This window comes from Anguilla rostrata, chromosome 1 (genome assembly GCF_018555375.3).
Source record: "Anguilla rostrata isolate EN2019 chromosome 1, ASM1855537v3, whole genome shotgun sequence".
Classification (NCBI taxonomy): domain Eukaryota; kingdom Metazoa; phylum Chordata; class Actinopteri; order Anguilliformes; family Anguillidae; genus Anguilla; species Anguilla rostrata.
The window spans coordinates 33982526-34270883 of NC_057933.1; the positions used below are offsets into that span (position 1 = coordinate 33982526).

The 288358-nt window shown below is 39.2% G+C and overlaps 3 protein-coding genes and 1 long non-coding RNA gene across 8 annotated transcripts in view; 3 read left to right on the forward strand and 1 right to left on the reverse strand.

Moving 5' to 3' along the window:
• The first annotated feature begins 15162 nt into the window (after window positions 1–15162).
• Window positions 15163–74296, forward strand: LOC135254956 (protein unc-93 homolog A-like). Its single transcript, XM_064335589.1, has 8 exons — window positions 15163–15376; window positions 29942–30123; window positions 38984–39213; window positions 44312–44440; window positions 46796–47007; window positions 56993–57128; window positions 57824–57955; window positions 73665–74296. Exons 1-8 carry the CDS (start codon window positions 15290–15292, stop codon window positions 73931–73933), a joined length of 1377 nt encoding a protein of 458 aa, XP_064191659.1. The 5' UTR covers window positions 15163–15289; the 3' UTR covers window positions 73934–74296.
• LOC135241846 (uncharacterized) lies at window positions 65950–67920 on the reverse strand. Its single transcript, XR_010326132.1, has 3 exons — window positions 67788–67920; window positions 67615–67707; window positions 65950–67503 (listed from the first exon to the last, which is right to left on the reverse strand). It is a non-coding gene; the product is annotated as an uncharacterized LOC135241846 (long non-coding RNA).
• An 8075-nt stretch (window positions 74297–82371) lies between the features above and the next one.
• Window positions 82372–158070, forward strand: orc3 (origin recognition complex, subunit 3). Of its 2 annotated transcripts, none has more exons than XM_064335743.1 (20): window positions 82372–82547; window positions 82923–82977; window positions 91097–91194; window positions 94591–94735; window positions 111129–111233; window positions 112266–112414; window positions 113689–113828; window positions 114170–114272; window positions 116730–116843; window positions 117688–117821; window positions 124253–124316; window positions 131595–131711; window positions 132598–132677; window positions 134788–134921; window positions 135263–135369; window positions 135507–135604; window positions 146233–146374; window positions 151623–151739; window positions 152467–152546; window positions 157829–158070. In XM_064335743.1, the coding sequence occupies exons 1-20, from the start codon at window positions 82518–82520 to the stop codon at window positions 157932–157934; spliced, it is 2118 nt and encodes a 705-aa protein (XP_064191813.1). In that variant the 5' UTR covers window positions 82372–82517; the 3' UTR covers window positions 157935–158070. The 2 variants fall into 2 exon arrangements, with proteins under 2 accessions (XP_064191813.1, XP_064191803.1); XM_064335733.1 differs by having other exon boundaries at window positions 82374–82547; window positions 114113–114272.
• Window positions 158071–177551: 19481 nt separating this feature from the next.
• Window positions 177552–288358, forward strand: part of LOC135254990 (intersectin-2-like) — a 140252-nt gene continuing 29445 nt past the window's right edge. Inside the window, exons 1-29 of one of the 4 annotated variants that reach the window (XM_064335672.1) lie at window positions 177552–177775; window positions 196440–196523; window positions 197900–197992; window positions 198264–198327; window positions 199885–200051; window positions 202099–202195; window positions 208691–208827; window positions 211184–211247; window positions 211444–211581; window positions 213373–213476; window positions 213749–214005; window positions 219418–219567; window positions 226648–226788; window positions 227224–227311; window positions 227985–228124; window positions 237106–237245; window positions 237366–238087; window positions 239344–239468; window positions 254526–254686; window positions 255476–255590; window positions 256402–256604; window positions 263848–263903; window positions 265406–265572; window positions 277562–277658; window positions 279249–279446; window positions 282079–282191; window positions 284954–285060; window positions 287132–287315; window positions 287692–287790. In XM_064335672.1, the coding sequence (XP_064191742.1) occupies window positions 197911–197992; window positions 198264–198327; window positions 199885–200051; window positions 202099–202195; window positions 208691–208827; window positions 211184–211247; window positions 211444–211581; window positions 213373–213476; window positions 213749–214005; window positions 219418–219567; window positions 226648–226788; window positions 227224–227311; window positions 227985–228124; window positions 237106–237245; window positions 237366–238087; window positions 239344–239468; window positions 254526–254686; window positions 255476–255590; window positions 256402–256604; window positions 263848–263903; window positions 265406–265572; window positions 277562–277658; window positions 279249–279446; window positions 282079–282191; window positions 284954–285060; window positions 287132–287315; window positions 287692–287790 (4116 nt within the window). In that variant the 5' untranslated portion in view covers window positions 177552–177775; window positions 196440–196523; window positions 197900–197910. The remainder of the gene's footprint in view (window positions 177776–196439; window positions 196524–197899; window positions 197993–198263; window positions 198328–199884; window positions 200052–202098; window positions 202196–208690; window positions 208828–211183; window positions 211248–211443; window positions 211582–213372; window positions 213477–213748; window positions 214006–219417; window positions 219568–226647; window positions 226789–227223; window positions 227312–227984; window positions 228125–237105; window positions 237246–237365; window positions 238088–239343; window positions 239469–254525; window positions 254687–255475; window positions 255591–256401; window positions 256605–263847; window positions 263904–265405; window positions 265573–277561; window positions 277659–279248; window positions 279447–282078; window positions 282192–284953; window positions 285061–287131; window positions 287316–287691; window positions 287791–288358) is intronic. The other 3 variants (XM_064335667.1, XM_064335679.1, XM_064335686.1) reach the window with 3 other exon arrangements.

A 288358-nucleotide genomic window follows, 5' to 3' on the forward strand; every position in this document is an offset into this window, starting at 1 on the left:
TTGAAATACCAGGCGATTCTGGAGAAGAATGTGATGCCCTCAGTGCAGAAGCTGAAGCTTGGTGATCATTGAACTTTCCAGCAAGACAATGATCCCAAGCATACACATCCAAGTCAACCAAAGCTTGGTTCAGGGAACTATCTTGGAATGTGATTGACTGGCCTTCTCAGTCCCCAGATTTAAATCCCATTGAAAATCTTTGGTGGGATTTGAAGAAAGCAGTGGCATCACGAAAACCAAAGAATATCAGTGAACTTGAAGCATTTGCACAGGAAGAATGGGCCAAGATTCCAAAAGAGAGGTGTCAGAGGCTTACGAGCACTTATAGGAAGCATTTATTGGAAGTTATAAAAGCTAAAGGATGTTCCACAAAGTACTGATTTTGGGGGTTCAGTAATTTGGTCATTGATTTTTTTAGGAGAGAATTTCATTTTTTTCCTTATAACAAATAGTAAACTCAGCTGTATGTTTTCAAAATCACTTGAACGTGTTCTAATAAACATGTATTTCTGTTTACAAAGGCCTTAGTTGATACATTGTCATTAAATGTTATTCACATCACAAAGACATCTTATGGGTTAGAGGGGTTGAATAATTTTGATTGCAACTGTATATATATAGTGAGCACCATAATTCATTGGACAGTGACACATTTTTTGTTATTTTGGTTCTGTACTCTAGCACTTTGAGTTTGAAAGGATACAATGACAATGTGGTTGAAGTGCAGATTGTCAGCTTTAATTTGAGGGTATTTTCATCCATATCGGATGAACCATATAGAAATGACAGCACCTTTTGTACATGGTCATGTAAGAACTCTCAGGAAAATGGGGGTGAGGCTGAGCTCATAATTGTCAATTTTCTTGAGCAGTATAGCACTTCCAGGTTTTCAATCTCCACTATATTTTACAGGATCCAAGAGTTCAGCCATCCCAACAAACCAGTTTTGATGAGCCTCAGACTAGGGGGATTAATTAGCAATAATAAGCAAAAAACATGCTGGCTTCTCAAGGAATAGATGAATAACTGAATTATAATGAAGTTGATTTACAAAGTAAGACGGTGGTGGGCAAAAAGGGGGGGATAGGTGAAAATTAAGCTTTAATAGGGAAACTTTACCTTTTTAAAATGGACAAAATTTAATACAAAATGGCTGTTTCATGCAAAGAAATACAGACATTACAAATAGGGCTCATGTTTGGCTTGGGAGCAAAAAAAAAAAAAAAACGAAATTAAATGAAGTAATTGAGCTAAATAATAAAGCTGGGCTGTGGGGTTGGGGGGGGCATGGGGGGGTCAACTTTATTATTTAGCCCTACCCTGAGAAAGTTAACCTTTAGGGTAAATCTGACTTCTTAATGAAAAAATATGAAACAAGTACAGATACTGAATTGATATTGATATTGATATGATATGTTCCGTATTCAGTGTGCTGGACGCTAAAAGAAAAGTGCTGACTGGTTACAGCAGCTGTATTCAGAACATAAACGTTTGTTCAGGCCTCACTGAGCAGACGCAACAACCAATAAAAACTAGTCAGGGAAAGATTCTACTTGACATGAAACGTGAGGGGCGGCACGGTGGTGCAGTGGGTAGCACTGTCGCCTCACAGCAAGAAGGTCGTGTGTTTGATTCTTGGCTTGGGGATTTCAGTGTGGAGTCTGCATGTTCTCCCTGTGTCCACGTGGGTTTCGTCTCACAGTCCAAAAACATGTAGGTAAGCTAATTGGAGACTCTAAATTGCTCATCGGTATGACTGTGAGTGTCAGTGTCAGTGTGTGCCCTGCAATAGATTGGCATCCTGTCCAGGGTGTATTCCTGCCTCTTGCCCAATGCATGCTGGGATAGGCTCCAGCACCTAGTAAGCAGGTATAGATAATGGATTGATGAATGAAACATGAGGACAACTTCATGCAGAATCTGTCCTACTTGTTATTGTACTTGTTTATTTCAATGGTGCAAAACTATAGCTGTATTAGACACTTTAAATGCGGTGTATGCATTCTGTCCAGCCGTAGTCAACTCCTTTGCCCCAGGAATCTCGTGCGTTGCTAGAATCCCATAGACGGCATTTAACATAAAGACACCAGTTAAATGTTGAGGCAAGTTGTTCAAGAATGCTAAACCAAGTCTTGATTGGACACTGAAAATGCGTTAATCTGTTTTTATTTCAGCGGTGGAAAATTACATATATGGCTATTTCTGGGATCACACATAGTCTTCTGAGCCTTAAAGAATTCACCAATATTTGAGGCAAACGTATTTTGACACATTTGGGTAACTGCACATATAAATTGACTTTTTTTCACTTTGCGCGGTTCACATTTTGTGCGGTTAAATTAAATGGCCATAAAGCATATCAAAACCCATAAATAATTGGAGCTATATGTGTTTCTGTACTACCTGAGACTGTTATCAAACTAAAATAGGACATTACGTATTGAGGCAACAAAGCATATAATTATATTCGTACTGGAACCCTCTACTTTGGAGAGGTGTATCTGGCTGAAAACATTTTTGGTGATTGCGGTATGTGCATTATGTCTAACATTTGTTAACCTTCTTGCCCCAAGAATATGATGGGTTTTTAAAATCTCATAGACTGTATTCAGCATAAGGACACCAGTTAAATTTAGAGGCAAGCCATTCTAGAATACAAAACTAAGATTTGATTATACAATTTAAAAAATTTGTTTTTTTGGACTAACTGAAACAAATTACAAACTTAATAACATCATGAACAAGAAGACCTAATTTCTCATACAGAGGCTAAAACGTAACTACTTTGAACACAGCGACCAATCAGGAAAATATCTGGCAAATCAACTCAAGTGACAACAAGAAAAAATTATTATATAAACTATTAAAAACTCAGAGGGGAATACTATGTACACTCCAAATGATATATCAGCAACATTTCAAACTTTCTCTAGCAACCTTTATAAACCGGATTGCACGCCTAACCTATCTACAATAAACAAATTCCTTGACAACATAGATCTTCCCAAGCTACCAGAACTTCATGCAAATATTTTAGACAGACCCATTACATTAGGTGACTGTGAGAAAGCACTTCAAGCCATGTCAAATAATAAAGCACCTGGAACAGATGGTTTCCCCACTGAATTTTACAAGCACTTTTGGACCACAATATCACCACTATTCATTAAGACGACAACAGAAATTTACAAATCCTCCAACATCCCACCACATACGAATTCGGCACTCATATCAGTTCTCCTCAAACCTAACAAGGATCCTACTCTCTTCTCAAGCTATCGCCCCTTATCACTCATCAACACAGACATCAAAATTATTAGTAAAGCACTATCTATGAGATTGGCACTATCTATGAGATTGGACCAAACAGGTTTCATCAAAGGTAGACACTCTTCAAATAATATGCGCCGCCTATTCAACCTAATAAATATATCCAAAAATTTAAATACTGACACATCCATCATATCATTAGATGCAGAGAAAGCATTTGACCGCGTAAACTGGATGTTTTTATTTGCACTAAATACTAAACACTAGACAGGTTTGGTTTTGGAGAGTTATTGATTAAATGGATCAAAATGTTTTACAACTCACCCACAGCATCAGTAATCACCAATGGAATAACCTCACAACGTTTCACATTAAACCGCGGCACTAGGCAAGGATGTCCACTCTCTCCATTATTATTCGCACTATTTATAGAACCCCTAGCAGCCGCCATTTGCCAAGACACTCAAATCACTGGAATCACTACCACCAACGTAACCCATAAGGTCAGTCTATATGCCGACGATTTATTATTATATATACAAAAACCATCTATATCATTACCTGCAGTGTTTAAACTCATAGAAATGTTCTCCTCTATCTCTGACTATTCCATTAATTGGTCCAAAACCACTGTCCTCTCAACATCAAATCAACACCAGTGGAAGGCTGAAACCCCAAAACTACCCTTCAACATCTCAACTGGTAACTTTCGATATCTGGGCATTGATATTTCCTCCAAACTTAAAGAGTTGTTTCACCTAAACTTTACCCCCATCCTTAAATCCACCGAAGATCAGTTAAACCGCTGGAATAATTTACAACTCTCCCTTGCAGGCCGCATTGCAACAATCAAAATGTCCATTTTACCCAGAATCAATTACCTCTTCTCAATGACCCCTGTCCAACCAACACCCAATTGGTTCAATACACTGGTAAATGGTAAATGGACTGCATTTATATAGCGCTTTTATCCAAAGAACTTTTACAAATAATGCCTCTCATTCGCCAGAGCAGTTAGGGGTTAGGTGTCTTGCTCAAGGACACTTCGACACGCCCAGGCCGGGGTTTGAACCGGAAACCCTCCGACTGCCAGACAATCACTCTTACCTCCTGAGCCATGTTGCCCCACACTGGACTCATTAATCACAAAATTCTACTGGAAAAACAAACAACCTAGAATCAAACTCACAACACTACAGAAAAGCAAGCAGCTTGGAGGTTTAAATGCCCCAAATTTTATTCACTATTACCTAGCCAATCAATTACAATACATCATGAAATGGATCCATTCAAATGTTCACCAAGACCCATGGTTAGAAATTGAACAATAAGAATGCAACGAATTGTCCATCAAAGATCTACCATTTCTCTCTACAACAATAAAAAAACATAACTGCTACAAGAACACAGTCATTGCCAAAACTAAGGAAGCTTGGTGGAAAATCAATAAGATCACCAATCACACACCCTTACCATGTAAATTCACCCCAATTTGGAACAACCCAGACTTTGTAATCAACAAGCGCATCCTCTCTTTTAATTCATGGAAAATCAAAGAAATCACTCACTTAGAACACCTGTTTGAAAACAATACCTTATTAACACTCCATGAATTAATCCAGAAGTTTGACTTCACTCAAGAACACTTTTTACAATATCCACAACTCAAGAACGCACTCAGGAAAAAAATTGAGATCACACATAATAACTTGCAACCACCACCATTAGTAACAGACCTATTTACAATATCAACAGCCAAGAAACCACTGTCAAAATTATACAGACTTATCTCATCATCCAAAGACTCCACCACATCCGTCCCCACCACAGACTGGGAAACAAATTGGAAACAAATTTGCAATAACATCTTCTCGATGACCAGCAACCCCAGATTACAGCTCATTCAATATAAGACCATACACAGAACACACATAACTCAGCACAAGATGCACTTAATGGGCTTCACAGACACCGACATATGTCCCCAATGCACTCTCAACACCACAGACAACTACTTTCACTCAGTATGGCTTTGCACACCAACCCAAAATTTCTGAAATAACATAACCACCGTATCCCAAGTCTTGGGTCACAGCATTCCACTTTCCCCTTCCTTCTGCCTCTTAGGAGACCTCACACCCATCAGTCACCTACACAAATACCACAATGCCATACTTGACCTTGACCATTGCAAAAAAGACAATATTGCTCAACTGGAAACTTACAGACACAAAATAACATCACAATGGCTCAATTTGTTAACAGAACATCTCTCAATGGAACAAATCACTGCATCTAACAAAAATCAAACATCAAAATTTCATGACACCTGGGCCCCCTTCCTGAAAACTCTGAATCAATTTTCTTTTCCTTTTTTATTATTATTATTATTATTATTATTATTATTATTATTATTTGTATTATTAATTTGCATATTTATGTTGTACATCAGTACCTGGTTAGATTCATTATAAACCTACGGAGTCTGTCTGTCTCTGTCATCTTATCCTGACTAACACTATGTAGGGATCGGTGGGGTGGGTGGGGCAGGTGGGGGGGGGGATTGGGAGGAACTGGGGAATGTAATTTCTGTTTTCATTTTTAAAATATATATATATATACACTTTGTTTTTGTTCTGGAGTGACAACACCAATAAAAAAAAATTCAAATAAAAAAAAAGATTTGTTTTTTTAAGCGGTGACAGATGACAGATGGTGGAAAAATGAAATATATTGCTACTTCTCTGAACCTCAAAGTAATCACCAATGTTTGGGGAAAACCTGTTTTGACACATTTCTAATTATTTGGGTAACCACACATGGATAAATTGACTTTTTCACCGCGCATTGTGCTGTTCAATTAAATGGCCATAAATCATATGAAAACCTGTAAATAATTTGTGCTATATGTGTTTTATTTGTTGGGCTACTGATGTTATATTTCTGTCTACACATACATCATTGAAATGACCATTTTTTGAACATCATCGACAGCTTCATCTCATCAATAGGCTTACTAAGTCTTCGCTAAAAGCATGAAATGACATTAGGTGGTTTGTTTTTAAATTGTCATACTACAACAGTATAAGTATAGACAATCTGAAGAAAAACACATTTTCAACATACAAAAATGGCATGTTACTCACACATACAAATCTCTGGGTTCAGATGGCAAGATGAAATAATTTAAGAAACACTGGGTAGCAGCTGTGCTTTGGAATACGGCATGTTTAATTTGTGAGCTAAGATAGCCAATATTGTTTCTTGTAACTTGGCCTAATTTAGATTTTGATCAGTACTTTTAGTGGCTGGCCTAGAGTTAGCAAATCTTAATGACTTCCAGTGTTTTGTATGTGTGAGTAGCCTGCCATTTTTGTGCTTTGAAAACATGTTTTTCTTCAGATATTTCTTTTTCACTGTGTTTGTTATGAGTAACTGATAACAGTAATGCATATAAATGTAGGTTATGAGAGGCTAGCCATTGGCACACAACCCATATATGGATCTGGGCTCTATTCATAAAAATCCTTGGATTAGGAATTCGTTTGTTGAACCCAGACAAGGAAAACTTCACTGAAAATTATGAGTTAATCACTTCCATACTCCAACGTTACTTATAGGTCCAAACTATAGTTACTTAGTATCCTAAACATACTCTGAGCGTGTGGTTAAAGAAGAACTATATTAAAAATTTGATAGTCTGATGATGCCTAATCCATCTGCTGCTATCCGTAACAAAAGTTTGTTGGCAACCAAATACGCATAGAGTTGGAGTATCCAGAGAGCATCCATCTTTGCTGACTAATTACACTAATTACAAAACAAAGAATATAAACTGCACACATCACATGGCTATATCAATATTACTCATGCCATAAATCACTATTTGGCAAGTCTGTTATTCCTTGTTGCAATATGTACTAAACAAAGAATATTTCATTTTTGTCTTAATATCTGCTGTAAAGCCTCTGAAATATTTGGCACTGTTGGTAATTCCCTACATGACCAACAGTATCTGGATGCCCATTCGTCTAGCACTGTTTTTCATGGTTTTGGCTAGGTGCCTTTGTTCCAGTGAAGGCAAATCTCAATGTTACAGCATGCAATCATATTCCAGATGATTGTATGCTTTCCCAACAGTTTGGCGAAGATCCTTTCCTGTTTCAGCATGGCAATGACCTAGAACATACAGCAAGGTCCATACAAAAATGGTTTTGTCAAGAACAGTGTGGAGGAACGTGACTTGCCTGCAAACAGCCCTGACCTCAACCCCATCCAACAACTTTGGGATCAATTGGAAACCCAACTGCGAGCCAGGCCTTATTGCCCAATCAATGCCTGACCTCACTGATGATCTTCTGGCTGAATGAAAGCAAATCCCTGCAGCAATGCTCCAACATCTAGTATAAAGCCTTCCCAGAAGAGTGGAGGTTGTTATAGCAGCAAAGGGTGGAACAACTCCATATTAATGCCCATATTTGTGGACAAGATGTTGAATGTCAGGTGTCCACATACTTTTGGTCATGTAGTGTACTTTAAAATAAAAAAACACCACCGTTGGTCAACATGATCTGTTGGATGTTTAATCTCAAAGACATGCTGATAACAGAATATTTTATACCATCAGTTTCCTCCCACGTCTACTTTACAGAACTCAAATCAAAATGGAAAACATTGATCTTATGCCATCCAGAAATGCTGAAAACCAAGTGGAATGGAAGTTTTCTTCACGCTCAAAGCTTGCCAAAGCTTGATGGCAGCAGTTACAAATAAGACCAACAATGCCTGACTGCAGAATTTTTTGTTAAACATCAAAGGGTAAATAATGAAGTTAACTTCACAAATATTTTGTTGCTGTCCATGTTGACTTGTAATAAAAAGGGCAAATATTTAAATATTTTCACAGTGCAGTCAAGATTTATTTTGATCTATACTCTTCTTCAGCAACTTCAGAGAGGTATGAAAAAAAAATGTGACCAAATTTTTATTTTTAATATTTTTCTTAAGTTTAAAACTACTGTACTGCACTTTGTTCAACGTTTAGGAGAGCATAACTGTGTGAAGCAAAGGTGTTTCAAAACATCTCAAATCAGTCGAGTCTGGTGTTGTCAATGAGTTGCAGACGTGTATAATAATAGTTTACCAAAGATACATTGAAATGTTAGTTTTCCTCAGGATCATTAGATCACCTATTATAATGGCAAGGTTGAACCCAAAGTACCCTGAAATGAAAGGTCACATTCTATACTTGAAGGTTTTATTTTGACTGCAAATAGAAATTGCTTGAATATAGAGCTGAACTGTCCCAAAAGCTTTTCAGAGCAATGTAATTACTACATTCAATATATTTCCCTTATTCCTTGCATCTACTCATCTGACATATTTATGCTTACCTTTTACACTCTGCTCATACATTGGCAATCCTAAACAATTGAAACTACCTTTCCACTGAAGAGCCAGTACAAGGTGAAATACGAAAGGAGCCTAGTACAGATGCTGAACAAGAACACCTAAATGCTGGCCAAACTCAAAAATTGAAATAAATCCACCAGATAAAGACATTAACATGGCCTCCTCAACTCCTGAATACAAGCCAACTACTGATGTGGGAAATCCTACAAAACAACCACCTTCACTGTTAGCTGACAATATCACTGCCACCAAACCACCAGAAAAACCAAAAGACAACTGAAGGGAAAAACGAAGATTCAAAACACTGGTAAATTACACTTTTTCAGTTATTGTTGCACTTACTGACACTGTGTGCAACAATAACTGGCAGGACATATTAGATGGCTTTTAAGTAACCCTCTATTTTATTTATAAATGGCTTTTTTTATTTTTGCAAGTTAGATTTTAGCTCTAATTGCGGAGAATCATTTGATGGTGAATCAATATTATCAATTTCTTTTTTTTTTAAAACTTGGTTATATTTCACTAACCAGGAGTATTGTAAAAAAGCTGCTTGATTACCTGATTTTTAAGCATTTAAATCCTCAGAAAATGTTGGAAACATATTTTGTTTATGAAAGTGCTGTGTTTTAATAAAGCATTGTTGGAGATAAACCTTGTGATTTGGTGAAAATCAAATCATTACAAGTGTCAAATCAAATCAAATTTTTATTTATATAGCATATTTCATTGGTTACTCATTGCTTAGAGCAAATTGCCAGAAGTACCTTCTGCACCAGTTTTACACTTATGGTACTATACTTTCTACACTGAATGTACAGAAAGGAAAAGGCTTTTGAAATTAAGTACTTGAGATTGGGTGGCTTTATTTGGATCTGAAATATACGGAGTTTTTGGAAATATTTCTGAAAGCATTTTTTTAATATAACATTTCATTCTCACAGTTAAAATGAAAGTTGAATACGTTTTGCATTTCATTTTAAGGTTTGATAAAGTACTGTTTATAAGACAAAATGTAACCCTTGTTACTTATTTATAATGATGATCATCCAAAAGAGACAGTTATTGCAAAAGGAGAGATGATGCATAATTGAAGGTTTAGTAATTATTTAAAATAGACTGTTTTAAATGCAACATCACAGCAACAAAACATCCCGTGCAGAAACTACACATGTACGATCACACAAATCCACCATTGCATGCAGAAGCAGAAATGCACATTTACCTGGTACACCCACACACAGGCACATAAGCACACAGGTTTTGTGCAGGAAAACTCAATGTAGAGCTGAACTGCAGCAGCAACTAAACAACCTGTGCCAAAACCAAAGGTTCAACCAAGTATCATATACAATTTGTTGATTTTACATACTTTTGCCCTTTTCCATTACAATATTTAAGCTTGATTTTTTTTTCTTCAATTTATATCAATTCACATAAGTACTGAATTTGTAAAACATTTTTAATGCTCACCATAATTGTTCTATGCTCATTCCAACACTTCTGCCCCATTGTATAGTACAATTAAACACACTGATCACATCAGTTGTTATTGACCGAGCATGGAGCAGCAGTTGTCTTTCAATCTCACCTCTAGGGGGCAGTGAATGTTACCTGACCATCCCTCTAATACAGTGGCAAGCAACCCTGCTCCTGGAGATCTACCATCCTGCAGGTTTTCATTTCATTACTTTACATTACAGGCATTTGGCAGACGCTCTTATCCAGAGCGACGTACAACAAAGTGTATAACCATAACCAGGAACAAGTATGACGAAAACCCTAGAGAGAAGTACCGGTCCAAGTGCAGGGAACAACCGCATAGTTCAACTTGGACCCTGAAGCTTAAACTGATTAACACTAACACAACGAGAACGGCAACAACGCAGTCTATGGAAAAAATACAAGCAGTAGTTAAGACAGTTAATGCACCTAAGTCACCTACGAAACAGCTGCCTGGTTACAACCCTAAGCTTCCAGTCATTTACAGGGGGGTAGGGAGGGATGGGGAGAGGTGCAGCCTGAAGAGGTGAGTCTTCAGTCGTCGTTTGAAATGGGTCAGTGTCTCAGCTGTTCTGACCTCCACGGGGAGGTCATTCCACCATCGTGGGGCCAGAACAGACAGGAGACGTGTTCTGGAAGTGCAGGTGCGAAGAGGGGGAGGTTCCAGGCGTCCTGAGGTAGCAGAACGGAGGGATCTGGCTGGCATGTAGGGTTTGAATATCTTGTGGAGGTGTGCTGGGGCTGATCCCTTGACTGCCTGGTATGCTAGGACCAATGTTTTAAATTTGATGCAAGCTATAACAGGCAGCCAGTGGAGGGTAGAGAGCAGGGGAGTGACGTGGGAGTGTCTGGGGAGGTTGAAGACCAGACAAGCCGCAGAATTCTGAATGAGTTGCAGGGGTCTGGTGGCAGATGCCGGTAGTCCAGCCAGAAGAGAGTTGCAGTAGTCCAGGCGGGATAGAACCATTGCTTGAGAAAGGGGCAGATTCTCTGGATGTTATACAGGAAAAATCTGCATGCCCGGCTTACTGCTGCGATGTTCTTGGAGAGGGACAGCCTGTTGTCCATCACCACTCCAAGATTCTTGGCACAGGGTGATGATGTCACTAAGGTGTCCCCTAGGGAAATGGAAAAGTTGAGGAGGGGAGAGGATAGAGCAGGAATAAAGATTAGCTCCGTCTTTCCCGGGTTGAGCTTCAGGTGGTGATTGTCCATCCAGCTTTGGATGTCCCTCAGGCAAGCGGAGATGCGGGCAGGAACCTGTGTGTCCGATGGGGAGAAGGAGAGAAAGAGTTGCGTGTCATCGGCATAGGAGTGATAGGACAAGCCATGGGCAGATATTACAGGGTCAAGGGATCTGGTGTATAAGGAGAAGAGAAGGGGACCGAGGACTGAGCCCTGGGGAACTCCGGTGGCGAGGGGACGGGGTGGTGATACCTTACCCGCCCAGGCAACCTGGAAGGAATGGTCAGAGAGGTAAGACTCAATCCAGTCAAGGACTGTGCTGCAGATCCCTGTTGCTGCCAGGGAGGACAGGAGGATAGAGTGCTCCACAGTGTTAAATGCAGCGGAGAGGTCTAGAAGAATCAGGACAGAGGAGAGGGAGGCTGCTCGTGCGGCATGGAGTGACTCACTGACCGAGAAGAGTGCAGTCTCGATCGAGTGGCCAGGCCTGAAGCCAGACTGGTGGGGGTCAAGCAGGTTGTTCTGAGAGAAGAAAGCAGAGAGTTGGTTAGATGCAGCACGTTCAAGTGTTTTGGATAGGAAAGGGAGGAGAGATACCGGGCGGTAGTTCTGAATGACTGAAGGATCTAGTGTGGGTTTCTTCAGCAGCGGGGTGAAGTGGGCCCTCTTGAAGGATGAGGGGAAATATCCAGAAGATAGGGAGGAGTTCATGAGGGAGGTGACAAAAGGGAGGATGTCTGGTGTGATTGCCTGGAGGAGAGATGAGGGGATAGGGTCGAGGGCGCAGGTGGTAGGGCGGTGGGTGAGCAGAAGCTGGGAAACTTCAGAGTCTGAGAGGAGAGAAAATGTGGAGAAACAGGGGGCGGAGGGCGCAGAGGGTGCAGTGGGGGCAGAGGGGGCAGTGGGGGCAGAGGGCGCAGAGGGGGCGGAGGGCGCAGAGGGGGCTAATGGGGCGGAGGGCGCATTTCAACCCAAATTTGGCACACCTACTAATTAGCAGCTTAATGCAGATCTTTAGCCATTGAAGGAGGTGAGCTTTGTTGGGCTTGGAGTGAAAACCTACAGGACGATAGATCTCTAGGAACTGGGTTGGTTACCACTGCTCTGATAGTGGTATTGTTCATTAACCCTCTGGGGTCGAGAGCTCTGCCGGCGGAGTTCGACAAGATGAAATTAACTTTCGTTTCTATTTGGATGATTAAGTTCACGTGCTGTTATCATACAAACGCAACAAAAACGTTGACAGAAACCTTAGAATCGCGACTTTCAAATGCGCCCATTGGCAAATAATATAAATTGTTTTAAATGTTCCAAATTTGATGCTTATGCTTCGCTAAACTTTACTCATTACTATGTGAATTTCGCTCAGCAGGAAGTCCGCCCAAATCGCATTCACATGTTAACAACATTATAATTACTCTCCATAGAAGGAGACTAAAGGACGGGGGGGGCGAGATCCATGTGAGAAATGCCAAGTCTGCGAAAGCGGGATAGAATGTCACAGAGTGTCGCCTAATTCACTTCTTTTGAGGTGAACATTTCGTTTAATTTTGGAAAATGGTCCGTCCGGAAGCCGACACTGATGAAGAGCGGTGTCATTTCGAACAGCGAACTGATCCAGCTGAGGATCAACTTCATGCGTAAGTATATTTCTTATGATCATATTAGTAAATATGTGTACTGTATTGCAACGTATCTGTGTGTTTGTAGGAATATCCAGCAATGTGCGCGTTTGTAAATTCCCACACTACGAACGATTCGAACTATTGCATCTCAAAATTATAGGCTAGGCTCTCTGCGTCTGGTTGTGTTAGAAGTATCAGGTAGACTGTTTGTTTTTCGATCATATTCGTAATAAATAGCTCATGCCTGGCGTGTAGTGGCGGGGCTAGGAATCTAAAACTGATGTCCTTGCACAATCGATATTAGCATACTCTAAGTAAGTTCGGGAAATAGCAATAAAATAACCGCTTAGCTAAACAGACCTAGCCTAGTTCAGATTGAGGCATTGTTATTGATGAGTTGTGTGTAGTTTAGTTGGAATGTCAGTGTTTATTTAGTTAAGCTAATGTTTTTTCGTTGATAGCTTGCGTTATTTGTAAATGTGTGCTGTATTACATTCTCTGTGTGTTTGTAGGAATATTCACTAATATGCGCGCTTGTAAATTCCCACACTACGAATGATTCTAACCATTGCTTCTCAAAATTATAGGCTACCTCTCTGCGTCTGGTTGTGTTTGTTTGGTTCTTTGTTTGTATATGATGTCACATTTCATAAATTTTGTTTTCATTAGTTAGTGGTTTGTCCCTTTTTTGTAAAGCACATTTAATTTTCACCTGTTGAAGGAAATGTGCTATATAAATAAGTTTGATTTGATTTCACATTTCCTAACAATTTTGTTTTTATTATATTTGCAGAGATGTTGATCAGGAAACACGGCCTAGTTCACCACTAGCTAAGAGGCCAGGCAGACGTTGCAAGAGTACACCAGTCTCATCTCATCTTCCATGCAGTTTACTTCAATAAATGTTCTAAAATCAAAAGTTGTCTTTGTTTCTGTCTTCTAAATGGCTCACTGAGTCTTTGTCTTAGTGGTGGGGAGGCATGCGGCCAGGTGTGAATAGCCTACTTAGCTGGCAGGTATTCCTACCCAATGCATATTCATTGCAGAAAGGCCATTTGCCCTCCCATTCTCACCTGGTGTTGAAAAATAGTAGTCGCAACACTAACTTTTAGCAATTTATTTTATATTTCTCATTGGATTTGCTAAAATATTTTGTCATCTTTTGATACCCAAGACTTTGAAGAACACATTTCAGTGACCAAAAGTCTTATTCACAATTGTTTAGTGTGTTTTATTACAACATTCCTGTGCATGTTCAAAACTACTGTTTACAGTTTGTGTGTTTTTAGAGCAGTTTACAATCCACACATTATTATGACCTACTTACTGCTGCCATATTGTTGTAGCTGAGTTTGTGCTGAAAACAAAGATATGAAACACTTTGGAATCACTGTATATAAAGTTGATGAAATTTACACAAATGTCAGAGCATCGCACAATCACCAGTGTGCCTCATTTTACCCTTAGACCCCAGAGAGTTAATAAGTAAGATATTAAGATACGTTTTTTTTAAAAGTCCACATTAGACAGTTGCTTTTCAGAGAGCACAACATGCATAATTATAATTTATGCAAAGCTATTCAAAATTTATTTGGTTATTTTGTTGACACTTATTGGGAGCACCTCGAGCTGTTTGAGAGAGTTCTTCAGTATTTATTATAGGGGCGACATAGCTCAGGAGGTAAGACCAATTGTCTGGCAGTCGGAGGGTTGCCGGTTCAAACCCCGCCCTGGGCGTGTCGAAGTGTCCTTGAGCAAGACACCTAACCCCTAACTCCTAACTGCTCTGGCGAATGAAAGGCATCAATTGTAAAGCGCTTTGGATAAAAGCGCTATATAAATGCAGTCCATTTACCATTTACCATTATAGCTGTGGGCATGTAGCCTGCAGAAGGAAAGTTGATATTTAATATTTATAGGTAACTAGATTTCTTATATATTACATGTGTAACAAAAGTCTTTAAAATGTAAAAGCAAGCAAAATATTTCATTTAATCAATCAAAAACACACATTTCTGTGACTAAAATCTTTGATGTTAATAAAAATGATCCATAAAGAGGAATTTTTATTTTAAAAAAAATTTTTTGGCAGGGGAGGGGGTCAAGGAGGGATATTAATAGGTGACATGTTATGAACTTTTCTGTTGCAACAGTAAATGTGTCAAGATATTTAAGAGTCTTTCCTGTCACACTGGGTTAATCCTCATTTGAATTGAGAGCTTGTCTGAAACGATTAAATGTTTTTTGGAATATACTTTCATTTCTAGAGAATATATTTTTTTCCATTGGAGCAAATGGGCAGAAACCTCAAAAATGTTTTTATTGTGTCTGTGGGATTTCTCTGCTTGTTTACAGCTTATGCAAGCCTCCAGGGTCTGCAGGTACTGTAACAGATTTTGTCTGAATTATTATTGTCTTTACAGCTTTATAGATTGGAAAAAAGTGATAATAATTTAAACAAATGAATTGATATCAGTTCTCTTAGAGAAGGAAGCTTGAAGTGGAACTTACAAATGATATCTTGAAAACACAATGACTAAAATTCATTCAAATTTAATACTCTGAAATTAACCTTGTCAACTGACCAGTTTCACATGCTGTTCTAGATGACTATATCAGATTCACTGCATATCTCATATAGTTCAGGGAATCTTACACCTTGTGTGATTGCAGTTTTTATTCATGCAATTTATTGCAAGTGATTGACAGTATAAAGCAGGGACTGCTTTCACTGAAATGATTTGAGAAAAACAAGGTGTATTTCAGCTGTTATCAAAATGTGTTTAAAAATTCTTGTGAGAAAGCACATTACCGGCTCAAATTAATGCTCAACAAAGAACCACGAACATCTGCAGCTTTATATGAATTACTTCTTTTATGTCCTGAGTTTTCATGTATACTTAGTGTCCCCAGTATTACTGAAGCATGCGACCTATAGGGATTTAAACTTTCATTACAATCAATATCCTCTTGGAGTCTCCGTAGGCACTGCATTTGCACAATGACCAGACTATTCATATTATCATACAGGGTCTGCATTCATGAGAAGTTCATTAGTCACTTTCAACAAATATTGGGGGGATTGGGTGTGGCAACCTGGGATCTGAAATTACAACTTTATGGGTAGATATACTGTGTCTGATCCCACCCACAGTACAGTTTAAAACTAGCCCAAGAGAATTCACAACTAACAGCTTAGACATTATTTAGCCATGATTTCATGTTCAAAGTGTCCTGATTTGGTGGGAAAACTGCAGACTTGGCAATACTGAACAGAAAAGTTTCTCTGTGAAGAACACAGAAAAGTTGCTGTGAAGAACACGCCACAAAGGTGGTTAGTATTCACAGCCCCTTTAGCTAACAAGCAAGTGAGAATTTCTGGGCAAATTGTTCTCAGCACCGTCTTTAGCACTGTGGAAGGAAAAATAATATATTACATTACAGGCATTTGGCAGACGCTCTTATCCAGAGCGATGTACAACAAAGTGTATAACCAAAACCAGGAACAGGTGTATTGAAAACCCTAGAAGGAAGTACAGTTCCATGTGCAGGGAACGACGTATCATTCACTGGTCTCGGCTGACATACTTTAGAATAGTGGTCAGCGTAGCTGCCATTCAAATATTTTCATGAATCCGTCTTGTCATATAACAGTGTGAGATGAAAAACCCGTGTAACTCCCTAATAGGGAAGTCACACCTGGTTTGACTGTTTATTTCTCATGTGTCATAAATGCAGTACAGTATAATAAAATAACAACATATAAGTCACTAACATTCCTGAAAATAATATGCTTTAATATGATTTTTAAAATTATCCACTTCCCTCTTCCTTGTAATCATTAATTGGAGGGATACACATGTCTCCTTTTCTTGTTGTTTAAACAAGGTTTTTAAATATATGCAAGTATGAAAAAAGAATAACCGATTAACATTTAAAACATTTCACAGTGAGTTTTTTTTCCTGCAATAATTCAATGCGATTACATTTTGTTAATATGACCCCATTTATTTCAGTGCAGCGTGAAATGCAGGGCAAAAATGCTCGTAAGCAGACAAATTTAAATAATATTTTTTTCAAAAGTGAAAAAGTAACATTGTTGAACTGTCGGTGCACTTCTGAAACAATTAAGTAGCTTTGTCTATTGTTAAACCTTTATTTATACAGGGAAATCACATTAGCCGTGTTTCCACCAAAATTACCCGGAACTTTCAGTCCCAGGAACTACTTTACCAGGAACTAAAAGGTTCCTTCAGCCAATGGTTGTCTGCGTTTCCACCGGGGTCTAAAGTACCGCGAAGATTAGGCAAATTAGCCCACTGACATTGTCGTCGGTCCATCTGTCATATGATTTCTTCTGTAACCCCATACTACCACCGAAGTAGCCTACATTATTTTCTAATAACCGGGACAGCCCGGAGGGGTTTATTCCACTTATATACAACGGGTTACCAACAATGACTATATATGGTTACTTTTGTATTTATTGATTTTCATATATCCTCTCAAACACATTCATTAACAGCAGAAAACATGCACACGTTGTAAACAATTTGCTGTTTTATTACTTTCTCGTCGTCAATTCCATATAGGCTAATCGCAAAATGACAAGAATAGAACGAAAACTCGGACTTGCGTGAAAATGTAAATTAGTAGTGGTACAGCCACCGTTTGCTTTCCTTCGAAGTTACTGCTAGCCGAGCAGCGAAGTGTGCCCTCCAGATGCGAACCATGCACCATAAATGAGTCCATAGTCTTCCTGGTCTTTTCGTGGAATTGAAAAATGGCAGTAAAATTGAGTAAAATTACGGCAGTCTGAAAAAGCTAAAGCGAAGATTACTAGAATTAACCTGTTATTTTACCCGGATAAAAAGTGTGGAAGGTGATTTCCAGTTTGCTTGTACTGGTATCACCAATGTTAATTATGCAGAACTACCGCATACCTCACATAACTGTATCAAACGTTTTGAGTCAATTACAACGGGCTAACAAAGAAAATCCGGAAGAAAATATTCAGCAACCGAATTAATCCGTTTGAATGTTTTGGTAGCCTACGTAATATGCTGTCCCAGCACGAATGCTTAGCATTTAATAAAACGAATACTAAAGCAAGAAAAGAACAGAAGAGCACACGTTATAATTCCAAGACGTTGACAGGTTATAACCAAAAGTAGGCTACTGCGCCGCATAACATACAAGTTTGATTTGAAGTTATTATGAAAATAAATTGGTTTGCCGCTGCATATTTTCAAACATGGCGGGTAATGGCGGAAAATAAATACAACACAAATGCTACGAGTACTCGACCAATCAGAAATGTTCAGCGCTGCAAGCTCCACCCAAAAGGTTCCTGTACTTTCGGAAAGTACTACCCCCCGAGCAGGAACGTTTTGGGGGGTAAAACAAAGCCCCCAGAACTAAATTTAGACCCTAGTTCCTGCGGTGGAAACGCACTGAGTTCCTCAAAAGGTTCCTAGTTCCGGGGTATAGTTCCTGCGGTGGAAACGCGGCTATTGAGACACTGGGTCTCTTTTTCAATGGAGCCCTGATGACAAAGAAAAAACAATGAAAAGCTAAAGGTTCCAAGAGATAAAATGAGTACATGAAAGTTTTAAACTTAAAAAAATGTAAAATAAATAAATCAACAATAAAATAAAATAATATAAATACTGAATAAAATGAATAAAAACAATTAAACAGTTCAATTCAGTCAGAATATTTACATTCAAAGGTAGCCAGTTTCTTAATCAGGGTCCTGAATTGGCCCATGGTAATCAAAGAGTTTAACTTCAATGCGCACTGCAACTCATTCCAGGGATCAATGTGGATTGATCGACAGCATTGAATGCTTTAGACAGATCCACAAAAAGAGCATCACAATATTGTCCATTATCTAGAGAGTTCACTATGTCATTTGTCACAAGAATTGTAGCAGAAATTGTACTATGATTAACTCTGAATACTGATTGGCGATTGCTCAGAATGGAGTACCTAGTGAGAAAGGCTTTAAGCTGCTTGTTGACAAGAGATTCTAGAACTTTAGACAAGCAGGACAGTTTAGAAATAGGGCGATAAGGTCGCTAGGATCACCACCCTTATGAAGTGGTAGCACATACGCAGCTTTCCATACTTTAGGGATACCACCGGAGAGAATAGTGAGATTAAAAATATGAGTCGGGGGCATTGCAGAGGAGCAGAAAGCCTAATACAATATGGGGCAAGTTGATCCTTTCTAGTGGACTTCTTAGTATCAATAGCCAGGAGAGCACTAAGTACCTCACACAAGGTGAGTGGAGAAAAAGAAAAATGGGCAACTCTGTTCCTGGTAACAGCAATATTAGGAGCTGTATTTGGAGAATAATGGGTTCCTTCGGATGTAGGCTCAGAAAAAATGAAATGTCAACGTTAATTCTGGATACTCTCTCAGAAAGATGGCCTACTGCAACAAAATGCTGGTTAAAGGCATAAGCTACTTCATTCTGATCCATAACTAAACTTGAGTTTAGCCTGATTTTATTAGGCAGTGAGTTATGGCCTTTGCACATAGTTAACTATTTTCCAGAACTTTTCTGGATTAGCATGAGAACCAGCAAGAGAATTTAAGTAATATTTTGATTTTGCTTTCCTTACAGAGATAGAGCACTTATTTCTTAACTGTCTGAAGGCCAGCCAGTCCAAGGAGCTATCGGTGCATCTGGCTTGAGCCCAAGCTTCATTTCTCAACTGAATCAAGTCAGTGAGCACATACGTAAACCAGGGGTTTTTCCTATTTTTAACTACAAGTGTGTGTGTAACCCTGGGTTGTGTGTCCTTAGCCCTGATTCAACTAAAAGTCCCACCCTCAGACTCCTTAACCAGTCTCTGCTTTGTGTTAATTTTTTGTGGATTGGAGTTGGAGTGAAAAACAGGTATAGGAGTAATTTGATTGCGGTAGAGCAGTGCAGTGTCTCTCTTTACTGCAGCTCTTGTCACCTTGCAGAATGAGAACAGAGTTACATTACATTACATTCATTTGGCAGACGCTTTTATCCAAAGCAACGTACAAAAAGTGCATTTCATGGTCATAGACAACTGCTAAACACAGGTTCAGTAAGGTACAATACTTATTTTGTACAGCTATTTCTAGCCAAGAACACAGTTCACACAGTGAACTCTATTCTGACCTAACCTCTACAAAACAAACTAGGCAGAAGAATAAGCTACAGTATTAGGACAAATACAAATTACGAAAAGGTTGTGCTTTACAACTCAAAATAATTATACTGTACTGTTATGGAAATTCACAGAGCCAACAGTCTTTAACCTAGTCAGTGGTTATTTTAACAGGACTGCTCCAGGTAAGTAAATAATAATTTGCAAATAAAATAAAAATACATTTAAAAAGTATATGCAACATAAAGCGGATATATAGAGGAATAGCTAACTTGCTTCACTCATATCAATCATGGTTTCATTTTGAGAAGCTAGTCACCACATTGGCAATAAACTCCAAAAATAAAAACATTTTCTTACAAATAACTGCAGTGACATAATAATCAACTTCTTGGCATTCATATTTGTCCAACAAACTGCATGGATGGCTAATATAATTAGTTATTTTGGAGGGATTCATGAGAGAGGGTGGATTTTATTTCCTACCTTGCAGAATGAGAACAGAGTTGTGACCTAAAATGGCCACAACTAACCAAAAAGGGCAACCACAACAGCTGTACCAAAACAGAAACAGCAAAAAATATGAGAGTCCTCTGGTGGCTACTCTAATTAGTTCACCTCCTTACAGGTGCATGCTTGTTTGTCAGGGAGATAAGCACAGATGAGAAATGATCAAGCGTAATCTCAGAATCAGGGATACTAGTTCTGCTATAGCATTCATGACATTAGCTGCTGCAGAAGGTGGGTGATAGAATGCTACCACATAAAGGCTAACGTTAGGACTTAGTTCTGTTTTAGTGACTAGCAGTTCAAACTGCTTTGGAACAGAAACACTTAGTGATTTAGTTGCATGTAGGTCATTTTTAATATAAGTTGCTACCCCACCACCTTTTTCAGGCCTGACGCATCTAAAAACATTATATTCCTTTAGCACACTAGAATCATCTTCAATAGAACTGTTTAGCCATGTTTCAGAGACATCAGGATTAGTATAGTTGACCCAAATGTCCACTAAATCCATTTTGGGAAGAATGCTGTGAATATTAAGCTGCATCAGCCCAAGTTCCTTCCTTTTTTGAGGTCTAAGGGTGCATGCAAGGAGGGGGGCAGGTTAACTGAACTAACTGGTCTAGGATTTGGGAGTAGAATAATTAAAATGAGACTGTTATGTCTAACACCACTTGATCTGTATACGCTTCTGAAGGTGTGACAAAGGCCTAGAAACAGTATATGAAATAACCTGGGGTCTTTGCGTAAATGACTTGTCCGGGGAAGTTGTTGAGCCAGGGGTACATGCTAAGGGGACAGAACTCTGGCATCAATAACAGTCATACTTCAATACTTGACTAATATTTCTGGACAGGATGTAGGAGTCTAAGGGACTAAGACCCTCTCGCTTCAATAACTCAGGTTGTCTCCAGAAAGACGGCCAGTTATTTATAAAGCAAAGCCCCTGAGGAGCACACCATTTTGAGAGCCATGCATTTAAAGAAAGAAGTCTGCTATGCATCTCATCACCTTTAAGCACAGAGAGGGGCCCAGAAAAGATTTCCTCATGGCACATTTCATGTGCTTGCTTGAAGGCAGAGGCAATGTTCATTTTTGTAATCTCTGATTGTCTAAGGCATACATCTTTTGTTCCAACATGTATGACTATTTTTGAGTAGGTTGATGATTTCTGTGATAACAGCTTCAAGTTTGATTTGATGTTGTTAGCCCTGACACCAGGGATGGGTAGGACAAAGGTTGGTCCAGCAGTCTCAACACTCACATCACGAATGATGGAATCTCCAATAATGAGGGCTATAGGAGAGGGAGTTTGGCCAAAGGAGGAAGAAGCAGGGGAGAAGGATTCCTGGTGAGATGATAGTGGAGGAGGGGAAGCGGGAACACTGAGTGGAGAGAATCTGTTTGTTGTATGAACAGTTATGGACTGACATTGTTATGTCTGAGGGAGGCAGCTGTGTTTGTGATGAACAGGAATAAACTCTAAGTCAGAGGATGATTGTGGATGCTGGAAGAACTGAGTGAGATGCTATGAATCAGGGCATCACGATATGTGGTGGTTTGAGGTTTGGACTGTGGGCGTTAGGCCTAAGAGGTGAGGGGGGAAGATTATGTTGCAGAAATGTGGCTTCAGGTGCGAGTGCTGGGAGTTTGGGGCCTACCAGAATGCGGTTTGTTCTGCTGTCTGTGGGAGGAGGATTTTTTATTAGTAGAGGTTGCTGGATGAAAATGCTGGGGTTGTGCTGCTCTGTGTAAAGGTGTGGAGGGATGATAGGATCCTTGTATGATGCTGTGCTGCTTTGTTGTGGCAGTAGGGAATTCTGGAATGGTGAGTTCTGGGGGTGGTATGGCACTAATATTTAAAGATGTCCAGGTATGATCTATAAGCCTTTTAGCCTCTTGAATACAGTGAAGTCTTTTAATGTGTTCTTCAAGCGCAAGCATTTTTGATGCTTGATCTTTTAATTTTTGGAACCTACAGCAGAGACCATCACTATTTAATTGGATGGTGGTTTTAAACCCAACCATGTTGCAGACTTTACAGGGAGATACCACAGGAGACATAACTAAAACAGGAAGACCAATAATATTAAAAAAACTGAGCTATGTAGAAATAAGTATTAGAAATTGATTTAAAAAGAAAAGTAAATTAATCAAAAATGAAAATTAAATGAATTAAAACAAATAGGAATTAAAGCAAAAAAGGTAAAATAAAAAAATTTAAATGCTGTTTAATAAAATAGTAAAAGGAAATAAAAAAAATAATAAATGTAAATAAAAGTTTAAAATATAAAAATAAAAGGAATGAAGAATTAACAGAAAGAAGAATATCTATATGCTTAACATTGATGGAATCTCCATTACTTCAAGTGCTGTAATCAGAGAACTTGGTGTTACCTTTGATCCAGATCTTGCATTTGATATACATATTAAAAACATGTCTAGGGTTGCTTTTTATCACTTGAGAAATATCTCAAAAAATCGGAAAATATTCTCCTTACATGATGCAGAAAAGCTAGTTCATGCTTTTGTTACTTCAAGATTAGATTACCGCAATGCTCTTTTGTCTGGATGTGCAAATTCCTCTCTGAAAGGGCTCCAGCTAATTCAAAATTCAGCAGCTCGTATTCTCACTAAAACAAGGAGATTCAAACACATCAGCCCAGTGTTAGCATTGCTTCACTGGCTGCCAGTTAAATTCCGAATAGACTATAAGATACTACTTCTTACTTTTAAAGCTTTGCATGGGCTTGCCCCTTTGTACTTAAATGATTTACTTATTCCTTATATTCCCTCATGAACGCTCCGTTCGCAGGGTGCAGGCCTCCTTGTTATTCCTAGAATAGCTAAAAGTACCATAGGTGGTAGAGCCTTCTCCTATCGTGCTCCCCTCCTGTGGAACAAATTGCCTGCCCATGTTCAGCTAGGCTCAAAACATATCTTTTTAGTCTCTCCTATATTTGAGGGGCAGGAGTGGGTGGCGGGCATAGCTATAGAGTCTCTGCTGGACTGAGTGGTTAGTGCTGTCATTGGATCATCATTGGTAGTGCTGTGTTAAGCTGAACCGGTCATGGTCTGGTGATGACTGTCTCAAGCCTGCCCTCATGGCTGCGCTGGCCCCTGCCTCTGTTTCCCTTAGCTATGCTGCTATAGCCTTATTCTGCCGGGGTTTTCCTTATTGCATGCAGGCACCTCTGTCTCTTCGGCTCTGCTTGCTAATATACCTTTTGAACCCCCTAACAATGATTTTTTTTTCTCGTTTTCCTCTGCTCTGGGCACCTGCCCGGAACTCTAGCCCAAGCTTGCTGAGCACCCCCCCCGGCCCGGAGCTCCAGCCCTAGACCAGCTACACCAGCTAGACCAGCTGGGCACCCCCGCCTCCTGCCACTATTGACTTTTCATAACAAACCAGTGCCTGCCCGCGGCAGATGGGTTCCCCCTCTGAGTCCAGTTCTGCTCAAGGTTTCTTCCTGTTATCAGTCAGGGAGTTTTTCCTTGCCACTGTTGCCCTAGGCTTACTCTTTGGGGGCTGGTTCTCTGTAAAGCTGCTTTGTGACAAAGCTCCTTTGTTAAAAGTGCTATACAAATAAAATTGATTGATTGATTGATTGATTGAAGAATAAAACAAAAACAAAAAAATGAAGAAGAGCAATGTTTAAAAGGAATAAAAGCAACAAACAGTAGAAAAGATTAAAAGCAACAAAAAGAAGAAAGATAAATGTCCAAGCAAAAGTTCAATGGACATTAGTTCTAGGCCTTAATGGAGGATGTTATGGCCTAGTGAGCATTTTAGTTGAGGTGTATCCAAACCTATAAACTTTAAATGAGTTCTCACCAGTAGAGTAGCTCCGTGATGTAGGCAGATTTGGGGCTCATGCTTCTCGATAGAAGTCCTGACAGTAGTAAAGAATTTCAATGCTTTGTGAATAGGAAGGCAGCTGCAGCTAGGCTTCTCCACTGGATCAGTCTGGATTGATTCAGCAGTTAGGGAAAATGGCCTTGGCCTTCTGCTTGCCACAGTTCCCTGTAGCGATGGAGAGTAGGCCTCAGCCTGCTGCTTTCCTGTTGCTTCTACCCTGCTGCTGTTGCACCTCTACTGCTGGGAGGAGCTCTGCTGCTCAGTTGTTGAACCTCTGCTGTTGCACCTCTGCTGCTGGGAGGAGCTCTGCTGCTCTGTTGTTGCACTTCTGTTGCTGGGAGCAGCTCTGTTGCTTTGCTGTTGCTGCTGCAACTCTGCTGTTGGGAGGAGCCAAGGAGTCTAACTTATTTATTTCCTTGTTAAATGACCTGTTAAAGTGATCCCAGATGCAAATTTTGTTTTCTGATCATGTGTGGAACCCCCATAGTGATTACATTGCAGGCAGACCGTTCAGTTAAAAATGGCAATCCAGTTTGATGACCTTTTTAAAACTGAAAGGTTCAGAGAAGCACCAAGACATTCAAACATACCGTCCAGTACCCAGCCTAAGAGAAGTCAGTTGCAAGATTTAATCAGCGGTTGCAGCAGTGGTAGCGCTAGTTGTGCTGCAGGTGGAGCTATTTTTTGCTTTAAATGAAAGCAGCGCTGAACTTTTTTACCCAATAGAGGTGACTGGTCAGTAATGTTAATCCTGAAGCAGAGACTGATAAGGAACTACTGCTGTTGTTTAAGAAACATAAGGGAAATGAAGGTGGCCATAATTAGCTACCTGCCAGCTAACTAACTAATACAAACATTTATGTCATTTATTTATGAGTTTGTTTAAAGTAATAATCTCAAAGATTTTCATTAAAATAAATGTCTGTTAAGTCACTATCTATTGCTGAATTAGGTAACACAATGGTGATTGAGCCTATTATTATATTAATTTATAATATTATAATAATAATAATGTATTATTAAATAACTGGGTGTCTGTGGCGACATTCCCGGGAAAAAAATCACAAGCGGAGCACAGTTAGTGACGCGCTTTCCATCACCCATCAGTGGTTGGTCCGCCAGAGAGGGTAGGCGGAGCTAACTGTGTCTGCTAGCGTTACAATAACAGAGAAAGTTATGGAACCTTGGAAAGGTTTTTGTGTAACATGAGAGGTCATATTATTTGTTGATGTAGATTTCGTACATCAACAAATAATATGTTGATGTACGAAAATATATATATATATATTATTTTTTTTTTGCCGCTTCTCGCCATTGGTACCGCCAAAGAGAACGAAACTGAGATCTTCGAGATTGTAACTTTAAATAAAAATATCCAAACGTTCACCAAACTCAATAATATAGACCAAATATGGCAGAATGACTTAATATTTAGGATAGTTTACGGAGTTCAGAGCTCAGTAAAGAAATACAAGCTATTTTCTTCGCACCCTGTCTGCCAGACAATAGTCAGGTCAGGTGTCGATACCTAAGTATGAACGAGTCTGTCTATACTCTGGCCTGCTACTTAACAACTGAATGATGGAGGAGGGGAGGAGGGATTCTTATTCTCTGAGCATCATACATTATCAATGGAATAAACTACAGATGTGTGACACATTAAAGGAAAAGCCTGAATAAATTAGATGCTTCCATACAGATGTAATGCATGATACATCCTATCATGTTCTATAACATGTATAAAAATGCTGAGCAGGCTGAGTTGAGCAGATGTAAATTAACAACTTGATACTATTTATTAACGTTTGGTGATGATTTATTTCAATTGCTAAAGTGAAGGATACATTTTGACTTCAAACAGAATATATTCTGCCTCTCCTTGGGGTTGCTTGTGCCCATTGGTTTGGTCAATTGTACCCCTCACCTTAAAGTAAACAAAGACTCAATAAGTGATTTATTACCATTTTAAAGTCATTACACACGTTAAGACACGTTTCCTTTCACCTCTGCCAGTAAAAACCATTGAATACAAAATGTATCAACTAATTTTTATTCAAAATATTGTGATACCAGATTTCACTTTCCCCTTGCTCATTGTTTCTCTTGTCTGCACATATATTTGCTGGTCTCTTTCAAAGATACTTCGAAAAAAACTGTTTTCTACACATCAATATATAAAAAAATAATAGTTTATTTAAATAATTCAATAATTTCAATATTTTTTTATTTCCCCTATTCCATAAATATCGCTGACAAGAGAGACACGACAATTTAGGACAATTTATCTTAACGAAATTCAAAATAAATTAAAAACTATTTTACTGTATACTTATTGCAGACATAGGGGAGAGTTGGTATAATGTAACAGTTTTTGTATTTTACTAATTTACTGAGGAAATATAAAGCCTAGGACTTTGAAATTTTACTTCAAACAGCTCTGGCATGTCAGTAGTCATTACGTGTTTCAATGACGTTCATAACTTAATTAAGTCAGATAAATTATGCTGGATTTTTACTACCATTACTCTAAATTACTCTATATCAAAACTTCCTAATGTCTTATTGTTGTAAGTTCTGCAAAATGACATGAGGACATTTTAGGGACCTGTATGACCAGAATGAAATTATGTTTATTGTTCCACAAAAGCAAACAGCCTACTATACAGACAAATCTGGTGTGTGCTTGTAAATGCATGTGAACACATGGCTGTTTCTTTTCTATGGATTGTTTAACTGAACTGCACAATGGCTACTTTGGCAACAGTACACAAGAAGGTATTGACCGTGTTACATGTATGATGCCTTACATTTATACCGACTCTCTCCTATATCCTAATTAATCTTACGATCGCAATAATTAATGCAAATTCAACCAAACTCCACAATATTTGCGGGGGCTTGCAATTTTGCAAAATTCCTGCAATTTCTCTGCATTAAATGTCCAAATCCAGAGCCGTATAAAGAGCCGTATATATGCGTTAAAGCATATAAAAAATACGTAGTAAAATGTGTCTGTAGGGGCTGTGGTCATAAAGAAATGCATGACAAAATGGTTAGGGAAAGTAATCATAAGTACCTATCTGTCACAGGAGTCATTGATCCATTTTGTGAATAAATTTGTTCTCTGATAAATATATTTGTTGGCAGATGGCTCATTCGGACAATCTCTGTTATCAACACTGCTGTCTAGCATAATTAGCAAGCATAGCATAGCTCGACCTGTGTAACGTTACTTGTTGCTCCGCTGGGAAAGGCCGTTCATCAATGCATACAATTTGCTTTACTCCAAAAGTCAGTTCAGAGACTTTGTATTAAAATAACTCCTCATTTACAGTTAGCAAGGCTCTTCAACCTCTCCTCTCATCTGTTTTGTAAAGCTATGTCACTTTTATGACTCAGGAATTTTTTTTGTAACTTTGAGCCCATGCATGGTTCTTTATGTTCAGAAAATTAAAAAAAAAACATGAGAACTAAAATATTTCCAGCTATTTCTGTGATGTGCAGTATGCTTATTATCATAGGAAGTGATTACATATGACTCCTTCTTCATTAGGTAGTAGTAAAAAAAAAATCTTTTTCCTCGACTTGCAATTTTTGTCAATTCCCGCAATTTTACGGCAAAAAAATCACAAAATTTAGCAAATTGCATCGCAATTTTTGAGAAAACCCACTGCAAAATCAAGCATTTTTGATCGCAACAATCACAAAAAATCCCGCCAAATCCTGGAGGGACTACCTAAGTGAAACTAACATGGATGATAAGCCTATAAACTGCTCTGAACTATCTAACTATTCTTACTTTCAGTCTGGCCACAAGGTTCAATGAATAGTCATTTATAATCATAAATTTAGCTCAAATACATATAAAAATGTTATGGGTAAGAAGAATAGCATGTCCTTATTTAGAACTTGTCACTAAAATATATTTTACTCTTCTTTCCCTTCAAAATAAGAGCAGCAGTAAAGCTGTTGTTCTAGTTTGTTCATGAGTCCTGTGGTCAAGGTGTTAATAGCCAGCTATTGATTTGAGTGCTCACATTTGCCATTGGGTGGTGGTTGTGTGAACAACAATTAGTTCCTGTGGGAAAAAAAAAAAAAAATAATAATATATATATATATATATATATATATATATATATATTGTGCCAGACAGCAGGGAGAGGTGAGGGGAGTGGTAATTGAGGGCAGATATGTTGCAGCCCGCTGGCTCCACCCCCGAGCCTTCTATGGACTTCCTGCCATATAAATCTAAAATCTTTATATATATATAAATCTAATATATATATATATTAGATTTTCAGTGGGTCAAAACTTTACATACACTTTGTTAGGATTTGGTGGCATTGGCTTTTAATTGCTTAACTTGAATCAAACTCTTGGGGTAGCCTTCCACAAGCTTCTCATTGATTGACATGTTTCTTCCAGGCACATTAATCATGTCCTAAAACATTTTTAGTATGGAACAGCTGACCAAATGGTTGCTTCATTAGTGGAAAATATGAGCAAAGTTGATTTCAGTGAAATAAGAATTAGCTGTTGCAGTTCTAATGTTGTTCTATGGTCCAGGGGTTAAACCTGAGGTTTAAACTCCAGCTAAGCATGCTACAATTGACTCAACAAAATCACAGTGAATATATTTTATTTATTTAGAATATCATGACTCTTTCAGGTAAATTTGGCAGCTGTTCCTTACCATCTTGAGTAGATATATGTTGGTCTCATACATTTTAAATCTGAAAGCCCTCTAAAATGACCACTCTCTGGCTGAGGAGCCACTTAAATTGTGATCTCGTACAGCTACAACTTTTTGATGAAGAAAAACAAATGTTCTATAGTTATGTTATAGCTAGCTAACTAGCGAGATAAATTGGTCACTTCTTGGATGTGACATAACAACTGGCAACTTTCCAACCTATCAAGCAAGCTTTTAAATTCTTCTTGCTTGTCATCCTTTGGTAGTAAAGACTGGGTACAATTTCTTGATTGTAAGACTGTTAATTAAAAGTGGGACAGGCAATTTTTGCATTACATTTCTTTGTCTCTGGAGTGCAGGCATAAATCAAGGGGCAAGCAAGACAGAGACACAGATATAGGCATTGAAGATTCACTGAGAGAATCTTTACAAGAATCACACTATTTCAACTCCCAGAGCAAGAGATTGTTAAATGGTAGAGATTAAGCAGCCACACAATAATTAAGGCTGGGTGTTTTTCACAGATAATTTTGGATAATAGCCACCCAGTTGCTGAGGTCATTCAGCTTCGTAGAAAATGGGTGGACTTTTGGCAACTAGTCTACTGAGTTGGTTGCTGTGTGTATTTATTTGGTGGGTGGACGCCGTCCACCCGCGTGCACCCCCAATTTAACCCCTGGTTTTACCCAAATTCAGTGCCATGAGTTTCTCCTCTGTTGCTGTATCTTTTCGCAGAGCAGCCTGAATTCTGAAGAGGGTCTGGGCGTAGCTTCTCTGAGTGTGATCTATGGGGCCCTCATACTGTCTTCTGTTCTCCTCCCACCAATCATCATCAAAAACCTGGGCAGCAAGTGGACCATCGTTGCCTCAATGGGATGCTATGTAACATATTTCCTTGGCAACCTCTACCCTGGATGGTAAGGTCTTAATCTTGAACTCAATACTAGTATATTGGGGTGGCGGGAATGCATCCACCCAGGGTCAATGAAAGATTGTGTCGAGTGAAGTATTCTGATTACTGATTCCATATAGGCTGGAGTATTATGCATATTGATTGCCAGTAGTGTCACCTTAATTGGCCCCTTTTTGTTTATTGAATAAAATGCTGTAACTAAATTGTGTAACAGAAAAATTGCTGTTTTATTTAGTGTCAGCAATGAATTTGTCAGATTGAATATTTAAGATTTTGGTATAGACAAGATTTCATGTATAGACAAGGACACACATTTTGTTTCTGTACCTGAAAAGGACACGTGCATTTTTTATATCATCAATGTACTGTACATTCATGCAAGAAAAACAGTACTGTGTTTATGAATAGTAAGGCTTACAGTGTGAGTCACAAAACAACACATAATTAGGTTAGGAACAGAAGTTTTGCTTAATAAAAACAATTGTTGACAATTGATGATCATTCTCTCTTGAGAAGAGGCTGTCTTCATCTTGTAATGGCAGGACATTTTCATTTGCCTATCAGCAGGAGGAGAACTTGTCATTACAGATGGCACTGGCAGTCTTCAGTTGCTTTTACTGGCTTGTCTTTTCAAAATTCTTTGATGAGATCTGTAAGAAGTCCAGTTGATTTCCCAAATCAGTTATGACTTATCAAGTACACACACCAGTCCTGATTGGGGACCAGCTCTTTTGATTAAATATGTGTTTGAAAAAGGGAAAATGACTAGACCCCTTCCTCCAACAACCTCCTTTTTCGTAATTTTCACTGCAGAGAACACATGGCAGAATCTTGTCTTTAGGGATATTTCCAAAGTTCATACAAGTGGTACACAATACCTGGCCCTGTTCCTGATAACCTTCAGATGATTGCAAAGAGACATGATGGAAGAACAGCAATACTGATGACAGCTTGCTTTCCTTGGGTCAAGTTAGTTGCCTCCATGAATGGATCAATGGTGTCAATCAATTCACGCAGTTTACCATACTTTCATGCAGAAATTATTAAATTCTTGTCATTCTCATTCAAAACATCTGACAGCTGTTGATTATCTAGGTGGACAGATAATTTCACATGACAAAGTGTAGAGTTTTGCCTGGTTGAATTTGCTACAGGGATGGCTGTGTTGGGCAGTTGCTATGGAGAACTGTGGCATTACGGGAGAGTTCTGAAAGGGTAATTCTCAAACCACTGGTATCTTTCAGTCCGTCTGCAACAACAAGCTGCAATGTGTGTGAAAAGCATAACCATCTCTGATAGCTACAGTTTGCATCAAGAGTGGCATTGACAATCTGCTCCTTCTCTTCACATTCTCCAACATCTGGTCATCATCCAGTATATTACTAGGATCAGTATCCCCAGTATCCCTCACTATCTGATCCACTATTCAGGGGAAAGCAAGTGGTGAAAGCTTTTTTCATATTTGCTGCATTGTCTGTGATAATGAATTTGTTTTTGATTTTGTAGTCCTCGTCAATGTTCTCAGACACAGCTCCAATTTTTTCTCCCTGAGTGTTTCCCCCAAATTTGTTCACAAGATGCTAGTCCAATGACCATTGGCTCACCTTTAAAAGTTCACGACTATTGTTTGAATGGTTGGGAGTTATGGCTAATGTCACTGCAGCCCAACAGATAGATTGGTTGCTTCATTAGATATGAGCAAAGTTAATTTCAGGTGTATGTGGCTCATGTGTAACAGGCCTGTGATCCTCTTTATTTCCTGCATGTTTTCTTTATTGAAATGATTTTAGGCATGTAAGAAATATTGACGGCTCCTTACAATTTGACCTCCTTTCTTTTGTTTTGATCACCTTGTTCTTGCTGACACCCTTTTTAGTTTTGGTTTTCATGTTTTTACAGTTTTTATGCACTCTGATGGGTACATTAAACTAACCTCACCATTCATTCAGTCATCAGGGCATGTAATCAAAACATAAGATATTGAGAAATGCCATCAAATGGCTGGATACAAACTATACATTAGGACATTGCTTTTATTTAGGCTACCTTGTTAATGTAGTAGTAGCTTTTGTTGGCAATATCAACAACGCTTCCTAAAGAACCCCTACATTACCAAACAGCATCATACTCTAGCAGCCCCTTTCAAATTGTATGATTCTAGGTCAGCCTTACATTTTCCTGTAGCAGCCACATACAGTGTAGTGAAATACCCAAATAATAGCTGGAAGGGAACAGAACACACAGTACAGTAGGCTTTAACAAAATTTCATATAGCCTATAGCTGACTGTCTGGTGCATTCGCACAAAATGAAAATGAACAGGGGTAGAGTGGCATCGATATGATAAGATAATAAGGACACATAGTGTCATAGATGCAAAGCACCACTCTTGCATAGCACTCTGGTGTTCCACCAATCAGATTGTTGGTGTTTTTGGTGGGTTTGAATGATATTTGTTTGCTATGTTTAGCATAGGCTATATATTGGTTGCTAGTATGCTAACCATCGCTAACAAGCTAGTGTTAGCTAGCTATCGTTTTTCTATCATAGACCACCATTGAAAATGAATATAATAAATAATTATTCAGCCCACTCACTGTTTTTTCCTCTCCCCCTCAGGCGTCAACTGTAACAAGCCCTCAGAGCGGGAAGTCTACCTCAAAGTGATCAAAACAAACTGACAACATTTTTCTCACAAAATAACAGTAACACGTATGATACAAAACATCCTCACCAGCAGGCAATTAATTAGTGGCTTGTCAAAGTCATAGTCAAGTGCAGCATTCCCCTTTCAATCATTGACAGAGATGCTTTAAGACATTTCTTAGGTGTGTTGGACCCTAAATATACACCTATTGCAAGGTCAACCATTACATCAGTGACAATCACCAGGGATCCTCAATCTTATCCAAAATGGGTGCAAGCTTTTGTTTCAGCCAAGCAGTAACACACTGGATTCTACTAATTGAAGTCCTTAGCCAAGACTCTAGTGGGTGATTCACAGAATCAGGTGCTTGGTTGGAACAAAAGCCTCCACCCTCATCGGCTCTTTCTGGATAATATTGAGGACCCCTGCCCAATATGGTCAAAGAAAGAAAGAGCAGATCAAGTATTTCCATGACTACAGATCACCATACTTAGAAAACTGTACCCTTCTCCAGAGCATACCACTGAGCCAGCCAAGTAGGTCACATATCAGACATCAGATGAGCAACTAGATGCACAATTAACCAAGAAATATTATTATGTAAAACAACACTGATGGCTGAAACAGAATTCCATCTATCCATCATCTAACTCAGTTATTCATGATCAGGGTCATGGGAGGAGCTGGCGCTGGCTGGGATATGTGTGGGAAGTGTTTCTGCCGTTTTACCTTCTTTTTTCTTTGTTAGTTTAACTTTTTGTTTTAGTTTATTGTCTTTGCTTGGAATCCATGTGGGGGAACGGTGAAGATAGTTGTTTATTTGATTTCATGTTTGTGTGGGTGCGCTCTCCCTCCATGCGGCAACCAATGGTGTTCCCCCGGCATTGCCACATCTCCCTTCCAGGGGTGTCACGGTGGCGTGTGACACATGGGTAGGCACAATACTAACACAAGAAATAAGGCTAGCTTCTCCAAGTTTGAATAATTCCATCGTTCCAACATGAGAACAACGGGAGACTGTTATGTCTAGTGCTGCCTGTCTAATGGGGGTGGCAGGGTAGTATAATGGTTAAGGAGTCTTGTAACCAGACGGTCACAGGATCGATTCCCAGGTAGGACACTGCTGTCGTACCCTTCAGCAAGGTACTTAACAATGCTTCAGTATATATCTAGCTGTAAATGCTCTGTAAAAACATTGTGTAAGTTGCAGATCTTCCACATGGCATGCTAAATGTGATCAGCATTGAGGAATTGTGGTCTAGCGATATCTGCCAAAAAGAGCTCTTCGTATCAAGAACAGAGATGACTGTAGAGTTTATCATTTGGGCTGCTACCTCTTCTATGGGGCTTCAGGGCCTTATTTAAGTCTCTTGAATCGATACATAGCCATTTGCAATTTAAGTTCTTCTTATGAGTTGCTACCACAGGTGGCCACCCATTCTGCGGGTTCTGAGACCGTGATGAAGATTGACCATTCTCTGTACCTTTAACCTTTTCTTGCATAGCCACAGGTGTTTCACATGCAGGTTTGTTGAAAGGTTTTATATCTGGGTAAAGTTTCATTGGGTATATGACAGGAAGCTAATTGATTTTGTCTTTGAATATTTACTATGGATTTGTTGTGAGAACTTACAGCAACATGATGGATTTCCATGATGAACTTTGAGTGTGATTAACCCCATGTTGAAGGCAGTCTGGTATGCCAAGTAAAGGCATGTACATTTATTTTCACCAAGTAGAACTGTAAGCTGTGGACTTGATCTGATGAATAACAAGAAAGTTAGGTCTGTCCTGCTGTGGGAATTTTCTCCCCTCTATAAGCTACACACTTTGTGTTATTGTTGTGCCCACCTCCTCTGTATTTCTCACTTTTGTAAATAAAGTATCTGGAATTACATTGCACTTAGCTCCAGTGTTAACTTTGAGCTCAACTGTTCTTCCAGCACATAACAGTCTTTTGTCAAGGATTGGACATTATTGTATATATGGTTTCATTTTCAACTGTGATTCGGTCCACATAAAATGATTCATCGCCACTGACTGACGTTTTTCCTGTTCTAATTGGTTCACTCACATTTTCCAGTTACGTGGCTGAGTACCTTTTGTTGATTTGCAGTATTTCTTAAGATTATTCCACTTATTTCATTTATGACACTGCTGGCCATAGGCTAAACATTTTTCTTTTTTAGCTTCATGATTGCCTCCACAATGGCTGCAATTGACAATGGGATGTAAGAACGCAGTTCTTTTTCTTCTGTTTGTACAAATGTGGTTGTTTTTTCTTTGCTTTATGATGCATGCTGTCTACGTTTGTGGTGGTTTGTTTAGGTCCAGCGAGAGTTTTGGTGTGCTGCTCTATAAATTTGGCGTGGATTTGGCATATGTTAATTGCTTTAGCCAAAGTTAACTGACTATCACACAGAGGGAGTTTTCTCATTCCAAAATTAGTCATGCCACACACAAGTCTTTTTGATAAGCTGTTCTGTCACCTCACCAAATTTGCAGGTTTTTGCTTTGTTCCACAAATTACTAACTTAAGCTTCATTTGTTTCACCCGGCTTTTGGTTTTGTGTGTTGACTACAGTCACTTTGAGGAGAATAGACCCGTGTGTGAGCATCTTTGTCTAGGTGAGCAGCCGCTATGTATATGTATATTCTTGTGCAACATACACCATTTTTCTGCGATACTGCTGTCGGACACTAAAGTCTTGGGTCAGTGAAATCCTTCTGCTATGTTTGCCCTATTCTATGTTCCTTTCTGAAAGAGATAAAAACAATTCTTTTGTTTCAGGCTAGCTAGAAAAGCAGCTAGTGCAGCGTGAAACCACTAGCCAAATGGATAATAAAACTTTGTCTTTGTCAATTACATTTGAAGTTGTCACAAAGATTATCCCACCCTCTGACATTTTCTGGCACCATGTTGGATGATGAGTGGAATGGTTGCCTTGGTAGGTTTTCTTTATTTTAGGAGAACATGGCCTTAACACTGCAGATGCGCCATCACTTACATTAGAAGACTGGCTCGTGCACACATGCGCATAATATATTTAACTACGGAAGCTCACAAGTTCAATTGGAAATGGCAATAAATCATGAATATAGCTCAATATTCTACAACCGCCTAGCAACGAGTGTAAGACAGAGCCCCATAAGTGATAGTCCTTCTCTGCCATGTTACCATCAATTGCTGTCACATGATAGTCTTGCCTTTGAAATGCAGGACATTGAAGAAAAGCAACATCAACACAAGTTCACTGGGCTCTATGTTGGCATCTGTCTGTTTCCATCTCATGCTTACCTGCATTACTCTGTGGACATGTACATCATACAAGCAGCATGGACATGTACTGTAAATGTGCAGGCCACATATAGGTGTAATGTAAACACTATAGGCAAGAGATTGGATTTCTAGGAAAAAATCTAATTCAGGTATTAACACCTGCTGTGTAAGTGTAGCCTTAGAGATTCAACATGCAAAATAAGCAATTTGACCAGGGGTGCTCAAATTGTTCCATACCACTGTACTTGAGATGCATTGTAAGTAGAATTCCAATGACAGCAATGTTACTTTTGTTCACCTGTGGGCTCGTGCCAAATCTGAGCAAATTTGCATTTTCCAATGTACACAATTAATTGGCTTCTAATTATAAAGCTATCACCTCTGTTTTCGTGATGTGATACTCTTTAAAGTCCCTTGTCCCTCTACTGAATTTTGAAAGTTGGGTTTCAGATATTTTACACCTTACAATTGGAACAATCTTCAAAAAAATCTTAAATGTGACAAATTACTTTCAATTGCTGACATATAATTAATGAATCTCTGACTGAAATATGCTCCAGTTTTTAACCTCTGCTCTACATTTTAATTGCTGTTACACTGCTGTCACATTCCCCATTTGATGTATGTAAGTTGTTTGTCTACTGTCTTGTGGGGTATTTCCCAGCCTGCTTGGTGAGAAGGACAGTCACACCATCTCATATGACTATTTCTTTCAAGTGCCCTCTGAAGTTGCAATAGTTAAACCAGAAAATATATAACTATATATATATATATATATATATATATATATATATATAACTCAACAATTTTCACTGTAGTGCACCTTTGGAATTTAAAGATGAAACACCACTGAGAATGTCTAGACCAGTGGTCTCCAACCCTGGTCCTGGAGAGCTACAGGGTCTGCTGGTTTTTGTTTTCACCTTAAAATCAGCACCCAAGTGAGACCCAAGACACCAGGTGAATTGAGTTAAAGTTACAATCTCGAAGATTTCCGTTTCGTTCTCTTTGGCGGTACCAATGGCGAGAAGTGGTAATTGCAGGTGTGTTTTTGGACCTCACTTCCCATAGATCCAACCGAATCCAACCAGTGTCGCCTGTGTGACGTCAGTCAGTTGGCACATGGGCCACGCCAACTATAACACTTAGTCTACTATTTACTGAATGGTTGTTATAAAAGTAACGTTATGTACATACTCATTCATTGTCTAACATTAGGCTAACTTAAGCTGTCTTTACACTGCTGAGCCGGGTTAAAATGCTGTAGCAGACCTGGTGTAGAATTAGTGATGATCAATTTCCACAAACGTTCTTTATCCACCTTTTGCCCGGTATGAACGTCTTTACACTGCAGAGAAGAATTTGCGAGATTCGCTGTGGTTCGTGCAATTATTTATCTCGTGCACAATAAACAGTCTTTTTTGTGAATGATTGTTGCGTGATATTTTTTAAACAACCGCCTTGCAAAATGTTACCCTTGGTGTCTCTGGTTTTGCTAGCTAAACTGTTCGAGGATAAAGCTGAGCTGGATGTTAAATTAGCAATCAGAACAAAAAGAATAAAACAAAAAAAAGATTTCATCAAAAAGGGAATCAAGGCTGAAGGAACATATAAGGAAGCGTAATAAAATAATAACAACGCTAATCCATACTGCCGTATTCTTTTATTTAGTTTTCTCCAGCTTGACATCTTTACACAGAAATCAGACCCGGCTCTGCTCCGCCTATACCCCGGCTTTATTCCGATCATTATGAGCTTGATGGCAATGTAAATAACGGTAACATTAAGGCCAGTTCAGATCAATGATTCGCAACGAGACGAAACGGTTTCAGAATGTTGCAGAGAAAATTGCAGCGGTGTGAACTGGTTAGTTGCAGAGCGTCTGAAGCCGTTGCCTGGGGTCTCAAAAGACCCACCTTGTCAAATCGCCAAATGCAGTTTTAGAACGTTTACAATCAGACGTCTTGGAATTTTGCAGGTTGCATCCAGTCTCGTTGTGAATCATTGATCTGAACTGGCCTTTAGTTAGCTACACTGCAACGTTGCACAAGGTAGCATTGCATTCGAGAGACGGTTTGCGAGGTTGGTACCAGTCGGTAGCGTTAGCTAACATATTTTTATAATTGTTAGCTGACATTAGATCGTGTTATTTACATTAGCTAGCTAGCTAACGCAACATTACCTGATATGAGAGATGGATACTGTGCGCAACGTTGTCTAAACTAATGTTGCCTTTCTTGACATGGTCCGGTAGCTAGCGTTAGCTGTGCAAATAGCTATGTAATTTAGTTACGTTACATTATCATCAAATGTAATACGAAATCTACATCAACAAATAATATGACCTCTCATGTTACACAAAAACTTTTTAGGGTTCCATAACCACCCCCCCCCCCCACCCCCCGCCCCCTCTGTTACTGTAACGCTGGCAGACACCGGAAAAAACAGTACACCGCTCACACACAAGTGAGTTGAAGAGCGAGTCTGTTGCGGTATCTCCGCCTACCCTCTCTGGCGGACCAACCACTGATGGGTGGTGGAAAACGTGTCACTAACTATGCGCCACTTGTGATTTTTTCCTGGGAATGTCGCCACAGACACCCAGTTCTTTAATCATAAATAATAATAATAATAATAATAATATTATTATTAATTAATATAATAATACACTTAATCACCATTGTTTTACCTAATTTGGCGATAGATAGTGACTTAACAGACATTTAGTTTAATGAAAATCTTAGAGATTATTACTTTAACTGTGTAATCACCTGCTCTAATCGATTCATGAAGTGGATTCACTATGAAAACCAGCAGACCCTGTAGCTCTCCAGGACCAGGGTTGGAGACCACTGGTCTAGACCCATGCAATAGTGCAAAAAAATCAAAATAGCTTAAATTGTATATAATTGTAATATGAACAACCTCTGTGTTTTAGGGCTACACTGATTCCCACTTCTGTGATTCTGGGATTGGGGGGTGCCCCCTTATGGTCAGCAAAGTGCACCTACCTCACCATTAGTGCCAACCAGGAGGCAGAAGAAAATGGCAAAAGGGCCAGGGATCTGGTAAACCTGTACTTCGGCATCTTCTTCCTACTCTTCCAATCCTCAGCAGTGTGGGGGAACCTGATGTCCGCTCTCATATTTGGGCAAGATCCAGGAATAGGTAAGGAAGACAAACAAGTGAACCTTTAGCATGCAATTAGACTTCTCTGTGTGCTTTCTGTTTGTTCTCAGATGAGGATGCAGTCAACATTTGTCTTAATTTGTATTCGTGTTTGTCATTTATGAGTTCCATAATCCATTTTGCACTTATAAATTTGACCCTTTCAAATTTATAAGTGCAAAATGTGACCCTTTCTGTGCTGGGTGGCTCATCCTTTTAAGATTAAAGTACTGTGGTAGTGTGTTGTTCGGCTTCACACAGGGCTCAGAGGAAATATGTGACAGGAGCCACTGAACCCAGGCTTAAGTCGCATGAGGTGATTCTCCAGAAAATCGCGTTTTAATTGAAAACACTTTTTTCACACGTTTTTTTGCAGAAATGACTTCTTAAACATGTATACTTTCTAATACCTTAATACCAAACTCGTATTTGATCAGTAAACATGACAAAAAGTGAAATAATTAAACTCTCTTTTTCTCCATGCATCTCTCTCTCTGTCTGCTTGTTGCGAGGGCGCAGGACAATGGGCTGGACATCCATATTAATGACCATTCCGCATGACATTCCTGCATAAGTAGTCAGGAAATACCTTGTGTTGTTTACAATCTAGTCTACTTTTTTACGAGTGATAACGAATGTCGCGGGAGATTCTATCATGTATGACAACGCTGGTGATGTAGCTAATGCTCTCCGCCAAATTAGGCTACCGAGCTGAATTTAGATAGTGCCAGTGACAAAAACGAATAGATTGACATGGTAGAAGTGAATGAAGTAAAGGGATACCTCGGCCTTTTAACAGTTCTAAAATCAATGCGCTACAAAATCCAGCATTCTAACGCAAAATAGCAACATTGTTCTTTCTATTTTGAATTGTTGTTACGTCCCCTCCCTTTTTCAGTGTCCAATTTCGCAATTGATGGTTGAATCACGGTTCTAGTTAGTGGCTTAATTTAGTTGCCAACCATCACGCAAAATACTGAATTGTCTCTTATTTGGACGGTAGAACAGGCATTCCGTATTTAACTCATGGCTACGGGACGCATTTACTTTGGTATCTTTGTTAACAACTGCGTTTATAGTAGCCGCTGTTTTTAATATAATTCAGTAGTTAGTTAGCTAGCTAACCGGGATAAAAAGCATGCCGTGAGACCATTTTGAGCTAAAACCCAGCTGAATTTTAATATTGGCTACGTAACAAGTGACGGCGAACCTATCATAAAACTAGCTGGCATTCAAACCCGGTTTCAGAGGGTCTTGGAAAAACGCCGTACAGTGCGTGACCGCACCATTTCAAAAAGCAAGACAGAGCTAGGGAGATGAATTTGATTGAGTTGTGGTTTCATGCAGTTTTCTTAAATAATGTAATTACAAAAATGACCAAAATTGGTGTTAATTGTATGGTATAATACAAGAAGGATCTATTTTTCTAGATAGAATCGTTGTTTTCACAGAATCAACGACCAGAGGTTTTTGATTAACAACAGAGCAAATGGAACTACCAACCAGAGTCTTTGCATGACAACGGTAGAATATACCACCACAATGCGTTATGTGAAATTTGGTATCTATTTAAGCTCTAGTAGCTACATTTCCCAGTAGTTTGTGGTAGCTTAATTACTTTCAGAATGATGTAAAGTACTATTCTTTTCACTGGTGAGTAGGACAGCAGCTATTGACAGCTTGTCAAAGGCATCATCGTTATTTAAAGGAGTAACATGGTGGTTGAACGTGACACTTCCCAGTTGTCTTTAGGCAACAACAAAACAAATGTGCATAATTTTTTTATTATTCAGTCATTTCAATGTACTTTAAAACGTATTTTTCTAATCCTAAATTTCCCACTATAAAAGTTCACCCGAACCGTCTGGGCGTGGTAATGAGAACTGTCAGTTAGCTATGATTGACAGACCGTGCCCTGTTACCATAGCTACCCCCATGATAAGCGCTCTTTTTGGGAGACTTTTCACAAGCTAGCTAGCTTAGTAGTATATCAAGTATCGATAGATAGCTAAGGTAAGGACGTTGACTTATATCCAATTATAATTTTTGCTATCTAGCTAGCCAAGTTAAGATAAAAGCACAACTATAACGTCCTCATAAAAGCAAACTAGCTAGCTAACGTTATCGATAACATTGCCTTATGAAGGCAAACTACCTAGCTAGCTAACGTTAGCTAGCTAGCTAAATTAATATAACCTGAAATAATCTAATAGTCCTTAAAAGGCACTCTAATTTAAGTGAACCTAACGTTAGTCAAATATTTGCATTGTCTTGCCTGTAAGCCAGCGGCGCAAACTATGGGTCTCGAGTTATCCATGGGTTTACGGGGCGTGGAAAGGGGAGTGGTTACTGTGTTCGTGACGCACCAAGTTGACAATTTTCTCAACCGGTTGAAAATAGGACGATAAATTTAAAACGCATATTTCTCCAAAAATACAGAACGGACATATTTAATACTTTACTCATTGTGTTTCTTCAATGCCTCTTGTGCAAATAGCACATAAAACTGAGAAAGTGTGAAAATCACCATGGTACTCCTTTAAGAGAGGGGTGTGACTAAGGCTGCATAAATTAATAATTAAAGTCTGAGTGGGTGTGAACAAGAGGGAGTGAGGATCCCAACTTCTTCTTTCAACCTATATTAAAGTTGATTTCTAAGCAGTTTAAATATTTGTATTCCATGCATTCAGCATCAAATAGGTAGAATATACCACCACAAAGCATTATGTGCAATTTGGTGTAACTGGTATCTATTTAAACACATGGTTGCTAAGGAAATATGTCACAAAAGTGTGGGAATCACTTGACAATCTTTGGCAGTGAAAATCTCTGGGTTTCTGGCAGCCCATTCAGCATAAATATCTAACTTCAAAACAGCATAACTTCCTCAGTAATTGTCCAATCTTCATAAGATGAAAGGTTCAAATGTTTTCAGTATATTTCACTGATTTGAATCATTTAAACTCAAGATCATTGACTCAGTCTTTTCAGTTTTTGATCTTATGCACATGCTCAATTACGTGCTTGTCATCAAGAGATTAATATCAGACAAAGGTTGTGTTCACGTTTTTTTACATACATAAGAAGCTCAAAAACACAGGGAACATATACATTGCATTCTATAAATGCAGATATTGGTCTGAAATGTGTGTTGTTTATTCATCATAATATTTATTATAATATTTGGTAGCATTGCGAGATTCAAAGAGAAAGCGCTTAATTTTAATGAAAAGTGGACAAGGACATGTCACGTTCTTTAGCTAGCTTTTTTTAAAGATAATGCATTTTATGTTTTCCATGTGTCATCATTGTACTGTGGCCAGTTAAAACTCTGGAACATTAAAAAAGTTTCTGTTTGTGGTAAAATAAAAAATAAAAAAACACAAAAAAAACAAGGCTAGTAGCAGTGGCAGAAGCTAGTTATGATGGGCCCCAAGCTCATCCACCTGGTTCGTTGAGTTTTTCACAATAGTTTTACAATCGTTAATCGTTTTAACTGAATGATTTTCCATTTTCATCAACACAAGTTTATCCAGTTAGGCTAGTCCCGAGTTGAACTGTTGAGGCCTCCATTCTCTTTCATCCACTAATATCAGTTTAAATGCTAAGATATAATTTATTTTTGGCGCTACCTAAATGGCAATATACACCAGAGTTGTTTGAAATGTACTATGACGTTCACTATTGTAGAATGCCTGCCCAATTAGCTCACAAACGGAAGAGAAATATGTCAGCACGAAAGTGACAGGTCCAATACACAATGAAATAGCTACGTTTAAATATGCGTTTTATCCAGCAAATATCTTAGTGGTAACACTTCACATATAGGTACGCATTTTTTGTGTTTATGGGTGCAGTATTTATTAAGTTTGAAAGTATTAATGTAGCGTGGTTATATAGATTATATATTTTATAGATTATGATTCAGGCCACAAGTTGATCTCCCCTTATTTTATTGCATGGTTCTGACCTGACATTAGAGTCCAGCAGCTTCCTTATTAGCACTTTTCAAACAATTTGCATTTGCTGACTATACGTTCATAAGCAATGACATATTAAGAGCGAGAAGATGACGCAATTTACAAGTGACCTATGTAATAGTCGTCTACTTCTATGCTGCAGTATGCAATATGTTGTACAGCATGTTAGATGTTGTTAGAAGCAGTGGGAAATGCCCACATTAAAAATGAGAGCAGTTATAACATTTCACTTGCACAAAAAAGTTTAATAAAAATAAATTGTGTTTGTAATAAGAAAATAGTTTGCAGCAATATAATAAGAAAAGATAAGCTGTATCCCAGAATTCACCCAGTGACATTGCAGAGCTGTTTTCTTGTGCAAATGATTTTATAATTGCCCAGCTTGGATCTGCAGTTTTTGTCAAAACCCAGAATTGAGTGTAGTGGGAGGGCTGACAAACTGAGTCTGAAATCTCCCTCCCACCTACAAAATATCCCATGTCCACCATTGGGGGCGCTATAACTGAAGCAATCACGTTTAGGTACAATTTGCACATTTTTTTTCTCTGATTCCCTGAGAGTTGATATTTTTCATGGACATTATGTCATCATTTCCAGTTGGGTCATTTTCAATTTTTCGCTATACTTGGACACTGTAAAAATAATTTACCCGATGGGCACCATAGAAGGCACACTTCTGTCCCTGTCTGTAAATACATACCATGAAAATGGTGCCCATTGGAGAAATGCGGGCGGTTCTTTTAACACACCATAACGCAGCAATGGAGACATATTTTTGACTATTACAGGGCCAAAATTGACTGTGTGGAAAAACCTGTACATGGTAGAAATGCCACTTTGAGGGTGGGATTCAAATGCTACCCTGAATTATGAACCAATTAATTGAATGATTCTTTGATTCATGGTTAGAGATATTGCTTTTATGGACCCTTTAGTGGTGGAAGACTGAAATAGAAGTGAAATAACTCAATGTTTTCTCTGGGCCATAGCTCTATGAAATCTGATATTAAATGTGGACTATGCAAGTGTCAGCTATGACTGGCAAACCAACAGAGCAGTGGCAGTGTCCAAACGGAAATGGAATTCCATTTAACTATTTAACTTTGTCTCTTCCAAAGCTGAAATCACAGAAGAGGACCTGTGGTTCTGTGGCGCAACTGATAGCTGTGAATACCCTGGATCTGCTGTGGGAAACACAACCAGGCCGGCACAGAATCTGGTCAACACATTACTCGGCTGCTATGTCGGTATGGTGTGGCATCTATAATATGAGGAAACCATGTCTGATGTTTACAACAGGGTTCTTTGTGTTGGAAGGTTTTATGTAAAATTTTGTGGATTACCTACCAAATACCGTACCTCCCTCCGTCCAACTGCACACGTCTTAGGGTTGGCCGTAAGCCTTGCTGAGAGACTGGAGCACCACGCCCACCTGCTTCACTGTGAATGATCATGTCATCCAGGCAGGCAGCAGCGTATGCAGAGTGAGGGCGTAATACTCGGTCCAGCAGGCGTTGAAACGTGGCGAGTGCCCCAAACAGCCTGAAATGAAGAGTGACAAATTGGTATGAGCCATACGGAGTGGGCATGGCATAAGTGTCAAAACGAGACCTCATTCACCTTGCGATAATTAACACACAACCGTACAGACCAATCCTGCTTACGTACTAACACAATGAGGATGCACCATGCACTGGTTGATTCTTCTAATACTCCCATTTCTAACAGCTCCTAATTCAGCCTGCACAATTTTCTTTTTGTGCTCAGGCAACCTATAGGGTCTGAAATGTGCCGTCACCCCAGGAAAGGTTTCAATATGGTACGGAATGAGATTTGTGTGCCCTGGCAGGCGAGAGAACACATCAGAAAAGTGATTATGCAACAGGGCTACATCTGTTTTCTGGGTCGGTGAGAGATGGTTATGAAAAAGGACCGGGTTGGAATTGGATGCTTTTGTTACCTCAGGTCCCAACTCATCCCTCTCAATCTCTGACGTAACAGGCACCGCCTCTCTCCATGCCTTTAACAAATTTAGATGATAAATTTGTGTTGCCCCGCCGTGTAACCACAAACGGCCCTTGCCACAATTGAGCCCCCCTATTTTATGAGCGTCGCTGACGTACTTGTGCCTGGAGCATATGCTCACGTGACAACTGTCCCAATGTGTAGGGTTTCGCTCGCAGGTCCAGAACATATTGAATTTTGTTTTTACTCGCGCTTGGACCGTCCTCCCAGCTTTCTTTAACCAGGTCCAATATACTGCGTCAAGGTTGGCAACCAAAAAGCAGCTCAAAGGGAGAAAATCTTTGAGCTGGGATACCTCACGCACTGCAAACAATAGAGCGTTCAGCCACTTATCCCAATTTTTACTATCATCGTGTACAAACTTACAAATCATTGTTTTTAAAGTTTTATTAAATTCCACCAGTCTGTCCATTTGTAGATGGTTTGTAGTCTTAATTCTACGCTTTTAATTATCTTTGGAGTCTGTTATTGGTATTTGTCGACCAGAGTTGGGCCAGTGAAAGCTAATGAAGCTGAGAAAAAAGAAAAAAAGTCGGAGCATAGGCTTATCAAAATCAACATTTTAGAATATCACTAAGAAAGAGCACACTGGTTAGCTCAGTAATCTCAAAGGGTCTGGTAGGTCAAGGAAGACTTCTTTAGTTGATGATATAAGAATTCTCACCATAATGGAGAAGAATCCCCAAACAATTGTCTGACAGATCAAAATCACTCGTCAGGAGGTGGGCATGGATGTGCCAGTTACTATTGCCTGCAGAAGATGTCATAAACAGAACTACTGAGGATACACTGCAAGATGTAAACTCCTAGTTAGCTGCAAAAACAGGATGACCTGTATCAGTTAAAAAATGTTTGTACTACAAATGACAAAAAATGACAAAGACACTGCACATAAAACACAACAATAGTCATCCAATATTTATATCTGCTTATCCTGGGCAGGGTCGCGGGGGGTACTGGAGCCTATCCCAGCGTGCATTGGGTGAGAGGCAGGAATACACCCTAGACAGTCTGCCCATCTATCACAGTGCACACACACCATTCACTCACACAGTCATACCTATGGGCAATTTAGAATCTCCAGTAACCTGCATATCGTTGGACTGTGGGAGGACACCGGAGTATCCACAGGAAACCCACGCGAATGCTGAATTCGATCCCAGGACCTTCTTGCTGTGTGCAATAGTGCTACCCACTTATTATTTGCCGATAATATGGGGGTCCAAACATCAATATTAACAGACAAATGATCTACACAAAAATAAAGATCACTGGGATCTTTATATTTTCTGTTTGGGACTCCATGACAATAACTTATGTATATGGCTATGGTGATGCTAAATAGACAAACATTTCATTGTAAATGTGTCACATGGTGTTATACAGTATGTCATTGTGGTATTTTATACACTAAATCAAAAATGTTACCACAGGTCACAGGTTAATCAGTGAGGAACTGCCAGTCATCCAGAGCATAAGTGTCATCCAAAATCACACCTGCAGCCATCTTACCACACCATGTCAATTTCATGACAATGGAGCGAGCCACTTTGATGCCTCCCCGTTGCTCTTTACAGGTTTTGGGGTCCTTGCCATGGTTCTGGTGGCAGTGCTTCTGGACAACATAGACGGGGATGTGGCCAGGACTTACAGGGAGAATAGGGAACCACTGGGCAGTGCTGTTCAGGGTACATTCAGACATCTCAAGGACAAGAGACAGCTTCTTCTTATACCACTGACTATATACAGTGGATTGGAGCAGGCTTTCCTCTCTGGAGACTATAACAAGGTAGTGAGGGGTCTGAAAACTTAACCATGTTTCATTAAAAAAAATGTTTTTGCTGAATATAAATACAGTACAAGCCAAAAATATTAGGCCACTTGTGGTTAAAAAAAATAATTTAGGTTGAGAAGAATTCAGTTAATTTATGTACATTTATTGAATAAAAAAACCAAAGTACAAACTTAGATTTAAACTAATTTTTGGCAGTCTATTCAATTATTTTGCAAAGTAGGAGATGGAGGGGATGGAGGGAGTTGAGGGGTAGTTACATTGAAGGAAATCTTATCTGCCTTAACTTTTTTTTAAATACGCTTAGCCTGTAGAGAAAGTAAAATAGCCTCGAAAAAAGAAATATGTCAAAGAAGAAGGGGTAAGGCTTTGATGTGCAGAGCCAGGTAAACATGTTGTGCAAGAAGGTTACTCACAGCAAGAATTAAGGAGAATTAAGAAGCTTAAGATTTCAGGGTGCGGGCCGTCTGGGTAGTGTAGAGGTAGAAGCACTCGCCTACCACCGCAGAGCCCCGGGTTCAATCACCGGCAGCGGTACTTCCAGCTTGGTCAGACGTTCCGACGAACACAATTGGCAGTGTTTGCGGGTGGGAAGCCGGTGAGGGTATGAGTCCTGATCGCTGCATTAGCGACTCCTACTGGTTGGTCGGGGCGCCTGTCCAGCGGGGAGGGGATCCGGGGGTGAACCTCCGCGCGCGTTACGCTCTCCCGGTGAAACTCCTCACTGTCAGGTGAAAAGAAGTGACTGGTAACTCCACATGTATCGGAGGAGGCATGTGGCAAGTCTACACCCTCCCCAGACCAACAGAGGATAGCGCACTGACCAGGACTGTGGCTGGTCTAATTGGTATAACGACTAAATTGGGGAGAAAATGGGGAAAAAAAAAAAAAAGATTTCAAGGTGCAGTGATATCAGAGGTAGAAACAAATATCTTGTGGTGTGGAGAAAAAGCAACCACCATACAACTAGAAAGAAGTCAGTTTCCCTGGCTATAGTAAAACGGCAACTATGTTCTGCTTGTCTAAAATTATGTGGCTATTAAATAATGAGTCTAATGCTGTAATTCAATTTTAATGAAGAAAACATTTAATTCCTTTCCCCTTCAATATATTCTCCTTCTGCAACTACACATCGCTGCATTTTGGTCTTCCCCTGTTCAAAGCATTGCAGTAGGTCTTCTTTCGTTAGTAGTCTCAGAAGCTCCATCGTTTTCTTCTTCACTTCTGGAACAGACTCGTACTTGACCACCCTCCCTATTCACCAGATCTGGCACCATTCAACTTTTTTCTTTTCCTTAAAATGAAGTTTGCACTCAAGGGAACCCGTTTCGTGTCTGTTCCAGAAGTGAAGAAGAAAACGACTGAGCTTCTGAGACAACTAACGGAAGAAGACCTACTGCACTTCTTTGATCAGTGGAAGAGAGGAATGCAGCGGTGTGTAGTTGCAGAAGGGGAATATATTGAAGGGGAAAGGAATTGAAATGTAAGTTTTTTTCATTAAAATTGAATTACAGTATTAGTCTCATTATTTAATAGCCACACCTCGTATCTCCGAAAAAGCATTTTTACTTCCTTGGTCCAGTATTGATGGTGCTTGACCCACTGGAGTTTTTTCTTCTTGTTAGCAGCACGTACCAAGAGCTTTTTCACAGATGCACATCCTTTTAGACCAGCAGATTATAGTTGCCATCTCACTGTAGTCTTTCTAGCTGCATCGAGTTCTTCCTGTAGTTGTGGCGCACTTTTATGATGGTTTCTTCTGTGGGCAACACAAAATATTTGTCTTCAGATCTTCCTGGTCTTCTCCTGGTAAAATTACAGCCCATCAGCTGGATCCTTCTGAGTGTGTACTGATGAACACTGCACCTGGAAATTTTAAGCTTTTCTTCTTTGCCATATATATATATATTTTTTTACAACTTTAGCGTCCATCCTACTTGCACTACAGTCTAAAGGTATTAGGCTACCTATGGTTTTTAATTGCCCCTCCATCTCCCTCCCCCAAAATAATTAGAAATATTTCCAATAATTTGTTTTATTGTAATTATTGCCAATAGTTGCTATTTTGAGGAAAGCTGTATCTAAGATTATTTTTAAATAAAACTCATCTTGTATTATTGAAGGTAGAAATTACATTACATTACATTACATTACATTGCAGGCATTTGGCAGACGCTCTTATCCAGAGCGACGTATAACAAAGTGTATAACCATAACCAGGAACAAGTATGACGAAACCCCTAGAGAGAAGTACCGGTCCAAGTGCAGGGAACAACCGCATAGTTCAACTTGGACCCTGAAGGTTAAACTGATTAACACTAACAACGAGAACGGCAACAACGCAGTCTATGGAAAAAATACAAGCAGTAGTTAAGACAGTTAATGCACCTAAGTCACCTACGAAACAGCTTACAGTCATTTACAGGGGGGTAGGGAGGGATGGGGAGAGGTGCAGTCTTCAGCCGTCGTTTGAAATGGGTCAGTGTCTCAGCTGTTCTGACCTCCACAGGGAGGTCATTCCACCATCGTGGGGCCAGAACAGACAGGAGACGTGTTCTGGAAGTGCAGGTGCGAAGAGGGGGAGGTGCTAGGCGTCCTGAGGTAGCAGAACGGAGGGATCTGGCTGGCATGTAGGGTTTGAATATCTTGTGGAGGTGTGCTGGGGCTGATCCCTTGACTGCCTGGTATGCTAGGACCAATGTTTTAAATTTGATGTGAGCTATAACAGGCAGCCAGTGGAGGGTAGTGAGCAGGGGAGTGACGTGGGAGTGTCTGGGGAGGTTGAAGACCAGACGAGCCGCAGCATTCTGAATGAGTTGCAGGGGTCTGGTGGCAGATGCCGGTAGTCCAGCCAGAAGAGAGTTGCAGTAGTCCAGGCGGGATAGAACCATTGCTTGGACCAGGAGCTGGGTTGAGTAGGTGGTGAGAAAGGGGCGGATTCTGCGGATGTTATACAGGAAAAATCTGCATGCCCGGCTTACTGCTGCGAAAAAAAAAAAAGTTTTGCTTTGGTTTGTTATTCAATAAATACACATAAATGAACTGAATTCTTCTCTACCTAAAGTTTTTTAAAACCACAAGTGGCCTAATACTTTTGGCCTGTAGTACTATAACTTGTACATATACAGTCTATGATTGATCTCCCTCATGAAAATAATGTTACTCAGTTCTATAACTCAGTGTAACAGTATTACTTACCATTTAGGTAGCAGCCACTTTTATCTGAAGTGCCTTATAATCACTGCTTAATTTGTACATTAGGCATTAGGAAGTGCCAGAATACAAAGTGCCCATGTAAAGGAGGTGTGGAAAAAAAGTGATGTGACTCTGCAGTCGTGAACCGGAGGTGTAAGCGGCTGCAAATGAGAGCGAGGGTTAGGGTTGAAGACCTGATTAACAATATAACTACGTAATAATAATAATAATAATAATAATAAATTTCACTTGTATAGCACTTCTTTTTTGCTGGAGAAGAGTTTAAAATGCTTCCAAGGAAAAGGTAAAAAGTCCAAGTTATATTGAATGCTTAATAGGTCTATGGGAGAGCTTGCTGGTAAAACAATGTTTTAAGAGCAGTTTTAAAAACAACTGGGGTGGTCAGGGAAGGAGTTCCTCAGATGCGGTCCCATAGAACAAAAGACCTGGCCTCCCATAGTCTGGAGTCATGCAGTGGGCACTTGGAACAGAGGAAATTAGGTAGCACAGAGGGTGTGTGTTATGGCAAGCCGTTTTAGCTTTAATTCATTTCTGGAGGATATCACAAATTCAATTCTAACTAGTTAGAATGCAAATTCTTGATATCAGAAATTCAATTGTAACTAGTTATAATGTATATTTCTGATATCATAAATAATATTTCTGATATTTCTGATATCTATAAACTGTAATGCCATCAGTATCGGAATTCATTCTATGAATTAGACGTTTCATATCAATGGAGTTACTTATAGTAAAATGCCATTTCGAATCTAAATCATATGATTACAATAAACAGTAATCCAATTTTGATATCATGATCAATTAACTAGTCGAAATGCCAATAGTTGATATCAGAAATAAAATTTTAACTTGTTGAAAATCCACTTGTTGATATCATTAAATCAAATTTTGATCTCAATAATTAAATTTAAATTCTTGATATCGAAAATTGTATTTATGACATCAAGTATTGGCATTTGAACTAGCTAAAATTGAATTTCCAATATCAAGAAGAGTCATTTTAACTAACTTTCTGATATCAGAAATACACATAACTAGTTACAATTGAATATCTGATATCAAGAATTTGCATTCTAACTAATTAGAATTGAATTTGTGATATCCTCAAGAAATGAATTAAAGCTAAAACGGCTTGCCATAGTGTTCAGACTCGTGTAGACTTTGTATGTCAGAAGTAGTGTTTTGAAGTTGATTATGTACTGATCTGGACTGACTGTTTTCTTGATTTTGGTGAGGACACAATGGTGCTATTTTGATTGATCTAATGTTGGCTGATGGATTTAGTATCCAGTGTCAGTGGCCATCAGCAGGTCATTGAAAAAATTCAGTGTGGTTTCAGTGCTATGTACGGGGTGAAAATCAGACTGAAATGTTTCACAATTAGAGGATGACTGTGACTGAAGCTGGGAGACAACATTTTTCCTGATTTTAGAAAGAAGCGGTAAGTTGGTAATAAGCACTGGTGTAGTGGCATTGTAACACAGTAACAATGACAAAATAAATAGTGAACTGCTGTTAGTGTAAGGGGGTTCCCCTTTTACATTTTAAATATTTCCATCTAACATGGTTTTTTAATACATTTAGCGCCTAGCTGAAAAACGCTTCTGGTAAAACAAATGTTTTGCTACTGAGCACAGTCTCTTTATCACACCTGCTGACTCCCTGTCAACACAGAAAACATCTTTTTTTTTTTACCTTAGGGGTCTGATAAGAGGCAGACTTCCCTAAACTATTGTGCACAGAAGACGTCATAAACAAAACTACTGGGGCTACACTGCAAGATGTAAACCACTAGTTAGAAGCAAAACCAGGATGGCCAGGTTACAGTTTGCTAAGAAGTATGTTTAAAAAAAAAAAAAAAAAAGCCTGCAGAGTTTTGGAAAAAGGTCCTGTGGACAGATGAAATCAATATTTCTTTGTATCAGAGTGATGACAAGAGCAAAGTGTGGTGGCTGAAAGGAACTTCCTAAGACCCAAATCACCCCTGCTCATATTGTTTGATTACAAATCTAAAATTGTGGTGTACAGAGCCAAGTCTAGAAAAAAGTACATCTTTGTCACAAACATTATGAACTCACTAGGCCATATGGCCATTTTATTTTTTTAACAGTCGTTCGAAGAAAAGAAAGATTTAAAAAAAACCCACAAATTGCAGAGCATTGAAGTTTGTGGCTGAGAAATAGAGCTGATCTGGAATCAGACATTTTGCACAAATACGCAGGTATCCCGTGTTTTTCCACATACACCCAAATAGAGGTTAATATGTGAATGAAGCACTGAGAGTAATATGTGTCTGTCACACACCAAGTGGGACACCCCGGGGAGGGAGATGCAGCAGTATCGAGTTGTCTGTCGCATGAAGAGAGAGAGAGACACCTTCACCCTTCCCCCTCACAGGTTCCAGGCAAAAACAATAAACTAAAACAAGCTAAAATAACAAAGACAAAAGAAAGTAAAACAGAGCAGCAACTTTTCATGCTCTGTAGCTGACCTGCCTTCCTGGCCAGGTTCAACTCCTCCAGCATCCCAGCTGAGAATTGCTTTCTTTTTTTAGTGCTCAAAATAAAATGAAACGAAAATCATAATTACACTCTCGGTGTTAGCTCCCGGCCTCGGCTCCCGAACTGTGGAAAGAAGCACCTCTTTAAGCATCTGGGCTGATTAGCTAACGCAGCCAAGGTGCGTGTGCTCTCTCCACCAGCCGACGCAGCTGAGACCAATCTGCCTCTCCGGTGGAGTGACTGCTACAGTGTCTCTTACCATCTGGACCAACATGTTCATATTTTATGCGAATTACAACTATTTTGGGTACATTTTTCTACTGATGTGCAATGATGAAAATAGGTAGACTACATTACCGATGCTATTCTGCAATAACCTACTAAGCCTGTCCGGACGGGGCTAAAGACAGCGCATCTATTGGCTGCTGGTAGTGTACCATTATAAATTGCGTTGTTGACCATCACAAACCTTTTGAGCCAACAATTAAAGCACATTACAGCTTCAAATTTATCAGTTGAGATATTAACAGGTATAATTTACGGATTTGTTGCTGCCTTCTTGGATTACCGCAATTTTAGCCATTTTCATCTGTACTTTGTTTTGGTTTATCCACTTGGCTGAGACTTATGAAACTTTGCAGCTTGGTAGAGGGTACATCCCAATGGCAACTGAGTGATTTTGGCACTGATTAGCACCTTAGTGGAGCTATCATCATTCGAATTTCCAGTATTCAAACAATCATAACTCTCTTGCCATTCAGAATGTCTCTCCTCATGGACAACTCAAATAGATCCAGGAGTCATTTTGTCAATTACCAATTAGAATTTTCCACCATTTTGAAGTTTTTGTAAAATCTTTAAGATATCTCCTCCAAGACTGTTAGACAAATCAAAATGTAACTGGCATTAATTTGTTCAGGAGAGGGCCCTCTAAAAAGTTACTGTGATGAAAGTTGATACTCCAAAAACTGCATTAAGCCATAATTAAAAATTGGCTTATCACAAAAATGCTCAGAACTCAATTGATGACATTTGGCTGTTACATTGGTACTGACAAATTGAGCCTATACCTAAGGGACTGCCCCAATTGAGACATGGTGGCGCTATAGGGTACAATATTATTTTTAAAATGATTAAATTCATGAAAACCATTGTCTTTTAGACATTTAAAACCTACTTGAGTGATCAATTTCCTCAGCTGGAATATATATATATGCACCTAATTTGTCATTGGTAATAGTAATGGCTATATCTACATAGCAGAGCCACCGACAATTTCAGAGACTTTTCTCCACGCTGCGTTCCACTTATCGGTGTCTCTGTAGGAGATCGTATAAAGTTGGGAAACCCAATGTGGCAAACAAGCCAGCCACAGGCCACTGAAGTGGCTTTCCTAGGGGCCCTCCAACACAGAGACAGAGGGAAAAGATGTTCAAATAGTCCACATTTATTTACAAGGGTTTGGCAAGATGTTACTGCCAAGGAGCAGATGTAAAACACTGTCATGACAGAGAGGCTTCCCTTGTGTGGGTGGGGATGGCAGATTTAACCTGTGCGCACTGATTACCTCACTACGCACAGGTGCAGCCACCGCTGTTCCTGCGCCCAATTAGCCTGGCCAATTATCTAATTCATAACCAATTATCTAACTAGCCAGGTGTAATTAGCTTGACCCAGGGCAGGTGTGGCTGCTTAAACCAGCCATCCCCACACCACACCCAATAAAGGCAATTACGAGTGAGTCCTCCATTGTGGAACTATAGAATGTGGAACTATATTTATAAAAACATTGGGACAATTTACTTGACGGATCATTAGATCAAATCTGATTGGTTACCGCAATGTGACCGCCTGGGGATCAAAGTTAAACTTCAGCCATCTCCCCCACCACCTCGCCCTGCGCCGCCTGCAATCCCAACATGAATGGAGGCGGTGTCGCCGCCAGGCAGTGCCGCGTACAGTGTGGCTTCATTGTAACTTAGCTCAGCTACGAAGGATTATTGCTCCTGGTAGTGCCGGAGAGTGATGCAAAACTTCAGCTCTTAAGAAATACATGCAACCAAGCTAGGTATTCGCCCACTACCGACTATACAACGAGTGTGGTGTCATTAGGGTTAGAAAGTTAGTCAGGGAGAAAGGGAGAGAGAAAGACTATACATATGATTGTATTCTTAGATTACATCACCAGCGCAAATGATTGTCAAACACAAAATGGAAACACACGGTCACATTAAACTCAATACAGACTAAGCTAAACTTCTATTGCCTGGAAATTTACTCAGTCTTGCTGTCCATCCATTTAGGTAGCGGCCTCCAGTGGTCGCTGTGGGGTCCTGGAGAGACCAGTCTTGGTGTTGTGAAATTGTGGAGGTTTCCAGATGTGAGACGCGCAAGCCGAGTCCTTGTTCCGTAGCAACAGCGATGTGGTTCTTCCCGTGGTCAACAAGGTTCTTCTTCCAGTAGCTTGTCATGGTTAGTCGAGGCAACATCGTGCGTGCGCTGGATGGGCTAGGCTTAGTCGCCGCCAGCGAGCTAAATCGGCAGAGCCTGGTTACTGCTTACAGCGACTTTATGCGTATAGATACGTCGGTGACAGCAGTGATCCTAGGCGTTCTGCAAGCATTTGAATTAGAGTTCTATAGAGTTGTGAGAACTTGAGTTAGGCCCATAGGAGTTCTACATTATATGGGATTTCAAAGGACAATCGTTGGGGGGGGGGGGGGGCATGACCTTCACACTATTGGTGTGTGACAAGGATCTAGAAAGCTGCGCATACTGATGATGTCATCAGATGCACGTCAGATGCGCTGCATGTTCTTAAAGAAAGAAAGAAATTTGGACGACACAGACTGACCGAGTGTACCTAAAACAGTTATGAAGAGGCATGAGTGTTATCCACTGAACTGTTTAAGAACTAGAAGGAAAATGTGGTCACGTGACACCATTCAATTCTATTCAATTCGATACTTCCACATGTGGAACCACCGCAAGATGGCTGCCATGGCCCGGAAATATAATTATATGATGAGGCTGCCATGTATTTCCTATGAGAGTTGTATAAATCCAACAAACTTGCTACTGCGCGAATTAGATGCCAAAAGCTCACATTGAGGTAGTCAATAGAGGCAGGCAATAACATTATACATTTTTCCTGGAGCATAAACCTTTTTTTTTGGCTGAACAGAAAAGAGAAAATTATGACAAAATATCACTATTCCGTTTGCGTTGACTAGGCGGACTGATCTCTGATTGGTTGAGAACAAAATCGATGAGATTTGAAACACGGTCTTGAAAAAACCACAGTGGCTTCTTCACTTACTTCAGCTGTGGGTAGGCCCAGAGCCGTGGAGCTCTATCTATGGCTCTGGGTAGGCCTAGTACAGCTAAATAGCACGATAACTACTTGTTAGCTAACAGTTATAAATTTTGCTAGCTTAGCTGGCTAGCAACTGTTGCCTGGGTGTTTTTACCTTGTGCTTAATAAAAGTTTCTAATGCATTTTTGCATTTGATATTCTGCCCTATGCTATGGTGCTGTTTGTGAAATAACTGAATTACTCAGCAGCCATTACACTGTGCAAAACAGACAAGCTGACCACATTCATGTGCCATGTCACGTTGGCCAATCAGAGAATTTACTATGGGCCGTGGAAAAAGCGCTGTTTTGAGAAGGCAGTTTCCCTTGTACTTCATTGGTGTTATCCCACATCCACCTGGTCTCTCAATGGAGTCGATGCATGAATCGAGGGTGCAATGCATGCTTTTGCACCCTCGTGGAACTCACTATGTACTTTGCCAGCTTTATTATTGACACAGTATTTGCTACTTAATCTCCAAACAGAACTCACATTTGTGTTGTTGAATTCCAGTGTGCTTTAACGGGGGGAACAGGTGAGTCCCTACATAGTGTTCTAAGATAGTAATTAAGTAATCAGAGCATTTCATGTCTTCAATGCATATCCCATTTATTAGGGTTGGGATGCAGTTAATCAGTGCTTGTTAAAGACTCATTCCCTTTAAAAATGATAGGACCATTGGGTGCATCAAAGACTATATGGTATACTTTATCTGTGAGTGTGATCCTGTATTTATTCAAAAATGTACTATTACTGTTTAATTAAATATTGGGGGGGGGGGACCAGCATTTCTATACACAGCTCGATAAATGCTGGGATGTTACTTGTAGAATTCATATTTTGTATTTTTATTTTCTGGTAAGTTCAGTCTCTCACAATCATGTCTTGCTAACATGTCTTCCTGCAGTACTACGTAACTTGCACGATGGGTATATACTTTGTGGGCTACTCAATGATTTGTTTTGGTGCAACAAATGCCTTGTGCTCCTTGGCCTTTGGGAAGATGGCACAGTACACAGGAAGATTTGCCCTATTCACCTTTGGTAAGTGGGACCAATTAATTGAATCAAGGTTAAAATTGCTGATTATTTTGTCCGAATAGACTGTCACAAATTATGAATTAGTATAGGGAGACTCCACTCTGGTCCTGCGGTGGGGTGAGGGGGGGGGGGATCTAGTTTATATAATAATCTGGTTTCAAAATTCATTTTTGGTTTGAGGGGGATATCTCATCTGAATTGGCCCCTTCATGTGCAGCTGGTGAGGTCTGGATTTGATGAATTTTTGATACACATAGAGCCCATTCTTGCTTGATCGGTCAAGTTGTATAGTTCATACAACTTGACCGATCAGTTGACCGATAAGTCTAAAATTCTGTATCTCTGTAGTTCAAATGTGTAACTTCCCTTTCCAGACCCCATATATATATACAGCATAGAGATTGGGTACAACTAAAAATAAAATAAAATCTGCAGACTCTTCTGCTCCAGGACCAGGGTTGAGCCTTCCAGATTTTGTAGGATTGCATTACCACATCATCATACCTGTTAATATTTGTGAATTATTTAATGGGCTATAAAGGTAGTGTATCCAGCAAAATTTCCTTATGCAGTAATGTGTTCTACAATAAATTGAATCCTGGCAGAGTCAATGCATTCTGCAGCCATTCGTGGGAGAAAAATAAATAATTCATAGGTGCTAAAAAGTAATTGTTATAATTGTTTTATACTTCTCTCAGCCGCAGGGATGAATTGTGCCTGCATCATCGCGCTGTTGTGCTGGAAGCCCCATCCAGACCAATTGCCTGTCTTCTTTGTGTTCCCTGCTATCTGGGCCATGGCTGATGCTGTGTGGCAAACGCAGATAAATGGCAAGTTATTTTCCAAAATTCTGACGGTATGATGTGTCTAAGCTTCCACATGTGGGGTTGTGGGGCGTATTAACTTCAATTACTTGGTCTTTGATTACTACCAAATTTTTGAGAAAACAGTGTCTTCGGAAAGTATTCACCCCATTGAGCTTTTTCTCATTTGCCCTGTTACACCTTAATATTTTAATGCATTCAAATTCAAAAACTGAAGAATAATGCAAATTTCATAGTAATAAAAAAGGCCTTTTTCAGGGAACAAGTAATGGGTTAACAACTTACAGCTTTTCTGCAGCAATGGGAGTGAATTAAGCCTTGAAAGTTGATGCAAACAATTCCTACAGGTGTCCCAACTTTTGATGATTACTTACAAACCCTATGTCTGTATAAAATCGGTGTTGGAACAGTCTGTGTTACTACACCTCTGAAGCATTATTCGGACAATATTGCACTGCAGGAAGTAGTATATTGCTATCATAATGGGGAGAAAAGTGCAATTAACAAAGGATGAAAGACAGACCATTATAAGAAGAGAATACTTCGAGCTGCAGGTTTGAAAGTTTGAGTGGAAGTACAAAAGCCATTGCTAAAATAGCAAAATAAGAAAAAGAGGCTTGCCTGGGCCATGAAGCACCAGCAGTGGTTTACTGAAGACTGTAAGAAGGTCTTATGGACCGATGAATCAAAATTTGAAATTTTCGGTTCATCACGCAGGGTTTTTGTACGCCGTCGAGTAGATGAAAGGATGGTTCCTCAGTGTGTGACACCAACTGTCATACATGAAGGAGGAAGCGTGATGGTCTGGGGCTCTTTTGCTGGATCCAGAGTCGGCGACTTGCACAGAGTGACTAGCACCCTGAACTAAAAGGGCTACCACAACATTTTGCAGCGCCATGCAATACCCTCTGGTCTACGCCTAGTTGGTCAGGGGTTCATCCTACAGCAAGATAATGATCCAAAACATAACTCCACGCTATCTCAGAACTACCTTAAAGGAAAAGAACAAGATGATACGCTTGAAATCATGGAATAGCCATCACAGTCTCCAGACTTAAACCCCATTGAGCTGGTTTGGGATGAACTGGACAGAAGGGTGAAAGCAAATCTACCAAGTGCAACGCATTTGTGGGAACTTCTGCAACAGTGTTGGGAAGAACTTTCCGAACAATATTTGATTTCCATTGTAAAAAGAATGCCACGAGTGTGTTCAGCTGTTATATCTATAAAAGGTGACTTCATTGTTGAGATGAAAATTTATATTAATCTCCAATTGTTCATTTGTTCTAAGCTTTAATTTCAGAGTACATTGAGACAACCATGTAAATTTCAATAAAAACTGGAAAAATGAAGGTGTTCTAAAACTTTTGACCAGTAGTGTAGAAGTTACATGACTAGTTGAGAATCGGGACTACAACAGTACTATGATCTGTTTATAAAAGCAGAAAGATTGGCACAGCCCACAACAATCAGGAACGGAATGCATTGTTTTTTTGCCGGGCTTCATTCTGAGGACAAAAGATATCTATGGTGATATCAAAGCAGCAATTGTTGTGGCTCGTCCATCTGGGAAGGGAATACATTTTTTGTTCCTAAACATGACGTTGCGCATTATGGCTAAACATTTCCACTTTGGAACAGAAGTGTTCTATAAATCTCTTGGCTCATTCAGGTACAATTCTGCAACCTTGTGCCATGCTGCAATGTTCTTTTATGAGAGAAGGCATTTTCTTCTTGGTAGTCTTCCATGAAAGGGTACTTGTCTTTTTCCAATGGTGGAGTCATGAAATCTGCCATTTACCTAGATGTAGCTTCAGGGCCCTTTAAAACAATGCCAAATATGAATTTTTTATTTTTTATTTTTTAGATGAATGGTCCACAATCAAAGGAATGCAGTTATTATTATCACGGCAACATCAGGAGTCAAATCAGGAGAATTATTATGACAATTCGAGGGCTTAGAACCAGAGGGACGTAATGTATGAATGGCATGCAGTTTCTGTCAAAAAGTTTGATGGATTGAAACCCCCGCCCCTTGTCCCACCCCCTGTGGTGTATTATTTTTTATGATCATTATTTAATTTTAAAAAAAAAAAGTTTTATATAGTCATTGTTTAATAGTTTTATTTAGGTTTGTTGGTTTTTAGCGTAACATATGCGTGATTTGGCATATATTTTATTTTAATGGAAATGTTTGTTTTTAAAAGTAAAGTAATCCATGAGGGAAAGTGTTCATTATCTTTGTGCTTTTTAAGCGTGTTTGAAAAGGGTAGTTTTTTGTAAAAATGCTTTAGCAACTTAAAACATTTTATTGTCTTGAAACACCAATTGCCACCAAATAACCGAAAAGGCAAATGAATGCGTTAATAGGGTTACATGCGTTAAAATGTTTAAAACAAGTATAAATTATGTTAGAAAAGTTTGGTAGTTGTTTCGTAAAGTAGATTAGTTTATTAGTTAGACGAGGAGACAGCGTTGTGTGTATGAGCGTTAGTTTTGTGTCAAATAGAATTTAAGAAAAGCGAAAGCATGTTAAAATTGTAAAACAATGAAAATAGCAAGTAGTTACATCTTAGAATTGTTTAAAAAGCAAAGGCAAAACGTGGCAGTTGTAAGTTATCAGGCTATGTGTGAAAAGAGTTTCTTTTTAAAAAACTATGACAGAAGAGACATTTAGAGAAAGAAGACATTTAGAGACAGAAACAAGCAAACCTAGGTTATTTTCTCTGCGGAAATCCTTCTTCGGATTGATGTCCGTAATTGTGGAGAGAGAGAGAGCAAAAAGAGCAGCTATGTCCGATGTCTAGGTCCGACTGGAATCACTGTCACACGGACAGGCTCGGCGAAAGTTTTGTGGGTCTGGCGTAGGCTGTGACGGGTTTTTGTCATGTGACAGCATAGGCTGTGGTATGTATTGTGAAGCCGGGCACCCACCGCACGCGTATCGACCGCGAGCGCACTACGCGCGTAACTGAAGCGTAGTTGAAGTACTGTTATTACAACGGCAGCGGGCGACGTCGTCTCCACCAGATGCGAACGCGTCGCGTACCGGCTGGGAAGCTCGCGCGACACAAGCGAACTGAAGCGTAGTTTTTCGCTTCTGTTCTATTTTTTCGGCTTGTCGCGCGTCACGGTGGCGTGTTTATACACAGAAATATGCTCTAAAATGCTAGGTATACATGCTCTGATTTATATTTCATCCTTATATTACTGGGGGTGTGTCCCTAGTTACCTCCCAGATATTTTATAAGCAGCTAAAAAAATACAAGCCTTTTCGTTTTGTAAAAATAAAAAAATAAATAAATAACTGGAACCTGGGGAAAAGGCAAACTTAGTTTCGCTGTCTTATTTTGCGGAGGGGGTGGGGTAAATTTGAAAATACACCACAGAAAGACGTAGCCTATTGAATGACGTAGCAGTGAATGCACCGAGCAGCGGTTTGTTAGCTCGAGTGTTGGAAGGTAGTTTTTAACCAACCATTGCTCAGCCTATTTGACTTCTCCGATGTGTTCGTTCGCCGTGCTTTCAAAAAGGGCTTGTTAATAAAAATCAGATAATCCACAGAGCTTTAAAAAAATCAGATTATTTAGTGGTTTTGCCGATGAAAATGCACCTATTTTATAAATGAAGTTGTAAGCAAGCCTTTATTGCGCTTGTACTTCAAAGCTTCCGGTGTTCATGGCGTTGTGGTGTTCATATCCCTTCAAGATTAAACTGTTACTGTCTTTTTCATGATGATTTTACTAAATATGATCCTATAAATGTTTTGACGTGAATGACAAGACAACACGGGAATTCCCAATGGTTGATTACGGATTATTTATTATTATTATTATGATCATTACATATTCTTCATGAAATTGGCACGCTTGTTAACCAAGCAAATAAATTAATACAGTTTGAGATTGATTGTTATGCAGGCTACGTTGCGATTTAAGTTTATGGTAATTCTTGAAAGCGTTTACTTTCTCACGTATTTACGAGTTAACGAAATATTACCAAATTAACAAACTGAAAAAGGTCTCTCACCAAAGTATTCACTTAACCCATAATCAACAGTCGTGAACAAACGTGAAATACACGATGTAATCCCACTGCAGACTGCGAGAGCTACTAGGAATATAGAGCTTTAAGCAAGCCTTTGCGCGACACAAACGGAACCAGTGGAGACACGCTACGCGCTGCGTCGTGCTGCTTCGCCGTGCTGCTTACGCGACGCTTACGCGACGCGTGCGGTGGGTGCCCGGCGTGAGGCGGAGGTTTGCTTTGAGGGGGATGGACTTTTCATAAATGTGCACCTATTTCAAAAGCAACGTTGTGAGACAACGGTCTCTTTGAAGTGTGCAAAGATCCTATATAACATATATTTATATGAACTAGTAGCGCAACTTGGAACCCCTTTTATCATTATGTTTCCAGACGTTAACAAAAAATAGTCTATTCAACGGTAAATGGGCGGCATTTATATAGCGATTTACAATTGATGCCTCTCATTCACCAGAGCAGTTAGGGGTTAGGTGTCTTGCTCAGGGGACACTTCGAAACGCCTGAACCGGCAGCCCTCCGACCGACAGACCGCCGCTCTTACCTCATGAGCTAAGTCACCCCTAGTAGAGCTTTTGGTTATTAAATAACACAAGGAGCTAACATAGCCTATATTTATATGAACTAGTAGCGCAAAGGGGAAACCCTTTTATCATTATGTCTCCAGACGTTAACAAAACAATAGTCTACTATGGCCTGCAGAATAGAGTCGCAATATAATAGTAGCCTAGGTCTAATTCTTATTTTTACGTAGGCTATAGCCCACAAGCATTTTTAAAGTAGCAAAGTTTCAAAACAAATGTTTTGGGTCGCCTTTTACGTTGGTAAGCTTTTGTCTAATATTTAGCTAGCCTACAGCCGTGATAAACACTTTGTTTTAAAAACACGACTAAGCTATGATAGAGCAGAACTAATGAGCTTATTGACCATTAGATCTAATTACAAATCAGCGTTTTCTATAAAGGTTATGATTGCCTACAGACCTTATGTTTTCCTCCACACTAGGCATTTGAACATATAAAATTGCTGATCACCACTTCCATTGAATTTTGAGTGGTTTAGTAAACTTTGTAACACCTGTGGTGTTCCGGGTCTAAAATGACCGCCATAGGAAATGAATGGGTAAGACTATATTATGTTCATCCAGCAGAGATGAACATAAAGATTCAGGAAGTCCTTCTACAAATTGTACATTCTTTATTTTACAAAGCAGTTCATCATACATTGGCTGCCAGCATGAATAAAACCAGACAATATTCTGTGGTACGGTGGACAAAACATGAGATGCGTTTTCTAATATCATTTTCACAAAGACACTTTTACCACAGTTTGATGGTTCTGAGATGATGCATGAAAACGGATGTTGAAGACGGCTGTCAAAATCCTCATCCCCAAACACTGATTTAGAAGCCATATGGTAATGTTGTGAAATCGGGGAGCAGGACCCTTTTGTTGTACACTACTCTGAATGTTTTAGAAACTGTACGGTTGCTGAGTGAAAAGCCTTTCTTACACCTAACAATTTGCTGTGTGCTTGTGACAATTTCGCGGGCTGGAGCTTTTGGGTTACATACATGATGACGCACCAAATCTGTGAGGGATGAAAGATTGACAACCTGTGTGTTAGTAAAATGCAGTGTTATACCTTTAGCTTTCATGCAAGATTTACCTAGCAGTGTTCTATAGCCGTATGTCTTGGGACCCCCCGACACAAATTCGACAATGTGGTCACCGGGGTCCAGTTCGCTTGACAGTTCGCTTGTCAGCTCCCCCAAAAAGTCCCTGAGAGGAGGTACCCAGTCACCTGGCCGACTCACAAAGATGACAGAATCTGTATCGTGGTACGGAACCCTGTCAGGCAATTTATCCATGACGGAATAAAGCTCGAGCCGGGCATAAGCGGTGGTGAATGCCGCTATGAACACATTGCTGAATTTGGGAGGTTTTGGGAAACCCTTTGCATGTTTCCACTGGACCAGAGCCACGTCTTCTGTAAGAAATGAAACATGTGAGACATCATACTCATTTGAAAACATGTATTGCAGGAACTGTTCGGGGTCCCGGATCAAGGTCGTGTTTGGTTGATTGGTTCTCTGTCCGAATTTACCCCAAAGACTATTTAAAAACAGTTTTGATATCTGTCTTTTGGCTTTGCTGACAGAAATATTGTTTGGATCTAAGTGGATGCCCTCCTTCTCCCAGTAACTTTGGACATATTCTGCCTTGTCAGTGTCATTAGACACCCAAGAGGGATAGCCAGAAGCTTCTTGTTTCCTCTTTAAATGCATCTTAATGTACTCACTAAAGAGAGAATCAGACCTTTCTGGAAAATGCCAAACTTCAAAAATTTTGCCAATTTTGCAGCCTTTCACAACAGCCTTAGCCAATTCGACGGTACACCATACACCTGTGAGAGAACGCAACTCATCAGAATGTTCACACCGACCTTGATGCTCAGATTCCGCACAAGTCCTGCAAAGTGGAAACATTAATTTCCCTGAAACCCTGTACGGTAACACTGGTAGGTAAAGCTGTCTAGGGGGGTGCACCCTGGCTTTGACCAGACCAAAAATAATCTTCGATTTGGTCAAAGTCACGGAAGATGATGGTGGGGTGACCTGTAGGGTAAACTTTAGTCTTGTTAACAAAAGGGTATAGACTGGTGAAATCAAAATAATGTATTTGCTCATCTTCTTGAGCTTTGTAATGAAAGTTTAATGCATTAGTTCGACCGCCAAACAGAGCATCACGCGGTTCCAGACGTTCCGGGTAATCAAGATATCGTAGGAACGTCTGCACCTCCGCACTCTCCTGTGTATATCTTACCCATTCGTGCTCCCACATTACAACCACATGCAGATTGTAGGTGTTACGCAGAGTGTCAACTTTTTCTTGAAATTTGTTATACATTGCACCAAAATGCATTTTTGTCAGAGGGTTAACGGTGTTTGGGTCGAAGCATTCCGGACACCCGTGAAAAAAACAGCCGGCCATTTCATATGCTGTGCGCACCCCTTTTGACTCTGAATACCCATCTAGATAATAAGCACCCATCTTAACCTCACCCCGGTTCAGAGCATGCTGAATGAATCCATTGTCACGGTGACTCAGATATTCTAACCATTGAATGCCCGGTGTGGAAAATGACTTTTGCTGTTGAATGTAGTTATCGGGCGATGTTACAGCAATGGTGTCTTTTGGTAAGAAACTCGTGCAGTACTGTTTCATACAAACCGAGGCTATAGTTACGCACTGGACAGGGTTTAGGCCTGCGCTCCCTAGAACCTCGGTACGGAACCTTAAGCACACTTCACGCAAAATGACGTCTTTCTGGCATTACTCAGCCATTTCTTTTCTAAAATCAAACACCCCTCCAGACACGTTATTATACCACCGCATAAATTCCTCCCTTTCCTTTTCCATCATTGTATCGACCCCATAGTACAAGAGTGGTGGGTGCGGGCCAATGTAATTCTGGTTACCGATTGTATTCCAGAAATGGGGAAAGTAGCCTTTTTTTTGAATTTTCAAAACCTAGAGCAGCAGGCATTGCACTCAGTTTCATTGTTAGAAAACAAAGGGAGTCAACATACCTCTGTTCGATATAGTATAGAATTCATCATGATCAATTTCCACAGACAAGCTTTTGCCTTTCATCTACGATCATTTTTGCATTGCAGAGAAAAGTTCGCGGGAATCAGTGGATATGCTGCTACAGTTGCCTATATATTGTGTGACAAAAACAAATTAACATTAGACCTTTGTTTCAATAAGAACAAAATAATTCACTCTTATGTAGCCTATATCCTTTTCCCTGGGCTTCCACGAAGTCCCAGACTATGGCTTATATGTCCCGATTGATGCTTTTTATTTTATCCTCTGTAGCCTATATGTACGTATTTATTGAAACTATCACAAGGTCTCGTTTTAACTGACTCTTAACTGATCTCTAGTAGGCATAGCTTCCTCTTCTGCAATATTAGATTGATGTAAAATGATTATGACAACACTTGTTATATTAAAACGTCATTCACAAGCCTTTACAAGTGAGACAATCGATTCGCTTGGCATCGATTGATAAACTTTTCAGCACCACAGTGAAGGCCAGATCCAACTTACGATGTACCTTTGAGGTGTCCATTAAGGCAACTGTTAAGGTATAGTTTGGGAAACACTCGTAAAAAAGCGGTTTCCCTTTGAAAGGTATACCTTAGGAGCCTTCGTAAAACGTTAAGGTACATCGAAACTCGGAACCGCAGCCCTGTATAATTAGATGTGGTGTTATGCCTTGGTCAATTAAATACTGCATCAGCAGGTAGCCGCCGTATGCCTTTGAATTGTGTGCGATGAATGTGTAGCCCTTGTACTTTGGAGTCCGATACCTTTGGTAAAAAGCCTCTACGCATTTATTGCCAGATCCCACCCAACGCTCGCCATTAAAATCAATACAGCATATGAAATTTGCTAGCCTATATGTTGGCCTTGGTCTTGCCGACACTCAAAATCATAAAACACGTAACGGTGGCTGGGGCTTTCAGGTTTCACCCCTTGTATGAAACACACATGGCTACTCTCAGGAGTCAACACAGCCTTGCAGGTGTTGCAAAGCTGTGGACTACAACTGTGTGGTTTAGGGGCCCCATCACTACTGCTCAGACAAAGAATCCCCCCGCAACTCTAACTGTACAACATCGTCGGGGGGACGCCAACTCGTGAACTTTGTTCATTAAATGTTCTAGGGTGTTTAAAACATGAACATAAAACTCTGCGTAGTTGTCCACATCGTACAAAGATGCAAAGTTCAACCGTAACCTAATTTCTGTATTGTTGAAATGTGGTCTGCGTATCACCTGCATCTCTGTATCGTTAAGGCCTCCACCATTTTGGTCATCATTAGTACTATCTGTAGCCGAATGCACGTTATTGTCGACAATGTTAGGTCTAATCTCTGGTTCTACGTAATTACCTATCGCACGGTTTACAGCGTCCAAAGCGCGTAGCAGCCCCCCAAACACATCAACATCCCCATGCTCTACAGGTTCATCCTCTGCATTCATGTTTATTGAGCCTTGATTAATATCATTAATAATGTGTAACGGGTGAGGGTTAACCTCTGCTTGCTGCTGTTGTAAGTTTAAACTGTTAGTGTCATCGTTAGTATCATGATTAGCATCCAACATCCGGTTTTCATCATTGTGTCTTTTATTACTCTGAGATTCAGAGCGTGTATCTTGCGGGCGTTTCAGTGCCATTTAATATTTTTTCTAAAATATTCAAACGTTGTCTGGAAGCGTCCAACTCACGGTTCAACAGCGACAAAATTAACATACACAGTTCTGATTTTTCGGTTTCTTGGGCCTCCACGTTTGTCGGTGGTATTGCTCCTGGCGTTGCGCCCTCTGATGGTGTTGCGACTCCGGGGCTCGGTGCCTCCTCGGAAGGTTGAAGCAGCGCTTCTCGATCCAGTTCCACGTCTAGAAGATCCGTGTTGAAGTCTGAAATGCTATTCTCTGCCGCATAAAGTAAGAAAGAAAGAAAGAAATTCATAATTCATTATGATTTGAACACATTTGTTTCTGCAGGTTCACAGATTACAAAATCATAAATTAATAAAATCTCACCGCGTTTTTTCTTCAGACTTGGAAAGTGTACCGAAACGGTATCCGTTGAAGACGTCGGGGCCTCAGTGACCACTTCTGGTTGACTTTCAGGGTCTTTTAAAATATAAATAACACAACTCAGATGACCGAAAAATAAAAGTAAAAAAGTGAACATAAATTTTAAAGTTTCATACTCTGTAGAAAGTTGTATATTTCGGTGTCCACTGCTGCGTGAACCTGTGCTTCTACCAATTGCGTTGGCCGTTCCAAATCCGCGACTACTGGTGTCGATTCTGTCTGATTGTAGGCTAAAAGCGGATAAATAAATAAATAAATAAATAAATAAATAAATAAATAAACATTTTAAAAGTACACACACACACACACAGAACTGACAAACGTACTCTGACGAATAGACCCTTCCTGGCTGCATGCAAGATGAAAGTTTGATGGGTCAAACACGTGAAGCGTCGCATCGGGTGCGTCTGTCGCGAACAGCAACTCTTCTAAATCTGAGAAATAAATCAAGACGTCGAGCCTTAATAATTTTCTTATACATGTAGTTATAGATGCAAAATTAAACTATAGGCCTAGCAAATTACATACCTGATAGGCTGCCCAGTTCTTCGAGTATTTCCTGTCCATAGATCATGGCTTCTCAATGGAATTAAGTTATAATGCTGTCTTGATGGGATTGGCTGGCCTAATTTATCCCCTGTGGATGGGGTTAATTTGTAACTCTGCACCCGACACTCCCACCAACGTTTCCCGCTTTTTGCAGTTATTTTTGAGCAATTCAAAGAGACCGTTGTCCCACAACGTTCGCTTTGTTAATGGCTTGACCTATTATTTTGATAACTTATGATAATAAGAATTATTTATTTGGATAGGGATTGATACATAAACATAGAGTTTTGTTTAACAAATAGTCTGATGTCTGTATAGGCAATCATAACCTTGTCGCAGGAAAAGTGACTAACGCGTGTACTTATTCTACTTTAGCTTTCTTAAAAAAAAAAACTCTTAACACTTTAAAACTTAACAAACCTTCACAAAACTTAATATAGCTTTTCCTTTTTTTAACTCTGCAAATACTTGGTTTTAAACCTAATTGTTTTTATAAACGTTCCCGTTGTATCATGGCAAGCTTACTTGCTTGCTTTTTATAAATTTAAAATCGGCGCCCTATCAACTCAACTTTATTTTATTCAAGACTCTGCTTAAAAAGAGGTCCATAGCAGGAGTTAAAAAAAAATAAAAAAATAAAACGGCTTGTTAAGGCTTTGCATACTTGCATGGACTTCTTTTCTTTAAACTAACATACAAACCACAGCTTTAAATTAGTTACTTACACATTCTCGCATATTGCTTGATTTACTGATAGGCCTAAAGAATGCAAAAAAAAAAAAAAAATGTTTCACGTTGCACAAGCACTGCAGGCAATCATAACCTTTATAGAAAAAGCTATTTTGAGATGTTTATTAGATCTACTGATCAATAAGCTCGTTAGTTCTGCTCTATCATAGCTTAGTCGTGTTTTTAAAACAAAGTGTTTATTACGGCTGTAGGCTAGCTAAATATTAGACAAAAGCTTACAAACGTAAAAAGCGCCCCAAAACATTCGTTTTGAAACTTTGCTACTTTAAAAACACTCGTGGGCTATAGCCTACGTAAAAATAAGAATTAGACCTAGGCTACTATTATATTGCAACTCTATTCTGCAGGCCATAGTAGACTATTGTTTTGTTAACGTCTGGAGACATAATGATAAAAGGGTTTCCGCTTTGTGCTACTCGTTCATATAAATATAGGCTATGTTAGCTCTTTGTGTTATTTAATAACCAAAAGCTCTACTAGGGGTGACTTAGCTCATGAGGTAAGAGCGGCGGTCTGTCGGTCGGAGGGTTGCGGGTTCGGGCATGTCGAAGTGTCCCCTGAGCAAGACACCTAACCCCTAACTGCTCTGGTGAATGAGAGGCATCAATTGTAAATCGCTATATAAATGCCGCCCATTTACCATTGAATAGACTATTTTTTGTTAACGTCTGGAGACATAATGATAAAAGGGGTTCCAAGTTGCGCTACTAGTTCATATAAATATATGTTACATAGGATCTTTGCACACTTCAAAGAGACCGTTGTCTCACAACTTTTGAAATAGGTGCACATTTAGGAAAAGTCCGCCCCCCTCAAAGCAAACCTCCGCCTCACAAGACGAGCCACAGACCATGCTGTCACATGACAAAAACCCGTCACAGCCTACGCCAGACCCACAAAACTTTCGCCGAGCCTGTCCGTGTGACAGTGATTTCAGTCGGACCTAGACATCGGACATAGCTGCTCTTTTTGCTCTCTCTCTCTCCACAATTACGGACATCAATCCGAAGAAGGATTTCCACAGAGAAAATAACCTAGGTTTGCTTGTTTCTGTCTCTAAATGTCTCTTCTGTCATTGTTTTCTAAAAAGAAACTTTTTTCACACATAGCCTGATAACTTACAACTGTCACGTTTTGCCTTTGCTTTTTAAACAATTCTAAGATGTATTTGCTATTTTCATTGTTTTACAATTTTAACACGCTTTCGCTTTTCTTAAATTCTATTTGACACAAAACTAACGCTCATACACACACGCTCCCCACGTCTAACTAATAAACGAATCTACTTTACGAAACAACTACCAAACTTTTCTAACATAATTTATACTTGTTTTAAACATTTTAACGCATGTTACCCTATTAACGCATTAATTTGCCTTTTAGGGTATTTGGTGACGATTGGTGTTTCAAAACAATAAAATGTTTTAAGTTGCTAAAGCATTTTTACACAAAACTACCCTTTTCAAACACGTTTAAAAAGCACAAAGATAATCAACACTTTCCCTCATGGATTACTTACTTTTAAAAACAAACATTTCCATAAAAATAAAATATATGCCAAATCACGCATATGCTACGCTAAAAACCATCAAACCTAAATAAAACTATATTAAATAATGACTATATATATTTTTTTTTAAAATTAAATAATGATTATAAAAAATAATACACCACAGGGGGTGGGACAAGGGGCGGGGGTTTCAATCCATCAAACTTTTTGACAGTTACTACAGGGGACGGGGAAAGGGGCGGGGTTTCAATCCATCAAACTTTTTGACAGAAACCACATGCCATTTATATATGACGCAATTGACATTTGACAAACTTTACAGGAGAGCCAAAACAAAAAATGGCCATACTTTGTCCTGACTGTGTTTATTAAGATTCATCTTCCACATTAAAACTGCATACATATTTGGATGAAAATATACTTAATGAACAATAGTATGAAATTTATGAAGATTTTAAAAATATATTTCTTAAAAATGTGGAAAAAAGTCACACACGCCTTTTTGGAACCAACATTTTGTCTCATATAAAACATAAAAAGGGCGTATGTAATAAAACAATAAACAAGGCCATACATTAATGAGTTCAAAAAAAAAACAGTAATTTATTGTGATAATACAAAATTATGTTTACACTATAATGTGTATGTAATAAAGGTATGTTTATCTCTGTATCCATAAATGTTTTAATGCATTTTAGAAAACAGCAACACAGTTTCCTTAATCAATTCATGGGACACTTTCTAATCGGTTGCCAAGCAATCCTCTGGATCTGGCTTCCTCCTACGTACTTCTCAGTAGAGCTGCAGCAAGAGAGGGAAACACAGCAACTACACAAACACGCACATACACACACATACACATCTGCACATGTACAGTGCACACATACTCACTATATTATATTAATGAATGAACAGTAATTAATTTAGCTGAAATATTAATCCTGGACAAACAACCGATTAACAACTGAAAATACAGAACATTGGGAATGTGAAATATATAACAATAAAACAATAACAATATATTTCATACAGATCATGTAAGTCTCGCATGGATTTTTTTTCATGAGATACTAGCCTACTCTGATTGACTGACTGACTTGCAAAGACTTGTAGAAGTCCACATAGCAGTGAGGTATACTCCCATTTGTGCAAAGCGCGAGTAAGTCTTTCTTTTTCTCGACACTGATCCCAGGAGGACTTGTGTGCATCTTCTTTGGCTCAATTGCATGGGACCCTCTGGTCTCCTGCTTTGCAACTTCAAGCATTCTAAATGCTGGGTCAGAAAAATTCATATATTAACCAAATCACTTTGGAAGCCATTTGATTTTCTGCCAACGCACAGCTTGTCCCTCTGTATCTCTGGTCCTGTTTCTGACTGATTCAAAATGCCGCTGCCCGACTCATTTACAACCTTCCCAAATTCTCCCACGTCACTCCTCTGCTGCGATCACTCCACTGGCTACCGGTCGCTGCCAGGATCCGGTTCAAAGCCCTGACCCTCGCCTACACTGCAGTCAACAGGACAGCCCCTATCTACTTGCAGGACACGATTCGATCCTATACGCCTGCTCGACTACTCCGCTCTGCAGCAGCAGGGCGCCTTGTACCCCCTCCCACCCGAGTAAAGGGATCACAGAGCTTCTCCAGCCTAGATCCCCAGTGGTGGAACAAACTCCCTGTCCCTCTTCAAACCTCTCCCTCACTACCCATCTTCCGCCGTGGTGTGAAGACTCATCTCTTCAAACTATACCTGGACTAACTACCGCCACTCTGTATATTTCATTCTAAATCCACTTTTTGGTAATTTGTATTTGTCCTAATATTGTCCTAATATTGTAGCTTGTTCTTCTGCCTAGTTGGCTTGCAGAGGTTAGGTCAGAATAGTGTTCACTGTGTGAACTAAACTGTGTTCTTGGCTAGAAATAGCTGTACAAAATAAGTATTGTATCTTATTGAACCTGTAGTTTGTAGTTGTCCATGACCATGAAATGCACTTTTGTACGTCGCTTTGGATAAAAGCTTCTGCCAAATAAATGTAATGTAATGTAATGTAATATAATGACAATGTGTTGAGAAAATGATTTGAAGTCAAGGAAGTCGCTGTTCCCAAGTTCAACCACCTTGTATTATATGGCTTGTTCCTCCTTGCCACTCTCACAAGAGTATAATAACCCTCTGGGCTGTATACAGGCACGTTTCTCCTGGCTGTCTCAATTGCAGCATGGACACTGTCGCATTCCACCTGGCTACCTTTCACACATGCAGCTGTCTAGCTAGTTGCTAGCTAGAATGCTAGCTTTAACCTTGCTAAGACCAATTTAGTTTAGCTTACCTTTGTTACTCAGGGCAGACTTTTAATCCTGGATTGATACTTTGTCTCCACCATCTTGAAATAAACTCAATAAAACGTCTTAAACAGTAAAACACTGTCTTCTCCTCACGGTTTACCTGGCTGACTTGCATGTCTTATCAGCCATTTTGACTCATGTGCTGTCCACAAGCTTTACCCATGATGCATTTCTCAAGGCCAAAAAGGCGTAAGTGCACATACGCCTTTTTCACTCCAAATATTTCAGTGTGTTCAATGTTAGGTGTTTCAGTTTTTGATGAATGACTCTGGATTGGTTTAGAATTCACGTGTCCTTCTGGAACTAGAAAGCGAGCTTTCATTTGATATATATAATATATATATATATCATATGATATATATAACAAATTTTCGCCAAAAATGTCACTTACGGCCCTCTGGTTCTAAGCCCTTGACTTGTTGATATACTTTAATATATCATTCCAAGGGTATAACAGCAACAACATGCCTACAACCACAAAAAAGCCCGGACCTTTTATTTATAATTGAATTGAGATAGTCTAATAGCCACTTTATGCAGGTATTAAAATTGATTTATGTCATGATGTTCCCATGTGTTTTAAATACATGTATGCATCTGAAATAATATGTAGTGCACTTTGTCTCTTTTTTGTGAATAAAATACAATGAAAAAACAATAATGTAATATTAATATACTGTCAGATGACCACTGGAGAAATTCTTAAGCAAAAGTAAAATCACCGCTCTGGCATGACGTGATTGTCTATTAACATTTCAGTTTCAAATTAAGTAGCAATAAAAAGCATAAACTTCATCAGAGAAGTAAAAGTAAGGCTGTTATATTCTTTATTTCAGCACTGTATGGGGTTATCTTTCCTGACCAGAGGCCTGCAGCATTCTCCAACTATCGTATGTGGGAGTCCACAGGATTTCTCATCGCTTTTGCTTACAGCAACTTCCTGTGTGTGAATGTTAAGCTGTACATTTTGATTGGTGCTCTTTTGGTCTCATTTGGGCTCTATGGCTGGGTGGAATATGAAGAACAAAAGAATTCTACTGTGTGGGCACAGAACATAAATGCTAACTTTGAAGAGGACATGGAAGACAGAGAGCTGACTGCCTGAGATGCCAGGTCTAATCACTCAGTTGTCCTGAACCATTCAATGACCACTGTTCTTTTGATTATAGTTAGGGCCAGTGGGTCATCTCCACCATGTGACCTGAAGGGATTTAAACTTTTATTTCAATGGTTATCCTCCAGGGGTCCCCATAGGCACCCTCAATGGTATTGTCAAGTGACTAGTCATACAATTGAGTTTCTAATTGAAACATTTATAAAAACAATTCATTGATCTAATATGGGGAGAGTCAGGAAGAAAAGTGAAAACAGATGTAAGTTTAAATGCTACAAAAAGCATGTCTTTGAGCCAGTGGTCCTCCTGGTCATGGAGAGCCACAGGATCTGCTGGCTTTTGTTGTTGCTCAGCACTTGAAATCCAGAAGACTTTGGCAGTCCAGGACTAGGACTGTCGCTACAGTAAAAAGAAAAATGCAACCATGCAGGGGTGTCTAATCTTATCCAAAAAGGGCTGGTGTGAATGAAGTTTTATTTTTTATTTTTAGCCCACCACTAAGACACCTGATCCTATTGAAAGTCTTGAAGACCATGATTAGTTAATTGGCTGAAATAATTTGTTTGTAATTTTTAATAAAATGTTTTGTGCAAATTAAATGTCATATAACTGCTCTCATTTATAATGTGGACATTTCCCACATTATAAACCTATCATGCCCCTGTACAACACTTAAAAATACTACAGCATGTCCTTAGTTGTAAGCAATCAAAAACTGAATGTAAGGCATGTGTGTAGCTTGTTAATGTCAATTATTGTCTGTGCTTAATTAGTGGCAATTACTTTACTGAGGTATTGCAAATGGGATAGTTGTTTGAAGAGGCTATTGAGACTTCTTTCTGGCAGAGGACTGAACTACTATGTGAGAAACCAAGGGGAGACAAACTGTTAGCCTTAATTATAGTGGTACATTATATACTTGATTAAAATTATGTAGACTATTTTTATATAATAAAATAATGATACTGGTGGTAATAATAATATTAAAACCTATGGAAAGTCAGCCTAAAACTGATTATGATGATGAAAATAATAATCACCATTATTAATATTAATAATAACGATAATAATTATAATAGAACCAAGAACCACTTACGTGAGGGGCTGGGGGCGGGATTATCATGACCAACCAAGACCAACTAACACTTTGTGACCGCCAGGTAGAGTGAGACCAGCTTCCTTCGACAGACAGAAAAAACGTAAACTGATTTGCAACTATATATGAAATAGGCGAAATATTGGTAACAACCTGTACCTAGTTATGTAGTAAAAAATGTCCTTGTTGTCCTCCAGTGGTTATTTTTTCAGTACTTTCGCGATTTTTTTCTGTGCCGGCAAATAAGACAGAGGTGGTCCAGCGCTAGCCTTTGGTTGCTAAGGGGACGTGTATCGACCACCCCATATAAATGAATGGAACTTGACATAAATTTGCTAGCATACTATTTAAGTGTCCTGTCTTGTGTATTTAATTTAATATGAGAAAGGGTGGCCGATAGGAACGTCTAGGAATCTGTACATATATTCACTGCTGTTACCCAAGTCGCCGGACGCAAAATAAAACAGCCGTTAGGGCAAAACGGAGCTTTAGAATGTCGCCAGCAGTGTATGCGCGTGAGCTCGACAATACATTTCTCACAGAAAAGGTAGTTTGAAGGTAGTTCATTACAGTGGTGATAGAAGTGACAAGAATTAAGTGGTACTGTGCTGTTAGCCTTTACTGATCGCCGTACAAGGTTAATGCGAAGTAACTAGCACAATCTGACAGTGCTAACCCATAATTATTTTGAATGGTACTTGCTCAATTGAACGGTAAATGTGAAAAACATTCGATTATAGTCAGCGGCACCAAAATTTTCTGTCACACCCTCAATAAACGGCAAAAGTCCCAGTAGAAGATTGAATTAAATCTTTAAAAGTTACATATTTTCTGAATAATCTTCGATTCAGCTTGGTCACAGTGAGTGAAACTAGGCGATTTGAGCGTATAGTTGCTATGTATATTTTAATCACAATACTTATGTTAATTTCCGGAAATAAATTTTTCGATTGTCCTCTCAATTTGAAATTATGACGCAACGTCTGCGCCATTGGATTTAATGGGTTGCGATGAGATAATTCTGAGCATGTTGCTTGTCTTAAAGTTGATATAGTAAATAAGGCTGTAATAATATAACTAAATGTATATGTATGAAGTTGGTTTCTTACATTTAGACAGTTTATTATCTGTATTTTTACAGGACCTACATTTTAATAGGTAACGATGTTGCTGGGAAAGCGGAGACGTATACGGACGTATACAGTGACGTAATGACGTGGCTTTCTACCCCGTGGAGAAGCAAACCGGTTCTTAGAAGGTTCGCAAGTTGAACCAACTGCGAACCGGCACTAGCACCATCCCAGAACCAGAACTAGGTTCGCGTTGGTGGAAAAGAGGTATCTTGGTGCTGCTTTGGAACCAGTTTTCCTGGCCGAGAGCTAGTTCTTTTGCTGTCGAAAAGCGAAGAACTGGTTCGCAATTAGGCACCAGCTCCGAACCGGCCCTCAAAATGCTTTGGTGGAAAAGGGGTATCTGTGTTTCCATCATTGTGGCAGCAGTTTGGGGAAGGCCCTTTCCTGTTTCAGCATGACAATGCCGCCGGGCACATATAGAAATTATTTGGTCGAGATCAGCATGGAAGAACCTGACTGACCTGCAAAGAGCCCTGACCTCAACTCCACCCAAGACTTTTGGGATCAGTTGGAAAGCCAGGCCTAATTGCCAAATCAGTGCTTGACCTCACTTATGCTCTTCTGCCTGACTGGAAGCAAATCCCTGTAGCAATGCTCCAACATCTAGTATAAAGGCTTTCCAGAATTGTGGAGGTTGTTACAGCAGAATAGGGTGGACCAACTTCATATACCCCATAATTTTGGATGAGATATTGGATGTCAGGTGTCCACATACTTTCGGTCATGTAGTATATCATCCAAATAACAGCAGCGTTTCTGCTGGTAAGGTTTTGCCGTGGCAAATAAAAATAAAATAAAAAAATTATATATATACTGTATATAGCCTATATATTAAATATTTCTGCCTAAATGCGCTTTCAAACCCATACTGTCGCGTCCACATATTTATTTTCAAAAAGAGCCTAGGCCGCACGCTCCGTGCTTGCTCCTTTCTGAGGTGGTTGGAAGACTTGCAGCGCGCGAAGGTCGCACTGTCTGTCAAAGCGTCACTTTTTTTTCTTCCGACCAAAAGACCGGAAGACAACGAAAAGGTAGGTAGTGAGTATTACAAAAATACCATAGTGTTATCCACAACAGAACTACAAGAAATGGCTAACATGGCCTCAATGTGACCTTTCAGTCGAATTAAATAATTCCATGAATTAATGTTTCTGAGTTGGTGATAGTATGCCATGCAACCATCTCAATACGATGCTCAAAAAACACACCAAGATCTTTGGTAAAGGGCTTTTTGTTGGAAGAAAGTGGTCCCAGAAACAACTGGATTTGTTCCAAGACTTCAGTTAAGTTGAAAAAAACTGTGAACCATCCATCAGCTTAACACTTATGCAACACTGACAATTTACCAAAATCAGCAGGTTTAACTGAGCAGTGCCACTAAGGATAGGCATCATAACAATTAAAATATATTTTATGCGGGGGAATTAGACCCAATGGTAACATGGTAACCATTCCAATTCCTCAGTCTGACAATAGTATGCTGCAATTAAATCTAACACCAACACAGAGAATTGGCAGTCATCCAAAGATCTTCTGTGACCCTAAGATGGGCAGTTGATGCTGTCTGAAACATGACTGAAATTTCTTTAAAACATATTATTGCAACAACATATCCATATGATTTTCATTAATGACTACCAGCCTACAAAAACGTTTCATTGTATTGCATAAGAGATATAAGAATATTAAATATTGTGACAGAAATGTTTTTTATATAGATGTACAAGAGTTGTATTCACTGTGATTCTTGCGTTGAGATGCACTTGGGGGTACTCTTGAACATACTGTCACAGGTTCAGTGTCATCCTCTGGAAAATACACACTTGCACAATTAAATGTTTTTTTTTTAATGTTGTAATAACATTATGTTAAGTGTTCGGAATAGCATGCTCTGTTAAAGGTTTTTTCCCACTTTCTACAGAGCCAGGTTGGTCAAGGATCTATACTATAAATGTTACTCCTGATTCTGGGTGTAAAACAATGGAGAAACCACAGCCATTTCAAACAGTCTAGAGCTGACATAATTGAGAACAGCATTAATGTGTTCATGGTTATGCATACTGGAACTGTTACTTAATGAATACTGTACGTTATCAGACCTTATCGGTTGTATTGTCGTTTCAATAACCTTTGGTATGCACTTATTGTATGTCAGTTTGGATGAAAGTGTCATCTGCAACTATACCGGGAGTTAGCATCTATCTGGGAGTTCATAAAAACATTCTTTCACCACCAAAAGATTCATATTCCATCATAACAACAAGATAAAGTAAAGAATACACTGCATATATACCAAAACAGTGGTGAAAAATGTTGCTCACTAAATAGCAAAATATGTGAAATTCCTGTGCAATTATACCACATTGTTCTACTTTCAATATCATCTACTAAATATGGAATTAATACATAATCCTTCCATTAGTTTTATGTGTAGAGATGTCTAAGATGCAGTGGTTATTTATTGCCTTGGACGAAAGGTTTGTGAAATATACACTTATTTGAAACACCTGTATGATAACTGAGCTGTTGTGAAACCACGCATGCTGTTTATGCCGTTGTAGCCCTTTCCAGTTCATTCTGGTTTCATCAACAATTCTTTTATCCAGTACATACAGTATTCCAACGATGTATGATGTGTCTAATTGGGCATTTGGAGCAGTGAGTCTGAGCGCAACAGCAAGTTTTGTTGCAATGTCACAGCTTTTCACATTCAGCAACGGTGTTAGCAAGGAAAGACATACACCTGGTGAGGCGTAAGTCATTGTTTTTCTTCAACTTTTGCTAAATATTATTATTCTTGAGAGCTTCTCCAAGGCATATAACTCACCTAGCTGATATGGATTTGGAGAGTGTGTTAGATGAGGAGAACAAGGAAGGCTATTCTATTCTCTCAAGGAGGATACATAAGAATATGGTGATGTCATCCTTGATATGTAAGTATTACTGATTGAAATATCTCTATTAGGTTCTTTTTTCCACTCCACCTGTGCCTTTTGCCTTATTTTTGATATTGTTATATTTGCATTAGTCATAATCAACAACTGTTATAACTGTATTAGCCTGAGTATGAACATTTTTGTATTGGAGACTATCTAATGGAATTTAATAATTTTATTCTTCCCAGGACGAACTTCAGAATATATTTACTGAAGCAATTCAGGTTGATTACTTTCCTAAGTAGTAAAATGGCAGTTCCTTACTTGGGAGTCTACAGTCTACAACCTCAATGATTCAGTTACGAGCCTAGTTCCCTAACCGTTATGATACACATTCAGCTTGTGTTTTTGAGGTCAAAACATTGTGGCAGTGAACAAAAGCATAAAAATGAGCAGCACCTCGGGCTACCACATGGCTGATGGTTAGTCTCCAGGTGAGCAAGATTGCAGTAGAGAGGAACAATCAAAACCAGTTCTGTGAAACAGTCTATAGTTAGAAAGATGGAAAAAAGCAAGCAAGTTTCAAGGTTTCAGAAAATTCCTTGTCTATGGCATGGAGCTGGAGGTTCATGGCACGATGAGGAGTTTGTGCAAACTGTGGAGGAAATGTGGGAAACAGTTTGGGGGCAAGAGGGAGAGGAGGCAAGTGGCCATGTATAGCCGTAGGAAGAAGTGGTGTAGCGAGTTAAGGTATAATAGTGCAATATCTAGCACTAGAAGCGAGCCACTACAACCCTACTCCCACATGCTTCCTGACTGGAACTAGCTGGTGAAAAGGAGTCCTTTGTTGGGAAAGGCAATGGGAAAGATTGGCACTAATATTCAAAGGTTTCTCTCCTCATTCTAAAAATTTCCAACCACTGTTCATCATCAAAAATAGTGTGCAAAATGGTCCCACTGCTCCTGACTCGTATTGTGTATCCAAAGACTTCTCTCCGTGGAGGTAGCGGACATCACTGCGGTAAATATATGATAGCCCTTCTCTACCATTTTACCATCAATTTTTGCTGTATACGAGTCCTGCCTTTGAAGCAATGGACGTTGAACAAAATCAACATCATTGTAACTTCACTGGGCTCCATGTTAGCGTCTGTCTGTTGCCAATCTTACCTATGTTACTCAGGTCATACAAGCTACATGGACACATAAACACACAGGCCACATACAGGACATGTAATGCAAAAAATATTGACAAAAGATCCAATTTCTACAAGACATCAAGACCTGTAGTATAAATGTAAGGTTAGTTTAATGTCTGATCTGAAGAACAGCTTCTGCTACAGTACAGAGCCCCCATCATCCTGCTGTAACATTGGATTTCTTTTATAGAAGGCCCCCAGTACTAAACTAAGAGTGTATGGCAATGCATGGCCGGGATACACTAGGGGCGACATAGCTCAGGAGGTAAGAGCAGTTGTCTGGCAGTCGGAGGGTTGCCGGTTCGATCCCCGCCCTGGACGTGTCAAAGTGCCCCTGAGCTAGACACCTAACCCCTAAAATGCTCTGGCTTTGGATAAAAGCACTATATAAATGCAGTCCATTTACCAAAACACCAGCAACAATTGCTGGGAACATGATTTCACAGAAATTATTACATAATGTTATAGGTATGGGTCTGTAGAGTAAATGTATACCCCCTTTCCATTTGGTAACAATTTTTAGTTTTAGCAGTAATCTGGCATGGAAATGAGCCAGTACTGAACTGACAGTGTGTAGCAATGCATGGCCGGGCTACACTAAAACACCAGCAACAATTGCTAGGAACATGATTTCACAGAAATGACTACATAATGTTATAGGTATGGGTCTGTAGAGTAAATGTATACCCCCTTTCATTTGGTAACAATTTTTAGTTTGGGCAGTAGTCTGGTAAATAATGAGCCAATACTGAACTGAGAATGTATAGAAATGCATGGCTGGGCTACACTAAAACACCAGCAACAATAGCTGGGAACGTGATTTCAAAGAAATTATTGCATAATCTTTAAGATCTGGGTCTGTAGAGTAAATGTATACCCCTTTCATTTGGTAACAATTTTTGGTTTTGGCAGTAATCTGGTAACCAATGAGCCAGTACTTAACTGACAGTGTATAGATATGCATGGCCGGGCTACACTAAAACACCAGCAACAATAGCTAGGAACATGATTTCACAGAAATAACTACGTAATGTTATAGGTATCGGTCTATAGAGTAAATCTATACCCCCTTTCATTTGGTAACAATTTTTAGTTTTAGCAGTAATCTGGTATGCAAATGAGCCAGTACTGAACTGACAGTGTATAGTAATGCATGGCCGGGCTACGCTTAAACACCAGCAACAATTGTTAGGAATGTGATTTTACAGAAAGGACTACGTAATGTCAAAGGCGTGGGTTTAAATATGAGTATATAATGTGTAATTATATCCAATTGTATTAGTTACAAGAAGAAGAACGACAAAATCGCACTTAAGAAATTGCATTTACCGAGCTTTTAGTTTGAAATCCTCTAACCAAAAGTCTCCAATTGTTGCCAGCAACAATTGCCAGCTCCACGGAGCTCACAGGCTGTAGAAATAATTCTAGTTTCCATAGCAACTTCGGAGTGGTTCTCATCTCTCTTTAGGATTGTGGGTAGCGTAGTACTTTAACGGAAAGTCGTGATTAAAACACGATTTCTTATAAACGATGTTGAAATCGGTCCAATTTATGGCTTATAAAGGAGCATATGACATCGTTTCACAATCTCGTAGCTTATGGTAAGTCTACCTTTTGCGGTTAATATATAATGTCTGACGAATCAAATTAGATGGCAAATATGAATGGTATTTCTACTTCCGGAACCAGACGTTTCTGCTCTTTAGTGTCATAGATGACGTATTTTTGTAGGCCAACTGGGAAGTTTCTTCCGCCGTGTGTTTCCATTTCCAATGCTTTTTTTCTCGTTTTCTGTCGAAAATAAGGTGCTTAACGAAAGCCTAATAGTGTCACGCTTGTTTCTACGAGATACATTACATCCATTAATGTGTCAACCGTGAATTTAGATGCCATTATGTGTTTTTTAAAAATAATTGGTGAAATTTATCTCGACCATACAGACCTTATTTTCTTCAGAAAACGAAATCCGTATGGGGAAAAAATATTGCCGAGGGACCCCATACGGACTGTCACTGTAACAATAGTTTTATCGTTGGGAGTTTTATTTTGAAATTTTCAGTCATTAGCTTCACACCGCACTGAACTCTGTGTCGGCACCAGGCAGTCCAATGGAATTGTCGTTTGCTTACGTAGAAACCGCGGGAAAGGTACGAGAAGACGCCGTGGGGTATTGGTGGATTTGCCCGGCATGACTAGGATTATTGTCTGGCCAGCAATAGCCATTTCAAGTTTATACAATTTATATAACTATAAAGTGTAAAGGAGCGACAGATGGCTGCTATTACTGCTTCCATATCAAAGGTAATGTTGTACTCTTTGGTTGCTAGCTAGTTAGATAAAATTATCCGAGGTAGTGACTTAGCTACGTAATTTAGCCTAGCTAACATATAAGCATACTATTCTGAACTCAACCCAGAAACGCAAATCGCTTAACGGATAAAGAATACAATATGTATACGGTTATTGGACTTTATAGTCACCTCGCTTGTCAACTGCCTGTTTGTTGGAGGGCTGCTAGTAGTCGTGTAACATTAGCAAACGAATTCGTTTAGTCTTTTCACTTCCTAGGTTGCTGCTGGTATTAGCTTGTCAGTGTGGAAATCAATAATACAACGAGCGGTGCGCGCTACGTATTTTTGTTTTTGCTGTTTGGTCATCTAAGTATATTGTTTACAGGGTTGCTTTGTGTTCAAGCCAAGTATCAAGAAAAAGAAGAGGACTTTAGATGCTGGTGAGTTTGAGATAACCTTATTATGGTGTCTGCCTGATCTAGCTGCAAACCAAACACCTATTGTGCGAACCCGAAAAGCAGTGCTATTATATGATTTTTGTCTTGATCTCCCTGATCCTGTTTGAAGGAATGTAAAAAAAAAAAACAACACGTTTTTAACGTAAATGCCAGGATACTCACGCATACAAACCACTATCTCGAAGTCGTTAAAATGTAACTAAATCTAGGCCGTGGAAGTATTGATAACAAAATGAGGCCTAGGTACAATAAACAACATTGGCTATCTTCGCTCACAAAAATTAATCGAGCTGTATTTCAGAGCAGTGTTACTCAGTGTTTCCCGAAATTAGGCTATGTCATGTAACTTGGACCTGTGTTTTGAAATTCTTCTTATTAGGGGTCCAAGCAGCGAAGCAGGTGGAACCCTATTGTATCTGTTAGGATTATTAGGGGTCCAAGCAGCGAAGCTGGTAGAACCCTATTGTAATTGTTAGGATTATTATGGGTCCAAGCAGCGAAGCTGGTGGAACCCTATTGTATCTGTTAGGATTATTAGGGGTCCAAGCAGCAAAGCTGGTGGAACCCTATTGTATCTGTTAGGATTATTAGGTCCATATTACTTGACCCATTACAGTTAGATTATTATAGGGTCAAGCAGGACGCTGTACCCCAGATGTTAGGATTTTAGGGGTCCAAGCAGCGAAGCTGGTGGAACCCTATTGTGTCTGTTAGGATTATTATTATTATTAGGGGTCCAAGCAGCGAAACTGGTGGAACCCTATTGTATCTGTTCGGATTATTATTATTATTATTATTAGGGGTCCAAGCAGCGAAGCTGGTGAAACCCTATTGTATTTGTTAGGATTATTAGGGGTCCAAGCAGCGAAGCTGGTGGAACCCTATTGTATCTGTTAGAATTATTAGGGGTCCAAGCAGCGAAGCTGGTGGAACCTATTGTATCTGTTTGGATTATTAGGGGTCCAAGCAGCGAAGCTGGTGGAACCCTATTGTATTTGTTAGGATTATTATTCTTATTTTTCTCTGCTAAAAGTGTCTGAGGCTCAGCAACCATAAGTCCTAGAGCAACCCACTACTCAGGCACTAAAATCACCTATGTCGGCCAGATGGTGGTGTTATAACAAAGGGTTATGCGTTTAAGGTCAACTCCGACACCATACGTTAGATCAACACAAAACTTCATCGACCTATGCATCTGAACGTGCTCTACAACTTTGCTATTGGCCCCACCTATGTCCGCCATATTGTTTGCCCGCCATTTTGACCTTTTCGTTGGGGCGTGGAAGTTTTCTCCACTAAAATGTCTGAGGCTCAGCAACCATAAGTTGTACACCAACCAAATTTGGTGGGTGGGTTCCTATGGCCCCCCACTACTCAGGCACTACACATCACCTATGTCGGCCAGATGGTGGCGCTATAACAAAAGGATCCTGTTTAAAAGACCATAACTTCCACACCGTAAGTCAGATCAACACAAAACTTCATCGACAGATGCATCTGAATGTGCTCTACAACTTTGCCATTGGGACCACCTATGTCCACCATATGGTTTGCCCGCCATTTGGACCTTTTTATTAGGTGGGGTGCGGAAGAGCTGGAGCTCCAAATATAAGCGTTACGACATCTAGTAAACTTCTTTACGGCAAGCGACATCCATGGCGACGCAAGTAATCCGACACTGTAGGGTCTAGTTTTTATTAGTGAGGGGAGGGTCTGAACGTCGGTTTAGTCTGTCATTATGCTGACAAATAGCTAAACCATTTTATTGGTAGGTTTTGTGTTCCTGTGCAAACGCGCGAAAACACGATGGTATAATAAAACAATGACGGTAATACATATGTAGTCCGTTTCGTTGCTGCCATAACATAAACTATCTTGTGTCTACAGCTGCAGTTTCTCGCTGCAATTACTAATATTGAATATAAACAAAAGACGCAATTTATGCTGTACTCTGCCAATGTCTAAATAAATAATGAGCGTAGGAAGCAGGTAGCATGCATGGCGAGTTGATCTTTCGTTTTTTACTACTAAAGGTTTGTTAGTAAAAGCTTTGAGAGGATGAATCATTACTTTTCTTTGGCATGGATCCATTTGAAGACTATATCGGGTGAGTTCGGAGTGTAGCACAGTGGATAAGGAACTGGGCTTGTAACCGAAAGGTCGCAGGATTTCCGGGTAGGACACTGCCGTTGTACCCTTGAGCAAAGTACTTAACCGAAATTGCTTCAGTATATATCCAGCTGTATAAATGGATACAATGTAAAATGCTATGTAAAAAAGTTGTGTAAGTCGCTGTAATGTAATGTAATCTTTAAATCCGTCATTATGCTGAGAGAAATCGTATTCTCAATTTAATCTCTAAATTGACTGTAAGCTTAGGGTTGTAACTAGTTAGCTGTTTCGTAGGTGACTTAGTTAATGCACTCGTCTTAACTATTGCTTGTATTTTTGCATAGACTGCGTTGTTTCTGTTCTTGTTTGTGTTAGTGTTAATCAGTTTAACCTACAGGGTCCAAGTTGAACTATGCGGTTGTTCCCTGCACTTGGAACGGTAGGCTACTGCCCTCTAGGGTTTTCGACACACTTGTTCCTGGTTATGGTTATACACTTTGTTGTACGTCGCTCTGGATAAGAGCGTCTGCCAAATGCCTGTAATGTAATGTGATATTCCGTAGCAACAAGATAAACCAGACATTAGCCCTAAAATATGCCAATACAGCAGTGAAAACGCTGCTCGCTGAATAACGAAATAAACGAGACAAAGTTTAAAAAAAAATTATACCATGTCATTCTACAGTCAATATCTGGGACTAAACATTGAATAAATATACAATCTTACCATTGGTTTTACGCGTAGAGAGTCCCTTTTGCGACTGAGTGGTCATATATTGTCTTGGACAATCCTTTTGTGAAATATACGTGCATTTGTGACGCCTGGGTCGGCTACCTCTAAAAATAGCTGTGCATAATACCACACCTGTTGCTTACGGCATTGTCGCCATTTCTAGTACAATTTGGCTTGATTGACAATTCATTTATTCAGTAGGTGAGAGTATAAGCTTTCTAACGATGTATAACATGTCTGATTTTGCTTTTTCAATACCGTTTTATCGGTCAGCGTATCCGAAAATGTTCTTATATGCCAGTGTCTAAATAAATAATACGATTGGCTACTCTGCGAGCAGCGCTCCGATCGCGAGTTGATATTTCGTCTTTTGTTTCATTTTTTCTCAATGTCCTATCTATTATTTGAAATGTGTATTATTCTATCTGTCTCTGAGGCGCTCTGAAATGTGCATTCTCTGCTAAGTTGAGCAATGGATTGGAATAGGTAGCCTATGTGTCTGACGTAATGACTGGAGATAAGCACATCCGCAAATTCAGCAATCTCAAAATCACCTTAACAGAATTCATTGCTGACTACTTCTGATTTTTTTGCAAAAATATCAACTGGTCCTCATGATCTGACCACAGAACACTTCTGTGTGCATTCAGTATGTCACCAGCAGTACTAAAAACTCGCTCTGATGGCACACTGGTGCCTGGGATGCACAGGTATCGTTTGGCTAGAGTTGAAAGTAGTGGTAGCTCTCTCGTTTGATCTCCACTAATTCATGGCGTTTTCGGTCAAAGGCAATGCATCTTTCGCTCGGTACCTCGTCACTTGTTCTCTGGCCAACTCCCTGGAGGACTTTCTTTGTCTTTGGATGAAGGAATCCCCAAACAGTGCATCCAAGGCTGTCTTTTTTGAAGGAGGTGACTCATCTGGAGCTGCATTATTTGACAAGAAATGCATTTCAATATTGTCATGTTTCTCAGTTCTGATTAACACAAAACAACAACCTTTTATTCACACCACTTAATATTTATTTTAAAAGCACACCTGTGGTCTCTTCCTTGGTTCCTGACAACTGTGAACTTCCCTCTTCTGCCTCCTGCCTTTCCCCTGGCATCTATGTATATAAGAATGTGTGAACTCTGTTAAATGTCTGAAGTGTAACACTGCACACACAAATTGTAATACCGATAAACTGTTAAAAATAAATACTATCCCTTTCAGCTCAACGTGACGGAAATAGGGTTCAACTTTAGTAGTGAATGTGGCGCCAGCAAGTGACGGTAAAATTACATTAAAATTACATATGCCACTTATCAAATTAGCTCTGCATAGATAACGTTGCCAGATATAAAATGAACATGATAATCTAATAGGTGATATGGGGGGCGAAACTTGCCTCATTATTTATTACCGGCGGGCACTCTGCAGCCTCGAGAGCAAGTTTTGCGTATACACATTCTCGGTCCTCTTTTTCCAGGAAGGGCAGTTCTTTAAAACGTGGATCTAACGCGGATGCTGTTTAAAGAACAAGAGTATCGTATTCATTATTAATAGTGTAATAACCTAAAACATTAACCAACACTGATTTTAAAACACGCACAAAATGATCAAATTACCTATGTTCAGAGCGTCACGGGTGCCAATGTAGCGTGCGGAGAGATCATCGCTCATCACACTCTTCATCTCTGTAACCAGGGGCGAGTCGTCTTCGCATGCCTGTAAGTGTTTCAGCAGTTTTGCTTGAAGAGGAGCAATGACTGAGCTGGTTGGCTGGTCTTCCTCGCACATCACCGTTGTTGCTATTTTGACAGGACCTATCAATTTAACAATGTCCTCCACATTGGTTATATCACTCTCGCTCAGTGTGTTTACATCCGTTGCCCCCTTTCGCAGATCCTTTGACATCAGAGTTGCCATTATAGCTGCCTGTTGTTCCAAAAAACGGTCAAGCATCTCATATGAACTGTTCCACCTGGTGATCACGTCTTGGGTCAATTTGTGTTGTGGCAAGTCCAACAGCTTTTGTTTATCCTGTAGGATGTTACACGCCGTGGGGCTGCAGTGGAAAAATGAGACAATTCTTCGCACTCTCCCCAACAACCGTGAAGCACTACTCTCCCCCAAACCCTTATGTGAGACTATGTTGAGAGTATGCGCAAAGCACGTAATGTGAGGAGTGAACTGAGCTTCTACACCGGCTATGATCATGTTCCTGCCGTTATCCGTTATAGGATTTTTGTCGGAGATGCTCCATTCTGAGCAGGTGTCACGCAGTAACGCGCCAATGTTTTTACCAGTATGTGCTTCGTTCAAAACTCTGGTTTGCAAATTTGCATATTTCAAATGCCAACAGCACACCATAGGATAGAGATACAGACAAAATGACAACACATATTGAAAGATGAAGTATTGAAGAGCAATTTCCACTATAGTTTTGATTTTGTTCGTAAATAGTTTTTTGGCTACATTCCAAAGAAGACATGTAAGTTGTAAGTTTAGCTTTTTCTGTGTTGACAACACAGCAAAAAGGCTGGTCATGCCTATTTCAAATGCCATTTACAGGTCATAGGATAGGAGACAAAATAGTGGATAGTGGAGACAAAATGAAAATAGCTATTGAGAGCTAAGAGATTACAGATTTGAATAGAACAAGTTTGTATTGATTTTTTAAATATATATTTATTTATCAACAAATCATGAAGTGGGCTTATTTGGAACACCCATGGGCTTAAAGGGTACATTCGGTACCCATTAAGCCCATGCCAGACTTTTGACAAATTAAACAATAAAAACATTAGAAATTGGTATAAATGAATTATTGACACTTCAAATGAGAGATTAGACTTTCATTTTAACTAAAATGTTCTCACGTAAATTGGGGCAGTATACATTAAAAATGTCTGAAAAGCGGATTTGGTGGGCTTAATAGGGACGTTTACCCTAGTGCGTTTCCTGTGGGGAAAAAAAAAACAATATATGCAAATTTGCCTCTGCCAGGAAGATCTCATGGCGGCAGCACCAAATGAAACCCTTAATCACTGTACAGACTGTTGACAAATTAAAAGAAAAACCAACATAAAGTGTCTTGGTAAGGTGTTGGACCGCCAGAGTAGCTTCAATAATATTAATGCTCTTCTGACTGAATGGAAGCACATCCCTGCAGCTGTGCTCTAACATCTAGTATAAAGCCGAAAGGGTTGACCAACTCTATATTAATGTCCATAATATTCTGGGTGAGATGTTGAATGTCAGGTTGTTCGCATACTTTTGACCATGTAGTGAGTGCATTGGGTTGACAGGTATGCCATTCCCTCAAGTTACGACTTGGTGGGGCATAGGGTTGCAAAATTCCGGGAATATTGAAAGGATGGAAACTTTCCATAGGAATTAATGGGAATTTATGGGAATTAATGGGAAATAACGGGAATAAAATGGAAATATAGCCCTATTTGCTCAGGCTGCATTTACCATGTCATATGCAGATAGAAACAAACCTTTTACCATATCATAAGCAGACATAATTGAAAACATTCCCTATGACCCCCCTCCAAAAAAAAGTTCTCGACACCTAAAAAAAACCTCCTAAAAACAGTCTTCTGAGTGTTTTAGAATTCTATTTGCATAGATAGTTGAATCGCAAGTTTTTAGAAAAAGTCAAGGAATGACAGATGTGGAATAAACATTAACAAAATACATCCCATTTTACTGCGCAAGGGGTCAGTTGACCCGGCGGTTCTAGTGATGAGCAGTATAGCGTGAGTAGTGCCAAGTGACGTCGGCAGCACACTAGGTGACCAAAGACCGGAAGTTTTGACAAGAGGCTAACTGCTTATCCAAAATTACCAATATTTATACGACGTCTCCATGCCGCTTCACAGCAATAAAAATATCCTACTTATCAGACGGCGTTAATTTCGTCAAAAAAAAATATTTGTTAGGACCCCTTTTTCCCATGATGAAAACAAAACCTAATGAATGGAAATAGATTAATTAAAACTCCTCACTTAGCATGCTCAATCAAGCTACATCACATGGTAACAGCTAGATAGCAGAAGGTGTTAACAAGGTATAAACTGGTATAAATATTTTGAGCAGTAATACTTACATAGCAATGATGAAAACTTATCTGTTTTCAATAGACAGAGTAAATCAATGATATAGCCTATTTCTATCTGCTTCTGTTTTACATCAGAAAACGATGTCAGCTAGGTCTGTCAGCAAACATATGGCTTAGCTATGCCCAGGAGTCCTCAATAATAATAGTATTTTCCAAGAAATTACGAAAAATCGTTAACAACGTTTCATTATATGCAGCATATTTTACTGCTACCACAGAGTGAATACGTAAGTGAATGGGATGATGAGAGAACTTTTGGGTACGCTGAGATATAGGCTAAAGCGCTATTCCAAAAGCAAAATTAGACATGTTATATATTGTTAGAAAGCTTATACTCACCTACTGAATAAATGAATTGTCAATCAAGCCAAACTGTACTAAAAGGGCAACAATGCCGTAAACAACAGGTGTGGTATTACACACCGCTATTTTTTAAGGTACCCAGGCATCACAGATGCGGGTAGATGTGGTGCAAAAGCAATAGTTGAGTAATAATAGACAATTAGTAGTGAGCAAATAAGCATGTATAAGAAATTTGCTCCAGGTGGGATTTGAACATGTGACTCAACAATCCATAGACCGTAACGTTACCATTGAGCCACAAACTGACAAGCTGTAGAGACTGTAAATTTTCTTGGGTAATCGGATATGCCCATTTTACATGTATGTGTGACATTTTGATTGGCTGGTGTATGTAAAATGACCAATGGGGAGACATTCTTTGTGGGCTAGGAGCATTTCTGATAGAAAGGAGAAGAAGAAATCCTGGTGTGGTGAAAATGCAGAATCCCCTTAGTTTGGGGCTTTATTGTGTGGACATGTGAAGTTTATGAGTTCTGTCTGTTGAAATGGGGTCAGAATGTACAGAAATTCATGTTTTTAACGGCTGAGAGTCTGTGGCTGTTGTGGTTATTTCAGTGGGGAACCCTGAAAAGTGCCAAACTCTCATTGCTGCATAGGTATGGGGCATAGCTGCCATCCCAATATGTACGTAAACGTATGTATACTGTGTGTGTTTGTGTCTGTCTGTGTGTGCACAGACTAGCCTATTGCTCTCACTTGATTCTATCTGTTGTGTTCATTTCAGTTTTAAAAATACTATCCATTCATTTTTAGCATAATTGCAATTTTCTTTGACTTTTCAGAGGACTATTTCATCAATGGCAGTGATGATTGCGAGAATGGCAAACAGCGTTTCCTTCTCTGTCAGGAGCTATGGGAAGACATGAAGTCCGAAACAGAGGTAAGCACTTGTGAAAGCACTTTAACAGGCTCTGTAGTCTTCAAACGTATTTTAATTTGGCAGATTCGCAAAGGCTGTTAAACTGCTGTTGAATATGACACTGGGAGCAAATGTCAGGTTGCTGTTGGTTTAATGACACGCCACGCCAGATAGAGGAATTAGGGTAAACGTCCCTATTAAGCCCACGTACCATATAAGCCCACTTGCAACTTCTGAGTCAAATAAAAAAAAACTACATCATCATTTTTTGCTGTGTGATGTTTTTTCGAATGAAGCGGCTTGTTACGAGTTTTAGCACACTAGCAAACAGACCACATGCTGCATCAATACAGTAGCTACATAGTATGGTTCATTGCAATGACATAAAGCATGATAAGCATGTATAGTTTATATTTTTGTATGCAGTTTATATTATTATACTGTTAAATAGACAATAAATGTGTATGTTTATCTTTATTTATTTTTTAATTAACATTTTTACCTGGTGGGCTTAAAGGGGACTCTAGCAAAAAAATCACACTGCCTGAGGTGGATGTAAATGAATATAGCTAATTACTTCTCTACATGATCAATTTATACTTTTCATATTTTGTTAGTGCACCATATATAGATTTATTTCATACAGTTGTTTTTTTAATGTCATGTGAGTAGAATAAAATATTCTGTCTTTAACCATAAATTCACTGATGTTCCCTTTAAGCCCACCTGTTCCCATTAAGCCCACTTTACTGTGTTTCAATGGGGATCTTCTCCCTTTTGACCTCTGAACCATTTTCCTCCCTAATTTTGACCTCACCTGATGAATCAGCTCCATAATTCAGATAATTAATACCCTTATTTAAATATCAGTGATATTGCATACGTCAATTCATTCTGGATAGGCCTGTGTTCTATCTTAACATTAGCAATAATTTTTTAATCTTTACTTTACAGATGAGTTTTAGTTTAAGATGACTAAAACACGAAAGAACTACAGTTCATGCCCACGCATGATAGAAGCGCAAGTTCATCCTCTGCAAAGCAGGGCTGTAGGGACATGGACCATTCTATTTGCGCAATCATGAGGTCATTGAAAATCTACAAAAATAAGATGAAAGCCATGAACGACTTGCTAGCGTAAGACAAAGACAACCACAACGTGGGCTAAAGATTGAAGCAAACAAATAAAATAAAGCTTAGACCACCTTATAACCTGTTATGTTACACTACTAAAATGGAGCATGGAGCAAATGATAGCCTTACTAAAACGATACAATCACCTCAAAGAGCATAGGCCTACGTTTAGTCTAGGAGAAAGTAGAAATTGCAGAAATGTTGACATCTTTCTTGTTTATTTTGTTTAAGTTATAGGCTAATGATACATGAGCTTCAATATGTTATGACTGATGTCTCCTCATAATGAACTGTATGTTTTAATGTTACTTCACAATGAACTGAATGGTTTTAAAATGTGTTTTTACAATGTTTTCAAACTACTATCCTAAATCTGTTTAACATTTAAAAATGTATTTAATTGTAAATCCTGAAATTGACTCATTTACTATCCTTAGAACATTAGTATTGAACTTGAAATTGTTTTTCATTCAGTCAGTCGGTCTTCAGAAATCTTCATAAAAACACCTGCACTTTCAACCAGCTGACTGAACCAGAAATTTTGGCCTATTTCAAATGCCAACAGCACACCATAGGATAGAGATACAGACAAAATGACAACACATATTGAAAGATGAAGTATTGAAGAGTAATTTCCACTATAGTTTTGATTTTGTTCGTAAATATTTTTGTGGCTACATTCCAAAGAAGACATGTTGTAAGTTTAACTTTTTCTGTGTTGACAACACAGCAAAAAGGCTGGTCATGCCTATTTCAAATGCCATTTACAGGCCATAGGATAGGAGTGGAGACAAAATGAAAATAGCTATTGAGAGCTAAGAGATTACAGATTTGAATAGAACAAGTTTGTATTGTTAGGATTTTTTAAATATATATTTATTTATCAACAAATCATGAAGTGGGCTTATTTGGAACACCCATGGGCTTAAAGGGTACGTTAGGTACCCATTAAGCCCATGCCAGACTTTTGACATATTTTGACAAATTAAACAATAAAAACATTAGAAATTGGTATAAATGAATTATTGACACTTAAAATGAGAGATTAGACTTTCATTATAACTAAAATGTTCTCACTTAAATTGGGGCAGTATACATGAAAAATGTCTGAAAAGCGGATTTGGTGGGCTTAATAGGGACGTTTACCCTATCTGAAACCTAACAAATTAATTTAATAAAGATACCTTTTGTTGGAAGCAGGGTTAAATACTATATTATCAAAAGAAGTAATCCAGTTCAGCTATTGAATACCTTTACACAAGACCAGGTCAAAACCTAGTATATGGCTGGACCGAACCGGCCAACCATCACTCAGTCACAGACATTCGCATTTATAGGGCTGGCCCCACTGTTGCGGTCCAGCCAAAAAAGGTTGGATGTTAAAGGTGTCGGAACCCTGAGCTCTGCTGGCCTGCCTGTACGCTCTGCGCCAGTCGTGCAACACTTTGTTTTGGTTGCAAACCCCGGCATTTTTCCATTGCAAATCCCCTAATTAAGGTGTACTGAGTACTAAAGGATTACACACTGGGGGGGAAAAAAAAGTTTTTTGGATAAACCTAAAATTATGAATAATTGTTTTTTACACCTTTATATTTTTGAAAGAATTGAAGATTTTGAGGTTCAAATGAATGAAACCAGTTCAGTGGAGAAAACTTTTAAAAATATAGGTGCAAGAAATAGTAATTTTATGCAATGGAACTTTTTTCAGTGCGTTAAACACTGTGATAATTGAGTTGGAGGGACTGGCAGTGGAAGGCTGTTTTTCTTTGAGCCTTTGCCTGTGAAGGCTGCTGTTAACCTCTTGAAAGTAAAGAATATCCAGCGCTTAAATTCTGTTGTAAATATTTTTTTATCGATACATATTTTTATAGAAGCCGAAGCTTGTCCATGTCATAATAAAATATTTTTAAATTGAACATTTTCAATTCTGGCTTTCTTTTTTATTTTTGCAGTTTTTGCTTCAGGACCCTAAGAACATTTATAAGTTGAATTGCATGCTGTGTATATTCCAAGATATTTTTACCTGCAGTCAGAATTTTTTAGATGCAAAGCACCTCATGAACCTGGCTTGTAACTCACTCACTCACACAAACTCACTTACAGCTGGCTGCAGATTTTCTACAAGGGGGAGCTAACAGCATAAGAGTGGTGCCCACCTGCTTCACCTGTGTCTCCTTGTTTTTCCACCTAGAGAGCAAGAATGATACCTGAAGCTGTATTAGATGTGTTTACTTTGGAATATATATTTGTTTGCCGAGTGTTTAATTTATATGTCTCAAACAGTCAGTGCAGGATGATCTGAATAAAAAGGTCCTGGACAGCCTGCTGGAGTTTGCCAGGAAATCAACCTCCAGCTTCATGTCCCGAGAGGAAGATTGGGCATCTCATATGAGAGCCAGTGAGATCCCCGTTGCTGCCTTGGTGCTGGGTGAGGCTGACCTGTTTTCTGTTGATGTTGGTGAAGATACAATTGAATTTCAATCAATTTCGCTTTGTGCCTATGGTAATCGCTTGCCTTATCCAATCCTGCGGCAAATGGTATCTTTTTACTTGTATACTCCAGATTGTGAAATTAAAAGCTTGCTTTATTTTGAAAAAAAGACTGACAGTGTGTGGACTCTTGAACAAAAGGCAAAATCTTTTTCAGTGTCGTGGCTCAAAGGTCAGCATATATGCAAACCACGTTCTTTAGATGCACTGAAAAAGAGTGTAACTATCTGTGTAACTTCTCCTGGTACTATTGACCTCTTGTGTGACATTTTGCTCATACATCAATATTCTCTGTGTTCCTTTTTTTTCCTCGGTTTGTTAGTGGTGTCGGGGAAATTACAATAAACTGTAGCCTTACTCGGGCCACCACTTATGCCCGAGTAAGGCTGCAGTATATTCTCATGTTGGGTTCCACTTATGTAGGCGTAGTGGTATAACCGCACAATTAAAAAAGACCAGGTCAGAACCTAGTATATGGCTGGACTGGCCGACCAATGGTGTAACTTCATCACTCAGTCACAGACATTTGCATTTATAGGGCTGGCCCCGCTGTTGCAGTCCAGCCAAAAATCAGTCTCATAAAATTACAGTTATCTAGATTATTCGGCCATAAATTTGAGACTTCAATTAGTAATCAAGATTACAAACATTTGTGATCAAATAATGAAATCAAAGATTTACAATAACTGGAAGGATATAGTTCTGGATAGGCTATTTTGACTCAGATTCTCACGTTCTAGCAACATCAAAACAGACACGGGTTTAATAAAATGATTTATTAATCAGCAGAGCTCAACTTTATGCAAATTAGTCCGTCTAGCGCGTTACATTGAGCCAATCAGGTGAAGGCTGTGCTGCTGTTTCTTCAGCCAGCTAGCCAAAATCTTGTTCGTTAAAAAAAGTTCAGCGCATTTTGAGGATGGAGGAAAAACGGATCATTTCTGTAGCTGCATTCCCGGTGTTATACGAGGTAGAGAGCAGCTATTACTAGCTTCTTGTTGCGGTCCATGGCGGGTTTGTGATATATTGGGATGTTATCTGGATTTAAAATCGGCGGCGAATTATCCGGTTTGATATATGATAGATGGCTAGCTTGTTAACATGGCGCTCCGCTAGCCCTAGCCCAAAAACTTAATAATAAAAAAAAAAAAATTAAGTCAGTTATACTTGGAGAGTAATGTTAATATTATTCTGGTTATTCCACTCCTTTGCAAGCTTATTAGACAAAGTATATTGTGATGCTCCTATATTTATACACGTTGCATGAACGGGAACACATTTTCAGCAGGACTTCGTAACACCCACCAGCGCCCACCACATTTTTTTTTTTTTGACACGCCCCCAAGCAGCCAGGCTACGTGAAGCGACGCGTCGACACGCGATGTTTGACGTTGCAGTGGACATGCACCATAAGCTAAACTGCTATTGCCTGGGAAGTTTGCTCAGTCTTACTGTCCGCCCATTCAGGCAGGTAGCGGCCTCTGGTGGTCGCTGTTGGGTCCTGGAGAGAACAGTGGTACCAGGAGAAGTTACGCAAATAAACTGTTTTCTCTTTTTCAGTGCATCTAAAGAACGTGGTTTGCATATACGCCCCCCCCCCCCCCCGGTTAATCATCAACAAGGTTCTTCCTCCAGTATCTTGTCAGGTTTCCACGCTGGATGGGCTAGGCTTAGTCGCCGCAGTCAAGCTAAGTCGCAGAGCCTGGTTACTGCATACAGCAACTTTGTCTGTGTGTATATATAAGTCTGTGACAGCAGTGATCCTAGGCTTTCTGCGAGCTTTTTAATTACAGAGTTATGAGAACTCAAGTGGGCCCATAGGAGTTCCACAGCACTCAAGGGATAATGCACTTTGGGTGACCGTGCAGGAAAAGACCAAAGACCGTGCAGGAGAAGAGAGTGAGCGATTGCCGTCCCTTACTTTTATACCTGGTGGGGTGGGGGGAAATCTTTACACCGGTTGTGTGTGACAAGGATCTAGAATGCTGCGCGCACTGATGTCGTCAGATACGCTAAATGTTCTTAAAGTCATTTCCATTTGGACGCCACAGACTGACCGAGTGTACCTACAGTGCCTTTTCTCTGAGGACCCATCAGTCTTTTGGTCTTGTATGCGGTTTGGGGGTATGAGTGGGTTACTCAATAGGAATATAATAATAGGTTCACTCAGTGGAAGTTGCTCTAGCTGTTCAAATCAGTGTCCAGCTGGATCCTAGTATTATTTCATATAAATAATAGAGGGGTCATAGTCCGGGATATTTAGATTTCACTTACTCAGATGGAGTAAGCTTAGTTAGGACACCCTGGGTCAGCTGTTATGTTTGGTTACATTTGTGGCTGCAAGCCATTAAAAGAACATTTATTGGTTCTGTTCTCTGCATCCCCCATTTCATATCGGGTAATGTTCCTCCAGTACTCAATGAAGTAGGCTAACAGTTAATGATAACTAAGCAGCTTCCAAGTTAGCATTAGCAGGCTAATTCATAATGGAAGCTCCATTGACCCATATTTGCAACATTGGCGCATAGGAAGGAGTAGCTTGTAAACACTAAGTTTATAACATCATTCAGTTTATAAGGCAAGCATAGCTTTATTAAAGTGGCATTTATTTATTTATTTTATTTATTATCCTTTATTTAACCAGGAAGGTCCCATTGAGATACAATATCTCTTCTGCCAGGGAGTCCTGGTCAAGATGGCAGTAGGAAAATAAAAGTTTCAAATAAAAAACAAAAAAAATAAACCAGACATACAAGGATCAGGAGCTAAAAGGCACTTGTTGCTAAAAGCAATAATATTGTTCAGTAAAATCTGATTTTAACATATTTTTAAACATGTCAAGAGAGGGTAAGGATTTCAGATTAAGAATGCATTAACTCATTCCAGACATGCGGGGCATGAAAGGAAAAGGCTGATTTACCCAGTTCTGTTCGAATACTTGGGACCATGAGGAGAATTTTCTCTGAGGATCTAGTGTTATGGCTACTGGAGTAATATTTCAGTAAGCCGGATATGTACTGCGGTAGTTTACCCAGTAAAGCTTTTAAAATAAAAATTAACATATGGGTTTTTCCCTTTGAATACAATGAAGTCCATTGAACCATTTCATGTAAGTTACAATGGTGTGTATGTACACTTGCACAAGTTACAAACCGCAGGGCAGCATGATAGACTACATCCAGTTTTTTCAACAGAGATGAAGATGCATGCATATAAATTTCATCAACATAGTCTAATACTGACAAAAAAGTACTTTGAACTAATCTTTTTCTAGCAGTAAAAGGAAAACATTTTTTTAAACGAAAATAAAAAACTAACTTTGGTTGAAGTCTTTTTTAGAAGGCTATCAATATGGACGCTAAAGGTCATCTTGTCATCAATCCAGATGCCGAGATATTTGTAAGAGCTAACCCTCTCTAGCTGAGCACCATCTAGTGTTAAAACTGTACAGTCAGTGGGTGATGAATGGGAACGTGAAAAAATCATAAATTTAGTCTTTTTAGAATTTAAAACCAATTTTAAATTAACAAGTGACATCTGCAATAAATTAAAAGCAGTCTGTAGGGAATCCATTGCCACTTTTAAAGATGGTGCTATAGTATAAATAATTGTGTCATCTGCATAAAGGTGTACCTTTGCTGGATTTAATCCTACCCCAAGATCATTTATATAAACAGAAAATAAAATCGGTCCCAGCACAGGGTTACTAAATCCTATACAATTGAGTCTTTGCAGGAGAAGACCATGATCCACTGAGTCAAACGCTTTGGATAGATCAATAAAAAGCGCAGCACATGATTTTTTATCATCCAGAGCAGTAATAATATCATTTGTAAATGATATGGCTGCAGTTATAGTGCTATGCCCTTGTCTAAAACCTGACTGAGTTTGACTTAAAATGTTATTATCAGACAAATGTTTTAGCTGTTCGTTTACTAGGGATTCAAATAGCTATAACGGATAGTCTGGAAATAGGGCGATAATTATCCAGAACAGAGGGATCTCCTCCTTTTAATAAAGGAAGGACAAATGCTGACTTCCAGGAGCTGGGGATCAAACCGCTGGTTAGACTAAGATTAAAGATGGAGGCAATGGGTCCCGCAATCAGATCTGCTACTATTAAAAAAAAAAAAAATAAGGCTCAATTTGGTCAGGACCAGCAGACTTTTTACAATCAAGACTCGATAGAGCTTTATAAACTTGGGAGAAATAGGGGAAAAATTAAAACTATTTCCTGGGCAACTTAGGGTGGTGGCTACACTGTCTTTACCATCTACAGGGAAATTTGAGAGAGTGGCTAAGCTTGCATTAATAAAATGCTTATTAAATGCATCCGCTATGTTATGCGTACCCTTTATTTCATTTTGATTTACCTTTAAAAGATCAGGAAGAACAGAGGGTGTCATAGACCCTGATGAAGATTTAATCAACTTCCAAAATTTACTTGGATCATTTAAGGTTTTCATTTATTAAATGAAGGTAGTAATCACTTTTTGTATTTTTTATCAATTTTGTGCATTTGTTTCTTAATGCCCTATACTGAACCCAGTCACTAGCATCATTACTTCTTTTAGCCTTGGCCCATGCCTTATCTCTCTCTCTCTAATAGAAGATGAGATGGTTTTATTAAATCATGGGTTGTCTTTACCACTAACTCTAAATCTTCTCAGAGGTGCATGCTTATTAATTAGGGCCAAAAAGGTTGTTTTAAAATAATTCCACGCCAAGTCAACGTCCGCCATTACACAAACAAGGTCTTAAATTTATTTTAAATTTCTTTTAAAAATAAAATGGGGCTTAGTCTTGGGTAGTTTGCAGTTTCTAACACAGGCAACTGTACAGTGATCACTGACATCATTACTGAATATTCCAACTGCAGAGTATTTATGTGGAGAATTTGTGAGAATAACATCAAGCAATGTAGACTTATCCATGTTTTTGGAGTTTAACCGAGTTGGAGAGTTAATTAGTTGCGACAGATTTAGAGTGTCGCAGATGTCCTTAAGTGAATTGGAGGTCGTCGAGAGCCAGTCCCAATTTAAATCTCCCAATAAAACATACTCCTTGTCAGAAAACGTATGTAGGAAGTCTGAAAGCAGTCCTACAGCTTCATCTGACGCCGATGGTGGGCGATAGCATCCTACTACCGTAAGATCAGCACCATTAGGAAGATGTAACTTAATTACAGACAGTTCGAAGCACTTTGGTTTACTGATCGATTCGACACAGGAGCAGTTCAACGTTACTTTTACATAGATCGCTACTCCCCCTCCTTTGTTAGCGCGATCTGCCCTGTAGATATTATATCCATCAATGTGTGTCATATTTTTCGAAATCGAGGGTTTCAGCCACGTTTCTGACAAAACTATAATGTCGCAGTCAGTCAGCTTTGCCCAGAGACGAATTGCGTCTATTTTGTTTATTAAACTGCGAACATTTAGGTGAATGAAACGTAATCCATTGCAGTTTTTATGATCATCCGGATTTTCAAGCTGTGTCAGTTCAGGACCTGGATTGGAGTGGATGTTCCCTGATAGAAGAAGTAGGAAAATCATCCAGACCTTCTTTGCTGGAACAGTTCTCTGACTTTCTGTGCACAACCGATGAGGCAAACTGGGCCGAGATCACCGTCCCTATCCGCCGCTGTGCGTGCCGCAGGTACAGGTCATCACACTCAAACATGATGGAGGTAGTCCACAGTGAAACATCCGATCCACCGTCATCCTTTGTCCTATTCACCACTGGAGATGATAGCGCAAGGCTACTCAACAGGTAGAGCAGCCCGACTGGCCACATTGTTGAAGTGGGTGAAGTCAGTTTATGGTACTGTGGTGCAGGGCCTTTGGAAAGTATTCAGACCCCTTCACTTTTTCCGCATTTTGTTACGTTACTGCCTCATTAAAATTGATTAAATTCATTTTTATTCTCATCAATCTATACACAATACCTCATAATGACAAATCAAAAACTGATTTTTAGAAAGTTTTGCAAATTTATAAAAAATAAAAAACTGAAATATCACATTTACATAAGTATTCAGACCCTTTGATGTGACGCTCAAAATTGAGCTCAGGTGTATCCTGTTTCCATTGATCTTGAGTTGTTTCTACAACATGATTGGAGTCTACCTGTGGTAAATTAAATTGATTGGACATGATTTGGAAAGGCACACACCTGTCTTTATAAGGTCCCACAGTTGACAGTGTATGTCGGAGCAAAAACCAAGCCATGAAGTCGAAGTAATTGTCTGTAGACCTCCGAAACAGGATTGGGGGAAGGGTACAAAAAGGGTACAAAAAATTTTCTGCAGCATTGAAGGTCCCGAAGAACACCATTCTTAAATGGAAGAATTTTGGAACCACCAGGACTCTTCCTAGAGCAGGCCGTCCGGCAATCGAGGGAGAAGAGCCTTAGTCAGGGAGGTGACCAAGAACCAAATGGCCACTCTGACAGAGCTCTAGAGTTTCTCTGTGGAGATGGTAGAACCTTCTAGAAGGACAGCCATCTCTGCAGCACTCCACCAATCAGGCCTTTATGGTAGAGTGGCCAGATGGAAGCCACTCCTCAGTAAAGGCAAATAGACCATGCGAAACAAGATTCTCTGATTTGATGAAACCAAGATGTTAAAATGTATTTGTTAAATTTAAATAGAATTATATCTGAACTTGCTGAATTGACCATAAGCTACAAATTTAATAGCTTGATAATTAGTTAGTGCAACATGTTCCGGATTTGGATTTTCTACATTATCTTATAAAGGTAATCCACGTTGAAAAGGTAAAACACAGTGACTCCACTTGCACAATTTGATGAGCTTACTAGAGAAATCGTCTTTTACACAGCGTCCGCGGCAGACGACATTCTGTCCATCGTTATACTGAAACGTCTCCTATGATAAGGTGCTGCTAATCATGTTGTGAAGCTGTCAAAACGCACTCTTCTAGAAGCAGTGTCACTGTGTCGATACAACAACAATATAACAGTGCTGTTAATAATAAAAATTTAATAATTATGATAATGAAAGTATCTGAATGTATTGGTAACTTATAGAGCAAATAAAGAAAGAAAACATAAATAATTTTAATTTCTTGTTGCTTTAATGAAAAAAAACATTGGAAACAGTCATTGGAATCGGCTGATTTGGCTTTAAAAAACCATCAACCGGAATCGCCCATAAAAATGCATGATCAAGGCGCACCCCTAGTTATATTGGCTTGTGTGTGCATTTGGATCCTGCATATTGTCGCCTGAAGCTATATTATTATATTTATCCGCTATAACTGAATAGGCAGCAGAAATTGTAATGTCTCTAATGCCTATAACTCTTGTTACAACCTGGTCTAAGGTCAGTCTGTAACGGGGTTGTCACATGCCGTGACTACCCTGAAAGGGACAGAAGAGCTGGACACAGGGAGATATGGAAATTCCGGATTTCTCCGGCGTTTTTATTTCGGTTATGAGAGAGAGCGCAATCGGGAAAAAAGAAATGAAAAAACCTTCGCCCGTCACCCTCACGGGATCTCGGCAAAAACAACAAAATAAAACAACAAAGACAAAATAAAAGGAACTTATACAGTTTCGCTTTTCAGCGGCGGCGTGCTCCGGCTCGGTCTCTCTCTCTCTCTGTGTCTCGGGATCCCCGGTCTCAGACACCTACTGTGGGAAGAAGCACACTTTTAAATCCTGGACTGATACGTAATATCATCCAGGTGTGTGCCTACTTAACCAGTTGGCGTGGTCCTCTAATTGCCCTGAATTCCTCCCGCAGACCGAGCCCTGCCACACTCCTCCGCCATCAGAATGCAGCCGGGTTGCATTGGCTTGACTGATACCCCCCCCTCCCGGGAGAGGAAATCAGCGCAAGCGTTTGCAGAACCCGGCCGATGGATTACCCGGAAACGAAACGGCTGGAGGGCCATCGGGTAATCCTGGAGTTGGTGTCCTTCATTCTGTGTAACCATTGGAGGCGGGCATAATCCGAATAGAGGACAAAGGGTCTTCCCAGGAGGTAGTACCGGAGAGTCAGTACAGCCCACTTTACATTACATTACATTACATTCATTTGGCAGACGCTTTTATCCAAAGCGACGTACAAGAAGTGCATTTTCATGATCGTAGACAACTGCTGAACACGGGTTCAGTAAGGTACAATTACTTATTTTGTACAGCTATTTCTAGCTGAGAACAATGAACACTATCCTGGTCTAACATCTGCAAAGCCAAACTAGGCAGAAGATTAAGCTAGAGTATTAGTATTACAAATACAATTTACCAAGAAGTGCAGGGATGGGGCAACATGTAACAAGTGACAAGGAAAAAAAGGTGTTTTTTTTTAATTTTTAAAAAAAATATATATACACAGCATGGTGGTGGTTATTCTAGGTATAGTCTGAAGAGATGAGTCTTCAGGCCACGGCGGAAGATGGATAGTGAGGGGGAGGTTCGGAGAGGGACGGGGAGTTCGTTCCACCACTGGGGAGCTAGGGTGGAGAAGCTCTGTGATCCCTTTGGGCGGGTGGGAGGGGTTACAAGACGCCCTGCTGCTGCAGAGCGGAGTGGTCGAGCAGGCACATAGAATTGAGTCATGTCCTGCAAGTAGATGGGGGCTGTCCTGTTGGCGGCAGTGTAGGCAAGGGTCAGGGCTTTGAATCGGATCCTGGCAGCGACCGGTAGCCAGTGAAGTGATCGCAGCAGAGGAGTGACGTGGGAGAATTTGGGGAGGTTGTAGATGAGCCGGGCAGCGGCATTCTGGATCATCTGTAGTGGCTGTATGGCACAAGCTGGCAGGTTTGCAAGGAGAGAGTTGCAGTAATCAAGGCGAGAGGTCACCGTAGCCTGGACGAGCAGCTGGGTGGAGTGCGTCGTCAGGTATGGTCGAATCCTCCTGATGTTGTATAGGAGGAATCTGCAGGACCTTGATGTTGACACTTTATGGCGAGACATTCCTTTTCAATGGTACTGTACCGGCTCTCCCTGGGACTGAGCTTGCGGCTGATGTAGAGCACCGGTCGCTCCTCCCCATCCACCTCCTGGGACAACACTGCCCGCAATCCTCTATCAGAAGCATCGGTCTGCAAGAGAAAAGATTTATCAAAGTCCGGGCTAATCAACAGAGGACCGCCACACAAACTTTTATTTTCACAAACGCCGCCTGGCACAGCTTCGTCCACTGAACCGGATCAGGGGCTCCCTTTCGAGTGAGGTCAGTCAAGGGACCAGCGAGACTAGAAAAGTTTGGAATAAACCGATAATAGTTCTCTAGCCCCAGGAACGACCTCACTTGCTTTTTAGACTTGGGTTGGGGAGAAGCAGAGAACTGCTGTTTTATCCGCTAAAGGACAAACTTGCCCCCTCCCCAAGAGGAGCCCCAGATACCGTACCTCCCTCTGCCAAATTGCACACTTCCCGGGGTTTGCAGTGAGACCCGCACCTCTCAGCGTCTTCAGGACGGCTCGCAAATGCTGCATATGCCTCTGCCAATCATTACTGTGGATGACGATGTCATCCAGATAAGCAGCGGCATAGGCAGCATGCCGTCTCAATAGCCTGTCCATCAGGAGCTGAAAGGTAGCGGGAGCCCCATGCAAACCGAATGGGAGGGTCACAAATTGGTGTCAACCGAACGGAGTGGAGAAAGCCGATTTTTCTTTGGACACCGGGGATAAAGGGATCTGCCAGTAGCCCTTAGTTAAATCCAGTGTCGAAAAAAATTGAGCTGTGCCTAACCGATCCAGCAGCTCGTCCACCCGAGGCATCAAATTTCGAGACTGCGTTTACCTTTCGGTAATCCACGCAGAAACAAACAGCCCCATCAGGCTTAGGAACAAGCACGATAGGGCTACACCAATCACTGTGAGATTCCTCAATTACTCCCATGTCCAGCATTTTGCCCAGTTCTTCCTGCACCACTTTCTTTTTGTGTTCAGGCAGTCGATACGGGCGAATTTGAATTAGAGTGCCCGGGGGGGTATGTATGTGGTGTTCTATAAGGTTTGTTCTTCCTGGTAGGGGGGAGAACACGTCAGCAAATTCCTGCTGTAATCAAGCTACCTCTGCCTGCTGCAGTCAGATAGCTGTCAATTGGGACCGGATTATTTTTATTCAAATTGGGAATCTCCGGTCCCAGCTCATCTGGCATGACCTCCGATGTAGCTAGCAAAGCAGGGTCTACCTCTCTCCTCAGTTTTAGTAAATTGAGATGGTAGATCTGACGTGCCCCTCCCCTATCAGAACGAATAACCTCATAGTCTACATCCCCGACCCGGCGTGTGACCTCGAAAGGTCCTTGCCACTTGGCGAGTAATTTGGATGCTGATGACGGGAGTAATACTAGGACTTTGTCTCCCGGTTTAAATATTCGCAATTGAGCCCCTCTGTTATATTGCTGTCTCTGACGTTCTTGAGCCTGGAGCAAATGCTTGTGTGCAATTTGACCAAGTGAGTGTGGCTTTGTTTGCAGGTCCAACACACATTGAATTTCGCTTTTACTTTGGCTTGGACCCTCCTCCCAAGTTTCTTTTAACAGGTCCAAAATGCCACGGGGTCTTCGCCCGTACCATAATTCAAAGGGGGAAAACCCCGTGGAGGCTTGGGGAACCTCCCTCACTGCAAACAACAGGGGGTCAATTAGTTTGTCCCAATTTCATAAGTCAGTGGAAATGAACTTACAAATCATTGTTTTCAGCATCTTATTGAACCGCTCTACCAGCCCATCTGTTTGAGGGTGGTAGACGCTAGTTCGAATAGACCTGACGTCCAACAATTTGTACAGTTCCTTTAGTGTCTGTGACATAAATGAGGTGCCTTGATCTGTGAAAATCTCTTTCGGGATTCCCACCTGGGAGAAAAAATTAAATGGTGCCTCCGCAATAGTCTTAGCTGATATATTGCGGAGGGGCACTGCCTCTGGGTATTGTGTTGTATAATCCACTAGGACTAACACAAAGTGATAGCCTCTGGCACATCGTTCTAATGGCCCGACGCGGTCCATGCCAATTCTTTCGAAGGGGACCTTGACCAATGGAAGCGGATGCAAAGGAGCTTTTGGTATGGCCGCTGGATTTACTTTTTGACATTCCGGGCACTCCACACACCACCGGCGTATGTCCCCTCGTATGCCTGGCCAATAAAATCGAGCCATTATACGGTTAAGTGTCTTGTCATGCCCCAAATGACCTGCCATCGGATTGTTGTGAGCCGCCTGAAAAACCATTTTCCGACGGCGGTTTGTCACTAAAAGTTTTGTGCTATCCTCGTTTGTATATGTGACAGGTGCTGGTGTTTTGGTCCTTAAGTAGGGCAAGGTCATTTTTCAGTTTTTACAGATTATGAAAGATTATAAGCTTTCAAATGATGTGTCATACATTGAAATCTGAAAATAGTTGAAGAAGATATGCTTATTTGAATGTTGGTACTCCTAAAATCAAGTAGCAGAGAAAATCCCCTTGAAAGATCTTGAACTTTTCACACTTCTCACAGGGAGATAATGGGTGGGAACAATAGCTAGTTAACTCCACCGCAACCACTCCCCCACTAGTACCTGTCAATCCTTGCCCATTTAGGGGTTACCCTATTTAAAGCTTTATAACTCCAGATGTGAACACCACAGAGACTAGAAAAATGTCTTAAATGAAGCAATACATTTGTACCATTTATAATACTAGCTTAGATTACTTTATATTAATTATTTTGTAAGAAATAAAGTGCCACAAATGCAATGGTCAAGGCAAAAAATCTAAAATGAATTTGCTCCTTTTTTAGGTCGCAATGAAATACTGGGAGATTGCGGGTTAAAGTGTACATGTCCTGGATCAAAAACTTCTTGACCACAAGTTCATAAAATCTAAGCGTGGATATGTAGAACTACTAAAGATCTATGAAGCAAAAACTAAGCAGCATCTCCAAATCTACCCAAAATGTCTAAATCATTAACACTGGTCTAAAATAGCTAAGGGTCCAGAAACAAATCCAAAATCTCTCCAAAAAGGAATATAATTCTTTTTGTCCATTGTAAAGCATATGAGCCCCTTATGAAGGTTTAAGATGAAAAAAATATGGTCACACAATGCTGCACAGTGCCTAAATGTGTAATAATTAACTCTTGTATGCATTTCTATACTCTGTACACTCCTATGTTTTCTTGTATGGGAATGGGACGATGTGAAAACAATTTTCAGCCGTCCACCACGTTTTAACAATGTTTCAACACTCCTCATCACTGTTGTATGCGTCACAAAAACTATTACACTACTAACTAACGCTTACATTACAGTGTGAAATATCCACACTACATAATACCACTAACCTATTTAAAGACACTCAATTTCTAAAATAACGTATATAACCGAAATATTTAGAGCAGTAATACTTACATAGCAATGATGAAATCTTATCTGTTCAGTAGATGGAGACAGAGACAGTAAATCAATGACAGTTCTATCCGCTTCTGTTTTGCTCCAGAAAACAATGTCAGATAGGTCTGTCAGCAAACATATGGCTTAGCTATGCCCAGAAGTCCTCAATAATAATGGTATTTTCCAAGGAATTACGAGAAATCGTTGACAACGTTTCGTTAGGTGCAACGTCTTTTAATGCTACCATATATAGAGCGAATGCCATGGTAAGAAAATGTTCGGTTACGCTAACCTGTAAAACGCTATTCCAAAAGAAAAATTAGACATGTTATACATCGTTAGAAAGCTTATACTCTCACCTACTGATTGAGCGTCTGCCATTGGGCCCTTCCCCTGCATCACAGTCATCCGTGACCAGCTGCCCCCCGCTGCGGTATAAGGACAATGAACACACCCCCCTTGTTGGGCCCCTTCCGCTAGTCTTAGTCTTGCCGTTTCCTGAAACCCCGGCCAATCATGCCCCAGAATTAGCAGAAGGGGGGTGCAGGCGGTAACCCCAGCCACCATGCTATACATTTGTCCCCCAATTGAAAATTTAATCCGTGCAGTTGGATAATAATATACATCCCCGTGCACACCGAATACCCACCTCCATGAGTCTATCAATTGCCTCTGGTGGAACCAGGCATTGGTGCACAAGGGTATGATAGCAACCAGAGTCCAACAATGCCTGGATTGTATCCCCTTTCATACTCGCTGGTATGAGATACATCTGCTGGAGCGGGGGAAGGATGCGTGTTCCGGATGTGCCCCTCACGTCCGCAACGCCAACATCCCTGCCCCGACGTTTGTGACGCACTCGTCTGACCTGAAACCGGGGAAAGGGGGTTAAAGAAGGGGGCTGAGGGTCGTGTGGGTCGAGGTGGTGGTGGTTTAGGGGGAAGGGAGGTTGGGAATGGGGCAGGGTTTGAACAGGGAGCTGGGTGAAAAGGGGAGGGTTGATGAAGGTCGGGAGGGTTTTTAAAAGGCCCGCCTCTTAGCGGTTTCCTCCCTGTGTCCTCTCCGACCGACAGATGGTTCTCTGCCAGCTGGATGGCCGCACTCAGGGAGGTTCGTTGGTAGCACCGGAGCCAGTCAGATGTCCCTTTCGGGAGCCCCGTTATGAACTGCTCCAGCGCCACCTGCTCCATGATTTATTCAGGAGTGCGGCACTCCGGTTGCATCCAGCGTCGGCAGGAGTCGAGGAGCTGCTGAGCGTAAGCGAAGGGCCGACCGACGGCAGCAAATGAAAGTTTGCGCAGCTTCTTCCGGTGGCCCTCCAGCTTCAGTCCCACCTGTTCCCAGATGGTGGCCCGGAGGGTTGCGTAATTGGCCAGTGCACCGGCTGGTATATTGCGGGCAGCCATTTGCACCTCCCCCAAGGGCAAAGGGAGGAGGCGCAGTGCCCACTCCTCCACCGGCCAGTTACACGCCGTGGCCGTCCTCTCAAAGAGTTCAATAAACGCCTCCGGGTCGTCCTCCGGTCCCATCTTCTCCAGTTTCAGGTTTGCCTGGAGGGGGGTCGGGGTGGGACTGGCTGTTCGCTCCTTCAGCAACTCTGTCATGACAGCTGATCCACAGCCTGCGATGCAGCCATCACTTGCATCGCTTGTTGCTGATGTTCCTGCAGGCTGCGGAGAGCTTGGTGTTGCGACTCCTGCATCTGTGCTAGCTGCTGCACCATCTGCACTAGCGGAGAGCCTTCCATGGTCGGGGACTCCTCTGTCCCGGGTTTCGGCACCAATTATCTAATTAGCCAGGTCTAATTAGCTTGACCCAGGGCAGGTGTGGCTGCTTAAACCAGCCATCCCCACACCACAGGGGTGCATAAAAAGACAAATGAGTGGGGAATGGGTAAAGGAAACGTACTGCTAACCGACCAGTAACTCCAGTCCCTATCTGCCTATCCACATCCAACTGAAAGCTGGCTAATCTTCGAGGGTACGGGTCACTGGGTGGCTTTGAACGCTGAGCTTTGGACAGTTAGTTGGTGTTCTGAAAGTTTGAATAGTGTACGCCCAACGGCGAGTTAATACTCAACCCAGAGTACCTTCAAAAATAAGGCAAAATAAGAAAGTGTTCCAATGAAAGGTATTGTCTAGTTGAGGACACACTAACTAACTGGAGCACTATACAGCAAGCAGAGAGTTCACAGAAATATCAGCAGAGTACCTGGTGGAAATATGCTCTGAACTGAAATGGTTAAATAAAACCGTTTTATTTTGATGACATTAAAATGATAAATAACAATTTTTAACAATAATGAATTGTAAAATGAAAATAAATTTACATTATAACTACGATAAAACTAAAATGAATACCTTTATAAATAACTATGCATAGAACTACTAATTATGTCTTTTTTTGCCAAAAAACTGAATTGTACTGAATTAGTCTACAAGCTACTGAAGCAGGTGACAAACAGCCTACAGAATCCCAATGTTTCAAATACAGTTTCAGAATAACTGTTTGGCTTTGTAATGCCTGAAAAACAATGGTTATATTCCTGTAGTTATAATTGTCAAGATAGTGGTGGTATAGTATAGTAATTATCCCAAATCCCCAAACAATATAAAAAGCCCCAAAATACACTCAAATTAAAACCAGCCCCAAAAAAACTCAACTGACCCTTTAAATATCAGCAACTTAAAAAAAAAAGAGAAAAGAGAAAAAAGCCCAAAGTCGCTTATAATAAGCTAACTTGGCAATATTGGAGGCAGTGGGGTGGGCAGTGTGCACAGTGAAATGACAGCCTGCTGTATGTCATTTTGGCATTTGAAAGGCAAGATAATGAATACATCGTACGGTGTGTTGGACCAATTCTTATGTGGATTAGACCAATAATTATTGAGACAAAGCAAGTCCACTCCTTCCCTATGTTTGGAATACTGTATCTCATGGTGTTATGAAGGCCACAAATTTGTCTTTGGAAATCGGAATGCAACGAGTCTACATTAAATATTAAAAAATATGTTTGGGGCAAATCTATTTGGGTGGGCCTCCCAGGTAAAGTCAATGGATTGGAAACACTGGTGGTTTTGTTTCTTTGATATTTTTTGTTCTCCCACCATTGAAATCCTAAGAAATAAAGGAATTTTCTGTTATAACCTCTTATTATTTACCGAGAAACTTATTCCTGTAGTGAAAGAGAAGGTTGGTTATTTTCTTTCTCAGCTTTGTGAAAACAAGCCGTGCATGTCAGCATCATCATACAAATCCAAGGTATGTAATCTATCTTGGAGAATGAGATGCTGACATATTCTGTGCTGAATTACAGTCCCCTCCAAAAGTATTGGAACAGCAAGGCCAATTCCTTTGTTTTTGCAATACACTGAATACATTTGGGGTTGAGATAAAAAGATGAACATGAGATGAGTTCAGAATTTCAGCTTTTATTTCCTGGTATTTACACCTAGATGTGTTAAACTACTTCGAACATAGCACCTTTGGTATCAGACCACCCAATTTTTAGGTGAGCAAAAGTATTGGAACAGAGAGTATTTAAGTAAATGAAAGCAAATAACACTTAATATTTGGTAGCATATCTCTTGCTTGCAATAACTGCATCAAGCCTGCAACCCATTGACATCACCAAACTGTTGCATTCTTCTTTTGTGATGCTTTTCCAGGCTTTTACTGCAGCCTCTTTCAGTTGTTGTTTGTTTAGGGGGGGGTTTTCCCTTCAATCTCCTCTTCAAGAGGTGAAATGCATGCTCAGTTGGGTTAAGGTCTGTAGCGATCTAACTTTGGGGACCCTGTGTGCTTTGTCTTTTCAAGTTATTCTTTAAAAAAAAAACTTTCAAGTTTTTGAGTTTATGGTAATAACAGTGCAAAATGGAAAGTGTAAAGTGAAATTGTCATTTTTTTAAATCCAGAATTTTTAAATACCAATTCACTCCACTGCTCCAGTAACCTCCAGTTGTTTGTCCTCTTTTTCAGGAGTAAACTTGACGGACCACAACATGACGTTTCAAAGTCTGTCAGACAGGCTGCAGAACTCTGTGACTCCATTTGTTGTCTCTGTTCAAGCCAAGGAGTGTGCAGGTGTTCTTTTTTTGTTGTTGTTTTTTTTTCTAGAAGGCAGAACCTTCACCCTGCCAGGGGCAATGTTACAAGGCCTTTTATCCAAACTTATTTGATGGGCCTGTTGATTGGTTGCTCGTAGTTAATTTTTGTAATGAAAATGATGTGACCAAACAGTGACTTCCGAAGGCTATGACAGCTCTTGATATAACAATTTTCATAAAATTGGCTTTTTATTGATTTCACTTTCTGGAGTTTTATGTCTTACAATTTATGTTTAGTTTGTTTTTGATTGGCCCAGACAGTTTGTCTGTGTGAAGAAGAATATTTTGGATACTTGGAGAAATTTCTAGTGACCTGTCGGCTTGGTAAATGCTGCTTTTAAAGCTTTCGCAAATTGGTGGATTAAAGTGAGTAAATAAATTTAAGGTAGCTCCAGGGCAGCTTGTACAGTAATGGTTTGCCTCCAGATGTTCTATATTACTTGATTATTTTTCAGTTAATTACCCTTAACATTTTTTTTTTTGGAACCATATATTTATGGATCATTCAATGTGAGACTGCTGTGCTCAAGGCATGAATTATGGCATGATTAAAAAGACATTTGCTTTTATAATTGTGTACAAACTATAAAATTATTTGAAATGTGTTTGTTTGTACAACTTCACAAATTCCCTGATATCAGCTAATATGAAGGACGACAGGTTGACTGAAATATCTTTCATCACACACATAAGCTCACATAGCCTACATAAAACAAAATACCAACAACTCCCGAAAGTGAACTATCCATTTAAATCCTGATGGATCCTCTCTACCTCTTTGCAGCAGTTTGTCTTTTATTTCATTGTGTTGTTTGCTTTAAAGACATTCAGGATGATTTGCATGGATTTGTGAATTCTTATTTTTGCTGAAGCTATTAATATTGGGAAACTTGCTTAAGGATAAAACAAGGGCCACCTTTGGAATTAAGCCTACAGCATCGTGTTACAAGCCATTCTTTCATAGATGGGCCACACTGCTAAAGTCATCCTTGTCATCCTGTCTGCCCAGCTGTGAAGTATCTACTGCAGAAAGTGCTGCAAAGGCTAACTGGAGTGTCTGTGGATAAGGATGAAGAGGAAACCAGTACAGATCTTCCCCCGAACAGTGCACACTGCTCCCTGAGGTCACTCTGTGATTGGTACAAGACTGTCTGTAAGGTAGGATCAGTGAAGTACTCATAACTGCTGTTTTGTGTTTTCACACTGCGTGGAGAGCAGACACATTCGGTGCTGTTGAAGCCAATTAGATGCAGATATTCACGGCAGCTAATTAGCTAGCAAACGGCAGTTTTGCATTTAACTGTAGTGTTGATTCTGTTTTAATTTGGTTCCTGCAAGATGGTTACACACACCTTTGAATGCTTGCTCTTTGGACAAAAACCAATATTTCAGTTGTGCATTTTGAATATATTGCCAATTTATTTATGATGCAGAAGTAATCGGTGGCTTCAAGCTTCAACAAATACAAAGACTGGAATACAGCTTATTTAATTTCAGTGAGGCAAGATAGCCTATATTGTTTGTAGTACAGTAACTTGGCGCATTTTGATATCAATACTTTTAATGGCAGGCGTAGATTTTGCTAGTTTGAATGAATGAGTTCTAGACAGTGCTTTGTATGTGTGAGTAACTTGACATTTTGTATGTTGAAAACGTGTTTTTTATGAGATCAAATTATAGAAAGCATTTCGTTGCAGTTATTGCTGCTAAAGGTTATGCAACTAGTTATTCATTTTAAGGGGGAAATTTAGTTTTAACCCATTAAAACGAATTAATAATGATTAACTGAAAAGCTTTACTTTATGGCCTATAAAGAAATGAGAGGCCTACCAATTAATTAGAGATTTAAGACATTTCCCAACAATCATTAGAACAGGATTTTACATTAAAGCCAGAATGGCAAAAAACTTAATTAGGACCACTGACATTTTTATTGACCACTGCCACCAGGATGCGTATTAGGCTAATGCTTAACTTTGTGATAAACAAATTAACTTCTGTTGTTTTTTGTCTTTCTGGCAACACTTGTAGCTGCTAATGCGGTCTTATAATAAAAAGAATACATCAAGCTCTTCAAAAGTGCAATTTGTATTCTATAGTGCAAGTGGCAAGCTGTTGTTGAGCAAAATTTTAGTGAGTTGAAAAACATGTATCAAAAAAAATGAATTGATCAACATTCTTATTAATGATTAACGGTTAATTAACTGTTAAGTCCTCTGTTAGAACAGTGTTTTGTTTACTTCGGTTTCCTTTGTTAAATATTACATTTTGCCTAAAGACCTGAAACCATTCAGTGTGACAAATATGCAGTAATAGAAGGAAATCAGGAAGAGTTCAAATATTTTTTCACAGCACTGCAATTAGGATGTTGGACAAAATAACAAACACCACATGAAAAAAGACTTAAACTTTGAAATGTGTCTTTCCTATAGAATTCCTCTGGGAGCTCTCCAGGGGAAAAGCGCAGCTCTTCTGAGATGGAATTCTCTGCAAATCCACCCATTATTGTTATCTTCAGAGACCTTGAGGCCTTCAGCCCACGTGTTCTGCATGCCTTCATTCTCATCTGCAGGTAGCAAGATCACTGCTGGGAAATTATTATTATTCCCTATTTGTATTAATGAGATTACTTTTATATGGCACAGTTCATGGAACTTATTGTGCTTTACAGTGACTGGTGGGTTACCTCTAGCTCTTGTGACATGTTGAATCCTCCTGCGTTGATGACTTGGTCGACAAATTGCTTGTTAGATTAAATTTGCATCAGGGTGCCCAGCTGCACACGCACACATGTATATATACATGCAATCTTTGACTAATGTGTTTTTTGTTATTCACTTTACCCTTGAAAAACAGCCAGTACACTCAACAGCTCCCCCTACTGTTCATCTTTGGCATCGCCACATCCCTCAGTACTGTTCAGCGCATGCTGGCCCATTCTGTGACATCCCTGCTGTGCATCAAGCTCTTCCAGTTCTCCTCCTGCACCAAGCACCTGGCCACTGTCATTGACAAGGTAGCTGTCTCAGAACTCATGCATACCTATGCTAGAGTTGAGGCTTCATAAACCCTGAAACTTGTATCATGTGCTCTCCTGAACCAACTCCTATTAACCTATGAAAGAATAGCACCTTAGGCTGAATTCAGTCAAAATTAGTAAATAATGGACCTGTAAATACTTGCATTTTCGGGCTTGACAACCAAAGTTTAATTGGAGTTGCTCATGTTCTGTGTCCGTTCCCACACACACGTCAGTAAGTTTGCTTTGAATGTAAATCTTGAATTTCCAATATTGTGCAGGTGTAAAAGTGATTCCTAGTATCAAAAAACAAGGATGCAGCCATTCCATTTTTGTTAATTTCTGCCGAACAAAGCCAGACCAGGCTTGTGTTCCCACATCTGATATATCAGCGAATGCAGCTATGTCGTTAACCCCTTTGTGCAATCCTCCTTGTGGTCTGTGCACCAATGTGCCTGGATTGCTTAACTTAGACATTACTTTCTCCTGCAACCAAACTATGAGTGGAAACCACAAACTTTGTATTTTAGCTTTATTTGTACACAGTACACTACAACAATGCTAAATACGAAGTGAGTTTCTAAGTGCCACCATTGTCGTGCAGGTTATCGATTGAACAAGCACCCCCTCCCTGCAGTCATCTGCAACTACACCCCCCAAGCACAACACGTTCGGCAATAGTGGCCATCATGTAGTTCATCTTTCAGCACCGAAATTTGTATTTCATCATAGCATCAAAATGAAGCCAACAGTAGCCGATGGTATTCCAATACAGCGGCATAAAATGCTGCTAAGTGAGCAGTGAAATAAACAGCAGACATTCCTGTGGAATTACACCATGTCATTCTACTATCAATACCAGTCATAGCATGCTGACCTCCACTTTGAAGCCATGGCTGCCTCCAAAAATGAATATGACAACCTGACTGGCCTTAAACAACTATTTCTACCTGCACATTAAGACTTGAAGAATTTTGATGAAATTGATGGTCTCATGATTAAAAGACAATCAGTATAATTTGAAAACAAGCACCAGTATAATATCAACTGTTTGAACCCGGTTGATGCCTGTTGCCATCATAAAACACTCCCTTTCATCTATGTTGAATAACTCCCTTATTTTTGAATGTAGGATTGTTTCCCTTTTTTGTTGTGTAGTGGAGACTTGCAATTCAGATGTCAAATCAACCGACTATAAACCAGATTTGCGTTTGAAAACCACTACTTTATTTCGTTAAATGTCGGCTGTTGCATCACTAATAAAACAGACGAAGCACAGAGTATGCAGCCCTGCAGTTGTAATACTTCAGAATGACGAAGATGATTGTTTGGGAGGTGAAAGTGTACTTTCTGGGGATGGGGATGTTCATTTTCATGAAGGACGATATGCAATTAAGGGCAAAGTGAAACCGAAACCAACAAATACACACTTTTCAAATAGGTTACGTGTTTTTTTTACAGATTGTGTAATGAAATACAAACTTTACTATGTATAAATTCTACTACTATAATGAAGATTATGACTATATAAATATAGCCATTGTTTTACTAAGTCTACTGTTGTTCAAATTGTTTGATACATTGGGATTCTGTAGACTTTGTCACCTGCTTCAATAGCTGGTAGCCTAATCATTCAGTTCATGACAAAAAATATATATATTTAGCAGTGGTATGCATAGCTATTTATAATGGTATTTATTTTATTTCAAAGTTTTATGTAATGTATATATTTTTATATTATGTATAATTATATTTTGTATTATTTTTTTATTATTGTTGAAAATAGTTAATTATTGTTTGAATTTGTTCCAGCGTCATCAAAATAAAATTCAGCCTATGTGTGTGTGAGTGTTAGGTGTCAGTCAGGTGTTCATGAGTCTTACTGCCTGGGGGAAGAAGCTGTTCCACAGCCTGGCAATGCTGGGTTTCATGCTGTATGCAGTTTCCTCCTCATCATCATCATCATCATTGTTGTTGATGAGGCCCAGCGCTATAGTGTCATCAGCAAACATGATGTGATTTGAGCTGGATTTGGCAGAAAAGTCGTGTGTTAGCAGTGTGAACAGCAGCGAGCTGAGCACACGGACTCGGGGAGCGCCGGTGCTCAGTGTGATGGGACAAAAGTGTCGCCACCAATACAAACCGAGTTGATAGATCATGGACTCAGCATGTCTTAATTGCCCAAAGATATGTCTTTTGTTTGTAGAGAGGTGGGAGAGAGAGGCTACTTAGTAAGAATTTAATATCGTATGAACCATGAACAAGTCTGCCCTGTCTAAGTATATTGTCTTTCATGTAGGCTGTTTTCTAAACACGAGCTGTCCGACATTGCAGCAGCCTGCTTGGTTGTTGGTCATGATCTTGAGGTTGGTTTTGCAGTTTCTCTGTTTCACTGGACACTGAGGTGAGCAGCTGTGTCACTAGGGATACTAATGTAAGGTATATTTTCCACAGCTGGTTTTAACGCCGAAGTTCCCCTTTAAGCCCAGCGGTAAGGTGTTACAAGTGCTAGTTGGTCTCTTCCTGTACCACGACTTCTCCGTGCACAATTTCATCAAAGGCCTGCAGGTGATATTGAATGCATGCATGCATTGTATTGGTATTGCATGTCTACGCAGGTGTCATTTTGTTAGTATTGTGTGTTATGTTGTAGGGATGGTGATTTTCAATTATTTCACAAATCAAGGGATCGCATAATGTGCGCGATTCCAAATCGATTCCTAGTATGGGGAAGAATCTATTTTTAGAACTCATCTTGGCCAGGCAGCACCACTGGTTGTATAGAAAATGCATGCACACTAAATGTCAATACCAACGGTTTTTCATTATCATAAAGTCTTAATGCTTATTTTTTTGTGTTTTTCTGTCATTGTCAGATATGACACCAAATTTTATTTTCACAAATATTATGCGCCCATAAAATTGCTACACAACTGATGTTTTGCGATTGACGGAGGTAGTAAATTCCTCTGGCAATTTCGCTCAGTACAGGACATTCAAACTGCATAATGCTCAGCCACACCGGACCTTGTCCCGCTTATACAGTGGCTCACCAACAAAATCCATAATTTCAATCAAAACATGGATTTCAAAATATATATTTGCTTTATTATGTTCATTAGGTGAAGGGAGATCCTCAATTTTAATGCATTTTTTTATGTTGACTACATTAAATTAATGTAATTAAATGTAAAAGTTCCAACATACATAGCCTTTATGAGAAAATGAAAAAGATTTGAGTAGGCGTGTATCCGAAGAGTAATTGATCAACCCGTTCCTCATACCCATCCCTATTTTGTAGATTTTGTAGATGTGCAAATTGTGTTGTGTTTTGTGTGTATGTATTTTCATTGTGTGTGTGTGTGTGTGTGGCACAGTGTGCTAACCTGTCTTCCTGTGTTCTCTTGCACAGCTCTCTTTGTTGGAGCACTTCCACGACCAGCCTCTGAGTGTTTTGTGCTGTAAGAAGCAGGAGGCTGTGGTCAGAGCTCAGCAGCTAAACCACCAGGAGGTGGAGAACATTCGCCAGCTTCCCTCCTTCATGAGGTATGTTCAGCCTCCTGTGCACTGCTGAATGCTTGGCCTCCTGGACACTGCTAAATACAAACCTTGGCAACCTTTATTACTACCAGAGGAGGTTTCTCGATGACAACAGGTGTTGCAGTGCTTCACCAAAAAAAGAAAGAATTAAAAGAGCATGCGTAATACACCCCACATATCTTTCTTAAATGTTGAATTATCACCACAATGGCTATTTTCCTTGTAAAGCTAAAAAAAGTGCATTTGTTCAAAAACATGCCTGGTATCGTGCAAAAAAAAAAAAAAGAACAGTGACACCCTCAAGACTTATGTCTCCTTCACTAGACAATGTACATTGTGGGATAAGTGAGGATTCATTAAAAATAGGGTTGTTTTCAGATTCCAGCAGTTCCAACCGTCAATGCCCTTGTTAAACTATTCAGCACTCTGATTACTGAACATCAGTGGTATTGCCTGCCAGGAACCCCTCAATTAACCTACAAATAAAATATATTTTATGTGATTTAATTTAATAATTTTTTTAATAAAATGAGAATTATCAATTAAATCGTTGAATTCATTGATAGGTCAGTCTACAGTAAACTGGTAGACCAACCAGCAAGTCAAAACAAGCTCTATATCAGGTTTTAAGATTAAATAATTGAATTCAGTATGAAGCAGTCAATTAGGTTAATGAATTGAAATAATACATTCTTTATTGTATTCATTACATTACATTACATTACAGGCATTTGGCAGACGCTCTTATCCAGAGCGACGTACGACAAAGTGTATAACCATAACCAGGAACAAGTACGACGAAACCCCTAGAGAGAAGTACCGGTCCAAGTGCAGGGAACAACCGCATAGTTCAACTTGGACCCTGAAGGTTAAACTGATTAACACTAACAACGAGAACGGCAACAACGCAATCTATGGAAAAAATACAAGTAGTCGTTAAGACAGTTAATGCACCTAGTCACCTACGAAACAGCTGCCTAGTTACAACCCTAAGTTTAGTCATTTACAGGGGGGAAGGGAGGGATGGGGAGAGGTGCAGCCTGAAGAGGTGAGTCTTCAGTCGTCGTTTGAAAAGCCTGAATAGTGAGCGTATTCAGGCTCACTACTTCTAAGTTACAAAAAGAGAAGACATTGTACAAAACATTAAACAATTGATTTGGAAATACCAGAAAAGAGAGAGAGGTGAATAAGCCAGACCTTGTCAAAGTGTTATCCACTTACAGTTTAAGCGCCACAGGATGAAAGGAAACCAGCTAAAAACACACAACCAAGGAACCACCATCAAAATAAAGAGAAACTCTTTCTCCAAGGCTCTGAAACAAACACAACACACCTTTTTCCTGTGACCATAACTTACCCAGCATGACTTGAGGATGTTTGCCCTGATTGGGTGATAGCCAAGTTAAGCTGTAGAAGGGAAAGGAAGGGGGTCAGACTCATCTATGACATGGGCTGGCCTACCTAAAAGCTGACTGTGTCCTTATCGATCAAGGCAAACTTATGTTGTTGGAAGCAGGGCTAACGCTATGCTATTGTAAGAGTGGAGTCAAACTGGGACCCAGAAAAGGCTGGCATTTGAACGAGCCTGCAGGCTGGGACTCATCCTATACTTCAAAGAACCCGAGAGCCGTATGGTAAAACAATAGGTTACTCGGACTTCCTCTGGATGAGCAGGCCATTTGGCTCTCTGGACTGTTACCCTCTGGACAAGACTGAGATAAGGGGAACTGGACTGGTTGTTTATGGTTGTGTGAGCAAACCATTGGCTCTCTGGAATGTTGCCATCTGGACACAACTAAGATAAGGGGAACTAGTCTATTTGTCTAGGGTTGTGGGTGTGTGTGTGTTGGGACCATTAAGGGTGAAAAGATCATCAGGCCTCTGGCCAAATGGTGGGGGAACTGCGCGGGACAGTACCACAGTGCCCTTATGTGGGCCCCTCTGCCATTACACTTTTTATTTCTTTTCTGGATCTGGACTCTAAACCATCTGTTTATCATATTCAAAAACCCCGTAAAACCTTACAAACCATGCACATGTTTTCATTATATTACTGTATTATGCCTTATGTAGTAATAACATGGATTGCATGTAAAATGGTTCAACAAAAGGGTATTTTCATGACAACTGCACCATAATATTACATCCCCTGGACATGTTTGGTATGGGCATATTCAGGGAAATTCAAGAAATTGAATGAAATATGTTTCATACCAAATAACATTTAATAAAACATAGTTTTTCCCTGAGTTTCTGAAACTATCACAATGGAATGTCCTCTCTGGTAATCATCTCATTTTCCCAATTTCCCCACTAATTGTTTTAACAGCAGCCTCCAAATGGTGGGGGCCGAAATTCCAGATTTTATCATTAGTCCAGGTTAATTTATGGCAATGCCGCCTAGACCAAATGCGGGATTTGGCTTAAAAGGAAGGGAGACAAAGCAATCTAGGAAGATCGTAATCGACTTCCCACACTGCACTGTGTTCTATGCGTAGCTGAACAAGGAAGATCGTAATCGACTTCCCACATTGCACATACTCTGTGATTTCGTGTGTAGCTAAACAGGCTGGGTAAGAACTTTTTACTCTATATTTGTTTTAAAACCTTCCATATTTTAAATTGATTGTGAATTTGAAGCTAATGACCTACCTGCCTGTTAAATAAATTCTTCTTATTTTTAATTTGCGTGGTCTTCACGACTCTCATCCATTTTATCTTCTTTTCAGCCGAAATTCCGATTAAATACTCAGGGGGACAATTATGACTAGGACCTACTGATCAGGGGTCTAGTACAGCGGAAGTCTTTAGTGAGGTCTTCAAGTTAGATAGGCGACCACGATCTGCCCGCTAACGGGATTGGTGTTGTATTGGTTCTGGTGTTTTGGCTTAAGAGGACCCATGGGCGTTATACGCCGGTTCTTGTCAAATTTGCCTTAAGGAGCCCGATAGATACACACTGTCCTGGGCTCATAACTATCTATGCACAAAGGAAGGCATGTATTATGGTGGTCAGCCTCCTACCCTCTGGGGCCTTCACCGAACTGAGATTTAACAATAGTGCTAAACCCGGGAGCATATATTGAGGAATGATGGCACAAGATAGAGTCGAGTGTAACCACTCCAAGTTCCACGTATAGTTAAAACCAAATTTTAAATTATTTCATTTGGAGTCAGATTATTACGAGAGTAAAACCATAGTAACTGTTACACTTACTTGCTGTGGTCATGGATATATTTGATGTGTTCCGTGCATTCGTGAGTATTCTGATGCTCCGATTGGAATATTGACAGTCCGGCGACAAGTCAGATATATCTTTGATGACAACATAGCCCTGTTTACGAACGGAGAGTAACAAGAATGTTACTGGTCCGTTTCAGTTTTAAGCGGGATATGAAGCAACGCCTTCATATCTGACCCGCGGCAACGGAACCAGTGCATTCTTAAGTATAATTGTGCCCTGTTCTTACGAACAGAGAAAAATAAATAACATCTCCGGTTTGGAATCACCCCAGCCAAGGGAAAACACGCGGTGCCTTCCCCTCCAGCTACAAACCCTCATTGGTCTAGCTGTGAGGTGTTTACACTATTATCAAAAGATTCCTGAATTAACTCTTTCTAACAAGATTAAGCATAACATATGTTCAGCTCTTGAATACCTATAAGCAGCATGGAAATGTATCTCTACTTCTACAGCAGGATAATATTTGTAGACCGATAATTGTCAAAGCCAGCCAGTTTCAGTCTGTAACCTCCACTTTCAGTCAATGTTTTCCATATAATGAAAACCTAATCACACACCGTTGGTTTCCACTTGAAACTGAAACTGGTTCTAAAAATGGAAATTTCAACAATCAGACCTCAACACCATTATCTGTATAGACATTGAGATTTTCACTCAGTTACTTAAATGTCAGATTGTATTCAAACTTAAAAAGGAAAGGTTAGGCATGTAGCCATGCAGGGTCTCTGACCCCCGATGTGGTCTCCTGTGTCTTGTCAGAGACTAACTCTGCAGGATATGAGACCCATAGATCGCCTGCTCTAGATTAGGGTATCGGCAAATTTTAAATTGCCCCAATCACATTTGCTTTGATGCTTGTGGAGGGGAGGGCTGGCCACATTCTTAGAAACTATATAATATTGTATACAATTCACTGTTTCTCTCTGTAAGGCCATAATCTAAACACTAGATATGACAACATCAATGGTGCTTCACTAGTCTTCCAATCATGCATGCTCTTTTGTGCATTCTCACCCTGGTGATCAACATAATTTCTAACTATTCAAAACAGGAGTTCAGCAGTCCAGCAAGTTAGCTGTATTCATTTTCAACATCAAGTTTGCTTGTTGGGTAGTAGGGGCGAGTTAGTTACTTTTGAGTGTCAGAACAGCAGAGAACCTGACTACCTTCAAACGCAGACTAAAGACTCAACTCTTCAGGCTGCACCTCTCCCCACCCCTCCCTAGCCTATAGTTTAGCTCAGTGTACCTAGTTAGGCTAATGCGATCACATTAGTTTTTATTTGGCAGGATTGTTTTTGTCTGATTCTGATTAGGCAAATGTGATTTCAGTGCTAGTTTTTACTTGGCAGGATTGTTTGTTTGCTGAACAGGTTACCCTACAGGGTTGGAGTCCTATGTGGTCACTTCTGGCACTACAATCTTTACTTCACTCTAGTGTGTTTCTTTTGCACCTCTGCACCTTGAACTAATGCACTTGTTGTACGTTGCTCTGGATAAGAGCGTCTGCTAAATGCCTGTAATGTAATGAGTGAGAGATGGATTATTGGGATAATAATTTGTAGAATTTTTATGGATGTTACATTGTTGGTGATTATTTGTATTTATTGTCGATTATAACATTTCTCATTGGTGTTGTAGTGTTAGCCTGTGTTTTTCCAGCAAACCAAGACCTCCGTTAGCTAGCAAATTTCTAACATTAGTGATTTAACAAGCTAGCTAACGTTAGCCTATACTAGGTCAATTTTGGTTACGTTAGCTTTTGGCATTTCATGGATAGGATTCTGCATTCTTTTCAGTCCTTAAATTATGAAGAAAGAAAGCAAAGGGGAGACTGAGTTTCAAAAACTCATGGTTCCGACAAGGTGCAGTGACTAGCTAACCGAGAGCTTACTGATGAATTACATGTATTGCAGGTCATGTGTGTTTAAGTGTGCTGCTGGAGATCGATGTTCAAAGTTTAGGAGTGATGGTTTTGATTTGATGATTTATGTAAGTTTGAACAGGTCCTGTCAGTGCAACCGTTTAATTGAGTCTTTTGGGAAATGTGAGAACTGATCATTTGATTGAAGGTGCAGGTATCCAATTGGGAAAGCATAACAAAAATAGTGTGGAGAAACTGACCTTCTCAAGAGGTTGATTAACGCGATTTAATTCTGGGGTCGTCAGGAGCTGGCATTTAGGGGGCATAATGGGAGTAGAAAATTTGGAGGAAACTACATGAAACTGACATTGCGGTTCCCATTGAGACACGAATTAATATGTAATTGGTAACATTAGGTCAAAGTAGGCTAAATCTCATAGTACACAAACATAATTCCAGAATCCTGTTGTCTGCACATGCAGAGTGCCAATTCACCTCATATAGGCTACTGTAGCCTAGCTAAATTCTCTTGTCACTTTATTGCATTTCAGACTAATTCATAAACATTTTCATAGATTAGTGAAACATAGGCCTATTATGTGTTATTTACCAATGTTCAGTGTTCACAGTAAAAAACAATTGGGTTGGGGAAAAATCCCACGTGTGACGGTGGGTTTGCTTCACCAAAAATTCTGGTCAGCAGCCACTAGGGTTGGGTCAGTTTCTGGGTTTGCTGGTCCGGTCCGGTGCACGAGCTTAAACCGGTTTGATTTTATGCGAACCAGCTGAACCGGCATTTGTCATTGAGACATTCTGGAAAATTAGAAAGTAGCCTACATCAGCAACCTGTGCCAATGCCGCTAAATCCAACTTGTATTGCATTAGTAATAAGCAATATGACAACGTGATTAACATAATATTATGTTTGTTTATAAACGGAGCCACTAGTGTCTGAGTGCAAAAAAAAAAAAAAAAAAAAGATTGACAGGCCGTGGGCAATTTAGTGCCGAGGCCAGCAACAAGGAGATCAAATTTCATTAGACCAATCAAAGGTGGGTGGAGGGGAAGACGATGTGCACGGCGCATGGTGTGTTGTTCACTGGAAAGTTCACGTGTTCATAATGTTTTACTCCGGAGCAGCTCAGTCACGTGCGACACCTAGTGGTACAATTCGGTATTTCCGGTCTGGTCCAGTATTTGGCTTAATATCAAACCAGTTTGAAAATTTTTGCAATGGCCCAACCCTAGCAGCCACGACTGATTACTTCACACATATAATTCAATCTGTTGGCTTCTGATCACCCTCTGTGGTGTGTGCTCCAATTACAGGTTTGTAGAACAGCAGGAGCCCCAGGAGCAAGTGGAGCTGCTGACCAGTGATGAGCATGTGAAGGTAACCTCACTGAACTTGGCATATTGTACGGAGATATGCAGTACCAGTCAAAAGTTTGGAGACACCTGAATGAATGTATGTTTCTCATGATCTTAAAGACATTTTGATCTAAAGGCTTATGCTGAAATGCTTGATATTAGTTTCTTGGACAGTATATATATGTATATGTATATACGTGTGTGTGTATAGGCCTATATACATATATATATATATATATATATATATATATATATATATATATATATTAATACACAAAATAGTGAAGTTGATGCCTATGTATGAATGTCTTTTCCAAACTAAAATTTTAATTTTTAAAGATAAAAAAATAAAAAATGTATTTTGCAATGCCCAACAAGTAGTTTTCATTTAGAACTTCAGTGAAATTTAGAGGTGGAGAATGTTGAAGCAAAATGATTAAATAATTAATTTGAAGGCACAGTAAATGTGTACCTTTAAAAGATCATTTGTGGAATGTCTTTTCTCATTAATGCCTAATGCCTACCAGTTGTGTTATGACAAGGTAGGGTGGGTGGTAAATAGCCCTATTTGGTAGAAGGCCATCATTTCTGGTTGTAGTAGTTTGTAATATGGCAAGAACAGCTCAGCTTAGCAAAGAGAAACGACAGTCCATCATTACTTTAAGAAATGAAGGTCAGTCAATTTAGAAAATTTCAAGAACCTTGAAAGTTTCTTCAAGTGCAATGGAAAAAACCTTGAAGTGCTATGATGAAACAGGCTCTCATGAGGATCGCCACAATATAGGTAGACCAAGAGTTACCTCTGCTGCACAGGATAAGTTTATTAGAGTCACCAGCCCCAGAAATCGGCAATTAACAGCACCTCAGATTAGGGGCCAAATGGAAGCTTCACTGAGTTCAAGCAGCAGACACATCTCAACATCAGCTGTGCAGAGGAGACTCCGCCTTCATGGTAGAATTGCTGCAAAGGAACCATTACTGAGGGAGACGAATAAGAAGAGACGTTGGGCCAAGGAACACAGGCAGTGGACATCAGAGCAGTGGAAATCTGTCCTTTGGTCTGATGAGTCCAAATTTGAGATTTTTGGTTCCAACCGCCGTGTCTTCATGAGACGCAGAGAAGGTGAATGGATGATGTCTGGATGTGTGGTTCCCACTGTGAAGCATGGGGGAGGAAGTGTGATGGTGTGGGGGTGCTTTGCTGGTGACACTGTTGGCAATTTATTTAGAATTGAAGGCACAGCATTTGACAAAGAAGGAGAGTGATGGAGTGCTGCATCAGATGACCTGGCCTGCACAGTCACCTAACCTAAGTCCAATAGAGATGGTTTGGGATGAGTTTGACCAGAGAGTGAAGGAAAAGCTGCCAACAAGTGCTCAGCATATATGGAAACTCCTTCAAGACTGCTGGAAAAGCATCCCAGGTGGCTACCTCATAAAGTTGGTTGAGACAATGCCAAAAGTGTCCCAAACTGTTATCAAGGCAAAGGGTGTCTACTTTTAAGAATGTAAAATATAAGATTGATTTTTTTGGTCACTGCATAATTCCATTTGTTTTATTTCATAGTTTTGATGACTATTATTCTAAAATGTTGGAATGAGTAAAAATAAATAGAACTCCTTCTGTGAGTAGGTATGTCCAAATGTTTGACTGGTACTGTATGAAATAATACAACTTTAACAATGCATTGCATTTGTGTACAGCCTTTTAGGATCTCAAGGCATTTTTCACAGTGAAATGGGTAAGCTCACTTGAACTGTAAAGGGTCCTGTGGTGTAGCACCCACTTGAGTGATAAATGGTAACAAATGTGTGCCAGAACCACAGAATTGTATAAGAAGGAGAAAGGAAACACTTCTCAGATCAGAGCATTTTCCACAGCTTTTTACTCTGATTGACCAATGTGACATGACACTTTTGCCCCTTTTGCACAGTGTAATGGATGTCGCTGTGACTCTTAACTCCTAAGTTACTCTAAAATGGCTAACTTTGTTAACTAGTTAAGTTCGCTAACATTAGCAGCCAGAGGTGTAGATTGCACACCATAAAGCTATTGATGCATAAAGCAGTGCTAGCTGTGCTTAGTGTTGTTTGGTTGGAAATTTATTAGATGATAAATTCAGTTCAGTGTTCCATGTAGCACAGGAAGATCTGCTACCTCTGACTTTTTAGCGTGGTAATGTTACAAAAATTAAGGAATTAAGTTTGTTGCATTAGTTTCATTAGATTTTTTATTTTTTGTCTGCACAAGAAGGTCAAATCAGCTTGTTGGCTTAAAGACCCAATTTTTCTATTCAGATTTCATCTCCACACCAACTGTATTTTTATAACCTAGTTTCATTTCATTATGGCTAGTTCTTGTTTATGATCTGTATATGGACCCATGCAAGCGAGGTTGCTAAATTGGAAGTGCATGATATTTATCACACAGATATGAACAGGCAGCAAAGCACTTTAATTTAATTACATGTGTGCTTTCCTAGTTACTGCCATCATTTTTTAAACTATTTCTGATGTCCATGTAGATGAATCTGCACACTTTGGCCTGTGTATCATTTCTACAGAAATAACTTGACAGAAAATGAAGGTGTCTTGTTGTGGTATAACTGCCATTCAGTTTTCAGCATTCTAGTAGTTCCCAGTCCAAGGTGATTGGCTTATGGCTTTCTTTACATTAATGCTATGTAAATGTGAGGTCAGCAATTTGTATTTGATGAACAAGTTAATTCTTTTGTGGTGTTACAAGACAATGCCACCTTGCACTCTTGTGCGGTCCATTGTGCGTTCTGACTTTTGTGTTCTTCTGAGGTAATGTAATGTCTAAACATTTTAAATAGATGCAAGCTACAGTACAAGTACTATGATGTCTGATAAAAAGTTGATTATTCCTCAAAAAATGCTGCCATATCCACTTTATTTTGGAACGTTGCATGGGCAATGTATGACCACGTCACTTTTTGAAAAAAGTTTAGGCTTGCCTGTTCACTAGCATTACTTGTAAACAGCTTTTCCACAGCACATTTTAGAATAAATCACACACCACAACATTTTTCTGAGCCGTGGCTTTTCAAAAGATGGGAATTAGCCTATGTGTTTGGAAATAGGATGCCTCATTCTACAAAATAAAAAATTTGGAGTTTTTCTTTAACTGACCATTAAGGAGAGGTCGATGTCATGAGTAAGTGGTCAAAAAAGCGTTTCATTTCTGAAGCTTACTTCATGGTCTTGAGACATTGCTCTCTAGCACCAGTGTGGTTTTCTCCAGTATAGGTCATTCAGCCACCCGTTTCAGTGTAATTCTATTCAAACCAGTATGGCCAAAACGACAGTCAGTAATTATTCCCACAAGAACATGCAGTTGCAATATGTAATTTTTGTTGGTCTAAAGTCTCCCCACGTCATTTTTAAGTAATTGCGCCTGTCTTAACGACTACTTGTATTTTTATTTATTTTTATTTTTCCATAGATTGCGTTGTTGCCGTTCTCGTTGTTAGTGTTAATCAGTTTAACCATCAGGGCCCAAGTTGAACTATGCGGTTGTTCCCTGTACTTGGACCGGTACTTCTCTCTAGGGGTTTCGTCATACTTGTTCCTGGTTATGGTTATACACTTTGTTGTACGTCGCTCTGGATAAGAGTGTCTGCCAAATGCCTGTAATGTAATGTAATGTAATTGCATCATTTGGACAATATTATAAAACTTTGAACCAATCAGGGACACTGTCTATTGCGCGGGGCTCTCACTCTTAATAATAATAATTTTAAAATGAAACATGCTGTTGGAAAACTTTTAGTGTCCTCTTCATGATAAGAGTTACCAATCAACTTCGAATAAACTGAAAGGAGTTCCACTGACATAAATAGAAAATAGGGTTTTCTGTGTGGTCATTGTAAATACCCACCCCCACTTTCTAATTTTGTGTTCATTTCTCAAATTGATTGTTCAAAACAATGAATGACCACTGGTTCTTGAAAGGGACATCTTTGTGTAAAACCAATGGTGACATTGTATATTTATTCCATATTTGGTTGCAGATATTGACAGTAGAATGACATGGTATAATTTTTGAATTATAGAATTATAGTAGAATAATGTGTTATAGTTCCACAGAAATCCCTTTTTGTTTTTTATTTTGGTATTCAGTAATCAGTGTTTTTCCCCACTTAGGATACAGGGTTTCCCCCAGAAAAGTTGTTAGGCCCGGTGGCAAGTATCTTTTGACAGGGCCCGGTGGCCCGGCGCGGGCCAGCGACAGACTGATGGCAGCATTAAGGTAGGGCCCTGTAGTTTCTGTGATAACAGAATCACGGACGGAATCGCGGAATTGAGAATTTAAAAAAGCTATAACACCGATTCCATAGGGCCCTACATTAAGTCAGTGCTAAAAGCTGACTGGAGATTTGAACATATGAGTACGTAATGTGAATGTTGTTATAAATAAGTCATTTATTCAACACACATTTTAAAAAAAATCAACAACTATTTACAGCATAGCAGAGTCTTACAAAGAATCTGACAACAATGTACAGTCTTTGAATGCTGTGGTTTCAACAACAACTAAAGAAATTAAATTAAAATCAAATTTTTTGCACTCTACAAAAAACTTGTATTCAAGTCCTGATTGGCTGCCGAATCATACAACAAGCCTTGGAATACTGGGTACATTTAAACATTTAAAAAAACTGTCTAAGGTTTTTTGGCTTTTACAGTAGGCTACCTTTTCTCCTTGACATTATCCCTAAATGGCACAAAGGAAGTGTGTGTTACTGACCACAGACAAGGGGCCGCTTTGGCCCCTTGCTGCGATACGTCAATGTGACCGCCATGTTGATCCAGGCCTGAAAACAAATGGAAGTAAATGGGGGAGCTGTGGTTTTTCTGGATAAAAAGCACTATAACATTTCTCAACCGATTTCAATAAGTCGTTTTTATATTCAAGGGTTTATGATCTACATGGAGTACAAAAAAAGTTTTATCTCCAGTTACTTAGAATCTCGATAGTTAGGCTATAATCGCTGCTAGACGCTTAAGAGAGGAGTGTGTATCAACGTAAGGTTTACATGAACTGAATTACTTACGTGGTGGAAAGTAATTCATTATCATAAGGAATTGCCACAGTTGATTTTAACCTGGCAAGCTGGCTAGCAAGTAATAAATGCATTGCTGCTAACTTGAGTGGGATTGTAAGCATCAAATAACCTTGATTGTCAAGACTAGCTTTGCTTGTTAGCTACCTACCAATGTTTTCTTGCAAGTCGTGTTTTGATTTTGAACGAATTAAACTGAACATAACCACAATAATTTTAACCTGGCAAGCGGGCTAGAAAGTAATGAATGTCTTATTAATTTTAGCTGAAACGTTTTTCATTTGAACAAGCTTGATTTCTTGCTATTTGCTTGCAAGCTATTTTCTTGCTAACTAACATAGGATTGCAACCATCATTTATAAAGGCTAGCTTTGCTTGTTAACTAGCTACCAATGTTTTCTTGCAACATTAAATATGGTAGGTAGCTAACAAGCAAAGCTAGCCTTTACAATCAAGGTTATTTGATGCTTACAATCCTACTCAATCGTTGACGTATGATCCGAAGGCCAATGCGGCGTCTGTGTATATATGTCTATGTTACTGACTGTTTGGCTAGCTAGCTAAGTTAGCTACATGACCACGTTGTCATAAAATTTTTCCAGACCGTGAAAACGGCCTGACTTGTTTACATTTTGAACAGATGTGGCACCTGGGTAAATCTATCGTTGTTTCCGTCGCAGCACACAAGCAATATAAAAAAAAAACCTGAAATTTCTTCTTACCGTGAACAGTGCCTGACCCTCAACCGTAGCGTTTATTTCCCCAAAGATGGTATTTCTAGTTATAGCCTAATTTTGCCGCTGTGTTAACACATTTCTACGGTTGCCGGTCAGGCACTCTTCACCGTAAGAAGAAATTTAAAGATTTTTCCGATATTACTTGTGTCGAAAGTGCTGCGACGGAAACGATTGATTTACTCTGTAGCCACATCTGTCCAAAATGTAAACAAGTCAGGCAGTTTTCACGGTCGGGAAAAATTTTATGACAATGTTGTCGTGCACATCAATGTCATCAAGCTAACGTTATTAATAAACAAGTGAAGTCTTTATTTCGATGGTCGATTAATAAGTCATGTTACAATATATTGAACGTTACATTCATGCTACTAGTTTAACGTTACCTACACACTGCTTAAGTTAACGTAAGCTTGTGATAGTTGGAAGCATCAGGTGTTGAACGTCACTCTACGCACAATGAGGATAAAGAACACTGATCTCAGACCTGCTGTTTTCCTGTGCGTTCACGTTTTAACCAACAGATGTCGCTGGTGAGCTTTTCAACCGAGCTGCCACACTGTAACTGTAGTTTAAAAAACATCTTCAAAAAAACATTTAAAAAAAAAATTCCCCGATGCTCAGGCCCGGCGGGGGGTCAACTTAGGCCCGGCGGGCCGCCGGCCTTGCAACACACTGGCGGAAACCCTGGGATACTTGCGGCTGTTGTTGGCTTTATCGTGTTGCTATGACGGAATACAACTTTTTGGTGGTGAATGAATGTTATGATCTCCCAGGTGCACGCTGTTGTTCAGTGTGTCATGTTTGGGGGATATGGTTGCAAATGTAGACTGCAGGGCGGGAGTGCATGTTAAATGGATGACTTGTGCGACAATGGTGGTACTTAAAAACGTATTTTGGCATCGTTGTAGTGTATCGTGCTAATAAAGCTAAAACAGAGTTTGTTGTTTCCACACATACTTGGGTTGTAGGAGCAGTGAGTCCGAGTTGAGCAATCTGGGCATGATGGTGTGCTGGCCACTAGGGGGCTTGCTTGAAGGGGTTAGTAATTAATTAGTCTGTTAGGAGAATATAGATTTTTTTCACTTGCTCTTCAGAAAGGCTCCCACCTCCAGCCCAGGTACCGCAATTTTCAGGCTACAGCATATCCATTTTCTTGGATTTTTCAGTCTAGAAGTGCTTTAGGTTTTGTATCAATCATAAACTGCTTAAGTCTGGTTTGATTGAATTGTATATGCTCTTAAAATGGCTAAGTGTCTGTGATTGTTTGGAACATATATTTCTGTGGCATGTCCTTACAAACATTGGTCCATTTGGTTTAATTTGCAATTAATTGGACTATTTCAGTATCAAATTAAATAGAATTTTTTCTTGCTTAGGTTAAATTTTGTAACAGACCAAGCATGCAAGTAATGACATTTACTTGGCATTGAGATAGTCTTTAGTTTTTTTTAATCAGTTTTTTGGGAACTCCTTCAGGAAGTGTGTCAGAAACTGCTGAAAGGCCTCCATCGATACCACAAGAACTTCTTTCCCATTCTCAGATGTCTCCATGTGCTAACATCCTCTCTACCCAAGTATCCCCTGGGAAAGCAGGTGAGTACCAGAGAACAATAGGGGTTTATGGACAAAAACATTACTTATATGGCTTTGAAGTCATCACTTGAATCAAAATATTTTTGTTTACTTATGGTGGAAATATAGTGGAGACTTTGGACTAATAAATTGTTAAATAGGTGGAGCTGTTTTCCTGTACTTGTCTTAAAGGGCACCTAGCGTGTTTACATGAGGAAAGATGTCCTGGCTCTTCAGAAATCAGTTCTGCTAAGGCCATTCGTTTGGCGAGTGTTCAGCCTGACTGGTTTAAATACCCTCTGTGGGGGTATTTAATCCATTTACAAGGACCACCTGATGTATTTATTCAGTTCTGAAGTTTTTTTTCTATCTCTTGTTTGGTGGTAGTAGTGACAGTGATGTGATCAGCAAATTGGGACAGTCGGTAGGTTGAGTACCAGTATAGCACAACATAACTGCAGGCATGTACGTTTAGCTTTCATCCTTGATTGTTGTTGAATAAGCATCAGCTTCTACAATCCGCATGTCACCGCCTACCTGACCCAGTGCTGAGTGATAAATTCCATCTAGCCTGGCAGCCTTTGGCAGAGCATTTCTGTGTAGTCTTGTCACAACTCAAACCAACTTTTATGATACCTCTGTTTTCTCTGTTTGCTGCCTAGTTTAACTTCCCTTTGAATTGATATTTCATATTGTATAAAACAAAGGACAGTCCATAGAAAATGCTGTATTGTCTAGGTTTTTGTCCTTTTATCAGAAGATGGGCAGAATACAAAACAGATTTTTGGTATAGTTGGCCTTTACACCTTCACCTGTCTTTAATAGAACATCCTTGGTGCTCTTAACACATTCATAGTGTGTGGAATTCCCTGGCACAACTCTCTTGTAACATTACATGTCATGTCAGATAAGAGAGCTGCACGTGACCTGTCTGGAGAAGGACGTGTGGGAGACTGAGGACTATGAATCAGCCATGCAACTTCTCAAGTAAGTAGATTGGAAAAATATTGGATGGTTTAGCATAAATTTGATTTGACATTGCTACAATTTGGGATTGTTATATGGCTAACAAGCAACTTTAATAAACTTTAAGTTTAATAAATTCACTGTTCTCTAAAAACATGTGAAAGGTGGTTCATTAATATTCTTTTTTAGTTTTTTAAACCAAATATGCCATTCTTGCATGCTCATGCTGTGTCCACTCTCCCTGGACCCAATCCTCTTCTTGTGCAGCAATTTTTGGGCGTTTGTTTTTAGGCACACTTGCAGTATGTTTATACGGTCACTGTAGGGCTGCCACTAACTACTATTTTTCTATCGATAAACCTATCGACTATTTTGCCGATTAGTCGATTGATCTAAACGATTAATTTTCCTCAAAAAATCTAAACATTTCAAGTTCATTTTATTTTGACAACAACAAACTGTATATGACATTGTATAATGCAGCACAAAACTAACACAACTAGCACAAATATAACGTTCTCATAAAAGCAAACTAGCTAGCTAATGCTATTGATAACATTGCCTTATGAAAGCAAACTACCTAGCTAGCTACCGTTAGCTAGCTAGCTAGCTAAATTAATATAACCAGAAATAATCTAATAGTCCTTAAAAGGCACTCTAATTTAAGTGAACCTAACGTTAGTCAAATATTTGCATTGTCTTGCCCGTAAGCCAGCGGCACAAACTATGGGTCTCGAGTTATCCATGGGTTTACGGGGCGTGGAAAGGGGAGTGGTTACTGTGTTCGTGACGCATCAAGTTGACAACTTTCCCAACCGGTTGAAAATAGGACGATAAATTTAAAACGCATATTTCTCCAAAAATACAGAACGGACATATTTAATACTTCACTCATTGTGTTTCTTCAATGCCTCTTGTGCAAATAGCACATAAAACCGAGAAAGTGTGAAAATCACCATGGTACTCCTTTAATAATAATAGTATTTTCCAAGAAATTACGAAAGACCGTTGACAACGTTTCGTTAGGTACAGCATCTTTTACTGCTACCACAGAGTGAATTCGTAAGTGAATGCGATAAGAAATTTTTAGGTTAGGCTGACCTATAAAACGCTATTCCAAAAGCAGTATTAGACATATACATCATTAGAAAGCTTATAGTTTCACCTATTGAATAGATGAATTGTCAATTGAGCCAGACTGTACTAAAAAGGGCGACAATGCCGCAAACAACTTGCGGTATTACATACAGCTATTTTGGAAGTTACCCAGGCATCACAAATGCGCGTATGTTACACAAACAGACTGTTCAAGGCAATATATGGCCGCTCAGTCTCAAAAGGCCACTGTGAGCGTATAGTTGCTATGTAAATTACGGAACATGCGCAAAACACACCTGAGAGAGGCTGCCTGCGTGCGTGCCTCCCCCAAGGCGTTACGTCTTGCTTTGCAATGGGCAGCTGTCGTAAAAACATGCTGGCTTCGATAAGCGATATCGATAAACTCGGAGGCATACGATTCCAATGAATAGGACAACTTGGAACTGGTTCTCGATTCCCATTCCTATTTAAATGTTCCCAGCATTCCAAGACTTGTTGTAAGATTCAGTAGCCAATCAGGACTTGAATACAAGTTTTTTTGTAGAATGCAAGAACTTTGATATTATTTATTTTAATTTGTTTTGTTGTCGTTGAAATGTGCCCAGCATACCAAGGCTGTAAGAATCAGTAGCCAATCAGGACTTTTTTCAAGTTTTTTGTAGAATGCAAAAACTTTGATATTATTTATCCGCACGCGTTACACTCTCCCAGTGAAACTCCTCGCTGTCAGGTGAAAAGAAGCATCTGGCGACGCCACATGTATCGGAGGAGGCATGTGGTAGTCTACACCCTCCCCAGACCGACAGAGGATAGTGCATCGGCCAGGACCGTGATACACACGGGGAATTGGTATAACGACTAAAAAATTGGGGAGAAAATGGCAACAACAACAAAAAAAAAGTAAAAACTATTGTTGGATTTACCTGTTATTATTTAACCTAATGGAAGGGAAGTGTGAGCAAATATGTTTACATTTTGAACAATGTTGTAGACATACGTTTGTTCTAAAATGCAACACAATACTTACTCCTAGGATACTGGCTAAGGATGAACTTCTCACAGTTTTGCAAAATTGTGTTGAAACCCTTAAATCTGGAAAGACCAAGGAACTAAGGGATGCCCTGAAACATCTGCAGGATCTCAAAGACAGACTTCAGCAACTGGATGGTAAGCTAAAAGGAAAAAAAAGATTTTAAAAAATGGCCTGCTCTGCTGCAGTATTCCCCACTCCAACATTTAACATACCTCTGACAACCCTTAAACCCAGTACGACGGACTGCCAAGTTTTTCTACTTGGGGAGACCAATTTATGAAAGTATCATTTTTGTTAAAACAAAACGTCACAACGTGCATGACTTTTTGGAGCTTTTTTCAAGGTAGTGTGATTTTTCCTACTACGTGCCAGTTAATTAGCCCTACTAAGGTTGTATAGGTGTATGGAATGTTCGACTACATATTTTCCAGGGGTTTTGCCACCTATTAATGAAGTTTGTCTTCCGTGATTACAGCGTTCACGGATCCTTCTGCTCTAGGTGGTCATGGGGAGGGCAGGGAAAATGACTGCTTTTCTGAAAATGGCTTACAGAAGAAGACTGACTTGTTCCAGCTTCAGAAGGTAGATTTTCCAACATTATTATTGACTACAGGTGCAGTAGGTCTAGATTCAGTGGAGATTCATAAAGTATGTGACCTGTGACTGGAAAATAAATACTTGTGCATTTTTCACCACACTGAAGTTCCCTTTCCTTCCAGACTCTGCTGCAGATGAAGGAGTGTCGTAAGACAAAGAAAAGAAGCCCATTTGAGCTGCTCAGAAATGAAACCATTGAATATATTGACAGCCTTGTCAAGTAGGTGAAATGCAGCCAAGCTTTTCCTATAACATATCAGTGTATATTTATGTGATTTGCCATTTTTGTTACAAATGCGAGCATGTCAGTGCCTGTACATATCTGTGCAGTATGTCTGCATTTGACATGGATGTCACCTCTTGCAATCATTGTGAGGAAAACTGTTTAATGGAAACGGCCTTAAGTTTTTGAACTTCTGTGAGTGGTGACTAGGGTTGAATTTATGGGAATTAACAGGAATTTATGGGAATTAACGGGAAATAACGGGAATAAAATGGAAATATAGCCCTATTTGCTCAGGCTGCATTTACCATGTCATATGCAGATGGAAACAAACCTTTTACTATATCATAAGCAGACATAATTGCAAACATTCTCTATGACCCCCCTCCAAAAAAAAGGCTTTTCTCTTAACACCTAAAAAAACCCCCCTAAAAACAGTCTTCCAAGTGTTGTTTTAGAATTCTATTTACATAGATGGTTGAAGCGCAAGTTTTTAGAAAAAGTCAAGGAATGACAGACATGTGGAATAAACATTAACAAAATACATCCCATTTTACTGCGCAAGGGGTCAGTTGACCCCGCGGTTCTAGTGACGAGCAGTATACCATGAGTAGTGCCAAGTGACGTCGGCAGCACACTACGTGACCAAAGACGGAAAGTTTTGAAGAGAAACTAATTGCTTGTCCAAAATTACCAATATTTATCCAACGGCTCCATGCTGCTTCACAGCGATAAAAATATCCTACCTATCAGACGTCGTTAATTTTGTCAACAAAAAATATTTGTTACGACCCCTTTTTCCATGACAAAAACAAAAAATAACAAAATAACAATTCAGAATATGCCTTAGGGTTTAAATGAACAACTCATTTATAAAATAAATGTTTTACAATAAAGGACGAATGGGAATAGATGAATTAAAACTCCTCACTTAGCATGCTCAATCAAGCTGCATCACATGTGTTGGTAACCAGAAATGTTGCCAAGAACAATAGTGACCGTCGTTCCAGGTAGAAGCAGATCCGAAGTTAGTGTTTAAAAATCAGGAAGCATTTATTATACAGAAAGCCAGCAACAGGGATTCACACAAAAATGTTCAATTCAACTGTTAGAGTTTGTGGAGTTTATACAGTTACATTTACATATATTCAAATTTGTGCGCAGAATACAGCATGAACTCTGATTGGTTGTTTGTTATACAGAGTTGCCCTATAGGCTGCAATTTCTACCACTGTGTCTTATTGGTTGTCTTTGTAAAACAATGGCGGACTCTCACATGCACGTGAGGTTTTGGAATACACAAATCTGTCTGTCTCCTACAGCACAAACTTTCTGTATCCTAACACATGGTAACAGATAGCTAGCAGGTGTTAACAAGGTGTACACTGTGTACTTTGCATTAGGCTACTATCTGCCGTTTAACTGAAATATCATAAAAAATATAAAATATATTAATTCCAGTAATATAATCAAAACTTGAATATAATCAAACCTGAAAGCATGTAGTCCTTTGGCTCAGACAGTGCGGTAGTGTTGGCAGTAATGTGGGCTGCACATGTAATGGGAGAATGCACTGTGCATGCAGAGGGTTGTAATTTTACTGAATTCCTATTCAAAGGTGCAGTGTGTAGAATTTAGTGGCATCTAGCGGTGAGGTTGCAGATTGCAACCAACTGAATACCCCCCCTCACCTCCCCTCACCCCTCCCTTTCCAATGACGTAGATGAAGCTACGGTGGCCTGTAAGTTCCAAAAATGATGTCATCATCTACGACAGCATCGAGTAGCCAAGTGTCAAGTGATGAGGTTCCTTGATAGATGTATAAATTGTATTTAGTTATTTAGTCTGTAAAACTATAGGTCATAGCTTACAAGTAAGAGAGCGATTATGATTGTTATTTGTTCTGCATTGTGGTAGCATTTTATTGCTAACGTTAGCTGCTTTGCGTGGTAAATCATAGAAAGAGATGATGCATCACAAAAACTATTACACTACTAACTAACGCTTACATTACAGTGTGAAATATGCTCATTATAAAATACCACTAACCTATTTAAAGACACTCAATTTCAAAAATTACGTTTATAACCGAAATATTTTGAACAGTAGGCCTAATACTTACATAGCAATGATGAAATCTTATCTGTTTTCAATAGACAGAGACCGAGTAAATCAATGATATATTTCTATCCGCTTCTGTCTCACACCAGAAAACGATGTCAGCTAGGTCTATCAGCAAACATATGGCATAGCTATGCCCAGAAGTCCTCAATAATAATCGTATTTCCAAGAAATTACGAAAAATTAACATTTCGTTAGGTGCAGCGTATTTTACTGCTACCACAGAGTGAATGCGGAAGTGAATGCGATGTTAACAAACCTTTGATTACGCTGACCAATGAAACTCTATTCAAAAAGCAAAATTAAACATGTTATACATCATTAGAAAGCTTATACTCTCACCTACTGAATAAATGGATTGTCAATCAAGCCAGACTGTATTAAAAATGGCGACGTTGTAAACAACGTGTGGTATTACGCACAGCTATTTTGGAAGGTACCCCGCCAAATGTGCCCCCTCTAGAGCCGTTTGTCCGTTCTGGGCTACTGTAGAAACATGGCGGCCTCCGTGGAAGAGGACCCGCTCCCTATGTAGATATAAAGGGCTCATTCTAAGGTAACGAAAACAACAATTCTTATTTTCATGGGATTATACACTAACTAAAACATACTTATGAATATTATATTCCATTTCTGCCAAGTCCATTCCGCTAGATGCCACTAAATTCTGCACACTGCACCTTTAAAGGGATGCTGGCAAATTATCAGTACATGTGATGGAAGAGTGCGCTGCTGAATGCAGTGCATGGTTACAATCCAATTAAATGGGAATCCTTTCAACCAAAACATGCCATAAGACCTAGTATTGCTTTTTTATGTGTATTCCCGCCCAAATAAGTTCACTATTAAAAGGTAAGATTTTAATATTGAAATTGTGCAAAATTCCCGAGCTTAACTTCCCTTCCAAAATTTCCGGAAGTTTACCAGAAATTTACCGGAAATATTCCGACCCTTTGCAACACTAGTGGTGACTTATAAATGCATGTAGGTACCATAGCCTACAAAAGACACTGAACTCAAAATCCCATATGTCCACCTCAGAGTGACTCACTTAACCACGCCCCCTACTGCAGCTTTCCTGTTAGTTTGTTTGTTTATTTAGATTTCCATTAGCTACTGTATTGTAACAGTAGCTACTCTTCCTTTGAAGAGTATTGGCTTGCTGTACATTCGAAATGTGCAGCCTGCAATAAAACGGAGGTTGCTGTTGTTTCGCACTCTCTGTTCCATTTTCCTCTCCCTGGACTCGCTACCCTTCTTCCGTCTCCCTCTCATGTGAGTCCACATGCCAGGAAGAGTTCGCAAGGCCTGCAACGGAGTTAGGCACGGATATCCTCGGCTACTGGCTGCGGGAGGAATGAGGCGCTCCTATGATTACCGCTAATCACCGCTGGTTGAAGAACTAGGAGAGCCACGCACGACCTACGCTTCCTGCAGAGCAAGTCCCAAGAAGCAAGCGACTAGCGGAGGATTCGGTTGCGTGTTTTGGAACAGAACGGGCGACCAGCTTCCCCTTTTAACCTGAACTCCCACAGACTTCGAGAAGGGTGGCGAGTCCAGGGAGAGGAAAATGTAAATGTATTGAGAGGAAAATGACCTGTACGGCAGAGGTTGGGAAAGAGAAGAGTTGCGTATCATCTTCATAACGGTGATGAGAAGCTGTGCAAATTAATAACTGGCCCGACAGATTTAGTGTATATAGAGAACAGCAGAGGCCCCAGTACAGATCCCTATGGGACTCCTGTAACAAGAGGCGCTTTCCCACTGTAGGGCCGAACCGTTACCAGGGCCGCTCCGTGCCATTCCGCGCTGCTCAGGACTCGTGGGAACGGTTACGGTTTCTGTTTCCGTCGGGCTGCTAAAACCAGGACTAGGAAGTATCTAAGAAAAACTAGTGACGATAGGAAGTGACGCGGTGAAGGCGTCCCGTTGTGTGTGTAATAAATATGTGCCAGTTGTTGTCATCGCTCCCCATTCTGTTTTGTTTTTTTATGTTATGTTTCGTTGGCTGACGATATGGACGAGGATTCTGTGTATTTTGGTCTGTTTTTGGTTTTTGGTTTTAGCATATCCTCCACTGACCATCACTGTTGCATGCATCACAAAAACTATTACACTACTAACTAATGCTTACATTACAGTGTGAAGTATCCACATTATATAATACCACAACCTATATATAAATATCCACATATATTAGCACTAACCTATTTAAAGACACTCTATTTCAAAAATTACGTGTATAGCCGAAACATTTTGAGCAGTAATACTTACATATCAATGATGAAATGTTATCTCTGTTCAGTAGATGGAGGAAGAGACAGTAAATCAACGATACAATTCACTCATTCACAGCAAATATATGACTTAGCTGTGCCCAGAAGTCCTCAATAATAATAGTATTTTCCAAGAAATTACGAAAAATCGTTAACCTTTTCGTTAGGTACAGCATATTTTACTGCTACCACAGAGCGAGTGAATAAGTGAATGCGATAAGAAAATTTTCGGTGACCTATAAAACGTTATTCCAAAAGCAAAATTAGACATGTTACACATCGTTAGAAAGGTTATACTCTCATCTACTGAATAAATGAATTGTCAATCAAGCCAGACTAAAAAGGGCAACAACGCCGTAAACGACACGTGTGGTATTATACACAGCTATTTTGGAAGATACCCAGGCATCACAAATGCGCGTATATTTAAAAAACGGATTGTCCAAGACAATATATGACCACTCAGTCTCAAAAAGGACATCTCTACGCGTAAAACCAATGGTAAGGTTATGTATTTATTCAATATTTAGTCCCAGATATTGACTGTAGAATGACATGGTATCATTTTTGAAAACTTTGTCTCGTTTATTTCATTATTCAGTGAGCAGCGTTTTCACTGCTGTATTGGCATATCTTAGACGGAATACGATTTTTGATGGGTTTTGCTACAAATGAAGTTTCTTTGACTCGAGAAACTCACTTTTGCATCAGGGTCTAAAAATATTTAGAAAACATCCTAAATCTCTCCAAAAATGAATAAAATGCTTTTTGTCCATTATAAAGCATATAAATGTGCCCCTTATGAAGGTTTAAGATGAAACATTGATATCAGATTTAAAAATAATGCTAAAATATTGTCACACAATGTGGTACAGTGCCTAAATGTGTAATCATTTACGCTCGTATGTGTTTTCAGTACTCTACACTATGTAATTTTTTCTTTTATGGGAATGGCATGACATTAAAACAATATTATTCAACCGTCCACCACGTTTTGGCAGCCAGCCCACATCACATCCGGTGCATGAAACCCAAACACTGCTGAAGCTGGGCGGACGCTTACTTTACAGTGCGTGAAATCCTCATTAAATATTACTAACCCATTTAACCTCTTAGCACAAGGCCCCTAGTGGTACTGAACTCAGACATTCGGTGCTGCTGCAACAAAAGTATCAGTTAAAAACAGAAACGCGCTGTTTTAGTTTCATTAGTAGACGATACACGACAACTCTGCCAAATACGGAGTTTCATAGCGCCACCATTGTCGCTCTGGTCGTTCATTTAACACACATCCCCTCCCTGCAGTCTCATCTGCAACTACACCCCCCACCCATGACATAATGGACGATATTGTCTATCTTGGTATTCATAAAAATATTCTTTCACCACTAAAAAATCGTATTCCGTCATAGCAACAAGATAAACCTGACAATATCCCTAAAATATGCCAATACAGCAGTGAAAACGCTGCTCACTGAATAACGAAATAAACAAGAAAAAGTTTTTAAAAATAATACCATGTCATTCTACAGTCAATATCTGGGACTAAATATTGAATAAATATACAACCTTACCATTGGTTTTACCTTTTGAGACTGTGTGGTCATATATTGTCTTGGGAAATCCGTTTGTGTAATATACGCGCATTTGTGATGCTTGGGTACCTTCCAAAATAGCTGTGTGTAATACCACACGTTGTTTACGGCGTTGTCGCCCTTTTTAGTACAGTCTGGCTTGATTGACAGTTCATTTATTCAGTAGGTGAGAGTATAATTTTCTTATCGCATTCACTTACGCATTCACTCTGTGGTAGCAGTAAAAGATGCTGCACCTCGCGAAACGTGGTCAATGATTTTTCGTAATTTCTTGGAAAATACTATTATTATTGAGGACTTCTGGGCATCGCTAAGGCATATGTTTGCTGATAGACCTAGCTGACTTCGTTTTCTGGAGCAAAACAGAAGCGAATAGAACAGTATCATTGATTTACTGTGTCTGTCTCCATCGACTGAACACAGATATGATTTCATCATTGCTATGTAAGTATTACTGCTCAAAATACTTTGGTTATATACGTTATTTTTGAAATTGAGTGTCTTTAAATAGGTTAGTGCTAATATATGTGGATATTTCACACTGTAATGTAAGCGTTAGTTAGTAATATAATAGTTTTTGTGAAACATGCAACAGTGATGACGTGAGAGTTGGACATTGCCAAAACGTGGTGGACAGTTGAAAATAGTTTTCATGTTGTCCCATCCCCATACAAGAAAACATACGAGAGTACAGAGTATAGAAATACATACAAGAGTTAATTATTACACATTTAGGTACTGTACCGCATTGTGTGACAATATGTTTGCATTATTTTTTAATCTGATAGCAATGTTTCATCTTAAACCTTCATAAGGGGCTCATTTATATGCTTTATAATGGACAAAAAGCATTTTATTCATTTTTGGAGAGATTTTGGATATGTTTCTGGACCCCTAGATATTTTAGACCACTGTACTGATGGAAAGCTTGTAATTCCCACTTGAAAATGATGCAACATTGAGTTTCTTGAGTCAAAACAGTTGATTTGTAGTGAAATACATGAATGTGTTGTGATTTACAGCAATGCATTTACAGCAAGTTCATTTTATGAACTTGTGGTCAAAAAGTTTTTGATCCAGCACATGTATAGTTTAACCTGCTCTATATATGCAATCTCTCAGTATTTCATTGCCACCATTTGTGGCACTTTATTTCTTCCTATAAACTAATCTGCGTTAGTATTGTAGATTGTACAAATGTCTTGCTTCACTTAAGCCATTTTTCAAGTCTCTGTGGTGTTCTCATCTGGAGTTATAAAGCTTTAAATAGGGTACCCCCTAAATGGGCAAGGATTGGCAAGATTTGGCATGTGCGCTAAGGGGTTAAAGACACTCAATTTCAAAAACAATGTATATAACCGAAATATTTTCAGCAGTAACACTTGCATATTCACTAGACACAGAATCAATTCTGTCGTTCTCCTGGCTTAGTACAGACAACAGTATATCAGCTAGGTCTAGAATAATAATATTTTCCAAGAAATAATGAAACTCATCGATATTTTCGCCGGGTGTATTGTCTTTACTGCTACCACAGACTGAATGTGTAATGCGGTGATAATGAGACAAATCTTTAGGTTACGCTAAGCTATAAAACGCTATTCCAAAAATATAATTATACCTTGTTGGAAAGCTTATTCTGTTACCTATTGGATAGATTAATTGGCACTCGAGCCAGATTGTACTACCAAGGGCAACAACACCATAAACAACATGTGTGGTATTACGCACTTATATTTTGGAAGGTATCCAGGCGTCACAAATGAGCATATATTTCAAGATTGTCCATGACAATATATGACCACTCAGTTTCGACAGGGACATCTTTACATGTAAAACCAATGATCAGATTGAATATTTATTCCATATTTAGTCCCAGATATTGACAGTATAATTTTTGAATTTTAGTGTTCAATGAGCAGCGTTTTTAACAGCTGTACTGGCATACCTTCGGCTATTAGCCACGTTTCTATTAAATTGTCAAGCAAATTTTAAGCGAACTTTAGAAATATTGCAAAAAAGAAAAAAAAAAGAATGTGCATTAAGAGTGTTTCCATTAACTGGTTTGGAGCGAATGAACCAGGCTACGCAAAGCATAGTTACGTCCGAAGTTGGTGGTATAGGCTACGTTGTATGGCTGTAATAAATAGAGTAGAAGAAGAGGTTGCAAACCAGAAACAAAACAAGTCTACGAGCGAAAAACTATAGCGAAAAATGGAAAGAGGTCTTCAGGAATTACTTTCAGCTGGGCAAGTTGTAATTGTTCTTTTTAATTTCAGCTAGTATTTGCCATGTTTCATGCTGTCCGGAGACGAAGAGAATATCTTCGAATATCCGGGAAGACGCCGACAACGGAAACAGCTGATCAGTCATGTGACTTAAATGTTTGCTACGTCAGAACTTATTCGAAAAAACTGTTTCCATTTCTCATTTTGCGCATTAACTCTTTTTCGAAAAAGGCAAAAACCACTTCAAGCGAGCATAAAAACTTTTTTGCGAATTTGAGGTACTTGCGCATTTTGCTGTTTCCATAAATAGCAAAATGCGCATCAAAATACGTTTATGGAAACATGACTATTGTTGGCTTTATATTGTTGTTATGACTGAATACAAATTTTTGAAAGAATGTTTTTTATGAATGCCCAGATAGACACTACTGTCCAGTGTATTTTGGTTGGGGGGGTAGTTGCAGATGAGACTGCAGGGAAGGGGTGCTTGTTAAATGGAGGACAGGCACGACAAGGGTGGAATCATCTACTAATCTAGAACAAAGAGTTTGTGTTTTGAACTCATAATTTGGTTGCAGGAGCACTGAAAGTCTGAGTTAAACAATTTCATGATGCCGGCGTAATAGCCACTAGGGGATTGCACCAACAAGTTAAGCACTGCTTGTTTAAGCACCGCTCGTTCATTGTAACCACATTCACATTGATGTAACTAGCAAATAGATAATTAACTCAATGTTGTTCCCTCAGAATGCATTCTGGACCGATATACGATTGGCAAATCCATGTAACATTTTCTACATAACCGCCACCTTCTACTCTATGCTGCCGATGTACCAGTGACCATTAGTGCAGCTGCTTTGTTCAGGAAAGAACGTTCCCATTTTGTGGAATCAGTGCTTTTCTTCAATTGCAAAAGCCCTCCCATTTACTTATGGGAAGGCTTTTGCAATTTTGGTTAACGAGGGGGACAGCGCTCCCTCACATTCAACGATAGGTCGAACCCTACCTACAGTATATTATTATTAACACCACAAACACATCAGCTGAAAAGCTAGCGGCAGTTATTAAATTATTTTATATCTAATTACCTATTTCAATATCATAAATTGCTAATATTTACCGTATCAGAAGTGAATGCATTTGAGTAATTTTACTTCATTTTGACTAGTGGAGTGAAACTCATTTTTTCCAAGTGCTGGTCAAAATGACCAAATGACTGGTGCCTGCATAACATTGGTTGGAGTTATGTGAGTTCATTTAATAGCTTTGCAAACTACCTTGCTAACCTGCAAACTATAAAGGTAGCTGGTAGCTAAGAAGGCTGCAGTTGTGAATTACACTAGGTAGCTGACTTTCTAGCCTGTGAACCATGATGGTAGCTAGTAGCTACCTAATTAGCTAGCTAGCAGTTGTGAATTAGCTATCAAAATCCCATTTGCTAGATACATAGCTAGCTTGGTAGTTAGCTCTACCTGTGTAGACTAGGGATGCAAATTTACACCCATTAATCGATTGATAGTGATTAATTATAAGCTTAAAATCTACTATATGGCCAATAAAAAATGAAAATGGCCAATCACAAACGCAGTCCCCTATACTGATGAAAAGATAATATTTCCCTCTTAAGGATGATGCAAATGTGAGTTTCATGAGTCAAAACATTTGATTTGTAGTAAAATATACTATTATGTTTTGATTTGCAGCAATGCACAATTTAGACAAACTCATTTTTGCTATGATTGTTTTTGTGGCACTGTATTTCAACCTAAATTATGAATAAAATAATCTAGGTTAGTATTGTAAATGGTATAAATTTTTTGCTTCAAAAAAAAGAAATATGGCGGGCGGTATTTTTATTTTTTTTTAAATATGAAAAATTCTACAGGTCCTGGAGCACCTGTTAAGATAGACGTCATCATGAACACCAGTACGTACCAAGATATTTAAAAAACAAAACAATGCACCCCCCCTCCCAATGAGCTTACAAGATTCAAGAAGTGAATGAAAGAAGATTCCAAACCACAGCTTGTTTTTCCCAAAGCAATCCAGGCACAAAATTCAAAAGCCAAAAGACGGCAGGATATTCTAAAAGACCAGAGATGAGAATGTAGAATGTCAAACCTAGATGCAGTACTCCGATAGCCGCTTCTGACTAACAGTTACAAATTTCTTCCTAGGTTGCCCAAAACTGACTCCCAAAAGAAAGCTGCATATTTTATCTAGTGAAAGAGAGGAGACACACGCACACACACAGAGACACATTCACACCAAGTGGCTGCCCTCTCAGTTCCAGCTTTGTCTCATCTCCTGCCTATACTGACCGAGCGCTTTGAAGCTTCCTATGGCTGAGAACGGCCAAATGGTGAATTGGATGTCTGAGACTGTTGGTATTTTCTTTTCCTCAGGATGCATTTGACCAGACCCGAATCCCAGCCCCTGTATGAGGTTTGCTACTGCACCTCCTCTGGAACCCTGCGGCACCACCTCAACGCCACACCCCGAACCTCCATCCAGACAGCCCTCGCTCACCCTTACTACTACCTTCAGGTACAGCGGTATGGCAAGGTTTTTGCACCCCTGGTCACACCTTGGCACAACATTTGCAGGGAACAAACTTAAACATGACATTTCTGTAAATTTTAACGGTTAGAAATCCATGGGAGTTTCCACCTGTTTTCCATTCTCTTAAATAAACCCCATTATCTCAAAAACTATATACTGGACAGAGATGATTCAATGTTTGAAATGAAGAGCACCCATGTATCAAAATGACTTAATCGTCTGGTCATATGGGAGTCTCATTCAGTAAGCACATAGTGCACATATTCTGAAAACCTACAACAAGCTGTCTACAACACCTGGAAGACAGTTTGCAATACATTGAATAAAGCAGTAAAATTTGTGTTTTCACAAGGATGTGCCCAATTGTCTCCAAAACCTCTCTAAATGGCACCATGCGTCTCCAAATTGAAACATTGTGCACATCTTTTTCCCAGCCGTATTCCGCGTCCAGAAGCTAATTTTTTTAAATCAAGGGTGGTACCCTCTGGAACCCCATACACCACATATTCTTTATTTATCCATTCTAAGTTGTATGTTGGTCAAACGGTACCCTTTTTGTGAGCTTCTGTGCACAAAACCTATTCGTAATGGTGACTTGCCACACACACCAATATTGGTTCAGAAACAAACCACTTGGTTTTTACATGCTGTGCCTTCTGACCTACTTCTTGTGCTCAACTGCTCAAATGGGAGGGAGAGGGAACCAGTTCTAAGTACACTATATGACCCAAAGTGTCTGGACACCTCTTGTGCATGCAGTAATGTCCAGCTGAAGTGTGAACATTGCTGTTACAGAGCAACTTTACTTTTCTTAAGATAATAAAAACAAAGATTAATATAAAACATGAATTTGTTTTATTCAAAAACTGATGGCTCCTTTGTTGATTAATCATTAAATAAATATAGTTAATTGGACAATGTAACTGCATGCATTTGTTTGAGCATAACATTTTATTTGAACAGAAACTATTACAGCTATTTAACCTGTGTAAACTGCATATGCGTGATCTTTTCCATGAATATTCTACCAAGTGTATGTATGGAGAACGAAGAGTACATGTATCCACTGTTTTAAATACTGTTGATAAAATGTGCACAATTTTGTGATGCATATGAAACATATTTTATTACTCGCCCACAGGCAGGTGAGGAGAACTGACTATATGTGAATATAATGTGCTTATCTTAACAGACCTGCCAACCTGCACGCATTTTGTGTACCAACCACGCAATTCTTGGTCAAAATATGCAGGTACGGAATGCCAGCTGAAACTATGCAAAAAAAAAAAAAAAACAATACCGTACATTTATTCGGTATTTAAACTACATCAACCAGATGCGACCTTGTGCTTGTGGTTCTGTAACCCCTCCCTGACCCACTCAACATCCAGTGATACGCAGCGGTACTTTATTATCCACCGAGGCGTAATGCTGCATTGCTGAGGTAAAATGGGAAGTGGGGGAGTAATAAACAAGCACAAAAATGTGACCGTAATGTTAACATATAAAATGTTAAAACATGTCCGGTAACTTTACGTGATGATGCATTTCAAGGGGTATATCATAATGAGATACATTTGTGTATATAGTTAGCCGTAGTAGTAGCTCGCATACGATTTAGCCTCGTTACGAGACTGCTACGGTGTGAATAACTGAGTAATTTAGTTGCAGTAACTCAAACGCCACGGAGTCTCCCTGTTATAACTTTGAATCGCGCACACAGTTATTTTACATTACAACATACGTTTCTGTAAATACTTGAAAATGAAAACATATGTTACAATATACAAAATAAATTATTTACATTGTTGTTAAATAATTGAATGCAGTTCACTTATGCTTATCAGTTTGTATAAGCACACATATCATATAATGAAATATTAATCATGGAAAAAATGGTTTTAAGCAGGTGTACTTTTGACTTGCAAGTATATCATAATATAGCCCAGTACAGTGCAAGTGATATTTTAGAATCAGGTCAAATTATACAATTTTGCCTGATCACTTCTACTGTCAAAACTAGAATTATGAAGTAAGGCTTATGTGTGTGTGTGTGTGTGTCTGTCTTTTGCAGACTGTCATGTGCAAAGCGAAGTGGTGCGAAAGCATGTGAACTAAGCGTTACACTGACTATTGTGGTACTCAGTATTTTCCCAAGGTTGGCAGGTCTGTCTTAATTTAAAGGAGTACCATGGTGATTTTCACACTTTCTCGGTTTTATGTGCTATTTGCACAAGAGGCATTGAAGAAACACAATGAGCAAAGTATTAAATATGTCCGTTCTGTATTCTTGGAGAAATATGCGTTTTAAATTAATCGTCCTATTTTCAACCGGTTGAGAAAGTTGTCAGCTGCTGTTCAGGCAATGCAAATATTTGACTAACGTTAGGTTCACTTAAATTAGAGTGCCTTTAGATTATTTCTGGTTATATTCATTTAGCTAGCTAGCTAACGTTAGCTAGCTAGGAGGTTTGATTTCATAAGGCAATGTTATCGATAACGTTAGCTTGCTAGTTTGCTTTTATGAGGACGTTATAGTTGTGCTTTTATCTTAACTTGGCTAGCTAGATGTCAAAAATTATCATTAGATATAAGTCAACGTCCTTACCTTAGCTATCTACCGATACTTGATATACTAGCCCTACTAAGCTAGCTAGCTTGTGAAAATTCAGTCTCCCAAAGAGAGCGCATATCATGGGGGTAGCTATGGTAACGGGGCACGGTCTGTCAATCATAGCTAACTGACAGTTCTCATTACCATGCCCAGACGGTTTGGGTGAATTTTTATCGTGGGAAATTTAGGCTTAGAAAAATACGTTTTAATGACTGAAGAATAAAAAAATTATGCACATTTGTTTTGTTGTTGCCTGAAGACAACTGGGAAGTGTCACGTTCAACCACCATGGAACGTCAGTGTTGGAGCTCTGGTGATGCACTTTTATTTATTGTTCTACTTTTACTTTATTTTTATATTGCAATTAACAAATAGCAGTATTGACAGTGAAGCAGTAACTACACCTGTGTAGGCTTACACATTGTATGCCTCCAGTTAAACCAAATGCTGCAACCAGCCTATTTCTTTTCTTTTTTCAGCACCAAATAAACTAAAGCGACTTTGAAATGACAGACGCTCATCTGTCCAAGTCACACAAAGTTGAGACTCATACGCAACATTTTCTTTATGCGCACGGAAAGAGTTATGGTTTGTTTGCGCTGGAGCAACAACGTGGATCCTTTTATGTAAGCTGTACAACCAATAAACCGTTAGAATTGTAATTTCATTATCTAAAATGCTTCTCATTCATCACTGTAATAGCTTGCCGCTGGCAGTGTAATGGGCAGTAGTTATACTTTTCATGTTGAGTCATCATGGGTACCATTGACAATATCGAAGGACTGCTTGGCCAGTACTGGTCCAAGAAGCTTATGGGTGGGCTTGTTTTGTTCTATTATTTTGTACACAATACTTTTGCAATGTATGCAATGGCAAAATGGACAACAATTATAATTCTTCTGGAGAAGTTCTAAGTAAACACTGGACATTGTAGCGAGGTTTCTTGTAGTTAGTACGTGTTTGGGACTAAAATGACTGGATTTAGTTGAAATGTTCAGTATTCTGTGGTACTGCGAGCTAGAACCCCTCACGTAACCTACAATTATCAATTAAATCACCAAGTTTGTTAAGAGGTCAGTCTACAGTAAATTGGTGGAATCAACAAACAAACTCAAGTCGAAGTCAATATTTGGTCTTACGATTAATAAAATTAAATACGAAGCAGTCAATTAAACATCAACTGCCTTATTTTACCTTGCAATCCATTTAAAAGCTCATTAGAAATGCAACAAGGGGTCACTTGTCTACCATATAATCTTGTAGATAGGTCACTAGATGCAATTGTCAGATATCTCGGAAGCTCTGGTTCTCAAATCTGAGAGTGCGTCGCCGCGGTGCTCAGTGGTCCACATCATTGCTCTGTTCGTGATCCTTCTTGTTGAGGTTCCCAGTTGCCTGAAGCTCTATAGTTAAGCAAGGCTGCCTCCATTGAACCGGTAAGCGGAAGCTGTCTTCAGTTGTTATATATCTCAATGCTTCTACGCCCATTATATTTCATGCGCCATTGTCTGATGTGTAGCCCAAAGAAAAATAGATCCAATGACTGGCAAGGTGTTTGGTTTTTCAAAAAAAAAATTTTTTCCCATTTGTCTCTCTCCCGCTCACTAATCCCTCATTGTTTATTGTTTAGGTTTTTTGGGACTTTTGCAACGTCACGTTTTCCTGAAGTTATTTATCTTTTTGTCTATTCTTTTCATGAATGTGACTAATTAGGTTAATGACCATTGCATGCTTATCCAGGGCTGTCACTGAGTTCCCCCCCCGATATATTTTGTAACTAATTAAAAATGATTACACACCCTATCTGCGGCCCTGTGCATTACATTTGGCAGTGCTGCCAACAAAGCCTGCAACACTGTGCGAGAATACACAAATGGGCCTTATAGGCGTCACAAATAAGGTAAAAATTGCAGACCATTTATTGTAATGTGTGTAGGCTGTTGATAAATATACATCATTGACTTTATTGCATGAATACGCTATAAGGGACAAGGAGAACATTAGGAGGTTCAGGTGTAATAAGCTGCAAGCTAAATATAGCATGGTTCCACCAATAAAAATATATATCAAAATGAAATTTAGAAAATGGGCTATTTGTGAAAACAAATTAATGAAACGGACAGTGTTGTAGCATTCACATGTGAGCAGTTAGATTTTTCTCATTCTTTCTAATCTTGGCTTGACCCTTAACTTCTGTGTCTTAATGATTTTTTCGATTGTGCAAAATTCAAGCAGGAAGCATTTAGATACCTTCTGATGGCCGCCTTCAATTATCTTAATTTGCAAGTCCTCAGTCAGCTGCTTAGAAGGAACTCGCTGTCAGTCTAGTTTTGAGACCAACAAAAGGGTGCTGAAACTTGTGCACATCACATTTACAGTTTTTTTTTTTTTTTTTTTTTTCCCTCCAAGCAATTCTGTGTTAAAATTAGCAGGTATGTGTAATGTTTAAGTTTGTACCCTGCATAGTTTGTTTTAACTTATTTGTACTTAGAGACTCAACAGAATGTGCAGTTTGACTAGTGGTATAAAAACTTGCATTATTCTGTAACTGCCCTCAGCCTCCTGTGAAACTGTAGCTGTCATAAATGTTGCACTAATAGCAAGGATTTTTGTGGACAGAATGAGGCCCTGAGGAGCGAGACGGGTGCCATCTCCAGTGCTGCCCCAGATATCTGCATTGTGTACAAGCTACACCTGGAGTGTGGGCGGCTCATCAACCTGTATGACTGGCTGGAGGTAGGGACTTGACCACCGCTACAAGCAAACTAAGTGTGTGTGATAGTCCTCCCAGATTGATGGAAGATGTTGCGATGGGATAACATTTAAATTTTTCATTAAAAAATGAGGAATAAAAGTGATACCCTTGAATTATTCCTGGATCAGTATCCTGTACAGTTTTAATCAGGCCTGAATTCAAGAGTGATATTGAGCATCACTTATAACATTATTCATTTAATTTCATTCATTGAGTAAAAGTGTCTTCAGAAATAATCAAAATTAATAGGCTATGCAATGTTGCCTAATTAAATAAAAATGTAAGAACTGTACACATCTACACCTATGCTATATTGTGACCTATGAAGTGTAAATGAGGAAGCACCATTATGAAACCTGGCCAAATTATTTGCGAACTTGGCCTGATGTGTTCTGTTTTGGGTCAGAAATCCAAATTATAGGTTGGTGTCTAGCTTTTGGGTAAAATAACTTCTCCTTGGGCAGTAGTAATTTTAATGGATATTGAAGCCATTTTATTTTCCTTTGTTGATTTATCCTACTGTACTGCTTTCATGGGCTTTTGAATTTGAGGAAATTGGACCTTAAAAGAACTTTGAAGTGCTTTGACAAGGGGGGGTGGGGGTGGGGGGGGGGTGTGAATAATTCCATCACCTACCTTCAGAATCCAAAAACTGAATCGGAATTGGTATTTGACTACATCTTATGTATTCTACATCTGTGTTTCAAGGCTTACTGCATGGTGGTCACAGCTGCTGATGGGGAGGACTCTGACCCCAGTGAAAAGGGAAAATTTGATGAAATTAGACGGTATCCTTTTCTTTGAGCCAAACGGCGCTGGTAAAATAGGCGGAGTTAACATTGACTTGATGCTTTCTGTTTTAGCATTTAATTGATTTTAGGAATAACATGGTCTTTGAATTACACTGAATTACACTGATTGGTGAGTAGCAATCTGAATTTCTGGGAGCCAAATATTTTGCTTCATTCTTGCTAAACTTTCAACACTAGCTAGATGTTATCAGGTGCTGAGAATTGTCCCTAACTGGGAGTTATACAGTTGAAGTCAGAAGTTTACATACACTTAGGTTGAAGTCATTAAAACTCATTTTTAACCACTCCATAGATTTCATGTCAGCGAACTATAGTGTTGGCAAGTCAGTTAGAACATCTACTTTGTGCATGACACAACTCATTTTTACAACAATTGTTTACAGACAGATTATTTCACTTTTAATTCACTATATCACAATTCCAGTGGGTCAGAAGTTTACATACACTAAGTTGACTGTGCCTTTCAAACAGCTTGGAAAATTCCAGAAAATGATGTCATAGCTTCAAAAACTTCTGATAGGCTAATTGACATTTGAGTCAATTGGAGGTGTACCTGTGGATGTATTTTAAGGCCTACCTTCAAACTCAGTGCCTGTTTGCTTGACATCATGGGAAAATCAAAAAGAAATCAGCCAAGACCTCAAAAAGAAAATTGTGGACCTCCACAAGTATGGTTCATCCTTGGGAGCAATTTCCAAATGCCTGAAGGTGCCACGTTCGTCTGTACAAAAATAGTACGCAAGTATAAACACCATGGGACCACGCAGCCATCATACTGCTCAGGAAGGAGACGCGTTCAGTCTCCTAGAGATGAACGTGCTTTGGTGCGAAAAGTGCAAATCAATCCCAGAACAACAGCAAATACCTTGTGAAGATGCTGGAGGGAACAGGTACGAAAGTATCTATGTCCACAGTATCCTATATCAACATAACCTGAAAGGCTGCTCAGCAAGGAAGAAGCCACTACTCAAAAACAAAAAAGCCAGACTACAGTTTGCAACTGCACATGGGGACAAAGATCTTACTTTTTGGAGAAATGTCCTCTGGTCTGATGAAACAAAAATTGAACTGTTTGGCCATAATGACCATCATTATGTTTGGAGGAAAAAGGGTGAGGCTTGCAAGCCGAAGAACACCCTCCCAACCGTGAAGCACGGGGGTGGCAGCATCATGCTGTGGGGGTGCTTTGCTGCAGGAGGGACTGGTGCACTTCATAAAATAGATGGCATCATGAGGAAGGAAAATTTAGTGGATATATTCAAGCAACATCTCAAGACATCAGCCAGGAAGTTAAAGCTTGGTTGCAAATGGGCCTTCCAAATGGATAATGACCCAAAGCATACTTCCAAAGTTGTGGCAAAATGGCTTAAGGACAAAAAAAGTCAAAGTATTGGAGTGGCCATCACAAAGTCCTGACCTCAATCCAATCAAAAATTTGTGGGCAGAACTGAAAAAGCATGTGCGAGCAAGGAGGCCCACAAACCTGGCTTAGTTACACCAGTTCTGTCAGGGGGAATGGGCCAAAATTCCAGAAACTTATTGTGAGAAGCTTGTGGAAGGCTACCTGAAACGTTTGACCCAAGTTAAACAATTTAAAGGCAATGCTACCAAATACTAACTGAGTGTATGTAAACTTCTGACTCACTGGGAATGTGATGAAAGAAATAAAAGCTGAAATTAAAGCTGCAAGCGGCGTTGGGAGGGGTCCAAGCATTGGCACTATCGAGCCCCATATGGAGCGATTTTAATATGGCTTTGTCTTCATGATCATATACCTTCACCCAACAAATCTACTGAATATCATGATGAACAATGGATTGGAATATGTGTCTGACGTAATAAAATATTGATGACTTATGGCCAAATTTGTGCTAAGACATGCTGTCTGATGACTTAGTTGTGTCACCATGGATGTGTCCTGGCCGCTTCCCGTAAAGGCCTTTACTATGACACTAGTGTTGTCACGATACCAAAATTTTGACTTTGATACTAATACCAGGTGTAATATCACGATACTCAATACTAAAATAATACTTGAAACTTAAACCATGCTGATTCGATACTCGGTACCTAACGATACTGAAACGACCTTAATAGATCAGAAACGTAATGTCCACAAGGGTTGACTTCATTGTCGAATTCATGGTTTATTAACAACCTTTAAGTTGAAGCCTCTTCAACATATTAATATGCATAGGCCTATAGTGTTACAACACTGAACAATAGAAAAATATGTTAAATATATTTCAAAAATTAAACAGTTGTAAACTAAATAATCTTTAAAACAGGTCTTTCACCTTTAAATAGATTTAAAAACAGCGTATTTTAATAACAATACAGCATCTATCTATAATAAAATATTTCCAAACACCTATTGCTACTGAAGTGAGCTGAGTCAAAGCATGCGCTGTATCAAGGAGCTGAGTGCACAAGCGCAAGTCACCTCACTTGGCAACCTTAGTTGCTACTGCCTTCTAGCGAAGATTCTGACGAATGACACTTTTCATCCGCTCAGTCAGTAATGCGGGAGACAATTTTCCCTGGCTTTTACATTTGACTAAAAACTGCCGGACGTCGGAATATTCTATTACCGAACCGTTTCTTTTTTTTTTTTTTTTTTTTTTAAGTACCGAGAAAGTGCTGAAGTTTCGGTATACGGTGCAGCACTGCGTCAGACACATTCCAATCCATTGCTCAGCTTAGCAGAGAATGCACATTCCAGAGCGCCTCAGAGACAGATAGAATAATAACACATAAATACGCATTTCAAATAATAAAGACGACAGAAAAAACGAAACGAACAACGAAATACGAACTCGCGACCTGCGTGCTGGCCGCAGAGCAGCCTACCGTTTTATTTATTTAGACATTGGCAGATGAGAGAATTTTCGGTTACGCTGACCTATAAAACGTTATTCCAAAAGCAAAATCAGACATGTTATACATCGTTAGAAAGCTTATACTCTCACCTACGGAATAAATGAGTTGTCAATCAAGCCAAATTGCACTAAAAAGGGCGACAACGCCGTAAGCAACAAGTGTGGTATTACGCACAGCTATTTATGAAGATAGCCGACCCAGGCGTGACAGATGTGCGTATTTTTCACAAACGGATTGTCCAAGACAATATATGACCACTCAGTCGCAAAAGGGACATCGCTACGCGTAAAACCAATGGTAAGATTGTATTTTTATTCAATGTTTAGTCCCAGATATTGACTGTAGAATGATGTGGTATAATTTAAAAAAAGAATTGTCTCGTTTATTTCGTTATTCAGTGAGCAGCGTTTTCACTGCTGTATTGGCATATTTTAGGGCTAATGTCGGGTTTATCTTGTTGCTACGGAATATTGCATTACAATACATTACAGGCATTTGGCAGACGCTCTTATCCAGAGCGACGTACAACAAAATGTATAACCATAACCAGGAACAAGTGTGTCGAAAACCCTAGAGGGCAGTAGCCTACCGTTCTAAGTGCAGAGAACAACCGCATAATTCAACTTGGACCCTGTAGGTTAAACTGATAAACACTAACACAAACAAGAACAGCAACAACGCAGTCTATGCAAAAATACAAGCAATAGTTAAGACCAGTTAAGTCACCTACGAAACAACTACCTAGTTACAACCCTAAGCTTACAGTCAATGTAGAGATTAAATTAAGAATACGATGTCTCTCAGCATAATGACGGATTTAAAGACTAAACGAACTCACTCCGATATTGTCTTCAAATGGACCGTATTATTTATTTAGACATTGGTAGACTACAGCATAAATTGCGTCTTTTGTTTATATGCAATGTTAGTAATTGCAGCGAGAAACTGCAGCTGTAGGTCGTTATGTTATGGTAGCAACGGAACGAAGCGGACTATGTATGTATTAGGCTACCGTCATTGTTTCATTATACCAGCGTGTTTTCGCGCGTTTGCACAGAAACTCAGTACCTCTCAATAAAATGGTTTAGCTATTTCTCAGCATAATGACAGATTCAAAGACTAAACGAACTCACCTGACACTGTCTTCAAATGGATGCAGGCTCAAGAAAAGTAATCATTCATCCTCTCAAAAAGCTTTTACTAACAAACTTGGTAGCTTAGCATGCACTCTGGGTGGCACTGTCTTCCACTGCTTCCCCGAGGTTCAGACCCTCCCCTCACTGATTTAAAAACTAGACCCTACGGTGTCGGATTACTCGCGTCGCCATGGATGTCGCTTGCCGTAAAGAAGTTTACTAGATGTCGTAGCACTTAGATTTGGAGCTCCAGCTTTTCCGCACCCCACCTAATGAAAAGGTCCAAATGGCGGGCAAACCATATGGCGGACATAGGTGCTCCCAATAGGAAAGTTGTAGAGCACATTCAGATGCATAAGTCGATGTAGTTTTGTGTTGATCTGACTTATTGTGTGGGAGTTATGGCCTTTTAAAGTATGACCCTCTTGTTATAGCGCCACCATCTGGCCAAAATTGGTGATTTTTAGTGCCTGAGTAGTGGGGGGCCATAGGACCCACCTACCAAATTTGGTTGGTCTACAACTTATGGTTGCTGAGCCTCAGACATTTTAGCGGAGAAAGCTTCCACGCCCCAACTAGAAAGTCTAAATGGCGGGCAAACAATATGGCGGACATAGATGGGGCCAATGGCAAAGTTGTAGAGCACGTTCAGATGCATAGGTCGATGAAGTTTTGTGTTGGTCTAACTTATGGTGTGGAAGTTATGGCCTTTTACGCGTTACCCTTTGTTATAGCGCCACCATCTGGCTGACATACGTGATTTTTAGTGCCTGAGTAGTGGGGGGACATAGGAACCCACCTGCCAAATTTGGTTGCTCCAGGACTTTTGGTTTCTGAGCCTCAGACACTTTTAGCGGAGAAAAATAATAATAAGAATAATAATCCTAACAGATACAATAGGGTTCCACCAGCTTTGCTGCTTGGACCCCTAATAAATGATTCTCTCTACTGTTATTCTGATATTTCACGTTCTTAAAATAAAGTTGTGATCCTAACTGACCTAAGACAGGAAATGTTTACTAGGATTAAATGTCAGGAATTGTGAAAAACTGAGTTTAAATGGATTTGGCTAAGGTGTATGTAACCTTTCGACTTCAACTGTATATATGTAAAATCCCCTTTGCTCCATCGGGCACCATTGTTCCCTAATGTATTTGTTGCATGTATCATGTACTGTGAAGATGCTTGTGCAACTGAAAAAGCCACCCTGTGCCAGATGTTATACTTTAACCTACTTCTCAGTGCTTGTTTTATTCGTGCCGTATCTGAGCTGGAGTTCCTGGGGTTCATAAAATCTACCAAGCAGAAGACGGATCATGTGGCACGGCTGACCTGGGGAGGCTGCTGACTGTCACACACTCTTTCTGCATAGGGTTTTTGTGTGGAACTCTACACACAATCTATTTTTATAATAAAATTGTCCACACTGTATATTGTGAAATTGAAGACTTTATGCAACATGTAGTAAAAGGATCCGAGTACTGCTCCCTTGTGGTGTTTCTCTAAATTTGCCAATGCAATGCCTTCATAGGTTTTTTTTTTTTTTTTTACACTTTGAGTATAGCAGGAAGGAGCACGTTGGAACATTTGTCAGATGAGGCCTACCCAGTTTTTTTTTTTTATTTGGGTTTGGATATGAAAAAATGAACAAGATAAGGGAGTTCCCTGGATAAGTTATACCTTATTGTACCTCATCAAAATTGGATGTGAAGCCTCCCAGCTTTTTTGGGTGGAATAATGGAACACTCTAGCTTGGATTTGCATGTACCATAAGTGCCTATTTCTTATGCATGCATTAATAACCTTGTGTCACTGTAGTGACTTTTTATCATAAAAGTCTTAATGGAAAATACAAAAGCAAATTTGATACAATTTCAATTCAATTGAATTTTATTTGTATAGCACGTTTTACAGAGAACTGTCACAATAGCCGCGTTTCCACCAAAATTACCCGGAACTTTCAGTCCCAGGAACTACTTTACCAGGAACTAAAAGGTTCCTTCAACCAATGGTTGTCTGCGTTTCCACCGGGGTCTAAAGTACCGCGAAGATTAGGCAAATTAGCCCACTGACGTATGAAAAAGCAACGTTGTCGTCGGTCCGTCTGTCATATGATTTCTTCCGTAACCCCATACTACCACCGAAGTAGCCTACATTATTTTCTAATAACCGGGACAGCCCGGAGGGGTTTATTCCACTTATACAACGGGTTACCAACAATGACTATATATGGTTACTTTTGTATTTATTGATTTTCATATATCCTCTCAAACACATTCATTATGTTTTTATGCGAACATTCGCTTTCATGTCTTGACATCCGAAGCGACAGAATGCATTCACATTTATATGTATAACTGGCAACAACAGCAGAAAACATGCACACGTTGTAAACAATTTGCTGTTTGATTACTTTCTCGTCGTCAATTCCATATAGGCTAATGGCAAAATGACAAGAATAGAACGAAAACTCGGACTTGCGTGAAAATGTAAATTAGTAGTGGTACAGCCACCGTTTGCTTTCCTTCGAAGTTACTGCTAGCCGAGCAGCGAAGTGTGCCCTCCAGATGCGAACCATGCACCATAAATTAGTCCATAGTCTTCCTGGTCTTTTCGTGGAATTGAAAAATGGCAGTAAAATTACGGCAGTCTGAAAAAGCTAAAGGGAAGATTACTAGAATTAACCTGTTATTTTACCCGGATAAAAAGTGCGGATGGTGATTTCCAGTTTGCTTGTACTGTATCACCAATGTTAATTATGCAGAACTACCGCATACCTCACATAACTGTATCAAACGTTTTGAGTTAATTGCAACGGGCTAACAAAGAAAATCCGGAAGAAAATATTCAGCAACCGAATTAATCCGTTTGAATGTTTTGGTAGCCTACGTAATATGCTGTCCCAGCACGAATGCTTAGCATTTTATAAAACGAATACTAAAGCAAGAAAAGAACAGAAGAGCACACGTTATAATCCCAAGACGTTGACAGGCTATAACCAAAACTAGGCTACTGCGCCGCATAACGTACAAGTTTGATTTGAAGTTATTATGAAAATAAATTGGTTTGCCGCTGCATATTTTCAAACATGGCGGGTAATGGCGGAAAATAAATACAACACAAATGCTGCGAGTACTCGACCAATCAGAAATGTTCAGCGCTGCAAGCTCCACCCAAAAGGTTCCTGTACTTTCGGAAAGTACTACCCCCCGAGCAGGAACGTTTTGGGGGGTAAAACAAAGCCCCCAGAACTAAATTTAGACCCTAGTTCCTGCGGTGGAAACGCACTGAGTTCCTCAAAAGGTTCCTAGTTCCGGGGTATAGTTCCTGCGGTGGAAACGCGGCTAATGAGTAGCAAGGCAAAAAACTGAGCAAAAAGAATAAACAGAGCAAACACCAGACCTGAACCTCCAAATAGCAAGTGCTATTTGGAGGTAAAATCTCCCAGTGGGGAGAAAACTCTTGAACGGTGGTGAGAAAAAACATCTCAATGGGAAGAAGTCTCAAGAGGAACCCGGACATAGAGGGGCAGCCCATCCTCCACTGGCCAGCCTGGTGTAAAATAGCAGTAGAGTGGAATGTGGCAAAAATTTGTCAGCAAATAGAATGGGTTTAGTAGGTTACAGCTGAGGTGAAAGCTGATCGCTATGATAGAAAACCAAATGGTATAGTTCAGTATAGTGCAGTTTAGAGGAGTGACTGATCTGAAGCTCCAGGCTGCTTCAAGGGATGGGCAGGGGAGGAACAGGGCTCCAGCAGTCCATGACCATGGATCGAGGGACAGGGTTGGAGAGATCCTGTGTATTCAGGCTGAGGAAACAGGCTGGAGCGGTGTTTGAACTCAGGGCGAGGTAAGGGGCAGGAGCCCCATGGAAAGAGAAACAAAGAAGACGAGGTTAAGGCCAGCTTGACACCTGATGCTGAGCTACCTAGTGTGTCAACTCCTTAAGGCCAGATTGTGATAGAAATGAGAAGTGTTTTGCTTCTGTTCTGTCGTTCATTGTATCATTTTCATTAAATGGGTCTGACATGGCCAAACAGGCCAGTCCCCATGGTTCAACAGAAAATATACAGCTAGCCCTGCAGCTTGATTCTTCAATCTGTCATCTCTGGCATAGCAAAGAAGGCACTAAGGGGTAAGCAAAATGAGCCTTGCTTGAGTTGGACATATTTGGAATCAATTTGTGCCCATTAATGGGGTGTAAAATTATCCTATCAACAGAGTTGATTATTTTTAGGTATTGACCAGTGGCTGGATGATGGTAAGTAGCAGAGGAGACAGCGTTTTCCAAAACCAGTGCATTATTTTTTTTTAGCAGGTGGGAAGCTAGTGAATGAAAATATATAGTGAAATGTAGAAGAACACAAAAAAACTGTACAGAAAAAATAAAATGAATGGGCATATGTTGACAGGCTATGTCCTCACTCTGCACACAATATCACCCTACTGCTCTTGGCACGTCCAACATAAAAACTAAAACGAAACTGAAGTGAGGAGCCTAATGCTGCCCTTTTATAGCAGGAGCTCCTACCATTGCCCCAGTTAACCAATACACATTACAAAATTCACATTTGAACATAATGAGAAGAAATCAATTACAAATTAAACAGTATGTTGCTTTTTCCAATATAAAACAGGGTTCTGTTCAGAATTGAAATACACTGTATTAGACTGATTGCTAAATCCCCCTACTACAATGGCACAGCCCAACAGCACCTCCGGGAACCCGTCTACAAAGAACACGGAAGAATGCTGAATGAATGTAAGTTGAATTCAGATTATTGTTACAAGACATTAGCAATCAATAAATGCTGATTTACGAACGGTAACATGTATTTACATGTTTTTTGTGTTTGAGAAACAGTAATACATCAAATAACAAGCATTAAGGTGTTATAGTGAATAGGCTCTTCCCGGCACTCTGAATGCGTGCGCAAACCTGGGTAATAATGGATTGAAACAGGACTGAAATGCTGGTGAAATTTTTACATTGAGCAAATCCAAACAGGCATGTAACTACAATAATAATTGCATGGCATTATGACACTACTTTTAACACTAGAACACTAGCCGGTGTCAATACCATTGGGCATTTAGACTTGCCAATTTAAATTACTCCAACACAATGTAATACCCTCCTCCTTTTATGACTTTAAATATTTGCTACTTGCTAAATATTTGTCACTTGCTAAAATCCTTCTTACATTACATTGGTATGAAATGTTCTGTTGCCATTCCATTTCAAATTTATACCGCTAGTTCCGCGATAGGGGATGAATAACGTAATTACGAAAATGACATTATTTACCTTAGATAAACATTGGATATTGTGGGCCCCCCTAGCGGTTGTGGCCCTAAACAACCGCATAGAGCGTTTATGCCACAGGCCGGCCCTGTAACTCATTTGTGTGTGGTCCCTGTTCACACAAAAGCTGTGCATTCTCTGTGGAATTGAAGTAAGATAAGAGCTAGAGTTCATATGCAAAAGCACACTCCAAATGGCAGGAACATTATATATATATATATATATATATATATATATATATATATAATGCCAGTATTCAAAAGGGTTCAAGAATAGAGCTTGTGTTAAAAAGGGGGCACTACAGAAGAGGTTAATGTAGTTAAAATCAATAAGGCCTATAATTGATGAATCAAACATTTTATTGTTCATGAGTTGCCGCATGTTTTCAATTTAGCAGGGTATTACTAAGATTGGTAATGTAAATGAGCACAGCCGCAGCAAGTTCATTTAAATGCACTGCTGGTATTTAAGTCTTGTGTATGGCAGGAAAGCAACATTGATGTACTGCTCCATTTCTGGTGAAGTCGGGTTCTGGATGTTCATGGATGCAATGGACAGGTGCTGTCACCTTAAAATTTTAACACTTCTCATTAGTAAAAACTTCTGAAACATATTTCAGGTTGTTTAATTCTTTAACCAATAGCCAACCATCACCAAGGTCACCGTCTCTCAACTTCTCCAACAGGCAACTGTTCCTAAAGATGTGAATCACGCTTCAATATCTAGCTGATCTATAGTGGTTTTCACCCCTATGCGCATTCTTCTCCTCATCCCTAAAGAAACGCATCTTATCTGGAAGAGAACCCATGGTTGAGTAGGCAGGTTGTTGATGGTGACTACGTGTGTTTCTAGCACTGAACTCAATTCTAGCTGTCACCCGTGTAACTTTGGAGCATTTCACAACTCTGTAGTAATAACAACATCATTGATTGGTGGAACTCACTTTAGGATTGTTAAAAATTAATTTGAAATCGATTTATGGCTTCTAAGGAAGCATATAACAACGTTTCACAATCTCGTGGCTCATGGTAAGTCTGCCTTTTACAGGTAATTCCCAATGGCAATCAATGATCGATGAAAATCAATGAAACTCCCCATATGACCAACATAAATTTTTGTTTACAATAAAACTATAGTATCTTGATTTTGATATTATTTCTCCACTGATGCGGACAGAGGACAAACGTCACAATATTTAACAAGCATGGAACCGTCCAGACCCACGGCGCGACTCACTTCCGCAGACACAATTTAGCTGGCACCACCTGCGCATGCGTCCTACTAAACGAAGCACCACCTGCACATGCGTCATAACAAAATGTCCCTCAAAGGTCGTCCGTGAGTGAGTGAGTGACCACAATTTTCTATGCATAGCCCACGGCCCATGGCAGTTCCTGCACGCCGTGGGAAAAACAAAGCATAGCCTAAACTAAGAAATTTCAACCTTGGAGAAGGTTGTTAATGGTGCATTGTTTTATCTCAAGCAGTAGGTTAACAATTTGCCACGTCTCCTGTTATATACAGTATGTGGATACTGCTTTATTCTGTCTTTGATACTTACAAAAGATGGCAAATGTGATTTATTCATTTTTTGTGGTCAGTCAGATGAACATTGTAGAATTATGTTCACGGAACTGCGACATGCTTGAGGGAATGAACATTTTGTGGAATAAGGCAATGTTCAGCCTATTTAAATGAGTCTTATGTCCTAGCGATGTATCCCAGCTGCTCAAGTATTGTTTCTACATAAGAGAAGTAACTCAAACATTGTGTAGCTCATCCTGTCACATATAAATAATCATAATGGGCTACTATCATGAATTGAGAATTCGAAGGTTCTATCTGCATTAGACATGGTTCTGAGATAATGCATTAGTTTTCACACCCCACGTCCCAGAAATGATTTATAGTGTATTCATCTGTTATTATATATTTTGTCTCTCATTTTAGGCATACTTAAAATGCAGTGTAAAACTTCTGTTACATTTAAGGTGTTCTGAACAGCCACAATTGCAGATAGAACCTTCTCATTCTGAAATGGTAATGGTAATCAGTCAATTAAGGTGCATAGAACAATATTTTTTTAACTGGAAAGGATAGTTTTTTATGTAATTAATAATGGATGTTTATTTCACTTCTGTAATATCAAAAGATGTTTTCATTTACATTCTCTGATGAATTTATATACTGTATTAATCATTTGTCAACAGTTTAAGTCTAAAGTTTACATACACCTTAGCCAAATCCATTTAAACTCAGTTTTTCACAATTCCATTGACATTTAATCCTAGTAAACATTCCCTGTCTTAGGTCAGTTAGGATCACAACTTTATTTTAAGAATGGGAAATATCAGAATAACAGTAGAGAGAATCATTTACTTCAGCTTTTATTTCTTTCATCACATTCCCAGGGAGTCAGAAGTTTACATACACTCAGTTAGTATTTGGTAGCATTGCCTTTAAATTGTTTAACTTGGGTCAAACGTTTCAGGTAGCCTTCCACAAGTTTCTCACAATAAGTTTCTGGAATTTTGGCCCATTCCCCCTGACAGAACTGGTGTAACTAAGCCAGGTTTGTGGGCCTCCTTGCTCGCACATGCTTTTTCAATTCTGCCCACAAATTTTTGATTGGATTGAGGTCAGGACTTTGTGATGGCCACTCCAATACCTTGACTTTTTTTGTCCTTAAGCCATTTTGCCACAACTTTGGAAGTATGCTTTGGGTCATTATCCATTTGGAAGAGCCATTTGCGACCAAGCTTTAACTTCCTGGCTGATGTCTTGAGATGTTGCTTGAATATATCCACATAATTTTTCTTCCTCATGATGCCATCTATTTTATGAAGTGCACCAGTCCCTCCTGCAGCAAAGCACCCCCACAGCATGATGCTGCCACCGCCGTGCTTCATGGTTGGGATGGTGTTCTTCGGCTTGCAAGCCTCACCCTTTTTCCTCCAAACATAACGATGGTCATTCTGGCCAAACAGTTCAATTTTTGTTTCATCAGACCGGAGAACATTTCTCCAAAAAGTAAGATCTTTGTCCCCATGTGCAGTTGCAAACTGTAGTCTGGCTTTTTTGTTTTTGAGTAGTGGCTTCTTCCTTGTTGAGCAGTCTTTCAGGTTATGTCGATATAGGACTCGTTTTACTGTGGATATAGATACTTTTGTACCTGTTCCCTCCAGCATCTTCACAAGGTACTTTGCTGTTGTTCTGGGATTGATTTGCACTTTTCGCACCAAAGCATGTTCATCTCTAGGAGACAGAATGCGTCTCCTTCCTGAGCGGTATGATGGCTGCGTGGTCCCATGGTGTTTATACTTGCATACTATTGTTTGTACAGACGAACGTGGTACCTTCAGGCGTTTGGAAATTGATCCCAAGAATGAACCAGACTTGTGGAGGTCCACAATTTTCTTTCTGAGGTCTTGGCTGATTTCTTTTTGATTTTCCCCTGATGTCAAGCAAACAGGCACTGAGTTTGAAGGTAGGCCTTAAAATACATCCACAGGTACACCTCCAATTGACTCAAATGTCAATTAGCCTATCAGAAGTTTTTGAAGCTATGACATCATTCTGTTTGAAGGCACAGTCAACTTAGTGTATGTAAACTTCTGACCTACTGGAATTGTGATATAGTGAATTAAAAGTGAAATAATCTGTCTGTAAACAATTGTTGTAAAAATGAGTTGTGTCATGCACAAAGTAGATGTTCTAACTGACTTGCCAACACTATAGTTTGCTGACATGAAATCTATGGAGTGGTTAAAAATGAGTTTTAATGACTTCAACCTAAGTGTATGTAAACTTCCGACTTAAACTGTATAGCAAAGCAATACAGTTATCGAGGCAATACTACTGAGCACATACATATACATTTTTAAAAATCTGATTTCATTTCCTGGTTAAATGCTACATAAACAAATTTAACAAGCCATGTTCATGAAAAGCCCATTCATTTGAAGTTTCCTGAGAAACATAGTGTGTCAGTAAAAGAAAATACCAAGCTTTGAAATACTAAATAAAATTTCTAATAGCGAACAGGCTACTGCAATTTTGTAGAATATATTTATTTTATTTTTGCAGCCATTTTTAATGCATTTAAATAACTCAAAGATTTGTTCTATGTGCACAAAGATCTTATTTGTCTCACATTTTGCCCACAAATTTGTTTATAACTGTTAGCTAGCATTTCTCCTTTGTCAAAATAATTCATCTCCTGCACAGGTGTGGCATATCAAGATGCTGATTAAAAGCCATGATCACTACACAGGTGTTCCTTATGATGGGGTCAATAAAAGGCCACCCTAAAATGTTGAGTTTTTTGTTGTTTGTTTAACACCATGTCACAGATGCCTCAAGAGGTAAGAGATCATGCAATTGGCATGCTGACTGCTGGAATGTCCTGTAGAGCTGTTGCCAGAGTAATGGGTGTTCATTTCTCCACCATAAGCCGCCTCCAGCGTCGTTTTAACAGATTTTAGAACAGGCCTCACAACCGCAGACCACGTGTAACCACGCCAGCCCAGGACCCAGGTCACATCTGACTTCCTCACCTGCGGGATCATCTGAGGCCTGCCACACGGACAGCTGATGAAACAGTTGGTTTACACAACCGTAGAATTTCTGCACAAACGGTCAGAAATCGCCTCAGGGAAGCTCATCTGCATGCTCAACGTCCTCACCGGGCTCTTGATTTGTCTGCAGTTCGGTGTCAGAATTGACGTGAATGGGCAAGAGCTCACCTTCGATGGCCACTTCTTCCATGTTCTCCCAGTTATACCATGGCATGCATACTCACCAAACATGTCACCCATTGATCATGTTTGGAGTGCAATGGACCGTCACATACGGCAGCGTTTTCCAGTTCCCACCAATATCCAACAACTTCCTACAGCTATTGAAGAGGAGTGGGACAATATTCCACAGGCTACAATCAACAATTTGATCAATTCAATGATGTGTTGCATTGCATGAGGCAAATGGTGGTGACACAAGATACTGATCAGTATTCTTTTAATTTCATGGTATCTACTTTTTTGGGGAATCTGTGACTAACAAATGCATATCTGTATCCCCAATCACATGAAATCAATAGATAAGTGCTTAATGAATCTATTTCAGTTGACTGATTTAGGTTTACATTTGAATTCAATAAAATCTTTGAAATTGATAAGTGTTGCATTTATATTTTTGTTCAGTATACATATTTAGGGGTCCAAGCAGCGAAGCTGGTGGAACCCTATTGTATCTGTTAGGATTATTATTAGGGGTCCAAGCAGCGAAGATGGTGGAACCCTATTGTATTTGTTAGGATGATTAGGGGTCCAAGCAGCGAAGCTGGTGGAACCCTATTGTATCTGTTAGGATTATTAGGGGTCCAAGCAGCGAAGCTGGTGGAACCCTATTGTATTTGTTAGGATTATTAGGGGTCCAAGCAGCGAAGCTGGTGGAACCTTATTGTATTTGTTAGGATTATTAGGGGTCCAAGCAGCGAAGCTGGTGGAACCCTATTGTATTTGTTAGGATTATTAGGGGTCCAAGCAGCGAAGCTGGTGGAATCCTATTGTATTTGTTAGGATTATTATTAGGGGTCCAAGCAGTGAAGCTGGTGGAACCCTATTGTATTTGTTAGGATTATTAGGGGTCCAAGCAGCGAAGCTGGTGGAACCCTATTGTATATGTTAGGATTATTATTATTAGGGGTCCAAGCAGCGAAGCTGGTGGAACCCTATTGTATCTGTTCTGATTATTAGGGGTCCAAGCAGCGAAGCTGGTGGAACCCTATTGTATCTGTTAGGATTATTATTAGGGGTCCAAGCAGCGAAGCTGGTGGAACCCTATTGTATTTGTTAGGATTATTATTATTCTTATTTTTCTCCGCTAAAAGTGTCTGAGGCTCAGCAACCATAAGTCCTAGAGCAACCAAATTTGGCAGGTGGGTTCCTATGGCCCCCCACTACTCAGGCACTAAAAATCACCTATGTCAGCCAAATGGTGGCGCTATAACAAAGGGTCATGCGTAAAAGGCCATAACTCCCACACCATAAAGCCGGGCACCCACCGCACGCGTCGCGTATGCGTCGCGTAAACAGCAGGGCGAAGCAGCACGGCGCGACGCGTAGGGTGTCTCCACTGGTTCCGTTTGTGTCGCGCAAAGGCTTGCGTAAAAGCTATATATTCCTAGTAGCTCTCGCAGTCTGCAGTGGGCTTTTACATCGTGTATTTCACGTTTGTTCACGACTGTTGATTATGGGTTAAGTGAATACTTTGGTGAGAGACCTTTTTCAGTTTGTTAATTTGGTAATATTTCGTTAACTCGTAAATAGCCTACGTGAGAAAGTAAACGCTTTCAAGAAGTACCATAAACTTAAATCGCAACGTAGCCTGCATAACAATCAATCTCAAACTGTATTAATTTATTTGCTTGGTTAACAAGCGTGCCAATTTCATGAAGAATATGTAATGATCATAATAATAATAAATAATCCGTAATCAACCATTGGGAATTCCCGTGTTGTCTTGCCATTCACGTCAAAACATTTATAGGATCAGATTTAGTAAAATCAGCTAATCATGAAAAAGTCAGTAACAGTTTTAATCTTGAAGGGATATGAACACCACAACGCCATGAACACCGGAAGCTTTGAAGTACAAGTGCAATAAAGGCTTGCTTACAACTTCATTTATAAAATAGGTGCATTTTCATCGGCAAGACCACTAAATAATCTGATTTTTTTAAAGCTCTGTGGATTATCTGATTTTTATTAACAAGCCCTTTTTGAAAGCACGGCGAACGAAGACATCGGAGAAGTCAAATAGGCTGAGCAATGGTTGGTTAAAAACTATCTTCCAATACTCGAGCTAACAAACCGCTGCTCGGTGCATTCCCTTTTACGTCACTCAATAGCCTACGTCTTTCTGTGGTGTATTTTCAAATTTACCCCACCCCCTCCGGAAAATAAGACAGCGAAACTAAGTTTGCCTTTCCCCAGGTTCCAGTTATTTATTTATTTTTACAAAACGAAAAGGCTTGTATTTTTTTAGCTGCTTAAAAAATATCTGGGAGGTAACTAGGGACACACCCCCAGTAATATAAGAATGAAATATAAATCAGAGCATGTATACCTAGCATTTTAGAGCATATTTCTGTGTATAAACAGGCCAACGTGACGCGCGACAAGCCGAAAAAATAGAACAGAAGCGAAAAACTACGCTTCAGTTCGCTTGTGTCGCGCGAGCTTCGCAGCCGGTACGCGACGCGTTCGCATCTGGTGGAGACGACGTCGCCCGCTGCCGTTGTAATAACAGTACTTCAATCACGCTTCAGTTACGCGCGTAATACGCGCGTAGTGCGCTCGCGGCCGATACGCGTGCGGTGGGTGCCCGGCTTAAGTTAGATCAACACAAAACTTAATCGACCTATGCAGCTGAAGTTTTCTCCACTAAAATGTCTGAGGCTCAGCAACCATAAGTCCCTTGGAAAGGCCATCTTTAAAAAGAAGAAATTGTTGCAATTGTGAAGTACAAACACAACATCTATACAATAATACTGTATATGCAAAATGCTCAACTTTCTGACACATACTATTTGTGACTTATGGGGCAGGAGCATACCCCTTGTTTCTATGGTGTCTTATGCTGGCAGAACAGCATGTTCTCCATGGTTGTGCTGGTGGGCCAGCCGGTCACCAGTAAAGAGCAATTTTTGTGACTATATAGAAGACAATCATATTCAAACATGATTTATATTATGTCCAGTTAAGCTAGAATTGTGAATAATGTTATGCTTGTTATTCAAAAGCATAACACAATGTTTCAATAAGAATAGTGCCTGGTTACAATTTGAAATATAGACAACCATAGCTCTAAATGAACAATTAATAAACACAGAGTGACCAATTTATTAGGTATGCCTGCCCTTTCTTGGTGATTTTGCAATACATTGATGAGTTCATTTTAAATTACTTCCAATATATTTGGCATTTGGAGGATCATGGGTCGCATGGGCATTTTTGGTATGAAGTCACACAGAATGCCAGTTTTGGAGAATACTAATGTTTTTCTTTTTGTAGACTTGCCATTGCTGTACTTTGCTTTGATTCCTTAATTGTAAAATTCATGTTTGCACTTAGAGTGGTAAAAGGTACCAATCTGCAGACATCCCTTTTGTTCAATAGCTTTTGTTGTGGGAGTATCTAAACTATAAAGTAGTTTATTCAATTGTGATATACACGTAAGTAAAATTTAAATAACCTATGGTATGTAGAAGCCCATTCTGATATGGTATGTCTATATGACAGGATGAGGATAGCCAATGTTGAACAGAATTGCAGCATCATTTGGAATTATACCTAATGACAAGTACTATTTGCCTGAATAATCTCCAGTTTTGGGCCAAGCTTAGGTGGTGGGCCACAGCTTTGACATTTGTCACACTCACTCACCTAGGCAAATGAAAAAAATGATTTTTTTTTTTAAAGAAAATCTATTTTGTATGAATTGCAATGTTAGGATGCATATATGTTTGAGCCCAATTCTCAATAACTTTCAGAATTGATAGAGATGGGGAAAACAGCGGCTTAAAAATAAGAGACCGCAATGACCATTGGACAAAGGAGACACCGGATCATCTGCAGCGGGTACCTGGTACTCGGACAAAGAAATCCAATACCAGAGGCCGGAACTAGCCTGTCATACATTTGTGTGCAAGACATGATGAGAGCGCCAACCTCCACTAAAGCCTTACCTGAAAATATGAAGAACATTGTTTATTAATGGGCATGCTGCTCACAACAAGTTCATTTTGTAAGAATGCCTATGATCACACGCTAATAGGCAACTGGTCTCTCATAACCTGTTTACGCAGATGCCAAATCTGGCCAATCCTTGCATATTCAGGTACTGCTCTGTTATATAATATACTATGTACTGTATGGCTTTACAACACCAGGTGTGAACATCACAGAGACTTGGAAAATGGCTTAAATTAAGCAAGACACTTGCACTATTTACAATACTAACTTGGTTTATATTCATATTTCGGGATTAGTGAAGTGTCTGGTGTCTGGCTATAGCATGCCGACAAAGCATAAATAAGCAGGCTAGTGCTTTTATTAATCATCATCATCCTAAAGAAAATACGTGCCAAAACAATAGTTGAACAACAACAGTTTTAACCATTTGCAGCATAAACACTGAAAAAGTTGCACCAATATTAGGCTGGTTTGTATCAGGCTGGTCTGGCGTGTTGCTTATAAGCAAAATTGATGTAATATTTCACTGTAAGCACTAAAACTCAAAAATAACATGTAATCTAAAGTAAGTGTTTTGGTAAATATCCTCAGATGGTTAATAGAGAAACACGCTGAGAATGCAAAGGAAAAGACAGTCCATTTTAATGTCAACACTGATTAAAAAATAGATAGTTATTCTTTTAACGCAAACAAAAACGAAATGTTACTTGGCTTCATTAAACAATATGTTTCATGAATTAGGCCTGAATTAGTGCCTGTGTTTGGCTGCTCATATGGGTGCACCGTACCCCGGCTAATTCCGCTTCTGAGCGATTCATTTGAGGATGACATGTAATTATTGTTTATCAATCATTCAGATAATTCTCATAATTTGGTTATCATGTGTATATATGGCATTTCATATGCGCTTGATTGTGCATTTCCTGGAGCACGTTTTTCATTATTCCCTCTGTCAAATAAGTTACAATAGCCCACAAGTTATTTGCATCGTGATAATTGCTTTGCACTGCAGGACAAAAATACTTCTTTTCTGTTTGGTATTTTGATTGGTTTTCCGTAGGCACCATGGTTGTATTGTGCACAACGGTCTCACCAAAATATTGACATTGAATGTGTAATTGTTTGATATCCTATCCCTTCCTCATTCCTTCCCTATTGAAGTTTTAGTGGCACAAACAGGGGGATTGGGTTGTGTTGGGAATTATCTCTGGATAACAGAGGAGCAGGGGGTGGGGGTACTGCTGGCAACTTGGCAGAGACAGTAGGGGATAAACAGGTGTTGTCAAGAGTTGTAAGTGCATTCAGCAATGTGAAGGCTGTGAGTTAGTGAAATGATAATTAAATTGTGGAATGGGAATCACAGTTTCTGATTTTCCCCATGTTTTTTAAACCATGTTTTACAACTTTATTGAGTTAATCACAATAAACAGTTACAGTATATTCTCCACAAAAAGCTGTGTCAAAACTAGGTAGAGTCTCACTTGGATTTCCTGGAGCAGCTCACAGTTTGCTTTTCCACCTGAGACAGAAAGTTGACAGATGCATCTGTGACTGAGGGCGCAGAACGCTACTTTGGAAGCCAGATGTACAAAAACAGCAAAAAAAAAAACTCCAGACACCATGATGTTCCTTCTACTTTTCAGTGATAAATAATGCTTGATATTTATGATATTACATGTTCACAGACCATTGGGCCCCCAATCTTCCAGGACAAAATACTTGTTTTCCCCCCCAACGGCAGCCATGTGCATGAGTAGCACCAAGCATTGATTTTTACCTAAGAGGGTTAAAAAAAAAAACACTTTTTGAGAACTTGCATTAGAATAAAATAATATATTTTCTGATACGTCTGAGCACAAAATATTGCTTATTATTTGTGTTGTTTAATTTATCTGATGAAAAACACATTTTCAATGTACAAAAATGTCAAGTTACGCACAAATACAAAGTCATTCAAACTTACAAAATCTAAGCTTGCCATTAAAAATACTGTCATCAAAATTAGGCCAAGTTACAAGAAACAATATTGGCTATTGCAATTTAGAAAACATTGATTGGCATTGCTTTTGAATACAGCTTGTTTAATTTGTGTGAGGTAGATAGCCAATATTGTTTCTTGTAACTTTCTGTAATTTTGATATCAAAGGCCTAGATTTTGCCAATTAGAATTAATAACTTACAGACAGTGCTTTGTTTGTGTGAGTAGAATTTTTGTACAATGAAAATGTGTTTTTCATCATATATATATATTCCTTATATTCCTGCCACCATATATTGTGGTGCCAGGAAGGGAATTGGGGTGCTGTCCACTAAGGGGAACCCTCAGCCCTCCGTCTCTCTCTCTCTCTATCTATCTATCTATCTATCTATATATATATATATATATATATATATATATATATATATATGCAGTACTGTGCAAAAGTCTTCGGCACCTGTAAAAAAAATTCGCCTTTAAAACTATATCAATTCTCTTAGGTATGCTGTCCTGCAGTTTTATAAGAAAATTGGCTGGTAGGTTGACTTTTCACACAAAGCCACAGTTCTTCTGCAGATGTTGGCTGTTTCGCTTGCTTCTGGCTCTCCAGGTAATCCCAGAGACCCTTGATCAAGTTTTTATCTGAAAAGTAGTATATTACTTAAAATATTACTTTATTTAACAAAATACAAAAATGTATCTGTAAAATTTCATTTTTTGGAAAATTCATGTTTTGAAATCTCAAATTTGCTCTTTTCTACTGATACACTAATGCAAAATAAACATCTAAGACAAAATATATACTATATATTATATTTAAAACTCTAGGGTGCCTAAGACTAATGTGCGATCTGATCCTGGCTACCTCTATACAACATAGACATGGACCATGCTACCGATTTTTTACAATTGCTTTCTGTGCTGTCAAGTCTATGTATAGTCTCTGTCCAATGTATGTCTTGTGTCTTATATGTAAAGCACTATGTGTGCACAATACACTGTGCCTCCTCTATTGTCATGTATTGTCATGCCACTAGTTTGTACAAGAGAAAGCTCCTTTTGCATTGCTATTAAGTGTCTTGATTCTGGTGAATATGAATGTAATTCTCACTTTGATTCCAGAGCTTGCATGAGGAACTAAAAAATGGGAGCAAGAGGCCCAGCTGGAGAATTCCACTGCTTAATCTAAAATAGAGGTTGAAGCCAAACATGCTTCACTTTGATGAGAACCAGGTAAATTAAATTTGTTTTAATCTTTTCTTTTTAGCTTAACTTTTAGTAATCTCTTTAATTGTGTTATATCTAAATATAAAGCACTTTGTAACCATGCTTTTGAAAAGTGCAATACAAAACAGTCATACATTGTTTAAATATGTAAATTTGGCTAATCTTTATCACTGAGTCCCAGTAGACTAGTAGTCAAGCTCATGAAATCCATTATCAACCATTAATTCAAACTGGTATACATTCATAAATGACACACTGTACAAGCGGCAACATCTTACTAATTAGTGGTAATTGCATCATTCCTTTGTTTACTTGAAAAACACACACATAAGCTAGCAAAAGCAGTTAGCCACTGATTTATTTTCTGTCAAACATACTTGCTTCCTAAGTAGTTAAGCTCATGTGACTTCCGTTTCAGGGGTGGTGGTCACATGCTTCTGAAACCCAGCATGCAGGTCGTCCTTGTGGAGGTTGCTCAGCGTGCTGCAGGCAGGTCTTCTTTGGTAGCTCAGTTTGTCAGAATATTGGTCCTCGTAAATTTTCAAGTTAACCACTAGGAAATTGCATTCGAACAGCTGACAAAGTTGTAAATACCAATGGTAAACTCCAGCAAGTTACATGAAACCTGAGTAAACCAGTTGTGACGTATCACTTGTATCACCTCACCCTGCTGTTAACAGTTGATGGACAATAGCAACAATGTACCGGGTTAATGGTGAATATCATTTATCATATCATTTCATTTATTCAACTAATGTATTGAAGCAGAGATGCCAAGTTTGGTGAGGACATAAGACTAATTTTGTTTTTTGGTGGTTTATGTACTTCTTGTATGCCGCTTAGTCAAAACACTGCACAGTTCATGCCTGGGTCCCATTATTCATGTCTTTTATTGGAAAATCTCATTGGTCCAGCTTCTTGACATTCTCAGTGGACATAGTATGTATTGTTCACATGATAAACTTACCAGTTGCCAATGACCACTCGAACACAAACACCTAGTATATGGCTTGGTCATGTGGTATTTTTTCCACCTTAATGAGGTGATTTTCATTTTAATATTTTATTATTTTTAAATTTTTTAGTAATATTTTATTTTACTCCCTTTCTTGATCTTGTGGTGTAGGGGACATGCCGCTACTTCTCATAGTGGGGAACCAAACTGTAGGAGATATACATCAGTATCCTCATAGGTGGCACCAGCATGTAATAATCAGTCTCATAATTTTAAATATACAAACTATAAATTGGCAATTTAAATAAATAACTAAATTAATAATTATTAAAATTACACATTATAGTCTATCTTAAGCAAATCATAATATCATACATTCAGCTAATACTAAATTAATATAAATGATTTAGATAAGAGGTGAAGGTATTCTATGAAGTTATTTGGATAAGCAGCGGCTGAATCAATTCAACACAAGAGTAATATAAATACAGACAGCCATGTACATATAATAAAGCTTAGTAAACACAAAGTACCGAAAAGGGCAAAGCACAATTCTCTACAATGATGTACAGTATAACAAACTATGTGAGTGCACGTGTGTGTAGGTGTTGTGTGTGCGTGTGTGTGTGCATGTGAGGAGGATGTGTTGGATGTTTCCCATTACTGGGGGGTTGTGTACCGGGGACACGGAGAACAAAGGAACAAGATGGAGTATGAATGGAGGGGTTTTTGAATCTAGATAAAGCTAGTGAAAAAACAATGGTGCATGAAGCAGGATGCGCCTTACTCCGTTGCAGGCCTTGCAAACTCCTCCTGGCATGTGGACTCACACGAAAGGGAGATGGGAGAAGGGTGGCGAGTCAAGGGAAAGGAAAATGGAACAGAGCGAAACAACGGCAACCTTCGTTTTATTGAAGGTTACACGTTTCAAATGTAAAGTAAGCCAATACTGTAACAAGAAAGCTGTGGTAGGGGGCATGGTTAAATGAGTCACTTTGAGGTGGACATATAGGCTTTGTAGTTCTGTGTCTTTTGTAGGCCATGGTACCTACAGTGGTATGTTTTTAACTTGTATGATCATTGTGGTATTCCCTGTTTTCCTTTGTTTTTATTATTCCTGTTAAGCACTTGGGGCTGCATTCTGTATGAAAGGTGCTATACAAATAAAGCTATTGTTGTTGTTTTCATTTCCCAGTCTCTCTTACACTAATGCCTATAAGCTACTGGCAAAAGATTTGAAACTGGCTATCATGGCAGAAAATGGTAGTCATGATTATTTACTCTTTTGTGTGGATGCTTTGACAGTTACATTTTTACATTACATTACAGGCATTTAGCAGACGCTCTTATCCAGAGCGACTTACACAACTTTTTACATAGCACTTTACATTGTATCCATTTATACAGCTGGATATATACTGAAGCAATGCAGGTTAAGTACCTTGCTCAAGGGTACAACGGCAGTGTCCTTACCCGGGACTCGAACCTGCGACCTTTCGGTTACAAGCGCAGTTCCTTACCCACTGTGCCACACTCCGTCCGGTTTGTTCCAGTTAGCTGCATCACAGAGGTTGACCCTGTGTGGGTTGGTTTGGTTGTTTTGTCCGTAAGTGTCTTCTCTGTTGTGATGTTTTTATGTGGACCCCAGGAAAAGTAGCTGATGTTCTGCATCAGCTAATGGGGATCCTAATAAAATCCTAATCCTAAACCCTGTAGTGGTCAGCAATTTGGGGGAAGTAGCTCATTGCTAAATGTTTCACTCCAAAATTCAGATTACACCAAATCAGTTGGAGACCCTTCTCGCATGCCTGTGGAAGCTGTGAAGAGTTATTTATTAGCTGCTTTGTTTCTGCAACATTGCAACTCTGTTTGGGGTTAGTGAGAGAACAGTTCACTGTCGAATGGCAGAGCTCTTTCCCTACTCCCCCTCATTATCATATGGAGAAAGGAAATGCAGAAATAAATATGGAAATAAATATATGCAGGTGCTGTGAGTAACACTTGCTGCACAGCAAGAAGGCCCTTTGTTTGAATCACGGTTGGTGCCTTTCTGTGTGGAGTTTGCATGTTCTCGCCATGTCCGTGTGGGTTTCCTCCGAGTGGTTTCCTCCCACAGTCAAAAGACATACGGGTTAGGTTAATTTGAGAGTCTAAATTGCCCCTAGGTATGAGTGTGTGAGTGAATGGTGTGTGTGCCCTGCGATGGACTGGAATACTGTCCAGGATGTATTCCTGCCTCTCACCCAATGCATGTGATAGCTCCAGCACCTCCTGTGACCCTGACCAGGAATAAGCAGATATAGATAATGGATGGATGGATAAATATATACAGAGACGATTCAAGCAATTCATACACATGAAAATGAACGTGTACAGAAATAAATGAAGAAAGCAATGAATACATACATTATATATATATATATATATATATATATATATATATATAGCCTATAGAACTGAACGAGTCAATGAATAAATATGGAAATAAATGCAAAAATACCCATTCATGTCAGATTTTTATCTATTTATTTCTGTATAAATTTATTTATTTTTACATTTTTCTTGCATTATTTATTTATCTTTAATATGGGATTTTTGGTCCTCCATAGAATTCAATTTCCGACAATGGTAACCAATAGGCTACCAAGGTTGGCTCAACGTGAGCTTGCTCCCCGCGTGTGGGCGTTCCCGCATGGGCGTTCCGGGCGTTCCTGCACTCACACCTTACCGCAAGGAAACTCGCGTAGCCTAAGCAGACAGAAACCCTTGTTTTTAGTGGACATATTGCTATCAGTTGTAACAAATCAAGTCGCTATCCAGCTAGCTAGTTAAAATAAATAAAAAAAAACGAATTCCTACGGTATGTAATCTCCCTTATTTACCGAAAGGTTTTCTCGAAGGAGAACATTTTTTTTCAACCATATAAAGGACAAAAGACAAAACACTCACGTTATCCCCAGCACTGAAGTAAGTATAACACATTGTTTAGAAATTATTAATAAGGTTAATGAATACGATTGAGAGAAATTGTGAATGGTGGTTATAGAGTTAAACGTTCTCTTCACATTTTTAAACCAAACTCGTTCAACAGGTTGCAAAATTGTGTAGGCTACCTCGGTTGCAGTTAGCTACTTGAGCAACGAATGCAAGAATTCAGATGGAGCAGTTTGGATTATAAATAGATAAATAGAAAATGTCTTATCAATTTACATTTCGGTTTTTTCAGTTTGACCTTTGCTACGGAGACTCTTAAACTTGCTACGGAGACTCTCAAGCAAACTGTTCGCCTCTCTTGCGCTTTGTACGGTTCGTCTTTAAACCAAGAAGTTCGGTTTGTGTATGGATTTTCCTGAGAGCGTCAAAAAAGTGGATACTATACTGTGCGTGACATCGTATTTTCTGAAACTTTATGCAATTAGTCTGTCCACCAGGGAATAGTGGCAGTATTAATAGTTTAATTTATTAGCGTTTGGTTAATAGTTAATTAATGAATATTTGGCAAAGAAAATATAGCATAGCCTATTTTATGTGTGAAAGTACTGGTGCTTGTGGTGTGTAGGATACTCCGAATGCTAAGTAGCGCGAGTCTTTTCGGATTCATACTATGCGTACAACAATTTTGTGTTGAATATATTGCTTAAATTGATTTACAAACACTGATATTCTCTGAGGAATAAAGGAAGTTTGTTTTCTTGTAATTGTTCGTTAACATAATTGGTCATCACATGAATAATGTCCTACGGCATTCTTTACACCATTCAAAGAAATAATTAATAATTTGGGTCAATAAATGTTTAGCATATTTTCTGTGCTTAGTTAGTGACATCAAACTGTATTCAGTTGGAGTCAACTGACTGGTGGGGTTAGAAGTTACCCTCAGTTAACCTTATCCTATTGTGATTTCACGTATAGAATGAACTTTAAAAAAAAAAGTTTTATCGGAAATCAAATCAGACCATACCTGGGCTTGTGTTTGGGAATGGTCTATATGAGTGTAATTATTTTTGATTGTCCAACCCTGAACATTAGTAAAATATAAGATGTGGGTGCCATTGCACCATGTCTCAAGTTCCGAGTTTTGTACAACTGCAGATCGCACTTTAAACTGAACACTCATTCTATTTTTCAGTGAGGGTACTATTTTCATGCTTTTCTTTCTATGATGATGTAAGTGTAAGTTTTCTATGAAATGTTATCAGTTCTGTACTTGGCATCAATGGTCATTTTCTTTACATTTTATTACATACTTTTATGAACAATTGCTTTCTTCATAAACACGTAACAGTCATTTAAATATTCCATTAGCATGTGTACATACCTACCTTTGTGTCTTATATTTTTGGTTTCATAACTGAAATCTGCATTTCCTGTAAGTGATAAATGGACAAGACAAGCTTGCTGTTCTGCCCCTCCCCCAATTCCTTAATCTGCAAAGCAGAAAAGGTGAGGATGATAAAGTGAACTACAATACATAGTATTTGAAAAGTGACCTTTCTTGCAGTGTGACTTGATTGTTTTCTCTGATGATTCACCCAACCTTTTGGCCTTACTTGTCTCTCTGCCCGGCTGCCATTTCCCAATTGTGGCCAAACCTGAACAGGTTGCATTCCTGAACTGATCTGTGGAGTGTCTCATTTGAGCCAGTGAAGGGAACTGAAAATATGTTTTGAGTGGAAATGGCCTGAGATTGTTGTCATCTTATACAAGACTAGCTTCGAAACAGGTGAACCCTGCTGCTTTGTTAATTCTAATTTCATTAACCATTTACCATAAAACTCCATTGGAAAACGGACTCAAAATTCAGAAGATGAGGAAATTAAGACCAACTCCTCAGAGGTTGCACTGCTGTCAGAAATCAGAACTTTCAAAATGCAGGCCATAAAAATGTATTTTGAAAAATTTCAGCTACATTTTAAAGAACTGACATTATTAATAGTTATACATTAATGAATCACACATGTAACATGGTTCAGCAAAGATATTAATAAGAATTTTAAGTAACATCAATATGTTATTCCAAAAATAACTTGACTTGAGAAGATAGTTGCCCGCTTTAAAAGCATTATTTCTAAATGTATTCTCCCTTAAACATTTACCAAAATATAAATGACAGTGGACCTGCTCCTTGGGTGAACCCTCTTTGAAAGGGATGTTACAGTCCTTTCAGTTCAGGTTGAAATTATACTTGCGCTAGGGGGGAATTCCCTTAAAAAACCCAATTTAATTTGGCAGGGAAATATGCATGGCCCTCTTGATCATAGGCTCAAACCACTCCTTTACTAAAAGAACATCCATGTGGCATAACAAATTTATAAATGGACTAACAACCACTTAATTGGGGAACATGTGGTAATAGTGGTAAGTTTAAATTGAATATAGGTTTGAGGAGGACAATGTCATCTCTTGTGCTAGTGACTAAATTTAAGAACCCAAAAATACCTCAGGTTAACAACCTGTATTACAGGGATGACAAACTCCAGTCCTGGAGGGCTGCCAGTTAAGACCTAGAGAATAAGGTGTGTGTACTCTTTAGCCAGTCAATGACTTAAATTAATCACTTGTAGTGAAACACATTGAAAACCACAGATCACTGACCTGTATAACTGGATTTAAACTTTCAGCCTGAACAAGCGTTATACGCTTGGGTTGGCCTTGCCAGATCACATTCCTTTTCTGTCAGCCTCTGTTCATTTTCATGATCAGACTGCAGGTGAAGTTCATCTACGGGAAAACGGGAAGGAACTAAAAAATCTTTCAGCTGCCTTGTGGAACCGTAGGCACTTTTTTTCCATTTAATATTTTTACAGTACCTTTTTTGTATGTATGGCTGACATGTTGGCTAACCTACGCAAGAGGTTTAAACAATGTCAAACAAAAATACACACTATAATAAATAATTTGCGTTTTGACAAAGCCAAAAATGATTCTTAGAAATGTGCTTTATAATTACATGTGGGGTATAGTGGTGGGCAATATGGCCTGAAATTCATATGATATCCCTAGATTTTTGAAAATGAAGAATAATACCTTGGATGATATAAAACCTGAAAGATTAGTACATGAGTTGTTTAGGGGTGCAAAACTTCAGCAACCTTATGATACAATATCATCCTGATATTTGAGTCATAATAGCATACTATTGTAATTAGGGGTCCAAGCAGTGAAGCTGGTGGAACCCGATTGTATCTGTTAGGATTATTATTATTAGGGGTCCAAGCAGCGAAGCTGGTGGAACCCTATTGTATCTGTTAGGATTATTAGGGGTCCAAGCAGCGAAGCTGGTGGAACCCTATTGTATCTGTTAGGATTATTATTAGGGGTCCAAGCAGCGAAGCTGGTGGAACCCTATTGTATCTGTTAGGATTATTAGGGGTCCAAGCAGCGAAGCTGGTGGAACCCTGTTGTATCTGTTAGGATTATTGGGGGTCCAAGCAGCGAAGCTGGTGGAACCGTATTGTATCTGTTAGGATTATTAGGGGTCCAAGCAGCGAAGCTGGTGGAACCCTATTGTATTTGTTAGGATTATTAGGGGTCCAAGCAGCGAAGCTGGTGGAACCCTATTGTATCTGTTAGGATTATTATTAGGGGTCCAAGCAGCGAAGCTGGTGGAACCCTATTGTATCTGTTAGGATTATTAGGGGTCCAAGCAGCGAAGCTGGTGGAACCCTATTGTATCTGTTAGGATTATTAGGGGTCCAAGCAGCGAAGCTGGTGGAACCCTATTGTATCTGTTAGGATTATTAGGGGTCCAAGCAGCGAAGCTGGTGAAACCCTATTGTATTTGTTAGGATTATTAGGGGTCCAAGCAGCGAAGCTGGTGGAACCCTATTGTATCTGTTAGGATTATTATTAGGGGTCCAAGCAGCGAAGCTGGTGGAACCCTATTGTATCTGTTAGGATTATTAGGGGTCCAAGCAGCGAAGCTGGTGGAACCCTGTTGTATCTGTTAGGATTATTGGGGGTCCAAGCAGCGAAGCTGGTGGAACCCTATTGTATCTGTTAGGATTATTAGGGGTCCAAGCAGCGAAGCTGGTGGAACCCTATTGTATTTGTTAGGATTATTAGGGGTCCAAGCAGCGAAGCTGGTGGAACCCTATTGTATCTGTTAGGATTATTAGGGGTCCAAGCAGCGAAGCTGGTGGAACCCTATTGTATCTGTTAGGATTATTAGGGGTCCAAGCAGCGAAGCTGGTGGAACCCTATTGTATCTGTTAGGATTATTATTCTTATTATTATTTTTTTCCGCTAAAAGTGTCTGAGGCTCAGCAACCATAAGTCCTGGAGCAACCAAATTTGGCAGGTGGGTTCCTATGGCCCCCCACTACTCAGGCACTAAAAATCACGTATGTCAGCCAGATGGTGGCGCTATAACAAAGGATAACGCGTAAAAGGCCATAACTCCCACACCATAAGTTAGATCAACACAAAACTTCATCGACATATGTATCTGAACGTGCTCTACAACTTTGCCATTGGCCCCACCTCTGTCCGCCATATTGTTTGCCCGCCATTTTGACCTTTTCGTTGGGGCGTGGCAGCTTTCTCCGCTAAAATGTCTGAGGCTCAGCAACCATAAGCTGCACACCAACCAAATTTGGTGGGTGGGTTCCTATGCCCCCCCACTACTCAGGCACGAAAAATCACCTATGTCGGCCAGATGGTGGCGCTATAACAGGGTCATACTTTAAAAGGTCATAACTCCCACAGCGTAAGTCAGATGAACACAAAACTTCATCGACCGATGCATATAAATGTGCTCTACAACTTTGCCATTGGGACCACGTATGTCCGCCATATTGTTTTCCCGCCATTTGGACTTTATTATTAGGTGGGGTGCGGAAGAGCTGGATCTCCAAATCTAAGTGTTACGACATCTAGTGAACTTTTTTACGGCAAGCCACATCCATGGCGATGCAAGTAATCCAACACCCTAGGGTCTAGTTTTTATCAGTGAGGGGAGGGTCTGAACGTCGGGGAGGCAATAGAAGACAGTGCCAGCCAGAATGCATGCTAAGCTACCAAAAGTGTTTTAGTAAAAGCTTTTTGAGAGGATGAATAATTACTTTTCTTGAGCCTGGATCCATTTGAAGACAGTATCGGGTGAGTTCGTTTAGTCATTGAATCTATCATTATGCTATGAAATAGCTAAACCATTTCATTGATAGGTTTTGAGTTTCTGTGCAAATGCGCGAAAACACGCTCGTATAATAAAACAATGACGATAATACATATATAGTCCGCTTCGTTCCGTTGCTACCATAACATAACACACTATCTTGTGTCTACAGCTGCAGTTTCTCGCTGCAATTACTAATATTGAATATAAACAAAAGACGCAATTTATGCTGTACTCTGCCCATGTCTAAATAAATAATACATTACGGTAAAGATTTGACAGGATGAATCATTACTTTTCTTTGGCATGGATCCATTTGAAGACAATATCGGATGAGTTCGTTCAGTCTTTAAATCTGTCATTATGGTGAGAAATAGCTAAACCACTTTATTGATAGGTTTTGAGTTTCTGTGCAAACGCGCGAAAACACGCTGGTATAAAGAAACAATGACGGTAACCTAATACATATATAGTCCGCTTCGTTCCGTTGCTACCATAACATAACGACCTACAGCTGCAGTTTCTCGCTGCAATTAGCCTACTAATATTGAATATAAACAAAAGACGCAATTTATGCTGTAGTCTGCCAATGTCTAAATAAATAATACGGTCTATTTGAAGACAATATCGGGTGAGTTCGTTTAGTCTTTAAATCCGTCATTATGCTGAGAGACATCGTATTCTCAATTTAATCTCTACATTGACTATAAGATTAGGGTTGTAAATGGTAAATGGACTGCATTTATATAGCGCTTTTATCCAAAGCGCTTTACAATTGATGCCTCTCATTTGCCAGAGCAGTTAGGGGTTAGGGGTTAGGTGTCTTGCTCAGGGACACTTCGACACACCCAGGGCGGGGTTTGAACCGGCAACCCTCCGACTGCCAGACAATCGGTCTTACCTCCTGAGCTATGTCGCCCCCTTGTTGTAACTAGGTAGTTGTTTCGTAGGTGACTTAACTCGTCTTAACTATTGCTTGTATTTCTGCATAGACTGCGTTGTTTGTGTTAGTGTTAATCAGTTTAACCTACAGGATCCAAGTTGAACTATGCGGTTGTTCCCTGCATTTGGAACGGTACTTCTCTCTAGGGTTTTCGATACACTTGTTCCTGATTATGATTATACACGTTGTTGTACATCGCTCTGGATAAGAGCGTCTGCCAAATGCCTGTAATGTAATGTAATATTCCGTAGCAGCAGGATAAACCGGACATTAGCCCTAAAATATGCCAATACAGCAGTGAAAACGCTGCTCACTGAATAACGAAATAAACGAGACAACGTTTTTTAAAATTATACCATGTCATTCTACAGTCAATATCTGGGACTAAACATTGAATAAATATACAATCGTACCATTGGTTTTACGCGTAGAGATGTCCCTTTTGCGACTGAGTGGTGATATATTGTCTTGGACAATCCGTTTGTGAAATATACACGCATTTGTGACGCCTGGGTCGGCTACCTTCAAAAATAGCTGTGCGTAATACCACACCTGTTGCTTACGGCGTTGTCGCCCTTTTTAGTACAATTTGGCTTGATTGACAGTTCATTTATTCTGTAGGTGAGAGTATAAGCTTTCTAACGATGTATAACATGTCTGATTTTTCTTTTGGAATAGCGTTTTATAGGTCAGCGTAACCAAACATTTTCTCATATGCCAGTGTCTAAATAAATAATACGGTAGGCTATTTCGTCTTTTGTTTTGTTTTTTCTCAATGTCGTATTTATTATTTGAAATGTGTATATATGTGTTATTATTCTATCTGTCTCTGAGGTGCTCTGAAATGTGCATTCTCTGCTAAGATGAGCAATGGATTGGAATATGTGTCTGACGTAGTGTTGCACGGTATTCCGAAACTTCAGCACTTTTTTGGTACTTAAAAAAAGAGAAATGGTTCAGTATTAGAATTTTCCGACGTTCGGTAGTTTCGTGTCAAAGGTAAAAGCAAGGGGAATGTGTCTCCCGCATTACTGATTGAGAGGATAAAAAGTGTAATTTGTCTTCGCTAGATGGCAGTAGCAACTAAGTTTGCCAAGTGAGTTGACTTACGCTTGTGCACTCACTCGTTGATACAGCGCAAGCTTCGACTCACTTCAGTGGCAATACGTGTTCTAATTTGGAAATATTTTATTATAGGAAGATGCTGTATTGTTATTAAAATATGCTGTTTTTAGATCTATTTAAAAGTGAAAGACCTGTATAAAGATTATTTAGTGTAAAACTGTTTAATTTTTGAAATATATTTAATATATTTTTCTGTTGTTTAGTGTTATAACACTATAGGCCTATGCTTATTCATATGTTGAACAGGCTTCAACTTAAAGGCGTAACATGGTGGTTTTCACACTATCTCGGTTTTATGTGCTATTTGCACAAGAGGCATTGAAGAAACATGATGAGTAAAGTATTAAATATGTCCGTTCTTTATTTTTGGAGAAATATGCGTTTTACATTTACCGTCCTATTTTCAGGCGGTTGAGAATGTTATCAACTTATTGCGTCACGAGTACAGTAACCACTCCCCTTTCCACGCCCCGTAAAGAAATCTGACTGGACACACCGTCCTGCTACAAGTGTGCTCTGAAGTTTACGTAGCAAACAACAAGGCTGAATCCTTCTGACGTTATTTACATAGAAACTATACACTCAGATCGCATAGTTTCACTTACTGTGGCCAAGCGGAATCGGTAATGTTTCAGAAAATGAAAACTTTAAAAGGTTTAATTCAATCTTCTACTGGGACTTGTGTCGTTTATTGAGGGTGTGAAAGAAAATTTTGGTGCAGCTGACTATAATCGAATGTTTTTCAGATTTATGGTTCGATTGAGCAAGTATCATTCAAAGTACATTTTTATGGGTTAGTGCTGTCCGATTGTGCTAGCTACTTCACATTAACCTTGTATGGCGATCAGTAAAGGCTAACAGCACAGCACCACTTAATTATTGTCACTTCTATCACCACTGTAATAAACTAAAAAAAAAGGCGACAAACTACCTTTTCTGTGAGAAATGTATTGTTGAGCTCACGCGCATACACTGCTGGCGACATTCTAAAACTACGTTTTGCCATCCCTACAGTCAGTCAGATTGCTGTGATAGCTCATTCTAAATGGATAACTCGTGACCCATAGTTTGTGCCGCTGGCTTACAGGCAAGATGATGCAAATATTTGACTAACGTTAGGTTCACTTATTAGAGTGCCTTTTAAGGACTATTAGACAATCTCTGGTTGGTCATATTCATTTATAGTTAGCTAGCTATGTAGTTTGCTTTCATAATGTAATGTTATCGATAACGTTAGCTAGCTAGTTTGCTTTCATAAGGACGTTATAGTTGTGGTTTTATCTTAACTTGGCTGGCTAGCTAGCTAGCTAGCTAGCAAAAATTATTATTGGATATAAGTCAACGTTCTTAGCTGTGGATACTTTATATACTAAGTTAGCTAGCATGTGAAAATTCAGTTTCCCAAGATAAGCGCGTATCATGGAGGTAGCTATGGTAACGGGGCACGGTCTGTCAATCATAGCTATCTGACAGTTCTCATTACCACGCCCAGCCAGTTCGGGTGAACTTTTATAGTGGGGAATTTAGGCTTAGAAAAATACATTTTAAAATACATTTAAATGACTGAATAATAAAAAAATTATGCACATTTGTTTTGTTGTTGCCTAAAGACAACTGGCAAGTGTCACATTCAACCACCATGTTACTCCTTTAAAGGTTGTTAATTAACGTATTTTGTATAATTCTGTATTATTAGGGGTCCAAGCAGCGAAGCTGGTGGAACCCTATTGTATTTGTTAGGATTATTATTAGGGGTCCAAGCAGCGAAGCTGGTGGAACCCTATTGTATCTGTTCGGATTAATATTATTATTATTATTATTACATTACATTACATTACAGGCATTTGGCAGACGCTCTTATCCAGAGCGACGTACAACAAAGTGTATAACCATAACCAGGAACAAGTATGACGAAACCCCTAGAGAGAAGTACCGGTCCAAATGCAGGGAACAACCGCATTGTTCAACTTGGACCCTGAAGGTTAAACTGATTAACACTAACACAAGAGAACGGCAACAACGCAATCTATGGAAAAAATACAAGCAGTAGTTAAGACAGTTAATGCACCTAAGTCACCTTATTAGGGGTCCAAGCAGCGAAGCTGGTGGAACCCTATTGTATCTGTTAGGATTATTATTATTATATTATTATTATTATTATTATTATTATTTTTCTCCGCTAAAAGTGTCTGAGGCTCAGCAACCATAAGTCCTACAGCAACCAAATTTGGTAGGTGGGTTCCTATGGCCCCCCCACTACTCAGGCACTAAAAATCATGTCGGCCAGATGGTGGCGCTATAACAAAGGGTCATACTTTTAAAGGCCATAACTGCCACACCATAAGTCCGATCAACACAAAACTTCATCGACATATGCATCTGAACGTGCTCTATAACTTTGCCATTGGGACCACCTATGTCCGCCATAACTTAATCGACCTATGCACCTGAATGTGCTCTACAACTTTGCTATTGGGACCACCTATGTCCGCCATATTATTTGCCCGCCATTTGGACTTTTTCATTAGGTGGGGTGCGGAAAAGCTGGAGCTCCAAATCTAAACGATTACGACATCGAGTAAACTTCTTTACGGCAAGCGACAACCATGGCGACGCAAGTAATCCGACACCGTAGGTCTAGTTTTTAGCTGTGAGGAGACGGTCTGACAGTGCCACCTAGCGTGCATGCTAGGATAGGCTACCCAAAGTTTCTTAGTAAAAGCTTTCTGAGAGGATGAATAATTACTTTTCTTTGGCATGGATCCATTTGAAGACAGTATCGGGTGAGTTCGTTAAGTCTTTAAATCTGTCATTATGCTGAGAAATAGCTAAACCATTTCATTGATAGGTTCTGAGTTTCCGTGCAAACGCGCGAAAACACGCTGGTATAATGAAACAATGACGGTAGCCTAATACATATATAGTCCGCTTCGTTCCGTTGCTACCATAACATAACGACCTACAGCTGCAGTTTCTCGCTGCAATTACTAATATTGAATATTAAAGACGCAATTTATGCTGTAGTCTTCCAATGTCTAAATAAATAATACGGTCCATTTGAAGACACTATCGGGTGAGTTCGTTTAGTCTTTAAATCCGTCATTATGCTGAGAGAAATCGTATTCTCAATTTAATTTCTAAATTGACTGTAAGCTTAGGGTTGTAACTAGGTAGTTGTTCCGTAGGTGACTTAGTCTTGACTCGTCTTAACTATTGCTTGAATGTTCTCATAGACTGCGTTGTTGCTGTTCTTGTTTGTGTTAGCGTTAATCAGTTTAAACTACAGGGTCCAAGTTGAATTATGCGGTTGTTCCCTGCATTTGGAACGGTATTTCTCTCTAGGGTTTTCGACACACTTGTTCCTCGTTATGGTAATACATTTTGTTGTACGTCGCTCTGGATAAGAGCGTCTGCCAAATGCCTGTAATGTAATGTAATGAAATATTTCGTAGCAACAAGATAAACCCGACATTAGCCCTAAAATATGCTGCTCACTGAATAACGAAATAAACGAGACAATTTTGTTTATTACATTATACCATGTCATTCTACAGTCAATATCTGGGACTAAACATTGAATAAATATACAATCTTACCATTGGTTTTACGCGTGGAGATGTCCCTTTTGCGACTGAGTGGTCATATATTGTCTTGGACAATCCGTTTGTGATTCCTGTTGCTTACGGCGTTTGCGCCGTTTTTCGTACAATTTGGCTCCATTGACAGTTCATTTATTCAGTAGGTGAGAGTATAAGCTTTCTAACGATGTATAACATGTATGATTTTGCTTTTGGTATAGCGTTTTATAGGTCAGCGTAACCAAATTTTTCTTATCCACCAATGTCTAAATAAATAAAACGGTAGGCTACTTTGCGCGAAGCACGCAGATGGCGAGTTGATATTAGGTCTTTTATTTCCGTTTTTTCTCAATGTCGTATTTATTTTTTGAAATGTGCATTCATGTGTTATTATTCTATCTGTCTCTGTGGCGCTCTGAAATGTGCATTCTCTGCTAAACTGAGCAATGGATTGGAATATGTGTCTGACGTAGTGTTGCACGGTATACCAAAACTTCAGCACTTTTTTGGTACTTAAAAATGTGAGTCAAATGTAAAAGCCAGGGAAATGTGTCTCCCGCATTACTGATTTAGAGGATGAAAAGTGTAGTTTGTCAGAATCTTCGCTAGATGGCAGTAGCAACTAAGGTTGCCAAGTGAGGTGACCTGCGCTTGTGCACTCAGCTCCTTGATACAGCGCAAGCTTTGACTCAGTTCACTTCAGTAGCAATAGGTGTTCCAATTTGGAAATATTTTATTATAGATACATGCTGTATTATTATTACAATATGCTGTTTTTAAATCTATTTAAAGGTGAAAGACCTGTTTTAAAGATTATTTAGTTTACAACTGTTTAATTTCTGAAATATATTTAACATATTTCTCCATTGTTCAGTGTTGTAACACTATAGGCCTATGCATATTCATATGTTGAAGAGGCTTCAACTTAAAGGTTGTTAATGAACCAGGTTGTTAATAAACCATGAATTCAAAAATTAGGTCAACCCTTGTGGACATTACGTTTCTGATCTATTAAGGTAATTTCAGTATCGTTAGGTACCGAGTATCGAATTAGCATCGTTTAAGTTTCAAGTATCATTTCAGTATTGAGCATCGTAATACTAAACCTGGTATCAGTATCAAAGTAACAATTTCGGTATCGTGACAACACTAGTATGACGCCTTTTTTAGTTGCGGCGCAGAAACACTGCAGCTGTGCATACACACCGGACCATCTAAGTGTTACGACATGCCATCTAAGTGTTATGACATAGTACAGGCCTTGACGGGAAGCGGCCAGGACATATCCATGGCGACGTAACTAAGTCATCCGACAGCGTCTCTTAGCACAAAATTGGCCATAAGTCATCAATATTTTATACGATCATCATGATATTCAGTAGATATGTTGGGTGACGGCGTATGATCATGAGGACAAAGCCATTTAAAAATCGCTCCATAGGGGGCGCGATGGTGCCAATGCTTGGACCCCTCCCAACGCCACTTGCGGCTTTAATTCTATCTGTCTCTGTGGCGCTCTGAAATGTGCATTCTCTGCTAAGCTGAGCAATGGATTGAAATATGTGTGACGTAGTGTTGTACGGTATACCAAAACTTCAGCACTTTCTCGGTACTTAAAAAAAAAAAAAAAAAGAAAAAAAAAGAAACGGTTCGGTATTAGAATATTCCGACTTTCGGTGGTTTTGAGTCAAATGTAAAAGCCAGGGAAAATTGTCTCCCGCATTACTGATTGAGAGGATTAAAAGTGTCAGAATCTTTGCTAGAAGGCAGTAGCAACTAAGGTTGCCAAGTGAGGTGACTTGCGCTTGTGCACTCGGCTCCTTGATACATCGCAAGCTTTGACTCCGTTCACTTCAGTAGCAATAGGTGTTCCAATTTGGAAATATTTTATTATAGATAGATGCTGTATTGTTATTAAAATATGCTGTTTTTAAATCTATTTAAAGGTGAAAGACCTGTTTTAAAGATTATTTAGTTTACAACTGTTTAATTTTTGAAATATATTTAACATATTTTTCAATTGTTCAGTGTTGTAACACTATAGGCCTATGCATATTAATATGTTGAAGAGGCTTCAACTTAAAGGTTGTTAATAAACCATGAATTCGAAAATGAAGTCAACCCTTGTGGACATTACGTTTCTGATCTATTAAGGTCATTTCAGTATCGTTAGGTACCGAGTATCGAATCAGCATGGTTTAAGTTTCAAGTATTATTTCAGTATTGAGTATCGTGATACTAAACCTGGTATTAGTATCAAAGTCAATTTTGGTATCGTGACAACACTAGTGTCATAGTAAAGGCCTTTACGGGAAGCGGCCAGGACACATCCATGGTGACACAACCAAGTCATCAGCATGTCTTAGCACAAATTTGGCCATAAGTCATCAATATTTTATTACGTCAGACACATATTCCAATCCATTGTTCATCATGATATTCAGTAGATTTGTTGGGTGAAGGTATATGATCATGAGGACAAAGCCATATTAAAATCGCTACATATGGGGCGCGATGGTGCCAATGCTTGGACCCCTCCCAACGCCGCTTGCGGCTTTAATTATTATTTTTTCTGTATTTCTTACCTGTTGTGTTATGTAAGCACCTACTGTGAAAAAGAATTTCCTCCTTGAGGACAAAATAAAACTATCTATCTATCATTTCTTAAAATTAAATGAAAAATGGGGTTGTGGGTGTTAATCAGTCCGGTATCCCTGAAGGGGACAGGTGGGGATGGGGAAGGTTAAGAGTTCAGTAGACGGATGGTGGTAGGTACAAAACTAGATGTGGCCCTTCTGGTTCTGAGGGGCAGGCATCTATATCGGCGTCCGGAGGGCATGGGGTTGTAGTAGGTGTGGAGGGTGTGTGTCAGAGGAGGCTGGTCCATAGAGGCAGAGAAGGTTGCTCCTCCTCTATTTTTGAGAGGCAAGAGGGAGATCAAAATATATAAAAAGAGTAATTGGTTGAAATAAACCATTACCAAATCTCGGTATCATTTATAAAATATTTTTTATCTCTTCTTTGGAAAAAATCCATTATTGAAATTCTGATTAAAACAGCGACACCTGCTGGGCAGGCAAGAGGGGAAAGGGCAGTTTGTGTGAAGTGGTGGTGGGGGGCAGAGGAAGACGGGCTCCTGCTGTCCTTCTTAGGGCGGGATCTCTTATATCAATTTAATGTACTTCTTTTTTTTCATGCTAATCTGTTATTGGCCAAAACACGTAAAATGATGCTCCAAGGGAGGACGTCCTCCCTAACCAATCAACAACCAGAATACAATATTGACAATATCAAGTTGGTCCAATGATAATTTCCAAATTACATTTTATTTAAGCCTTTTCTACCACAGGAGGCTAGTCCAAATTTCCTTTTTTCAGATTTACGTTTCGCTTTTTTATCGAGCAGTAGCAAGCTACTTGCGTTAGCCAACTCAACAGTCAGCTTGTTGTGGCAGCCCTGAAGGACTGAGCTAACGGCGAGGATGGATTTTGAGGAGTGGTGCTGCTATTGCTAACGAGGCAATTAACGGCAACGTGAGTGAGGGGGTCACAGAGAGGCATGGACGCAGACGCAGGGAGTGGGATGGGGAAGAACATCTTGTGGATTATTTGTTGTCACAGCCATTCCACAGTGTGGATTACGCAGCAGGTAAGGATCAAGACTACTGGACGACCAGTTCCACAGATAACCATGATCAAAAATGCTAATTCTAGTGACACATTATGCACACACGAGGTTCATTCCCATCCAGAGCCCGCAGTGATTAGATGTGTCTTTCCCTCTCATTCACATGGTCCCTTTTTTATATTCATCCTTTGTGTTGTAATATGTATGTAAGGAATAAACCACGATGGGCTGTCCCGTTATTGGAAAATAATGTAGGGTCGCTTAACCAGCCCCGAAGTAGGCTACAATATTTTCCAGTAACGGGACAGCCCGGAGGGGTTTATTCCACGTATACAACGGGCTACCAACAGTGACTATATATGGTTACTTTTATATTTATTGATTTTTATTTTAGATTTTTTAATATTGAAATAGTCTTCTGGGGACGTTTGGGCATATTATTTCATCGTTGTCAAGCAAAACTCTGGTGGGTAGTTTCATTTGCACCGTTGTTAGTCAAAAACCTCTGGTTGTTAATTCTATGAAAACAATGATTCTATCAAGAAAAATAGTTCCTTCTCGTTTTATAGCCTACCATACAGTTAGCACCAATTTTGGTCATTTTTGTCATTACATTATTTATTAAAACTGCATGAAACCATAAGTCAATCAAATTCATCTCCCTAGCACTGTCTTACTTTTTCAATGTTGTGGTCGCGCAATGTAGACATAATGTTTTTCTAAGACCCTCTGAAACGGGTTTTGAATGCCAGCTAGCTTTATGACAGGTTCGCCGTCACTTGTCACCTAGCCAATATTACAATTCTTGGTTTTAGGTCAGAATGGTCTCACGGCATGCTTGTTATCCCGGCTAGCTAGCTAGCTAGCTAACTATTGAATTCTATTCAAAAACAGTGGTTACTATAAACGCAATCGTTCCTAAACATACGGATGAAAATGCATCCCATAGCCATGAGTTAAATGTGGAACGCCTATTCTACTGTCCAAATAAGGGACGATTCCGGACGATTTGCCCGATGGCTGGCAACCGTAAATAAAACTAGCAACAGTAACTAGAAATGTGATTCAACGTTGCCATCAATTGTGAAATTGGACATTGAAAAGGGGAGGGGATGTATCCACAATTCAAAAGCGAAAGAATAATGTTGCTGTTTAAACTGCTTTAGAATGCTGGATTTTGTAGCACAGGGTTCGTACGGTCATGAAAAAACTGGAAAAGTCATTGAAATTTAAAATGCAATTTCCAGGCCCTGGAAAAGTTATGGAAAATAATATTTTTTGAAAAGTAATGGAAATATAGCTAAAGTTGCATCAGATATAATTACTAATTAATCAAATCATAAACATAGTATGTATAGTAATAAAACGTAAATTGGCACGTAACCTTCGCGGTATTTTGGTGGTGAGAGAAGTTAATTCGGTCTGGCTCAGTCTGTACAGGCACGCCCAACAGGCACCCTTCTGTTAATGTAGCAGTTAGTAAACGTAGGCCCTACTGTGTCGACAATATGCCAGGGAAGTGCAGCTTCAATAATATATCAGGGCTCGAAATGAACTTTTTTACTTCGTAGCACTGGTGCTCCCAACTTCAAAAAGTTAGGAGCACCCACCAAAATGTTAGGAGCACCAGCAATATATGAAATAGATTTTTTTATTGATAAACGACAGTATAACAGTACGGTTTACAAGTAACAGTTAAACTGTCAGTTAAATGTGTCGACTCTTCAAGCAATTGCGTGTTATGCATTCAAACGACAAAGCGCTTCTCGTCACATTAATACCGCTAATTAAATCAACCGCCAGTAAACTGCATTGGCTGAAATTAGCTGTTTCAACCAGGTCGCTATACAAAACACTACGTTAACGCTTCAAAAAAATGCCGTAATCGTTCGCTTCAACTTTTCAGCTTTCGATAACGCTAATAAATTGAAAATAAACTTTTGTCTTCAGGTAACATTAGTTAACGCGTTAGCTCTCTATGTCGCGTGACAGTGGAGTGCAGAGAAAGGGAGTGATTGAAGGCTAATATTAACCTATTTAAAATCAGCATTAAAGGTAAGAATGTCAAGCTCACGATTGGTTAGAAGGGTCACCGTCAGCTCACAAGGCACATACTGAGTGTACTAACTAGCGAATGTACAGAGAAAGAGACGTTCGACTGGGAAAAAAAAAGTCGCACCAGAACAATTATTTGCACTCGCACAAATGCTCCCAATTATATTTCGAGGTCGCACAGATTAAATTTTGGGAGCATATGCGACCAAAATGGTCGCAATTTCGAGCCCTGTTTGAGACATTGAAAAAAATGTTAAACTATTCGAATTAAAATGAGAGAATGTATCTAAGTGTGTCTGTCTGGTTTTTTTTTTTGTTTTAGAGAGGCACCATATGTTTCAGATGCAGACCTAAGTTTACTTAGTGTTACAATGAATAATTTTAAATCGTCCCGCTGAGATAAAGTTATTTGTTTTGGTCGTGGAAATTCAGTTAAAGGTTGTGGAGAAGTCATGGAAAAGTCATTGAAAATCATTGGTGAAAAAGTGTATGAACCCTGGTAGCACATTGATTTTAGAACCGTTAAAGGCTGAGGTGTCCCTTTATTGAGAAATAATGCCCACCCTTGGACCAATCAGAATCGAGTATTCAGCCAAGCCGGTGTATAAATGATAATATGATATTTGTTCCTTATGGAAGATGGGGATAAACTTCGGGTGCATTACTTACCTTAGTTGTATAGTAAGTTTGCATTAGGTTGCTAGTTGGATTATTGCTACATTTGAACATAATAACATAACTTGAAAATAAGAAAGTAGAGCTAAGTAGCCAACTAGTGTAAAATAACATGACGCCGTGGGTTGGTTTTCTTCCTGTCCTCCCCAATTTTTTGAGTCACCAGCCGCCACTGGTGTGTGTGGTATATTCAGCTATTTGTGAGGCCTTCTTTACTGTCCGTTTCTTACGGATGCTGCTGAGTGGCTCCTGTTCCCGCCCGATGATCTTGCTGCTGATCTTTACAATCCTGTTAAGGGGGTTCAGGTTGCTAGTGCTCATCCCTCCGAACCATGCCGTGATATTGAAGGTCAGTATGGATTCCACAAAGGATCTGTAGAACGCCTGCAGGACTGCATGGCTGGACCTGGAACTTGCTCATCTTCCTGAGGAAGAACAGGCGTTGTTGGCACTTGGAGGGTATCAAATCACCATTGATCTTAAAGGTGAGCTTGTGATTGATGGTAGTGCCAAGGTATTTATACTCCTCAACGCGCTGTATTGTCTGGCCATTTACCTCCAGAGTGGGCAGTGGGCTGGTCACACCTGAAATCCACCAGCATTTCTTTGGTTTTGCTGGGATTTAGATCCAGGTAGTAGTTCTCACACCGCCCTGCAAAATTGTGGATTTCCTTGCTGATACGGTTGTTGGAGTTAGTGGTGTCAATAATAACTGTGTCGTCAGAGTACTTGATGTACAGCATCTCAGGATCTGAGCTCCTGCAGTCATCTGTGTACAGGGTGAACAGGACTGGTGAGATGACAGAACCTTGTGGTGCCATGTTATAATGAGGTATATCATAATAATTTACAGAGTCATCTGATAACCAAGTTTCTGACAAGGCAATAATGGAGAATTCATGTTTCAGAGAAGACAGATAATGAGTTAATTGATCATAGTGTTTGGAGAGACTACGAACATTCATAAGGAATGTTGAGAAAAGAATGTTGAGTTCGGAATTTGATAGACTACTGTACAAATTCTTAAATTGATTTTCATTATAATACTCACAATCAGGAGTTCTACTTGACAGTTTAAAACAATTAGAATCAGGATCCAGACAATCAATAAATTTAGTGTCACTGTCGTCATTGATTTCAAATGGATTGAACAGCAAGTTTTCAAAATGATTTTCATTACCTCTAGTAATATCCGACTCTGCAGATCCCATCATTAATTAATTGTCATTAACATTATAAAATGGAAACAAAACAGCACATGATTCGCATATCCAAGAAACCCAAATAGAATGTTGTTTACTTTCGATAGGGGTACACCTTCTGTGAAATACACCATTGCATAGACCACATCTAACTACAGATGATATTACACAAGTATGACTTTTCCGGCATAGGGTTTCATTAGGCATGAGTAAAAAGTGAATTTGTTAAGTATGAGTGCATAAGTACAGTGATTATTGTTGCTGTTGATTAAGTGGTTCATTAGTTCTTATGAGACTTACTCCACTTCAGGCTGTCACTGTTGTCTGATCATTCGATCATAGGCGATCATAGCTGAGGAACGCATAGTCACTCCGAGCTCTGGCTTCTTTCAAGGTGGGTACCAGGTCAGCTCTCTTTTTTCGCACGACATCTGAGAAGTCCTCGTTAATGTATATGTGTGTGTTTTTGAGATGGGATTTTGCCTTGGAGAGGATTAATTGTTTGTCTTTAAATCTTAAAAGTTTTACGAATACTGAATGTGGTTTGTCAGAGTTTCCTCTGAATTTCCCCGTTCGATGTGCGTGCTCTATTTCAATGGCTCTTGACTCCAATTTGAGGTTGTTGTTGAGCATGTCTAGATAATACATTTTTCAGAGGTAATGTTAGCCGTACCAGCTGACAGGTCCGCGATTTGTGCTGCCAGATTCTGCACTTTGTCTTCCACAGATTTGATCTTGCCTTGCAATTGTTTTATTTCATCAATATCCTTCTGGGAATATTGCAGGTTTGCCTTGACATCCTGTATCTCTCTTACTAGTCCATCAATCCGAGTGTTCGCGGAGTCCATGATGATTTGAGTAAATGATTTAAAATTGAATTCTTGTCTTTTTAAGTCCTCCTAAAAAGACTTCTGCTGCTCCAAAAATTCCCTTAAGCTTCCTTGGTAACAAGATCATCCCGCCTCTGGTTTTTACCAGAACGCAGCATTGTGCTGCTCAGCCTGGGACAGTTGAGAAGTAGCGGGCCCGGCAGCTAAGGCCACCCACGTCCGAGGCTATGTATATACCCCAGTATAGTATAACTAGGTCCACTAGTACAATTGAGTTTCTAACTGAGACCATTATAAAAACAATTAGTTGATCCAAGATGGTGTGATGCTATGAAAAAATGCTATGAAAAGTATGTCTTTGACCCAGTGGTCCTTGTTGTTACTCACAACTTGAGTAGAACCGGAATTGTTCAATTAAAGCAGTTTATTGCATAGTTAACTTAGGTCACCTGTTTATTTGTGTCATAATAATAATAATAATACAGTGCAAATTGAAAGGGTTAAGAAATTTCATTTATTGAAATTTATACTTTGAATGTATTGTTTATTTCCTGACTCTTGGCCAATGCATGCTGTTCTAGCACCCCCCTCGACCCTGAACAGGAATAAGTGGGTATAGGTAATGGATGGATGGATGGATGTGTTGGTTATGTATTTTTACAATAAAATATAAATTAATGTGTTGCTAATTTAATATAAATTATTGTGTTTTACAATGAAAGTTCAAATTCACTTCCAAGGTGTTTTGTATATTTTACAGTGACCCCTGAAAAAATAGTAGGGGGGATATTTGGCCCCCTCTTACTTAATCTTGAATCAAACACTGGATAATGTGTGTGCATCTTGTCTGGCTTGTAAAAATCTTTGTCTCTCTATCACTCTCTTTCTCTCTGTTGGTCAGTTTTTTTTCTTTCCTTTTCTGACTCATGTTTTTCTGTAGGTGGTCAGAGTATGTGGACCATTACTCCAGAGGAGAGGGACAAATATGATAAGCAGTTTGACACCCTTTCACCATCTCAAGGTTACGTCTCCGGTACGTACCATATATATTTACAATGAAAAACACTAGCACTCATCATCTGGGGCAATACTGTGTATTTAAAAAAGTGTATTTAATTCACTTCATCTTTCTTTAATTCTACCAGTTAATTTAATATATTTTTCAAGAAACTTAAAAACAATTATCCAGATTTTTAGTAGTCTGATTGTCTCTTTGTGTATGTGACGGGTGTGCTTCAGAGAAAAAGTTATCTGGCTCTACTCTGGAGTTCCCATGTTTTTTACTCATGTCCCTATTTACACAGGAGACCAGGCACACAAATTCTTCCTGCTGTCCGGCCTCCCAGCTCATGTTCTGACCAAGATCTGGTGAGGGTTTTTATGGTCCCTTAGCTGTCACAGGTCAACAACCATAGTTCTATACCAGCAGAGCCTACCAGGGTTCTGAAAAATATCATTACATTATGTTTGATTAGGTTATTTAGAAATTATTATCTTAAATTTATATTTTTTGGCAACCTGGAAAAAACTGAAAGCCCCAACATTTCATTGAAAGGCATGTATGTGTTGATAGTTGAGTGAGAAAAAAGGTGTTCATAATTAATAAAATTGCTTCAGATCTTGACAAGGTATAGCATTTAGTATTACTACGGCAGTGTAGTATTATGGCTAAGGAGTTGGTCTTGTTCGATTCCCGGTAGGACACTGCCATTGTACACTTGAGCAACGTACTTAACCTGCATTGCTCCAGGTTATATCCAGCTGTATAATTGGATACAGTGTAAGTCGCTCGGATAAGAGCGGCTGCTAAATGCCTGTAAACTAAAACTAAACATTTGATGCCAATATAGAAACAAAGAACAAGAAATTTGCACTTCACACATGAGATATATTGCAATATATTATCTTCGCAGATTAATAAAAATTCCTGTATTTGACTGGCATATTGCATTTCTTTATAAATCCACTGATTCCGTAATTCCAGTGCAGTCACTGTGTGATGAACATGACTTGATAATAGGGGACAGCTTTTTAAATGAACCAGCCCATATAAGCATGCAAAGGAAGGACAGTGAATTTCACAGCTGGATTTTAAAACATACCTGTGTCATTTCTTCATAAATTCTAAACCTAAACCTAAATAAAGTTAAATAACACATTGCCGTGTCATGATATTCAGTGAACACATTGGCTTTAATTAAATGCCATTGTACAAAATGAAATCCAAGTTTGGATACTTCTATATTTCACAGAATTTGAATTGTGAATACAAATAATAGACTGGAGGCAAATTCAGATACAGTAGTCACCAGGAAAAATAAGTTGGACTTTGCAATAAGAAGGACATTAATTGGTTAAACCAGCAATTGGTGTGCAAGTGATCACACCAGTGTGTTTTTCCTAGATCTCAAGTGAGGTGAATAGCATACAAAATAATTCTCTTGATACTTGGCCGTAATACTGCACAGAATCCCAATGATCATATTTGTTTCATAGTCTATTGGAGCCATATTGTTATATAACCTTAAAACTCTGTTGTCATTACATTTAAGAAAATAGTGATTTAAGTTGATAGTTTATTTAGTACATTATGTTAAAATAATAGCTGTGAGAGATAAAACATAATTACCTGAAAGAGATGTGACTTGTGATAAATTAGCACCAGCTCTTCAGAAATCATTCAGGAAGTGGGAGGCAGTACAGTTTTTGACCACTTTCACGTTTTCATTATATTTTCTTTAAGTTAAATAAATACAACCATTTGTTTTGGCAAAACAAGAATTTGCAGTAACGTGTTTTATTGAATGTGCATTAAGACCTCCGATTTCCTGAACTGCGGCAGCTCAGGCAGAAGCCACCAAAATGCAGTCTAATATTCTGATTTCTGGAATATGCAGGAAATAATTGAAGCTGTGTGCTTTTCAGGGCACTGGCAGACTTGAACAACGATGGGAAGATGGACCGCCTGGAGTTCGCTATAGCCATGAAGCTAATCAAGCTGAAGCTGCAGGGCCAGAATTTGCCTTCCACTCTGCCCCTTATCATGAAGCAGTCAACCACAGTGCCTTCCGCAGTGCCCTCATCACACTTAAGTAAGTGACCATGGTTCTGATGATGCCACCTTTGAACATGGGAGACACAGTACAATTAAATGGCTTGTCTCTTTTGAGGACACAAATGCAGTTGAAAATGCTGTGGAAAACAGTGGTGCAGATCAAAAAGAGGCAACTCTGGGGCTGCTGGGTGGCTCATCCTGTTGGGGCACTGTTCTAGTACATGAATGGGCCTCACTATCTGGTTTGAGATGCCGACTGTGGTCCAGCAGCCATGCAGGGTGATCCATTACCCAGAGATGGTAGTGTTTCTGTCAGCTGGGATGGCAGTCTCATTGTGCATCAGGGGCCCTCGCTGATCAGTAAGGCGCCTGCAGGTTTGCGTGTTAAGCTGTATACAAAGTTTCTTCCTCTGACTTGTGTCTGTGTGAACTGTATGAACTGTGGTGTGGTAAGAAGTGGTGGGCAACTAATTAGTACCACCGATAAAATTCAATTTCTAGTGTTTCTCCTGAGGGGTTAGAAATGCATTTTGTTTCTTTTATTCATTTCTTCAGTAATTAATTAAATTAAATTAATGCTGCAGTGCATTGTTCCATTATTAATAATAATAATAATAATAATAATATGTAAACTTTATATTTACTTAATATACCACTTGAGCTGTCAATAATACACCACTAAGAGCTGATGATTTGAAGCTGTCTTTGAAGATATGCCATGTGCATAATTTTTAAATGCAGTTAACACTACTTACTTGTCAATTAACTGACAAAGGCTAGTAATTTATATTGTTACACCTGGTTGTGATTCATATTTGTCCAGAGTGTCACAGTGCTGCTTACGGGCAGTTCCCTTCAGCAGAGAGTCCAGATAATTCAGAGAATGGCTCATTAAGGGTGGTGTCAAGCTCTCCATCCAGGGGCAGAGTTTGCTCTTCCAGCATATGGGTGCAAGAATCTACCCAACCATAATATATAATTAATGACAAAAAAGTAGTTTTTATGTTGTAAAAGTATGAAGGACTCAAAATACAGTAAATGAAATCTGAAGAAAAACATATTTTCAACGTACAAAAATCTCTCGAGCTCGCAACTTGTGTACCCTTCTCTCCTGCTCCGTTTTCAGTTTTTTCTTCTGAGATCCACTTTTTGTGTTTATAAGGTTTAAAAGGCATTTTGAAATGCTTAGCTTTAGGTAGGACTCCTCTTTGCTCTCTTCCTCAGCTAGATCACTGACCTTGCGTGACAATTTGAGAAGCAAAACTAGGTAACAGTTCTGACAAATAGAACAGTTGACATTGGACAACAGAACACATAGGCATATTCCCCCAGCAATCTTTGAATATCAGAAAATAATGGTAGTACCAAAGAAATTATCACAAATTATTTAATTGAATACTTGGAACAATATGTTTTTATGTTAAGTTTGACATGATGACAGACTATTGTAGAAAGAAAATATACAGACCATGACCAAGGTGAGTTTTCTTATTGAACGATATATAAAACAGATGGTATTAGCAAGTGTTTGTATATACAGTTGTTCAAGGAACGTGTGAAATATTGTGTAAAAACTGTTGTAAGAATTAATTTTTTCATGTAGACTACTTCTAGTTATAATTATATTATAATGTAAAACACACTTATTAGTGACAAAGGCTGTAAATTGTATATGCAATATAGTATGCATTTGAGGAAAAATAATGTAAAAAAAATAAACGTTTGCACAGAATTTTTGTCTTAAGCTCAATAAAAATAAAATTAATATAATGATAAATAAAAAATATATAGACATATAAACATCATAGGAGTGTACACAAGAATGAATGAATGAATAAAAGAAGAGTAAAATATGCACAGCATTTTGTGGGGTTTCTGAACCTGCTTGTCTGGCTTAAATGGCTCTTGTGTCATCTGCCAGACAGAAGAGGTGAAAACAACTCAAACTTTTTCCCCATTTCTGAAGATGTTGATTCAAAGGCAGTAGGAAAAGAGCTGGGTTATAGCCCAGTGTGCCTCAAGGTTCTGTATTTGTGCCCTATACACAGGATGTGGATCTAACCTGTTTGTATTTTTGACTTCAGCACCACCCATATCCAACTCTTTCTCCTCCTTGCCCCATGGGATTAATGGCACTGAGATGACCAGTCCACAGTCTCTGCTGGACTTGGGGTCAAGCAGGTAAGAGAGTCATCTAAGAGGGTTTATACACATACAGTGAACTCCTTAATGTTTGGGATGAAGACATTTTGTATATTTTTAAAATTTTTGTTTGAAAAATTCATACATTGGCATCAGCTTCACTATTTAAATTTCAAGCTTTTTTCCTCTTCTGTAGCACCTTTTGTATCACCTTTTTAACACAAGCCTGAAAATGACATTATTCTTGAACCCTTTTTTTGACTAAAGGCATAATCCTGGTCTCCTCAGAAAGTTAACCCTTGGAAGTTTGTTTTCCAAGAGTCTGAATTATTCGAAATATTACTGAAACAAAGTAACAGAAGCTCAAACACAGTGGAAGTGGATTTTTTTATCACACATAAAAGGTTATATTTGGATACAGATGCTTGTGGCTGTGCCTCGTTGGCTTAGAAACACAATGCAGCCACTACCACAACACTGAACAAATCCTGGTTCAAATTTGATGACAAGACTACAAACAAATGTGCATTCTGCATTGTTTTGTCTGAGCTATGTCTAAACAGGTTTCCAGAAAGGCCATTTGAAAACTCCAAAAGGACCCCTGGTAACCTAAACATATTGTGGGTATTTAGAGGTGTAAACTATAGGTGCAAGGAGGTATAGTACTCAATACTTCACTGATATAAAGGTCCTTCATTGTAAATGCCTTCTGCTGTGGAGTCAAAGCTGTTTGTCACTGTCCTCTGAAATATTCTCTCAGATGAGTGATTTCTTTCAAGGTCTCCAAATGTCAAGCCTTCTGTTTAAACTAAGGCATTGAAAAATAGGTTTTTTTTTTGTTGTAAAACAACATCCTGTTTCAGGTTAAAGTCTCAAGACTTGGAAGTAATGGTTACTCCCTCCCTCCAGTGTCCCAATTTTGGAGGAGACAAGCGAAGCGGCTTCAAACTAGGTCCACGCCTCCTCCGGTGTAGGATACATCGATGCACACTACCTGGGAAGTGTTTTCACATTTCTTGGTGACATCGTTGTACTCACACCCACAGGGATTGAAAGACCATCCTACAGAATCTGACACAAACTTTAGGAAACAAAAATTGCAGATTAACTGCATTTTCCTAATTATATATATAGATATTTATAGATATAAGATATAAAGATATTTAGCAAAATTTGTGTGTGGTTCTGTAGGTTATCACACATAGCGTCCTACCCAAAATCTATATTGCCAACAACGGATAACAAGATGTCAGTTCATTTTTGTGGCTCATATCCTACCAACAAATTTGGTCATTTAAAACGGGGAAGCAGGTTTATTTATTTTCTTGTACATGTATTTTAGAAAAAAAAGCATGACTCTTAACATAATTAAGTAATAAAATACGGTAAGCTACCATTATTTCAGTGCGTGAATATGCATTAATTTATTTAACCACCCGTTTTTATTACCAACAAATCTGATTTCAGATGTTAGAGTAGGAAATGGTTGTTTTTTAGTGTGAACACTGAACATTGGGATACAATGACACATAATATGAAGCAACATTGGTTTGCCTAACGGAAATGTTTCTGAATTAATCTATGTGAGATGGAATGAACTGACAATGGAGGTTTTCACCTTATAGCTAGGTGAATTAGCGCCCCTTATGTTCAGAAATCGGGCACAGCGAGATTCTGGAACAGTAAATTGTAGGGGTTCCCTGATCAGATAGGACACCACTTACTGAAACCTCGTAGACATGACTCGATTGGCGTGAAGATGAAAACATGTATGCAACAATGTATTGGTTCATGGAATCCTTTACGGTCAACTTTTTGTTGATGTCGTGGCCATGCTGCAACTGCGAAAAGACACAGCATTAGTTTTAAACTAACTAACATTTAGCGTTGACTTTACACCCTAACTTGCAATCAAGCTTAACCCCTTTGCGCATGTGTCAAATCTGGTCAATCCTTGCCCATTTAGGGGGTACCCTATTTAAAGCTTTATAACTCCAGATGTGAGCCTTACAGAGACTTTATAAATGGTTTAAATGAAGCAGGATACCGTTTACAATACTAACGTAGATTAGATATATTCAGAATTTAGGAAGAAATAAAGTGCCACAAATGCAGCTGTCTAGGCAAAAAATGAATTTGCAATTAAATACTGATAGATCCCATATATAAAATAGGTTAAACTATACATGTCCTGGATCAAAAACACATGCGTAAAATCTAAGGGTGGATATGTAGAACTACTAAAGCTCTATGAAGCAAAAATTAAGCAGTGTACCCAGTGTCTCCAAATCAATCCAAAATGTCTAAATTATGCATTGCTGTAAATCACAACATAATCATGTATTTCACTACAAATCAACTGTTTTGACTCAAGAAACTCACTGTTGCATCATTTTCAAGTGGGAATTACAAGCTTTTCGTCAGTACAGTGGTCTAAAATAGCTAGGGGTCTTGAAACATATTCAAAATCTTACCAAAATGAATCAAATGCTTTTTGTCCACTATAAAGCATATAAATGTGCCCCTTATGAAGGTTTAAGATAAAAAATTGATATCAGATTTTTAAATAATGCAATAACATTTATCACACAATGTGGTGCAGTACGTAAATGTATACAGTGGGGTGCAAAAATTTGGGTACCCCTGGTTTAAATGTCTGTTACAATTAAACTCAAAGTGATCAAAAGCAAACCTGAACTCTGAATGGTACAACATTAAACATGAGACCTTTCTGCAAAATTTTAAGCAAAATGTTTTTTTATTTTTATTTTTATTTTTACTGTTTTTAAATGATAAAAAAGGAAAAGAACCCTGTGCAAAAGTTTGGGAACCCTTTTGGATTATTCTTTGTTACTTTAAAAAAAAAAAATTACTAAGGCCCAGACCCATGTGATTTACTCGTTAGGGCTTCAATGAGTCTGTTGAATATAATTCCAGGGCTGAACTATTTATTAACTCCATGCCTTCTTAATTATCCGACTGTGGTGGTTGTTCTGTCTGGTGTTAACAACCATGGGTTCCTCTAAACAGTTGTCCAAGGATGTCAGAATCAAGATAGTTCACGTCCACCATCAAGAAGAAGGCTATAAAAAACTTTCTCTACGTTTCAAACTACCTATTTCTACTGTTAGAAACATTATCAGAAAATGGAAGATAAATGGAACAGTTGAAGTCAAAGCAAGGTCTGGAAAATTTCTGATAGAATGGCTTGAAACCTGGTGAGAAATGGTCAATGGAAGTAGCACACTGAGGTCTAGTTGTTCACAGGACAACAATACAACGTATTTTAAACAACAAAGGCCTACATGGCAGAGTTGCCAGAAAGAAGCCTTTCCTACAACCTCAACACAAAATTAAGCATCTGAAGTATGCAAAAGAAAACCTTGAGAAGCCCGAAGCCTTTTGGAAGAACGTACTTTGGACTGACGAAACTAAACTTTTTAGCCACAACCAAAGAAGGTATGTTTGGAGAAACAGGGTGAAGCATTTATAAAGAAGAACACTTTGCCAACTGTTAAGCATGGAGGTGGATCCATTATGCTTTGGGGTTGTGTGGCAGCTGCGGGCACAGGCAATATTGTGTGGGTGGAAGGAAGAATGAATTCCACCAAATATCAAGAAATTCTAGAGGCTAATGTTCGAAGTCAGTCCAGACTAGGGTTGCAAAATTCCGGGAATATTCAAGGTGGAAACTTTCCATGGGAATTAACGGGAATTTATGGGAATTAACTGGAAATAACGGCAATAAAATGGAAATATAGCCCTCTTTGCTCAGGCTGCATTTACCATGTCATATGCAGATAGAAACAAACCTTTTACCATATTATAAGCAGACATGATTGCAAACAATTCCTATGACCTCCCTTCAAAAAAAAAAAGACTTTTCTCTTAACACCTAAAAAACCCCTAAAAGCAGTCTTCCGAGTGTTGATTTAGAATTCTATTTACATAGATAGTTGAAGTGCGTGTTTTTAGAAAAGGTCAAGGAATGACAGACATGTGGAATGAACATTAACAAAATACATCCCATTTCACTGCGCAAGTGGTCAGTTGACCCCGCGGTTTTACTGACGAGCAGTATACCGTGAGTAGTGCCAAGTGACGTCAGCAGCACGTCACTTGGCAATAGGCACCACAGTCCCCAGACATAAATATTATTGGAAATCTGTGGAGAGAAGGCCGAAGAATATTTTGTAATGTAATTTCTGAGCTAGAAGTGTTCTGCCAGGAGGAATGGAGAAAAATTCCAAAAGCAAGAATCAAAGGACTCTTAGCTGGCTACCGGAAGCGTTTGCAAGCTGTTATTGCTGCCCGAGGAGGAGTTACAGTGTACTAACAGGGTTCCCAAACTTTTGCACAGGGCCTTTTTCCTTTTTTGTATTATTTTGAAACTGTAAAAAATAAAAAGTGATCTTGCTTTAATTACATTACATTACATTACAGGCATTTGGCAGACGCTCTTATCCAGAGCGACGTACAACAAAGTGTATAACCATAACCAGGAACAAGTGTGTTGAAAACCCTAGGGAGAAGTACCGTTCCAAGTGCAGGGAACAACCGCATAGTTCAACTTGGACCCTGTAGGTTAAACTGATTAACACTAACACAAACAAGAACAGCAACAACACAGTCTATGCAAAAATACAAGCAGTAGTTAAGACACGAGTGCATTAACTAAGTCAACTACGAAACAGCTACCTAGTTACAACCCTAAGCTTACAGTCAATTTAGAGATTACAGGGAGGTAGGGAGGGATGGGGAGAGGTGCAGCCTGAAGAGGGGAGTCTTCAGTTGTTGCTTGAAGTGGGTCAGGGTCTCAGTTGTTCTGACCTCCACGGGGAGGTCATTCCACCATCGTGGAGCCAGAACGGACAGGAGACGTGATTGGGAAGCGCAAATGCGAAGAGGGGGAGGTGCCAGGCGTCCTGAGGTAGCGGAACGGAGGGGTCTGGCTGGCATGTAGGGTTTGAAGATCTTGTGTAGGTATGCTGGGGCTGATCCCTTGACTGCCTGGTACGCTAGGACCAATGTTTTAAATTTGATACGAGCCATAACAGGCAACCAGTGGAGGGTAGTGAGCAGCGGAGTGACGTGGGAGTGTCTGGGGAGGTTGAAGACCAGACGAGCTGCAGCATTCCGAATGAGTTGCAGGGGTCTGATAGCAGATGCCGATAGTCCATCCAGAAGAGAGTTGCAGTAGCCCAGGCGGGATAGTGCTATTGCTTGGACCAGGAGCTGGGTTGAGTAGGTGGTGAGAAAGGGGCAGGTTCTCCAGATGTTGTACAGGAAAAATCTGCACGCCCGGATTACCGCTGCGATGTTCTTGGAGAGGGACAACCTGTTGTCCATCACCACTCCGAGATTCTTGGGACAGGGTGATGATGTCGCTAAGGTGTCCCCTAGGGAAATGGAAAAATCAAGGAGGGGAGAGGTTAGAGCAGGAATGAAGATTAGCTCCCTTTTTCCCGGGTTGAGCTTCAGGTGGTGATTGTCCATCCAGCTCTGGATGTCCCTCAGGCAAGCGGAGATGCGGGCAGGGACATGTGTGTCCGATGGGGAGAAGGAGAGAAAGAGTTGTGTGTTGTCAGCATAACAGTGATAGGACAAGCCGTGGGCAGAGATTACAGGGCCAAGGGATCTGGTGTATCTCATACCTTGCAAGTTGCGATGTTAAGACCAAACGTTTTTCTTATGATTTGGTTGTTTCTTATGATTTACATAAAATGTGATTCGATACTTCATGGCAATAAAACGGGAGGCCAGTTCTTAATTTTGTTAGGTGATGCGTCAGCTAATCCGATGGTCCAAAGCCACTGCTGGTGCATGTGAACTCCTGGAAAACATCTTCGAAGTCGAGGTGGTGACAAAGCTCCAGTCAAGACGACTTTGGATGTGCACAGGTCTCCACTTGGGTCACAAGGGAGGTATTGGAGGAAAAGTCTGAAGGTGCTTGCTCCTCAAAATAGCTGTTGTAGGGAAATAAAACAACTTGGTTTATTTTGCGGATGGTAGCAGGCAAACTCAGGCAGGTTTCGGTGATCAAGTGAGGTGCGCAGCTATGTCCGTTGATGTCCTGGCCAGTTTAGACAGTATCTTCAGTGTCTCTTTTTCAGAGCATAGTTGTTACGTTTTTGCTGAGTGTGTTCACTGGAACCTCATTGGTAGATTATTTTGGGCACACAAACAATTGATTGGCTCATGGTATTGGAGCTGATTGATAAACCACTGATTATTGCTTTAATGTTCAAGCTAAATGGGGTGTTCCTGCCACAAGCTGGTGCCTTAATTGATAAAGCAGTGAGGTTATTGTATGTCAGCTGCAAGCCACATTGTCAGAGCCAGTATTATTCAACCAAACATTAATGGCACAAATCCCTCAGGAAAAAAAAAACTGACTTATTTATTATACTACTTATAATAGAAACAAAATGATAACCTGTGAACCTGCTGTATAAACGTATAATGAAGTTAAATGTTTGGGTGAAGATCAAATTCTCAACTGATGAACTTCCTCTCAACTTTTCTTTGATGTAGCTCCATCAGTTTGGCTTCTCTGTCAAGTAACGCTCCCAAAGCTGGCTCTATGGACTGGGCAGTGCCACAGGCATACCAGTTGAAGTACCAACAGCTCTTCAATGGCCTAGACAAACAGAAGACTGGATTCCTCTCAGGTGGGAGCGATGTGCTGTCCCTCATTATTCTCTGTTAAGGATGATTGCATGGCCCCTGCTTAATTGAAGATTATCATCACCTGGAAGTGTATTGTATATTCTTGTTTTACCTTTAATTTTGTGAGATGTCAGCAGTGAGACCTGAACTTATTTTTTATCTGTTAGTGTTTTCAATTCATACTCAAAGTCTTCAGTCTTTTAGTTCGAACTTTATTTGTTTATTTATTTTTTTTTTTATTTGTTAGTGCAATGTTTCGTCATTAACAGTAGTAACAGAGGGCTGGTTACCACGTTTTTTAAATTATTTGTTTTACATATGTTTAAGGTTTAAGTATACATTTTAAGTTAAAGACTTCTCCTGTGGACAAAAATGTTTATTTTTTCATGAGTGTGTTGTTTCACCCTCCTTTTATATATTTTTTCATGCAGAAAGCAAAGTGGGTTACTGATTGATGGAATTACAGTACCGAAAGGGCTATTTTCCAGATTCAGTGGCTCAATGCATGGGCACTGTGGGTGTAGCTATTTTGGTATTTTCATGACCAGAAGCAAGGAGTGTACAGCTCAAAGCTTGCGGTGCAGTTCGAAAATGGGCTGGGTTAGGATGAATATATTATGGGTGGGTGTTTTGCATGTGTATTCCATCATAGCCAATTAAATAACCCCTTTTCATTCCCTTTAAGAGCCGTGCACTTTGCAGCCAGTGTAAATAACCAAGTTACCAAACAGGCTCAGGCACATTCTAATCCATGATGGAAATACCTGTTGGTCAGTGTAATGGCTCGCCACACACCATTCACCAGCTGGAAAATAGAGCCGAAAGTGTCAGGACAGGCAGTCTAATAGCAGGCCAGCAGGGGGGATTTGTACATGGTTTTGATATTCCGCTGCCTTACGGACTACACCATGGTCTTGCCGCACAGGCTGCTTCTATTAAGACTGATTCTTTGATAATTTGCTTTATATTCATTCAGAAACACTTCTGACTTTCACTTCAAACTAGTGATTTTTTTTGCCAAAGGACTCTTATTTGCCTAGGGCTCTTATTTGGATATAGACTAGCAGAACAGGCACCACAATACCAATACCAACAAGACAACCGAAAAGAAATTACCAATCACAAAAAAATCTGAAATAATAAATCATGTTTCAATTTTAGAAAACAGGATGGAGTAAGCTCCTCAATGAGACCCCAGGATTCAACCGTATTGACGGTATAAATCCAAAATAATTCTCTACAAAGAAGACATTTCACAATGTCTCCTCTAGAGGACGGGCAGATTTTTTCAATGTACCAAAAATACAAGGAAACAGCACATAATGGCATGTGATGGTATAATCAAGGTTCTAATAGCAGTTTTGTGTGCAGAAATGCAAACTTTTAGTGATCGTTTAGTTTGGCCAAAATAAACCAAACCACATGGACATTTTAGCATGTAATTTGTGCTACGAATTGCACTATTGAAGAGAATGGCGTTTTCTTATTGTTAGTATAAGACTGCGTTAACGGCTACAACAGACAAAAAAAACAAACAACTAAACCGGTCTGTTTGTTTATTACAAAGTTAAGCATTAGCCTAATAAGTGGCATAATTAGCAATACCTTTTGTAGGAAGAAAAGAGTGCTGATCTTTATCGCCAAAGAATGTAGCAAGGCTGGCTGCGTCGGCATAGCAAAGGACGCTGCAACGAAACTTTTAAGTACGTCACAATGGTTTTAGAATGTCATTACCTCACCCGGATAATTTTTGCAGCCCGTGTCATAATTGGCGTGACAGTTCCACTCAGGAGTGGCTGAGTCACGTGTGACCCCTAGTGGTAAAATTCGGTATTACTGGTCTGGTCCGTTATTAGGCTTAATATCAAACCGGTTTGAAAATGTTTACATTGGCCCAACCCTACAGTGTGAACTAATCTTTGTGTTCTTGGCTATGAATACCTATACAAAATGAGTATTGTACCTTATCGACCCTGTGTTTTGTAGTTATTCCAATGACCTTGATACACACTTTTGTATGTCCTTTTGGATAAACGTGTTTGCTAAATTAATGTAATGTAAATGTAATGTAGTGCATCTTTATATCCGAGGGATTTATGGCATGTCCCAACAATTAAGAAACCTCCAAATTTGGGTTTCTTTGCTTTGACAAAACATTGATTTTACTGTATGTACTTTATGTATGTAGGCACTAAATTACTAAATTAAATGACTAAATTAAAATGCTTTTAATTGTAGTGATACTTGTGGTAGTTTCATTCTGTAAGGTAAATATGCATGTGTGAACATATTTGCACTAAGTCTATTATTAGGCCTAGAAATGGTAGTGTGTTTAACTCTGTAACTTCTGGGTTGCAGGTCCCCAAGTCAGGAGTACTCTGACAGCATCACACCTCTCCCAAGCACAGCTAGCAACCATTTGGTAAAGGCATATGATATGAAATGAAGATTTACTGGGCTTAAAATGGCACACACTTATTATTTTGACTATTTACTAAAAAGCCATCTGTCCCGCATTAATGACTATGCTTTTGAGTAATAGCTATTGAAGAATCGTGATTGTGTGGCTACCATACATAATTACAGATAGTCAGGATTTGTTTTCCTGTTTTCCACAGGAACCTGGCAGATGTGGACAAGGATGGGAGGCTAACCGCAGAAGAGTTTATTCTTGCCATGCATCTAGTGGACATGGCAAAGATGGGCCTTTCTCTTCCTCTCACTCTACCAGTGAAACTTATCCCCCCTTCTCTCAGGTACGGTATTCTCCCATTGGTACCAACATCTGCCCATAGATCCAGTCCCCCTCCCTTCTCTCTGGTACAACATCACTGCCCCTCACTCTGTCCACAGAACCAATACCCTCCTCTGGTACAATCAGGTGGCTGCCCATACTACCCAGAAACTCCCCCATAGCCACTCCTCAGGTGCTGTCACATCACTGTTTTCTATCCTATGTCATAAAGATTTTGACAACTTCACTATTACCAAAATTAGAGCAATACAGTCATTTCTGTTTACTCTTCATTTACTGTATTGTTTGTTTAGGATATATTTAGTTTCTGTGGTGAGATTGTGGTGATGTTTCTCTCAGCCAAAAATGAATTTTGTTTATATAGGACAACTGTTTTCAATTAATTCCAATAAGTTCATTTTGATGATTGGAAAAGCAAGGATATTGATGCAGGTTATTTTTTCTGACAGCTAACACACATTATTCAACTGTCTGTGAACTAAGAATAGAATATATGTCAACAAGCTGTTTTTGCAAATAAACGTGATCCTGGCGATAGTAGCTTCTTTGCCTCCAAACTCATAAACCAAGCATGATGTGTTGGCCAGTAATACAACATTTCAGCTGCTGTTACATCCTCAAGCTTGCCTCTTATGTTTTCATGCAGACACTTGCTGGAATTTCAGTGATTTATGTCAGAGTCATACTCCAGTTAAAACTTATGTATACTTGCTTGTTTCAACACTCATTACTTCCTTAAAGTGGTCTAACTCTTTAGAACATCCTCATTTGTCATAACAGAACTGGAAGTTTCAAATGTGTTGCCAACTGTTCACCATCTTGCTGGTGATTCATAGTTTTGGCACCATTTAATCCCTTTCAGAGTGGAAATAATAGTCTGACTGCTGAAGGTAGTTCAGTATTTTCAATATTGAATTTGCTTTTTTTTTTTCCAAGGATTTCCACAATCATTATTTATGGCTTGCCTAAAGGTGCAGTTTAAATTATCCTTTCTTTTTTGAATTAGAGTAATAATTATTTTTAATATTAATTATAACATTATTATTATTATATTATAATTAATAATAATATAATAATAATAAATAAATAAATAAATTATTATTAATTATTTAATATTAATTGTTTTTTAATTATTAATTATAATATTATAATTTTTAATTAATAATTATTTTGTGTTTAATCTTGCTTTACTCACTTCATACCTCTCTGCAATTTCAATCTATGTGAATTAAAGTAAATACTATGGTCTATGCAATAGGAAGGAAATATTAAAGAAACAAACTTGGCTGCTTGGAGGCCCATCACTGTTCTAGTGAATGGATGGGCTGGTGATTTAAGATAATTTTTTCCCCAATATAAGGTTCCTTTAAAATTTCAGCAGTATTGAATTTTCAACATATTTTGAATACTAAATCTATGTAGTATCATCCATCGTATAATCATCAACTCAAAGGGGTACATGCTCCAGAGGGCCAAATGACCTGGTGCTCTACCAACATGAGGACCACATGTGTGCATGTGCCAGCCTGAGAAGAAGAAAGGACTGAACCTTTCACACTGCTTGTCTCCCTGTCCCATTGAAGCATGCAGTGCAGCCTAGCAACACAATTGTGGTATGCAGGCAACTTAATTGTTACAAAACTTTGTTTATATTTTTGCATAAATTTCAAGAAAATACAAAATGCGCTCAATGCTCTCCCTTGGTGCTTGGCCCCCCACATCGCTGCTTGCAACTATATTTATATTTCACGTTTCTATGAACCAAAAGGTTGTTTTTGTTTTTGCTTTACAGTGGGGTGGGATCTAGTGATGGAACAAATGGAACCACTCCCACTAACTATTCAACATTTTCAGAGAAGAGTGAAGCTGAGCTGCTGCAGAAAGCTGTGGGCAATGGTATTCTTGCAATTCATTATTTTTACGCCATTACTAATCCTACATCACACATGTAAATAGCATGACAGGTTTTTGTTGGGAATAGGAGTAATACCTGGAAATTCAAGTAAACCCTGTAATTCCCTGGTTGGTTTTGGACCCCTGGAAAAAGTAGAACGTGACTAATGCATTTCTTGATTCTTGTTTTCTCAATTATACCTAGCCATGTCTGTTTCTCGACACACAATTGGGTTCAGCCTACTTTGTGCTTTATGTCTTCATTCATATCACAGTGACATTTGAAGACAAACACAAGAACTTTGACCAGGGCCACGTGGATCTAGAAAAGCAGCGACAAGCCCTACATGTGCAGCAGCAGAGGGAGGAGGGACACCTGGTGCAGAAGCTGAAAGAGAAAGAGCGACATGAGAGGGAGGCATGGGAGGAGGTGAGGAAGAGGCAGCTGGAGCAGGAGCGGAAGCTGGAGCGTCAGCGCGAGTTCAAGAGGCTGAAAGAGGGGGAGCAACGGAGACAGCGGGAGAAAGAGGAGGCAAGATGTGGTACTTTTCCTTTAAATCACCAAGTAGTTTTAATAAAAATGTTGAAGAAATAGTTTTGGTCCATAACTGTGACTTGGATTCCGAACAGTTTATGAACCAAAAAGCACTGATGTGTGATCTAACCATTTATCTACAGTATTTATATTATTGTGCGAAAGTCTCAGGCCATTTTGGAAAAAATCAAGTCAAAGCCATTTATCTGAGCGGTAAGTGTTTATTTGTTTTAAAAAAAATACAATAGAATGTTTAAGTATTCAATGTAGGCTATACAGTGAAGTACCAAAACTGTCTTGGGCCCTATTGACAACTTAAGCAGAAACACGCTTGGGCACAAATGGAATTGCTGGCGTTGTCTTCTGCAAATGGAATATTTGTCACCTGCGCTAGGTAGTAAGCAGTAAACCCATATACATCAACATAGTTTTGGTGCTGCAGTGTGAGGTGTGTTAGTAGAAACATTCAGTGTTGTGTAAGTTCTATGTTCAATAATGCATTTGCATTTTAAACCAACCCAGGCCAGGCTTACACACAAACGCTGCAACATTGTACTATTTTGGTGGTGTAATGAATGTGCCACGCATATGGCTGCATGAACCCATTTTACAAGATGTGAGAGATATTTAGATTACTTCAATTTGACAATGTTGCATGAAAGCTGTGTTCGGTTATGCAGTCCAATGTTGGCTTTTCGGCATTGCGCCTTGTATGATGTTAATCAGTATAAGTTCCTTTTAAAAAAAAATTTGTATTAGCCTTTATTTTACTGGGAATAATTCCCATTTAGATTCATATCTCTTTTACAAGAAGCCCTTGCCAAGGCCAAGGAGCACAAAACGTCTTCCATAAAAATGCTAAATCACACTTAAAACAGACAGGCAGGTACATCAGACCAATAATTAAGAGATGAGGAAGAGCTGTAAATAATGGTGTCATCTGCATAAAAGTGAAACAGTGTAGTTGTTACATTGTAACATAGATCATTGATATAAATTGTAACTAAAATAGGACCTAATATGGACCCTTGTGGGAAACCATTTTGCATATTTAGTGGGCTTGAAAATAAACTGTCACCTAGTACACTTTACCACTCAGGTATTTTTTGAACCATCTAACCATTTTAGGACACAGTCCTATGTTAACCAGCTTTGGTATCTGAACCGAACTGTGTCAGAGGCCTTAGATGGGTCTAAAAATGATGCTGCACAGTACATTTTTGTGTCAAGTGCTTTAATGATATCATTTAAGACCTGTTTTCTAAAACCAGACTGAAAATAATTGAGAATACCATGTCCTAATGAAAACTCTTCTAATTGATTATAAGCCCTTCCAAAACGATGGATTTCCATCTTTCAATAATGCTATATGCTGCAACATATGCTGCCTTCCAAACACCTGGTATTTTGCCATTTTCTATTAGTGGTGTCTTGTTTGTGAATGATTCATTCTTTTTGAACAAATCTATTTGGTGAACAAAAGGAACTCACTCACTTTCAAGTAACATTTCGTTCCTTTTGTTGAGCTCTCAGTAAGTTGCGAACATGCCATTCGCTGCAGCTGCAGCTTCTTCTATTTAACGATTTTCATTGGGCTTTGTAGTAGCCATTAATTATTTTAGCTCACAGTTTGAATGAATGGCTTCCTGGTTGCGGTGTAAATGGTGTAAGAGAATGTCAGGCAGATTTATTGTAGGTTTTGTTTTTTTGTAAGACTTGTCTCTGTCAAAGTGGTGCCAGATGACTCTGCCAGTTGCGGAAAAAACACTTGGATTTCCTACTACTACTACTACTGCTGCTGCTGCTACTACTGCTACTACTACTACTACTGCTGCTGCTGCTGTTGCTACTACTACTGCTGCTGCTGCTCCTGCTACTACTGCTACTACTACTACTACTATTCTAGTGATACAAAATAAATGTTCAAAATATACTGCCTCAAGGGGAATTAAAAATGCTGTCAGACGAGAGACGTCTATTGATTTTAAAGAAAAATATCTAATAAAAATGTTCTAAATTTGTTTGTTGTATTGGAACAAGTGTCTCACCAATGAAGTTTTTTTCCAACATTGTATAGGAATAATGATGGTGTTGAAGATAAAGATAGGACAGAGTCAGGAACTCCTATTTATGATTTAGGCTAATAAAACGACCAATCGGGAAGAGGTCAATACATGGGTTTATATAGTTTTCAGAGACAAAGAACTGTTGTTCCAGCCTATGAGATTAATTTATCACCATATGCAAAGATTCCGTTTACTAGCCAATCATTAGTTATTTTCAGGGAATCCATACCAAGACTGACTTTACTGACCTAGAGGTCCTTCAAACCCCTTATGCACTTGATTTATACTGCAGCTCTTGCTTACTTTCTAACAGACACATGGTATGGGGTGAGATGGCGTGCAATTAGATATATAGGCTATTAAAAGTAAACATTCATCACTTGTTGAAATACATTTATCAAGGTACTGTAAGGTCACTATGACATTATATATAATTGCTTATATAACTCTTTCTGTTAGTTAACTTTGTCAGTCATAACCCAGCAGTTGCTTGAAAAAATCTGAAGTCACTGGTTGTGGCCATTGGAGCTTATTTAAAAAAGAGATCGGATTGCTTGTCTGGAAATTGACAACAAGTGACCTCATTATTTTCACCATTATTATGGTTACTATTGTCCAGTGACACCAGCTAACATATTAATTTAGCTACCCACGCCCCCACCCCCCCAAGTTCGCAATGTATTTTTTTAATATTGTCATTCAGTAAACAAAAATATTGCCATGTCAATTTTGAACCATATTGGCCAGCACTTCATGGACCCCTGCCACACAATGTTAATCCCCAGCATTGCAGTTGAACATGCATTAGGGCTGGGTGATATGGCCAAAATATCATGTCATCGGATATGTTTCATATCAATGGCTGCATTTGATGGAATTTGGTTTTAAAATGCAAATTACATAAGAAGTAAAAATATGCTGTATTTTCGAAAAATAAGGATAAATCAAAAAGCAGTAATAAGTTTCACTAATTCTAATAGGAACATGATCACTGAACTGGTGTGAAATAGTCAACAAAATTCAGAAATTGGACAGTTAAACATAAAAAAACCCAAATGTGCAACCTGCAAATGTTACTATTCAAAATATCCAAGCAAAATAAAAAATTCAAGCTTCTAGGTTTGGAATTAAATGAGATAATATACTTCCAGGTAGGGGTGAGCGATAAACCACTTGGATGGTTTCGGAATGTTTTTAAGCGCAATAGCAATCATCGCCTTGCAGCATTATTTTGTGATCAAAGTTAAAAATGAATTTGTTCCTATATCCTCTTTGGCCTACCGTAGCGTATCGGCTTTCTTTTGCCTTTTTTCCCACATCACGCAGGAACTGCCGCCGTGGGCTATGCGTGGCAAATTGTGGTCGGTCACTCACTCACGGACGATCTGTGAGGGATGTTTAGTAGGACGCATGTGCAGGTGGTGCTTCGTTTAGAAGTAGGCGAGACACAAACATGTTAGGGTTAGCTACAGTAACGTTAGACGATAAAGCTGCGCTTAAAAATGTCATGCCGTTCGAAGTGGTGATTTTGGGAGATGCAGACAGATAAAGGCGTCACGCTAACTACGTTAACCTACATAGCGCAAACTGATTGCCTACTTTAATTAACCTAGCACATATGGATGCTATCCTGCACACATGAGTAGGAGCTAAGGACATACAGCTACAACCACTGATACAGAGGTGAGGACATGCCGTACCTACCTAGCTATATAGTTAGTACAGTTGCACCGTGGGTCTGGACGGTTTCATGCTCGTTTCTTTAATCATAGGCTACTTGATTCAGTTGTAAACATTCAAACTTCAGAGGCTAGGCAAAATGCTTTTGCCATAAAAAGACTACTCCTATCTATTTCTTGTTGATATGACATCCACTCAGCAGTGAGGCCTTGCAGCTTCAATGAGCAGATGCAGCAGAGACTTCGAGGTTTCACTGCCAGTGTCATGCTGACTTAGTCATGTGTTTCCACAATCTTCTCCGCACATATTGTTTGCAACATCACCTTTGTGGCTGGACCGCAACAGCGGGGCCAGCCATATAAACGCGAATGTCTGTGACTGAGTCATTGAGTGGTGAAGTTACACCATTGGACGACCGAGTTATGACGTTACACCATTGGTCGGCCAGTCCAGCCATATACTAGGTTTTGACCTGGTCTTGTTTAATTAAACAGTGAGTGTCATTCAAAACAGACAATTCACCTTAAGTTTACATTGCAAATTCTTAATCAATGTGGACATTTTAATATTAGTTGGATTAGAAACAATAACATACCATTGATAACCGTACTGTAAAACCACACACTGTTCAGTAAATTCATACTGGTAGGCGAGGAAAAAACAGAAGCCACATACCACCCAGCCCTGCCGTGGACGTAAACTTATGAAACAAATTATTAACCTAATGTTTGTGCTTTCAGTTGTTGGCCAATTTATATGCTGACAGACATTACATATCTTGGCATATATAATGTTACTGGCTTGGTTACTGGCATGATTCATTAAGGGCTTGACAGAATTAGCAAACGCAAATGTTCGCTATGCTACTACTAATTATTTAAAAATTGAAGTCTGATGTTTAGGCTCCTATCACTGGTTAATGTTTAATGTCTGCAGAAAATTGTACTCACTTAAAGTGTGCAGTGCAGTCATTGTGATGCAACTCATGCTAAATAACAGCCGTTAACTTTGTGTCCGTTGGTATTTAAGCCTTGATCACAGGAGCTAGCAAGCCACTTTAGCAACTTTGGAATTTTTGTTAAGTTCTTAGCTGGTTGTCAAACCACTTTGTGACAACTTTACTCTTAAATTCGTTGTGACTACATTGTGAAAACCTTTCAGAGACCACATTAAACGATAAACTTTCTGACAACTGTGTTTTCTGGGATTTGTGTGTGTGCGGTCCAAGGAAACCTCCAAAGCTGCCCATTGTCTGTGGTATTGGTCATAGACTGCGATGGTGCAAAGCCTGTGCAAAAGCACACTCCAGGCAGAGCGATGGAGAAATGTGCTGAATTTATGATGACCAAATAAATTACTTTTGAAAAAAAATATTGCAATTTGTATTTCTTTGACTAGCCTACTTTGCATTCCATTTTTTGTCAAGTTTTGTCAAGTTCTTTTTGCACCTTTCTCTGTGTTTCTGTATATTTCCTTGATACATTTCCCTTAGCCTATATAGCAAACCCGCTATAATTTATAAATACAAACGATTACATTTTTTCCACGTTTCAATTCCAGACTCATCTAAAAGAGGTGTATAGCAGGTTTTTTTCATATTGATTGAGTTGTGTCCTTTATTCCAAGAATATAAATTTTGTTGTGTGTGTGTGTGTGTGCGCAGGCAGTGAAGCAAGAGCTTGAGAGACAGAGGAAGCTGAAGTTGGAACTGATGAGACGGCAAGAGCTGGAAAGCCACCGGAATAAGAAACTGCAGGACATTACTCAGCTCAAGGCTAAGAAGAACAGCCTGGAACTGGAGCTGGAAACTGTGGTGAGGCACAAAGAGTCTCCCCCTCTGAAAGCATTATTATTATTGCATTATTAATTATTTCATAGTCATTACAGGTCTGAAACCTGACAAAGTATCTAGTTTTGGGCTGGGTTCAGGTTGTTCTTTTTGCATACAACTATTTTATGTTTTAAATGCATTTTTATTTGAAAAAATGAACTTCTTGTTTTGCGTATACACACTCTCCTTCTAATCCTTGTCTAACTTTAAAGTGGATGAAATTAAATGAAAATTTCCAAAGTGAGAATTCCAAATGAGTCGGGAACGACTTCATTGTGAAAATTTTATGACCTCATTTTGACAACAGATAAAAAGCTCCCTGGTCACGTACAGTGTATGGATTGCAATGTTTGTTTTGACCTATGATAGCAAGGAGACTGATCCCACTGTACATAGAGATACCGTCCAAGAAATTGCAAAAACTTTGCTGCCACTAGTGAGATATGGAGGCTAAAGCAAATGGGTCTGATGTGTACAGTGCTTGATCGCTACTAACCCATAAGACAAGAGGTTTATTAGCATATCACAGTGGTCTGCTGATGGGTTGCTGTGGCTGGGTAAGCAGTGTAGCTACTGTTTACTATCCATGGAAATAAAATATAGCCAATTGCAGTATGATAATTATTTCTATAACTCAAGTGCATAGCAGCTGAGCATTGTAAAACCAAGTCTTTGAGTGATTTTTGGTTTCGGGTTGGGTTGGGTTTTAAAATTTGGCAGTAGCAGTCAGGCTTGGTCAGGTCTCAAGGTCATGGGTACAGACCAGGTTCAGGTTTAAATTTCAAGCCTGCGCAGACCTCTAATAGGCATTTCATGTGCATTAGTAATGCTGAGCATCAGGAATGCGAAATACAATTCCAAAGTGCTAGCATGACTTACTGTTAAATTTCTTTTGTGATCAATGGTTTTATTTTAAGTAAAGTTTCACCTCATTTCATTAAGTGCATTAAGTGTTGTTATATAATATGTTTATTATGGTAGTAATATCCACAGTACCAAATATAGCTTGAAGACTTAAATATGCTGTCTTTAGAATTTTGTTTTGCTCGACTAAACTGATTTTTTCTATTCGGCATTGTAATAATAGTGATACTTCCTGTATACTCCTCCCTATTAACCTCTTCACGCAGATCCCAAGTCTGGCCAATCCTCACCCAATTTGGGGGTGTTCTATCTAAGGTTTTATACCTCCAGATGTTATCATTAGAGACTAGGAAAATGGCTTAAATATAGCTAGACATTTGTACCATTTACTTACCATTTATTTAAAGTGCCACACATTCAGTTATCCTGACAAAAATGCAAAAATAAAGTTGTTCGCATTCAGTTTGAAATGACACACTGAGAGATCACATATACACTACATGGCCAAAAGCATGTGGACACCTGACATCCAGCATCTCATCCTTAATTATCGGCATTAATATGGGGTTGGTCTACCCTTTTCTGCTATAACAACCTCCACTTTTTTGGGAAGGCTTTATACTAGAAGTTGGAGCACTGCTGCAGGGCCTTGCTTTCATTCAGCCAGTAGAGCGTTAGTGAGGTCTGACACTGATTGGGCAATTGGTCTTTACTTGCAGTAGGCTTTACAATTCATCCCAAAGGTCATGGATAGGGTGGAAATCAGGGCTCTGTGCAAAAATAATAATCTAGAATATTATTGTATTCTGTAGCATTAAGATTTACCTTCATTGGAACTAAGGGGCCTAGCCCAAACCATTAAAAACAGCCTCAGACTCAGGAGTATCCAGATACTTTTAGTCGATACATCTAGTGTACATAGCATGTAAAACTATATGTTGTGGGTCACAAACTTCTTGATAACAGTATGCAAAATTTGAGTGTGATATGCAGAACTGTTAAAGATCGATGAAGCAGTTTACCTTAGTGTCCCTTAGTGTCTCCAAATCTATCCAAAATATCTAAATTGTGCATTGCCATAATGTAAATCATAATGTGATCATATATTTCACTACAAAACTCCCTTTTGCATCGTTTTATGTTGATTTAAGATGAAGCATTAAGAACACTGTGATACACTGTGGTAAACATACCTAAATATGTAATCATTCACTCTTGTATGTTTTTCTATAGTCTACAGTATGTAATCTTTTGTTGCATGGGGATGGGATGACATTTTACAAATGTTACGATTAATGATCATTCCAAAGGAAATTTTACATTCATCTAGCACATATCAGCACACTGTAAATGTGAATGAGTATTTTCCATGCCATTTCCATTCCATACTAACAGCTAGGCCCCCAATACAAATGTGCTGAGCATTATTAGCAAAAGCTAATGGTTGTCCCTCCCGACCAATACGGATATAACAATACAAGAAAATTTGACAGTGTAAATAATTGAAATGCAGACCTGCCTACCTGCACGCATTTTGTGTACCAACCACGCAATTCTTGGTCAAAATACGCAGGTACGAAATGCCAGCTGAAACTACGCAAAAAAAAAAAAAAAATTATTATTATTATAATTGAATTACGGAAAACAATCAGTTAATACAAAACAATACCGTACATTTATTCGGTATTTAAACTACATCCCTCGGATTGAACCAGATGCTACGACCTTGTGCTTGTGGTTCTGTAACCCCTCCCCAACCCACTCAACATCCACTGATACGCAGTGGTACTTTTTTATCCACCGAGGCATGGCGCTGCATTGCTGAGGTAAAATGGGAAGTGGGGAGTAATAATCAAGCACAAAAATGTCACCGTAATGTTAACATATAGAACTTTCAAACATGTTCGGTAACTTTACAAGATGATGCATTTTAAGGGGTATATCCTAATGAGATAAATTTGTGTATATAGTTAGCCGTAGTAGTAGCTCGCATACGATTTAGCCTCGTTACGAGACGTGTGAATAACTGATGGAGTAGTTTAGCTGCAGTAACTCAAACGCTACGGAGACTCCCTGTTCAAACTTTGAATCGCACATGCTCTGTTGAAGCAAAGTGACCATTGCAAAGGTGTTTGACTACAGACTGCTAACGTAGCAAATAATTCCTACTATTGCAGCCAGTCACCCGACCAGCCTTGCAGTTAGAAAATAATTATGACGTCAGATGACGAGGATACTAACAAGGAGAGCCTTCCATAATATGGCATAAGAGAGAGAGCGGCAGACCTACTAAAAAGAAGCAAGTCCATGCCCCCCAGAAGTTCCTCGCAAAATATCGGGAGCAATGGCTGTGCCTCCACCCCTCAAAACTTCCACACCATGCATTTTGCACATTGTGCAATTATGATTTTGACATTAGCCACCAAGGAGCTTCAGGTAATAATTTAGCTAAACCTCTAGTTACAAATGCCTACATTCCTAGATAATTTTTCAATTGAATACTTTTTTTTTCATTAGGCCTATATGATGTGTGCCTATATAAGCTGATTCAATTATTTATTAAATAAAAATGGAAATCATGAACAGAAACTTGGTTTTATTCATAATTGACAATGTTTTACATCGCAACATTATTATTATTATTTTTTTTTACATTTCAATGTAGGTTTCTGTAAATCCTGAAAACATATGTTACAATATGCAAAATAAATTATTTCCATTTTTATTAAATAATTGAATGCAATTCACTTATGGTTATCTGTTTGTATAAGCACACACATCATATAATGAAATATTAATCATGAAAAAAAAATTTAAGCAGGCGTACTCAAACTTTTGACTTGCAAGTATATCATAACATAGCCCAGTGCAGTGCAAGTGATATTTTAGAATCAGGTCAAATTATACAATTTTGCCTGATCACTTCAACAGTGAAAACGAGAATTATGAAGAAAGGCTTGTGTGTGCGTGCGTGCGTGCAAAGCGAAGTGGTACGTGCGAAAGCATGTGAACTAAGCGTTACACTGACTATTGTGGTACTCAAAATATTTTCCTAAGGTAGGCAGGTCTGGAAATGTTATAAGCAGTAATTGGTACATGTTTGTACATATCTTAGCTAGACTTCATGGTTCCTCCTGTTCTGACCCACTCCCCAGAGAATTTTATTTAGCCATGCTGATGAGTTGGCAAAATTAGTAAAATCTTCCAAAAACCAAAGAAAAAAACAATTACCCCTCAACGAGTGCTTGTATATTACTGTGTAATGTTGCAGTTGAATGCATGACCCTGTGCTGAACGACTCACGCAGTAATGCAGGGCTCTCATTCTCTGTAGTACCATTAAAATGAAACATGTCATGTACCACTGGAAAGCTAATAATTGAAAAAACAAGATAAATCAAATCAGAACGAACTGAAAGGAGTTACACCAGCGTGAATTAAGGCTGGGCGATATATATCGCAAAAATAATTTTTGTGTGCAATAATGGTTGTTGCCACCATGTGGTATACCACCTTTCTTTTTGTCTTTTTCTCTTATATGAATTATACCTGACGCGATAGCAAACAACCACGCTTTTGGAGACCGTGTGAAACGCTTTCCGGAAAAAAAACGTCACCTATTGTGTGGCGACTGGTGAGCTGAAAATTGGTGGGGTGCAAAACTTTCCTTTAAACTAATCATTGATCTCAAACTGTTTTAATTCATTTTCAGTGATTAACAAGCATGCAAACAATCTGACTAATCAATTGGAAAGTGACACACAGCTTCTTCGCATTGTGTTAGGGAGATTAAATGATAAATGCGATTTAGAAAAATCAGTTTTAATCACTAAGCAGTGGCGGAAACTTCCCCTGATTTTCCTTGAGTATCAATACAATTAATCCACAAAATAGGCTACTCAATACTATCATATATAGCCTGCTCTCCCCGAATAGGCAGTTTTAGCGAACAGCCTAGGCCTTATAGCCTACATTTATTTTCATTTGCAGTACGAAAGTGTGCACATTTTTAATCAACATTATTTGCGGATACATGCACTTCTTTCTCCCCACTCGTATTCATGGCAAATATCTGCAATGTGTAGATTGTAAACAGTCTTGAAGTGCAGGTTTTATTTTTACTGGTTATTCTGAAAGCTAACATGGTAGATAACAGACTGGTGTATCTTGTTTGTTAAGTGTAGACTACTTGGTGATTAAAACAGATTTTTAACGGACAAATTGAGTTAAATCATAAATTCAATTTAAAAATCTGTTTTAATCACCAAGTTGTTAGCTTTCAGAATAACCAGTAAAAATAAAACCTGCACTTCAAGATTGTTTACAATCTACAATCTACACGGTATGAAGATGCTGTGTGTTAGGCTACTTGCCATTTGATTAGTCTGATCATTAGCTTGATAATAAAGGAAAATGAATGAAAACAATTGAGATCAATGATTAGTTTAAAGGGAAGATTTGCGCCCCACCAATTTTCAGCTCGGCTTACTGCTGATTGGCTGTCTTGGCTGTCAACTCCCAGTAAGTAACAGCGGTTACGTTTTTCTCTGGAAGCATTTTACACAGCCTCTTTAGTTGTTTAGTAACGCTTCGGGTACAATTAAAAAGAAGAAAACAAAAGAAAGGTGATATGCCCTACGGTTTCAACAACAAAAACCAATATTTTGAGGTATTTGTATAGTAAAACTAATATACTGTATGCATTTACTGGTATGTATCGTTATGGGATGCATCATTTATTGAAAAGTGTACTCTCAAAACGCAATATGTGCCAAAATGTCTCAGTCTCAAATAGAGGCCCCGTAGCTTCAAAATTCCATTGCAGTTGGGGACTGGAATCGACCAGGCTCATGTCCCCATTTTCGCCCTAATAAAAAACACCCATTCGTAAAACACAAATACTTTATACCACAATGCAGATAATGTCTTGACGAAGAAATACATACAAAAACATCATTGTTCAAAGGAGTTTTCCTGGTGACTTAGCCCCCAAAAACATGTACACTGGCAACAGGTCATAGCTAGCTGTGGCTGTTCAAACTGCAGGGGATTCTGAATCTCAAGGGCTGTGCATGTCTCCTTTTCACCGTAATTACAAAAAACACCCATTCATAAAACTCAAATGCTTTATACCACAATGTAGATAAGACCTTGACGAAGACATATATGTAAGGATCATGTTGTTCAAACAAGTTTTCCTGGTGACTTAACCACCAGAAATCATGTACACTGGCAACAGGTCATAGCTAGCTGTGGCTGTTTGAACTGTTGGGGATTCGGAATCCATGAACGGCGCATGTATCCTTTATACGGATGTGAAGCTTATGGAGATTGAGAGGACAAAGGCAGAAAGAGAGTGAGTACGACTTGCTGATCCACTGAGAATGAGCTGAGGGAAAAGGTAAACAAAAGCTGGTGGTGCGGGTGTTGCCCGGCAACCCTGAAAATTGACACTACCGTAAGTCCATTCAGCAAGAGTAGCTAGACACATATCATTTTTGTTGATAAGGCAAGTGGTCCAAAACTAATAGTACAATATATGTATATGTTTTCTCCTATTTACTGTGCCATCTACCATTACAGTATGTGATCAATTTATCTATTATATATATATGGTCTTTTGGTGTCTGTTCACACCTTTACAATATGTTCAAATTAACAACCTCACTTGCACTTTCTTGCTGGAAGATAGGACCTTATCCTGGTGATTTTTTACAGTCAGATAAAACCAAGGAAACAAAATAGCTTTTTTATTACATTACCAGGATGATTGAAACTTCATTTTCCCACGATTTGATAACCTACTGAGAAATGGAGAACATTCAACTGAATTAAGCACGCTTGAAAATGTGCAACCCATACGGCTTTCAGCATGAAAAGGCAGGTATTTAAAAACTTATCTGACCAATCAATTGGACGTATGCTGGTGAATCATTACATGAAAACACATTTTCACTGGCTTGAATCTCTTAATTCCTGTATTGAGTGACAAAAATAGCCCTTAAGAAATAATGCTGGATTAATCTGTAGCCATTGGTTAATTTACAGTGTTTTTTTTACCTGTCCCTTAATCTCTAAAAAGTATTTCTCAAAGCAAGACAATGAACAAATAGTATTCTAAAATTGATTGACTAAAATCCTTGTGATTTGAGATGTAAATGCAAGCTGTATTTTGTCTCTCTCAAATCCTGCCTGTCAGGGCAACACGCATAAACAGATCTCAGACTGTCTGCTGGATGTCCAAAACAAGAAAAAGATCCAGAAGACTGAGCTGGACCTGATCAACCGCAAACGCAACCGCTGGGTCAACGAGATCAACACTCTTGAACAGCAGTTTGAGGTTGGTGTACACCCTTCACTGACCAGTCCTGGCCCCTTTAGAACCTGAGAGGGCCAACACAGAGGAGTACGGAAAGGCTGGCACATGGTGCAGTGTAAACCTGCTAATCTTTCCAATTCCGTGAGAATTGTCAGCTTGGGAGTATAGGAGAATTTATCAAGAATTAACAGAATTCCTTCTTCAAACCATGGTCAGGATTAATTGCTGAAAAGAAAAAGGTTCACCCACTTATTTTGTTGGAAATTATAACTATGCACTAGGCCAGATTATTTACAACTGGACGTTCAATTTTCAGTGCCAAAAATGGCCTTAATTTTCATTGTATTATTTGTGATTACTGTGTATGCTGATTGCTGCTCTTACTTTTGTGGTCAGTATTTTCAATTGAGTATTTGTAAGATTGTGAACGTGTCCTTTTCGATACTCTTCATTCAGGACTTCCAGAAGAAACTCAATCAGTTAGTCCCAGAACAGCAGAAGCTGGGTGAGAGACTACGCAACATAGGTTTGAGCAACCTACCTAGTAAGTACAATCTTTCAGACATTTATTTATTTGTAGTAAATTCACTGTTGGAAGCAATGCTCAACTGTGTAGCTGTGTGGCTGTATCTCTGTTGAGATGAATGTCTTGATTTTATGCATCCATAACTTACTCATCATCAGTCTCTCTAACCGAAGTCTGTCATTTGTCTGTTTCACATTTATTTTAATGTGTCATATATCTGTTACAGTGCAATTGACAGTTCATTGCAAGGCTCTCATGAAAAACTTCAGTCAGAGTTATAAATCATCCTGAAGTGCCAGAGATTTTTTTTCTCATATCCAAGTTTGCACAATCAGTATTCAGTTTCAGACTCTTTTATGTCAATCAAAGTCTATGTGGTGATGTGCTTCGGCACAGGTACCTGCAGCATATGATTGTCTACACTCAGTAAGCATACTTCATTTGATTTTGTAATTATGGATTTGGAAGGAGAAAAAACATTATAATCACTGCCTACCTCATGTTTTTATAATTTTGTGATGTAGTCCATGAATGAACTTGAGGACACAAAGATCTCCTGGAGAATGATCACCTGTAATGACATTGAAAGAATTACTTGGTGCTGTTGTGCAGCAGAACACATAGTAGTTTATTCAGTTACAACTGTCATGTTACTGCTTTTTAATTACGACACCACTTGTCCGTTGCTCAGCCTCAACAATGACGATGCTGAAGAGGAGTGTGAATGAAAAGGAAATAGCATGTAGAAAGCTGAAGGAGCAGCTGGAAGTTCTGGAGAAGGAGACCAATTGTAAGCTTTTAGAGATGGACCAGAACACTCAAGTCATCAAGGTGAGAGCTTTGCTTCTTTTAGTCTCAGTATTCAGATAGCTCTTACATTTAGCAATGGTTTTGGTAAATGCAATTTGTTTTTTTCTTCAAAATTACATTTGAGTTACAAAATAGAGTAGTATACAAGGCTTGACATTAACACCTGCCACCCGCCAAATGCGAATTCGGCAATGGCGTGCAACTCATTCACTCTTACTAGCCACTTTGGCAAGTGACCTTTTGCTAGCAATAGCATATTCTAGGAAAAAAGTCAGTGTAGTTTACAAAAGGCATCTGAGCTAATTAGGTCAATTTGACGTGATATGACATGATACAACAAGTCACATGAGCACTGGGTAACACTGCGCATTTCATTGGTCTATTCAGTTTGCTCTCTTGTGTCTTGCCTCTTCAGCTGGGAGTATAGAACCACTGCCAAACAAGGTGCTGTGTACTAAGGCTGTCAAAAGTGCCATGAAATTGAGTTAGAATATTAGCTTTTGTAACTCGTTAGCGTTCAAATATATTAGAATATCATTTGCCTATAATTCACAAAAATAAGCTGCTTATTGTCGGGCGCAATATGCACGTGATGCTCCCTCTGAACTGGCCTGCGCATTATTTTCTACAAACGGGCAGTAGAAGAGAGGACATCAGTGAACTTTCATACTAGGTACTACATCTGGGGCCTCATTTATAAAACGTATTTTAGATCAACTGTGTGGCGCATACGTAGAAAATCACATAAAAGTAGTGATTTATAAAATTTCAACATGACTCGATTTGACCGTGGAAACGGTTGTGGCTCTACGTCAGGTCTTCACTTAAAGTGAATCTTGCAGGTAACAGTTTTTACGAAATGTATACTTAACCTTGTCTGAAAATGACCATTTGAAAAGTTAATGCAGGATTTAATCATTTTTACAAGACATAAGGGCACAAATTCAGAGGAAATAGTGGCCATTTTGAGCAAAGCTCCTAAAAACCCCTTTTTTTCCAACATCGCATCATATTACGTAACAAAAGGGAGTCTGCCTGCCTTAGCCCAATGTGCAGTAGTAGGTGGTAGTGAGTCTGAGCGGTCATGATATAGTGAGTTGGTCTTTTTAAAGTAGTTTTATATTGCATTTCACCGTGTATCATCATAGTCAATTATTGCGTTTGTGCAGGTTGCACAAACTCCAGCCTGTCAGGACATCGAGCACACATTTTCCCTAACAGGAAAAGGAACGGTGCTAGCTTTCATGCCTGGGTGGTTTTGTGCAGGTGAAGAGACGGGACTTCACTGCTGCATTTGTTACAAGAAACGCGGTCGTATGTGGCGCTCATTTTAGACCTGGTGATTATCTTCCCGGCGATATGATGGAGTTCAGGATGGGATATCGAAGCCAGGACCCGGTGAGACTGACAGCTGGTGCCGTTCCCTCAGGGCACACAGTGGCTTCATCAGGTCCGCCATCAGCAGCAGGTTCTGTTTCTGTCTTACTCCAGAAAATGATCTAAGCTTGGTCTATCAACAAACATATGAATTAGCCATACCCAGAAAGTCCTCAACAATAACAGTATTTTCCAAGAAATTACAAAAAATCGTTGACAGCGTTTCATCAGGTGCAGCGTCTTTTACTGCTACCATGGAGTGAATGCGTAAGTGAATGCAATGATGAGAAAACTTTCGGTTACACTGACCTATAAAACCCTATTCCAAAAGCAAAAATACTCATGTTATAAATCGTTAGAAAGCTTATACTCTCACCTACTGAATAAATTAATTGTCAATCAAACCAGACTGAACTAAAAAGGGCCACAATGCCTTAAACAACACGTGTGGTATTATGCACAGCTATTTTGGAAGGTACCCAGGCGTCACAAATACACGTATATTTCACAAACTGATTGTTCAAGACAATATATGACCACTCAGTCATCTCTATGCGTAAAACCAATGGTAAGGTTGTATATTTATTCAATATTTAGTAGAGATGTCCCTTGTAATTCCCACTTGAAAATGATGCAACAGTGAGTTTCTTGAGTCAAAACAGTTGATTTGTAGTGAAATACATGAATATGCTGTGATTTACAGCAATGCATAATTTAGACATTTTGGACAGATTTGTAGACGCTGGGTACACTGCTTAATTTTTGCTTCATACATCTATAGTAGTTCTACATATCCACCCTTAGATTTTTTGTGGTCAAGAAATTTTTGATCCAGCACATGTATAGTTTAACCTGCTCTATTAATGCAATCTCTCAGTATTTCATTGCAAACAAAAAATTGCAAATTCATCAATTTTTTGTCTAGACAATTGCATTTGTGGCACTTTATTTCTTCCAAAATTATGAATATAAACTAATCTGCGTTAGTATTGTAAATTGTACAAATGTCTTGCTTCATTTAAGCCATTTTTCAAGTCTCTGTGGTGTTCACATCTGGAGTTATAAAGTTTTAAATAGGGTACCCCCTAAATGGGCAAGGATTGGCAAGATTTGACTTGTGCGCTAAGGGGTTAAAAAAAAAAAAAAAGATTTTCGAATAGTTTTCGAACTTCAAATATTTTTTGACAGCCCTACTGTGTACAAACTGTGTATACTAATTGTGGCTTTAAACTTTTCTTTTTAGTGACACTCCACTCTTGTAGAGAGCGCAGATTCAGATTCTGTAGTTGTGATCGGAAAGCACGGAATTCACAACGATTGCCACCTCAAACAGAGAAAACAAAAATAGATTGGTAAAGGATAAACTTTGGCAGATGTGAACATCCATGATTTCAGAGTTGCTTTAGTTTGTTTAACGCTGCAAAAAAGAATAGAAATAGGCTTCTCAGCGTTCGGTTGAACCTTGTGGGATACGATGCATGAGCTTACACAGGTGCAGTAATTTTCTCAACGCCAATGTTTAAAGGTAAAAAATAAATAAAGTGCATCTGCAGAGCTTCAACATTGTTGTTATAAATGAATACAAGCACATTATATTCATACAGTGCTCAGTATCATCCCATGTAGCATATTCTCCTCAATTAGGCTATAGGCGAGTAATAAAATCATTTTTATTTTCATCACAAAACTGCACCTTTTATTGCCATTATTTAGAATTGTGGATACTTGTACTCTTCGTTCTCCACACTGACACTTGTAGAATATTAATGGCAAAGTTTAAGTGCATGTTTTGTTAAATGTACTTTCATTAAGTGTAGGCTAGTGATTAAAACTGATTTATATACTCTCCCTGTCTTTAACACACACACACACACACACACAAACGTAGTTTACTTAGGTTGGATAGCTATAATAGTTTCCGTTCAAATAAAATGTTATGTCCATAAAAGTGCATTCAGTTACACTCTTCACTGTATGTATTACTCTTTTTAGCCACAGTGGCTGGTGAGTCAAAAAGTTAATGTCAAGCCCTGGCTGTAACTCGTGAATGCTATTTTCGATCCTCACAAAATTTGATATATAAGTACAGCATGTGATTTTGGGGAGACACTCAAATTTTGGCACCTCTCTGTCATAGGTGATGCTATCATAAAAAAACATTTAAATGCATTTAACCTTTAAACCTTTCAACTGTTTGCAGGCTGCATCTCTGTGAAAGCCCTCTGCAGTGTTTCCTATTATAAACAGACATATTAAAAAATATGGCCCTCATCAGCTAATTAGCTAATATCAGCCATTTGACTGGCTTAGCAATGACCAATCGTCATGAAACTTGGTGAATATAACATGCAAGTTTTGGTACCTTAGCTATAAGAGCTAAATAGGATTGAATGCCTTTAACTCTTCAACAGTTTGAATTTTGTATTCTACATCTCGGTGAAAGACGAAACAAGGGAGCATGTTTGCCTCAAAAAACAAGATTGGCATCCATTTTATTTTCCATAAATCACCATTTTTAATTTTTGAGAAAACCAACTGTTGCAAACTAGTCCTCTGGCATAAAGCTGAGTGTCATGGAATGAGGCTTTAAAGAATCTGTGGAGTCTGGAACTGAATAATTATCAAACAATGTTGAACTTTCAAAACAATATGACTACCATATGCAAATCAACCATTGTGGATGTGACCATTTCACTAAAACAGCTGTGACTCATGAACATCATCAGGATCATCCGATCCCTCTGATCATTACAATGCTTGGCATACATATGCACTCATTTACTTCGAGGCAGCATGCCTCTTTGGTGGCCTTTCACCAATAGGTGGTGCTGTTAGAGGGAAATAAATAAAAATTCCTCCAACTCCTCAAATGCTTGACCAATCAACTTGAATCTTTGCATGCTATGTCTTTGTGTCAATCTGCCATTGTAGGCAAAAATTCCCATCGAGAATGAATGAGGAGTGAAAAGCAAATTGCAACAATGGCAAATGTTGAATCATAGTACATGTGATGCTGTATCAGCCAATAGGACACGTAGAAATATTATATGTGATGCTATTTCAGCCAAGACGCCACATATAGAAAATTGAAAAGATGCCATTTTGTGCCTCTGAACAAGCCAACAAACTTATTCATAACAACCAAATATTTATAATCGTAAATCGGCAATGTAACAATCATATCACAACAGACAGTTGTCATAATGTATAAAAACAGATTTATTTTCAATTGCAAATTGGCATACCATTGCATGAAAACTGCATTTAGCAATCAGTATCATGAAGCCTGTCAGCTGTGTCATTGTAATCTAGCCTGTATAACTATGCTACGTTAATATTTCCAAACTTAATCAATACTGCAACGCTATCCACAAAAAAGCTTTGTTATGTAATGTGCTACAACTAGGATATTCACAGTAATACCTATTTTTCCTAACTCCTCCTGGACCATTCAAACAGTCATGTCCAGTTTTGGCTATGGACTCCTATGACTAAAATTTGTTGATTTTTGGTACTCCTTATTGTTTTGCCGCAATAAGCAATTCAATTTTAGGGCGTGGCACATACATTTCCAAAAATATGTGGACACCTTCTAATGAGTGAATTCGGCTATTTCAGCCACACCAATCACACCTCACTATCTTGCAGTCTGACAGACATGGAATGTATAGTGCCAACTGTACTGGCCCAAATAGTGCCAGCTGCACAGTTTGGTGTAGGACGAATAATGGTCTAGGGCTGTTTTTTGTGGTTTGGGCTAGGCCCCTTAGTTTCAGTGAAGGGAAATCTTAATGCTGCAGCATACAGTATCATTCTACAGAATTGTGCGCTTCCAAATTTGTGGCAATAGATTGGGAATGAAAATCCCCACAGTTCCTCTTCTATTGTGTGACCTGGCAGGCTATTCCACAAATTGACTACTCTGTGTAACAAAAACTTCGTAATGTCTGTACGGAATTTACCTATTGCTAATTTCCATTTATGTCCGCTACTAAAAGAACTCAACCCGAAGAACCTCTTATAGTTCACTTTGTTAATCACCTTCATGAATTTAAAAGCCTCAATCAAATCACCCCTAAGTCTCCTTTTACTAAGCTTGAAGACATTTTAAGTCATCTTAAGTTTTTCCTCATAGATTTTGTCTTTCAGACCAGGAATCAATTTGGTTGCCCATCTTTGAACCTTTTCCAGAGCCTCTATATCTTTCTTGTAGTACAGTCCCCAGAACTGCAATGCTCACAATACTCCAAGAGTGGTCTAACAAATGTATTGTATAAGATAACGTCCTTGGATTTATACTCGTTTGGCAATATATCCCAGCATCCTGTTGGCCTTTTTCACAGCTAGAGTAGGGTTTCTCAACGAGGGTGGTACCGCCCCCCAGGGGGCGTTCTGAGATTGCAAGGGGGCGCTGGTAGCACGATGGATGAGAGGGAGGCGTTGTGGCCATTACAGGGGGCGTTTGCCCAATATTAATGTTCAAGCACAGGGCAAACTGACAGGTAGCCTCTAAGTTCCAAGGGAAAAAAATCACAATGACCACACTGACTAAAATAGAATTCCGGCTTCACAGATGCATGCGCTCCGCCCACAGTTCTGTGGCTCCACCAGTAAGAACACAGAGAGGATATTACGCATACACAACATGGCTGAAAGTTCTGTGCAGGGTTGCCAGACTGGGTATTTACACCTTAATGTAGGGGGATTGAAAAATCCATAAGGTATGGGAGTCAATTGGATATGGGAGATTTTGAGGAGTGTTTTAGGGGGAATTAATTCATGAGTCAAATAAGCAACATTGCTTATTTGCCCGATGCACAGAACTTTTCTGTCAATTGATAGGCCTACCATCTCTGTAGCCAAGTGCTATTACTATTCAGAGCAGGAGGAGAGAGCCAATGCAGCTACTGATGATAGCCTATAATGCAGATGTTTTTTGATGCCTACACAAGACAATTTTTAGGGTTTTTAGCTTGTGGGATGTTCCGTTTGTCTTGGGCCTACATGTGGGTAGAAACAATATAGCTAAGAATAATAAAAAAAAGACGTTTGCGTGCTGGATCAAAATAATCACTTTCTATTGTGAATCGCAAGTTGTAAAATCGACAGGATACAGCCGCCCAAGGTACTTTCCTTCCCTCAGTGACGACTGGAAGGCAGCTGCTTTTGAGAACTAGTGAAGTAATAGTGACAGATGAGCAAACCAGCTAGCTTAGTAACGTAGCTACAGATACATTTGATAGAAATAATGTTACATAAAAGAAAAACTGCCTTGTAACGCCAACCATCTGTGGTTGGCTGAGCTGAAGCATTCAGAACTACTCAGCAGCAGCTGCCTTCCAGTCATCACTGAGGGAAGGAAAGTGTCTTGGTCGGATACAACCATGAACAGTAGTAGCAACCCTGTTACCCAACTGCGAGTGTGGCGGCTTGCGGGATTAGTCTAGCTGGCTAGCTAGCTCACAGGCGATAGGTTCTTAGAAGTGTTTGTTACTAGCTAGTTAACGGTATCTAGTTACATACGGTAGGGCAGGCTAATGTCGCAGGCCCCGGTTAAATTCAGCAGTTGTTGTTTTCAAATATTTTCGCTGTACTTGATTTATTTATTATTGCGAGTACCATTTCCTTGTGTGTATAATCCCTTTTTTTTATAATCCTATGGGTGGACATGGTGGCATAGTGGTTAGCACTGTCGCCTCACAGCAAGAAGGTCGTGGGTTCGAATCTCGGCTTGGGGCCTATCTGTGCGGAGTTTGCATGTTCTCCCCGTGGTCGCATGGGTTTACTCCGGGTACTCCGGTTTCCTCCCACATTTAAAGCCATGCATGTTAGGCGTGCTCCTGTAGTTGCCCTTGACCAAGGCACTGGCCTCAGAACTGGAGTTGGCCCCCGGGCGCTGCACTGTGGCTTGACCAAGGCACTGGCCTCAGAACTGGAGTTGGCCCCCGGGCGCTGCACTGTGGCTGCCCACTGCTCCTAAGTAACAAGGATGGGTCAAATGCAGAGGACAAATTACAATGGTTCAATAAAGTATATCTTATCTATCTTTTTGTTTGACCTCTGTAGTCAACATAGCTACAGACTGACGTTGCATTGTCACGATGTAGCTTTTGTTTTTGCAACATGCTTTCATTCCCATTATTTTTGTCCTCTCAATCATTGTTGGCTTTGGTTCTTTATAAATATTTTTATACTGTTGCTATTTCCGTTGTGAAACACGTTTGACTGGTCTGTATCATTTTTCTGTGTCATTGTCTGTAGCGATAGGCTAATTCATAGGCATATTTATGAGGAAATAATTGCTGGGCTATAGGCTGCCGCTATTGTGGCCAAGACATTTTTTCCTGTACAATCGCCTAGGCTTGTTTGATCCATGAAAAACAGCATATGCCCCAAAATAAAAAGAGCATGCCAAATTGTTAAAAGATGTAGGCTACTGAGGTGAACAGAGAAACAAAAGGTAGGAACCAGGATAAACAAGGAAGAGTTATTTAATAAACTATAATAAAGTAAGCACGATTACAACGAGTAACAAGAAGCACAAGAGACCACAGCCAGCAAATGTAAGGCACTGAATACGAAAGATTAGACAAGACATAAGCTATTTGCTCTCTGGTGGCAGCCAAGGGTTATGACACATAGCTAAAATGTAGTTCTTGTCTGAAAATTAAACAGCATAGGTAGGCTTGTTTGATTAAAAGAAAAAATAACAATATCACAAACATCAACAAATAATAACCTACATTTCATTTGGGGCTGATAATTACATTTTTGGTGGGGGGGTATGGGACTTGAACATTCGATAGGGGGGCGTTGAGAACCCCTGGGCTAGAGCATAGTGCCTAGAACCTGAAAGACTTTGATCAACCATTATTCCCAAGTCTTTTTCAAATTGAGCACATTGCAATACTGTTCCTGCCATAAAATAATCCTGCCTAATGTTTTTATTGAATTTAATTTGCCAGGTTTACACTGACTTATGGATTTTGTTTAAATTACTTTAGTAAATTCCAAACTATTAGCTGGGCCTCCCAGTGTTTCATAATCTGCAAATTTGACTAATGTACTTTCTATGTTACTTCTTATTATTTGGCCACAATAGCCCAATCAATTTCAGGACTTAACAAAAGACACAGACCACAGTTCATACAGTTCTCATTTTGTTTGCCCCGCATTTGTTTGCTGCTTGCTGCTATACTTAGGGGGCCAAGCACCGGAGGTTCTAAGGCACTCTATTGTTTTCCTTACTGTTGTTATTATTAGGGGTCCAAGCACGAAGTGGTGAAACCCTATTGTGTTTGTTCCGATTTTTTTTTTTTCTGCCCTAAAATTCATTTGAATTTGATTGGTTTTTATTATTGTTCCTCGTGGAAATTCCTGGTAGCCTTTGAACTAATTGCATGTAATGTGATTTTACCTTTCTCTGTAAGGATTGTGTGTGTGGCATCAAATGTGGAGTTAACACATGAAACGTGGACTTTTTAAACCAAGAGATCCCTCATTTGTTGTTTTTATACGGAAGACCTCTTGTTTTAACAAAGTATTCTGAGTAATGGAATTCATACAGGGTTGAGAAGTTTCCTGCTCTGTGTACCATTGTGAAGCCTGTGTGTTTTACCATGCAGAAGCTGAAAGAGAGCCAAAAGAAGCAGCAGTCAGCCCTGGACAAACTCTCCGCCATCAGAGACGAGAAACTGCTAGAGCTTGAGAGACAAAGGGAGCAAGACCTAGTGAAGAGGAAGAGGGAGGAGGAGGAGGCTGATAGGTGACACCACCTTTCTCCTTTAATGTATTTGTGTATCCTCTACAGTACTGCTTACTGCTGCTAATGGCAAAATGACAGTGTTGCTCTAGTGATGCCTTTTCTGTTATGTTTTGTATTCAGGCAAGCTAAACTGGAGGAGGAACATTGCAGGCACCTGCAAGAGCAGAGGGAGGCAGCACTGAGTGAGGCACATCAGAAAGACAAGGAGCGTGAAAGAAAGGAAGAAGAACATCAGGAGCAGCTGCAGAAAGAGGAGTATGATAGAGAAGACAAAAAGCATAAGAAAGAAGAGGGTGAGTGTCAGAGGCAGGAGAAGCTACAGAGAGAGGAGGAGAATCCGAGACAGGAGAACCTGAAGAGAGAGGAGGAGGAGTTAGAGAAAGAGAAGTGTCAGGGGTGGGAGAAGTTAAGGTGGGAACAGCAGGAGCGAAAGGCCAAACAGAAAGAAGAGGAACTGCTCCATGAAGAAAAGGAGCAGACATGTAGAGCAGCAGAGGAGGAGAGGAAGCAAGAGCAGCACAGGCTGGCAGATGAGGTGAAACGCAGAGCAATCGAGAAGGAGCAAAAGAAGCAAGAGGAGTGCAAGGTGATGGTTGAAGCAAAGAGGAGACAGGAGATGGAGGAGCAGAGAGATGGCGACAGAAGAGAGCTGGAGGGGGAGAGAAAAAAAAAGGAGGAGGTGACCAGAGAGGAGGCTAGGAGACCATTGCAGAAGGAAGAAGTGGCTATGGCTAAACTGAAGGAGGAGGCAGGCAGCCAGCATCAACAGCCAACGACTTCAACAAAGACAACTATTAAAGGGAAGATGGCTGCTCTCCTCAAAGGCATAGAGGAACGAAAAGGTGAGAGGCATCTCTCAGTTCACACTACTCAGCACTTGCAAAATCAAAGATTAACACTAGAAGTCTCAAGCTGTGAGAGAATCCAGAGGTCATTTTTTATCGACCAACGGTTCATGCTCATAATTTCGACAAAACTATTAAAATGAAAAAGATTATCATGTTGTCACACCAGATTTTTTTCAATGTTAATTGACAGTTATTTACAAGTCAGTTTATTGAACTGGTATGGTAACATTTTCTTTTGATTTATGAAATGCCATATTCAGTATCCGCAGGAGACGCAATTCAATTGGTGTTTGGCACTTAAAACATTAAATGTGACCTGTGCTCTGAAAGCTCGTAGTTTGCAAAGATGAAAAAATTGCTCTAATAAGGATACATTGGCAATTACCTGTGAACCATTAAAGTAGCTGTCACTTCTTTAAGACCCACTCTTAATCATTGGCCAGGCTGTGGATTTGAAGGAAAGGTGTGAAAATTAAGACTGAATAGCATTAGAGATAATGAATAAATTAATAAAATGCATGGATTAGGAAAAGGGTAAAAAATAATATTCAAGCACTATTGGATCAATAATCAGGAAGTGGATGCTAAATAAAACCACCAAGGTACTGCCTAGAAAAGGTCTGTGTTTAAAAGCTACAGAGTTGAACAGTGGCTGAACCTGGATTATCGGTCACCAATATCAAGAGATCTACCACTAGCCTGTACAACTAGCCTGCATGGGAGGATGGCAAGAAAAAAACCATTACTCAAAAAGAACCATGTCATTGCATCTCTGAAGTGTGCCTGAAAGCATGAAAATGACCCAGCTAAAATGTGCAAAAAGGTTTTGTGGCACAGAGCCTTTATTAACCAAAGTGCGTCAGACCTAACACACAACAAATGACAAATTTTTGCTTTGAAAACATACTGTTGGAGCATATGTGTTTACAATAAAATTCTGACTGGAAAAATATTTGTATGGAAATTTGATAACTTTTAGGGGGAATATTTTGACATGGCACTGTATGTTGCAAGGCTGAAAGAGTGTTTGTGTGTCCACATATGTAAGAACAGTTGTTCCAGTAGTTAATGTGTGACTTTGCAGCATGGTATGTGTGTGTGCTAGACTGAATAATGTCACTGAATGGCCCCACATATTTAGTGATTTTGAGATCTGATGTGTATTACTGTGAATTTGACAATTTGTGACTGGTGTATCTACTGCCAATATTGTCCTATTTGTGATGATATAAGTCTGTTGTGATTTTTAGGTGGCAAACGCGAAAACAGTAAAGGGCACAGGAAGTTAGCAGCCCTGGCAACATACAGAGCTCTCTATCCCTTCACTGCTCGGAGGCCCGAGGAGCTGAGATTTGAGGCTGATGATCTGATTGAGGTATGTGGGCATATGCCCCTCTCACTGGGTCAGTCAATTATTAATCACCCTGTGTTCTCGGTTAATCTTACAAAGGGCCATAGTGTACTGGTAATAAATGTTTTTGTCTCTGTATTGAGAAATTAAATATATCCTCTGCCTGCTCCAGTGGCTGAAAAATTACACTCCCAAAAATTAATTCATTTTCCACAAATTTCATGGCCAAAGGCTTCTTTAGTTAGTATCAGGAGAAGTGGCTGTCTTGCAAGAAAATTAATGATTAGGAAAACTCTGTGAGGCTAGCAAGGTCTCCTCACAAGCTAGATCAAAGGCATAACTTTGTTGCTTACTAACTGATGACATAAATGTATTAGCTAGCTAAGTAGCTACTCAAACAATCTAGATAGTCAAATAATCTGCTCTGGTGGTATGTTTTAACTAAGGCCATCAGTGTGTCTCATGAACCACAGTGATTTAAACTTGTTAGGGGTCCAAGCAGCGAAGCTGGTGGAACCCTATTGTATTTGTTAGGATTATTATTATTATTATTCTTATTATTATTTTTCTCTGCTAAAAGTGTCTGAGACTCAGCAATCATACGTCCTAGAGCAACAAAATTTGGCAGGTGGGTTCCTATGGCCCCCCACTACTCAGGCACTTAAAATCACCTATGTCGGCCAAATGGTGGCGCTATAACAAAGGGTCATGCATAAATGGCCATAACTCCCACACCATAAGTTAGATCAACACAAAACCTAATCGACCGATGCATCAGAATGTGCTTTACAACTTTGCCATTGGGAACACCTATGTCCGCCATATTGTTTGCCCGCCATTTGGACTGTTTTTATTAGTTGGGGTGCGGAAGAGCTGGAGCTCCAAATCAAAGTGTTGCGACATCTAGTAAACTTCTTTACGGCAAGCGACATCCATGGCGACGCAAGTAATCCGACACCGTCTAGTTTTTATCAGTGAGGGGAGGGTCTGAACGTCGGGGAAGCAATGGAAGACAGTGCCAGCCAGAGTGCATGCTAGGCTACTCAAAGTTTGTTAGTAAAAGCTTTTTGAGAGGATGAATAATTACTTTTCTTTGGCATAGATCCATTTGAAGACAGTATCGGGTGAGTTCGTTTAGTCTTTAAATCTGTCATTATGCTGAGAAATAGCTAAACCATTTTATTGGTAGGTTTTGAGTTTCTGTGCAAACGCGCGAAAACACGCTGGTATAATAAAACAATGATGGCAATACATATATAGTCCGCTTCGTTCCGTTGCTACCATAACATAACACACTATCTTGTCTACAGCTGCAGTTTCTCGCTGCAATTACTAATATTGAATATAAACAAAAGACGCAATTAATGCTGTACTCTGCCAATGTCTAAATAAATAATACGGTACTCTGAGCGTAGGAAGCAGGTAGCATGGATGGCGAGTTGATATTTCGTTTTTTGCTACTAAAAGTTTGTTAATAAAAGCTTTGAGAGGATGAATGATTACTTTTCTTTGGCATGGATCCATTTGAAGACAATATCGGGTGAGTTCGTTTAGTCTTTAAATCCATCGTTATGCTGAGAGAAATCATATTCTCAATTTATTCTCTAAATTGACTGTAAGCTTAGGGTTGTACCTAGGTAGCTGTTTCGTAGGTGACTTAGTTAATGCACTCGTTTTAACTATTGCTTGCATTTTTGCATAGACTGTGTTGTTGCTGTTCTTGTTTGTGTTAGTGTTAATCAGTTTAACCTACAGGGTCCAAGTTGAACTACGCGGTTGTTCCCTGCACTTGGAACGGTACTTCTCTCTAGGGTTTTCGACACACTTGTTCCTGGTTATGATTATACACTTTGTTGTACGTCACTCTGGATAAGAGCGTATGCCTGTAGCAACAAGATAAACTAGACATTAGCCCTAAAATATGCCAATACAGCAGTGAAAACGCTGCTCACTGAATAATGAAATAAACGAGATAAAGTTTTTAAAAATGATACCATGTCATTCTGCAGTCAATATCTGGGACTAAACATGGAATAAATATACAATCTTATCATTGGTTTTACGCGTAGAGATGTCTCTTTTGCGACTGAGTGGTCATATATTGTCTTGGAAAATCCGTTCGTGAAATATACGTGCATTTGTGACGCCTGGGTCGGCTACCTTCAAAAATAGCTGTGCGTAATACCACACCTGTTGCTTACGGCGTTGTCACCCTTTTTAGTACAATTTGGCTTGATTGACAATTCATTTATTCAGTAGGTGAGAGTATAAGCTTTCTAACGATGTATAACATGTCTGATTTTGCTTTTGGAATAGCGGTGGAATAGCGGTAGTTTTATCGGTCAGCGTAACCGAAAACTTTCTGATATGCCAGTGTCTAAATAAATAATACAGTAGGCTACTCTGCGAGCAGCACGCAGGTCGCGGGTTGATATTTCGTCTTTTGTTTTGTTTTTTCTCAATGTCCCATCTATTATTTGAAATGTGTATTATTATTCTATCTGTCTCTGAGGCGCTCTGAAATGTGCATTCTCTGCTAACCTGAGCAATGGATTGGAATATGTGTCTGACATAGTGTTGCACGGTTTACCGAAACTTCAGCACTTTTTCGGTACTTAAAAAAAAAAAGAAACTGTTCGGTATGAGATTTTTCCGACATTCGGTAGTTTTGTGTCAAATGTAAAAGCCAGGGAAATGTGTCTCCTGCATTACTGATTGAGAGAATGAAAGGTGTCATTTGTCAGAATCTTCGCTATATGGCAGTAGCAACTAAGGTTGTCAAGTGAGGTGACTTGCGCTTGTGCACTCACTCGTTGATACAGTGCAAGCTTCGACTCAGTTCACTTCAGTAGCAATAGGTGTTCTAATTTGGAAATTTTATTATAGGAAGATGCTGTATTGTTATTAAAATATGCTGTTTTTAGATCTATTTAAAAGTGAAAGACCTGTTTAAAAATTATTTAGTTTTCAATTGTTTAATTTTTGAAATATATTTAATATATTTTTCTATTGTTTAGTGGTAAATGGTAAATGGTAAATGGACTGCATTTATATAGCGCTTTTATCCAAAGCGCTTTACAATTGATGCCTCTCATTCGCCAGAGCATTTAGGGGTTAGGTGTCTTGCTCAAGGACACTTCGACATGCCGAGGGCGGGGTTTGAACTGGCAACCCTCCGACTGCCAGACAATCGGTCTTACCTCCTGAGCTATGTCGCCCCTGTCGTAGTGTCGTGACACTATAGGCCTATGCTTATTAATATGTTGAACAGGCTTCAACTTAAAGGTTGTTAATGAACCAGGTTTTTAATAAACTGGGAATTTGAAAATGAGGTCAACCCTTCTGGACATTAGGTTTCTGATCTATGAAGGTATTTTCAGTATTGTTAGATACCGAGTATTGAATAAATATTGTTTCAGTATCGAGTATCGTGATACTAAACCTGGTATCGGTATGAAAGTCAAAATTTTGGTATCGTGACAACACTGGTGTGACACCTTTTTTAGTTACAGCATGGAAGCGCTGCAGCTATACATACACGCCGGGCCATATGTGTGTTACAACATCCCATCTAAGTGTTACGACATAGTAAAGGCCTTTATGGGAAGCGGCCAGGACACATCCATGGCGACGCAACTAAGTCATCCGTCAGCATCTCTTAGCACAAAATTGGCCATAAGTCATCAATATTTTATAAAATCATCATGATATTCAGTAGATATGTTGGGTGAAGGCATATGATCATGAGGAAAAAGCCATTTTAAAATCGCTCCATAGGGGGCGCGATGGTGCCAATGCTTGGACCCCTCCCAACGCCGCTTACAGCTTTAATATTTCAATTGTTGTCATACATGGGTCCCTGTAGGGACTTGAACAAGAAGGATAAAATGACTAATTACACAATTGAGTGGCTAATTGAAAGTTAATATGGATGGAATATCAAATGCTTACACTATGGAAAGCATGTGTTTGAGTGCACCAGCGCAACAGTATGCACCTGGTACACTACCCAGAGATGGCCAGGGAAATTGTAATTTAACAAAAAAAACATGCAAAGATGATAATAGACTGACAGTTAACAATAAACATCAGTTAAGGAATATCAACTCTAAGGGGGATTCACCTCAGCAGCAGGGGAAAAGACAGACTTAGGCAGCAGTTGGATGTCACATACGTGGATAACCTCAAATTACATACATTTTTTGATAAAGCATGTAGTAAACCATCAGGTAGACAGCTTTCAGGATAAGCCCATCCTAATCACAGGAAGGAGCTCAGTTGATTCCCTCAGTTGAATTTCTTATGACAAATCACAATAGGGTAAATTCTGAACTGGTACACTGATAGTCTGTGTCTGACTATCAGAAAAAATAGATCAGTTGGAGAGTTATCCCTGGTAATATTACAAAAATGCTATTATGAAAATTAAATTTGCCCATTACAGAATGTTGTCTATTTGGAACAACTTTGTGCAAGAAAATAGCTGGAATGTTAAATATAACTTATATTATATGAGCATCTTTAAGCTAAATTAGTTTAATGTTTAATGAGCCGGCAGCCATACCACCATCGAGCATGGTCCTGCCGAATGGCTAAAGATAATCAAGTGTGGGCTTGGTTAGTACTTAAAAGGGAGACCTGCTGGGAAAACTAAGTTGCTGCTGCAAGTGGTTTTGGTAGACCAGTAGGGGGCAATCTTCTCTTTGGTCAAATAAACCCCAATGCAGTGATGGGGACACTGTGCTGTAGGAGAAGCCTTCTTTCAGATGAGATGTTAACCCCTTTGCGCACATGCCAAATCTGGCCTATCCTTGCCCGTTTTATGGGGTACCTTATTTAAAGTAATAATCTCAAAGATTTTCATTAAAATAAATGTCTGTTAAGTCACTATCTATCACCAAATTAGGTAACACAATGGTGATTGAGCCTATTATTATATTAATTTATATTATTATTAATATAATAATTTATGATTAAAGAACTGGGTGTCTGTGGCGACATTCCCAGGAAAAAATCACAAGCAGCGCATAGTTAGTGACACGTTTTCCATCACCCATCAGTGGTTGGTCCGCCAGAGAGGGTAGACGGAGCTAATGCAAGGCTCTTCAGCTCACTTGTGTGTGAGCGGTGTACTGTTTTTTCTGGTGTCTGCTAGCGTTACAATAACAGAGAAGGGGGGGTTATGGAACCCTAAAAAGTTTTTGTGTAACATGAGAGGTCATATTATTTGTTGATGTAGATTTCATATTACATTTGATGACAATGTAATGTTACTAAATTACACAGCCTAGCTATTTGCACAGCTAACGCTAGCTACCGGACCATGTCAAGAAAGGCAACATTAGTTTAGACAACGTTGCGCACAGTATCCATCTCTCATATCAGGTAACGTTGCGTTAGCTAGCTAGCTAATGTAATTAACACAATTTAATGTCAGCTAACAATTAGAAAAAACGCTAGCTAATGCTACCGACTGGTACCGACCTGGCAAAACGTCTCTCGAATGCAATGCTACCTTGTACCATTGCAACGTTGCAGTGTAGCTAACTAAAGGTCCGTTCAGATGAATGATTCGCAACGAGACTGGATGCAACTTGCAAAATTCCAAGACGTCTGATTATAAACATTCTAACTGCACTTGGCGATTTGACAAGGTGGGTCTTTTGAGACCCTAGGCAACCATTTCAGACGCTCTGCAACTAACCAGTTCACACCGCTGAAATTTTCTCTGCAACATTCTAAAACCGTTTCGTCTTGTTGCGAATCATTGACCTGAATTGGCCTTAACGTTACCGTTATTTGCATTGCCATCAAGTTCATCAATATATTATAATGATCGGAATAAAGCCGTCTTTACACAGAGCATTATTGCCCTTTTTTGATTAAATCTCCTTTGTTTTTGTTTTATTCTTCTTGTTCTGATTGCTAATTTAACACCCAGCTCTGCTTTATTCTCGAACAGTTTAGCTAGCAAAACCAGAAACACCAGCGATAACATTTTGCAAGGCAGTTGTTTCAAAAATATCACACAACAATCATTCACGAGAAAGACTGTTTATTGTGCACGAGATACATAATTGTACGAGCCGCAGCGAATCCCGCAAATTCTTCTCTGCAGTGTAAAGATGTTCATACCGGGCAAAAGGTGGATAAAGAACGTCTGTGGAAATTGATCATCACTAATTCTACCCCAGGTCTGCTACAGCATTTTAACCCAGCTCGGCAGTGTAAAGGCAGCTTAAGTTAGCCTAATGTTAGACAGTGAATGAGTGTGTACATAAAGTTACTTTTATAACAACCATTTTTTATTCAGTAAATAGTAAGTGTTATCGTTGGCGTGGCCCAGATGCCAACTGACTGACGTCTCACAGGCGACACTGGTTGGATCCGGTTGGATCTCTGGGAAGTGAGGTCCAAAAACACACTTGCAATTACTGCTTTTCGGCATTGGCACCGCCAAAGAGAACGAAACAGAAATCTTCGAGATTGTAACTTCATAGCATTATAACTCCAAATGTGAGCATCACTGAGACTTGAAAAATGGCTTTAATGAAGTAAGACATTGGTACCATTTACAATATTAACTTAATAGTTTAGTTTATATTCATAATTTAGGTATAAATGAAGTGCCAGATATGCAATTGTCTAGGCAAAAAAGCAAAAATGAATTTGCTCTTTTTTAGTTTGCGATTTATATACTGAGAGATCCCATATATAAAACAGGTTAAACTATGCATGTCCTTGATAAAAAACTCCTTCACCACTAGTGCGTAAAATCTAAGGGTGGATATGTAGAACTACTAAAGATCTATGAAGCAAAAAGTAAGCAGTGTACCCAGTGCCTCCAAATCTATCCAAAATGTGTAAATTATGCATTGCTGTAAATCACAACATAATCATGTATTTCACTACAAATCAATTGTTTTGACTCAGGAAACTCACTCTTGAATTGTTTTCAAGTGGAAATTACAAGCTTTCTGTCAGTACTGTGGTGTAAAATATCTAGGGGTCCAGAAACCTATCCAAAATCTATCTGTAACAGGTTTTGCAGTCCTTCTCCCCACAAACCACACAATCTGTCGTTCTTGGACGCACACAGGCTTTATTGTGGGCTTGTTACAAAAACACGGATATACAAACAAAACTAAACACACACTGTTAGGAAGGGCATTACATGGCATGTTGCTCCTGCATACGTCTCTCATTCCAGTGCCCCGGTCTCACTGCAGGCAGGGCATATAAATGGTTAACAATTACTGGCAACAGGTGTGGTTACTGGCCAGCTAAACCGCTCCCTCTCTGCCTGCAGATGGCACCCTAACCACACACCCCTCCACACTCTCTAAAAATGAATAAAATGCTTTTTGTCCATTATAAAGCATATAAATGTGCCCATTATGGAGGTATGAAGATGAAACATTGATATCAGATTAAAATTTGTTAATTTGGTAGTAATTTAGCGGTTAATTTGGAGAGGTGCTGGGATAATTGTCTTGCTGTCAGATCCTTTGTAACCAAGTTTGAACTTCCTGGTTGAGGGAACCGGGGCTTTGGCCAAAATGTCTTAGTACTTATGGGAGTCCTTGATTCTATTGACCTAAACAAGAACCCCAGGGCCAATAGATTTGAAGTAGCCAACATGAGATCAATGGTCCGAAATGGTGTTTCACCATAGGTAGGATTTTCTTCTTCTGGTCCCATCTGACCATATACTGTTTTTAGTCAGGATTCCTATGCCATTTAGAAAATATGAGCAAAAAACAGACACTTAATTTTCTTAACTGCCATCAATAGAGCATTTATCTGTAAAGCCCTCAGAAAAGCCTGCTGACATGGGGGTGGTATCTGATGGTACCTGGAAACTTTGTGCCCTCAAGATACAGCCAAGTTTTGTAGATCTTCAGCTGTGGTCCATGGAAAACCATCTGCCTGCAGCCCATTGATCGCCACCAAACCATCTGCCTCCTGTGATTATAAACTTATTATTTATCTTATAGTGGAAAGTGGTATCTTTAGTTTTTCATTTATTTGTTTATAGCCATTTTCAGTTTCACTTCACTGAATTCCTTTCAGCCTATGGATGCATATCAGCCTTAGCTCATTGTCTGAAAAAAACACAAGCTACTTATAATCAACCTTCAATGCAAACATTTCAGTGTGTAGATAACATTGTCTGCTAGAGTCAAGGAGTAATTGCTTGTCCTTCCAATATGCATAAAATTTCCCCTCCTTTTACTGCATCCTTTTTACCACATGCAAGTCATTTTTTGTGATCCACGTTTTCAGTAAATATTTGCTCTGGCAAGTGCCTACATTAAATAATGAAGTCCCTTCTTGCTCATTTCCGCCTAATGCTTTTTAATTTTTTGCTCAAAGTCTTTTATTGGTATTCAGACTCATACAAAGTACAATAAATCACCAATACATTTGGATAAACTCAATAAACCCCCCCCCCCCCCCCAAGTTTCTGCTCCAACAGAGCCCCATCCCTATTATAGCATTATTGTACCGTTTAGTAATTAAACAGAATCGATTTTATAAATGATTACATACACATATAGATTCAATGTGACAAAAATTGTAGGTGAGACACAAATAATAAAATTAATAAATAAAATAAAAAATACAATAACGATGGAAATAAATGATAATATATAAGTAGTAAGAAAGAGAAAAAAACACATACAATTAAAGCCGCAAGCGGCGTTGGGAGAGGTCCAAGCATTGGCATTATTGCGGCCTCTATGGAGCAATTTTAAAACGGTTTTGTCTTCGTGATCATATGCCTTCACCCAACATATCTACTGAATATCATGATGATTGTATAAAATATCGATGACTTACGGCCAATTATGTGCTAAGAGACGCTGTCGGATTACTTAGTTGCATTGCCATGGATGTGTCCTAGCCGCTTGCCGTAAAGGCCTTTACTATGTCGTAACACTTAGATGGCATGTCGCAACACATAGATGGCCCGGCGTGTATGTAGAGCTGCAGTGCTTCCACGCCGCAACTAAAAAAGGCTAGTGTTGTCACGATACCAAAATTTTGATACCGATACTAGGTTTAGTATCACGATACTCGATACTGAAACGATACTTGAAATTTAAACGATACTGATTTGATACTCAGTACCTAACGATACTGAAATTACCTTAACCCTCTGGGGTCTAAGGGTAAAATGAGGCACACTGGTGATTGTGCGATGCTCTGACATTTGTGTAAATTTCATCAACTTTATATACAGTGATTCCAAAGTGTTTCATATCTTTGTTTTCAGCACAAACTCAGCTACAACAATATGGCAGCAGTAAGTAGGTCATAATCATGTGTGGATTGTAAACTGCTCTAAAAACACACAAACTATAAACAGTAGTTTTGAACATGCACAGGAATGTTGTAATAAAGCACACTGAACAATTGTGAATAAGACTTTTGGTCACTGAAATGTGTTCTTCAAGGTCTTGGGTATCAAAAGATGACAAAATATTTTAGCAAATCCAATGAGAAATATAAAATACATTGCTAAAAGTTAGTGTTGTGACTACTATTTTTCAACACCAGGTTAGAATGGCAGGGCAAATGGCCTTTCTGTAATGAATATGCATTGGGTAGGACGACCTGCCAGCTAAGTAGGCTATTCACCCCTGGCCGCAGGCCTCCCCACCACTAAGACAAAGACTCAGTGAGCCATTTAGAAGACAGAAACAAAGACATCTTTTGATTTTCAGAACATTTATTGAAGCAAACTATACGCATGGAAGATGAGATGAGACGGGTGTACTCTTGCAACGCTTGCGTAGCCTCTTAGCTAGTGGTGAACTAGGCCGTGTTTCCTGATCAGCATCTCTGTAAATATGATAAAAACAAAATTGTTAGGAAATGTGACATCAAATCAAACTTTATTTATATAGCACATTTCCTTCAACAGGTGAAAATTAAATGTGCTTTACAAAAAGGGGCAAACCACTAACTAATGAAAACAAAACTTAGGAAATGTGACATGGTTACATCATATACAAACAAAGAACCAAACAAACACAACCAGACGCAGAGAGGTAGCCTATAATTTTGAGAAGCAATGGTTAGAATCGTTCGTAGTGTGGGAATTTACAAGCGCGCATATTAGTGAATATTCCTACAAACACACAGAGAATGTAATACAGCACACATTTACAAATAATGCAAGCTATCAACGAAACAACATTAGCTAAACTAAATAAACATTGATATTCCAGCTCAACTACACGCAACTCATCAATAACAATGCCTCAATCTGAACTAGGCTAGGTCTGTTTAGCTAAGTGGTTATTATATTGCTGTTTCCCGAATTTACTTACAGTATGCTAATATCGATTGTGCGAGGACATCAGTTTTAGAATCTTAGCCACGCCACGGGCTATTTATTACCAATGATCGAAAAACATACAGTCTTCCTGATACTTCTAACACAACCAGACGCAGAGAGCCTAGCCTATAATTTTGAGATGCAATAGGTCGAATCGTTCGTAGTGTGGGAATTTACAAACGCGCATATTGCTGGATATTCCTACAAACACACAGATACGTTGCAATACAGTACACATATTTACCAATATGATCATAAGAAATATACTTACGCATGAAGTTGATCCTCAGCTGGATCAGTTCGCTGTTCGAAATGACGCCGCTCTTCATCAGTGTCGGCTTCCGGACGGACCATTTTCCAAAATTAAACGAAATGTTCACCTCAAAAGAAGTGAATTAGGCGACACTTTGACATTCTATCCCGCTTTCGCAGACTTGGCATTTCTCACATGGATCTCGCATCGCCCCTCCTTTAGTCTCCTTCTATGGAGAGTAATTATAATGTTGTTAACGTGAATGCGATTTGGGCGGACTTCCTGCTGAGCGAAATTCACATAGTAATGAGTAAAGTTTAACGAAGCATACATGATCTAATTAATCAAATTTGGAACATTTAAAACAATTTATATTATTTGCCAATGGGCACATTGGAAAGTCGCGATTCTAAGGTTGCTGTCAATGTTTTTGTTGCGTCTGTATGATAACAGCACGTGAAGTTAATCATCCAAATAGAAACGAAAGTAAATTTCATCTTGTCGAGCTCCGCCGGCGGAGCTCTCGACCCCAGAGGGTTAATCAGATCAGAAACGTAATGTCCACAAGGGTTGACCTCATTTTCGAATTCACGATTTATTAACAACCTTTAAGTTGAAGCCTGTTCAGCATATTAATAAGCATAGGCCTATAGTGTTACAACACTAATAGAAAAATATATTAAATATAATTGTGAACTAAATAATTTTTAAACAGGTCTTTCACTTTTAAATAGATCTAAAAACGGCATATTTTAATAACAATACAGCATCTTCCTATTATAAAATATTTCCAAATTAGTCAAAGCTTGCGCTGTATCAACGAGGAGGAATGGACAAGCGCACGTCACCTGACTTGGCTACCTTAGTTGTTACTGCCATCTAGCGTAAATTCTGACAAATTACACCTTTCATCCTCTCAATCAGTAATGCGGGAGACACATTTCCCTGGCTTTTACATTTGACCTAAAAGTACCGAATGTCGGAAAATTCTAATACCGAACCGTTTTTCTTTAAGTACCGAAAAGGTGCTGAATTTCGTATACATGCAACACTATCAGACAATATTCAATCATGCTCAGCTTAGCAGAGAATGCACATTTCAGAGTGCCTCAGAGACAGATAATAATACATATTTCAAATAATAAATACGACATTGAAAAAAACTAAACAAAAAACTAAATATCAACTCGCCATCCCTGCTACCTGTGTGCTGCCCGCAGAGTACCGTATTATTTATTTCGACATTGGCAGACTACAGCATAAGTCTTTTGACTACAGCATAAGTCTTAAAAGACTACAGTCTTTTGTTTATATTCAATATTAGTAATTGCAGTGAGAAACTGCAGCTGTAGACACAAAAATTTTTTGTTATATTATGGTAGCAACGGAACGAACCAAGATATTTTGAGCAGTAATACTTACATAGCAATGATGAAATTTTATGTGTTCAGGAGATAAAGACAGAGACAGCAATGATATAGTCCTTCCCGCTTCTATTTTGCTCCAGAAAACAATGTCAGATAGGTCTATCAGCAAACATATGGCTTAGCTATGCCCAGAAGTCCTCAATAATAATAGTGTTTTCTAAGAAATTATGAAAAATCGTTGACAATGTTTTGTTAGGTGCAGCGTCTTTTACTGCTACCCCAGAGTGAATGCGATGATAAGGCTGTATGGTATTACGCACAGCTATTTTTGAAGGTATCCAGGCATCACAGATGCACGTATATTTCACAAACGGATTGTCCAAGACAATATATGACCACTCAGTCTCAAAAGGAACATCTCTATGCGTAAAACCAACAGTAAGGTTGTATATTTATTCAATATTTAGTCCCAGATATTGACATGTAAAACGAATGACATGGTATCATTTTTTAAAACATTGTCTCGTTTATTTCGTTACTTTTGTACGTTTCGTTACTGCCGTATTGGCATATTTTAGGGCTATTGTCGGGTTTATCTTGTTATGATGGAATACGATTTTTGAGTGGTGAAAGAATATTTTTATGAATGCCCAGATAGATAATATTGTCCATTATGAAGTTCAGATCCTCCCCTCACTGATAAAAACTAGACCCAACGGTGTTGGATTACTTAGTTGCGCCACCATGGATGTCTTCTAGCTGCTTGCTGTAAAGCAGTTTACGAAATGTCGTAACACTTTAGATGAGGAGCTACAGCTCTTCCGCACCGCAACTAATAAAAAAGTCCAAATGGCGGGCAAACAATATGGCGGACATTGGTGGTCCCAAAAGTTGTAGAGCACATTCAGATGCGTCGGTCAATGAAGTTTTGTGTTGATCTGACTTATGGTGTGGGAGTTATGGCCATTTAAACATGACCCTTTGTTAGAGGGTGATTTGTAGTGCCTGAGTAGTGGGGGGCCATAGGAACCCACCTACCAAATTTGGTTGCTCTAGGACTTATGGTTGCTGAGCCACAGACACTTTTAGCGGAGAAAAATAATAATAAGAATAATAATAATAATAATCCTAGCAGATACAATAGGGTTCCACCAGCTTCGCTGCTTGGACCCCTAATAAAGTTGACCACACAAAACCTGAAATATCTTGTGTTCATACTGTCTGCAATAAAATACAAGTCAAAGTAAATTTAGAAATCACTGCTTTCTTTTTTTATTTGCATTTTCCATACCGTCCCAACTTTTTCAGAGTTGGGTTAGTACATTGTTTACTCACCAGAGAGGACAGCCTCAACATAACTCGGATGTGAAATGAAATCTTACAAAGAACTCTTACTTAAATCTTGCTGCGTCTTTCAGAATTTTGGTTTTCACATTAACCATGGCGTCCTCGGGGCTTTGAAATTGTCTCTCCGTTCCATTATGTGTGACACAGAGTCGTGCTGGATAGGAAAGGCCATACCGAATGCCATCTCGTCCCCGGAGCAGTCACTTAACCTCACTGAATGCAGATCTAGCTTGTGCAACACTCGGGGGATAATCCAGGAATATAGAGACGGCGGTTCCTTTGAACTTGAGGGGACCGGTCTCCCTGGCGACGGACTTCCACACAATCTTGTTAATAATGCACTTTCGCCACAATGACATGGGACTTACCATCTGGTTTCCTTGCCTGGAGACCCCTGTGTGATCTGTCGATCAGAACATCTTTGTCCATGTTCAAAATTTCTTTCAGTAGTTTAGAGACTGCCATTGGAGTGCTTGAGCCAGGGGTCTCTGGAACATTCAGTATTTGGATGTTGGAACGCCTCTTCCTTCCCTCCATATCAAGGCATTTTTCCCGTAAACTGGTTACCTTCGTCTCGAGCTTGCCTACCTTGGTTTGCAGCGAAGCCACGTCGTCTGAGCATGATGATAGCCCCTGTTCCATTTCTGATATGGTCATTTTCATCGTCTCCACATCAGAGCAAATTGTTGCAGTATTATTCGCCACTTCTGTTTTTACTGCGTGTAGTTCAGATTTGACAGCCTCAAATTCCTCAGCCAGTAGAGTTTTTAGCTCCGACCTAAGCAGTATAGCGATATATTTTTTCAACGAGGTGAGGATTTCGACTTTCAGGCTGCTCCCGGTAGGTGAAGAACACGAGCTTGCAGCTTTGGGCCCAGCAGTGGAAGTTACTCTGGTGAATTTGTACTTTTGCAAATTGTTGGCCATTGGCGTGACAAAACCAAAACTAGACTAATGATAAGTAAAAATAACAAACTGAGATTGATATTTCGTAGCCTTTTGTGGGTGTAGAGTGTCTAAACAAAACTTTTAAACCGAATTTCAGCAGAGCATGTCTAAAACACAGCCTACTCCATTGCCTGCTCACTAGCGCGCCCCCCCTCCCCCCCATGCTTTTGACAGCTGTTTCTGTATATGTATGCTCCACTCTATTGTAATCTTTCCTGCGGTCTAGATGGCTTGCAACATCTGAATTTCATTTATTTGTCTGCAGTGTTACCAATCAGATATTCCTTTACCCTGTTTTGTAATTCAGTACGTTTTAATCCGAGACATTTTGAAAAGGATTTTGTTTTCTACTTTCAGATTGAATCAATAACAAATCTTGTAAAATCAGCCACTGTAAAAAATCACCACCCCAAAAAATTACACAATAAAATCTTGAAATTCGAATCTAGAAACCTCAAGAAAGGGTAATGACGACAACACCGGACCACACTATTAACCAATTATATTTAGACATTGACCAATATAGATGTATATTTAGACTCCACCCAGGAAACTGAAACTGATAACTGAAACTTTTTAGAAAAAATAAAATAATGTAGATTTCCCATAGGTTTGAACAAAAAATGTAACTCATATCTGTGCTTTATTTTTTACAGCCTTTTTCTCCAAGCCAATAATTCTTGACCCGACTATTCCTTTCAATATGCCTTTATACAGCTTTTTTTACACAGACTATTTTATAGTCTCATTTATGTCAGTATAGTTAGTGTATAATTTTCAGTCTCAGCTGGTTCCTTCTCCTTGTGATGACTGTACAGGTGGATGAGACCAGAGAAGGGGAGAAAGGGTGGCTGTACGGCTATCTGCGGGGATTCGAGGGCTGGTTCCCAGTGAGTTACGTGGAGAAACAAATAAAACCTCAGGCCTCCCCTGCAACAAAGGAACCCCTGCCCCCTCAGATCATGCCTTCTACTTCCAGGTATACTAAACATTCCACATCTGCCACACCATAATTTTGGACATTTTCCTTGCTCTTTTCAGAAACTGAGATATGCTACTTATTAGCAGGTTTTCTCCCTCTACGTTTGCCATGCCAACAGGTCTTCTCAGCAACTGCTGTACTTTTTACGGTTGTAGCACAAAATTGTCGGCATTGCTATTGTTGTTTAAAACTTATGCGTCAAAGATTAATAATCATTTTTTTCCTAATATTATGAACAAGACGGAAGTTACTTTCTTTGGTGGCGGCAGCATGACTGGTTCTATGCAACCACTTGTGCAAATATGAAATGTTGGCTCATCCTTTTTTTTTTTTTTTTCTTGGCTACAAACTCATTATACTGCTAAAATAGTCGTGGATATTAGGAAAAAAGTTATGAGAAAGTCATGGACACAGTGGGAAGAACATACCCTGTTGGAAGAGAAGTGCCTGGAATGCTCTGATATTTCTGCTCTAGATATGCAATCGTGTTCCACCACATGAGATGATTCTGGTAAACTGGTAGTGGCACTTGCATTCCAAAAATCACCTTCTCTGCCTGCAGGACATTAATTGGCTATGTGCCAGCAGATGAAATGGGTCATTCAGAGCCAATCGTTTTCAAACCAGGAATACGTTAGATTTTCTGCGTGCTTATAGGATTTAAAAATATATATACAAATTAAACATCACAGCCCAACAGACCTAGTGGTTTTAGAAATTAAACAGTAATCCTCCACATTTTATTGCGACCTGCTGCTTGTTATGTTGTACCTGTGTCCCTTTCAGGTACAACAAGCCTGAGGATGAGTCCAGTATCCTGGAAACGGTTCAGAGTGTCCCTGCTGATAAGGGTAGTCCCTCTGCAACTACCCCAGGGCCAGCCCCCACAAATCAAGGACAGGTGGGTTAAGTATGGGTCCAAACTGAAATATTTATTCACACAATGATCAGACTTCTTGCAGTGACCATAGACCATAGGTAAATGTTAAGCCAAAATGGTCTGTTCTCATAATCAAATATTATTTTATTCTTATATTCTTACCATATTTCCCATAGGCACGGCAACCCAATTCAGTGCCATATCAGTTGATTTACACACACAATATGAAATCCCTTTCCTGTGGCTTTAAGGTTAATTTAATGAGAAAATAAAGTTGTTGTCAGCTCTAGCACTTTTCATTGAACTAATTAGGAAAACAGTTTCACTTTCTTTCAGCAGAAAATAACAAATTTTATATTACTCAGCGTAAAAGGAATAATATCAACATATAATGTCAAGACATGAGGTCTCTGGCGCAGCTTTTTAATGTATCTTGAGAATATATTATCATGTGTTTGCGGTATTTTTACCTTTTAAATTCACTTCTTGCCCTCTTGAAATTCAATTGCGTTGATACACTTTTACAGCCCATCAGTTTATTTATTAGATGGGAAGGTATTCCTGGTCGCTGGGTTCCTCAGACCTAACTGTAACTTGTACAAACATTTTCTTTAATCGTAAGATATCAGGATCTGCTAATGCCATCCCTATTGTTCATGAAATTAATATTCTATGACTAGCCTTGGTGCTCCTTAACTTCTTCACAACTTAAACTGCAGCAAGATTTCTTCTTGCAGAGCAGAAAAAATTTGATGTGCCTGTGTCTTAAGGATGTATCAAACCAATTGTGTGCGTGTGTGTTTTGTGTGTGTGTGTGTGTGTGTGTTCATAGTCTGAGCCTGGGCCTAATCTTCAGGCACAGGCACTGTGCTCTTGGGCAGGAAATACGGAAAGCCATTTGAACTTTGCAAAGGATGCGGTGATCACAGTGCTGGAGCAGCAGGAGGAATGGTGGCTTGGGGAGCTGAATGGAAAACACGGCTGGTTCCCAAAGTCCTTCGTCAAACCATTGAGTCCAGATGGGGAACAGAGAGAGTAAGACCCACTTCCCCTCTTCCTTTTGCGTACAGCATCATCAGACACAGAAGGGAATTTGCTTTCCTGACCTCTTGTGTCCACCACGACAAAGTCCGAGAAAAAGTGCTGTGGTCAGGTGGATGGAGGACACTATAGGTTTTTGAATGCTGACTGATACTCTGAAAGGGCTATACACTTATGGACATTACAATGGTGGACACGTGGAGAGGATGATTTGGAAAATTAAGTAGGGCAGAAATACAGGTATAATTAGATCTTATTAAGCAACACCCCCTTCATAATCCCTTTTTTTACACATCTCAGCCAGTGATGTAGGATTAAGGGCTCCCCATTCAACCTAGCCAAGTAAGCAGCAGAAGCTAGTCAGTCCATAAGTCATTGTAGAGGTCTAGCAGGTTAGCGTCAGTTGTACCACAGTAGTTTAGTGAAATCGTAAACATAACTATATAAAATGAAAAAAAGACTAACATAATCTCCATCTTCTGATTCTGCTGACAGAACAGTCACCTCTTCTTGGAGTCAAGAATTAGTCTTGAAATTCATCTTGCATTTCCCTGTTCTCACTCCATAGCATTCTATTGTTGAACTCTGTCATCATGAAATTTAGGGACATTTTTTTTTGTCCCTAAATTTCCCTACATTTTTTACATATTTTCTGTTGACATAACTTTGCCAGGCCTGGCTTGTCTTGACACTCTCAAAATCCTCATTATCTTCCTTTTTCTCCTGATCCTGCTTATCACTAGATCTATTGGCTTCTCCTGTTTGAGGTTTGGCCTTGCTAATAGTAACTGTAAAGTGGTCAGTGTCATTGTCATTAGCATCTTGGACTGGGTTGTCATTTGTGCTGCTCTCAACAGCCTGCTCCTGGCCCTGAGAAAATCAACTGAAGAAAATTTTTCAGGGAACATGAGACTAAATTGTGTTTTTTTTCCTTTTCTCTTCGCTTTTGTGCACCAGATTTATACCTGCCATAATTCCTGTCTGACTAGTTGCAGACAGGTTACGCTAACTGACTAGCAGACACAGCAACATCTCGTCTCATGCATGCTTTGGGTGGCCACTGGACAAAAACAATAGAAAACAATTGGGTAGCCCCAGAGGGTTAAATAAAGCATCATGCATTTGAACAAGGCAAAGGAAAAGCATTAGTGTCTATGTTTGGGTACTCAAGGGGGCCCCGTCATGGCTGCTCATATGGGTGCGTTGCTCCTTCGGCACCCCCGCTAATTCCACTTTTGGTTTGTTTGCTTCAAGCAAAGCATACATGGGTTAAAAGTGTTTAAAACAAGAGTGTTTTGAAATAGTATACAGCATACATTTGTTAAATCATTAGTATACACAACTGCTGCGTTGACCTGATGGTCAGTGTATCAGCTTCCAAAAAACTTTTTTTATTAGGCCTAGTTATACCATTTTTCTGCAGCCTAGTTTTAACACCCGAAAGGCCATGCCACTGGGTATTTAGATTTTAAAATTTAAATTACTTCTGCACTGTAAATGCAAAACCTCCTCCTTCCATGACTTTTCCCTGAATATTTGGGCTTAAAATAACTGTTTTAACAATTTAAAAAAAAAAAACGACTCCATGAATAAATGGATCACAAAAACTTTTAAGTGAAGTTTAGCTTTTGCCAAGAAAGACAGGAAATGAAATTGATCAGCCCTAATGCTAACATCAGCCTGCTCTGCCCTCCATCAAGGTGTATCAGTACAAAGCTTTGACAACTCATGGCTCCAGACTAACTTTTTACATTGGTTGCACTGGTGCACCTAACTTTTTCATTTAGGTGTACCAGCACATAATTTAGGTGCACCCAAAATTTTTACCTCGCCTTTTGGTGCCACAATAATACATTTTAAGCATTACATTTTTTGTAAGTTCCCATACGCATTGGTAATTTCTTAACACATTATGTAAATGATTGTAATCATGAATAAAGGTGCAGATAAATGTTTTTTCTTTATTTAAATCACAGCACAAACAATAAATCGCAATAACCTCAATTGTTAAAAAAATAAACTTAAAAAGTGCTGATGTTTAAAGTGCTTGACAAACTCATACAAATAAATCAAACTCAAATAACTCAAACAAAATTGTGCGCTGCTCCCGGAGGAGTACTGGGCGCGGTTTCACACATACATGCCTTATTTTTTTTCCCCACCCACAGAATATCAGGGTCAGAGCCAATCAGAGGCAGAGTAGGGGCGGGTCTTTGCAGAATGCGGGTGGTAAAAAGAAATAACGCTACACATATACACACACTGTACTACGACGGAGTATTAGGGCCACATTGAGGGGGAAAAAAATTCTGAGATTTCGAGAATAAGGTAATATTACGAAAATAAAGTCATAATATTACAAGAATAAAATCGCAATTTAATGAGTCATAATAAAGTCATAATATTTCAAGAAAAAAGTTGTAATATTACGAGAATAAAGTCGTATTTTTACGAGAAAAAAAATCATAATATTACAGGAATAAAATTGTAAATTTCGAGAAAAAAAACATAATTTTTAGGAATATATTACCAGCAACCAACAAAACAGATGCGAGGACAGTCTAATGGCAGCCCAAGCTTGCAATTTCCTCCAAGTTCGTGTGGTTCTTTCTTTGGAATAGACACAGTTTCTTGCAGAATCTTGTCCTGATACTTATGATAATGTGGTGCTGATGTGCCAAAAGATTAAGTATTTTATTTGTGAAACCTATACTAAAGTATAACTTCACAAGATGCTCCACCTTCCTCATTTTAACGCAGACGGCTGGCTGCTCTTCTGATATTTCCCGTCTAAAATAACAAGTAGCCTAAAATTACGACTTTATTCTCATAATATTATGACTTTTTTCTCGTAAAATTACGACTTTATTCTCGTAATATTACGACCTTATTCTCGAAATCTCAGAATTTTTTTCCCCTCAATGTGGCCCTAATACTCCGTCGTAACACACAGAGACTGACCTGCTAAATGTCAGGCGCACCGGTGCGACCAATGAAAATGTTTAGTCGCACGTGACAGATTTTTGGTCGCATGTGCGAGTCCAAATATCTGAGTCCACGACCAAGATCTCTTTTTCATCATTCATCAAAAAAAACACAAATTCTTTACTCTATGGTTATATCTGCAAGATAAGATCACTTTTACTGACACAAGTCAAAACATGTTGCTAATATTAACAGAAATGTCTGTATTTTATATGTCCAACATTTGGCTTTATTATAGCCTGTATTCTGACTGGCATTTGTTCCACAGGTTTGAATTTGCAGATCCACATTATTCCAGCTCTTAGAAAACATTCCAGAAGTTTTCCTGTAATGGTACAGGGTGTTTCACCTTTTACCATTTCAAATATTCCCATAAGTTGTTTAGATGGTTTAAGGTCTGATGACTGTGGAGGGAAATCCATGCAGGTAAACTTCCTTCCTTTTTGATGTGCATTTTGGATCATTGTCCTGCTGGAAAATAAACCCTCTTCCACAGAACTTTAAAGATCCAGGAAACTGGATTCAAATTATGGTTAAATTCCCAGAAATTACAACTGATTGTCTATTTACTATTTCTTTCAAGTTTTTAACCCAATTATAACCATTAAGTTATAATAAACAAAAATTGTTGTGACCTGTTCTGCAGACAAGGACTGGGTGGGCGTGTATCCTTCTCTCATTAACATTCCTATCTGTAAGAGATATCATATGTGAACCATTCCTCGTTGCTAGCTTGGTTAGAGCCAGTTAGAACTGTAAGCTTACAAAATCAAAGAAAGACACATGAACTAGGCTTTGCCATCATATAGTTATACCTGAAGATCATTAAATGTGTAATAATGTAACACTGAGCTACTGTGCACTAATATTAGATTCTATAGCAGTCTCGAACTCCGGACATACACCTGAATAAAGAAAGTATTTTATTCCACATGTCTAAGCTTCAAAGCTATTTAATTGTCGCTAGCTAATTGTTGGCCTACTTACCGAACCACCACGTTCTGCTCCAAGTGAAAATGGGTGCTGCAGATAATAATTGTACAGGTTATTATAATATTGCAGTCCCTGTGGACTCCAGAAATAAAACCGATTTCTTGTATGTCTCTTCGTTTTTATGAAAAGAGAAGTGTATTACTTTCTTTGCATCCAGAGAAGGGGCAATTTCAAGGGGCAAATTAGGCATTTTCAATTTAGCTTGCCTTATTCTCACAAAAGTGGCAAAAATGTCATTTAAAAATTACATACAGAAAGGATTTCACTAAACTCATGGTTTTTGTTAGGTAATGCTGGCCCCACACTAGAGGATAATTGGGCCTATTTTGTGCCCGATTCGCTCTTCCCGACAATCGCGGGGGCATTGTCGGGAACCGATAGTCTGAACCGATTATCTGCCCAAGTGATCCTGTAGTGTGAGGGGTTTACAGACATAATCTTAATGTTACCGACTGGATCGGAGTCTCCCCGATCTCGAATCGTAAATATCAAACATGTTTGATATTTACGACTTGAAATCCTGTAGTGTGAAAGGAACAGCGATGGAATATTGAGCAGAAACCCGCAACAGCCAATGAGAGTGAGCTGACCGGGAAGCATCACCAACCAAAATTTTTTCGGCTTACCGAAACCAAAGAAGTTCTCTGTGGACAAAATTGTTTTATACTCGATGCGGTTAGGCAACCGCACATAGCAACAAAAGTATCAATATTATTGTATTATGTATATATGTAATTATTGTAACGTTGCCGGCAGTGTGGTCTCCATGGAGATGGGGAATCAGTTTGCGGAAAGAAAAAAAGTCCCTGGAATCGCCACTCTGAAATCGTTTAGTATAAACGCCAAGTGTGTGGTCCTGCGTCTTGACTGAATCGTCTAGTGTGTGCGTTCTTAAAATATTAAAAATTGGTTAAATCTGTTGTTATGTCTGTGGTCTCCCATGTTTTTAAAATCGGTTAAGATTTGAAAATCTTCTAGTGTGCACCAGGCTTAACTAACACCCAGTTAATCCTGCCCACTGAAAACCTGGTGTTTAGCCAAGAGGGAAAGCAAGCCATTTTCAGCACAGAATTTATTTATTTATTTATTTATTTGGGCAATAATCATTAAACAGTTTGGCCATTTGTGAATGCAAACAAGTATTGAAACAAAACATCAGCAAAGAATTAACTGATTTTAGGGATAGCATGCCTATATAAAGTAGGGCGGTACTTCTCTTTGCTCGTCCATTATGGCCCCATTTTTCTTTTTCTTTTTCTTTTGCAAAGAAGTATTCTTTTTCAAAATGAAAGCACCTGCAATAGAAACAATTATACAAAGTGGACCATATTAATTACATCCATATCTGGCATTAATTGTTACAAGACCAAAACAACTTGCACCGTGTATTAGGAGTGCTCATGTATTAAAATTTTAAGGAAGCATGAGGTGGCAAACTAAATATTTAGAAATCAGTTTCATGCTATTTTTTTTTGAAACAGCTTATTTTTTTTAATCTGCATCTGTGTTTTATGACATTTGTGAATAAGATATACCAAATGAGTAAAACTTTTTGTGGTTTTTTATAAATTATGAAAACAAACAGAACTTGGTGGTGGACATAGACTTTTGGAATCCGCTGTACTTTCTTGGCAAAACCCTTATGTTTATCATGATTGAAAGTGTATATTCTGTTTTCATTCTGTTCTACTATATTCATTCTTTTAGTTTAGTGTGATTTCTGCCAACATAGTCAATGACTGTTTCAACCTTCAGTTAAGCATCAGAGTGTTATTATATTACAGTTGAGGTCAAAAGTTTACATAGACCTAGGCTAAAGATATTCACAACTTTGCACATTTCATGTTACCATACATTTATTTTGGCAAGTCAATTAGGGCATCTATTTTGTTCACATAAGAGGTAATTTTAAAACTATCATTTAGAGACAGATTTATTTCAGCTTTAATTCAGTATATCATAATTCCAGTAAGTCAAAAGTTTACATACACCAAGTTTACTGTCTCTTTAAACAGTCCAGAAGATTCCAGAAATTAATGTAATGACTTTTTAGAAGCTTCTGATTGGCCAATTGTCATAATTAGGAGTCAATTGGGAGTTAATTGGCACCTGTGGCTGTATTTAAGGGCCTACCTTTAGAGCCACTGCCTTTTTGCCCTTGATACCATGGGAAAATCCAAGAAACTCAAAAAAGCCAGAATTAAGTTTCCAGGTGATCACCACCTTGCCCTTTTGGAGGAGTGTTCTCTGGTCAGATGAAACAAAAATTGAACTCTTTGGCCATAATGATGTATGTATGGAAGAAAAAGGGTGAGGCTTTTAATCCAAAGAACACCATCCCAACTGTGAAGCATGGGGGTCACAGCATCATGTTGTAGGGGTGTTTTGGAAAAGGGACTGGTGCACTTCAGAAAATAGATGGTATCATGAGGAAGGAGGATTATCTAGAAATACTGAAGCAACACCTCAAGACATCAGCTAGAGAGTTAAAACTTGGTTGCAACTGGGTCTTCCAGCAGGACAGTGATCCTAAGCATACCTCCAAAGTTGTAACAAAATGACAACAAAGTGCAAGTATTGGAGACCATCACAAAGCGCTGACTTGGATCCCATAGAAAATTTGTGGATTGAACTGAAAAAGCGTGTCTGAGCAAGGAGGCCCACAAACCTGACTGAGTTACACCAGTTCTGTCAGGAGGAATGGGCAAAAGTTCCGCCAAAGTGTTGTGAGAAGCTTGTGGAAGGCTACCCAAGCGTTTGATTCAAGTTAAGCAATTAAAATGCAATGCCACCAAATACTAACACAGTGTATGTCAAGTTTTGACCCACTGAAAATCTGATATAGTACATAACAGCTGCAATATCTCTGTCTCTTAACTATTATTTTGAAATGACCTCTTATGGAAATAAAGTAGATGCCCTAATTGACTTAACACAGGAAATGTATGGGAACATGAAATGTGTGGAGTTGTGAAAAATTGAGTTTGAATGTCTTTAGCCCAGGTGTATGTAAACTTTTGGTCTCAACTGTATTTTACATCTTGCGCAGTGGCATCATTAATTGATTAAAGCCTTTGTTCAGTTTTATAAAACCTTTGTTCAGTTTTATTTTAAAAAATACTTTGCTGTAGAAAATTACTGAAATTATTGTTCATATTCCCCATCCAGTTTGTCAGTTACAGCCTTAATTAGACCAATGACTGAGTTTAACTTACTGCAAATCCTCAAAGACTCAAAGAAACTTTTTTCTTGTTAACAGAGAGTCATACCCCTCAGTAGATGGATATGATACATTAGACTCTACTCAGCAAGAAGGTATGTAATATAATGTATGAGTGTCTCTCCAAATCCCCTCATCTGTGAGATGGGTACACATTATTTTGGTGTCAACAAAATGCATATTTCCTCTTAATTGGAATCCTGGAATGCAGAGCAGTTGCCAATGTAAAAAGATAAAGACAGTCACACATTCTTTCATGCCTTGTGATTTCAGACCACTTGCTCTTGGTGTATGCCTGGAATGGTCATTGTTTTCATCCTTTTATATTCCTATGGGTAAATCTTCCTGTTAGGGGGTATAACGTTTGCTACAGCTATTACCTAAGAAAGGGATGTTAAGCTCAAGGTCTGCAGGGCCTTAGTACCTTCAATTTTGTGTGGTTTCGTTTCAATTAGCAGCTATTAGGGCTTGGAAAAAAGGGTATGGATTGTTTTTGTATAACGCCATAAATGTACTCATCGCATTTATAATGTCTTGTACACAGCTGAACTTCACAGGTTTTCAGTGACCTGACACGTTCAATCTAAAGCCATTATGTTGAAAATAAAAATAATAATAAAATAGAAGATGTAAACTAACCATTACGTTACAGGCATTTAGCAGACGCTCTTATCCAGAGCGACTTACATTGTATCCAATTATACGGCTGGATATATACTGGAGCAATGCAGGTTAAGTACCTTGCTCAAGGGTACAACAACAGTGTCCTACCAGGGAATCGAACCTGCGACCTTTAGGTTACAAGACCAACTCCTTAGCCATTAGGGGTATTATAGTAGGGTTGTTCTGCATGAACCCCTCATTACAAAGACGAATACACATTTCAGAGTTCAGTGGTGCAAAAACTATAGGTAGTGGTCTACAGAGATGGGGGAAAGTGATATAGTCTGATGAGTCCTCCTAACTGAAATATTATATGACTGAAATAAGCCTTGAACAAATTTTTGCTGCAAATAATAGCTCTATTTCACTGTTCTTTGGGAAAGCTGGACCAATTGACTGCAGTCTTCCACAAGCTATCCTTTTGTCACTTTTTTGTTTCTTGTTTTTGCTTTAAAATGATATTGCTAGTTTTATATTAAAAAAGGAACTTACGTCTTTATCTGAACCAAGTCTTTTTCGAAACAACTATTGCACAAATTGGAATAAAAAAGAAAATGTCAAGGTTGGTTGTTATTGGTAGTGTGACATTACTGTAAATGTGGTTGCGAAGCCTGAGGCAAGTAAAATGTGTTGGGAACTTTGTTTCCATAAAATTGGGATGTCAGAGAAGACAACCCATGTGCAATATGGATTAAACTTAAAAACAGGAGACACTGACATCTGCGGCACTTTGGCCAGGAATGAAGTCCTTACCCAAAATATCACATGCCGTCTTTTCCTCAAAACAGTCTTAGATGCACCTCCGAAAGGCCACAACAATCTTTCTCTCACTGTGACTGTTGTTGCTATTAGGATCTCATTGTTGTCCTTGAAGCAGACCCAGATGCTGTCTGTAACAGGCCTGGTCCTTGAGCCATATGTTGTCTCCAATCAGACTATGAGGCCCTGTATACCTACGAGAGTCCAGAGCCAGGTGACCTGACGTTTGGTGAAGGGGACACCATCCTTGTGATGGAAAGAGGGGGAGACTGGTGGAAGGGCAGCATCGGAGACAGGACTGGAGTCTTCCCATCTAACTATGTCAAGCCAAAGGAAATTAATGTAAATATAATATTCTTTCATTCTATATACCAGTATAAAAATGGATGAATAGTCAAGTATTTAATGCTTTTTTTCTCTCTGGAAAGTGAATTAAATGCAATTGGTAACTGTTCTGCTCATACACCATCCAGCAATAGAACAAAATAGTCAAATGCAAATGTTTTGGAACCAGGGTGCAATTTTTGTTGTTTTGGCACTGTACTCCAGCACATTGGATCCAAAATAAAACAATAAATATCAAGTTAAAGTGCAGATTGTTAGCTTTAATTTGAGGGTGATCAGTGTAGGACGTACTGCTCTTTTTATACATATGCCCCACATTTTAAGAGAGAAAAGGTACTGGGACAGTTGGCTGCTCAGCTGTTTCTGAACCAGCTGTGTGTCTGTATCATTAGTTCATGGGCATGAAAGCTAACAAAGGGTCTAGAGTTAATTTTAGGTGTGGCATTTTTATTTGGATTTTTTTGGTGACAAAAAAGTGACAATGTCAGTGAAGCAGGCCATTGTGAAGTTTGGTACATTAAGAAGCAAGAACTCACTGGTGAGCTTCCCAAAAGCAAATGGTATATCATGGAAGACCACTGCAGTGGATGCCTGAAGAATACTTTCAACTGTGAAGAAAAACCTCTTTTCAACTGTCAAACAGATCCAGAATACTCTCCAGGATGTAGGCATAGCTGTGTTAACAGACTACCATAAATTGATGACTACACTAGCAATAACCTCAGGGTGTTCACCGCAAGATGCAAAACACTGGTAAGCTGTATAGTTCTTATGGACAGATGAGACAAGTATTGGTCTGTACCAAAGTGACAGAAGGAGGAAAGTGTGGAGAATGAAAGGAACAGATCATGATCCAAGCATACCTCATCTGTGAAACATGGTGGAGCTACTGTTATGGTCTAGGCATGTATGGCTGCCACTGGAACTGGTTCTTTATTTACGATGTGACTGCTGACAGCAACTCACATCATGAACCAACCAAATGCCTCCAAATTTTATTGAACAATCACAAATGACAAAGACCGCAAACATATTGCTAAAGCAACCATTGAGTTTTTCAGGGCCTAAAATTTGAATTTTCCCAGCCTGAATCATACTGAACGTTTCACTTTATGATGTAAAGACTAAAGCCAAAAAGCCCCCAAAACAAACAGGAACTGACGATGACTGCAGACCTAGCAGAGCATCTTCAGGGAAGAAACCCAGCATCTGGTAATGCTTATGAATGGCACTATTCAGGCAGTCATAAAATGTCAAATATTTGCAAACAAATACAAAATAAGGTAATACCAGAGAGTCAGTACAGCCCACTTTATAGGGAGATATTCCTTTTCTGTACGGTACTGGCTCTCCCTGCGGCTAATCAACAGACAGCCACCATACAAGAATGCTTTTATTTTCAAAAATGTCACCTGGCTCTGCTCCTTCCACTGGACCAGATCAGGAGCTCTTTTTTGAATGAGGTTGATCAAGGGACTCGCGAGGCTAGAAAAGTCTGGAATAAATCAACAGTAATAATTTGTTAATCACAAGAACGACCTTACTTGCTTTTTAGACGTGGGTTGGGGACAAGCAGCTGCAACAGCAATTTTATCCACTAACAGACTGACTCATTCACGCCCTAAGAGGAATCCCAGATACCGTACCTCCCTCCACCTAATTGCATACTTCCCGGAGTTTGCCGTCAGTCCTGCTCTCCACAGTGTCTACTTTACATTACATTTATTTGGCAGCCGCTTTTATCCAAAGCGACGTACAAAAAGTCTAGACTGTTCGCAAATGCTGCATATGCCGCAGCTAATTGTGCATATACCTTGACTTATTGTTACTTTGAATAATGATGTCATCAAAATAAGCTGCGGCATATGCAGCATGCGTTCTTAAAAGCCGGTCCATTAGTCGCTGGAAGGTAGTGGGTGCGCCATGCAAATCAAACAGGAGGGTAAGAAATTGGTGTAATCTAAATGGAGTGGAGAAAGCCAATTTTTCTGACTCTGGAGACAAGGGAATCTGCGAGAAGCCCTTGGTCAAATCGAGTGTTGAAAAGAAAACGAGCAGTGCCCAACTGGTCCAGCAGGTTGTCCACCCAAGGCATGGACCTTTTAACAGGTCCAAAATGTCACAGGGTCTTTGCCTGTACAAGAGCTCAAATGGAGAAAACCCAGTAGAGGCTTGGGGATCCTCTCTCACAGCAAGCAACAGGGGATCAATTAGTTTGGAATATCAGTGGTGGCAAACTTAGAAAACATTGTCTTCAGTGTTCAATGAAACTGATCCACCATCTCATAGTTTGAGGGTGGTAAATGCTGGTTCGAATAGACTTGACATCCAAAAATTTGTAAAGTTCTTTTAGCATTCCTGACTTGAATGACGTGCCCTGGTCTGTGAGAATCTCATTCAGGATTCCCACCTGGGAAAAAGTGAAACAGCGCCTCCACAATAGTCTTATAGCTGATATATTGTGAAGGAGTACTGCCTCTGGGTATCTTGTTGCATAGTCCACTGGGACTAACACAAAACTTTGCACTTAGCGCTAATAGCCAATGAGGTCCATGCTAATTCTTTCAAAGGGGACCTCTATTAAAGGAGGCGGTTGCAATTGAGCTTTTTGAATGGCTGCTGGATTTAATTTCTGGTACTCTAGACACTCCGCACACTAGTGGACGTCGCCCCATATCCTTGCCAATGAAACTGAACCATTACGCAATTCAGTGTTTTATCTTGCCCCAAGTGGCTTGCCATCAGATTGTTATTGTTATTGAGGTTTTTTTTTGGTGATTTCTAGTGAGCAAAAACTGGAATCTAGATGTTTATTGGGGTAGAAATCTGGGGTTGAGAGATGTATTGATAATGAACTAAAAAAGGCTACAAACAACCTATGAGAAATGTGTTGTCAAGCTCATGCGCATGCACTGCTGACGACATTCTAAAGCTCCGTTTTGCCCTCCGTACTATATAGCTAGCTAGCTATGGCACGTCCTCACCTCTGTAACATTATTTGTTGTCCTCCGTGTGTCCATACATCTGTATCGGTGGTTGTAACTGTGTGTCCTTAGCTCCTACTCATGCGTGCAGGATACCATCCGTACGCGCTAACCAGGTTAACTAAAGTAGGTGAAACGCGAACATGTTAGGGTTAGGTAAAGTAATGTTAGGCGATAAAACTGTGCTTAAAAATGTCGTGCCATAGCACCTGCGTATGCGTCCTACTAAACGAAGCACCAATTACGCATGCGTCCCACCAAACCTCCCTCAAAGGTTGTCCGTGAGTGAGTGACCAAAATTTGCCACGCATAGCCACTGAATCGACAGTGATTGCTACACCAACACAAAAAACAGCAATTGTTTGGTAAAGGAGAATAAACTTTGACAGATGGACGTCTATGATTTCAGAGCTGCTTTAGTTTACTTATTGCTGCAAAAAAAAAGAAAAGAAGAAAATAGGTTTGTCGCAGTGTTTGTTTTAACCAAGGGGCAACAACTCGCCTCTATTAGTGAAGCCTTTTTTACCCCAGTGGCTACTGTGTGAACTGCAACGCCTGGTTTCAAAAAGAACTTGAAACCCCGCCCACCCAATGTTAAATCAATGGGGAAAGCCTGAAAAGAATTTTTTCAGAGGAAATATAAAGTCAGTAAAATTTTTACACAAGAAATGATGGTTCAACTAGTTAATCCCATCCCCTGTAATGTCTCCCCTGGGTCTGATGTTTTAAAATAATTCCGCCAAAATTCCCAAATCTGGGTTAATTTCAGTGCGTGCAATGTGGCTTGTCTTTTACATTACATTACATTACAGGCATTTAGCAGATGCTCTTATCCAGAGCGACTTACACAACTTTTTACATAGCACTTTACATTGTATCCATTTATACAGCTGGATATATACTGAAGCAATGCAGGTTAAGTACCTTGCTCAAGGGTACAACGGCAGTGTCCTTACCCGGGACTCGAACCTGCGACCTTTCGGTTACAAGCGCAGTTCCTTACCCACTGTGCCACACTCCGTCTTACTACCGTATGACCATATAAGGCAGTGGTGTCAAACTCGTTGCCATGGAGGGCCGTGTGTATGCAGGTTTTCATTCCAACCAATTAATGCTGCCTTAATTGAGTCCAATTACTCATTCAGCCATATGCGTTTAACTGCATTGAAGCACAGAATATAAGAAAATTTTTATTTAGACAATGCGGGTCACCATAGACGTCGGGTCACCATTGTGCACAAACCTGCATCCCTAATTCAGCAAATAATTTAACTAATTATATAATCAAGATCTGAGGCTGGAATGAAAACCTGCATACACACGGCCCTCCATGGCAACGAGTTTGACACCACTGATATAAGGATTTCCCCATCCTCGCAGACAGGCAGAGTGCTTCAGCGGCAGTTGTGATGCTGTGTTGTTTTATTCCGATTAGCTAGCTACATACGATCTCACCATTTAAAAGTCCAAGGTCCAAAAATATTGTGTGCTGCGTTCAGCTGTACTAACAGCTATTCTAAGGATTCTTCTCTCCAGTTCTTTCGGTTAGAACCTTGTTTATCTGAAAATGGCTCAATGTCAACACGCGATTTCTGACCATTTCGGGGTTTTAGTTGATTCTCATATAGTCTCGTCTTTTATAATTTGTATATGTTGTTGGTGAGATCAGATTTGTATGCAGTTTTGAAGCTTCTTTAAGAAGACAAGCTAGGGCGATTTACTTAGCTAGGGGAGTAAGCTTACTGTCTTGCTATCGATCTGTTTATCTAGCTAACTTGCTAGCTAGAGTTCTGTTATCTATATGTCTATATAACTAACTAGCTGGTCAGCTAGTTAGCTAGTGATCTATTATATCTATTTTTCTATGTAAATATCTTAACACTAAAACTAATCTTGCACAATTAACCTTTTTGAAATGTTATGACAGTACGGTTCTGTGGTTGCAAAGCCACTCTTGTTGTCCAGATGTGGGCGTGTCTAATTACCATGTAAGGTAGTCAGGGACTCTTTTGCTCCACTGCGCTTGCGTTGGTTGCAACGGGCAATGTGGCTGCGCCCTAGTTTGGGCTTCATGCGCCAGTGAGCACTAACCATAGCAAATCAGTGGGTGATTAACTACTTCGTCCATATTTTTATACGGTCTATGGTTTTAACCCTGTGGCATACAGTGTATGAGCCTAAAAAGGTGTAGTTATTTTCTCATTGGTAATGGTATTTTGCAATTGCAATTTAAAACTAAAGTTTTTGTTTTTAAAAAAATAATAATAAAGGTGCATCTGCAGAGCTTCAATGTTGAAATTATTCAATTAAGAACATTATATTCACACAATGTTCAGAATCATCTGATATAACCAGTTCTCCTCAATTAGGCTAAAGGTGTGCAATAAAATCTTTTTTTTTTTTTTGGCATACATTTCTTTGCCAGTATTTAAAACCATGGATACATGGTACTTTTTGTTCTCCACGCTGACACATGGGGAAAATTCATAGCATATCTACAATGCACAGATTTAGTTAATTAAACAATTGTAGTGCATGATTTAAATATAGCCTTTATTGTAGGTGTATGCTTGCAATTAAAACTTATTTGTCTACTCTTTCTCTCTTTCTGTCAACTCTCTCTATCTGTCAACTATCTTTTTCCCTCTCTCTCTCTTACACACGCACACACACGCACAATGTACTCAGGCTGGATAGCTTTAATAATTTCTGTTCAAATAAAATGTTATGTCCAAATAAGTTCATGCAGTTACATTCTCCAATATATTTGTTATTTGTTTTTTCGGTGAGGGCCAGGGGGAGGATTTTGGCCAGTGAAAATGCTGTGTGGCTAGTGACTTGGAAAACAACTAGCCACACAGGCTGGTGAGCCAAAAAAGTTAATGTCAAGCCCTGTGGGTGTGTTTCAGGTGGATTCAATGATAGCCAATCAAATTACCTCTTTCTTGCCTTTAAGAGCCCTGTGCTTTGTGTTCTGGCATGCTGCAGTTTTCCCGAGTCAATACTATGGAAGACGAGGATAAGGATATACTAATCAGATGTTTCTAACAAGACATTCTTTTGCGGGAGGTGCACAGTTTGGCTGTCAAAATTGTGTTTGAACAAATATCATAATTAATCTTTTTTTCAAATTAGTAAAATATGAAATAAAATGTATTTATTATGTGCCAGTTTTCATTTCCCATCAAACCTGTAGCGATATAGCTTAACTGCCTTACCCTTTAACTCAGAAATAATGACAACAGTATTTTGAAGTTTTATTAATTAAAATAAAACCAGAGAAAATCACAAATGTCAGTGATCCCGTGCACAGCAATAAAATGACTCTGTATTGCTCAAACAAAAGAAAAATTATAATGTTTGAGTCCATCATTAATTCTCAACAATAGCATGGCTTAACTGAACTAAGTAGGATTGGATGGGTTGCGGTTTTGTCATGTTTTAAATAAACTTATTTTGATCATTTATCCCCTGGTTCCAAATCAGCATAGGTTTGACTTTGACAATGAGTATTGTTTACTCATAGACATTGATAAGTAACAAAACAGCAAGTCCATCCCCATTCGGTATGGTTGTACATTTAAATATAGAATTAAAATAGAACATCAATTTTGTTGTCATGAACTAATACATACTATGTATGAATTTTTAATGATTATTACTTGTTTAATGAAAATGATAATTATTTCTGCATATTTGTTTTATGTTGATATTATGGTTATTACATTTATTATGCCAAAAAGAGAGATTGTTGCAAAATGTTGAATTAATCATCAAACTGTTTATAAAGGCAGTCAATTCATAATTTATGCCAGTACTGTAGCTATCATTTTAACTGCAGTCAGTTGAAATGAAAAGACTGTTCAAGTTGTGTTTATTGTAATTCTTCTCATTACAGATGGATGTAAGCAAAATAACAAAATATAGTACCCCATAGACCACAATGCAGTATAAGAACAGCAATACACAATTTAAAATAGACATAAATACAGGAATTATAAATATAAATAAAGAAGACAATGAACATCAAATGTGAAGTTTTTGCTGCTTCTGGGATTTATATCAAAGTCAATTTTGGCAGCGTATGATCCACAAAACTATCAACTGGCTTTTGAATTGGCTGTGATCACGTGGCACATTGCATGGAAAAGCCCTGAAATTTGCAATCTGCCGTACGATGGCCTGAACCTTACACCGTGCATGTGGTCTGAGCAGGCAAGTGGTGAAGGGCACAAATGGAAGACTTGACTGACCCGAGAATTTCCGATTACCTGCAACAAAATCGGATTGCGCTATGCTCACGTAGCCCCAGCAGCGAGTTCCTTTTCACTTCATTGCAGGGCAAGTCACAGAATTACCTAACGGTGTGTCTAATCCCATGACTGCCTTTCAATTTATGGAAAGTAGTTACGTTTCAGTGCTGACTTACTGAAAGTTATCCTCATTGAAATTAACAATTTGCTCTCTTTTGAAGTAAATTGGGTAAAAACTACACTTGCCTTGTTTTTGTGATAATAGGTTGTGTTTTCGGAAAATGAAAATGTCTTTCTTCACTGTATTTAATTATTTGAGCACACAGTTTGAATGAATGGCTTCCTGATTGAGCGCTAAATGTGGTAAGAAAGTGTCAGTGTTGAGAGTTGGACGGCGTTGTAGGCTGTCAAATTTTTGCTGGACAGATTTCACCAGCCTTATCTTTTAATGCTAGTGCTATCACAAGTTCTGTCTTCAGTTAAACATGGATTAAACACAGGTCTCTGGTGTAAAAGTGTTTATGGCAAAAAATGAATTTATTTTGTCTTAGAGGATTGTTTGGTATACAATAAAAAGCTCTTTTCCCTTTTCTCCTTTTCCTTGCCCCTTTTGTTTTGAGAACCCAGGGCATGACAACTACCTACCATTTTAAAATTAAACTAACAATTAAACTTAACAGAATGATGCTCAATCAGTGGTGCATGCTTATTCCTGCCAATATGCTGTTGTTTTGATCCAGGCATGTGCATGCTGGGATTGTGTGCCTCAACTGTCGGAGCTCTTTGGGACCTATTTATAGCTCTGTGGTGTTGGGTTAGACTCAGTGGACCCGCTGCCATCCTGGAAGTTTACAGATAGTAGCATAGCAACATTTTTGCCAGCTGTTAACAGTGCTTGACAACATTGGTGCAACAATGATACAAAAGCTTACAGTTTTTGTAGTGTACTGTCATGCTCAAATAGTAAATCAAAACAGCTGTATTTGACAGCACAGGAGCGATATACTTATTAGCATAGCATTTAACATAAAGAAAAACTACACTGAAGCTGGCTGGCTAGCCTGGTCTGATCAATGCCAACAGCAACAAACATATTTACAGTGCCGTGAAAAAGTATTTGCCCCCTTCCTGATTTCCTCTATTATTGCATATTTGTCACATTTAATTGTTTCAGGTATTTAGACAAATTGTAATATTAGACAAAGGGAACCTGGGTAAAAACAAAGAACATTTTTGAAATTATTTAATTTATTTAATGAAAAGTTACTGAACACTCAAATCATCCATGTGAAAAAGTAATTTCCCCCTTAAACTTAATTAATTGCACCAATAACTATAACCAAACGCTTCTTATAATTTCATATCAGTCTTTCACATCGCTGTGGAACCCACTGTTCTTTGCAGAACTGCTTTTATTGAGACAAATTGTTAGGTTTTTGTGCATGAACTCCTTGTTTCAGGTCCTGCCACAGTATCTCTATTGGGTTCATGAAAGGGCTGTGACTAAGCCACTCCAGAACTAAATTTTTTTTTTTTTCCAGCCATTCAGATATGGACTTGCTTTTGTGTTTTTCCTGCATAATCCAATTATGCTTCAGAATTCAGCTCACACAAATAACTGGACATACTCCTTAAGAAGTTTCTGGTACTGGTCCTGTACCAGAGTCATCCTGGTCCTGAGGCAGCAAAGCATACCCACACCATCACACTACTACCACCATGTTTGACTGTTGGTATGTTCTTACTGCGAAATACTGTGTTTGCTTTACACCAGACATAATGGGACCTATGCCATCCAAAACGTTCCTCTTCATCTATCCAAAGAATATTTTCCCAAAGTCTTGGGGATCATCAAAGTGATTTTTTGCTAATATCAGATCAGCACTGATGTTTCTCTTGGTTAGCAGTGGTTTCTGGCTTGCTACTCTCCCATGAATCTCATTTTTGCCCAGCCTCTTTCTTATTGTGGAGTCATGAACACTGATATTAGCTGTAGCTAGAGAGGTCTGTAGTTCTTTGGATGTTCTTCTGGGATCTTTTGTGACTTCTTGAATGAGTTGTCGCTGCGCCCTTGGGAGAATGTTTGGCAGGCCAGCCACTCCTGGGAAGATTCACTGTTCTAAGTATTTTCCATTTGGAGATAGTGGCTCTCACTGCGATTTGATGGTGTCCCAGAACCTTAGAAATGCCCTTTCCAGATATATTTCAACTTTATTTCCTCATCCCTTGTGGAATTTCCTTTGATCATGGAATAGTGCTTATAGAACCTTTGTGGTGACTACTTCACTCTGATGGTAAGGTTCAATATAAGTGAGGTTTAGATTCAACAGAACTAGCTGCAACCAAGCCTGGCTGTGTTCAATCAGCTGAATCTGTCTATCAATTAAATTTGATAAATTGTTTGATGAAGTAACTAAAGGGGCAATTACTTTTTCAGATGGGTGATATGGGTGTTTGAGAACTTTTTCATAAAAGAAATTTAATAATTTTAAAATGTGTTTAGTGTTTAATCAATTTCCCTTTGTCTGATATTACAATATTTGTGTCTAAAGATCTGAAACCATTCAGTGTGACAAATATGCAGTAGCAGAGGAAATCACGGCATTAAACAGCACTGAAGTAGAACCGTCTAGCCTGCTCTGATGATCACAAACATTAAAATATAAATGATTCCTCTATTTTACAAATATACTTTATGCAATCGCATACAGAAAGAAAGAGAACATTGCTCCTGTGCTGTTTGTTGCCAAGGTGCAAGCGACAAACCTGATGTCACGTTTAATAGTACAAACTTGTTTTAGAAAATAAGCGTGAAAGCTTAAATATGGCTGTTTTAAGTTGCTACCCGAGTGGTACACTACAAAAACTTTAACCTTTGTGCCATTGTGGTCACTTGTTCACAGCTGGTGAAACAGTGGCTTCTGCATGCCCCCCCCCCCAATATCAACAATTACTTGCATGTTTAAAATGTAGTTTTACCTGAAACTCCCAAGTCTCACAAAAATTCTAATAAGAGAGATTGTTACTTTTTAATCAAAGTATTTTAAGGTCTCATTTAAGGTAAGCACAAAAGCTGAGACCATGAATAGGCTAGCACTGGGCTGATAAATGTTATAATTATAGGCAAATAGTAGTCAAACAATGATCATGCCATTTGATAACAATGATGCTTGAATGAAGGCATGCCTTTCCAGTCTTTTCCTTTGCCAGACAATTATTGCAGTACAAAACTAAATGTATTTGAATATTTAAGTGAAATACAGATTTGTAATGATTTTTCAGAAACTTCTGCTTGAACACTTGTCATAATTAGGAGTTAATTGGCACCTGTGGCTGTATTTAAGGATCTACCTTTAGAGCCACTGCCTTTTTGCCCTTGATACCATGGAAAAATCCAAGCAACTCCGCAAACAACTCAGAAAAAAAATTGTGGACCTCCACACGTTCGGTTCCTCCTTAGGAGCAATTTCCAAACAACTGTACAAGCATCTGTACAAACAATGTTTGCAAATATAAAAATCTTGGGACCACACAGACACTGCATCGTTCAGGAAGGCACAAAAGGCTGAATGAACTTTGGTCTGAAATGTTCAACCGAACCCCAAGACAACAACAAAAAAACTGGTGAAGGAGTTGGAGGTATCAGGGACCAAAGTATCTATAGCCACCATTAAGGGAATCCTACATTGTCATGGCCTGAAAGGCTGTCATGCAAGGAAGAAGCCCCTACTCCAAGACCGGCCTAAAAAAACCAGAATGAAATTTGAAGGTGATTACCACGACGAATACCTAGTTTTTTAGAGTAGTGTTCTCTGATCAGATGAAAAAAAATTGAACTGCTTGGCCGTAATGATCAGTGCTATATATGGAGGAAAAAGGGTGAGGCTTTTAATCCGAAGAACACCATCCCAACTGTGAAGCATGGGGGTCGCTGCATCATGTTGTGTGGGTGTTTTGCTGTAAAAGGGACTGGTGCACTTCAGAAAATAGATGGCATCATGAGGAAGGAGGATTATCTAGAAATACTGAAGCAACACCTCAAGACATCAGCTGGAGAGTTAAAACTTGGTCACAACTGGGTCTTCTAGCAGGACAATGATCCTAAGCATACCTCCAAAGTTGTAACAAAATGACAACAAAGTGAAAGTATTGGAGTGACCATCACAAAGCTCTGACCTGAATCCCATAGAAAATTTGTGGACTGAACTGAAAAAGCGTGTCCGAGCAAAGAGGCCCACAAACCTGATTGAGTTACACCTGTTCTGTCAGGAGGAATGAGCAAAATATTTCGGCAAATATTGTGAGAAGCTTGTGGAAGGCTACCCTAAGCATTTGATTCGAGTTAAGAAATAAGGCAATGCCACCAAATACTAACAAAGTGTATGTAAACGTTTGACCCACTGAAAATCTGATGTAGTTCATAAAAGCTGAAATAAATCTGTCTCTTAGCTATTATTTTGAAATTACCTCTAATGGAAATAAAGTAGACACCCTAATTGACTTAACACGGGAAATGTATGGGAACATGAAATGTGTGGAGTTGTGAAAAATTGAGTTAGAATGTCTTTAGCCTAGGTGTATGTAAACTTCTGGCCTCAACTGTATGTAGTATATAATAAAAATATGAGTGAAAACATATGATATGGATATATTGTACAGTGTTTTCAGAAATGGTATTTGTTCGTCACAAGTATTTGTATTTAAGTATATAAGTATGTGAATTATGAGACAGATCTCTCTTTCACCCAGGGAGGGGGTAAAAAGCTGGAAAAAGGTCAGTTCCATTCTTCCCATGTTGAGCTGCTGGGCCCTGATGTAGAGAGGTCCACACTGGCACCTGTCCACAGTAAGTATGTACCAACTCTGCAGGACACCTCTGCAAGACTTCAGAGTGTCTCCTTCATTACTTTATCTTGAACAAGTTACTGAGCTAAATAGCAACAGAACTGTACTCAAAATGGTTAAGAGTAGCAGTGCTGCATAACAATATTATTTCACAAAATATAGACGATTTCAATTGTTAAAACAGTAATAAATAGAATATGCGTGCACGAGACTTCTGGTGGTGGGTTGTCAAGCGGCTAGTTCAGATTCAACAAAACAACATGACAAGCTTGTTTAGCTTACCCAAAGCAGAACCATCCAGTAACCCTACTAAAATTACCATTAATGGTAAGTTATCGGATCCGCTTAATAAAACCCTGAGGCAAAATATATTATCAACCAATTTTAAACAGTTACCCCAGGTAATTTGGAAGGAGGACGTTTTGTAACAGTTGGAAGTGGGCATCTTGAGTCCTGCATCTAGGTCTTCCACATTTCATTTCTAGTTCTTTTGTAATATTCTGATGTCTTTTGGTTTCTGCATTTTGGATTACTTTTGGACAAAAGCTGTGGTTTGGTATCTTCTTTCATTAATTTCTTGTGTGACTGCCCATGTCTATAACCTGTAACATGTTAATAGTTTTAAGGTAGTTGAACCTTGTCTTTCGATTAGATGAATTTGGCGATTTGATTGATGATATCTTTGATAATAATTAGCAAATTAAATCAAATAAATATGTTGGGTAAGTGAGGTGGTTTAATGGTTGATGCACTTGTGTAGGGTATTCAGGGTGTTGCACATCAAATGAGGATGTCAACAGTTAAAACTGCTGTGTTCAGAAAATTAAATATATTTCAATTAATCCTCACCTTGCTGACAATTATAATATACATACATAATACAACTCTTAATGCATATTACTTGTGGAATAGAATTGGAAATTAGGGACTGCATCTAGTGGTCTCAACCTGGTGTTAAAGGCATACTATGCAAGATTTTTTACTTGAAAATATTATAATTTAACCATGCAAAGGTATATCTATGTTGCATTGGCAATCTCTGCCTTTAGCCACTTTCAACAAATTTGTGTGCCTTTACTTGTATTTTATATGCTAAAATGTGTTCGGGATGTTTCTGGTATTGCACTGTATTCTGTGTGGGGAGGGGTGGGTGTAGCTATATTTCTGTTGTTTGGGATCAGATCTCAATGGAAGACATAAACACAATGGAAAACATGAAACTGGTAGTCTTCTTGGACCTGTGATGTTACTTACTTACTTACTTTTAACAAGTGCTTGAACTGGTCTACTGCAAGAAGTAGTATAACCAGTTATAAATTTTGTATATCAACAAAAAGTAAACCATCCTGAAGAACATATTCAACTAACCTAACAACATATCTAGTATTAAATGAGGTCCTAAGATTGTGCTAGAAAAGAAAATTGAGTTGAGGAGCCTAGGTGCAGTGCAAAGAGGTTCTCTTACTTTATTCAGAAGACAGTGAGAGAGAAGACAGCCATGACTGCTGTGGGAATCTCATTGCATTATTCTAGCCCCCTCTCAAGCTTACATGCTCTCTGTTTTCTTTCTCTTCACGTCTCTCTTCTGCAGCCCCAGATTGCCAGGTTGTGGCCATGTATGACTATAAGGCGGAAAACCAGGATGAGATTAGCTTCTCTAGTGGTCAGCTGATAAATGTCCTGGAGAAAATTGGCCCTGATTGGTGGAAAGGAGAGATCAATGGAGTTAAGGGCCTCTTTCCTACCAACTACGTAGAAATTACTACTGACACAGACACCAGTCAACAATGTAAGTCAGCATGTAACTACAATGCCATACATTTCTTCTCGGAAGCTTTTTTCATGAAGAATTCTAATGATAAAAGTGATCTTTACTGGATGTTATAATTAGAGACCATTCCTTTTCATGTGACAGATGTGTGTGATTGGTGTTTCAACTTTTAACACCACAATGTAGGCCATCTTATCGCAGAAGTGATTAACACTAGAAAGGCCAGAGCTGACGCCATTGGGCATTTGGATGCAAATGACTCCAACGTGGCATATGCAATACCCTCCTCCTTCCACAACTTTTCTTAAATAGCTGGGCTTAAAATAACTGCATTAGAATTCTAAAATAATCAACTCATGAAAGTAATACAGGCATTTTGTACCTTTTTTTCACAAAACCCCCTGCCAGACAATAGGTAAGTGGGGCTTAGTGTCCACGAACACTGTTGTCGGTATACTCAGTGAGAACACCGCACCGTTTAAAGTCACTCCACGCCGCTGGGGCATGAATAATTACGAGGCAGCTATTAACCGGGGCTGGAATCTCACCCAGACCTCTGTCTCGCGGCTACGCCATGGATGTATAAAGAGAAGGGCTATGTGAGATCACAACACAAAACAAAAAGTTTAAAGTGTTTAAGGTGGCTTTAGTTTATCTATCTATGCAAAAGAAGAACAAAAAGGCGAAAGAGATGGTACGTAGGACGGAGAATGATGAGTTTTATCTGTACGTTCGGCAAATGCGTTTATACGAGGGGGTCCACTTTCTCTTATTTCCGAATGTGTGCTAGGAATTTTGATGACTTGCTGAAACGAGTAGTACCATTCATCAAACATGCGGGAACTCACAGAATTCCCATCCCTACAGAAGAGAGACTGGAGTTGACTCTCCGTACATTAGCATGTGAAGTCTGCCCTCTGAACTCTTAACTGTGACGTAACCAACCATGTGATATTTGGACCAATAGCTGAGAGGGGGAGGTCGGAGAAGAAAGAAGGTTTCCAAAAGTTCTCCCTGGAGGCCGTCGCACACTGCATCGTACGAACACACAACACCGCGTCTTTTTGTTCTTCGGTTGTTCTCATTGCTTCGTTTTGCTCAAAAAGTTCTACTTCTTACGAAGTATACTGACTACTTAAATGGATTGCTCTCCCTCTGACACGCTATTCAGCAACTGAATGACTGACGCTTTGATAAGAATAGCTGGGTCAAGGGCTATTGAAACCAATTTTGCACATATAGTCACACAAAATGAATTCACTAGTCATATGATGAAGATGATTTACTTTGATTATTGACTTCAACATGGTGATCAATAATTGTGGACATTGTAGTCATAGAATTTATGGGTTTATAACTGTGGAGATAACGCCTCTGACATGCTTTCGGTTTTTCACTGAAACTGAAGAGGAGAGAGACAGTACACATGTAAAAGCTCAATCGAAATAGCAGTAGCAAAGGGAAGGGAGAAGTGAGCAGATGACTGAAGAAATTACTTTTTACAAAGCGCAATATAAAAATACAGCGCTTTGTATTTTTTTAAACTACATTCTCCATTTTATGTTTAGCTAGTTTTGCACATTTTAGCACTTTTCTCAATGTGCCTGTAATATGCCGTGGCACATTTTGCCTTACCTGTATAACAAAACCGATAAAATTTGACATGCGTTGTCCCAAAGGTGGACCCAACTGTCAAAAACCTCTCCAAATGGCACCAAACCTCTCCAAATGGGAATGTTGCATATATCTTTTTTTCAGTCATATTCCACTTCTGGAAGATAATTCCATTCAGGGTGGTACCCTCTGGAACTCCACAAAACAAATATTCTTTATTTACCCATTCTCCATATGCACAAAATGTATTTATAATGGTTACTTATCACACACAATTAACTTACTGTAGAAACAATCAAACCATTTGCCTATAAACAAACAAAGCTCTGATAAACAATTGATAAAGCATGTGGTAAGCTTCCACTCCTGCGCTATGCGACAACACAAAGTAAAAGTAACTGGGTACGCAGCAGAATAGCAAAGCTATAATTTCAGCTGAAAGAAAGCTATAAACAACGTTTAAAAGCTCTGTAAATGAGCTTGAAGAACTCAGGACTGTAAGGTTACTGTAACGTATGTGGGATTTCCAAGCAACATGCGGTTGTTTGCTTCAAAGTGCGAATAATCTAAGCTTTACAACAGTGTAGGTGTTACAACAGGGCACCTTGAATCAGTGAATAATAAAAGCAATAATTGAAGATAATGATATTTTTAGATGCTAGCGTCTAATTGCACTAAAAGAGATGAATTAAAAGCGCCAATTGAAATTGCACCTCTTCTATGGCTCTGATGTTAATTCCAGAGACCACTGGAAAATGAAACAGGTTCTGGAATCACACTGAAACAGTAAATTTGGTGGCCCATCACCACGTAAGACACCTCTTCATACCTTTGTTGGTGCTGTTTTAATATCACTTTGAATAGCTTAAGCAAAAGCAGTACAAAATGCCATGGTGTAATTCGGGAAATTGAAAATCCCTTTCCAATGCCATGGTTTCAGCACACTTTGTTCCCAATAAATTTCACTCTCACTTCAGTAATAGTTACGGCAGCATGGAGCTTGACTAGGGGTATTGTTGTGCATCTCATATCACAGGCTTTGCTGATATGGGGGCCATGGGTGCACAGGAGAAAAAGAGACAGGACTACATCCAAGAGCTCATTGAATCAGAGGAGCGTCATCTGGAGGACCTACAACTGGCTCTGGAGGTACAGGACCCCTCATGCACTTTACGTATTACCACCATGTTCACATGCCTGGCATAGCATAAGGGAGTCCTTAGAGTCAGATACCTGCAGCACAGCATACAGCTCAAAAGACTAATCCCACAGTGGAAATGGATGTGGTGAAATATGCACTGAATTACAGATACACAGGCCCAATTCTGAGCCTGCTAGGCTTCCATAGCCCTGGGAAGAGGCAAGGAGGAGGGGAATTATCTGGCATATTCACAACATTGAATTTATGGTGAGTTAGAATTAGTGAGTAACTAGCTTGTAGCAGTACAGTTGTCACGCTGGCTGATGTTAGCTGGCTTACATCAGCACCGCAGGTAAAGCTATTTTACGGACCAAGTTTTTTAAATATTTCACATTATACCTGTTTGTTCCACCCCATCTAGCATTCAAAGCTAGCATATGGATTATGTCCAATCAGTAATGTCTGGGCCACTCACATTATTATAGCAAGAGCTAGTAAGCTAGAAGTAGCCAGTGGCAATTTATTAAACTATGGCTAAATTTGCATTAATTGGCTAAGCTAATTAAGTATTGATATCAAAATTACAATATTGGCTGTCTGATGAAACAATTTAGGAAACACTGGGTAGCATTGCTTTGGAATATAGCTTGTTTAATTTGTGTGAGGTAAGAATATTGTTTCTAGTAACCTGGCGTAATTTTGATGTCAATACTTTTAATGGCAGGCCTAGATTTTTCCAGTTGAAGTAATGTCTTATAGACAGTGTTTTGTGAGTAACTTTGCATTACTGTACATTGAAAACGGGTAATCAGATATCATTTCTTTTGGTACTGTGTTTCTTATAATTAAGTGATAATAGTAATTGATATATAAATGTAGGCTATGCCAGACATGCATAAACATAAATGCATGCAAACACCTACATTCTGAAAGAAACACATGGTTCAATCATTTTTACTTAACCATGAATGACAAGTAAATGGATCGGTTTGTCATATTTTTAAATGGAAGTGTTTTTGATGGGCTATTGTACACAACAGACCTACTAATGGTTTGTATGTTGGTAGAGGATCTATAGGACTAGCTAACATTAATTTAGAAATGTGGTGTTGCAGGCTAGCTACAGTAGCCTAGTTAAAAAGTAGTTGTGAACGTGAATTGTTTTGACTTAAAGAAAATCGATATACCTGGCTTGAAGAAGTCATTATCTCGTGCCAGTTTCTATACAACTGGTAACGTTCGGAACTATTGGAACAAATTGCAACACAAATTGTGTTTAATTTCTGAGGTGTCTGTACTAACCTTATACTCTTGGTCTGTCTTCTCGTCAGCAAGGTAGCTAATGTTATATTTGGTGAAAATGGCAAAATGTTTTATTTTTAGTTAGCCAGCAAGCCAGTGTAATGAGTTAGAGGTTTGCTTGAGTCCAAGGGGGTATTTGAACCAAGTTCTGTCAGTCCTCTGAAAAGTTCCGCAAGCAAACGCACTACCCAGTGAGCTATGAGGGAAGTAGACATTGGGGCTGCAAAGTTTTGGTCTTTTAAAAGCATGCACTTGTATATATGTCCACTTTGTGTGTGTATTTGAAGATTTTATTGGCTGATGCACCTGAATGTCCAATGGGGAGACATTTATTTGTGGGCATGGATCATTTGTTATTATGACAGGAATCCGCAGGGAAAAGAAGTAGGAAAAAATGCAAAATCGACTAAGTTTGGGGCTTTATTGTCTGGACGTGTGAATTCTGTCTGTTGAAATTGGGTCAGAAGGTACAGAAATTAATGCTTTTAATGGCTGAGAGTATGTGGTCATTGTGGTTATTTCTGTAGCAAACCCTGAAATGTGCCAAACTCTCGGTGCTGTATAGGTATGGGGCATGCCACTCCCCCAAAGCATAACTTGGTGGGATGGCATATCTGCCATCCCAATAATACAAAATGTAATGCAAAACAAGTACATGGTAATAGTGCATACATCATGCATAGCTAGCATTCATTTAGCTAGCTAGAACTATAAAACATACTGTAGCAATCCAGAAGTAATTACCTACATAAATAGAGTGCTGAGAAGTGGGGATAGGGAGATGGGAGATGCGAGATCAGTTCCAAGATGAATTCTTGAATCCAAGAAGAGGTGGGACTTCTGTCCCCACTTTGTTTATTTGTTCAAATGCCTGTTGTGTTCACCATTTCAGGAAATTGCTTTAATTGTTACCAACAGGCTAGAAGTCTATGATAACTCATGGACTGACTAGACTGTTGCTTTACTTATTATTTAATAATTATTTTGAGCAGGGAGTTCCTTGTCACTGATCAAGATGTGAAATAAATATAAATAAATAGGTTATTTCTCTAAAAATGAATTCCTTCAAGGGGGTATGGCTTAAGACCTCTGTTTTTCTGTATCTTCCACTCTTGCAGACAGAAGAATCATTTGTATAAATCATTTCAATTTTTTCCCCAAATCATCCACTCTATGACTCCAGTATTGTAGAGCACTTAAAAACTTGAAATTTGAACTTTAGCATAACAGTAACAATCAGTAAACACACTGTGGCTAAAAGTGGTTTTGCAGAACTTGCATAATGAACTTGACTTTGAAATTAATGAAACATTATGTACCTTGGTCTTGTAAGGGTGTTGAAATCATTGGGTTATTGTCACATGTATATGTTTCTGTGTCTGTGTTGTGTATATCATTGTGTCTTCATGTGTTTGCTCATAGTAAATATCTATGCTGTTGTTTTGGTGACTGGCCATTTTGTCTCAAGGTCTTCTACAAGCTGATGTCTGAATCGGGCCGGCTGACAGAGCAGGAGCTCAGCACGATCTTCCTCAACTGGAATGAACTCATAGTATCCAGCAACAAGCTGATCAAGTGTGTGGTCCCACTTTTCTCTGGTAGAACCCATACCACTGTAGGAAAACAAATATACAGCAACATGTTGTACTTTCTTTTTTTACATACCAGAAAAGGCAATGTTTAAATAGATTATCACTCTACAGTACTTCATATTGAAAGCCTGTGCCTGTATTGCTAGTCTGAAAACTACATCACACTATTTTGGTAAAACCTTTTAGGTAGAGACTAGAACTGTAAATCACAGTGTTCCATATTCTGGGATCTATAGATTGTCATGAAAATTATAGTAATTTGATTGGTAGAAATTTGAATACTGTAAAAGAAGGGGAGTTTCTATGACTTAATATCTCTGGGTATCTTTGGCATGGTGAACTGGAGTGTGAATTGATACATGAGTGGTATTGTAACAACAAAATCCAGTCACAGACAATAAAGTGGATTTTTGATGAGGAAATATTTTTTGACTGGGCCAGGTTTAAGATGCTAGCTAGCTGGCCAAATACAACCATACTGTATATAAAAACCTCATCATAAGGGATGACGTTTGGGAAAATTTGTTATTAATAACAATATTATTAATTTTATGAAAGTTTCATGAAAGTTATATCAGAACTTTGTTTTCAAATCCTGGTCTACTCCCTAGCTGTGAAAAATGTTTTGGTGGTGGTTCATGTTTACGGAAATTAAATTGAGTGAAATCGTATCTTCCTTGAGTTTTTTAAAACCCCAGTTGGCCTTTAGCCTGTAGTGCAAATAAAATAGAAACTAATGTTGCAAGATATATGGCAAAGAAGTAGGAGTCTGGCTAAGTATGAGTCAGGTGCACCTGGAAATCTTCTTTGCAATTTTTAATTTCTTGCAGGGAATAACGTTGCCACAATATGTTTACTTGGACCACTCATTTAAGGTTAACGCCTTCTTTACCACATAGGATAGGCCTTGTAAGCAGAAAAAGAGCTGTGTGTGTATGTGTGGGTTTGTGTGCATGGGTCAGTTGGAAGGCTGGAAGCTCAGAAATGTCCAGTGCCTGTGTTGTTTTAAAGGTTGGTTTAATCCAGGCCTGAGGATAGGTAATACATTATATGAACAAAAGTATCTAGACACTGGGGCTTTCTCATGGCTTGGGCTAAGCCCCTTAGTTCCAGCAAAGGCAAATCATAATGCTACAGCATACAGTCACATTTTAGACCATTCTGTGCTTCCCCAAAAGTTTGGGGGAAGGCCCTTTCCTGTTTCTGCATAACAATGCCCTCGAGCACACAGCAAGGAACATATTGAAATGGTTTTGTCGAGAACAGTGTGGACGAACTTGACTGGCCTGCACAGAGCCCTGACCTCAACCCCATTCAACACCTTTGGGATCAATTGGAAAGCCAACTGCGAGTCTGGCGTAATCACAGAATCAGTGTCCGACCTCTTTCTGCTCTTTTTGCTGATTTGACGCAAATCCCTGGAGCAATGCTCCAACATCTAGTAAAAAGCCTTTTCAGAAGAGCAGAGGTTGTTATAGCAGCAAAGGGTGGACTAACTCCGTATGAATGCCTATAATTATGGATGAGATGCTGGATGTCAGGTGTCCACATACTTTTGGCCATGTAGTGTATGTAATGTAGAAAGAAATAGTCATTCACAGAATCTGGTTTATTGTCCCAACTGCTGATATTTTGTGGTCCTGTTGTAAGGGGAAGAATATTCAGTGAACCATAAGGCTATGCTTAGGATACTTTGTGTTAATTGTACAGAAATGTAACTTCATATACATTAAGAGGACTGTAATACAAGGAGTTCTCGTCACCAAGTCATCATTTGCCACACATTGGTTTCCCTGAGATTAAATTAGTTGTTTGAATTGGGCTGCAACTGGGCTCATAAGACAACTATAATAAAAACTCCAACAAGGTGTAGGAGGACAAATCGAGAGACTGAAATGCGAGCACAAAATATACAGAGAAACACAGATGCTTTCAATGCAGATATGGAAAGAAACAAAAATGTAGGTTTTACAGCTGATGGTATTATATTTATTTTTGTTGTTTTATGGGCTCTGGGAACTAATTAGATGTGTTTGTATGTTTGGTGGGGTTAGGGCCTTGCAGGAAAGGAAGAAAAAGAGTGGGGAACATTTGCCTGTACAGATGATCGGGGATGTGCTGGCCTCCGAGCTCTCCGACATGCAGGCCTACATTGTCTTCTGTACCTCCCAGCTGAAAGGCGCTGCCCTGTTGCAGCGCAAGACGGACCAAGAGCCTGAATTTAAGGAGTTCCTCAAGGTGAAGGAGCAAAACAAAACAAAAATGGGAAAGGGGAAGGGGTTGACAACACGACACATCACTTTTTGTCATGTGATGATGGGTTTTGCTATGTCTCCTCAGGAGAGTGGGTTTCCCTGTTGGGTTACCCAAGTAGGGAATAGTTTTCTATAGTGTCACATATTGAGGGACTTAAAGGAATTGATGATTCATGAGTGGTAAAAGGATATTTTTAAAGCTAGGAAATGTTGGCAAACAATACAAAGCTGAAATGTGTGTTTGATGGATGAATAAATTAGTGGAATAAAAAAGACATCCATGTATAATCATATTGCTGTGCTCTTCTAGTGCACCTTGGTGATGGGGGTATGCCAATCAGTGCCTCTTTCTCTCACAGAAAATAGCCACAGACTATCGCTGTAAAGGCATGCCACTGACAAGCTTCATGCTCAAGCCTATGCAGAGGATCACCCGCTACCCTCTCATTATCAAGAATGTGAGTCACCATTTTTAAAAATTATTTTAATTATTTATTTTCAAATTAAAATGATTAAATTACAAACCCAAATCAGAAAGAGTTGGGACGGTATGTTAAATTAAAATTAAAACTGAAAACAGATAATGATTGGTAAATTATCTTTGACCTGTATTACATTGAAGACAATACAACAGCACATTATTTGATGTTTTACCTCATGAATTTTATTGTTTTTTCAAAATAAACACTTATTTCAATTTTTATTCTTGCAACATATTTCAAAAAAAGTTGGGACAGTAAAGCATTTACCACTTTGTAATGTTGCCATTCCTTTTCACAACACTTAAAAGACGTTTAGGGACTGAAGACACTAAGTGATGAAGCGTTTCAGGTGTAATTTTGTCCCATTCTTCCTGCAAACAAGTCTTAAGGTGTGCAACAGTACGGGGTCTTCGTTGTCACATTTTGCGTTTCAAAATGCACCACACATTCTCTATTGGGGACAGGTCGGGACTGCAGGCAGGCCAGTCCAGCACCCGCACCCTCTTCTTCCGCAGCCATGCCTTTGTAATGTGTGCAGAATGTG

Coding starts and splice junctions, on each gene's coding strand:
- LOC135254956 (XM_064335589.1), top strand. CDS start 15,290: ATGGGCAGAAACCTCAAAAATGTTTTTATTGTGTCTGTGGGATTTCTC. Junction 15,377..29,941: donor CAAGCCTCCAGGGTCTGCAG/GTACTGTAACAG, acceptor ATCTTTTCGCAG/AGCAGCCTGAATTCTGAAGA. Junction 39,214..44,311: donor TGGGCAAGATCCAGGAATAG/GTAAGGAAGACA, acceptor TCTCTTCCAAAG/CTGAAATCACAGAAGAGGAC.
- orc3 (XM_064335733.1), top strand. CDS start 82,518: ATGGCTGCTATTACTGCTTCCATATCAAAG. Junction 114,273..116,729: donor TGGCCACTGTCATTGACAAG/GTAGCTGTCTCA, acceptor TATTTTCCACAG/CTGGTTTTAACGCCGAAGTT. Junction 151,740..152,466: donor ACCTGTATGACTGGCTGGAG/GTAGGGACTTGA, acceptor CTGTGTTTCAAG/GCTTACTGCATGGTGGTCAC.